This window comes from Puma concolor, chromosome B4 (genome assembly GCF_028749965.1).
Source record: "Puma concolor isolate L17-30 chromosome B4, mPumCon1.1.hap2, whole genome shotgun sequence".
NCBI classification, from domain to species: Eukaryota; Metazoa; Chordata; class Mammalia; order Carnivora; family Felidae; genus Puma; species Puma concolor.
Window position 1 is genome coordinate 128,762,062 of NC_141673.1, and position 288,358 is coordinate 129,050,419.

At 41.8% G+C, this 288,358-nt stretch overlaps 1 protein-coding gene and 1 long non-coding RNA gene across 2 annotated transcripts; one reads left to right on the forward strand and one right to left on the reverse strand.

Annotated features, from left to right (window-relative positions):
- The first annotated feature begins 41,852 nt into the window (after positions 1 to 41,852).
- Positions 41,853 to 232,146, forward strand: ITGA8 (integrin subunit alpha 8). Its single transcript, XM_086714858.1, has 30 exons — positions 41,853 to 42,362; positions 43,081 to 43,214; positions 68,871 to 68,971; positions 72,336 to 72,459; positions 79,095 to 79,156; positions 80,258 to 80,303; positions 90,865 to 90,990; positions 92,105 to 92,149; positions 98,939 to 98,982; positions 100,674 to 100,730; positions 103,439 to 103,491; positions 116,884 to 117,089; positions 120,584 to 120,775; positions 154,339 to 154,384; positions 156,022 to 156,129; positions 162,371 to 162,426; positions 162,842 to 162,996; positions 164,087 to 164,224; positions 164,716 to 164,783; positions 166,167 to 166,314; positions 172,598 to 172,690; positions 177,070 to 177,149; positions 182,892 to 182,972; positions 193,102 to 193,207; positions 195,940 to 196,098; positions 205,758 to 205,886; positions 210,786 to 210,899; positions 218,019 to 218,120; positions 227,491 to 227,613; positions 229,301 to 232,146. The coding sequence occupies exons 1-30, from the start codon at positions 42,157 to 42,159 to the stop codon at positions 229,385 to 229,387; spliced, it is 3,189 nt and encodes a 1,062-aa protein (XP_086570984.1). The 5' UTR covers positions 41,853 to 42,156; the 3' UTR covers positions 229,388 to 232,146.
- Positions 151,434 to 156,340, reverse strand: LOC147579500 (uncharacterized). The gene is made up of 2 exons (XR_015254007.1): positions 155,907 to 156,340; positions 151,434 to 151,900 (listed from the first exon to the last, which is right to left on the reverse strand). It is a non-coding gene; the product is annotated as an uncharacterized LOC147579500 (long non-coding RNA).
- Positions 232,147 to 288,358: the final 56,212 nt, after the last annotated feature.

Consider the following 288,358-nt stretch of genomic DNA (forward strand, 5'->3'; position numbering starts at 1 on the left):
CACAGGTCCTACCACTCAGTAGCTCTGCATCCTTGAATAAGTTGCTTTGTTTCTTTTCTTGTTTTCCTTACCTGGGAAATGGGTTGTCATGGGAATTCTAAATATTTGGCATGAATTTTCTGGCTCAAGGTAAAGTCTCAGTAAGTGGTGGGTATTGTAATCTTTACTACTGATGTTGAGGTTATTCATTTGCCCACTAATGATTCTGTACCCTGACCAACCAAAAATACTCTTTTTCTAACAACAATGGTGCACACATCTGCTGGGACTAGACAGAAAAACTAGAACTACGTTTAAAATATTCAAGGTCCCGGGGCGCCTGGGTGGCTTGGTCAGTTAAGCGTCCGACTTCAGCTCAGGTCATGATCTCACGGTCCGTGAGTTCAAGCCCCGCGTCAGGCTCTGTGCTGACGGCTCAGAGCCTGGAGCCTGTTTCAGATTCTGTGTCTCCCTCTCTCTCTGCCCCTCCCCTGTTCATGCTCTGTCTCTGTCTCAAAAATAAATAAACGTTACCAAAAAAAATTTTTTTTAAATATTCAAGGTCCCAAACAATCCAACTTCTTGTGGGACAGGGTCACAGTTGTCATACATTCCCCAATGTGGGTCTGTGACCTCACTTACAATGTTAATAATCACCGCAATAAGTTTTGGGCTTCTAAGACGTAGCAACCAAATCTCACTTACATCTGTAGTTCTAATAACACCTTAATGAACAAACTCAACCGTGGTGTGTTAAATCCTTATTCAATACAATCCCCATTTGTAATCCATTCTAATAATCACCTACCCACTTGAGTAAGGGAAATCTCATGAGCCGAGTTTTCACCCCAAGGTGAAATCCAAGATGGAATTCTTTTCCAACAGCAGGCAGGAAGGCTCTCCAGAAAGACAGATAGAAGGTAACCTGGTAGAGTTCATGTTACACCCCTACTACACAGGTGAGAAAGCAAAAACTCAGAGACTGAGGCCCGAGGTCACCGAGCAGGGGCTCAAATGCAAGTCTCTTACTATCAGGACCTACCTGTCCCCAGGCCAGAGGCACAGAGAGACTGACAAGCAGGAAGTCTGGTCTCCAGGGGCAGGAGGCCAAGCCAATGAGCACCCTTCCTTCTGTAATAAATTCTCTGCCATCTCGACCCCAAAGAGTCTGATACTGGTTTTCCCACGTCAGCAGTGCTGCACGGCTCCACTGGCCACTCTCCCACCACCAACCTCCTTCCTTTGTGCGAGAAAGCGAGAGGAAGGGGAGGAGCAGAGAGGGTCTCTGGGGCGGTCATCCTTGCGGGAGTTCAATATTCAGAGGGCATTTCCTCCTCAGATCAGGTTTGGGAGTGGGTAGGGAGGCTCCCCTCCCTGAAACCAAATGAAAGGCATCAGGAGAAACATGTTTTGTAACAGGGGGTGCATAGGACGATGAAAGACCTCCTCTGACAGCGGTCCCGGGAGCAGGTTCATAAGCTGTTCTGAACAGGAGGGAAGGGAAGCTGCGACCCGACACTGGAACCACTTTGATTCCTACTGATTCGGGGCACTAGGGGGAGAAGTTGGGCTGGAATTATTTCCAGGTGGCCTCGCTGGGACGACAGCCCAGGGAGCAGAGCATCTCACACATCAGAGAACTGCGGAAGGGGGCCCCTCAGCGCGCTGTCAACAGCTCATCCGTGCCCCCCCCCTTGAGACAACACCACTGGGCACCCCTGAGTGGGAGGATCGATGGCAGGTTAGGGTTACCCAGGAAAGAAATAGCGTCAGCCAAGAGGGGGCTGCAGGACCTTCGGGTTCCGTCCCTTCCCCCCTCTTCCCTGCTTGCCCGGCACATTGGAGGATCACCCCCAGCACCCCCTTCACCCCTCGTCCAAGTAGGCAGAGTCCCAGTAAGGGTGGGGAATGGAGGGAGGGGAGACTGACACTGAGTTTGAAATTCAAGCTTTAGACTAGATTCATCTTAAGTGAGCTGCAAGTTAAAGACTCTTAAAATTATTCTTAATCTCCACCACCACCACCCCCCGCACCACACACACAATCAAACCAACAAAGGAGCCTGTCAGTTTTACCTTCAAAATATGTCCATAATCCAACTACTTCTCACCACCACACCGTTTTCATTCTGGGTGCAAGCCAGCATGCTCTGTTGCTGGATTATTCCAAAAAGCCTCCCTCCCCACTTATATCCCGGCTCCCAGTCTTGCCCCACGACATCTTATTTTTAACACAGCAGGCAGAACAATCCTATTAAAATGCAGTTCAGATCATGTCAGTTTCCTGTTCACAACCCTCCAAGGGTCGCCTTTCTTCTTCAGAATCAAAGCTCAAGTCCTTACACTGGCTAATACTGACAGATATGATCTGTACCCATAACCCCCCCCATTTCCTCTTTGATCTTACTCCTATGACCACCCTACAGAGACCCTCAGATGTTCCCGCCACAACTGGCCTCTTCGCTGTTTTCAAACTACTGTGCACATTCCTGCCTCAGGACCTTTGCACTTGCTTTCCCTTTTCTTGAAACTCTCTTTACCCATATATCCCAAGCCTCACAGAAACAGCAGCCAGCCTCTGAAGGCCATATAATATCAATGTCATCATTGTTTTTGAACGTTGTTATCACCACATAACTAACTCTAAGGCCAACTGATACACTTACCTATATTTCCCCAACAGAATGTAGGCTCAATGAGAATAAGGATGTTTGCTTGTTTTGTTCACGACTGTATCATCAGGGTTTAACACATAGTGGGAAATCAGTAAGCATTTGCCGAATTAATTACTCTAGTGAAGAATTTGTTGAAGGATGAGAAAGGAACATTTGGCAAACTATGGTTTAAGCCAGTGATTCGGGGTGTGGCAGGGTTGGGGGGAGATAAAACCTTTTGACATTTGGGCGCCTGGGTGGCTCAGTCAGTTAAGCGACCGACTCCTGATTTCAGCTCAGGTCATGATGTCACAATTCATGAATTTGAGCCCCATGCCAGGCTCTGAGCCTGTTTGGGATTCTCTCTCTCTCTCCCTCTCTCTCTGCTCCTTCCCCGATCGCTTGCTCGCTCCTGAGCGCCCTCTCTCTCTCAAGATAAATCAACTTAAAAAAAAAAAAACTTTTGAGATGTATACTACCCCAGAATTGTTATCACACATCATAAACCAGTGATCTTTGTGCTTGGTGCATAGCAAATGCTGCATAAAGGCTGTATTATGCTTATTATTATTTGTATGTCTAGGACATGCAATTGAAATTAGGCTAGAAAGGCCAAAGGTGTTTCAAGAAAGGAAAACTATGTCTCAGGACTGGGACCCTGGGATGGGGGGAAATTCCCAATGGCCTTGCTTGTGTGGCTGAGCTGCTGTAGGCTGGCCACCCAGCAGGTCTCCACTCACGTTTCATTAGCTGCTGTTGCAACAGCCAAGGTTAGACACATGGCCAAGTGCAGAGACAGTGAGCAAGGGGACTACATCAGGACGTGAGTGTCGGGGATGTGGGCCATTGGGAGCAGCCAAAGGAATAGCTTCTCACAACCATCTCAGGGAGTGTCTGGACCAAATACAGACTGAACATCCAGCCTTGCAAATTGATCACTCAAGCCAGGTGTGAACTCCTGTGAGATCACTTCACCCAAGCCAACTTCACAAGAGCTTGATTTATAAATGACAATGTCAATTCCCTAATTTTTCTTGGGAAATCTACCTGCACTGAAACTCAGTACCATTCAGGTACAGCCAACAGGTCCTTGTGAGAGATATGAATGGGAGACCAAATTTCTGATCCCTTGGGGAGCAAGCAACCAGTGAAAAAATAAAAAATAAAAAAATAAATAAAAACTCTGCCTTGCCAAAAGGACATTATAGCAAGCTAATAACACCTACGGCTATCATTCTCCAAGCCAAAGAATATTTTCATCTTAATCACTGGAACTGGTCAATTAGAGTCAAAGCAATGAATCCCACGGACAATGCTAGACAGGGAAACCAGATTTCACTCTTTAAAAATTTCTACTTTAGGAGTGCCTGGGTGGCTCAGTCGGTTAAGTGTCGGACTTCAGCTCAGGTCATGATCTCCCCGTTCGTGGGTTCGAGCCCCGCATTGGGCTCTGTGCTGACAGCTCGGAGCCTGGAACCTGCTTCGGATTCTGGGTCTCCCTCTCTCTCTGCCCCTCCCCTGCTCACGCTCTGTCTCTGTCTCAAAAATAAATAAACATTAAAAAAAATTTAAAAATTTAAAAATTTCTACTTTAAAGACTTAATAATATTGGCTTGTGCGATTATTAGTTCAGAATTAAAAACCACCAGATTACCAAGGACACATCTACTAGTTTAAATTTAAATGGGTAGTTTCTGGATACATTTCAAGGATACCAGTTTCAACAGCAAAATACATACATAAGATCTCCCGGTTGATCAGTGACTCTAATAGCTAATCACATACAGTTCTTTATGCTTCTACTTAGCAACAACTGTACAGAGTGATATTTTTGTACTTGCCTCCGACTCCTAAAAGGAATGTATCCTATTTGGGCATAACATTTGAAATCAAATTTTTAGAAACATGTCTGGCCTTACTCTCCAGAATGTTGGGAAAATATAGAAAGACCAAAGATGGAAAAACAGATCGATGATATGGGCCATGACTAGGGAAGGGAAGAAGGAATCTGAAAAAAAAAAAAAAAAAAAAAAAAAAAAATCACAGGAAAGAAAGATAGACAGGAATTGCTTTGAGGGTTGTATGGAACATGGGGAACAAATAAAAAGGAAGCAATGGGGAAGACTCCAAAATTTTCACGTAGAGGATTGGGAAAATGCAGAAGGAAGAAAATCACTTGGAATCAGATGGAAAAAAATTGGATGAGGAGTTACTGGAGGGAAGTGGTGAGTTTCAAATATATCTGTTCAGCAGATATGTTTTGATCTCCCACAATGTGCCAGAGGCTGGTCTAAGCTCCAGCCCCAGTGGGGGTTAAGACAAGAATGCTGTCTTCGGGGAGCTTACACTCTGCTGCAGAGAGGCAGACTGCAGACACGTAGGCACATAAGATAATTACCCATAGTAATTTATAAATGTCATATAGGAAATAAAACTAGGAAATGCAGTAGAGTGTGGATGGGACTGATGGGTGAAAACCCCATCACCTTGGAAGATCAGGAAAACCTGAGAGCTGGATGACAAGGATGAGCTAGTGAAGGAAGCATTTGGGAAGGCATTCTAGGCAGAGGGAACAGCAAGTGCAAAGGCCCTGTGGTGGGAACTAGCTTTGCGTGTTAGACCGTTGGCACTGAGAGGGATAAGTGTAGGGGATCAGTTTAGGGAAGGTGGGCAGAGGGGAGATAACACAGAGTTTCGGGTCACGGTGAAAAGTTGGAACTTCACTCTGACAGAGATGGGGTACTGGAAAACGTGAGGCAAGGACGTGACAGGATTGAATTTAAAAGATCACTCATTCATGGGGTGCCCGGCTGGCTCAGTTGGTTGAGTGGCTCACTCTTGGTTTTGGCTCAGGTCACGATCGCAGGGTCGTGGAATCAAGCCCTGCCTTGGGCTCTGTGCTGACGGTGTGGAGTCTGCTTAGGATTCTCTCTCTTTCTCCCTCTGCCCCTCTCCCCTGTTCACACTCTAAAAAAAAAAAAAATAAATAATAATAATAATAATAATAATAACAACAGACACACAGATAAAATAAAAAAGACCATTCATTCTGTTGTCAAATCAACATGTTGTACACCTTAAACTGATAAAATATGTCAATTACATCCGAAGAAAGCTGGGGAAAATAGCTCACTCTGGCTGCTCTATGGGGATGTATCATAAACGAGCAACAGTGAGGGTGAGGGACCAGGTGGGGAGCTACCGCAAGACTCTGGGTAGCTTCTCATCTGGATTAGGGTGCAAGTAGCCGAGATGAGGACTGTCCTATCAGTGGATACACTCTGATGGGGGAAGACCCATGGATGCATTTAAGGGGGGATGTGAGGAAAAGAGATGAACACGCAAGACTATCACTCGCACACCCCAGAGACATACAACGTCAGAGACCCCGAGAGGGACATAGAGAGAGAGACACACGTGAGGGGGATATTCTCTAGGTACCTAGAAACACAGAGCTAGAATTTAGGTGAGAAGTTAGGCTAGAATTTAGGGTTGCAGGTGCAAATTTGAGACTTAGTAGCCTCAGTATGACGGCTGAAATGTTGATGCACTCTGACAGACTATGCAGAGAGTGGGGACAGCAAGTCATGGCAAAGGGAATGATCTGATTTAGAAACTCACATAGAAAAAACAAAAGAGAGGGAGGGAGGGAGGCAAACCACAAGAGACTCTTAAAAACTGAGAATAAACTGAGGGTTGATGGGGGGTGGGAGGGAGGGGAAAGGGGGGTGATGGGCACGAGCACTGGGTGTTGTATGGAAACCAATTTGACGATAAATTTCATATAAAAAAAAAGAAACTAACAGAGTCCCAGGGCCATTCAAAAACACCAACGCCCAAGAAGAGAGCCAAGTGTATGGAAGCTATGACCGGTAGGCTCTGGGTCTCAGATGATTTTGGCCACTAGCAATGCCCGATACAGAGCCTTGTTTCTTGGTTCATCTGATCTGAGACCCAAGCAGCTGTTTCTAAAATCTGAGAGGAAGTCCAAAAGGCCTCAGTGATCCAGGAGGATCGGGTCTTTGGGAAAGGCCGGTTTATGTTTTAGAAACAGACTTTTGGCAACCGTTGACAAAAGAAACAGTTAAGGCAACAATGAGATCCTGCTGAACACCTACTAGAATGGGCAAAAGCCCACGGACAACACCAAACACTGGCGGGGATGTGGAACATCACAAACTCACCCACTGTGAGCAAGAACGCAAAATGGTACAGTCACCTTGGAAGACAGTTTGGCCGGTTTCTTACACAACTAAACAACATCTCACTACGTGATCTAGGAATCACACTTTTTGGTATTTGCCCAAAAAAGTCAAAAAGCTGTGTCTACCCCAAAACCTGCACAGGGATGTTTATAGCAGCTTTATTCATAATTGCCAAAACTTGGGAGGAACCCACATAACCTCTAGTAGGTGAATGAATAAATTTATTGTGGGACCTCCAGACTATAGAATATTTTTTTAATATGAAATTTATTGTCAAATTGGTTTCCATACAACACCCAGTGCTCATCCCGACAGGTGCCCTCCTCGATGCCCATCACCCACCTTCCCCTCTTCCCCACCCTCCATCAGCCCTCAGTTTGTTCACAGTATCCAAGAGTCTCTTATGGTTTGCCTCCCTCCCTGTAACGTTTTTTTCCTTCCCCTCCCCGATGGTCTTCTGTTAAGTTTCTCAAGATCCACATATGAATGAAAACATATGATATCTGTCTTTCTCTGCCTGACTTATTTCACTTAGCATAATACCCTCCAGTTCCATCCACGTTGCTACAAAAGGCCATATTTCATTCTTTCTCATTGCCAAGTAGTACTCCAGTGTATATATAAACCACAACTTCTTTATCCATTTATCAACTGATGGACAATTAGGCTCTTTCCAGAATTTGGCTATTGTTGAAAGTGCTGCTATAACCATTGGGGTACAAGTACCCCTATGCATCAGCACTCCTGTATCCCTTGGGGAAATTCCTAGCAGTTCTATTGCTGGGTCGTAGGGTAACAGACCATAGAATATTCTAATAGCCCAAAAAAGGGAGTGAATTATCAAGCCATGAAAAGACATGGAGGAAACGTAAACGCCTGTTGCTCAGTGTAAGAAGCCAATCTGAAAAACGTACCTAGTTTGGGATTCCAACTATGGGACATTTTGGAAAAGGCAAAACTGGAAACAATAAAAAGATCAACGGTTGCCAGGCGTGCACAGGCAGGGAACAACAGGCAGAACACAGAGGATTTTCAGGGCAGCGAAACTATTCTGCAGGATATTGCAATGGTAGATATGTTTGTCAAGACCCACAGAATAGACAACACCAAGAGTGAACCCCTAACGGAAACTATGGACTTCGGGTGATTCTGATGTGTCAGTGTAAGTTCATCAATCGTAACAAATGTCCCACTCTGGGGGGGGGGGGGCATGTTGATAGTGGGGGACACAGCGCATGATGGGGAGCAGAGGGCACATGGGAAATCTCTGTGCTTTCTGCTGAATTATTCTGTTAACCTAAAACTGCTCTTTCAGTTTTTTAATTAAAAAGAAAAAAAAAAATGGAATCAGTAGAGTGGTGCGGCCCAAAGTAAAAGAAACCCAGAGACACAGCCAGAGCCATCAGTGAGATAAGCATGGTTGCTGTTTGTTAGCTAAACTCCCTTCTTCCAGCTGTTCAGCCCAACACCCTTCCCAGTGTCTTCATTCCTCTCCTCCAGTTCATGAGCAAACACTGTTGGCTGTGCCTTAAAAATATATCCAGAAGGTAATCGCTTCTTTGTATCTCCATGACCTTCTTCCTAGATTACTGCAAAAACCTCCAAATGGGACCTCTGCATCCCCTACCTTGACTCATCAGGATCTATTTTATTTAAAAAAAAAAAAAAATTATTTTGAGAGGGGCAGGGGGAGACAGAGAGAGACTCCCAAGCAGGTTCTGCACTCTCAGCACGGAGCCCGACATGGGGCTCAATCTCACCATCATGAGATCATGACCTAAGATCAAGGGTTGGACACTCAACCAACAGAGCCACCCAGGCGCTCCTAGGATCTATTTTCAATACAGGAGCCGAGGGATCCTGTTAAGGTCAGAGCCAACAGTCATGCCTCCACTCAAAATCCCCCAAAGACTTCCCATCTCACTCACATGGAAACCAACACCCTTCCACGGCCTGGAAGTCCCCTACGCTGCACAGCCCCTCATCCCCTCCTGTCAGTCCCACCTCACCTCCGGGCCTCTCCTCCCAAACTCCATCCACACTGCTTCCCTGTGCTCCAGATCCACTGGGCATGGCCTGCGGGCCTCCCACTCTCTCTCCTGGGAACGCTCTTCCCGAAGACACCCACATGGCTCATTCTCTCAATTCCTCCAATTCTTCACACGCTATCTTATCCGTGAGGCCCTCCTATCGGCTGTAAATCAATTATCGACACCCCCCTACCAACTGCTGACTAGGCGTTTGCTATCTCCCTTCCCTCGTGTTCCTTTTCTCCACACCACTTTTTACCATTTGGTATGCGAGGTCTTTCCTGGTTTTATGATTTTTATGGTCTGTCTTTCCTTTCTAGAAAGTAAGCCTTGTGACTTGAAGGACCTTCTACCTACTTTTGTTCTATGCGTCTACCTCGTGTCCGGCACACCTCGGGCACTTGAGAAACATTTGCTAAGTGAATTGATAAATGACATCATAGAAGAAATTCCCAACTTTTAAAAAGGGCACGTGACAAAGATATTGCCAAGTCGGAGGCTGACGTGTCTCTGTGTGGGTCCATTTGGGCTGCCATAACTAAGTCCCAGAGTTGAGTGGCTTATAAACAATGAGAATTTATTTGTCGCGGTTGTGGAGGCCGGCAAACCCAAGATCAAGGTGTTGGCAGACTCAGTGTCAATAAGAGCTCGCTTCCTGGCTCACAGACAGCCTTCGTTCTGCTGTGTCCTCACCTGGTGGAAAGGGCAGGGCAGTTCTGTGGGGTCTCTTTGATGAGGGAGCTCATCCCACTCATGAGGGCGCTGCCCTCACGACCGAAACACCTCCCAAAGGCCCCACTTCCCAATATCATTTCCTTGGAGAGTTGGATTCAACATACAAATTTCGGAGGGATAGAAACATTCAGTCTGGGGCGTTCTCGTAGCAGAGTTTTGCCATATAATCTGAGAACCAATGGTGTATTGCAGATTTCTACTGATTATGGAAGATCTGCCCTTTTGATTATTCTGCACTGATGGACCAACCTGATACAGGTCTTATATCTTTCACTTACGTTTGACTTTGAAAGCTCCTTTGCTCACTGCAATCTTTATGAACTAAATTAAGTTCTTAGGATGCATGGAGTGGATTACAAACCCCAAGAAAGCCTGAATTTAGAAGGTCTTTGTCTGGCAGTTGGCTATTTTTGAGGCCTTTGCTTGAACACTGTAACACTGTAACTAAAGGGGGGGGGGGAATGGTGTACATTCTCAAGGACTAGACCACAGAACAATTGTCCTGTTGATTAAAACCTGATAAGCCTTTCCAACTATGTTTATCATTTGTTTACAGACAAAGCAAATTGCAAACAGGCCAAGCATGTTTTTGTTGACAAATGAATTTGCAGCCACTAAAAAATTATAGCAAAAGGAGGAGTAACTTGTCTTTTTTCTCAGTGCTTTAAACTATATGTAACGAGCCAACCGATAAAACCAGCTTGAGGTATTTAACAGCATCACTAACCGAGGAAAAACATTTATCATTACAGTTAAGTAGTGTCCCTGATATTTCCTTTTTTATCTTTACTGTTAATATCATAAAGACAAAAAGGAAAACGTGAATGACTCCACTGAGCCACTTGAAAATGGGACCAAAATTCAACATTTTGTGAGACCCTTACAATTACAGCTGTTTCTTTCCCACAGTTTTCTTGTTGCTGTTCTGTCCTTTCCATCCCTTCAAACTTCCTTATTTAACCAGGAAAGACATGGAACTTAATTAGAAAGAGTGAAGTATGGGGCATCTGGGTGGCTCAGTGGGTTAAGAGTCTGACTCTTGATCTCAGGTCTTTTTTTTTTTTTTATGTTTATTTATTTTTGAGAGACAGAGCATGAGCAGGGGAGGGGCAGAGAGAGACAGACAGACAGAGAATCCAAAACAGGCTCCAGGCTCTGAGCTGTCAGCACAGAGCCCAATGCAGGCCTCAAACCCACGAACTGTGAGATCATGACCTGAGCCCAAGTCAGATGCTGCCTGAGCCACCCAGGTGCCCCTCAGCTCAGGTCTTGGTATCAGCGTTGTGAGTTCAAGCCCCGTGTTGGGCTCTGTGGTGGGCATAAAGACTGCTTACAGAAGGAGGGGGGCTGGGGAAGAGGAGGAGAGAAGGAAGAAGAAAGAGAAGAAAGAAGAGGGAAATATCTCAGCATGCTCATTGTGAGAGAACACCAGCAGATCAGACAGTGCTGTGCAGCAATAAAACAGACATGAGACTGAAAGTTGTCTGTTACTTCTTTTAAGAACTTTGCAAGGTAAAACCCCAATGTGGGTCTCCGCAGTCTGTCTCTATGGGAACTTTAAAACATCAACACATCTCTTGAAATACACAGTGTTCCTCCTACTGAAACCAACAAACCAGGCTGCATTGGAAACATTCTTCCAGGGCTCACTTGTTATCTATTGATCCATATTTACTCTCATATTTCCTACATTAGGGTTGGGATCAATTAACACTTCTGCCCAGCTGTCCTCATAATAGAAACATGATAATGAGGGGCACCTGGGTGGCTCCATTGGTTAAGCATCCGACTCTTGATTTCAGCTCAGATCATGATTTCACCATTCGGGAGATTGAGCCCCACGTCGGGCTCCCAGCTGAGCATGGAGTCTGCTTGAGATTCTCTCTCTCTCTCCCCACCTTGCCCCTCTCACTCTCACTCTCTCCCTCAAAATGAATATATAAACATCAAAAAAAAACCCAACTATGATAATTAACAGTGTGATACAGACCCAGCAGCAGAGAGATGAACGTAGTCAAACAGAGCTTGCAGAAAAGAGTTCATGAGGGCACAAACACGCATACGTATGTGTGTGGTGAAGATGTGGTGTTTCAGACATGGGAGAAGGGTGGATGATTTATGTGTCAACATGTATCCATGTGAGGGGGAAAAAAGTAGTTGTGTTCCTACCTCACACCTAGTAATAAAATATATTCAAATGCACGTGACAGGAGAGTCCTAGTAAGGGATCCAGTTCAAGATGGAGAGACAGGAGCCTTCTTCCATGAACACAACCTATCTGCCATGATATGAATCAACTCTCTCTCAAGGAAATCCAGAAACCAGCTGAGTAACTCCTACCCCTTGGTACAGTAACATGCAATTGGGAAGGAACTCACAAATCCCAGCTTCTCTCTTAGGAGTGAAAGGTTGGACCGAAGAACTAGTGCCCCAATTTTTAAGACTTCCACCAGAGAGAAGGGCCCCCAAAACACCCGACTCTGAGAACCGGTGGTGCTGGGTCCACAAGACCCACGAGGCTATATATAGCCAATGAGCAGGATCACAAGGAGTCACTGTGGCTGTCCTCCCAGGGCATAGGTGGCTCAGCACAGAGGCAGTAGGCCGAAATGCCTATCTCCCAGTCTTGCCACGAAAGAGGCCTACCTGCTCCTCTTAAAAGCTTCATCCTGAGGTTCAGACTTCTAAATTAATACAAAGCTAGGCATTGACTGCAAACTTTTGCAGAGACTGGGGAGGTCAGTGGACACCATCTTTGGGCCCTTGATGGCAATCTTCTCCAGAAACGGAGAGGTCGGTGGACACCATCTGTGGGCCCTGCTTCAGCCAGTTTTAGCAGCTGCCACCCACAGGGCATAGCACTTGATTCCAAAGGACTGTAACAAACAAAAAAACTGGCTATCCCCCCCACCCCAGCGCTCAACGCAGAGGGGGCAGACAGAAACACCTATCTCCCAGTCCTTCCCTGAAAGAGCTCTACTGGTGAACTTTTAAAGTGGCTGCCTATTGCTATCTGTTCCCCTGTTAGAACTGCTTTTGTTGTGTCCCAGAAATTGGGGACCACTGTGTTTTCATTTTCATCTGTCTCCGTGTGTTTGGTTTTTTATGTCTTCTTTGATTGCTTTGTTACCCATTGGCTGTTCAGCACCATGTTGTGGAGACGCCACATGTTCGTATTTTTTCCAGTTTTTTCTTGTGATCTACTTCTAGTTTCATACCTTTGTGGTCAGAAAAGACGCATGGCATGATTTCCATCAATAGACAAATGGATAAGGAAGATGTGCGTATGTACGCACACAATGGAATATGACACAGCCATAAGAAAGGATGAGATTGTGCCATTTGTGACAACGTGGATGGACCCGGAGGATATTATGCTAAGTGAAATAAGACTGAGAAAGACAAGTCCCCGTGATTCCACTCCTATGTGTAATCTAAAAAAACAAATGAATAAACAAAAAACAGAATCACACCTCCGAATACAGAAGACAAACTGACAGTTGCTGGAAGGGAAGACGTGTGGTGGGATGGGCGAAATGAGTGAGGAGGAGTGGGAAATATAGGCTTCCAGTTATGGAATGGACAGTTCATGGGCATAAAAGGCACAGCATAGAAAGTGTAGTCAAGGATATTGTAACAGTGCGACACAGTGACAGACGGTATCTACACTTGTGAGCATAGCATAATGTGTAAAGTTGTCAAATCACTATGTTGTACACCTAAAACTAATGTAACATTGTGTGTCAACTATACATGAATTAAAAAAAAAAAAAAACTTATTTAAAGGAAATGCCGCCTACAGCCCAGCTTCTCATCAGCTTGCATCTAGGTGTTCAGACCCTTCCCTTTTGGATGCTGAAAAGTCTTGTCACACCCTCGACTACTGGGAGCCACTAAGAACAAAGGCAACTTGTTCAGAGGAACAATCACAATGTTCAGAGGAAAACCCAAGAGCTAGGAAGCTAGGGAGCTAGGGCAGGGCTGCATGGTAAGGTTCATCTCCTACAGGAGAACACTCTCTCAAGGCTGGGGGTGGTGACCATTTTATCTAATACACAGAAACCACAATGAGAGTCAAGGAAAAATAAAGAAACAGAGGAGTATGTTGCAAACAAAAGAAAAAGATAAAACTCAAGAAACAGACCTTAATGAAATGGAGATAGGTGACTTGCCTGAGAAAGAGTTCAAAATAATGGTCATAAAGATTCTCAGTAACCTTGGGAGAATAATGCATGAATAGGGTGAGAATGTCCGCAAAGAGATATAAGCAAGTACCAAACAAAATAGCTGAACTGAAAACTCAACAAATGGGGTTCAACAGAATAGATGAAGTGGAACAAAGGGATCTTTTAATTCATACATGGGGCAATGGAATTCACCCAGTGGAAGAGCTAAAAGAAAAAAGAATGAAAAAGATGTAGATTAAGGGACTCACAGAACAACATCAAGCAGACCAGTGTTTGCATTATAGGAATCACAGAATAAGAAGAGGCAAAATGCTGAAAACATCCCTAACCAGGGGAAAGAAACATACATCCATAACCAAGAAGCCTGAGTGTCCCAGTTAAGATGAATACAGAGAGACACATGTAATGAACTTACAGAAATTAAAGACAAGGAGAGAATCTTTAAGGTAGTAAGACAAAAACAACTTGTTACATCTAAGGGAACCCCCATAAGCTGAAGGGTGTAGCACAATTCAAAGTGCTGAAAGAAAAAAATTCCAACCAAGAATACTCTACCAAGAAAAGATGTCCTTCATGATTTAAGGAAAGATAAGGTTTTTCAGACAAATGCAACAAGTTAATCCCACTAGGCTGGCCTTACAAGAGAGGGTAAAGGGACTTCTTCGAGTGGAAACAAAAGGATGTTAATTAGTAACAAGAAAACCCATGAAAGTATAAATCACATTGGTAAAGGTCAATATAAATTTGGAATACTCTAACGTCATCTTTGTGGGTAATTAGCATATCAACCTGGCATGAAGGTTAAAAAATAAAACTATTACCTACATCCTTTGCGACAGGGCACACAACATAAAGTGATTTATAATTTATACCGTGACGTCAAAACATATAACATGGAGGAGGGCAAAAATGTAAAGCTCAATGTGCATTCTAAATTAAGGTGTTATCTGCTTAAAATAAGATGTTTTATAGAAGCTTCATGGTAACCATCAAGCAAAAACCTGTAACAGATACACAAAAGGTAAAGAGAAAGGAATCTAAGCATACCACTACAGAAAAGTCATCCAGTACCAAAGGAAGAGAGCAAGAGAAGGAGGAACAGACGAATTGTATAACAGCCAGAAAATAACTACAAAATAGTAACAGTAGCTATACTTCCACCAGATAAAATAGACTTTCAAAGACTAACCAGAGACAAACAGCGTCATTATATAATGATAAAGGGGTCAATCCAACGAGGATTAACAGCCAATGAGGATGTAACATTTGTAAATATTTATATTATATATATTATATATGTATATAATTGTATATATACATGTCATATGTAATTATATATTTAGATACGTATTTTTGTATATAATTATATACATTTTTATTTACACTGTATTTGCATATTTCTATATTATATACTTGTATTTTTAAATATTTATTCATGCAACATAGGAGCACCTAAATATGTAAGGCAGATATAACAAACCTGAACAGAAAATTAGGCAGTAATAGAGTAATAGTTGTGGACTTCAATACCTTACTTTCAACAATCATCAAGATGGAAAATCAATAAGGAAACACTGGACTGAATCCACACATTAGACCAGACGGACATATACATTTCCAGAACATTTCATCCAAAAGCAACAAAATGCACATTCTTCTCAAGCACAATGGGAAATAATGCAACATAGGTCATGCGTTAGGCCACAAAACAAGTCTTAATACATTTAGGAAGACTGAAATCCTATCAAGTATCTTTTCTGACCACAATGGTATGAAACTAGAAATCAAATATAAGAAGAAAATACTAGAAAACTAACAAATGTGTGGAGGTTGTATAACACGCTTCTGAACAACCAATGGGTCCAAAAAGAAATCAGAAGAGAAATGTTAAAATATGTACAGACAGGTGCACCTGGGCAGCTCAGTTAAGTGCCCAACTTGTGATTTTGGGTCAGGTCACATCTCACAGTTGTGGGATTGAGCCCCACATTTGGCTCTGCCCTATGTGTGGACCCTGCTTGGGATCTTCTCTCTCTCCCTGTTCCTCTGCCCTTCCACATCTCATGTGCGCTCACTCTCAAAAAAAAAAAAAACTGTCTACAAATTAAAGTGGAAATATAACATACTAATGCTTATGGGAAACAACAAAAGCAGTTCTCAAAGGGAAGCTGATTGCAGTAAGTGTCTACGTTAAGAAACAAAAAAGATCTCAAAGAAACAACTGAACTTTACACCTCAAGAAACTAGAAAAAGAAGAGCAAACTAAACCTCACAGTTAGGTAATATGAAGGGAAACAATAAAGATCAGAGCAGAAGTAAATGAAATAGAGACTAAAAAATATAAAAGAAGAGCTGAACCTAAGAGTTGTTTCTTTTGAAAAGGTAAAATTAACAAGCCTTTAGTTAGAGTCATCAAGGTAGAAAAAGAAAACAGGGTTCAAAATCAGAAACCCAAGAGATTATAGGTAAAACCACATAAATACAAAAGATCATAAGAGACTACTATGAACAATTATGCCAACAAATTAGACAATCTAGAAGAAATGGAAAAATGTATAGAAACATAGAAACTTCTTATAAAATCTGAACACACTGATTACTACTAATGAGATGGAATCAGTAAACAAAAATCTCCCAACGAACAAAAATTTAAGACCATATGGCTTCACTGGTGAATTCTATCAAACATTTAAAGAATACCAATGCTTCTCAAACTCTTCCACAAAATAGAAGAGGAGGGAATATTTCCAAAGTCATTTTACAAGACCAGTATTATTCTGACATCAAAACCAGACAAGGACACTATAAGAAAATTACAGGCCAATGTCCCTGATGAATATGGATGCAAAAACTTCAACAAATGTTCAAGTGGGATTTATCCCTGGAATTCAAGGATGGTTCAACATCTGCAGATCAGTGTGATACACCCTTTTAACAACACAAAGGATAAAAATTAGATGACTGTCTCAGAAGATGCAGAAAAAAGCATTTAACAACCTCACTGTCCATTCATGATAAAAACTCTGTGGGTGTACAGGGAACATTCCTCAACATAAAAAAAAGAAAAAAGCCATACATGACAAGCCGACAGCCAACATTCTACTCGATGAAAACCTGAAAGGGTTTCCTCAGAGATCAGGAATAAGACCAGGACGTCTACCCTCACCACTCTTATTCAACAGAACACTGTGACTCCTAGGCAGAGCAACTAGGCGAGAAAAATAAATAAAGGATACTCATATCAGAAAGGGAGAAATAACACCATCTCAAGTTGCGGATGATAGGATATTATCTTAAAAAAAAAAACCCAAAAAACAAAAAAAAACCTGTTAGAACCAGTAAGTGAATTCAGCAAATTTTGCAGGTTACAAAATCAACTTAAAAAAATCTGTTGGGCTTCATATACTAATAATGATTCATCAGAAAGAGAAATTTTTTAAAATTCCATTTACAGTTGCATCAAAAAGATTAAAATATCTAGGAAAAAAATTCAACCAAGGAGGTAATGACCTATCCACTGAAAATGTAAGGCATTGATAAAAGAAGACACAAATAAATGCTCACAGATTGAAAGAATAAGTATTGCCCAAAGCAACCAACAGATTCAATGCATATCAAAATTCCAAAGGTATTTTTCACAGAAATAGAACAAACTTAAAATTCATATGCAACTACAAAAGACTCTGAAAAGCCAAAGTGGTCTTGGCTAAGAAGAACAAAGCAGGAGACATCACACTTTCTGATTTTAAACTATCCTACAAAGCTATTATCATCAAACATATCATACTGGCATAAAAATAGATACATAGATCAGTAGAACAGAACAGAGAGCCCAGAAATAAATCATATATGTATGGTCAATTTATGACAAAGGAACCAAAAACAGTGAGGGGGGAAAAGTTAGTTTCTTTACTAAATAGTGATGGTAAGACTGGACAGTCACATGCATAAGAATGAAACTGGACCTCCATTTTACATCATACACAAAATCAACCCCAAATGGATTAAAGACTTGGACATAAGACCTGAAATCATAAAACTTCTAGAAGGAAACATAAGGAATAAGCTTATTGACATTGGTCTTGGCAATGATTTTTTTTAATTTTACACCAAAAGCAAAGGCAATAATAAATATAAAAATAAACAAGTGGGACTACATCAAACTATAAACCTTCTGTATAGCAAAAGAAATCAACAAAATGAAAAGCCAACCAACTAAATGAGATAAAATATTTGCAAATCATGTAACTAAGGGATTAATATCCAAACATATATAAAGGTTTCATACACTTTAATAGTCAAAAGAAACAACGATTTGATTAAACTATGGGCAGAAGATCTGAAGAGACATTTTTCCAAAGAAGACACACAGATGGCCAACAGGTAAATGAAAATGTGCTCAACATCGTTCACCTGGGAAATGCAAATAAAAGCACAATGAGATATTACCTCACACCTGTTAGAAGGGCCATTATCAAAAAGACAATAACAAGTGTGGTAGGCGTGAGGAGGAAAGTGAACCCACATGCATTACTGGTGACGATGTAAATTGGGGCTGCCACTATGCAAAAAGAGTATGGAGGTTGCTCAAAACGTAAAAAATAGAACAATTTTTCTATTGTTAGATAGATAATTGTTAGAACAATTATCTAACAATTCCACTACTGGTTGTTCACCTGAAGGAAATTAAATCACGACCTCAAAAAGGGTTCACTGCAGCATTATTTGCAATAGCCAAGATATGGAAACAACCTAAGTGTCCATCAACCAATGAATGGATAATGTGGTTTATATACACCATAGAGTATTATTCAGCTATAAAAAAAGAATGAAATCATGCCATTTATGACAACATGGATCGGATCCTGAGAGCGCTATGCTAAATGAATTGTGTCAGAGAAAAAAAAATACTGTATTATCTCACTCTTATGTGGAGTCTTAAAATAAAAACAAATTGAACTCACAGAACAGATTGAGTTTGTCAGAGCAGGGGTTGGGGGGGGCATAATTTGTGAAAGTGGTCAAAAGGCACAAACTTCCAGTTATAAGATAATTAAGTCCTGGAGATGTTATGTACAGCATAGTGACCACAATTAACAATACTATATTGGATATTTGAAAGTTCCTAAGAAAGTAGATCTTAAAAGTGCTCACCACAAGAAAAAAATTGTAACCATTGATATGTCGGATGTTAACTAACCTTATAACCATTTTGCAATATATACATGTATCACATCATGCTGTTCACCCAGAAATAATACAATATTATAGATCAACTATACTTCGATAAAACTGGAGAAAATTCTAAATACAACCAGTAAATATTCTAAGTGACTTTATGTGGGCTTAGGATAGAAAAAGACTTTCTAAGCATGACATAAAGAGGGAAAATGATAGCACGGACACATAAAATTTTATAATTTCTGTCTATAGAAAGCCAGAAGTAAAATTAGAACCGGAATGACAAGCTAGAAAAAAGTACACAGGTGGCTGACCAAGAGTTGACATTACTATACCTCGTCCCAAAGGGAAAACGCCTTTAGGATGGAACAGGACACTCACAAATGACCCAACCGCTCTCCGAGTTTCAGTTTCTCTCTTGAAAATTAACGATAATGATAACACATGTAAAGAACTTAGTGTTGACCTTTCATTCACAGTTTCTAATAAAAGCGGTGTTATTACTGCGTATGTGTGCGTGTGCACGGAGGCACCTGCACAGACCAACTCTATCAGTTTGCCCAGGATTGATCCGTGGTAAAACTGAAAGCCCAATATCCCAGGAAACTCTTCAGTTGGCAAATTGGGATGACTGGTCACCTGACTTCACACATCCATACAAACATAGCAAAAGACCTGAGAGAATGTGCACCAAGGTTTTAACAGGGCTTAACTCTGGGAAGTAATTAAGATTAAATTAAATAAGATTCCTTTTATTTTCTGTTATGCTTAGTTGTGTATTCTAATTTTTCCTATAAACGTGGGTGTATAATAAAAAAATTATAATTTTTTCATTGAATTTAGACCCCAGAAGTTTAAAAAAAAATTTTTTTAATGTTTACTTTTTGAGAGACAGAGTGTGAGCAGGGGAGGGGCAGAGAGAGAGAGAGGGGGTCATAGAATCCGAAACAGGCTCCAGGCTCTGAGCTGTCAGCACAGAGCCCGATGCGGGACTTGAACCCACGAACTGTGAGATCATGACCCGAGCCAAAGTGGGACACTTAACCAACTGAGCCACCCAGGCGCCCCACCCTAGAACTCTTAATAACAGTGGAATGATTTCCAAAATATAGATTGAGTCAGATATACTTCTTGCAATGGGAGAAAAATATTTTGGTCCTGAGACATGATGTGTATCAATTTGCTGGTACTAAAGCAATGTTCCCTGTGCCTGGTTTCTGCCCTTTAATGTCTTGACAATTAGTGTGGGAAACACAATAAAAGTGGTTTAATAAAAGGCAAGGTATGCAGTTAAATTAGCACACAATGTTTTTAGTGCTGTCAGTAAAAACTGAAGAAGCTCCATGGTTCTGTTGCATTTAATACATTGGCCTTTGTGATGTCATCATTTCAATGACTGGGATTTAAATGCTGAAATTTCATCCATTGGTTGCTAGGATTATGTCATTATATAATGAACTTGATGGCACAATGATAGACTTTGTGATCTATACTTGAGAGGTTTTATTTGTATTTAATTTCCTTAAAAATTTGAAGCATTCCTAACTTAGATACATGCTTTGAAGTGTCTTTCTTGAGGGGAGAGGGGCAAAGGAGGAGGGCAGACGTGGGTCCCAGAACCTTGATGAGAAAAAGAAAAGATACTTTCATTATTCTTTTAGTACGCACGGAGCTGTAAATTCACAGAAGACAGATGTGGCAGGGAAGGACCACTGGGTGGCCGCCTCTTCCTGTGACCAGGAAAAGTTTAGCAATCCACACAAAGGTTCATCAGTACCAGTGGGATCGTCTCGCATTTCCTTATTTAGTGCCAGCAAGCTGTTAATGGCTTGACTAAAGTCTTTCCAGTTATTGTATTTCTGAATACTTCCACATGAGATTTAGAATGTCTGAGTTGTTAAGAGAAAAAAAAATTGGAACACTGGAAGCCCACAAGACAGCCTGTGATTCCCTAGCTCTACTTCTTAGAGCTAAATTCAAAACACACACACACACACACACACACACACACACACACACACAGAGCTCTTGGCCAGGACCTCATGAAAACAGAGATGTAACCCCATAACTCGGCCCTATTCAGAAACCCGGGCTCTCTGATGGAAACGGCTCACCTATATTCCCAGAGCCCCCTTAGCCATCATTCCAGATGCCTTCAAAACCCTGTCTTCTGAATCCAGCCTGATTCTCAGCCCTATACACTTATGGCCTCAGTCCCCTCTACAGAGAGCTGTCTGCACCCATCACGGTTGGCCTTAACTACAGACCCTCAATCAAGTATCTGGGATTGCATTACTGCTCTATATATTCCTCCCTGGATTTGCCCAAGACAAAGGGTCTCTTTGCAGCAATTGCAACTAATCAAAAACAAATTGAGCTTTGGGCTTTACCGCTCTCGGAAACAAAACAAAACCAAGAGCCAAACCACACCAGAAAATCCTCCGATAGCACCTCAGCAGTGTTCTAGGGACCTTAGGGTTTGCCCTGGGTAGTGCCACCCCTCGCTTCCTGGTGGGAAAGAGAGCAGGTGGGAGGTGGCATCTAAGTGACTCATCCCACTAAAACTCAAGGGGGCAGTTGCTTTTAATAAAAGCTATTGCAACCACTTTCTTTGGCTTAGGGGGCGTTCCCAGACCCTTTGCCCACCCCCTGGTGGCAACTACCTCAACTACCCCAACTACCTCTTTGACCCAGACTCTTCCCAGGGGCTGATGTTAATGCCACCAGATGCCCAGAATGTCTTCTAACACACATTTGGAGATCCAAGGTGGAAAAGGGAATCTTGAGTTTTGGTGATCAAGATGAACATGAGTAGAATGTATGGGGCAGGAAGACCTTGAAGATAGCTTCTCGTTACCTTGGAGATTCAGAAGTCGGGGTCTTCCAGCAGCTGGTGCGGGCAGAATGTACATTGTGTTTGGAGGTAAGCCCAGACTCACAAATCTCCCCGACTCCCTCCCGCAGGGGCCCAGCATTAGCTATGGAACTCCTTATATGTGTATAGGGATAGCTTCCTTAATACCGACCAGCTGTTAGGTTAACAGTGGTGCCAGGGATGGCAGAGGACCAGCAGGAATGGAACAATGATTGATACAAAAGGGAGTGTTCTGGCTAGTGAGCTATGGTGAGTCATTACAACTGAATTCTGTTAGGAATATGTAGCGCATGTGTCTTTTAGTAAGGGGCTCTACTCTGGAGTTAATATTAGAGTATCAATTGATAGAATCCACATGGCTGATCATCTGTATACAGTGGACAGATGGAACCAGACTTGGAAGGTCTAGAACAGTCAGCTGTTCGGTCCGACAACAGAATCACCTAGGATATTATGACTATAGATCAATGGGCCTCCTCCTCTGCCTACTGAATCATAATATTCAGAGGTGGAACTTTAGCACAAAGCTTGAAAACAATACTTTTTGAAACCTCACAAGAGGCACAGCCAAGGTGATGAACTATTGTTCAAGATCAATGCTCTCCAAAAGTGGGAGACAAAATAGGGACTAAGTTCTGGTATTACGTGGCCAGACTGTAGAAGTATTATGTGGCCAGATAATCTAGGACATATGGGACCAGGTAACCTATGGAGCGGTTATATGCTTAGCTAATCTGTGAACGTGTTTGAAGTTAGAAATCCATCATTTTCAAAGGTTTTAAAATAGATACCCAACCATATAACCTTGTTCTGGTCAGCTTAGTCCAGCCAGATAGAAAACACTTATTCCTAAGCAGTTCACTTAGGAAGTTAAATAAAGTTGAATCAATAGGATTGGAGTCATTGTTTTTCTTTTTTTAATGTTTATTCATTTTTTGAGAGACACAGAGAGAGCATGAGCGGGGAAGGGGCAGAGAGAGAGAGGGAGACACAGAATCTGAAACACGAACTGCGAGATCCTGACCCGAGCCAAAGTCGGACGCCCAACCGACTGAGCCACCCAGGCACCCCTAGAGTCACTGTTTTTCTGACCACACTTGAGTAAACAGACCAATGGTTTGTAAACACTCGCTATCAGAACATGAGCAACCAGTGGCAACAAGGCTCTGTTCTGATAGTAATGACAAGGGAAGGACAGTGGAATGGTGGGCACTCTAAGAAAGCTGAGTCCTTGGAAAAAAAATGTGACCACTACAGGTAACACGTCAATGAACAGAGTCAACTTTCTCTGGATGATTTCCACAGAGAAAGCAAGGAAAAAGATGGTATCTGAGTGAAATCAATCCAGGGTATAAGATTATGAACATCAGCTCTTTTGCCAGCCACATACATCCCTATCCATGAACATGGGAGCTTGGGTAGACGAACAGATCGTAGATAGTCTACATTACCACCACTTACTTCTTTGAGCACAATGTCCAATAATTAGGTCACATTTCATTTTAAAGTTCCTGGTATTAAGTGCTCAGTTTGATCGAGAGGAGAATGAGTTCTGACGGTCCAAATTCTTCTGAATAAATCAGTGAGTCAATCAATGGACATGTCCAGTAGTTGGCAACATAGTGTAATGTCATGGCAGACTTAAGGCCACTAAAAGTCTTGTTGGATAACATTTAAGTATCACGAGAGAATCCCAAGGAGGCTCCACACTGCCTGCACAGAGCCCGATGCAGGGCTCGAACTCATGAACCATGAGATCATGACCAGATGATCTCATCCCAAAACACCCTCACAGACACGCTCAGAAGCCTTGACCAAATACATGAGCATACAGCCTAGATGACTTGCCACGTAAAATTAACCACCACAGTGCCAAGTGGGCACCCTAATGAACTTAGAAGGCCACAGATCCTCAAGTGTCAGATATAGGGGTGTTCTTCTTCCCCCCAGGTTGTAGATGGGTGGCTGAATGAAGCAGGCATCGATGGGCCCCAAACCAAAAAAACACACCAACCTAACCAGGATGGTATTCATTCCCTCTGGAAATCACAGTGTAGGGAATAATGAGAAAACCTGATGGTGCTAGTTGAAGAAAGTCCTTGTTTCCAGCGCATGTTAGCATAGGGTCCCGAATGAGAATAGAGGGACACATGTCATGTTCTCAATGCATTAAAGCAAGGTATAGGCAGTGTTAGGACGAAGGAGGAGGGGAATCTCACACGGTTAAACCCCCTTCTGCTGGATTATTTGCCCTTAAAGGCTTTGAAGGCTGTATCCCAGGCTTTGGCTTACCATTTGTTTTCCCAAAAATCAAACTAAAATACCTCTGGAAAAACTCTTACTCCTATTATGGATCACGTCCACCTTTATGAGTTTCACAGGAGCACACACAATTGGCAGACCGTCTATCTTGTACAAGAACTTGGCAAAACAACACTATTGTGACTCCATTCAGAGTCGTTAAGGTTACCACAGTCTCTCTACTGAAAAGTGATCCTCGCAGAGCCAGTAAAATCAACCACGGTAGCAGAGAAGCCACTGTTACTACCACTGAGTGAGCTACGGTCAGGGGCCTTGTCACACACTGGGGGCTTTGAAGTTAAGGAGTTCCAAGTTTGGCTCTTCCAAGCAAACCAAACCGGCTAGGGATAGCACCCATAGGACTTAAAGGAAACTAGAGCAGGCCTAAGAGAAATGAAGCAGGGGACGACGTAATGGATCCTCATCTGCACCCCCTCCAATAGATCACAAACTCCTAAACGTGGGGGCTTTGTCTTCTTCTCAGCCGAATGCCTGGAATCTGGCACGCAACAACCTGTGCTCAGCGAACACGTTAACTGGCTGAGAGATGGACTGATTAAAGTCCAAAGCAGTTTTCCTCGAAGTATGACACATCATCATAGTGGTCAAGAAAGAATGGGACTGGTTTTTTGTTTTTTTTGTAGGAAAACTGGAATGTTCTCAGAGTGATTAATTTTGAAAGGAACGTATGCATAAAACAGCCACCATCTTGGCATGTCTGCTTGTCTCTCTGTCAAGTGCGACTGGCCTGGTATGTTTGCTTAGCGCCCAGACAATGCTTGGGGACATATCTGATAGGTAAATATGGCAGGCTAGGTGGCCCCCAACTTACTCATTCCAACAGCCCTTTCTCTTCCTAGCAAAGGACAGAAGCTCCTGGAACATCTTAACCAGGTTGCTCAATCCGCCTGGATGTTAACTTCTCGAGGGCAGAGACCATGTATCTCATCCCCAGCACATAGCATATTGCCTGACATCCACGGGAATGTGCTCAGGCGATAGTTATCCGATGCTTATGTTCTTGGTTCTTTCTTGCCAAGTGAGGAGATTGGAGCATAGTGGAATTTCAGGAAGCCCGTGATAACAGAAAGCTGGTGAAGCGAGCAAAGATCATTACAGTGGAATACCAGAAAGAATTAAGAGTAGCAGAGGACATTGGCAGAGACATTAACACTTGAAGAGAGTAACTAGAATATTGAATAGCTGGGGGTAATCAGAAAACAAAAGGGAAGAAAGAGAGACTACCCGTGAGTAGTTATTCTGCCCAAGTATAAAATGTACTATTATGATCTACATAAAAAGATGGAGAGCAAGAGACTGGATCTTTAGAGAATTTCAAAGAACATGGAAGGTAGAGGTGCCAATCCTGAAGAGCTTACACAGTATATTTTTCCATTAATAACAACCTGGACCAAGTGTCATAATAAGAAATATTAATTTCATCATCTGGGATTATCATTAGCTTGGGTAACTTACATGCATATTTCCCTTCAATAATCCCTAAATTATAAATATTATAATATTCTGTGTTATGTATAAATGTTATCTATTTACAACAATTCTCTTTTGTAAACTGCTAAGATATACATAAAACCCCCACAAGTATATTGAAGTTTCTTGTCATCTGCAAACAAGAATTATCATTTAAAAAAAAGGAATTTAGTCCTTGCAAACGAGTAAGTCTCAAGGTCACCATTTTGAACGCTGCTGGAAAATCTCCAGTTCCTCTCCAAACTTACAACTCTGAGCAGACCAAAAGGTGTATGTAACTTATTTTACTGAAGAAGGGTATTTGTTCACAGTGACTAAATATACAGAAATGTACTTAGGTTTTTCATAGAAAAGTTAATGTGTACTTCCTAAAATTGAAATTAAAATTCACAAATAATACATAAAATTTTAACTCTGCTCACATTTCAAAGAGAAATTGAATTTTGTTTGCCTTGAAAAGGAAAATAAGATGATGACAAGGCCTTTGTTACAGTGAAGTTAGTGTCAGGTTAATATTTGACGTTTATTCGATTTTGACTTCTCTTTAGGTGCTGAAAATTCTAATATACAGAACTTAGAGGTGTTTGACAAAATCAGAAAAGACTAGGCTTGTGTCCAGATTCACTGAAACCTCCCAGTTCTTTGAACTGAATTATGCCCTATGATTTCCTATGTCTATGAAATGACCTTAGGCAAAATCTATATCCTGATATCCTCAAAGAATTTTTTTAAGTGTATTTATTTATCTGAGAGAGAAAGAGACAGCATGAGTGGGGGAGGGGTAGAGAGAGGGAGAAAGAGAGAATCCCAAGCAAGCTCTGAGCTGCCCACGCAGAGCCTGACGCAGGTCTCCAACCCAGGAAACTGTGAGATCATGACCTGAGCCCAAACCAAGAACTGGATGCTTAACCGACTGAGCTACCCAGGTGCCCCGAAGATAAGAATTTTTAAAAAGGAGAGGAGCCACGGGGCACCTGGGTGGCTCAGTTGGTTGAGCACACAACTCCTGATGTTGGCTCAGGTCATGAACTCATGGTTCGTGAGATCGAGCCCTGAGTCGAGCTCCATACTGACAGTGTAGAGCCTGTTTGGGATTCTTTTTCTTTCTTTTCTTTTTTCTTTTCTTTTCTCTTTTCTTTTCTTTCTCTCTTCTTTCCTTTCTCCCTTTCTCTCTTTCTCTCTCTTTCTCTCTCTGTCCCTCCCCTGCTTGTGCTCTCTCTCAAAAACAAACTTTTTTTATTTTTAAAGGAGAGGAGTCATAAGCAGAAACCTTCGGACTTGCCTATTCCTACCCATCAAGGACTTTCTCCACACTACTCTGCTATGTCCCTATGGAATAGCCAAGAAGGACCTCAGTCCCACTGCATCCAGGGAGAGGGACAGCAACCTAGTGTGGTCTGAAGCATTTCACCCCAGAAGCACCATTAACATCATGGTTGGGTTTTGTGACATACTGTTCCATTACAAGGTCATTGTGAACAAACTAGGTGGGCTGGTTTTTTGACAATCACATTCGTTCCCATCAAAAACTGTGTTCCAAGTTCCATCCAACTCAAAAAAAACTGGCTTTGAGGGCACAGTCTGTCCAGAGCCTAGGCACTGCTTGTATGTCAAGTTATACTTGCACTAGACATGAATTTCACCCTCATTAGTTTTAATAGAACAGGGCAGAGATTCAGATATATTTTCTTCCTATGGGAATAAATATATGATTTATGCCCATCTATGTCCCACTTGTCAGAGACAGTGGTTAATATTTTTTAAAAAATGGAAGGTAAAATCTTCTAACCACTTCTGTTTTTACCACTGGAGCCAGACCTCTATTTTCTTAATATTTTGTTCTAAGAGGAGAGCGGAAGGCTGCCGTTTTCACTATTATTCCACAGGCATCTTGGGCCAACAAAGCTAATAGGGAAACTGAAAACTACGCGGTTATTTCCTAACAGAGAGCTCAATTCTCTCCAGTCTGTGTCTTCCCTATTTGGTAAAAGTCTGTGCTACATCTCAGCTGATTGCTGATTAGCTTTGGTCTTGAATCCTCAGAGGGTGATAGCTGCATGGAACATGAAATTGGACATGGAGAGAACGTCCTTGGATGTGTGCTCACCCTTAGATAGAATGCAATTTCCGGTACATTTTCAAGTCCTAATCACATCACTATTACCTTCACTCGTAGCTACTGGTTACTGAGAATGAAGCTGGGCTTTTGCATTTACTGGGTAGGAGGTGATTAACTGAAGGCATACACTCATGTCTTGCCTCTCACATTATTATAATCTAGTGGTGTCTCATGGTCCCACTGAAAGGACAAACTTTCATCACAGCAAGCTCTCTGTGTTTGTGGTGGCAGGCCTCCAAAAGAGTGTTGTTTGGCAAAAACAGGAGTGTTTTTAGCAACAAAATCCAACGCAACTGTAGGCTACAATCTGAAACCAGCATACTGTGGGCCAATTAACTAAGCATCTGTTACATCTGACCCCAAACTCTTACCCCACAGTCTTATCTTCACGTGTGAAACCGAGCAATCCCTGGGCTAGGTGGATTTTATCTTTTTTTTTTCACCTAAGTCAGAGATTGAAGTGTGTCTGCAATGTTCTCTGAATGTTCAAAGCTTTCTAGATCAGTTAGTGGCGGGGCGGGGAAAGGGGGGGGGCTCCTAGTTTCTAGCGAAATTTGTTTTGAAAAACCTCCGTATTGAAAATTTATACACCTAATATAAAAATTATTTTGTATCGGATGGCACGCGTTCCGATGAAACTAAAAGAAACTCCAGCTCAAAGTGACTTAAACAATAAAGAGTATTTACGACTCACATCACTGAAAAGCTGAGGAGCCAGGCAGATGTAAGGCGCGGTTTGGCCAGTGCTCTGGCTCCATTTACCTCTGCTTCTCTTGGTGCCTCCTCCATGACGCCGGCCAGCAGCAATCAGGGCAGGTGCGTGCTTCCTCCTTCCTAATCTGGAGGAAAAGACTCGCGATTGGTTGACACCTGAGCACTAACCTCACCCCTACCAATCATGTGGCCAGAAAGATGTTACAGGCTAGCTGGCTAGCGCCAATCAGAGCCTATCCTGACGTCCATCCCACCTGAAATGCCTGAATGTTCTGTAAGGCGGGGGAGAGGGTCAGAAGGTAGAGGGGGTGCGAGGTCCCCCATGGAAATAGGAAAGACAAGGGATGGATGCCATGCCACATAAGCAACTATTGAATGCCAACTGCATCATTTTCCTTAGAAGAGAACTGCTTTTTCTTTTCAGAATTATAATAGACATTACAGATACATACATAGTCTAAGGAGCATGTACTTTTTTAGATTACAGAAAGACAGAACCAGGATAGTATTTACCTACCCCCAAAGAACAATTTTTACCAATGTTTATGACGGTTAGGGAGCCAAGCGTTGTGGAAACTGAGCCCTTGGGTTTAAATTGCGTCCCCATCACTGACTAGCTGCATGACGTTGGGTAAGTCAGTCAGCATCTGTGTGTCAGTAAACGAGGATAACAATAGCGACCACATCATCAGGACTAAGTGGGATCACACAGGCAAATAATGCTTGTAGCAGTAATAAGTGCTTCGTGGTTGTCGCCCACCCGTTAGACAGCAGCTTCTGCCTGGGCAGGGACCCCCCCTGCCTTATCTCCTGCTGTAATCTCAGCGGCCAGTGTAGCCGCGTGTTGATAAATATTTTGGGGTAGAAGGAGGTAATCCCTCTCCTCTGTCTCTCTCCAAACGTAAAGAAGAGGAAAGGGTTAAGAAAATGAGAAGCCGGTACAGCTGGAGCAAGTTTTTGGTTGAAAGCCAGCACTAAACTCCAGGAGGAATGGGGTTTGGAGTCGTAGATTTGCTGTGAGTGCTATTGGAACAGCGCAGCTGACGGAGTCTGGAAGGGAAGAGGTCGAAGTGTTTGTTGAATCCCACGGCATGGGCTTCTTCCTTTTTTGTTTTTTTCCTTTGGAGCCCGAGAAGCCAAGGATGAAGTTGGCTCATCTGGTTCAGTAACATAATCTTAAAATGAAAAATCTGGGAGTCTCTCTGTGGGAAAAGGGAGAACAAGAGGATTCAAAGGAAAAAAGACAATAGAGGATTTAATCCAAAACATCTAAAAGCAAATATTGTTTTCAGGAGTTTTCAGAGATTGCCTACAAAGGGAGAAAGAAATTGATGACTAAGGGAGAGAAGGACGAAGCTGTGGAGACCTCAAATACAGGGACGGCACACGCATCTTTTATGTATACCTGCAGGAGTGCCTGGGGGGCTCAGTCCCTTAAGCAACGGACTCTCTGATCTCCGCTCAGGCCATGATCTGTCGGTTCTGAGTTCGAGCCCCGCCTCGGGCTCTGAACCTGCTTGGGATTGTGTCTCTGCCTTTCCCCTGCTCGTGCACTCTCTCAATCTCTCGATAAGAAACAAACTTGAAAAAAGAAAAAAGCAAAAGGTATACCTGCGGGGATTCCTCATTCATACACATAAACCTGCTTCATTTTGAGCCCTCCCCCCGCCCCCAACCTTCCTTACCTCCTGGGCTTCTGCCAAGACGTGGCAAAATATGAACTGCGAACATGGGTGCATGAGAAGAAACTAAACTCTCCTCCCAAGATAAAGCAAAAAAAAAATCCACTTTGCGGGCGGAGGGGGTGCCTAGGTGGCTCAGTCGTGTGGTCTCTCTCTCGCTCCAAAATTAAATGAGTAAAACACATTTTTAAAAAATTCACTTGGGAATATTCAGAGACACAACGTAAGATAGAAGCTATAGGGAAGATATAAAAAAATACGTAATTTTGCATGTTTGTTTTAAATAGACTTTTAAATTTAGGATAGTTTTCGATTTGCAGAAAATTTGCCAAACAAAATAGTACAGAGAGTCTCTGTAGAATACTCTGTGCCCAGTGTCCCCCATTGTTAAGAGCTTACATTAGGTACCGTCCATTTGTCAGACTTACCAAACAAATTGATACGTTACTAACCGAATCGCATACCTTATTCCGATGTCTTTCATTTTTACCCAGTCCTTTCTCTGTTCCAGGCCACCCAGGGTACCACATCACACTCAGTTGTCATGTCTGAGGCTCCTCTAAGGGGTGACCTTTTTTAGGCTGCTTCTTTTAGCCGACCTTGACACTTTGGAGAAATACTGGCCAGATATTTTGTAGAGTGTCCCTCAATTTGGGTTTGTCTGATGGTTTTCTCTTGATTACACTAATCCCAGTGGAATTATAGTTTGGGGGAAGAAGACCGCAGAGGTAACTATGGTCATGAAATGACTCATCACGTCATGTCAAAGGTACACTATCAACATGAATTTCCACTGATGATGTTAATCTTCTGAACATTTACCCCCTTTCCATACTGGGTAGAAGGTCACTGCATACAGTCCACACTTAATATATATATCTTCCATATATATATATTTATATAAATATATATATATATATATTTTAATTCTTCCATATGGGAATTTGTCTCTTCTCCCCACTTCTTTACTTATTCAATCATTTATTTATATCACTATGGACTTGTAGGAGTCTGCTGGGGCTGCCATTACAAAATACCACAGACTGGATGACTTAAAAAGAAATTTATTTTCTTACAGTTTTGGAGGCAGGAAGTCTAAGATCAAGGGAACGGTAGAGCTGGTTTCTGATGAGACCTCTCTTCTTGGTTTGCAGATGGCCATCTTTCACTGTATCTTTACTTTCCTCTGTGCACATGCAGAGAGAGAAAAAGAGAGCAAGGGAGAGAGATTGAGATCTGGTGTCTCTTCCTCTTCTTATTGGGTTAAAGTCCTATGGCGTTAAAGTCCCGCCCATATGAGCCATAATTTACCATCTTAGAGGCCCATTTCCAAATATGTACCCCCTGGGGAACAGGGCTTCAACATATGAATTTGGTAGGGCTTGGGGGAGGGCACAATTCAGTCCATAACAGGGATTATGATGATTTCTTTTATACTTTGGGTTGTAATCCAGTACTATATTATTTATTTCGTTGTCCAAGTGGCCTTTGGGAGCTCTTTAAGTTGACTCTCGTGTCCCCTTGACACGCCCCCATCTGTTTGTTTGTTGAGTCCTCCCTTATTTTCTACACTACAAGACATTCCAGTTTGGTCTTACATATTGCCTCCCCCAGCCCTAGAACAGCCACTTCTCCAAGGGGCCCTGACTCCTTTTATTAGAGAATGATGTCAGACACACAGGCTGGTCCCTGGGTCTGCTTGTGGCTACTAGGTGTTGTCTCGAGGCCCACACAGTGATAGCACTTGTTTGAACATCCCTTATGTTGATTTTTCAAGGAGTCTGATGATAGTTTCCTACCCCACATCTAGAAAATAGAAATGAAGTAGTAGAAAAAACTAAGTTACTGAGAATCAGAGAGACATTCTGTGATTTATCCTCAAGTTTTACCACTTGCAGACATGTGACCTCCTGCAAGTTACTTAAGCCCATATTCCTCATTTTTAAAATGGAATATTTAAAAATATGTTAAAGATATTATATATATATATATACACACATATATATATAGAGAGAGAGAGAGAAAGGAGAGAGAAAGGGAGATAGAGACAGAGAGACAGAGAGAGAGACAAAGAGAGACAGAGACAGAGAGACTACATATATATATATGTATATACACACACACACACACACACACGGTAAAGCGAAGCATCAAGTTCATGACCAATAAATATTAGTAACCCCTTAGGATGCAAGTCACCTAATATTTCTGCAATTTGGACCTTTGAGCAAGAGATAAATGCTTTGGTAAATATTCTTCTCCGCTGGCAAAATCTAATGCAAGCATCAGTTGACTTATTTATCAAGATTCTCTCCTGTATTTCAAAACAACTATTGGACAGCTCTGTATGTGTGTATAAATATTGTCTCAAATTCAAAATATCTGAGGCTAAATCATTTTCCCTAAACTAAGTCCCACATTAGAATTTTACATTTCTAAAAGGAGCCACATAATTCACCCAAATTATCTAGACTCAGACTCTGGTAATGCCAGAGTAGATATTTCAACTAACCCTCCTGCTAAGTATAATTTTAAAAACTTGACAAAGTATTTTTTTCCCTTAGTCTTAAAGACATTGGAGCATTTATAAGTCACTAAGGAATTGTCGAGCCAATGTCCAGAAGAGTTGGTAGCCAATATCAATGGCCATGTTTCCCAAAAAGAATCTTCTATTTTTCTTTTTTTAAATGTTTTTATTTATTTTTGAAGGGGAGAGAGAGACAGAGCATGAGTGGGGGAGGAACAGAGAGAGAGGGAGACACAGAATCTGAAGCAGGATCCAGGCTCTGAGCTGTCAGTACAGAGCCCAATGCGGGGCTCGAACCCATGAACTGTGAGATCATGACCTGAGCTGAAGTCAGACGCTTAACTGACTGAGCCACCCAGGCGCCCCGAATCTTCTATTTTTCTAAAGGACTATACTATGAGAAGGTCAAACATACCCTAATTGGAGTCTCAAAACGAGACAACAGTGGGGGCACCCGGGTGGCTCAGTCAGTTGAGCTCCTGACTGCAGCTCAGGTCATGATCTCATGGTTCATGAGTTCAAGCCCTGCATCAGGCTCTGTGCTGTCAGCACAGAACCCAACTTGGATCCTCCATTCCCCTCTCTCCCTGCTTCCCCCCACTTACCCTCCCTCTCTCCAAAACTAAAATAAAAATATTATTTGAAAAAAGGAGGTAAGAATGGAAACACTTGAAAACATAATAGCCAAGAGGTTTTTTTTAAGACATTAAACCAGAGATTCAAAGTTAAAACTCAAAAGTATAGAAGCATAAATTTTTAAAAATCACAACTACACACATCACACTAAAAACAGAACTTTTGACTAACGACATCCATTGCCTTGTACCACCTTACTTCTTTTGTATTTTTTTAATATAATTTTTTAATGTTTATTTATTTTTGAGAGAGACAGAGACAGGGCATGAGTGGGGGAGGGGCAGAGAGAGAGGGAGACACAGAATGCGAAGCAGGCTCCAGGCTCTGAGCTGTCAGCACAGAGCCTGACGCGGGGCTCGAACTCACAAACCGTGAGATCGTGACCTGAGCCAAAATCAAGAGTCAGACGCTGAACGGACTGAGCCAGCCAGGTGCCCCTGTACCACCTTAATTCTAATCTTTATTTTTTCACATGTAGACTAATTATGTACCAACTATCCTCTGTTTTTCCCTCCTTTACATAACTTTTAAATTAATATGCCTAAAACATCATTTGTTACCCAAAAACACCTCAAGATTTTTTTGATAACCTCTCTCCAAACTGCTTTTGCCCAAAGGAGTATTAATTAAGAAAGCTCAACCACGACAGAAGGGCACAGTGCTTAAGAGTATGATCATCTCCAGGGGTGCCTGGGTGGCTCAGTCAGTTGAGCCTCCGACTTTGACTCAGGTCATGATCTCATAGTTGACGAGTTTGAGCCCCGTGCCGGGCTCTGTGCTGACAGCTCGGAACCTGGAGCCTGCTTCAGATTCTGTGTCTCCCTCTCTCTCTGCCCCTGCCCTGCCCCTGCCCTGCTCCTGCTCTGTCTCTCTCTGTCTCAAAAATAAATAAACATTAAAAAAAAAATTTATGATCATCTCCAGGTTAGGGTCCGGCCCACAGTGAGTGCCTGAGTACTCCTTGGTGAAGGGTAGGCACATGTGGATAATTGAGAGGAAATGATGTCATTCTATAACCAATTAGAAGTGTAAGTAATAATAGTGACTAACACTTACATTGCTTTTCTTTTTTAAATTGCTTATTTGTTTATTTTTGAGAGAGAGGGAGAGAGAGAGAATCCCAAGCAGGTTCTGTGTTGTCAGCACAGAGCCTGACATGGGGCTCAATCTCACGAACCCGTGAGATCGTGACCTGAGCCAAAATCAAGAGTCGGATGCTTCACCAGCTGAGTCACTCAGGGACCCCTTATTTCTTTTCATATGGGTTCTCCTATAGGTTTATACATTTCGAGTCTTTGAATCCCCATAAATCTTTGTGATATACTGTTAGAATCTTCATTTAGCAGTTGGGGAAACTGAGGCATAGAAGTGGTAAGTAACTTGCCCAAAGTCTTGCAGGTAAGTGGCAAATTTAGGCTCTGGACCCAGATATCTGGCTCTGGAATTCATGCTCTTCATGCCTATGTTATGCACGGCCTCAACACGTATGAACTGGTTTTCAAAGAGAATCATACCATGACTGAGCTCACGGCAGAAATTTAGGGTTCAAGACAGAAATGTTCACTATGTTTAGGGTTAATCTGTCACCTTGCAAGAGTGAGATGAAATGTGTGAGATCACACAGGGACTAAGGGCTGGACACCAATCCCAACATTATTATTAAAAGAATCACAATTTAGAACACATCTCTTTCTGGGACTACCGTTATTTCCCTGATTTTGTATGATAATAAGCAGTGACAAAAGTTTTTCAAGGATTTTACAGGAAGTTACTCTACGACCTACCTCGAACAAGTCCTCCTTGCAAAGCAGTTGAAAACTGGGCTAAGCGTAATCCATTTGGTTTACTTTTCTCCTTCCAGTAACGCTATTTGGCATCTTTCTTTTCCCTTTATGAGGGTATTTGAGCTTTCATCTGCTGGTTTTAATTTAACTTGTCATATTTCTATTTTTTTGTGCATGTGCCCAGAGGCCTTTGGGAAAAGGACATATTTTTTAATAATTCAAAACAATAAAAACCAGAAAGGTCAACTTAAGTCAATTAGTCACGTTTTAAGCAATCTAAGTAGAAGACAAGAAATTCACTTCCAACCTTCAAGTTGTTCTCTTGAAGGCTGCTAACACTGGAAATAGACAAGGGCATTCCTGAACAGAGGGAATTGAAATGATCAAGGCCATGGGCATGGGTAACTCACTGTTGTGGTAAGTTGGAGGCTTTTATGTAATGCACAGATGACAAAATACACTGGAATTCTAGGAGCGCCGAATGCCCTAACTTGATTCTGTATACACCAGTGAATTCTACTAAAACTGACCTTTTCTTTTTTTCAAGCTTCTTTATTTTGAGAGAGAGGGAGAGAGAACCGGGGAGGGGCAGAGGGAGAGGGAGGCACAGAATCCGAAACAGGCTCCAGGCTCCGAGCTGTCAGCACAGAGCCCGACACCGGGCTCGAACCCACAAACTGCGAGATCATGTCCTGAGCGGAAGTCGGACGCTTAACCCGACTGAGCCACCCAGGCGCCCTGACCGTATATATTTCTTCAAGTCGTGGCCTGAAGAGTCCGTTTCATTCTCTGGCTTGTCACATGGCTGTATTCTTTGAGGAAAAATATCTCATAAGAGCTTAACCACCTTATATTTTAGAATATAAAATATTCACCCCCGTTATCCTCTAAGCACACCTTCTTAGTTTTGCTCCTGACGCTTATGTTTAAAAATCCATTAATTATATTGTTACCAGGTTGCTACCTTGTCTGCCACCTACCTCGTCACTAGATCACAGGCTCCATGAAGGGAGAAACTCTATCTCAGCTCACGACTCTATCTCCAGCACTGACACAGCACCAGAGACATAGCCCCAGCTCATACTTGGTGAACGGTTGACCTTCCTTCCATCCTTATCTCTCTTCTTTTTTTCTTTCTTGCCTAATGATTTGCAAAGCTGTAATAAGGGGGGGAAAAAGATGGTGATGACTGTAGGAGAGATCAACGCAGTTTGGGGAAACACTTAAATGAAAAAAAAGTCATCTAAATGGTTGTGAGATGAAACCACTTTTCCTGAGAAAATTCCATAGGATCCCAGACACTAGAGGGCAGTCCTAGGCACCCTTGTGGTGTCTTCCAAAGGGAATACACACAGCAATCTAGCCTGGGGTTTAAAATACACTCATACTAATAAACCAGATGCCCCAGCATTCCCCTCCCCCTGAAACTGGAGGACTTCCTCCATGGCTTCCCACCGACTTTAGGAGAGTGTCGATGCCTCCCCTGAGTCCTTCAGCCTTCCCCAAGGGCTATATATATGAAGGAGGTGTCTGGCTGCTTCGGGCCATAGCTGCTGTCTCTGGCCCACACCATTGCTCCTTTGTCTTACCCTGGGTCCACGGGAAAGCCTCTGCCTTCAAGTCCTGGTGCAATGACCTACATGTTTGTGTCCTCCCCCCGCCCCCCCAATTCATATGGTGCTAGCTCCCAGTGTGATGGTGTTAGGAGGTTACCTTTGGGAGGTAATTGGGCCGTGAGGGTGGAGGCCTCATGAGGAGGATCCAGGTCCTCTGGAAGGAACCCCAGGGACCTCCCTCACCCACGTTTGGCCATGTGGCCATGACAGAAAACAAGAAAAAGGCTGTCCACGACCTGCTAAAGGGCTCTCACCAGAACCCAGCCGTGCTGGCAAACCAATTTCGGACTTTCAGCCTCCAGAACTGTGAGAAATAAATTTCTGTTTGTGATAAGCCACCCAGTCTGCGGTATTTTGTTTTGGTAGCCCAAAGGGACGAAGTCATCAGGCATGTGCACAGGTGGGGAAATTGGCTCATTCCCCATTTTAAGTGACCCACTTTCCCCAAAACTAGCGGGGTACTTGCCCTGAACCACGTTACGGTGTTAACCTTATTGAAATTTAATAATAATCACAAGCCCCCTGGATATATCCCGACAGCCTTACTTGGCACTGGGGACGTGGGTGGCAAACATAAGCTCTGGGAGAACTGGATTCCCAGTTGCCATACTCCAAGTTTACAGCTAAGATGTTGTGAAGTTCCCCCCCAGAAGTTTGCTTTAGTCACTGCGGCCAGTAGTAACCTAAAAGGCCCACCTCACCAACCCATCAGACAAGCGTAGGTTGGATTCAGGAGCCAAGGGTGTCCCTGGGGCTTTGCCTCTTAGGAAGATTTCTTTAGGCCCAAACATCTAGGATTTGAACAAGCACTATTTTCCCTAGTCACCTTTAGAGGAAGACGCGTTTTGTTTATTTTTATTTTTGTTTAAAGCAGAGCCGTATTTAAAAAGGCTCATTCTAAAAAGAGATCAAGTCGGAGTCTGTTTTTGACTAGTGGGAATTTTCCTTCAGCTAAACTATTGGCTGTGCTTGAAAATATGCCAACACGGGGACCGTGTCTGCAGCGCTTTGAACTTAAAAGCGGCTAGTAAAGTGGTGAAGGGAGATCACAAAAGAGAGCTGCAAACAAAATTACCAAAAAGATAATTACTGTAGGGAGAGTCGCCCTCCAGGTACCAGAACAGAAAAGTTTCAGACATAAGCTTATGTTAGCAGCGACACGACGGATTTCAAAGTTTGCCCTCAGTAAGTTTAACTGACCAGTTTCTAGTAACAGTTGTTTCTAATAATGCAGAAAAACTGAGCATCGTGGAGCAAATGAAAAACCCAAGACCGGGGTGCCTGGGTGGCTCAGTCGGTTAAGGAACCGACTTTGGCTCAGGTCATGATCTCGCAGTTTATGAGTTCCAGCCCCACGTCGGGCTCTGTGCTGACAGCTCAGAGCCTGGAGCCTGCTTCTGATTCTGTGTCTCCCTCTCTCCGCCCCTCCCCTGCTTGCTCTCTCTCTCTCTCCCTCTCTCCCTCTCAAAACTAATAAACATTGGGGCGCCTGGTGGCGCAGTCGGTTAAGCGTCCGACTTCAGCCAGGTCACGATCTCGTGGTCCGGGAGTTCGAGCCCCGCGTCGGGCTCTGGGCTGTTGGCTCAGAGCCTGGAGCCTGTTTCCGATTCTGTGTCTCCCTCTCTCTCTGCCCCTCGTCCGTTCATGCTCTGTCTCTCTCTGTCCCAGAGGTAAATGAACGTTGAAGAAAAAAAAAAAAAATTAAAAAAAAAACAACTAATAAACATTAAAAAAAATTAAAAAACAACAACAACAAAAACCCCAAGATCACCTCCATTACCCAATATACAAGATGAGATTGAAAAACTACCATTTGTTTTGGGTGCATTCGTTTTTAAGGCTGATGGAAACTTCAAGAGCACACTATTGTTACGTCGCTTTATTTTGTAAATGGTTTAATTAACATATTGAAAACATGGTTGTATGAATGAAATAGTCCTGTGGGGACTCTCCTACCCCCTGATTTGAAGGCAGGATCGCAACTGATCCTTTAAAGAAATAGATTTAAACATGGTAGGAATAACGCTTGGTTATTAAGTTACAAACGTATTTGGTCTTCTGTTAAAAAATATGTATGCACTAATGGTCAAATGTTTTGGCATCTCTATTTTTAAGTACTCAGTGCATGGCTACAACCCAGAGATCATTTTTTTCCTGTGGTGCTTTTTCCTTATTTATTTTTGGAGAGTTGGGGCCAAATCCTTTCCATCTTTGACCTTTGGGTTCTTTTCTTTTTCAGGAAAACAACAATGTATACCTTTCCCAGGATTAAACATACACACGTACTCACATGCCTGATAAACAGTTCCCAGACTTGCTCTTCTGACAAATAAATCACTGCTGGTAGATCTTTAAAACGTCAAACTTCTCATTCAGCCTGAGACCTGTCACTGTTCATGTGTTTCTTAGACAGCACCCCAGGCCTTACTGATTGGCATGGTTCCACGTGTCAGAGTCGTGAAATGTACAAGACACCTAAGCAGACTAACCCTGTCCCTGCGATTGTTACAGGGTTTTGTTTGTTTTGTTTGTTTTTTGGCTTTTTTCTCCCCCTGTCTTCTTGGGGGATTTACTGCTCTCCCAGGCTTCTGGCCTCCCAGGGAGGTCACAGGCTTCCTGTCTTTGGACACCGGGGTGCCACCAAACCTTGTTCCAGGACCTCCTGGAGAAGTATTCATCTGCTTTATGCCACCTCTCCACCACTACTCACAGGCAGGCCCAAAAGGTTAGCCCAGAAGAGCTTACTAAATCTAGAAAGGTGACTCCTCATTATTATCCTAACTTAAAAAAAAAATTCTTACAGACCTAATAATAGCATGGGGAACTGGTTTTGATATCTGACCTTGCTCTGTAAATATGTATATTGTTGCAATTCCCCAAACCTTAATGGGCAAATATGTATATTGCTCTGTAAATATGTATATTGCTCTGTAAATATGTATATTGTTGCAATTCCCCAAACCTCTCTATAGAGTGCAAACTGACACTATTAAAAATGTAGGCATGTTGTGTAAGTTAAGAACAAGTGTGTATTAGAAAAGACTAACAGTACATATACCCAATTGTATGGCAATGAGTAGAATTTTCCTTCCCTACCTACTCTATCTTGAATAAAAAGATGAAGAATACACTGGAAATACTGCAAAGCAAGGGGATACCTTGGTGATAGGCTGCCATATAGAAATCAAAGCATTTTATAATATATAGCTACTTCTGTCCACGAAGTCAGTATGGGGGCCAAGAGCTCGTCTGATATAACATTAGTTCTTTCTACCAATTTAGGTATTGTTTTCCTGCCAAAGACTTGCCTACAATATGAGGAATTTCCAAATTTCATCATGTCAGTGTCAGCAAATAAGGAGTTGAGGTTATTACCCCCTAGTCTCAGTGTTAGCCACAGCTCTGAATGTGCCCCTGTGTATGTTGCAGATGAATTACTCATTGAGATTTACTACAGGGAACATCACTTTTATTAACATTGTAACCTGACCTGAGTTGCAGACTCCCTGTCCAACACAAAAGGACTCTTGGCCCGAGAAAAACGTTGTCTACCATTTACTCTTAAGTCCTTGTCTGGGAAAGGACCATCCAGTTAGGAAATTATCCAGATGTGATGATATTGCCAGGTAATCGGATAGCCTATTAATTTTTACTATTGTTACAGGGATAAGACAAGAAGGATAATGACATAAAATTCAAATCAGTCCACCAAGTGAGGTCTGATGCGACAGAAATGAGAAATTCCAGCTTTCCAGTGGGCTCAGAGTCTTTCTGTGGATAGCCTCCCAGACCTGCACTGCCAGACTGACTACTGCCTGGGATGTACGCTTCCAGAGCCTCTGGAGGCTCCCACGCCTGTAACTCAGATTCAACAAAGGCAGCCTCTGACTCACCACGTGACCCCCATCCTCTCCTTGCCCATTGCTACAGTTTGTAGTCTTCTCTTCTAAGTGGACACTTTCGGACTCACCTTCGACTCTCCTTCACTTTCATTCTGCCATTAATCTCTGACCTTTTCCCTTCTCATTAGCATGGTGGCCTTCCTTCCCTTTTTCTTTAATCAGGTCCAGGTCCTCGTCCCCTGTTAACATCTGGGCAAGAGCTTCTTGGCTTTCCTTGTCTTCTAACAACGGCCACGCCCCTCCGCCCCCGTCCCGCCCCCTCCCCCACACCTCCCTGCCAGAAAATGTTTTGAATCCCTGTGGGTATGTCATGCCTCTGCTCTAGAACTGGCTCTCTTAGGCTCAGTAAATGTTCTTGTTTCCAAGATCCTCTGTCTCCGGAGATGCATCCTTATTTCCTGACACTCCCCAATCCTCTCTTTTATTCTATCCCTTACACGACAGTTTCCTCCCAGCCTGGTGTTGCTAACACTTTTCCTCAAGGTCTCAGCCCACGCTGCCTAAATCCGAGCCTCCTATTCCAGTTGCAGCCCAAGTCTACATCTGCCACCAAATCACCTTCAAATTCTTTGGAAACTGCTCACCTCTCCTTGCTGTCTAGCCCCAGCCCCACCCAGGTTAACGCTTACTCGCTCTGTTGGCGCATTAGCCCTGCTTCCCCATAAGAGCGTGTGGTGTGGGTCTATACCACGTTTCTCTCTTCTCCCTCTTCACCTCCTCATTCTTCATTCCCTCCCCCAGACCGAGGGCACAGAAAGAGATCAATAATGTCCCTGCCTTGGAACTGAAGTTTGAATTCCTGCAGTTTCCAGTCTATTACCTTTTATCCTCCTCGACCCCAGGGTATATTTTAAATTCGAACATTTCTGACTTTGTTGCTCTTGATCACAATTACACCGGGTCACCGAAGATTTAGCACCAAGTCATTTACATGCCCTAAGACCTAAATAAAGCCTCGAGGTTTTGTTTTCTAGCTAACCTCTGGGGGGGGGGGGGGGGAGGCTTTCACATTATTCCATTTGGGAGAAGCTGGAGCATACTCTCGTCCTATGCGCGTGTGGTTGGCTGGGGGGGGGGGGGGGGGGGCGTAGCTTCCAAAAGCAATGGCCCGAATTGATATGTGCGAGATTCAGGGCTTCCTTGAGATGCGACTGCGGGGGGACAGCCGGGCGACCGAAGCAGGCGCCTGGCGCCGGCCTCCAGCAGGGGCGCGGGCGGCCGGGAGTCACCCGCTCCGGCCCCCGCAGCCCGCGGAGCCGCCGCTAGGAGGCGCCGCGAGCGCGCCGGGCCCGCCGCCCGCTGCCAGAGGAGGGCCGGCATCCCCTGTCGGCCAGCCCCCGAGCCGGCCGGGGAGCAGGCGGGGAGCAGACCGCAGAGGACGCGCGGCGGAGCGCCCGGGGCTGTCACCGCGGACGCGCCGCGCGCACCGACCCGGGACGCGAGCATCGGGGGAGCGCCGCCCGCCGCCGCCCGCCAAGGAGCCGCGCCGGCTTCCTGGGCTCCCGCTCCCCGGGTGAGCATCCGCCGGGGCGGAGGGCGATGTCTGCCCGGGCCCGCCGCGGTCCCCGGGACGGCCGGGCGCAGTGGCTCGCGCCCCTCTGGTGCCTCTCGGCCGCGCTGGGCGTGCTGCGGACCCCCGCCTCGCAGGCGTTCAACTTGGACGTGGACAAGCTCACCATGTACAGCGGCCCCGAGGGCAGCTACTTCGGCTACGCGGTGGACTTCCACATACCTGCCGCTCGCACGTAAGTCGCCCCGCGCGGGGAGTTTTGCGCAAAGGGGGCGAGCCCGGCCACAGGTTGGGTCCCTGCCCCTCTGCCCCGGGGAACCCGCGCCTGTGCCCGCAGCCCGATGGAGGGAGGTTACTGAGATTCCGTCCCGCTGCGCACTTGGGGTCCCCTCGGGCTCCCCGCCACTTGTCCCCCCCCCCCCCTTCCATGCTAGATGTGCCTTGTGAACTTTGAATTAATGATGTGCCACTTTAAATTAATGATGTGCCACTTGTGTAGAACACGCAAGTCCGGGGCGGGGGGGAGGAGGGTGGCTCCCAGGACTCGAGCAAAGACCCGAGCCTCGTACAAAGGGGAAAACGGGACCGAAAAGATCCAAGTCTGTTTATGCGTAGCCTGTAACAATTAAGCGTCTGGGCGCAAGTGCGGTCTGCTGCAAGCGGCTGGGCTCTGCCCTTTGCTATTTTTTCCCCTTCTCTCATCTCACTGCATACACAGCTCCACCTAGAGAAGAATTGGGACTATTTGCACCCTCTTCAAAACCAGGTTTCCGGCGCCCGTAGGTTTCCAACGGGAAATCAAGTTTGACAGTCGGTCTCCATCAGAGATCCGTTTCTACCCCCGATTCCCCGCCCCCGCCCCTAGTCTCGGCGAGCACGCGGCTACGGAGACTGCATCAGACGCGCACGCTCTCATGATTCCCAAGGAGTGATTTTCTCCAACCCTTTCGCAGAGCGAGTGTCTTGGTGGGGGCGCCCAAAGCCAACACCAGCCAGCCAGACATCGTGGAAGGGGGAGCGGTCTATTACTGTCCCTGGCCCGCCGAGGGGTATGCACAGTGCAAGCAGATCCCGTTTGACAACACCAGTAAGTGATCTTTGTCCTTCTCAACGTGGGTCCTCGTTTCAAAGAACCAGAGCCATCGTGGAGTTAACTCCCCCACTTTGTTTCTCCTCATGCGGCCCGTCTGATGAGTTTGTGTTGTGGGCTGTCCAGGTCCCTCCACTCGAGCCTGAGGGAAGGGGAGGAAAATGAACGGTGAACCCCAGACAGGGAACCTTGGTATTTTGACCTTGAGTATTTGGATATGTCCTAGTAACTTCTGTTTCCTTACTGCCCCACGATGAGCAGTTGCAGGGTGAGCGGATGCTTTGAAGACATACAAGCGTTCCACCCTAATCTTGATTATGGAGAGAATTTGGTTGCTTCCCAAGGACAGATCTGGGAAAAGACAGATCCTTAGCGTTTCCAGTGCCCAGACTCTGGAGGCAAGACTCAGCTGCTATAGACCCAGACATCGCTCCATGTTGCTGTTTAATTCTTTACAGAAAGAAAGAATTTTCTTTCAAAATATTGGACATTGGATGCAAACTAGTACAGGCAGAGTGTGGATGGATTACATTCATTTCCAAAATCCCTAGACAGATGTTTCTTATTTAATTAAAGGGCAAATACATTTTAAACAATTCAGGCTGGTTCTGTTTCCTCTGGTGTTTTCTCTTTGGGTCCTGAGAAAATAATTTAAACGTAATGCTTTCAAAAGCATTAACACTGGATGTTTTCATTTGTACCTCTAAAACTCTATGAATTCAAAAGGTATACATTATCACAAACCAAATATCTCTTTTCAGAAAAATGTGGACTCAAATAATGGTCTTGGATGATCAACCACTTAAAATACCTTTTGCTATAAAATACCACACAACTATTTTATGACCTCATTTTTCGTTATTGTTACATTAGAGTGCATTTAGAATGTATGTAGAAAATTCATCTTCACAGCATTTAATGAAATTGGATGGGTGGTATTTACCTGTTTTTAACCGATTTGCATTTTTTTAAAAGAGAAAATAATTTCAATTCTTTCAATGTGGAAATCATTTCAAAGAAAAAATTGTATGCAAGGCTTACCTTGAATTATGACCAAATAAGGAAAATATTTTATAAAAGCATTTTCAAATTATGTCTTTCATATGTATCTATATATAGTCACAATAGATCAGTTACCATAACTCAGTTATTTCATCCCAATTTTTACAAGCTTTAACTTTTAAATTTATTAGAAATTAGAAAAATTAAGCCACTTGATGTTAATTTGTAATTATAAAACAATTAGTTGTTTGATTGGGATTTTAGATGCTTCTGATTACTGACCTCCAGCTTGACAATAAATTTCCTCATTCAGAAGAATTAAGCATCATATTAATGGCATTTTTAATAATCCATATCAAAATCATTTGTATTTTTCAAAGTCTTTAAAACTTAAGCCTTGATAAATAAAGACATAAAGCATTCATATTATTTGAATTTAAGTTAAGGGAAATAAATATTTATACTTTAAGATATGTTAATGCCTTTTTACTGGGAAGCAATCTATAGTCATGGACATGAATTTTGTAACCTTCTAGAACATTCCCATAACATACCAAATCAGGATCTGGTTAGTATATTTTTCCTTTGATAAAAGAAGAACCAATGTCTGCCCGGATAAGTCACATCTGAATACCTTTCTAAGTGCTAATCCCAGTAGATGTCATGGTTCAATAGATGAAAACCAGAGAATACAGACATCAGTATGAATTTTTAAAAACTGAACACTCCCAGCCCAAAATTTCCAGTGTTGAATTACAAAAGGTAGATTTTCCAAAAGTTCCTCCTAAAGCAACTGCTTGGAGATTTGAATTCACTTTCCCATAGAGAACTAATGCTGAAAGACTGTGCTTTGGTTTCCAGAATAGCCCACAGGAATGCACTTAACCCTTATTGGAGCCGAATTGTGTTTGCAATGAAACAGTAGGGGACAAACTAGTACAATTTTAGCAATTAAGTAAATAGAAAAATGGTAAGGATGCCGAGCAAAGATCAGTGTTACTTGGAGAAAGAGCCAGGGGTGAATGGCATCTTCTGTGCAAGTTCTGAGGAAGTCTTCTGGATATCTCAAAGGGCTTTAGAGATTAATGCTTGTGGTTCTCCGCTATGTCGTAGTTTACTTCTAAATGAATGGAGGTTTCTTAGGGTGTTTTTTTTTTTTTTTTTTGACAGACAGATGTCCTTATCCTACAATTACACTTAGCAACCCTAACCGCAATGATTTGGGGACTCATAAAAGGAGTAAGATAAGGGGTAAAAAGCAAGGAGGGAGATAGACGTTTCTGAAATCATTGAGCAAAAAGTGAAGAACAAAAACAGCTTAGGCAACCACACGTTTGTGAGAAATGAATGGTCTGTGATGGAACGAACAAAGCAGTGGTCTGTGAAAGCTTGGGCGAGTTGCCCTGAGAGAAGAGCCTTTGAGTAAAGAAAGTTCCCCGTGTTAGCCATCAGGGGGTACTGTGGGCCCAGGAACCTTGGTTGCTGTTGGGAATGGCCTGGGAACGGTGGGGCAGAAGGAATCTGGGAACCCCAGCCCGGCTTGACCTTGGCTACTGAGTGGGTGCTAGCAAGCACAGGACACCTCATTTCTACCGGTTTCTTATCCAGGTGCCCCAGACGACGGAAGTGCCAGTGGCTGCCATTTGCCGGAAAGCAGGGAAAGAGAGGAGGGGCGCCAGGAGTCAGTGTAGTGATTTCCAGTTCAAGCCTCTGTTCTTTGTGCAGAGTGTGATCTTGGAAGCAAGGATGAAAGGCAGAAACAAAGGGGTTGCTGACTCGGGCCTCTGGCCGTCAATGTTCCCACATGCTTTACATGTTTTGATCACCTACTGTATACCACTTATTTCTAATCCATAACATGTGTTTTATGAATAAGGAAATTGACATCAAACGTGTTAAAAAAAGATACACACAAGGCCACACCTGGTAAACGGTCGGTGCACGGTTGGAAAAGAGGTCTGCCTGCTATAGAGCCTGCCTCTTCACCCTGCCTTCCTTCCAGGAAAGGGAGAAGCCTGGTCCTGATAGGGTGCAAATTCAGGGTCCAATCCTGTGGAGCTGAGATATGGCTTGCCCCCGCCCCGTGCCATTCCCTCGCCCTGCAGTTACCTTCACAAATTGCAATTAAAATGATCTTCTAGAGAGGATCTGGAAGGGAAAAGCGGTTTGGGTCGGGGGTTGCGGAAAGCGGGGGTCAGAGGAGTCTTTGTCTCTACGGGAATGATGGGTTGTACATGCCCCTGGTTTGCCAGAGCTCCCCACAGCGGGCTGTGTCCCCTCACTGTCCCCAGTCACCTGCCTCCTGTCTTACTCTCTGCCCATTGACGGCAATGTAGTTTTCCCAACAGAGGAAGAACATTCCTCTGCTTGACATAGTAGTGGCTCTGAGTGCTGAAGCTGCCGTTCACGGACTAGTGTGATGTCTCAGGTAGAAATACAGATTATATTGCAAATATTCCTCTGAAAGGGTAGTCCTGACTCCCCCTGTGTGTTAGCTCTGGGCCTGCTTTTACTATTACATCTGAATTCAAGGTGTTCTAAGTGAATTTGACCTTTTAATGACATTGCTTCAACGTGTGCAGGCCCCTGGGGTGTCTACAATTTCGTGTTCACAGTGGTAACCAACTAAACTCGGCTTAGTCGTTGAAGGAGACTGGCCTATAATTCAGTCCCTGGATCTGGTTGTGATCTTGAACTTCAGTTTATGTAAGGTCAACTGCCTTTTTTCTTTTTTCAACTTCCATTTAGTTCATGTTGTTATTTTTCTTTTCATTAAATAATCGTTTATTTTATTTTTACCTCATCATATAAAGACTGGATATTACCATATCTTATTGGATTTTAAAAATTCCTCCTCACCATAAATTCAAAAACAGGAAGCCAGGAATAGCCTCACACTTCAAATGCATGAATACTATTAAAATCTGTGGTCCTTTCAAGTACGGAGAAAGGAAACCTTAGGGAAGCATATGGCAGTGGGGGAGGGGCAAAGTGCAAAGAGTAGATAATTTTCCTGCTCTGTATAAAATCAAGGAGCTGCAGAAAAGCACTTCTCTCATCTCCCTTCTGTCTTTCCCTCTTACTTCACTGGAATAAAATTCCCCCATCACCAAATTGATCTCTTTCACTTCTGCCTCAGAAACTCCCTAACCTGTGCCCCATGCCTCAAACCATTTAAAACATCGCATCTGCCAGATTCGTGTTTCGTCCTTTCTAAATCGACTCCCAGGTTCATTAGTTCTCTTTCCGGCGGTTTCTAAGCCCATGTGTGCGGTAAATAAAGCTGCTACGTTTCAGCCTTCCTGCCCCCAAAAGGGGGGAAGAGTGACATAGAGTCAGTGGAGCCTCATCTTTGGAATGATGGGCAAATTGCAACAATAGTAGCACAGGCACGGTGTGCAAATATCTAATTAAGTACACAAGTGAGACATTTTGAGCAGAAAGATAATGGCATGAGCTAATTACCCATCAGAGTCATCCTATCGCTAAGAATAACGGGGAGGCAATGCAGCTGGGAACCACTGGCAATTAGGGACCCACCGAAAGAAGGAACAGGAAGAGGTGGGGGGTGCCACTGAGACTCGGAACCCTCTGAGAAAAAGTACCACAATTTGCCTGGCCTTTATCTAGTATCTTTGTGTTTAAACAACAACAACAAAACAAAACCTTGAAATGGAAGACGGTTTGGTTAGGATTATCTCAAAGCTCTGAAATGGTACGACTTTTCGTGGGAGTTGTGTTTTAGCTTGGGGACCGGAAGGAAGCCTTTGTGTTGGGGGTCTGTTTTATTTTGTGTTAAGGAGCCCGCAGTAAGAAAGCAGCTTCAAGCATCTGGCGCTGTGACTGGTACAGGGGTTGCTTTTTGATAATATTGGGTGTGCCCTCTCTCATGGGAGGGGTTGGGAAACATATTGGTCGCATAAGTCTTGCTTTTCCCAGCTCCCTCAGAAAGAAATCAGGTTTTGTTCAGGAACAAAGAGAAGAAAAACGGAGGTCGGAGCTATCAAGTAAATGACAGAGGAAATAACACCAATGTGACAGAACTCACGGACGGCAGAAATCTGGGCTTTGGGAAGTTCAGCTGCAAGTGGAAAAGGGGAGGAGGCAGCCTCAACGTGACCTCCATTAAGAATTAATCATGCCATAATTAGTATAAGTTTTGCTAACCAGAAACATACATGTACATATACATGCAGTGTGGATCCCACGGAATCATTGAGGGTGGTTTTGCTGGATGGTTTACTTATTCTGGGAGCAGCTCGTGATGGCTACCATGCCTGACACACGGCCCTTGACAGATGCACCCACCTTCCCTAAGCTTGTCCCAATTGGCTCAGACTCTCAGACGACAGAATGCGCCTGAGTCCTGTTACGAGAAGGCAGGAGGCCGTGGTCCCTACAGCACATAGCAACCGAGGAAGCAATTAGAAAAAGGAAGTCCTTGAAACTCCAACTAGAAATGGGAAACAGATCTGCTCCACGGCTTGTTGAGTCGTATGAACATTAGGCGCCTGTTGTTGCCTGATGTGCAAAATTCTTTTCAAGAAGCTAGAAGTCTGCGTGATGGAACAGACTTCCAGGCTTTTTGGCAGGAATAGCCTGTGTAGCAGCTGCAGCGTTCTGGGAGAAAGGTAGGAAATTGTCTTAAAATTATTCTGAAAGCAGACAAAAGCACCTGGACCCTTAAGGTGACTGGATGAGATGTGTGCCTTCAGACTTTAGCTGTTGTGTATAGAGAGCCCGGTAGCTACAAGTGCGAATAAAGAGCGTCGCCGATATTCCGAGAAAAGCTCAGATCAGATGTGCCCTGACTGACGCCAATAGGGATTACACAAATAAGGGATACACAAATGGGGATTTTGGAGGAAGATAGATAGGAGACTTATCATTGATCCCATTAAAAGCACTCACTTAGAAAATAATATTTAATTTTCAAAATTCGGTTTAAGTATATCCTTAGCAAAAACACATTGAAGGCATCAAGCAAGGTGCACCCATATAATGAAATCCAAAAATAGGTTAAACATAATTTGAATTCTGTTATGGGTAGTCAAGGTACGTAAGAAAATCACAATTCACCAATAGGTGATTTACACTAGAAATATTCTACCTAATACACTGGTGTTATTTTGTTGGATGTGAGCCAGGCACTTCCCACACCAGTTTGGAAGAAACAGAGCTGAATCTCAGTTCTGCAGAGTCCAGTTGCTGAACCGTTGGTATTTAGTATATGGCCCCAAAGGTCTGCCAAATTTTCTAGATCCATAAACATTGGTAAAAGTGATCATCTCGCCTTTTAATTGTTTTCCGTAGAAATGAGGCATAGATTACAAAACAAGTCTTTGTAAAAATGCCAGGCATTGGGGTTGGAAAGGAGGTGTTGACTCCCCAGAGGCGCAGAACAAGCGAGTTTGGTGGGTAGGGGGTTGACGCACGGTGGAACTTTCTATGCCTTGATTGTGGCAGTGGGTACGTGGCTAATGTGTTTTTGTCAAAACCCATAGAATGATCCATTACCAAGAGTGGATCTGACTGTTTGGAAACGAAAAAGAAAATCTTTATGGAGAATGCCAGAGAGTTGTATATTCGATGTGGAGATGCAGTTTGGTTTTGTGACCATTGCTATGAGCATGTGGTCTTTAAGTTCCTGGACCATTGGAACTAATAACTGGAAGTATAAGTTATCGTTGAAGAGCTTAGGCCACTGCCTCCAAATAAGGGGGGACCATTGGTCCGATCATCGTGTAGGACCTTCTTTAGTATTCTTTAAGTAAAGGATTATATATTCAGGGGCACTTGGGTGGCTCAGTCAGTTAAACATGTATGTGACGCTGGCTCAGGTCATGATCTCATGGTTTGTGGGTTCGAGCGCCACGTTGGGCTCTGTGCTGACAGCTTGGAGCCTGGAGCCTGCTGTGTCCCCCTTTCTCTCTCTCTCCCCCTGCCCAGCTTGTGCTCTGTCTCTCTCTGTCTCTAAAAAATAAATAAACGTTAAAAGCAATTTAAAGGATTACATGTTCGGAGTATGTTTGGTAAGAGCACTGTCAATGAAAACATGCTGAGTAAGAAGAAATCTTTGCAATGAAGCATGATACTTGTGTAATTTTCTTATCCTTACTGAAAGTCAGGCATGGGACCCCTCACTGGTTTCATTAGGCTAAGGAGACCCCACCTCAAACATTTCCTGTAGTTTTCACAGTCAGCGTTAAGTACCCTGCTGGGCATATACATAAGAATATTAGTTCAGTTTTATTCTTTACCTTAGATATCTGACATAAGGACGCAGATTTGTGTATGATATTGCAGAAGCCTCTGTATCCGTCTGCCCTGGTTTCCAGGATGTGTGGAGATTGGAAAGGCACACACCATTGCTACAGGAATAGGTTTATGCAGGAACCTCGCATAGCCCACCTTCATGCAGAGCACTGGCCCCAGGTGTAGCCGGGTGAACCCGCTCCCACTGGTCAGGTTATGGCTCCATTCACAATACAGCACAGCACAGGGTGTCTCTCAAACGTGTGTTACATACACACCCATGTCCCTACTCACCCTGGACCCACACCCTGGTGTCCCTGACCATCCAGAGCACCTTCTCTCCCCGTAATGACTTTCTGGTACTTTTGACTTCTCCCTTCCTACCATTCCCAGTGGGAAATAGACTTTAGACATTAATTGCGAAGTTGCTGCCAATTGTTTTTTAGGAGAACAGAGGTATAAACACTAAAATATAATGTCTTCAAACATCCTCGATCTGGGTGGTCAAGTAAATTGTGGCATAATCGTACAATTAAGTATTATAATCATAAAACACGAAGCCTACCGAGAATCGGTATTAATATGGGAAAATGGTTTTGTTTTAATGTCAGGTGAAAAGCATAAAATTCAAAATTGTATCTAGACATGTTGAAGACAAGAAAAATGGATATACATTGAGAGGTTGTCCTCGGAAAGTGGGATTAAAACCAAAGTTTTTTCTTCCTTTTTAATTTTTGTAAGTTTATTTATTTATTTTGAGAGAGAGGGAGAGCACGAGTGGGGGGGGGGGGAGGGAGAGAAAGAGAGAATCCCAAGCAGGCTCCATACTCTTAGCACAGAGCCCAACACAGGGCTCCATCTCACGAACCATAAGATCATGACCTGCACTGAAATCAAGAGCTGGATGCTTAACCAACTGAGCCACCCAGGTGCCCCTGTTTTCCTTCTTCTTCTTTTTTTTAATGCATTTTTACCTCATTTTCAAAACTATGAACAGGTATTTATTTGTGATCGGGAAAACTAGTAAAATTAAGCACGCACAAATTTCTAAGTGAAATTGTTGAGTTCACTGAAGTATTTTGAAAATTGAGTTAGATGGTAGAGTAGATTAAAAATGTACTATTTCTATTGGTGTTCACATTTAAAAAAATTTTTTTAACGTTTTTTTATTTTTGAGACAGAAAGAGACAGAGCATGAACGGGGGAGGGTCAGAGAGAGAGAGGGAGACCCAGAATGCAAAGCAGGCTCCAGGCTCTGAGCTGTCAGCACAGAGCCCGACTCGGGGCTCAAACTCACTGACCGCGAGATCGTGACCTGAGCCGAGGTCAGACACCCAACCGACAGAGCCACCCAGGCGCCCCTATGGGTGTTTCCATTTACAAATACTGAAGACTAAGGATGTGTTCAGTAACCCTTACATGTGTAAAAATAAGAAGATGGAGTTGTATCGCCTGTTTTCATTTTCAAGTTGTCCCTGAATCATCAGGATCGTTGACTTGAATGGTCTGACACATAGAAGGGGCTGCACCCTTCTATGGTGGGTGCACCATGTACAGAACCTACCAATTCAAATGCTAATTTCATGTGGAAACACCCTCACAGACATATCCAGAAATAATGTTTAGTCAAATATCTGGACACCCCCTGAGCTGGGCAAGTTGACACGTAAAATCGAAGCCTCTGTGAGACTGTCAGTGCACGTTCTCCTAGGAATAGCACCGAGAATTCATGAACTAAGGAAACCCACGGGATTCATAGGTAGAACATTTATTGGTTGGTCACTATTGATCTTCACGTGTCTTAGGCCGAAGCATACCCAGGAATTACTGTAGTAACGAATGACTCCCAAATCTCTGGCTTCAGACAACCCAGGTGCATCGCTTGCTCCCACCGTGTGTTTATTTTTTAAAGTTTTTTTATTTATTTTGAGAGAGACAGAGACAACATGAGTAGGGGAGGGACAGAGAGTAAGGGGGAGAGAGAATCCCAAGCAGGTTCCGCACCGGAAACGCACAGCCGGGTGCGGGACTCAAACTCAGGAAACTGTGAAGTCGTGACCTGAGCCGAAACCAAGAGCGGGACGCTTAAGAGACTGAGCCACCCAGGTGCCCTTGTATGTTTAATGTAAGGTGGTAAGGAGGTTCTTATGAAGGATGCAGGCTAATGGAGGTTCCTCATTGATGAGCGCTTTCAAGATCACTCCAGCTATAAAGGCAGGTACAGCGTTGCACACTGTTTGTTAAAGCTTCTGCCCGGAATGGACATTTACCACTTCTCCTCACATTTGGTAGGCCAAAGCATGCTCCGGAGGTTGGCCATGCCAACTTACTTCACACTGTTTTTTTTTTTTTATCCGCACCTAACAAAATTATATCTACAACCTGTAGAAGAATACCAGGTAGGATAGGAAATGTAGTAAAAGAGGTTGGCTTTGAAAACTGTGATTAAAGCTGATTTTTCTTCTATCCCTAATGGACATATTTTGTAGGACATATTTTTGGGGGGGGGACTGAAATGGCATAGCTCTTTGGGGCTGCAGTCCCAACCTTCACACTTCCGGTAGAGAGCACATAAATGGCAAGGAAATGAAGGTGTTTCTGTCAGCAGGGATTTGAGTAAAACTTTCTGCCAAAAATCAGTCCTTCACCTGATCTGCCTGGACTCCATTCTCTACCACAAATGTTGTCTGGGAAGACTGAATGCCCTTCATCCTTTCAGTCAGCCTTCTTGGGATACGTGCTGTAAAATCAATGTCTTTCCCCCCCTCAAAGCACATTTCAGTTCACTTTTTAATATCAATTTATTTTTGAGAGAGAGAGAGCACGCGAGAGCGTACCTGCATCCAAGTGGGCGAGGGGCAGGGAGAGAGAGGGAGACACGGCATCTGAAGCAGGCACCAGGCTCTGAGCTAATCAGCTCAGAGCCTGACCTGGGGCTTGAACTCTCCAGCTGTGAGATCTTGACCTGAGCTGAAGTTGGATGCTTAACCAAGTGAGCCACCCAGGTGCCCTGCGGTTCATTTTAACCCACCTTTACTTCTAAAAATATTATCTTAAGACAACAGTGGAAGCGAAAGTGAAGCTTCATGTTAGCAGGCAATAAAACCAAATTTCAGTGACTAGAACAGGGTTAGTAGCTTTCCGTAAGCGGACACCAGTCTAAAGAGTCGAAGTGTGGCCATGAAGAGAGCCCAAGGCCTTCCTTACTCTTGTGGGGTTTATGGTGCACAGCCAGTGACAGAAAAAGAAAGGTAAGGCCAAGGTGACAGAGAGCGGTGTGTCCCCACCCGTGTATCTATTTTTGATTGGGCGGGTATTAGTTTCCTGGTGCCGCTGTAACAAATTACCATACACTTGGTGGCTTCAAACAACACAAACTGATTATCTTATGGTTTTGGAGGCCAAAGTGGAAACTAGACCCACTGGGCTCAAATCAAGGCACTAGCAGGGCTGTGTTCCTGAGAGACGCTCTGTGGGCAGAACCTATTTCCGGTTTCCAGAGACTGCCCACGTTCCTTGGTTCAGAGCCCTCGTCGGTTTTCAAAACCAGCAATGTCAGGCTGAGTCATTGTGCTCTCAAGTCTCTGGTTCTCCTTTCCTGCTTCCCTCTTCCACTCTCAAGTACCCTTTATATGACATCCGTCTGGATAATCCAGGATAATCTCTCTATCTCAAATTCAGCTCCCTAGCAACCTTAATTCCACCTGCAGCCTTAATTCCCTTTGCCAGGCAACCTAAAATATTCACAGGTTTGGGGACGGGGGGCGGGGGGGGGAAGGTTTAAGGTATAGACATTTTGGGCGTCTATTATTTTGCTTACCACAGGTGGTTAGACTTTTATTGAGGAGGTGGAATATCAGAACAAGGACCTAAAGTAATTAAGTGAGGGAGGGAACCAAGTATGGAGGGTCGGGTGGTGTTCCAGCCTACAGTAAAGTCATTGCTGAAGTCTGGAGATGAGAGTATCCTTGGGAGATAGATAAAGGGCACTGAGCTGGACCCAAGTCAGGGGAAAGAGTGACAAAAAATGAAGCCAGAGAGCCCAGTAGAGGAAAGATTACATAATAACTGAAAGGCCAGGGTCAAGGCTTTGGATTTTATTCCAGGAGTGATGGGCAGCCCCTGGTGGTTTTGAGTAGACAAGTAAGATAATTTGAATTATGTTTCCCCAAGGATCAGGTTAACAGACAGTAGGCAAGCAAGAGCGGAAGGAGACTGGGGTTTGGTGACAGCAGCTGGGGTTGAAAAATGGTTGGGTCTGGGATTCATTTGAAAGTGCAGGCGGTAGAATTTCATTATGGATCGGAAGCAAGGTGTGGAAGAAAGAGAGAATTCTGACCTGAGTCATAGGGGAACAGGACAGAGACAGGGAACAGTGGGGGAAGGAGCAAGTCTTGGGGAAAAATAATCAGGAGTCGAATCCAGACAGGTGACATGTGAGCTGCTTATTGGACATCCGGGTGAGGTCACGTGGGAGGGCAAATGAAGAAAGCTGGAGCTCAAGCACAAGGCTTGGAGACTGAGATTGGGAAGCCACGAGTGTGTGGACGGTATTAGGACCGTGCCTTGGGGCGTGAGTGTGGCCGGAGGAGCGGGAAGCAAAGTACAACCAAGAGAGAAGGGAAGGGAACAGAAGGGGGGAGATCAAGGTTGAGACTGAGTCGTGGGGCACCTTGACATTTGGAGAAATATTGGAGGGATTGACAAGGAGAGCCACGGAGGCAGAAGAAGTCATGAAGCCAGTGAAGCAAGTCCTGTGAAGTGGAGTAAAGGGAGAATGGGAAATTATTGCTGTGGAACAAAAGGGGTTGCCGTGGAGGTGGGGAGAGAGAAGAGGAGAGGACCCACCCGGACAGCAGGGGCCCGGGACCTTCACTATAAATGGGCTCAGGGAAATGGAGTTGTTGAGAAGATACTAGTGCGTGTTTGCAGTCTAATAGGAACCATCCTGTTGAGAGGGAAGCAGCAGCGACTGAAAGACGCTGGGAGGGGACCTGTAGGAACAAAATCCGGAAAGGATGTAAAAGGGTGGGTGGGGACTCTTAGACGGAGGGGACAGGGGCAGCTCTTCCTCGGGGACAGGACAGCAGCACAACAAGGGCACCACCGAGAGGAGCTTGGTGGGTCTGGAGACAGGATGAAGACAGTGACCTTTTCTCACGTCTTGCATTTTCTCCGTGAACCGGGAAGCAAGGTTATGGGCTGATGAGAAGGGAGCAGGAGCAGGTTAGCAGAAGGAGGAAGGGTGAAGAGTAGTCCCGGGGCAGAATGAATCGAGCAGTGAAGTCACAGGATTGAATCGCAGGCAGTGCGCAGGGACCGTGCAGATTTATAAATCTGAATTTACTGGTGGCAGGAATAAATTTTTTTTTTTTTTTTTTTTTTGCCTCTGCTCACCTTGGTTCTACTCTTCTGGGATAGGATTTAAGATCTCCCAGGGAACAAGTCCCTCCCGAGTGTTAATCTCCCGCGAGAATACACTGCAGACACAGAAGGTTTGAGTTCTTTCTGAAATGCCTATTTTAGGTAACGTTAGGAATGGTGATTCTTTTTTTTTTTTTTTTCTTTTTTTAACCAGAGAGTGAACCATTTTGTTAGATGAATGGTTGGGATCCTTTTTACTACATCTTCTGGCCACAGAGATGAGATCCCCAGGAAAAGGGAAGCATATGACAGGAGTCAGTGTAAATACATTTTCAAACGCTATTGGGAGGCCAGTGTATGCAGTCTTCATCCTGAAACCCAATCATATCCTGTATTTAAAAGCATTGCTTTGAGGTCATATTGAAGAGATTTATGTCATTTAATCTGCTTCCTGAGATTCCCATGCTGAGAGGTTTTCATTACTTCTTGAAGCAAATAAATTGTTGGGCGCTAAACAGAAGCATGCTGTGTTCCTGCCAATCCGAAGGTGACATATAAGCCATATTGAGACTTGTCAGCTCCCCAGCTGTTTCTTGGCCAAGACATTTGAGACCAGGGAATTATTCCGAGTGTGAGAAAATCTAGAGCCGAGAGAAAGCCTCAGGCATTCAAGGACCTCAAAGAAAATCACTGTGGTTGGGAATGAAGGGATGACTCTGGAAGGTAAGGGTGGCATGAGATCTCCGGCTTCAGGATAGAGAATGAATTTAAAAGTGTCAAGCCTTGGGACGCCCGGGTGGCTCAGTCAGTTAAGCGTCTGACATCGGCTCAGGTCACGATCTCACCACTCGTGGGTTCGAGCGAGCCCCGCGTCGGGCTCTGTGCTGACAGCTCAGAGCCTGGAGCCTGCTTCGGATTCTGTGTCTCCCTCTTTCCCTGCCCCTCCCCCACTCACACTCTGCCTCTCTCTCAAAAATGAATAAACATAAAGGAAAAAAATCATAAAACTGGCAAGCCTGGAGGAAGAGAAACCAGTAGGAAGCTGTTGCAGAAACTGAGCCAAAAGAAACGGCGGTCACAATTAGGGAAGTAGCAACAGGGATAGAAAGAAATGGACTTGAGAGAGGGCTTCGGAAGGAAGAGTGGACAGGAACTGACTAGCAAATGGAATTTGGGAGGATTGCTGATTGCCAAGGATGCACTCCAAGCTCCCGGCTTGGTTCATGGGGCTACCATTTTATTAGGTATAAATGGCAAACAAGTCAGACGTAGTCTCTGACCTTGCGATATTCAAGTCCAGTGGGTAAGAGCCTCAACGCCTGGCAGCGGTAGTCTATGGTCATGTGACGTGACAGCAAAAAGTAAAGGCTTTAAGTGTGCAGAAGAAGGGCTTCTTTCCCTGCCCGGAGGGGGATTTGTGTGTATCAGGAGAGGGCATCATTAACGGCCAGAGCTGAAGAGAGATGTGTGTGTGTGTGTGTGTGTGTGCATGGGTGGGTGTGCCTGTGTGACCTGTGTGTCCCAGGGGGCCGGCGAGCTTTGAGAGAAGACTCTTCCAGCTGGGGCACACCAGTGGAGTGTGTGTGGATGAGGTCATAGGTGATGCCTCTCTACAATTGCTCTGTCCATCCCTGCCTTTCAGACTTTCATTTCCTACCAGGGAAGTTTTCTTTCCTCTCATTCTTAATCTGGTCTACCAGATTAAAGAGATGGCCTACCATGTCCCTTTGGAGAGATGTTCCCCTAGCTGCATCATGAATTAGAATATCCCCCCCCAAAATCACTTGCACCGTACCACCAAAATTCCATATGTATTTCCAGAACAAACCTTACATGTGACCTGGGTTAACTTGCATACGAAAAGCATTTCAAATGATATTATATGATGTAGAAAACTCATTCAGATTATTACAAAAGTCTAAAGAACGCTGGCTAGGCACTATTGGCTGTGAAAAACATGAACTTGGAAATGCGACCTTTATTCTTGGTAAGACGATATAGATGTGGAAATAATTGTAGCAGAAGATGTATATTCCCATCTAGATCAGGAAAACTGTATAATATGCATGAAACAAAGCATTTAAATAGTGATATGAAAAAAATAATTTAAAATAAAACTTCCATGGGGCGGCTGGGCAGCTCAGTCGTTCAAGCATCTGATTTCTGCTCAGGTCATGATCTCATGGTTTGTGGGTTCGAGCCCCATGCCAGGCTCTGTGCTGACAGCTCAGAGCCCGGAGCCTGCTTCGGATTCTGTGTCTCCCTCTCTCTCTGCCCCTCCCCGACTCGTGCTCTCTTTGTCTCTGTGTCTCTGTCTCTCTCTCTCTCAAAAATAAACATTAAAAAGATTTTTTAAATAAAACTCTCATGATTGCCAGTAAAGAAATGGCTTAAACTAGAGGAATGAGCCAGAAGCCTCTCAAATTCTAAAAGGTTGGAGGGGTTTACCAAACTTAACGGCTACTATGTCCAAGGGGTAAGATTCCAGTGACCTTCCTCTAAGTACCTTATGTAATTCTTTTTTTTTTTTTTTTTTACTCACTTTGAAGCCCCTTATGTAATTCTTTATACGAGTTTTGTTACTTTATATTGTTTGACTTTTTAAGAACAAAAATCTGAAAAAATTTCAAGTTGAGAAGAAAGAGTTTTTGAAGCCGCATTTTAAAGCATTTTTTTATGACAGATACATTTGACTTAATAGTTTGGTTTATATCATTTCACTATTTATTTATTATTTATTTATTTATTTTAGTTTCATTTTTTATTTTGTTTTTATTTTTTAATATGAAATTTATTGTCAAATTGGTTTCCGTACAACACCCAGTGCTCATCCCAACAGGTGCCCTCCTCATTGCCCATCACCCCCTTTCCCCTCGCTCCCACCCCCCATCAACCCTCAGTTTATTCTCAGTTTTTAAGACTCTCTTATGGTTTGGCCCCCTCCCTCTCTAACTTCTCTTTTTTCCTTCCCCTCCCCCATGGTCTTCTGTTAAGTTTCTCAGGATCCACTTAAGAGCATCATTTCAGTATTTAGACGTAATGCCTGGGGTCCATTTGTATTCACTTCATTGTTTTATTTATTTGCTTATTTACCTATTTATATTTGATAAATTTGACATGATAAAATTCATAAACTTAAAACATGTTATTTTATGCATTTATATATTGTAATATGGTTGCCACTGAAGCATATATATCGCATTACATCATTATAGAAAAGTAATATTAATCATATTCATTCCACCATGCACTAGATCTCTGTGGCCTGTTTACTACTCAGTACAAGTTTGTGCTGTTAAACACCATCATTCTTTTCCTCCGTCCCCCCGGCCCCTGGTAACCACCGCTTTACTCTCGGTCAAGCAGGTTTTTAAGGAAGTGATTTCAATTAGTTGGCAAACAAGGAAGAACACCATTTTGCAAGAGAAACATCATGTATGAAGTCTAGGAGTGAGACTCGACAGGGAGCAGAGAGGACGTTACCTGGATGGAAGGAAATGCCATACCTGGAGATCAGGTGTGGTTCCAGAACTATGCTGTGGAGGGCAGGGCATTTAGATTCGATCTACTCGATAAAGACAGGAAAACTGTTCAGCGCATGTCTGTGTGCATAGACACCTATTTGTATATTGTATACATATATGGTATATGTCTATAAATAAATGTATAGAATATTCATTTAATCAGGATAATGCATTTCTGTCTGTCAGCGGATGAATGGAGAAAGATGTGGTATATATACGCATTGAAATATTATTCAACCATTAAAAAGGGGAAAGCCTTGCCATTTGTGTCGACGTGGCTAGAACTGGAGGGCGTTATGCCAGGTGAATTAAGACACAGAAAGACGAATGCTGTATAATCTCACTTCCACGTGAACTCTAAAAGAAAACAAGATTGGAAAAAGAGAGCAGGTTTATGGTTACCAGGGGTGGGGGAGATTGGACGAAGGTCGTCAGAAGGTACAAACCTCTAGTTGTAAGATAAACAAGGCCTGGGAACGGAATGTTCTAAGCGATGACCAAGGCTCACGCTGCTGTGTAGCGTATATGAAAGGTGTTAAGAGAGTTGATCCTAAGACTTCTCACCATCAGGGGAAAAAAAAATTTTTTTTTTCTTTTTTGTATCTGTGTAGGAGATGGTGGATGTTTCCTAAATGTGTTATTGTAATCATTTCACAATGTATGTAGATCAAATCACGAGGCTGTACACCTCAAACTTCTCCAGTGCTGCATGGCAATTCTATCTCAATAAAACTGGGTGGAAAAAAGAATGACACATGTCTTGAACATGACATGGAAAAATGAATGTGGTATTTCCTCAAACACTTAAAAAACCACAATAAAATGAGCAAGAGTATGAAAGCTACAGAGCTGTTCTTTAATGGTTTAAAAAAAAAAACAAACATGCTTAAAAACACGTCTATTTGTTTTTTTGTGGCGGCAGGGGGTGGGGGGAGCAGAGAGAGTTGTCAGCCCAGAGCCCGACGCGGGGCTCAAATTTTCAAACCGTGAGATCGTGACCTGAGCCAGAGAGACACCTCACTGACTGAGCCACCCAGGCACCCCTTTAATGTTTTTTTTAATAGTGGCTTTAGAGTATCGGGAATCATACATTGGGAAGTTTACTTTTCCGGGACATAAAAATCAACCCAGGTTTTTTTCTTGGATTTATTTCTTTTCGACAAGGAGTGCTCCTGCCACAGCTATATTATTTTGAATCCTACAAAGGAGTAGTCCCTGTTCTCAGATACGTAGTTTCAATTTGAAGGAAACTGTTACAGCACATGCTGATTATGGGAAAGATTACAGACAAACGTTTAAAGATTTCTTTTTCCCTCTTCCTGATTAGAAATGTCTGGACAGCTCCTGCAACAGCTTTAAGAAAATCCCTAAGGCTGTGCACTCCAAGTGGTGACTGAAGGCATAAGGAAGCTTACTGTCTTCCAGCACGAGGTCGAGGACTTATCTATAAATAGTTTTCAAAAATCCCCTCATCTACCAGAATGTTCCGCGGCACCTCTGTCGGTTTCAGCTCCTGTCTCCCCCTGGGTGATCTATCTTCACTTTTTATAATTCCTCCCATTTGACTAAGCTAAAAGATTAGAAAAACCTGCTTGGAGCCCACATGTGCACCATATTCTACACTCTCTCACTCCTGCTCTGAAATGAATACTCCCGTGAAAAAGGAACCAAAAGCTAGTAGGCTTGCCACCCACTGGGATTTGTACCCAGATTGCCCAGAGACTGAAGCTACTGATTGACGAAAGTCGGCTTCAAAGCCCAGAAATGGAAGACAGGCCAAATCAACTTGATTACTACCACCCATCTAAGTGTTCCAGGTTGGCCTACAAATCTGGTTTTTGGTGTTTTTTTGTTTTTTTTTTTAATGTTTATTCATTTTTTGAGAGAGATGGGGTGGGGCAGAGAGAGAAGGAGACACAGAATCTGATGCAGGCTCCGGGCTCTGAGCTGTCAGCACAGAGCCTGAGACGGACCTGGAACCCATGAGCTGTGAGATCATGACCTGAGCCAAAGTCGGACGCTTAATCGACTGAGCCACCCAGGCTTTATGTTTCTTGTTTCTGTTTTTTTTCCAGATCACATTTTATCTTATTTTTTAAAGATTTTATTTTTCAAAGTAATCTCTACACCCAACATGGGACTCGAACTCACAACCCCAAGAGCAAGAGTTGCATTGCTCTACCCACTGAGCCAACCAGGGGCACCACCCAGATCATATTTTATGCGATCTGAAGAGAAACCAGAGTATCACCCAGATCATATTTTAAATGAAAGGGAGATCATAGTAAACAATATGTGAGACAGACTTCTGAACGAATACATGGGGGCTTTGGTCATTCATTCAGCAAACACTCATGCAGGGAATACTGTGTGTCAGGCACTGTCCTAAAAGTGGGCAATACAGACTTGAAGCAGAGAACGTTCTACTCATGGGATTTACGTATATTCTGAAGGAGACAGGAAGCATGCCAACCAACAAATCAGATCATCTCAGATCATGCTCAGCCCTGTGGAAAACTGTGGCAGTGAGAACAGTAAACGCAATGAAGACACATCAAAAGCTGAGCATGTTCAAGGGACAGAAAGTTGATGTGTCTGTGACTCACGGAGCCTGGGCAGTTGGAGGACCTGGGAAAGGATGGGAACCTGGGAAAGGAGGATGCTGGAAAGGCAGGCAGGGGCCAGATCATGTCAGGAGTTCAGCACCGCAATATGGAATTACAACTCTCCAAGAAAAAAGATGGATTGTTCTATAGCTGGTGTGGTGACGACTGGCCTTACTGAAACTAAATAAGAGGGGTGGTGCCTGGGTGGCTGTGTTGGTTAAGGGCCCAACAACCGCTCAGGTCATGATCCCGTGGTCCGTGGGTTCGAGCCCCGCACTGGGCTCTGTGCTAACAGCTCAGAACCTGGAGCCTGCTTTGGATTCTATGTCTCTCTCCCTCTGTCCCTCCTCTGCTCACACTGTCTCACTCTCAAAATAAATAAATAAATGTTGCAAAAAAAAATAAATAATACTTTGCCATGTCATATTAAAAAAACAAATTCCAGACAGACAACAGCCCCATAAGCACAGTTAAAAAACTAGTAAAAATTGGGAGAAGATATTTGCAACATATACGTAAGCAAAAGAATCAATCCTCAGAATATATGTCAACTTCTTACAAATCGATAAAATAAATCAGACAAGAAAGTGAACAAAGGATGTGAACTGGAAAGTCACAGAGGTAAAAAGTATGGGGGCCATAAATAGAAAAAGATGATCAACTTGCTAATGATCAGGGAAACGCCAGTGAAAACAGAATTGGCAAAAACTTTAAAATCCTACAATGACAGGAGTTGATGGCCCTACTCCTGTGTGCCGCTGCTGTGTTTGTGGGTTGTAGCTACTCTGGGAAAGCTGGTAAAGAGGATGTGGTGACTCTCTATGACCCAGCAATGTATCTCTAGGCTGGTGCCGGAAAGGTACTCTTCCATGATCTCGTGGTTCATGGGATCAAGCTTGGGATTCTCTCTGTCCCTCTTTCTGCCCCTTCTCTGCTCTCTCTCATAAAATAAATAAAATAAAATAAAATAAAATAAAATAAAATAAAATAAAATAAAATATAAAAACAATAAAAATAGAACAGAATAGAATAGAATAAAATAAAATAAAATAAAATACATAAAATAAAAAATAAAAATAAAATAGGCGTCTGGGTGGCTCAGTCGGTTAAGTGTCCACCTTCAGCTTAGGTCATGATCTCGTGGTCTGTGAGTCGGAGCCCCGTGTCGGGCTGAAGCCTGCTTCGGATTCTGTGTCTCCCCCTCTGTCTGCCCCTCCCATGCTTATGCTCTCTCTCTCTCTGTCTGTCAATAATAAATAAACCTTAAAAAGTAAAATAAAATTAAGTTAATAAAATTAAAAACCTAACCTAACCTAAACTAAAAAAATAGAGCTGGGTATGGAGCGGGATACAATACCAAGCAAGAATTTAAAAGAATGAGCTAAATGTATCATCCACCAACCCTATTACCTATTGTCTAGCTATCTATCTACCCACAGATCATGCAGCCAGTACAGAACCATTTTTTTTTCCAGTTTCAAGGAACGCACAAACTACTCAATAACAAACCGTTGTCAGACTACAAGTAAATCTGATGCATTATCTGTTTTTGTGTGGCCAGTCAGTAAGCTAAGAGAAGCTTTTACATTTTGTAGTGGTTTGGGAAGATCTTGTGAAAGAGTAACATTTAATGACACATGAAAGGTCTGTACCTTTCCAGATTTCTGTGTCTGCCCGTCAAGTTTAATGGGGACATAGCCAAGCCCATTCTTTTACACACTGTTTATGGTTGTTGCTGCTACGGGAGCAGAGAGAGTGAAGAACCTGAAGTATTTTATTTTATCACCTTTAAGAAAAACAAATTGCAGACCGCTGTCCTATAGGATTCATGGGCATTCTTTTTTAAACGGCCAGGAGTATACACATCAATTTCACGATGGTGGACGCCTCTGGAGAAGAAACAGAGGGCAATGGAACTAGGGATAGATGTTAAAGAATACTGTAATGTTTGTAAATGTGGAAGAGCCGAGTCGTCAATTCTGCCTGGTGGGAATGGAAGTGTTTGTTATATTAAGTCCTTGTACCTTTGTGTACTTTCTTAAGGCCTCGGGAGAGCTCACAAAAAAATGTATATATATTTTGTAGACATTATTCTGTATCAGTGCATACAAATCCGTCACATGTACTTTAACAGTTGGGTAGTGGTCTGTTTTATAGAGGACAGAAATTTCAGTTTGAATCCCTTATGTATAAATATTTAAGTTCCAGTTTTCTATCACACCCAGGATGGCAATTATCTTCACTTTTGCATCTTAAAGCATCTGTGTAATTATTCCCTTCGAACCAAATCCTGGAAGTTGAATTCTTTGGTTAAAAAAATGTGTATTTAAGGGGCGCCTGGGTGGCTCAGTCGGTTGAGCGTCCAACTTCGGCTCAGGTCATGATCTCATAGTTTGTGATTTCGAGCCCCACGTCGGGCTGTGTGCTGGCAGCTCAGAGCCTGGAGCCTCCTTCGGATTCTGTGTCTCCCTCTGTCTCTGACCCTGACCCACTCGCATTCTGTCTCTGTCTCTCTCAAAAAATAAACATGAAATAAAAGTTTTTTTTTTTTTTTAAATGTACATTTAAAACTTTGGTAGGTGTTGCCAAATGGCCCTTCCAAAATGCTGTGTCGAGTTATTGTCTTGCAAACAGAGTGAATATTAATATTTTTTGCCCAACTGGTAGGTGACAAGTGTTAAGCCATTATTGTTTTAATTTGCGGCTCAGGGCCTCTCTAGGAATTTACAGGCTTTTTAATTTCTTCTTTATTCTGTAATGCCCATTCAAGCCCTTAGAGCTTTTTCCTGTAGAATGTTAATCTTTTATGTTATTGATTTGGGAGCTTTTTACAAGTTGCATCTACTGACTTTTTCTTTGAAAAAACTTTCACCTCGATTTTCATTTATTTACTAATTAAAAATTTTTTTTCAACGTTTTTTATTTATTTTTTGGGACAGAAAGAGACAGAGCATGAACGGGGGAGGAGCAGAGAGAGAGGGAGACACAGAATCGGAAACAGGCTCCAGGCTCTGAGCCATCAGCCCAGAGCCTGACGCGGGGCTCGAACTAACGGACTGCGAGATCATGACCTGGCTGAAGTCAGACGCTTAACCGACTGCGCCACCCAGGCGCCCCTATTTACTAACTTTTAATAGTCTTTTTTAAAATGTTTACCTTTGAGAGAGAGAGAGAAAAAAAAAGTGTGAGCAGGGGAGGGGTAGAGATGGGGGAGACACAGAATCCGAAGCAGGCTCCAGACTCTGAGCTGTCAGCCCAGAGCCCGACTCGGGGCTCGAACTCACAAACCGCAAGATCATGACCTGAGGTGAACTTGGACGCTTCACTGACTGAGCCACCCAGGCGCCCCATTACTCTTTTACTGCTTAGAAAGACTTAAATCACATGCATTCACTATGAATTTTTCTCCCTAGCTTTTGACTTTGTTTTCTCCATAGTTTGTGATATGCCAAGGAGAGAATTGCTTCTTTTTTTTTTTTTTAATTTTTTTTTCAACGTTTTTTTATTTATTTTTGGGACAGAGAGAGACAGAGCATGAACGGGGGAGGGGCAGAGAGAGAGGGAGACACAGAATCGGAAACAGGCTCCAGGCTCTGAGCCATCAGCCCAGAGTCTGACGCGGGGCTGGAACTCACGGACCGCGAGATCGTGACCTGGTTGAAGTCGGACGCTTAACCGACTGCGCCACCCAGGCGCCCCATGGAGAGAATTTTTTCTTAGGTGACTATCAGTCTCCACCATCTCCCATGATCACAGGCCCTTCCAAGAGTTCTCTGGGGTTGACAGTGCGTGTAGGGTAACCAATGCCTTTCTTCTGCTATAGATCTACGTGTCTCTATCCTGTTTACCCCTTGTCATCAGTGTATCAGCGGGAGTTTGGTCAGAAAAACAAAAACCACTTTGAGTAGTACAGCTGGGAAGGGATCGCATACAGAGATGAAGGGGCTCGCCTGGCCACTGGAAACACTGGGGGTGTGGGAGGTCAGGAAGGTCACTGCCTGCAGATGAGGCAATATGGAAGTTCAGGACTTGATCTCCGCTGACTGATGCACCAAGAGGGGATTATTATCAAGGGATACTTTAAAGAGCTGCGGGAAGAACATCACAGCTGTCACAGCTGATGCCCACGTGTGTGCCTGCACCTGCCACCGGAAAGTAATGGCTTCTCCATCTTCTCTTTCCCGAGCCTCTCATTCCACAAGGGTCCTACTCATAAGAGTGTCTAGAAAATGTATGTTCCAGGCTTTCAGCCCTTTGCCCTACAGAGGAGGGCTCAGTGGGGCTGAAATCATGCTGAGTATTTACAGTTATTACCTGGAGGGTGTTTTCAGTAAAGATCAGATTGAATCAAATCGAAAACATTGTCCATGCATGGGAGGTTTCTTGAGCACCAGTGGGCAAGAGATAACACAGTGCCTTGTGTTGGGGTATTTGGCATGAAAGACTCTTGTTCAGAAAAGGAGGGTGAGAAATTGACTTTTATAGTCCATCTGAATAGATTTTATTCATTTGAAATTTTATGACATTCTGACACGAGATTTAAAGTCAGACAACTTGTAGAAATAGTGAAGCAGAAGTTTGAAAGGGTGATTTGCCCTCCTCACAGATCAAGGAGTGGCTGATCCGTCTAGACTAAAGCTTATCTCAGTAAATAGACCCAGGACAGTGGAATTCTCTGTTGTAATCCTTGGGTATGGAATCCTTGGGATTGGGTATGGAATTAGTGGAATTAGTGAAGCCAATTCATTTGTATTCTTGGTCCAGAAGAAATTTGTTGCTGGACAATAACCCACAGTTGACAGTTTTAATCTAGTTATTACACAGTTCAACCTCTGAACAGCAGAAAGGATGTCTGAGGAGTCACAAAGGTAAAGTCACATCATTTTCTCTAGCAGAACGAGGCCAATTTAGAACTGGCTTCTCTCTTTCCCCAGGATCCATTTCCTTCCTCCCAGCAGGCTGTTTTTCTTAACTTCTTTTGGGATCTCCTTTAAAGACTTTTGAAATGTTTGAGGTGCTGGTCTTTTCATGGCTTTTTAGCAGTTTGGACATTCCAAAGCCACTGTGTAGCCTTTTCTCTCTGTAATGAATCAGAGCCACATGGACAGTCTTGAGAGGTGTCACTAATTTCACTGCTGAATACCAAAAATCACTAATAATAACATCACACGTGTGTGTCAGCAAGGTCCTTTCCAGTTCTTGGACTTGGTTGTGTTTCCAGGTTTCGAATTAAGAGATATTTGCAAAGGGTTTGGATTTTCAGTTAGATGGCTACATGATTTCTGAGCGTACAGCTTCTCAGCTTATAAAGAAGGCACTTGCGAGTTTGTGTAGCTCACGTCATCTTTATGACTTTGATTACCTGTGAAAGAGGAAAGGGAGAAGGTATTCTCAGCCTCATTTTCTAGAAGAAACCCAAATTCCAAAGACTGAGTGAATTGCGCCCATCACCCAGTTCATGGTGATAACATTCATTGTCTCTGAGGTCTGTAATCTTCCACAGTGCCTAGATGTAAATATAAATGTTTATTTTTTCAAGTTTATGCTGTAATCTGTAAAATGCTCCGTTCATTGCCAGTTGTATGCATTTTGGGTAAGGATTTATGGAACCTTTTTTAATTTTTTTAAAATTTTTAAAAAAATGTTTATTTATTTTTGAGAGAGACAGGCAAAGCATGAGCAGGGGAAGGGCAGAGAGAGGGAGACACAGAACAAGAAGCAGGCTCCACGCTCTGAGCTGTCAGCACAGAGCCTGACGTGGGGCTCGAACTCACGGACCGCAAGATCGTGACCTGAGCTGAAGCCGGACGCTCAACCGACTGAGCCACCCAGGCGCCCCTAGAACCTCTTTTTTTAAAAACAAAACAAAACAAAACAAAACAAAACTCAGAAACAACAAAAGCATAAGATTTTTAAGAAGGAAATTCATGATTTTCAACTAACATGTAAAAGTCAATTTTAGGTTAAGATTGACTATATATAATTTTTAAAAGTCTGTAATCATATGGAAACTCAACTTCATGTTAATTACATGTGTATTTTGGCCTCACTTAAGAGGCATTAAAAGTTCGTTTTGTAATGCCTTTATTATAGAGTCAACGAAGAAAAATGAAACGCATACCAAAGGAAACACATATAAATAAGATTCCCTGGTGCAAATGTCTTTTGAAACCCATTAGCTATTACCCACGAAGCTCCAGTGACAACCATGTGGTTAGAGCCACGTGGGAAATACGCTGAGTGGGAATCAAGAGTGAAAAGAAAGATATCTGCTTTTTATTAAAACCCGAAGAGTGTTATAATTGGGTTGAGTTTCTACCCAGATGGCCCCCCTTCTTATGACATCTGCAAAGTGTATCTAAAACTACGTTGAGGTGTTATTTTCTGCGGCTGCGTGGACACGTGTTAACTTCATCAAAAACCAAGACCTTGGAGTCCTTCACAATCTTTCTTGCTAACTCATGCCAACTCAAGGGAGGAGCTAACTCATGTGCTTCTCCCCTCAGGGAGATTCCTATGAGTTTCCCTATTGGGAAAGATTTGAAATTCCTTGAGGCAGTTGTAAGTATCTGGTCTTCGATCTTTTGCAAATCAATGACAGTTGCATAGATTTGAGGCTATTAGAGTTCATGTCAACTTGACAATACAGTTATCTCTGAAAATATTAAGTGGTAACAATAAAAAATACTTCCTGTAAGTGAAGTTGTGAAATGTCAGGTTCAAATGTGCATTTTCATTTGGTATTTTTCTAAATGAAAAGGCTTGGTGAGAACTCCCCACCCCGTGTCTGAACATTGTTTTTTTTTTTTTCAAAGAGTTTTAACGGACGTGTTCATGGTTACATATTACATTTGGTTGCCACGGTTTACGGGTTCTTAACAGTTCCATGTCCTCCTTGTCAGACAACAGAAAGATCAGAGTTAATGGAACCAAGGAACCTATAGAATTTAAATCGAACCAGTGGTTTGGGGCAACAGTGAAAGCTCACCGAGGCGAAGTTGTGGTAAGTAGGAGTCGTGGCGATGCTGTGCAATATTATGTTCTCAGTTTTTCAAAACTGCTTTCATGTAAGGACTTCTATTGAGAGGGAGGGAGAGAGAGTGTGCGCGGGGTGGGGGGAGGGGCAGAGAGAGGGAGCCGGAAGCAGGGCTTGATCCCACCAGTGCCCCAGGACATGTCAGATTTTTAAAGACAAACTTATCAGCATTCTAAAAAAATAAATTTAGTAGCCCTTAAAATGAAAGAATTTATTCTAGTGTTTAAAGTTATAGGAGATAAAGCTTGTTTTCCATATCAGTTAGAGATTTTTAAATATTGCAACACTTGGACGCATGAGTGGCTGTCGGTTAAACATCCGACTTCAGCTCAGGTCGCGATCTCTCAGTTCGGGAGTTTGAGCCCCACGTCAGGCTCCTCGGTGACAGTGCAGAGGCTGCTTGATATTCCCTCTCTCTGCCCCTCCACCCCCAAATAAATAAACTTTAAATATTTTAAAATATATAACTGCTAATTACATAGTTCTCTGAGTACATTAATAATTTTTTAAAGTAAAAAAAAACCCTCACTTTCAAGTAGATATCGTTCAGCTTTAAAGCGCTATGGCTTCATGATTCTCTTATTTCAATCATCTACGTGTCTAAGCTATTGAGAAATAAGTGACTATATTAAGCTGATCTGGAAATTTTTTTCTTGGGGGAATTTTTTAAACCATTGGCTTTAATTTCCTTACAACAATAAAGCAATAACTTTGGCTTTTAGGATTTGTTTAAAGCTTCTTGAATTATGTTTTAATAAGAATAAGTATTTAAAGGAAATACCTTGCTTTATTTGGTCTGTGGTTAACCCCCCCATGGAGATTTTGACATAAGCAGGTAATGTATAAGATACAGACAGCCCTCTCCAGTTGCAAATCCAGAATTTACAGGATGGTCTCTATAGAACTATACTTGCATTAATATGGTTTTCATATTCCACAGTTGGTAAAAACTTTTTTAGCCTTTGGTGGCATATGACATGTGAATTGCTTTGGAAAGCTAATTCTATCTAATGACTATGTGGGATTAAAAAAAATCTTCTGGGTACTGTATTGACATTTTTAAGTCTTGAAAACTTATCTGTAACACATTATGCATCTCTGAAAATCGTATGCCATGTTCATAATAAAAATAGTTAATTTGGGGGCATGTTTCCATTTTCAAAATTATGTAAAAGGAAATCCGATAATATTAAATATATTTCAAGTTAATTTTTTCCTTTGAGCACTGAAATTTAGGGTATCACATATGCCCTACGTGATAATTATTAGGACTTCAAAATGCTGAAGTATCTTTTTGACTATCCAGATGTCATGTGTGTATGTATTAAGTTTGGGTCAAAGTCCAAATTTATCTTATCAGTGTATTTCACATCAGTGTGAAACTGAGCAGATATAAATAGGATAACTTTCTAGGCAAGAACTGGGAAGAATTTTCTTGGCATCTAAGTGTGGGGGTGGGGTGGAGGGGTGAGATCCGGCAGGTGAGGCCGGCTTTCAGAATACCTCACTGCATAGGTGAGTGCCCACACTGCCCACACTCCTGCCTTTCACCATTGGAACCTTATGTTAAACATATTAGCACATAGTTTGTTAGTTTATTAAGAGGTCCCTAAGACGAAAGAATGTGGATGAGATCGTTGGTTTTTAGGTTATCAGCCAAGACCTCACAATACCAAAAGAGTCAAGTTGTGGAAATACTTTTCTTACTTGAGAATAGAAATAAAATATTTTCACTAAAAGTAGTTGCGCATTGGGCAGATTACCAAGGACACATTTGGAATCGTGAAAGGACTTTATTTTTTTTTCAATGTCTATTCTTTTTTTTTTTTTTTTTTTTTTTTTTTTGAGAGAGAGAGAGAGACAGAGACAGATCGTGAGCAGGGAAGGGGCAGAGAGAGAGGGAGACAGAATCTGAAGCAGGCTCCAGGCTCTGCACTGGCAGCACAGAGCCCGATGCAGGGCTCAAACCCACGAAGAGATCACGACCTGAGCCAAAGTCAGATGCTCAACTGACTGAGCCACCCAGGCACCCCATGAAAGGACTTCAAAATCAGTGTCTGCCTTCATATTCCTGGCATTTTTAAATTTTAAGAGTGATATCATCAAAATCGGAGGTAGGCCAGTGATTCCATATTCCAGGCATCTGTAATTCTGTGTCCTTCGAAATGAGTGCTTGAATAATCAGGTAAAACACACTTATGGCGGATTCATGCTAGCAAACAAGTCAAAAAGATGCCTATAATTTTCTACACATTTGTTTTATTGCCTCTCTCATTTGTAACAAAATTAATGTTGCTTAATTTACTTAAAGAGGACTTCATATATTCTCTTTTGTATTTGATATCCTTCCAAATATCATGCTTTTGTTAAGAATCCAAGCTTCTGAAGAAGCAACCAGAGTATTTCATGCAAGAATCATATTTCCTTTCTGTTGCTTAAATTAATTTTTGTTTTGTCATGAATAAAAACCATTAACTAAAAAATAAAGTCAGGAACACTGTGATAAGGGAGTAGCATATCCAAATGAAAGTCATTGTTTAAAAAGTCATAAGTGGGGCGCCTGGGTGGCGCAGTCGGTTAAGCGTCCGACTTCAGCCAGGTCACGATCTCGTGGTCCGTGAGTTCGAGCCCCGCGTCGGGCTCTGGGCTGATGGCTCAGAGCCTGGAGCCTGTTTCCAATTCTGTGTCTCCCTCTCTCTCTGCCCCTCCCCCGTTCATGCTCTGTCTCTCTCTGTCCCAAAAATAAATAAACGTTGAAAAAAAAATTAAAAAAAAATAAAATAAAATAAAAAGTCATAAGATATGCCATCAGCGATAAGCCAGGGAAATCCATAAAACAGAGGTTTACAAACTTGTCTACATCTTTGAATTCAAAAATAATTTCTTAAAGCAACAAGCAGACCAAAAAAGGAGCTCTCATTTTAACACATCACACTGATTTACTGACTGAAATGATCGTTTGAGTCTAAGTAGGTCCAACTGTTTTAAAAAAGACAAGAAGAGGTTAGTTGTTTGCTATTAGGAAATAATTACTTTTGCCAGGTTACACATATTTAACTTTAAATCCTGTGGGGGGAGAGCTCATTCCTTTCTATATGTTTAATTTATTCTGATGCTACTGTGGATTAATGTTGGGGGAAAAAGAACAGTTTTGGAAGTTTCATTAACTCTGCCTACTGAGGTACTTACCAGCATGCTGGAGGCCACTTAAATCGCCACTAATTTAACATAGTCTGTGATGAATGTAGACACATTAGTCAACAGGTTCAGTCATATCATAGCATGAGGAACTGATGCCACAAAAATATGTTTTGTCTTCGATGCATCACAGGCCTGCGCTCCCTTATACCACTGGAGAACTCTTAAACCAACACCGGAGAAGGACCCGGTCGGCACCTGCTACGTAGCGATTCAGAATTTCAGCGCCTATGCAGAGTATTCGCCTTGTCGGAACAGTAAGTGACTTTATTCTTTGAAAGGGCACTTTAGCTCCAGAGCCTTTCTATGGTAGGCAGTGCAGGCAGTATCAGAACCTCACTGACAAGGAAAAAGAGATGGGGTGAAGATTATGGGCGGCCTTTCAGGAGGTCTTGCTGCGACATGAGGGCCAAGACCCAGATTTCTGTGGGTCCTTTTCCGTGTTGTAGACATTTCTTTAGTAGGATTGATTGGTTCCTTAGTTGAGGCCTTAAACTCTCAGCGGCTGTTCAGAATTCACACCGCAATCTAAAGAACGGTGACCACCCACTTGACTCGTTCCCGGAGGGAGTGGTGTTTGCGAGTGTGCTAGGAACTGGGGACATTCTCACATCAGCTTTCTGTCCAGCCTGTATTCCTGCCGGCTGTTGCTCTCTTTGGCAGTTGTGTGCTTGGGTTATCTGCATGGTGGGCTTTTCTCCCTTAAATGTTTAATCCCTATTTTTCACAAGGGCTCCGCACGCTTAGAGTGTAAGTCTTATCTGGCCGTTCTCGGGATCTCCCAGCAAAGCATCTTTGAAAGCAAGCCTGGCGAGTTCCAACTTTGGGACACTGCTGTTTTAATCACTTCTTGCTGGAACACCACGGATTTGGGACAGCAGTTCTGACTGCTTGGATCTACTCAGTCCTTTTGTGAACTCTTCCAGTTTTCCGTGTGTCGTTGGAGATCAGTGGGATTTGTCAGGGAACAACCACGGGATTTTCATCCTTATTCTCGATAGTTCGCAAAATCACAATGAGGAGAGAAAGGTCATTAGAAGGACCATTCTAGCAACTGATTTCGGGAAATTGATTTTTCAAAAACCCAATCCCAAATTAGATTTCCAAAACCATAAGTAATATTTCCCCATTTTGCATGAATATTTTTTATAAATTTTTTTTAACATTTATTCATTTTTGAGAGACAGAGAGCATTGAGCAGGGGATGGGCAGAGAGAGGGAGACACAGAATCCAAAGCAGGCTCCAGCCTCTGAGCTGTCAGCACAGAGCCCGACACGCAGCTCGAACTCGTGAACAGCGAGATTATGACCTGAGCCGAAGTCGGACGCTCAACCGACTGAGCCACCCAGGTGCCCCCTGCATGAATATTTTTTAAATCCAAGATTAATTTAGGCAAGATAATGAGCAAATATCAGAAATAAAACAACGCAGATAAAGAATGGATCAGTGAGGGGCGCCTGGGTGGCGCAGTCGGTTGAGCGTCCGACTTCAGCCAGGTCACGATCTCGCGGTCCGGGAGTTCGAGCCCCGCGTCGGGCTCTGGGCTGATGGCTCAGAGCCTGGAGCCTGTTTCCGATTCTGTGTCTCCCTCTCTCTCTGCCCCTCCCCCGTTCATGCTCTGTCTCTCTCTGTCCCAAAAATAAATAAACGTTGAAAAAAAAAATTAAAAAAAAAAAAAAAGAATGGATCAGTGATATTAGAGGGTTAATAAAGACGCCGCCGAGATTTCCTCTAAATAACAAAGTGGAACAGCTAACTCAGATGGGGGTAGGATTTTGGCAAGGGGCAGATGATGGCTTCTGTTTTAAAATATTGACATAAATTACCCACTTCCTCACATTACGACAAGTGTCGGCCGAATGAATAATCTGTGAAATTAAGATTTTATTTTAAAGGCTTGAAAACAGAGGTTCCTTGTTGATAATGAGACTCGATTATGTATCCATTCAACACACTAAGCACTAATTATTCTGTGTTTAGGGAATAAAGCACAGAACAAGAGAAAATAAAACACAGTCTTTAAGAAACTTACATTCTAAGTAGGGGAGAGAGACAACAAACATGTAGGTGTTCAGATCCAGCAATTCCACATCTGGGTGTAGGTCCAGAGGAAGTGAAACCAATATCTCAAAAAGATATCTGCACCCCCACATTCATAGCAACATGATGCACTTTAGGCAAGACATGGAAACAACCGTAGCATCCATTGATGGGTGAATGAATAAAGAAGATGTTGTGTGTGTGTACAATGGAATGTTATTCAGCCATAAAAAGAAGGAAATCCTGCCCTTTTCAACCACGTGGATGGACCTTGAGAGCGTTATGCTAAGTGAAATAAGCCGGACGGAGAAAGACAAATACCAAAGAAGAACGCCACTTACACGCAGAACCTAATGAAAAATAAAACAAAAAACAAAAACTCCAAACTCAGGGATACGGAAAATAGATCAGTGGTTGTCAGAGGCGCAGGGTGAGGAGATGAGTGAAGTTGGTGAAGAGGGTCAAAGGCGCAAATTCCCATTTACAAGACAAATAAGTCCAGGGGAAGTAATGTCCAGCAAGGTGACTATGGTTAACAATACTGTATTGTGAGGGTGCCTGGGTGGCTCAGTTTGTTGAGTTTCTGACTCTTGATTTTGGCTCAGATCCTGATCTCATGCTTCATGGGATCGAGCCCCGCGTTGGGCTCTGTGCTGAGCTTGCTTGAAGCCTGCTTGGGATTCTCTCCCTCACCCTCTGCCCCTCTCCCCCACTCACACGCTGTCTCTCTAAAATAAACAAAGCAAAACAAACAAAAAAACCCCCACAATACCATATTGTGTATTTTTTATTTGAGACACACAGAGAGCACACGTGGGGGAGGGGCAGAGAGAGAGAAGGAGAGAGAGAATCTAAGCAGGCTCCACGGTGTCAGCACAGAGCCTGACATGGGGCTTGATCTCAGAAAGTGTGAGATCATGACCTGAGCCAAAATGAAAAGTCGGACGTTTAGCCAACTGACCCACCCAGGCACCTGCTGTGTTGTATATTTGAAAGTTACTAAGAGAGTAGATCTTAAAAGCTTATCACAAGAAAAGAAACTATAATTGTATGTAGTGCTGGGTCTGGCTGTTAACTAGATTTACTGTAGTGATCATTTTGTAGTATATACATGTATCAAATCATTCTGTTATATTCCTTGGACTAGTAATAACATGTTATATGCCAATTATATATCAACGAAAAGAAAACTTCTAAAAAAGAATACATTCATAATACAAAGGCAGATAGCAAAAAGTGCAACAATGAAAAACATAACAAAGCGAGAGAGTAGGGAGTGACCTGGCCCGGGTGGGGAGAGGAGCTTTGGGAAAGGACGATGGGAAAGGCTCTCTTAGCAAATGGCTATTGGAGCAGGGCAGGGGGACTGTCCCACGCACGGGCAACAGCCCAGAGAGGCATATTTGGAGTTGTGTTCCGCTCAGGGTGTTGTGTTTCTTGGTTCCATGAGAGGCCATTACTATTACGCGAAAGATAAAAGTCAGGTAGAGGGATAAAGAAAATCCCAACTTAAATCAGAAAACTAATGGACGGCTGAGGTTTAACAGAGAATGTGTTTCATCAATCCTGTTCATATCCTACTTCTCCCGATGTGCTAAAGATGCTTCCCCATCTCCGTAAACTAGGAGAGCTGAAACGATGAGTTCATCCTTCACAGTCCTCTTGCCTGGGTGATCTACCGCACTCTTCCAGCTAACGTGGAGGGTGATCGTTTATAAGACCCGTCACTGCCTTTTGTTCTGCCTTTTAGACTGAGTGCCTCTGTAACGAGAGAACTCAGGTTAAAATACAGTACGTGGCACCGAACCATGAGTCTGAACCTTTATCTGAAAATAACAATCGTGGTCGGCTTGTGTCTTGAGTGACCCGGGCACATTATGATGCCAATTGACTCACTCTTTATTTTCCTAAATAAACGAATAGCTTGACACAGGTAAAAATGGAGTCGAATTGCAGAATTGCTAAGTCAATTCCCAAGAATCCTTTTCCACTCTGGTTCACATCAATAGTTCTCACTTTCCTCGTGGCCGCTCTCTTACTACAAAACTTTTTCCTCCAGAAATTCACCCAAGGAGCTGACTTCCTGTCTTTCCCCCAGGAGTTTACAGTTCATTAACACAAAGCCAGCTTGTTCATGAGCATATGGTCAGTATCCCAGAACAGGAACATCAGCAATATTATTTTCAAAAGAGAATTTAAGGAGCCTTCTCCTGCTCATTCCGTACCACAAACATACCCCACTGATATGCTGAGCAATACGGGAACTAATCTGTTCATTCATATTCATGACATGCCTCCTACTCTCATTATCATTCATAATTCAGGTGGGGATGATTTACACACAGCCTTCCCTTCTACTTTGAAAACCAACAAATAGTAGTGAATGATCAGCACGATTCCCTGGATCCTGAGTTCATTCTGGGACATAATTGTAAACTTTCTAAATGCTCTGAAATTCCAGGAGGATAGATTCCTTCAGCTCTCATAAACTATAACCCTAAGAGAAAAAAAGCTACCTGACATTCGGTTACAATCACTGCTTCAAATAAACATTTGAAGTTGGTTGTTTTCTCAGTGAGTTTCATGAAAAGTATTAGTATTTTCTTTTAATTTTTTGTTTCCTGTTTTGGAGCAAAATAATTTCAAAGGATGGTCATATTTCTTCTTTGAATAATTTACAATATTAAAAATGAAAAGAAAGACTTGATTTAAAAAGGATTTCTAAAGAGGTTTGTACATTAGAAAAATACGTTTCTTAAATATACTCGAGATTGCAGATATAGGCTTACATAATCATATATCAGGTATTCGTATATATCTCTCTGGATGCATGTAAGTATTTACACACATGAACTTCCAGAAAACTGGTAACCAGACATTTGAGGTTATACAGATGAACCTTTAGGAAACTTTATAGCATTCAGAACTACAAACCACAAAACATAGTTTAAAATAAGGAGTAAATTTTATAAAAATACAGTGTAAGATGTTGTGCACTTAATTGCAGGGCCTGGGTGGCTGGGTCGGTTAAGCGTCCGACTTCGGCTCAGGTCATGATCTCACGGTTTGTGAATTCAAGCCCCACCCCCCCTCGGGCTCTGGAGCCTGGAGCCTGCTTCGGATTCTGGGTCTGCCTCTCTCTGTGCCCTAACCTACTTGCACTCTGTCTCTCTCTCTCTCTCTCTCTCAAAAATAATAAACATTAAAAAATTGTTTTTAAAAATTGCAGAGAGTAAACCTCATGTTAAATGTTTTTACCACAAACAAACAAACAGAGGGACACAAGAAATTTTTTGTAGGTGGTAGAAATTCTTATTACTTTGATTTTGGTGATGGTTTTGTGAGTGTATGCATATGTCCACACTCATGAAAATGTATCCATTAAGATGTACAGCTTTTTGTATATTAAGTATATCCCAATAAAGCTGAAAAAAAAAACTAAGCTTAAAAAACACACGAGAGATTAACGGACATTTCAATTAAAAAGAGGTATTGCCATTAAAAAATACAGTGTATGTGATAGAACAGTGTATTAAAATATACAGGGAGCATCTAGAGAAGAACGGATGATGACAATGCTAAAATTAGTTAAGTACTAATCAAAGGAAAGCAAAAAAACAAAAGACATTCCAGTCGGTTAAGCGTCTGCCTGCGGCTCAGGTCATGATCTCGCGGTTTGTGAGTTCCAGCCCCGCGTCTGGCTCTATGCTGACAGCTTGGAGCCTGGAGCCTGCTTTGGGTTCTGTGTCTCCCTCTCTCTCCGCCCCTCCCCTGCTCGCACTCAGTCTGTCTCTCTCTCTCTCTCTCTCTAAAATAAATAAATGTTAAAAAAAAAAAAGAAATGCAATTTGCAAGGTACCTAACTAATAATAGAATAATTTAAAATTACTTTCCTCTTGGAGATCATTAAAATTGGAATCCTTGTGGGTGCCCTCAGCAGAAAGCCTCCGCCCAGGTGACCGTGTTGACCCCTCTCTTTCTCAAGGCATTTCTTTAGCAATGACCTATGTGGCTTCATGCAGAACACACAGGCAACTCAGAATCCCGTTACTGCCACTTGCAGAATTCGGAACATAGGTGAGAGGAGAGTTTACTTCTTTAGACAAACACGACTCGTAAAACCCAATGTAGTAACTCCAAGGGATGTTATTCCTAGTGGTCTTACTACAAAATCATGATGATATTTGGGACAAAAAAATAAATTATGTTTCATAAATTATGAACATATATTTCATAAATTGTTCATGATGAATTTAAAAGTAAATATAAAGTGGGGCACCTGGGTGGCTCAGTTGGTTAAGCCTCTGACTTCGGCTCAGGTCATGATCTCGCAGTTCATGGGTTTGAATCCCGTATCCGGCTCTATGCTGACAGCTCAGAGCCTGGAGCCTGCTTTGCATTCTGTGTCTCCCTCTCTTTCTGCCCCTCCTTGCTCATGCTCTCTCTCTCAAAAAATAAACATTAAAATTTTTTGTGATGTTAAAAAAATAAATATAAAGCACATATTGATCATTAAAATTAAAAAAAAATTTAATGTTTATTTATTTTTGAAGGAGAGAGAGAGACAGAACATGAGGGGGGGGGGGTGGCCAGAGAGAGAGGGAGACACAGAATCAAGCAGGCTCCAGGCTCTGAGCTGTCAGCATAGACCCCGACGCAGGACTCAAACTCACAAACTGCAAGATCATGACCTGAGTCAAAGCTGGAAGCTTAATCGACTGAGCCACCCAGGCACCCTGATCATTTTAAGTTGGGAAATCAATAGGGAAAACAACAAAATATCCTAGTTGTTATTAAAATATATATTGGGAATGATGATGTGATAACATTTCTATATTTTGGTCACTCTAGGTAATGCTGATCCCGAAGGCCAGGGTTACTGCCAAGCAGGATTTAGTCTGGATTTTTACAAGGTGAATTAGTTTGGGCTTGTAGCTTCTAGTATTATCTGTTTGATTTTTTCTTTTTTCTTTTTGTTTACTCTCTGCCTCTGGCTCTCATCCCCACCCCCAATATCTACCACCAACAAAAGAACCTTTAGGTATGTATCCAGCCTGTTTTGACAACTTCCTTAAATGTTTTTGCTCATTCTTTATTTTCATTAAAGCAATCATGCAGATGACAAACTTATTAAAATAGCACAGAAATACATATGATGAAAAACAACAGTCTTTCTCCCCACCTCAGTGATAATCCTTTACATGGAAAATCTGAACAACTCAGTGAGAGAAATGTGTTTCTAAAAAAAAAAAAAAAAAGAAAAAAATTGCTTTATCTCTTAGCTGTAATTGACTGATTAGATTTAACACGAGTGTTAAAATTCACAACATTCTTTCACAAAGTTACAGAGATAATAAGGGACCAAGATTTTGTGGGTTTGAAAACAGTGTAGAAAAAAATTCATCAGCATACAAATTTTGCTCTTTCGTGGCCTTTTTTTTTTTTTTTTATTACTGTCTTTTTTTTTTCCCCCACTGAAAGTTGGAAGGAGGATGGAAGGAGGTGGTAAGGAGAAGGGAAAATTTATATTTGCTAGTCTGGGGTGTTTGCTCTCTCTTCTGAGAGGGGGAAGGGGGTGGTTGCAGATGTATGGAAAAAACAGGCATTACTGTGGCCTTGAGATAAATAGAAACCATATTTTCTTTTGTTGCCAAAGCTCACAAGACCATGTCTGCTAAATTACACAGCATTAAACATGTACGTTATTTTGCTTACCTGAATCAGTGCCAAAAATCTGAATTTCTGTATCCTCAAGGGAGAGAATTCAACTTAGCTAATTGAGGCAAACGAAAATTATTTAATATGGTAACACACTAAATAGTGGAAAGCAAAAAAAAAAAAAAAAAAAAAGGCAAATAAAATGAACTGCATGACCCAGATACAAGGGCCTCATTTAAAAATTGCTTTTTTATGTGTAACAAATTGTTAGTGATGCTTGTTACCAATGATTTGTCACCTTGAAAAAGAAAAAAATATGTTTTTCTTTTCCAATTGTTGCTGTTTCTGTTTTGTAGAATGGAGACCTCATAGTGGGAGGACCCGGGAGTTTTTATTGGCAAGGTACGTTCTGTGAGCAGAGAAGAAATGTCTATTTGTGGTTACTAACGAGGAGGTGAAACACCGTTAACACCAAATGTTGACCCTTTGTTACATGAATTGTAGGTCTGGATTCAGAGTTTCTCCAAGGAATAAGGCATCATTTCCAACTGTATATGAATGCTATTTTTAAACACTGTTGCAGCTGAATTCATTTGTTCACCAAGCATTTATGGAGGCTGTGTGAGACTTCATGCTAGATGCTGGGGATACAGAGATGAGTAGACTAGACGCTGTTCCCACCCTCACAAGGTTAACACCTGGGGGGAGATGTAGACATTAATCCAATATTCACACAAATACCTGATACACCCCACACGTGATGCTCGCTGTGAAGGAAAGGTACGTCGTGATGGGGCCATGAGAATATAGGAGTCTTCTCCAGGGGTGGCTGCGTGCACGTGTTTTGTCCTCTGAACAACCTGTGCTGTGCTTAGGGAACCCTGGACCAGGTGTAGGACAGCATCTGCCCAGAGGGGATGATGCCTTCTAATTCTTATAAAGGTGCTGCGCAGGCCAGAAGCTGCCCAAAGGTCACTAACTTGGAAACAAGCACCCCTGAACTGAGATCTGAACTTCGCTAGGAGGTAACTAGCAAAGAGAGAAGGGGCTCTATGGAAAGGTTTTGTGGCCTGAATTGAGCAGTCAGGCGAGATGGAGGGAAGCCAGGGTGAACAAGGGGAAATCCTTGGTGGATTGCAGGAGTGTAAATAGATGGCCTTAGCTATAGTAAGTATTCGTTTCTTGTCTCGAGAATCATGGGAAACCAGTGGAGAGTTTTTTGCATGGGATGCTATGATCAGATCTGTGTTTTGAAAAGCTCACTCTGGTTGCCGTATGGAAGATGAATTGGAGGTTGGCCAAAGTGAGGTGTGAGCAAACTACAAGTTTTTAAGGTAAACTAGCTCTAAGGTTCAGATGAAGACGTTTGCTTCTTAGAGTGGGAACAGTGCAGAATGGAAAGGAGGAGAAATTTGAGAGATGCTTTGGAGGAAAACAGACAGCTTAGTTGTTATGTGTGGGTGAGGAAAGGGAGGAGGCCCAGCATACATTTCTGACTTGCGACTGCATGGTTATAAGTGGGTCCCACTGTCTGAGATGGGGAACCCTGGAAGAGAACAGGTGGGAGTGGGTTGGAGAGGGAAGATGGTGAATTTGCTTTTGGTTATGTTGAATGTGAACATGTTTGAGATATCCAGGGTTTTTCATGTCTGCATATATGGGCTTTCACTCAGAGAAGATATCTAGGCTAACGTACAGACTTCCATCACTTGTATATTGGTGACAATTAAAGCCGTGGATGTGGATGGGATGCCTACAAAGAGATGACGGAGAATATTCCCTGAATTTTGGCTGTGAAGTTTAGGATAAAGATAGAGTAGACGATGAGAGAGATGAAGAGTGGAGTGAAATTTTTCTTTTCAACTGGAAGACACCTGATCATATTAATAAGCCAATGGAAGAATACAATTATTGAGAGTCTGGGAAAGATGGGAGAGTAGGACCCTAAGGTCACCTTGTCCCAAGGATACAACTAAATAACATTCACATCAGTGTAAATAACCCAGAAAACAACCCCAAATCTGGCAGAACAAACTCCAGAACTAAATGTAGAGAAGCGGCCACATTGAAGAGGGTAGGAAGGGCAGAGATGTGGTAGGGAGCTAACCAGACCCTCAGGGCTGTCCTTGGGAGGGAGGGACACTGCACAGAGACGGGAGAGAAAGAGACTATCATGTCAGGGATCCCGCAGGGGGAAGATGAGTCCCCATTATGTTTGGCTTTGAAAACCAGAGGGGCTGCCTTTTACAAGTTCTTCTAACTAGTGAGACTTAAAAACTGGAACTTTACAAATCAGCAAGCTCAGCTCTGAGAGAGCCAAAAGGGCTTGAGGAAACGGAGTCCCTGCCCCTAAAGAGACAGTACAATAAACAGCCCCGTGGAGATACAGCATAGAAGCAGCATCTTGAAAAATACCTGAAGGGAGAGTTGTTTACTAAACTCAGAGTGTGTGCCGAAGGAGCAGAGATCACTGGGGGACTTGTCCAGAAACCAAAGAGCTGGCAGGCACCATTTCCTCCCCTGACCCCCAGCGTAAACATGGCCGTCTGCAGGAAACAGCATGGCCCTGCCGCTGCTCACTACCTAACTTGCTAATACCGCCACCACCCTATGCACTTCAGCAGATCTGTCCCCTCCAGCCAGACCTACCTCAGTCCCAGTTGCTGCAGGTCCCCTCCCACAAAGGGCCAGCAAAGCACTTGCTAACACCTTGCCTCCTGCCCCCTCCATTTTGAGGATCCGCCCCTTTCACACCCTTGGCCAGAGGACATCCAGAGTGGTGCCACAAGCCTGGCAGTGTGCAAGCGGCCCTAATGGGCCAGCAGTACTCCAAAGTGACTCCTGGCCTGGGGAGAGGGAAAGAGAACCACACACACCAGTCAGACGGTGGCCCCAGACAGCTGGTCTGACAGAACGACCTGCCCACCAAGGAAAGCTTTCAGGAAACGATATAAAAAAGTACTGTTCAGTTTAGTGATAGTAAATCTCTGGCAAATGCCTCGTCTGACTCAACTCAAGCCCAAGGCAGCATCAGACTGGCCCACTAACAGCACAGGGACCAAACACGGCCCACAACAGGCAAAGAGAGCCACTGCAGAAGACTGGACTGAAGGAAAAAGTGGCTCAGCTACAGCAGCAGGGCACATGCAACACACATAGGAGACAACTCTGAAGTACCAGGTTCTTGTGAACAGGGGACACTACACTGCGGGGCACTACGTGACCTCTTCTTCATAAGGCCACTACTTTCAAGAACAAGAGATGTGGTTGACTTTCCTAACACACAGAAACAGACACAGAGAGTTAGACAAAATGAGGAGACAGAGAATATGTCCCAAATGAAATAACAGGACAAAAATCACTGCAAGACACCTAAGCAAACAGAGATAAGTAATATGCCCAATAGAGAATTTAAAGAAAGAATCATAAAGATGCTCACGGACTTCAGAAAAGAGTGGAGGATATCAATGATCCTTATCAAAGGGATATGAAACGCAAAAAAGAACCAATCAGAGATGTCCTTAATAAATGAAATTTAAAATACATGAGATGAAATAAATAGTAGACTAGAGGAAGCCCTGGAGAACACAGTTATGGAAAGCAATCAAGCTGAACATGTGAGGGAAAAAAGTAATGCAAAATCAAAGGGCATAGGGATTTCAGTAACACCATCAAGAATAATGACATTTACATCATAGGGATCCCAGAAAGAGAAGAGAGAGAAAAGGGGGCAGAACATTTATTTGAAGAAATAAGAGCTGAAAACTTCCCAAATCTGGGGAAGGAAACAGAAATCCAGATCCAGGAGGTGCAGAGAGTCCCCAACAGAATCAATCCAAGAATGTCCACATCCAGACAAATAGCAATTAAAATGGCAAAAAGTAGTTATAAAGAGAGAATTTCAAAAGCACCAAAAGAAAAGAAAACGGTTACATACAAGGGAAACCCCATAAAGCTATCCACTGACTTTTTAGCAGAAACTTCGTAGTCCAGAAGGGAGTGGCATGATATATTCAAAGTGCTGAAAGAGAAAAATCTGCAGCCAAGAATACTCTATTCAGCAAGGCTCTCATTCAGAATAGAGGGAGAGAAAAAGAATTTCCCAGACAAACAAAAGTTAATAGAATTCATGACCTCTAAACCAGCGCTACAAGAAATGTTAAAGAGTAGAAAGGAACAACCTTAAGTAGGAGTAAGAAAAGTAGGAAGCAAAAAGCAGTAAAATTAAGTATATCTATAAAAATCAGTCAAGGGATTCACAAAATAAAAAGACGGGAAGTATGACAGCATATATATCTAAAGCTTGGGAGGGAAAGGAGTTAAGAATGAGTTCAAACTTACAGATATCAACTTAATGTAGACAGCTTCATGTATAAGAGGTTATAGATAAACCTAATGATAGCCACAAATCAAAAGCTAGTAATAGATATACAAAAAATAAAGAGAAATGAAATCCAAGTATATCACTAAAGAAAGCTGTCAAACCATGAGAGAACAGAGCAGGAGTAGAAAGGAACAGACAAGAACTATAAAAACAACCATAAAACAAATATGAGATGGCAGTAGTATAAATCTATCAATCATCACTTTGAATATAAATGGACTAAATGCTCCAATCAGAAGATGTAGGGTGGCAGAATGGATAAAAAGCAAGATTCATCTATATGCTTCCCACAAGAGACTCATTTCAGACCTAAAGACACATGCATATTGAAAGTGAAGGGATGGAGGGGCGCCTGGGTGGCGCAGTCGGTTGAGCGTCCGACTTCAGCCATGTCACGATCTCGCGGTCTGTGAGTTCGAGCCCCGCGTCAGGCTCTGGGCTGATGGCTCAGAGCCTGGAGCCTGTTTCCGATTCTGTGTCTCCCTCTCTCTGCCCCTCCCCCGTTCATGCTCTGTCTCTCTCTGTCCCAAAAATAAATAAACGTTGAAAAAAAAAAATTTAAAAGAAAGTGAAGGGATGGAAAAGAATTTATCATACAAATGGATGTGAAAAGAAAGCCAGGATAACAGTACTTATAACTGACAAAATAAAAGTTTAAAACAAAGATAGTAACAAAAGACAAAGGAGGACACTATATAATCATAAAGGGAACAATCCCACAAGAAGATGTAACAATGGTAAATATTTATGCATCCAACATAGAAGCACCCAAATATATGAAGCAGCTAATAACAAACATAAAGGAAGTAATTGATAGTAGTACAATAATAGTAGGAGACTTTAACATGCCACTTTGGACAGATCATCCAAACAGAAAATGAACAAAGAAACAGTGGCTTTGAATGATATATTCAGAACAGATAGATTCAAAACATTCCATCCTACAAGAGCATAATACATATTCTTTTCAAGTGTTCATGGAACGTTCTCCAGAATAGATCAATATTAGGCCACAAAACAAATCTCAACAAATCAAAATGATCAAAGTCATAGCATGCATCTATCTGACCATAGATTATCTGACCATAATGCTATCAAACTAGAAATCAACAACAAGAAAAAATCTTGTGAAAGAGCTCAAATACATGGAGGTTAAATACCATGCTACTACACAATGAATGGAGCGGCTCAAGCAAGAAATCAAAGAGGAAATAAAAAAAAAATACATGAAGAAAAATGAAAATGAAAACCATGGTCCACAATCTTTGGGATGCATCAATAGCTATTCTAAGAATTATCTATCTCAAGAAGCAAGAAAAAAAATCTCAAATAAACAACCTAACTTTGTATCCTTATAAAGGAGCCAGAAAAAGAACAACAAACAAAACCAAAAACCAATAAAATGAAGGAAATAATAACAATCAGAGCAGAAATAAATGAAAGAGAAACTAAAAAAACAAACAAACAGTAAAACATATCAATGAAACTAGGAGCTGGTTCTTTGAAAAGATCAACAAAATTGATAAACCTTTAGCCAGACTCCTCAAAAAAAAAAAAAAAAGGAATAAAATAGAGGACTCAAATAAACAAAATCAGAAATGAAGGTGGAGAAATAAACTGAACAACCTAGAAGAAATGGATGAATTCGTAGAAACGAATAACGTACCAAACTGAATCAGGAAGAAATAGAAAATTTGAACAGACTGATAACCAGAAACAAAATTGAATCTGTAATAAAAAAAACCTCCCAACAAACAAAAGTCCAGAACCAGATGGCTTCACAGATGAATTCTAACAAATATTTAAAGAACAGTGAATACATAGTCTCAAACTATTCCACAAAATAGAAGAGGAAGGAAAGCTTCCAAATTCATTCTGTGAGGACAACAATACCCTGAAACCAAAAGCAGATAAAGACACTACAACAAAAAGAGAAAACAGGCCAATATCTCTGAAGAACATAGATGAAAAAGTCCTCAATAAAAATATTAACAAACTAGATCCAACAATACATTTAAAAAATTATTCACCACAATCAAGCGAGATTATCCCCAGTATGCAAGGGTGATTTAGTATTCACAAATCAATCAACATGATACATCACATTAATAAGAGAAAGGATAAAAACCATATGATAATTTCAATAGATGCAAAAAAAGCATTTGATAAAGTACAATGTCTATTCATGTGAAAACCCTATACCAAGTAGTTTTAGAGAGACTATACCTCACCATAATAAAGGCCACACATGAAAAATCCACAGGTAACATCATGCTCAATGGTGAAAAACTGAATTTTTCCCCTAAGCTCAGGAACAAGACAAGGATGGCCACTCTCACCACTTTTATTCAACATAGTGCTGGAAATCCTAGCTGCAGCAATCAGACAAGAAAAAGAAATAAAACCATCCAAATTGGTAAGAAAGAAGTTACGGTCATTCCTTGCAGATGACAAGATACTATATATAGAGAATCCTAAAGACTCCACCAAAACACTACTAGAACTGATAAGTGAATTCAGTAAGGTTGCAGGATACAAAAATCAATTTACAGAAATTCACTGCATTTCTACACAATAATAATGAGGCAGCAGAAAGAGAAATTAAGAAAACAATCCCATTTACAATTGCACCAGAAATAGTAAAATAACAAGGAATAAACTTAACCAAGGAGATGAAAGGCCTGTTCTCTGAACACTGTACAACATTGATGAAATAAATTGAAGACAACACAAACAAATGGAAAGATGTTCCATGCTCATGGACTGGAAGAACAAATATTGTTAAAATGCCCATATTACCCAAAGCAATGTAAAGATTTAATGCAATCTCTATCAAAATGCCAACAGCATTTTTTTTTTCACAGAACTAGAACAAACAATTCTAAAATTGGTATGGAACCACAAAAGACCCTGATTAGCCAAAGCAATCTTGAAAAAGCAAAACAAAAGCGGAGGTATCACAATTCCAGATTTCAAGTTATACCACAAATCTGCAGTACTCAAAACAGTATGGTACTGGCACAAAAATCGACATACAGATCAATAGAACAGAATAGAGAGCCCAGAAATAAACCCATGATTATATGGACAGTTAATCTTTGACAAAGGAGGGAGGAATATCCAAAAGGGAAAAGACAGTTTCTTCAACAAATGGTGCTGAGAAAGCTGGACAGGTTACATGAATGAATGAATGGCCCCTGGAAGAATGAATGCATTTTTCTTCATGTATTTTTTAGTTCCTCCAGAATGAAGCTGGACATTATCTTACACCATACACAAAAATAACTTCAAAATGGATCCAGGACCTAAATGTGAGACCTGAAGCCATAAAAATCCTAGAAGAGAGCACTGACATCATTTCTCTGACATCAGCCATATCAACATTTTTCTAGATATGTTTCCTAGGCAAGAGAAATAAAAACAAAAATAAACCGTTGGGACTACATCAAAATAAAAGGCTTCTGCACAGCAAAAGAAACAATCAACAAAACTAAAAGCCAACATACTGAATGGGAGAAGATATTTGCAAGTTATATGTGTAATAAAGTGTTAGTATCCAAAATGTATATATAAACTTCTACAACTCACTACCAAAAAACAAATAATCTAATTAAAAATGGGCAAAAGACCTGAATAGACATTTCTCCAAAGAAGACATCCAGATAGCCAACAGACACATGAAAAGATGCTCAATGTCACTCATCATCAGGGAAATGCAAATTAAACCACAATAAGATATCACCTCACACCTGTCAAGATAGCTAAAATCAAAAACACAAGAACCAACAAGTGTTGATCCTCAATCCTTTCTTTGGAGAAAAAGGAACCTTCGTGCCCTGTTGATGGGAATGCAAACTGGTGTAGCCACTGTGGAGGCTTCCTCTAAAAATTAAAAATAGAATTACCCTAATGATCCCATAATTTCACTACTGGATATTTACCAAAGAATACAAAAACACTAATCAAAAAGATGTATGCACCCCTGTGTTTATTACAGCGTTATTTACAATAGCTGAATTCTGTAAGCAGCCCAGCTGTGTAACAATAGATGAAGGGATAAAGAAGTGGTATATACACAACGAACTATTACTCACCATAAAAAAGAATGAAATCTTGTCATTTACAACTACATGGACAGATCTGTAGGGTATAATCATATTTCACTTAGGCTAAGTGAAATAAGTCAGAGAAAGACAAATGCCACATGATGACAATCATATATGGAATTTAAGAAACAAAACAAATGAACAAGTTAAAAAAAAGACAAACTAAAACACAGACTCTTAACTATAGAGAGCAAACTGATGGTTACCAGTTGGGAGGTGGGCGGGGGAATGGGTGAAATAGGCGAAGGGGACTAAGAGTACACTTATTTTGACAAGTACTGTGCGACGTATAGAATTGTGGAATCACTGTATCATATACCTGAAACTATATGACACTATATGTTAACTACACAGTAGTGAAAATAAAAAAATATAATAATATAAAACCATACTTTTTAAAATTTTTTTTTTTTATTTCCAATGTTTATTTATTTTTGGGACAGAGAGAGACAGAGCATGAACGGGGGAGGGGCAGAGAGAGAGGGAGACACAGAATCGGAAACAGGCTCCAGGCTCCGAGCCATCAGCCCAGAGCCCGACGCGGGGCTCGAACTCACGGACCGCGAGATCGTGACCTGGCTGAAGTCGGACGCTTAACCGACTGCGCCACCCAGGCGCCCCAAAACCATACTTTTTAAAAAGCCAAGAAGAGATCTAGGATATGGGTTTATGATAAAATGGTATGTGAAATTCCTGTTAAGCTTAATTCATACATGTACAACTATGAATATCAAATAATTAACATTTCAGTCTTAAAAATTATTCTGCAGATTGAAAAACAATATAATTTATGGAGTAGGTGGTTATGAAATAAAAAGTATGTGTTTAAAAGATTTGCTTCTAATTCACTCAGAGAATTCTTTTCTTTCCTTAAGTTAAAAAAAAAAAATATCTGATACAGATGATTTGCTGAAAAGTAGCCATACCAAGGAGATATAGAAGCATTGTCTGTAATAGGTAATGTAAAAATCTTTTTAGGCTTAAGGTTATAATGTTTTTAGAAGCAACTAAAGGAAAAAAGCAAAGGCAGTGTGTATGTAGGAGGAAAGGGGGGATTTAGCCTTAACCCAGAGAAAATTGGCAGATTCTACAGACATTGTTCAGAAGTACATGTGTGAATATCGTTGTCTTAATATCAGAACAGTCATTTCAGGCAGAGTCATTGGGAAATATTTATGGCCAGATTTGATAGTTTTACTCCTTTTGGACTTCAAACAGAAAGACTATGAATTATCAGTGAAGTCCCAAAGAATCATTTGGCTTTAAAATTACTATTAAATGTAAGTTTCTTAAAAGCATATCTCCAGTTTTCTCCCAAAAAGAATGAGATCACACTTTTCCCTTAGATATCCATCATAAATATGAGAATGCATGGAAATTGTGGAAAATAGCTGGCTATCTTTTGGATATTCGACCACCCCAAATACAATCATATTTCAAGACTTTTAATAGTGACTTTATTTGGGAGATATTAGCCGAAGTTCTTACCCTATCATTGTTGCCAGCCTTGGATTCCTTTTTTTTGTTTTTTTGTTTTGCTAAAATTCTGGATCTCGCGGGACCTCACTGCCTCCTGTTGTCATAATTTTATGCTCTCTGTATACATTTTACCATAAAAAAATAAATGGCTCAAAAACTATGCAATTCCTTCCTTTTTTTTTTTTATTTTTACATTTTATTTATTTTTGAGAGAGAGACAGAGCACAAGTGGAAGAGAGGCAGAGAGAGAGGGAGGCACAGAATCTGAAGCAGGCTCCAGGCTCTGAGCTGTCAGCACAGAGCCCGATGTGGGGCTCAGACTCACAAACCGTGAGATCATGACCTGAGCTGAAGTTGGACGCATAACCACCTGAGCCACCCAGGCACCCCTTTCCTTCCTTTAACATAAGTGATAGATTTCCTAATCTATTTATTAAGTATCTAGATTTAATCTGTATTTTGTGAGACTACAAAAAGTCTTAATAGAATGCCAAAGGAGACCTTGTTTGTAATGCCAGATACTGTAATAGCAAAACCACATGACCTTAGAGAATGCATTCGTGCTCTTTGCGCCTCAGTTTCCCCACCCATATGAGGTTATATTTGGCTAGATGATCTCCAAGTTAGATGATGTTTCTTCTATCTGCAGTGTTCCAGATTAAAATTTTAATCCATAAGTTTTGCCTACAGGTATCTTTACTCAGATATTTTTATCATTTGGAGGTAGAGGCAGTATGTACTGTGAAGGCAGCAGGAAGACAGATAATAATATGTAGTGATCTTTGGTTCTTCTGTCAGAATGGAAGGCTCTACCCAGCCATAACCAACTTTACCTGCAGTTCTAGTAGCAGGTGGGAAAATTCATCTTCAAAAACGCAAGCAATTCCATTATTGTTTTCAAGGGAGTATGTGTTTTTCAGATGTTCTGTGTCTGCTCAGAGAGGGCCTGCCTCTTGCATTCATTCAGCTAATGCATCCATTTGTTTGGACACAGGTCAGGTGATCACTGCCAGTATTGCAGATATCATTGCGAATTACTCGTTCAAGGATATCCTAAGGAAATTGGCTCGAGAGAAACAGACAGACGTGGCTCCAGCTTCCTATGATGACAGTTACCTTGGTGAGATTCATTATTTAGCACATTTGTTGTTTCTCAAAAGGCAAACTTATTAAATGTAGGTGCAAACTTTATTCCTCACTTATCCGCTGTTCTTCGGCAGCTTGTGCAAATTTTCTTTTCTTACTAGCTTAGAATGGACTTTCCTTTTATTCAGCCATGGCATATAAGTCTTCTCTTTTGGTTCAGCCTATTTTATAGGCTCTGTAACAGACTTTCGCTTCAAATTCAGCAACCATTTTTTATTTTAAAAATTTCAATAAGTTACTCTAGAAGGATATGACTTTCACACAATAAAACATTGGCCTCAGCCCCAAAGTCAATTTCTTATTTAATGGGGGGAATTTCGATGGTTACTTTCTATGTTTTGATTTAGGCTGTAGTGTCCAGTTATGCAATCAAACACTAACTGTAAAAGTGTCTTGCACATAAAATATTTTGCCAGTTGTAGAGACTATGAATTAGTGGGGCTGCCCAGTGCTATAGGGGCAACATGTTGGCCGTCCTTTCCAGCTTTTAGAGCAACAACAAAAGACCTTCCAGTTGCTAGAATGTTGTCAAAACGTATTATGCGGAAACCATACAATGTCAATGTGCCACGGTTGTTTCCCACCTTTAGTATCCTATAGGCATTTTGATTGCTTGATAAATGAAGCAAAATGCAGTTATGTTTTTCACCTCACCTCACTTTAGAGCTAAGTGACATTTGTGGAAAACCATCATTAAAGAAATTAGGAAATATACCTTCTTGGCGATCAGAAATAGCAAATGTTGAGCACAAAAGATACTTTCCGAGTATCATGTCTGATCCTGATGAATCAGCGACCTTCAGGTACAATGGCCACCATTTACTCTTTAAGGGGGATGATGAAGTATTCCTCACAATCTGATTGTGTTGCCATGTTCAGAAGAAGCGGATCGATTATGCTTCCAGGATTTAGTACGGAAGCGTTCATTTCACTGTTTTTTCCCATTACAGAACCCTAAACTTTTATGTGACGATATTTGTTGAAATTTCTGACCAAAGCAGTACTATGGCAGTTCTTTCATTTTTCTAGATAAAGCTCATTTGTAAAGCCTTCAAACATGTGACTAGTTTTCCTTTTCTTTAACCCAGGATATTCAGTTGCTGCTGGGGAATTCACTGGAGACTCTGAGCAAGGTGAGAGACATTATTGGATTTAAGTCATTTATAAAGCACGGGGAAAGGTAAAAGGACCTGAAAAGCCCTGTTATAAATGTGATTTTCTTTGCTACACAAATGTATAATAATGGAATCCCAGAATGTGTATGATAATATTATGTAGAAAAACAAACCAAAATACACTTCAGCACAGCATTTTAAGTCTTAAATAACTTCGTAATACTGAATGTCAATCGTTATAAAATCGAGTTAAGCAATAAAAAAAAGTCCAATAATCCCATATTATGCATGAGAAAAATACAGGTGATTAAATGGCCCACATATGGGCGCCTGGGTGGTTCAGTCAGTTAAGTGTCCAACTCTTTGATTTTGGCTCAGGTCATGATCTCACAGTTTGTGAGTCTGAGCCCCACATTGGGCTCTGGGCTGACAGTGGGGAGTCTGCTTGGTATTGTCTCCCTCTCTCTCTGCCCCTCCCCCATTTGCTCTCTATAGCTCTCTCAAAATAAATTAAAAAAAAAAAAAACTTAAAAAAATGGCCTACACAAAAGCCATGCTATTAGTGACAGATCACATTTGAAAAGTCAAGATCCCCCATCTTTAATTTCTGGACATTCACATTGGACGTGTCCCTACTGAACTCCCTCCCGGGCTCCAACCCAACACCTCTACATTATTTCCTTTTCCCCTTTGGACATGCTCAAGCTCAAAATAACAGAATGAATTAACTCCTTTTCTCATATATGCCCCTCACCTCTGTCCTCTATACCTTATAATGGCTGCCATCTCTGGTTTCTGTCCCCTGAATCTGTAGCTACTCTAATTTCGACAGGTCAAATGCTACTTTTTTTTTTTTAGTACAATTTCAAATGTCATCTCCTTCTTTCACTTCCTTCTGTAAACTCCTGTAAGATCTCATTTTTCTCCCTCCTAAGGAATTTACCATTCATTCATTCTTCCAGTTTTTCTTGAGCACCTGCTGTGTGCCAGGCTATGTGTTAAATGTTGAACACACAGAGGCGAACAGATGGTCCTCAATCTCAGAGTTTATAGTCCCAGTGGGGCTGACAGGCATTAAACAGCGAGCACAAAATACCTGATAAACAATTGTAGTAAGTGGGAGGATAAAGTTCTAAACATAAAACTAATCTAAGCCCCATGACCTCATCACCTCCCAGGGGCCCTGTCTCCTGAGACTATCACATTAAGGGTTAGGTTTCAACATACGAATTTTGGGGGTACACAAACATTCAGTCCCTGGCAATACCTATCATATACAAGACTGGTAATATTTATTGAATGAATGAATCATCAATCAATCAGTATTTCCATCTTGTTTCATATGAACCTTAACTGCTTTTCACTAGTGTGTTTTAACGAATTCACAAAGAATTAAGAGTAAATGAAATGTGGGCCATCCCTGGAAATCATCAGAGCTTATTGTATTGTATTGTATTGTATTGTATTGTATTGTATTGTAGAGAGAGAACGATCAGGGAGGAAGGGCAGAGGGAGAGAGAGAGAGAGAGAGAGAGAAAGAGAATCCTAAGCAGGCTGCAAGCTCAGCATGGAGCCCGATGTAGGGCTTGATCCCATGACCCTGGGATCTTGACCTGAGCTGAAATCGAGTCAGACGCTCAACCAACTGAGCCACCCAGGCGCCCCAGAGCTCTTTTAACTGTTTCATCTCAAAAAGAATTACAAAGCAGAAATTCACAGAGAATAAAACATTCTTTATGCAGTGAGGTAGGGATTGAACACAGAGGTTTTGTGGGTTTTTTTTTTCTTTAAAAGAATATTTTGCTTTTAAATACAAGATAGTTCTTTTTTTTTTTTAATTTTTTTAAACCTTTATTCAGTTTTGAGAGACAGAGCACGAGTGGACGAAGGGCGGAGAGGGAGACACAGGATCTGAAGCAGGCTCCAGGCTCTGAGCTGTCAGCACAGAGCCCAACATGGCATTCAAACTCATGAGCCATGAGATCATGACCTGAGCCAAAGTTGGATGCTTAACCAACTGAGTCACCCAGGCACCCCTAAATACAAGCTAATTCTTAAAGGCTCTCTCTTTCCATACATTTTTTTCTTCAAGATTTTAAAAGACAATCTGTTGTGGTAGTTAAAAGCATAGACTTTGGAGCTAGACCACTTGGGTTTCAACCCTGACTTTGCCATCTACCAGGTCTGTGACCTAGTTACCTAACATCTCAGTGCCTCCATTTCTTTATTTCTAAAAGAGAGATAGTGGTGATGGTAATGATGATGATGTTGGTGATGATGATGATGGTAATAATGCTGAGGAGGAGGATGATGGTGTTGATGATGATAACAATGAAGATGATAGTACCATCTAGATCATAGGATTCTTAGGATTAAGTGAGCTAATCCTACATTCATAAAACAGTATAATACTGATACGTAACAAATACTATTTAAATATTAGCTATAATGAGAAAGAATTCTTGGGATAGAGTCCATCAGAGATAAAATTAAATTCCTAGTACCTTAGAAAAGTCAAATCTTCTAATCACTCAGTGATTTAGCAAAGGAAATTGTAAAATATGCCAAATGATTTTAAACATGGCATTAAACTCCTGTTGGAAAGTTCCCCAGGAGAAAATTCAGTCCTGACCCAAGAAAATTATTAGGGGTGCATGACAGCACATCACAGGGAAGCATGGTAGGAAATCATAGTGGTTTTCCATTAGAGCAGAGAAATATCTAGAAGATGGATCCAAGTTTTAAATGATATGTAAAGTAAAGGCACTATCAGGGAGTGATCCATTCGTCAGAATGGATCCATTCATCAGACCACACCAAGTCCAAGACTGCCCATGTTCACTACTTACGTAAGCAGACTGGAAAGAGTTGAAGTTCTTTGAAACCTAGTGAGTGACCTGATGTACTATAGATTAGAAGCCCTTAACGTGGGATCCTTGTATTCCGGGTGGTACAGGGACGGATGGACTTCACAGGGTTTGAACCCCTAGAAATTATATGCAAGGTTTTATATGTATATGAATTTTTCCAATGAGAAGATCCATAACTTTCATCTATTTCCCAAGTGTGTTCATGACTCAAAAAAGGTTAAGATCTTTGGTTCTTGTTTTAGAGTCCAACGTGGTGAGCTAAAACCAAAAAAGTGATATGGCCCTAACCAATCCTAGGAAAGTCATTTGGTGTGGTAGAAAAAACGTTGACGTGGCTCTCAGTTCTTGAGTCTTACTGCTCACCAACTATGTACAGTGACTGAACCTTTCTAAGCCTTATTTTCTCCACACGTCCATAGGGGTATGAATGCCTACTTTTTAGAGGTTAAATTATGGAAATATTATAAAGCTTGTGGCACATTGTCTTAGTGGGTGGAAAACATTCGATAAACACTAGCTTCCTTTTTGCTTCTTGCTGGTGGGGTTGATGCCCAGGTCATGTATTTCAAGGCCAGGGATATTAAGAGATCTTTGCAGGTTTTCCTATGAGTTATTGAAATGGATCTGAGAAAAGTCACTTATTTTCTCTCCCAACTGAATTTTTGTAGTTGAGTGATAGTTCCAACTTGTCTTAAAACTCCAAACCATTCTATTTATGTATGTATGTATGTATGTATGTATGTATGTATTTATTTATTTATTTATTTTTAGCGTTTACTTATTATTGAGAGGCAGAGAGAAAGAGAGAGAGAGCATGAGCAGGGGAGGGGCAGAGAGAGAGGGAGACACAGAATCCGAAGCAGGCTCCAGGCTCTGAGCTGTCAGCACAGAGCCTGATGCAGGGCTCGAACTCACAACCCATGAGATCATGACCCGAGCCAAAGTCGGACACTTAACCAACCAAGCCACCCAGGCGCCCCCAACATGACTTTTAATAACTTCTAAGTGCTGTGACTACGTGGGGTGACAGACTCCAACGTTACTGAGTGTGATGGTTGATTTCTTTTAAATGAAATTCTGAAGGTTTGCGGAAGGCTTAGTAGTGGTTGTCATGCATCTCAAACGGGATAGTCCCTTCAGACTCCTCTGGTTGAGGATCCTGGCCCGATCCTGGAATCAGTCAACTCCATTATGTTTGATGGTGGTTTGTTGTTAGATGCCAATTTAATTCACGCCAAATAAATATTGTTGAAAACTGAGCAGCGTGCGACCGTTTCTGATAGCTTTCCTGGAAATCTGTCCAGATAGCTTAGTTATTCTGAACCCAGTTTTATTCTTCAAGGACATGCTTCACCTTCCCTCCCATTGCTATGGTTGAGCAGTCCATGCCCCTGGGTAAAGTTAACCTCTCCACTTTGCACCACACCCCATTGCCTCTCGTGACTCAGAGAAGGGACTCCAACCATTCCCACATCATGATTTTCTTTGGATCATTCCCACCACTGTACAAACATACTTCTCTGACCTTAAGAAGTAAATTTGTTACTCCACTCCCTCCTCCAGCAAGCACCTATTGACTCTGCTTCAAAAGAGCTGTCACTCTTCTCTGCTGTATCTCTGTCCGCTGTATCTACTGCCTTCTCGTCTTCAACTCACCACTCAGCTGAAATGGCTCCTGTCAAGCAAACCAGTGGCCTCTATGCACCTCCTCTTCCTTGATTATCATGAGCATTGAAAGAATTCATTATTCCCTCCTCATTTCTTCCCCTGGCTTCCCAGACACTTGTAGCTCCCTCTTCCCTCTCCCTCCCCCCTTCCCTCTCTGTTGTTGATTCCCCTTTATTTCTCTCATATCATTGAGGTGTCCCAGGGTTAAACACTTGGATTCTTTCTTTCCTCTTTGAGTTCTTGGTAACCTCATCCAGTCTCATTGTCTTTCCAGCTTCTACTGAGTTCCAGGTTCCAGGTATTTCTCCAGATGACGCTGAATTCCAGGTTCAGGGATATGTGTTCTAATATCTGGAACCTCAATTCAGTACTCAACATCTCTGTTTGAGTAGTTCTCTCAAACTTAATGTGCTCATGAGCGAACTTCTGACCTTCTCCCCAGAACACGGTCCACCATCCTCTCAATTGCTTGAGCCACATACCTTGGAAGTCAGCCTTGTACTGTGCTCTTTCTCTCACACCCCATCCATACCCAATTTATGAGTAGACCTGCTAACGAAACTCTCAAAATATGACCAGAATCTGAACATTTCTCACCTCCTGCACAGCTTGTACTCAGATTCAAGTCCCCCAACTTTATTGCAGTAGCCTCCTACCTGGTCTCTCTCTCTCTCTCCCCCCTTGCCCTCCTGTAGTCTGCTCTAAATTCAGCAACCAAAGCGGTCCTTTAGACACAGAAGTCAGATCACGTAACTTCTTTGATCTAGTGATTTTTCAACTCCTTCAGTCTGAAATCCAAGACTTTACAATGACCTGAAAGTCTCCATTCATAAGATTTTGACCTCATTTCCTACCCCTTTCCTCCTCACTCCCTCCCCTCCAGCCACCCTGGTCTCTTTACTATTCTTTGAATACTCCAGACACACTTCTACCTCAGGACCTTTGCAGTTGCCATACCTTCTGACTAGAACATACTTTTCCAATACCTCCATAATATTTACATCTCCACTTTCTTCATTTTTGGCTCCAATGTCTTTCTCTTGCCAAGTCCTCTCCTGCCAGTTGTGCCCTAATAAGGCCTAAGTCCTTTCTCATCCCACCTCCATTTCCCCCTGTACCATTTTACTGTTCGGTTTTTCTCCACTCACCGTACTCACCCCCTTCAAATATGCCATTTCATCAACTCTGTTTTTTAAATGGACTGTCTCTTCCAACCAGAGCATGAGCTCCGTGAGAGCAGGGCATTTTTGTCCAATGTGCTCACTATTTTTTACTCCATTTGCCTATAAATGTTTGTTGACTGAATGAGTGGATTGACGGCTGAAAAGTCCAACATCTATCCCCAAACGAACCTTCTTTGATTGGTCACGCTAACAGCATGAGCACCCAACTCTGCCAGAGCACAGCACATCCGATGTAGTCGAGGCCAGAACTCGTGCCAGACCTTCCACGGCCGGGGAGGGGAAGGGGAATTTAAATAGAAGGGGATTCTCTTCCAGGCCCTTCCTATTTAAATTAAACTCAAAGGTAACCCCGATGAATCAAAGGATAGTTTAGATTTGTAGAAACAAGAGCCGAAAGATCTTTGATAACCAGCCAGTCCCAACTCCCACACTACTGCGGGTGACCAGAAAAAGTGGGGGTAAATGATTCATCCCAGGCATATGGCAGACCCAAGAATAGAACCACTGTCTTCCGAATCTAGAGACGGATCACTATGCCCTGAATCATATGGACTTTCCTCCCCACAGTTGCCTCTTCTGTTTGTGTTACCGACGCTTCCTTTCTGGGGGACCCTAAGCTGCCAGGTCACCCGCTAATTTCTGCTGCCAACAAACACTTGCAAGGGGGCCAGACTCGTATCATTTATGATGGCTTTTCTTTAGGTAACCGAACTTGTTTTGCCATGTGAGGGTGACAGAAGCTGTACTTTTCACACTAGTACAAAAGATGTCACCACAGTGAAAGCCGGGGAAATCGGACTCAGAGGTTTAACTTACGAATCACATTGCAGAGCTGAGAAGTCAGGCTTCTGCTACGCAGGCAGAAACACATTGGAGACCGGTGGTGAAGGCTAGGAAATTTCACAGGACGACTTCTGTTCTGTTTTCCGTGGTCTGTAGCAGAAGCAAAATGCAAACCCGTGACCTCACACTTCTAGTTCCTCAAGTGATGGTTACTCACGTAAAAAGCACTCTCTTTAACTCATTTGTTGGGTGGCTTAAAAATATATGTAATTCCCCTTCTAAATGAATATTTTTATCCCCAGAGCTGGTTGCTGGAGTTCCAAGAGGAGCACAGAATTTTGGATATGTGAGTACTAAGAATGCAACGTACAATATTTTCTTCCACATGCAAAGAAATGTTCCCTTTCATTCGACTTTTTTTATGTTTATTTATTTTTGAGACAGAGAGAGACAGACAGAGCATGAGCAGAGGAAGGTAGAGAGAGAGAGGGAGACACAGAATCCGAAGCAGGCTCCAGGCTCCGAGCTATCAGCACAGAGCCTGACGCGGGGCTCGAACTCACGAGCTGTGAGATTATGACCTGAGCTGAAGTCGGACACCCAACCGACTGAGCCACCCAGGCGCCCCACTTCCATTCAACTTTTAAGTGGCTTACCATGTCTTTTAATCGTGAGCCCCTACAGATCCATGCTTGCTTGCTTGCTTACTAAAAAGGAAGAAAAACAAGTGAGGCTAGATTTTTTTTTTTCCTGATCTATATACAGGATGTACTACATAGTTTGTGGGACCCAGTGCAAAATGATAATGCAGGGCCCTTTGTTCAAATTATTAAGAATTTCAGGAGAGCACCAGCTGGGCATTAAACCAAGGGTGGGGCCCATTGGAACATGGGGACCGGAGCACAGGTCCCCACCCATGAAGCCAGCATGATCCTTGTGCATAATCTAGGACAAACTGCAGAAGACACTGTCGCTGACAGGCTGAGCATTTTCATACGGCTCCTACGACAGAAATAAGAAAATCGATCACTATTGCACTAGTGTGTTAGTTTCCCAAGACTGACACAACAAAAGACCACAAACTGGGTGGCTTGCAACAACACGGATTTATTTTCTCACAGGTCAAGAGACCAGAGTCTGGAATCAAAGCGTCAGGCAGGGTCATGCTTCCTGCAGTGCATCTAGCAGCTCTTTCTTACCTATTCTGGCTTGAGGTGGCCACTACCCGGTTTTGGTGTATGTCAGCACGATTTCAGTCTCCGCCCCTGGCCTCGTACGGCCATCCTCCAGCCGTGTCTGTGTGTCCTCCCCTTTTCTCAAGAGGACATCAGTCACTGCACATAGGGCCCACCCGAAATCTGGGATGTCTTCATCTCAATTTCCCGAACCTGTTTCACCTACAAAGACCCTATTTCCAAATAAGGTCACCTTATGAAACTCTGGGTGTTGTGAATTTTGGAGGGACACTATTCAAACCCATTAGAGCTAGTTACCACAAAAGTAGGAAAAGAAACTCAAGACACCTTGTGAACAGAAAAGGTTATATTTTAAATAATGTTTATTATTTTAAAACTCTAGTAAATGTAATATCTGAATAGAATTAAAAGTACTATTTTTGCTATCTGGATAGCATTTTTAATTTTAACCTTTCTTTTTTTTTTTTTTTGCAAAGAGCCATAATCATCAATTTTTCATAACATAAACACAAATGAATTTGGATAAAAATCATAATTAGGTGAATTAACTGGCCAGCAGGTTAATTGCTGTGAGCATTCAGTTGAATTCAATTTCTGTTTTCCCTTTTCAGATTAGTAAGCATGCATTTTATCTGAGAATGTCAGAGACTTAACCATAAATAAAAGTTCAGTTGGATTTTTTAAAGCTCATTCTTATGGGATTGCATTTTTGTTTTACATAGCATTAACTGTTTACCACTCTTCCCCCAAATTTAAAACTGATTTAAGTTATAATTTAAAATGTGGGTTTTTTCTCCAATTCTGTCAAATGATATAACCTATCTCATTTCTATGATTTCAGGTTTCAATCATTAACTCTACAGATATGACTTTTATTCAGAATTTCACTGGTGAACAGGTGAAGACCTTTTAATATCAAATAATGTCACTCGGTACTCATAGTAAATTGCAATGTTCATACCATTTATTCATTCATAAAACAAATGTTTACTGAGCACCTACTATGTGCTAGGAACTGTTGCGGGCCCTGGGAACATAACCATGCCTCTGACAGACAGGATCCCAGCTCTCCTGTTGTAATGTCGCTAACTGCTAGGATCTGAGAGCAATCCTGTTATGTTCTGGTCCTGTATGGAGCGTGCTTGGTGGTGAGTTCCAGGTATATGCCTTCCCTCTGAGAAGACAAAGGTTTCTCCTAGGTCTCACTGTATCAGTCGGAATCAATGGGCTTGTACTCTGTCTCTCTTCCTCACTGTGACTGGAGCCTCCACCCAAAGCAACATTATGTGGGGGTTCACAAGCTACCTGGTTCTGGTCCTTTCCTTCCAGGGGCCAGATATCACTCCTCACCCACTGTTACTGGCCGAGGTCTTATTAAGAAAAGCTTAATTGCCTGTCATTCTCTGAGGTCTTACTTCATTCACCACCCTGAGGTTTCCTGGGTACTGTGACCTGTGGAAATTTGGCACATTTCTTTAAACAACGATTGTGATATGGTTTAGGGAGCCATCATGAGTTGAATCAGTTTCTCTGGGCAGCCCATAACCAGAAACCTGCACTGCTGAATTTCTAGGAAGCCTCACATTAGAGTCTGGCCAAGTTACATCTTGGCCTCCTGGATCATGGTTGAAGATCCTTAGATGCTCCCCTCTTAGCTAGAGATACAGATTTGCAGTAATGTCATTGTCAAGCAATTTTGATTGATAGAGTTTTTTAATGAGCATGGCACATTTTTTGTATTCTCCCCCCAAATTGGGGCTTTAGTCTATCCATTACTCCGCGGTTTTCAACAAAGTGTTTGGCAATGTCTCTCATGCACTGTTATGGTAAACATGGAGACCGAAGGCTGGGACAATAGTGAACCTGGATGAACTTACAACTTTTTAACTATTCTCAAGTGATGATATTTAATGGTTTGTTGAAAATGTGGCAAGACTTCTCTTTTGCCCAGCTCTGTTTCACATTTTTATCATTAGAAGGTCTTTAAATATTATTAAATTTGGCCTGTCTATAACTTCGTGCCCTCCATACCATCTAGCTGTTCAGTCTTGAACTTCAGAATTCAGTGCATGAGGGATGAAATTCCTCTGAGCGAAGGCCACACAGTGCCACACTAGGAGTAGAATTTCACTGTAGATGGTTGGAATAGAGAAGTGAGGTGGGAGAACCAAGTTACTGCAGTTACCTCGTGCATTTGTTCCCCTGCCAAGAGCCTTTTGCACCTGGCACCTGTATCTTAGTCTTTAGAATACTATTATAAAAGTGCCACAGATTGGGTGGCTAAAAAAACCAAATGTTTATGTCTCACAGTTCTGGAAGACTGGGAAGCCTGGGATCAAGGGGTAGGCAGATTCAGTATCTGGTGAGAGCTGGCTTCCTGATTCATATACATGGCCATAGTCTTATGTCCTCAGATGGTGTAAGGAGGGCTTCAGAGCTCTCTGGGGTCTCTTTTATAAGGGCACTAACCCCATCATGAGGGCCCCACCCTCATAATCTCATCACTTCTCAAAGGCCTCACCTCCTAATACCATCATATTGCGGGTTAGGGTCAATATTTGATTTTTGGGGGGGGAAGGGAGAGACACAAGCATTCAGTCTCTAGCCACCATGTATGTTTGGAGGGGAGAAAAGAGGTAGGAGACGTTAACTATTGAGTGACTCTTGTTAACCCATGTATTTAGTCCCTCTGCAAAGAGTATCTGGCACCTACTCTGAGCTGGACCATGGACAGAAGAGCAAACAACACAGACCAAAGTCTGCCCTCTGTGGAGCACCCTTTCTCGTGGAATGTAGACTAATTAAATTAGTAGATTATGCGAGACTAAGTCAGCTAAAGCACTCAATGCTGAAATATGGAAACGAAAAAAAATCCTGACAAGCTCAAACGATGGGCCAAATCTGAAAAGACAGTAAATGTTGAAAACATAGCTTGAAAAACAACATCTTAGGAGCTAAAATGTGGAGAGACTGTGGCACACTACTTATACTCAGAAGAGACTTAGAAACCTTAGTGGACAATAAACTCAATGTGAATTGATACTGACTGAGACATGATTTCCCTTGAAATTAAACCCACTTTTATATTTCAATGATTTAACCCAAAGCAAAGAGTGTAAATCCTACTTAAGGCTTCTCCTGGCTGTGCATTCATGGGGTATCATCTGTTCTTTGGTATCACATGTGGTAACTCTAAGAAAGAAGCTGGTGCACCAGCTGCAAATATCTCCATATGAAATCTCATATGGAAGTGGAATTAAACTTATTCTATGAGGTTCAAGATTGCAGAAGTAGATAGGAGTAAGGACTAGAAGTCACAGAGCGGCCAGTTTTGCAAAGAAAATTCTAATAATTGTGTCCACAGATTGAATGAGTGGATTGTTGAACATCTGCAGAGGATGTCCAAGCAGATGTCAGAGGTACTGAGAGGGAAATTATGCGTTGGATCAGACTAAATGACTTTAAGACTCTGTCCATGTCCAGGACTCTATGAATGCACTGCAAAAGTCTGCTGCAATGAGATTCATCCTTCAGGGAAAATTGAGAGAGGACTATAAAAATTATTTTTGAACATAAACTATGTCATCTTCTGGTTTCCCTTCACAGATGGCATCTTATTTTGGATATACAGTCACAGTGTCAGATGTTAACAATGATGGGTAAGTTTATAAGAACTTCCTCACTCACCATATGTTATATTCATCCACAGAGATGTTGTATTTTTTTTTTCCTTCATGAAGTAGATCCTTCCATACTTCCTCAACAGAACAGAGACTCTCTTGTTTTAGTTGTTTTTTGGTTCAGGAGAAGAGGACATAACCCTCCTATTTTATGTCTTTCTGGAGACTTTCAATGTCTATTTTCTTTTTTTTTTTTTTCCCAACATCTATTTTCTAAAAGGACTATTTTACTTAGCTTTATCTTTAATTTAATAAATTGAATAGTCTTTGGCCATTCAAAATCCAAAGCCATTGAAGCATTTGCTCATCTGTCTGTCGTTACCCCTTAGCATGTGATACATTCATAAAACATGTGCACATAAATAAACATTTTTTTCTCCTGACATTGCTTTAACCAACAGACTAGTAACACCCATGGAAAAGATGAAATAATATTAGTTTTTCAGATGATAGCAGTAAATCATGCTTGAGTTTGGACCAAACACCGTAACAAATTACAGTTGTGTTTAAGTCATTACTTCAAAAATAAACTGTTATTAAGCATCTCTTTGGTTCACTAAAACCACCTACTCGATAGATAAAACAAATGATTAAATAAGAAAGTCAATACGTTGAGATAGAATGATTATCCATCCAATAAATATCGTTGGAACACCTACAGTGTGCCAGGCATTATTCTTGGTGCCCAGAATATAGTGGCAAATGAGGCAAGATAGATCTCTGCTCTCAGAGAGCTCACATTTTTATAGAAATCAAGTACCTGCAGAAGTCTGACTACATCCCAGGGTCTGGATTAAGCAAGCATTTTAGGTAACATCTTTGAAAGACATTAGCTATGACCTTCGTGTAGACAGAAACGTACTTTATATATTATGTGGTGTCATATGAATGGAGATACATTTAGTCACTTTTGTACCTTTTGGAAAATATCTTTTTTCTTCCATTCAACATATATTTCTTGAGCATTTAGCATCTAGCATCTAGCACAGTAGCACTGTTCTAGGCACTGGGATATGGCAGAGAACAAAATAGAACCCCCCCCCCCCTCATTAGGGCTATACTAGACATGGGGAAGTGGAAATTCCAGACAAAAAACAAATGAGTCAAATAAAATGCATTGAGATGATGATGAGCACTAGATAGGAAGAAAAAAACAAAAACCAGAAGCACTGTTCAATGCTAAAAAGAAATGAGCTATCAAGCATGAAAAGACAGGGAGGAATCTTAAAGGCATATTCCTGAGTGAAAGAACCTGACCTGAAAGGCTACATAACTGTATCTCTCCAACTAGATGACATCCTGGAAAAGGCAAAACTATGGAGACAGGGAAAAGATTAGTGGTTGCCAGCGGTCAGTGGGGAGAAGAGGGGTGTTCAAAGGCCAGAGACGAGAGGATTTTTAGGGCAGTGAGACAACTGTGTAAGACACTACAGTGTGGGATCCAGGTCATTACACATTTGTCCAAATCCACAGAATGTTCAGGGCACTTGGGTGGCTCAGTCGGTTAAACGTCCAGCTTGGGCTCAGGTCAGGATCTCAATGCTCGTGAGTTTGAGCCCCACGTCAGGCTCTGTGCTGAGAGCTCAGAGCCTGGAACCCGCTTTGGATTCTGTCTCTCCCTCTCTCTGTCTGCCCCTCCCCCACTTGCCTCTCTCTCTCTCTCAAAAATAAACATTAAAAAGTTTAAAAATCCACAGAATGTTCAGTCCAAGAGTGAGGCCAGTGTAAACTATAGGGTCTGGGTGATGATGATGGGTCCCTTAGGTTCATGGACAGTAACACACACACCACACGAGTAGGGGACACTGATGGGGGGAAGGCTGTGCGTATGGCAACAGGAATGTACAGGAACTCTGTATTTTCTGCTTCAGTTTGCTCTTGAACTGAAAACTTCTCTAAAAGACAGTCTATTAGGGGAGGTAGGGAATATTGGGAAGGTGGTGATATCAAATGGGGTAGATAGGGAAGACCGTGGTGTTAAGGTTGACGAAAGTTGAGGAAAGATCTGCAGGAGCAAGATCAAGGGGAAAGAGTGCTCAGGTTCCTGGAGGTGGGGGCTGCTAGAAGCCAAGGAACGTGAAAGAGGCTTGGAGAGGTGATGAGGGCACAGGATCAGAAAACTTTGTGAGCCACTGCATCTATAAACTGCCTTACCCAGTGCCTCTCAGACTATGCTACAGACAGGATGACTCTGTTTCCAAGAAGGACACATCTCGCGAGCCACTGGGGGATTCTAAGCAAGGGAATGGCCTCTGACTTTGGTTTCATCAGACACGCTCTGTCTGGTGGCTCTCGGCAGCCGTGAGGCCTTCTGGGGGTCCACTGCCCTAAGCCAGGTGGGGCAGGACAGTGCCTTGGGCCAGAGCAATAGCTGTGGCAGGAAGTAAAAGGGTTGCACTCTGGATGTATTCTGAAAGTATATTTGAATGCCAATCTTACTTTACCCATCAGCCGAGCTGTGAAGAGAAAGTAACAATCAGGACCGCCATTCATAATTTCCAACCTCAGTGGACTGGACTTATCAGAGTGATTTAGGGGGGGAAAAAAAAAAAAGGAGAGGTGGGACTGAAAAAGAACGTGAGTCCACGACATGGTGTGATGTCCCAAATAAGGAAGCCCACGCTTTAGTCAAAACAAAACAAAACAAAACAAAATCCCATGGCGGTCATTGGGATACGCGCAGACACGTTTCTTTCAACAGATGGTAACACAACACACACAAGGGCTTTTCCCGCCCGGGAGCCACGGGGTGTTTTATGGGGCTCCGAGTAACTCCGTGTGTGCCCTTCCTTTACTTCACCCTGCCCTGAACCCTTTCGGCTCTCCCTCGGGTCAACACTGTGCCCTGCAGGATACTGCCTCCTTCCTGGAAACATGTTCGTTCCAGTCCATAGCAAAGCTCTGTGACAACACTTAGAGTCCTTTTTTCTTTTCTTTTTTTTTTTTTTTTTTTTTTGGCCATGTTAATAAAAAAACCGAGAATACTTGTGAGGAAAGGACCTTTTTGGTCCCCTGCTGAGCAAATTTAACATGGTAGTTACAAACACAGGAATATTCCAGGAATAATTTGTTATTTCTCGATGTTCTTAAAAATTACTATGCACATTATTTCTTTTTTTATTAGGCAGTATAGTCTTCAGTCTTTAGACCGCATCGAAAAAGTGAGTCCATTATCTTAATATTGCCATTCTTTTTTAAAAATTTTATTTATTTATTTATTTATTTATTTATTTATTTAGAGAAAGCACACACGCAAGCCAGGGAAGGGTAGAGAAGGGAGGGAGAGAGAGAATCACAAGCAGCCTCCGCACTATCAATGCAGAGCCCGATGTGGGACTCAATCCCACTAAACGTGAGATCGTGACCTGCACCGAAATTAGGAGTCAGAGGCTCAACTTACTGAGCCACTCAGGTGCCCCAACATTGCCATTCTTTTAAAAAAATTTTTTTTTAGTGTTTATTTATTTTTGAGAGAGAGACTCAAGCCGGGAGAGGAAGAGAGGCAGACAGAATCTGAAGCAGGATCCAGGCTCCAAGCTGTCAGCACAGACCACGACATGGGGCTCGAACCCACGAACTGCGACATCATGACCCGAGCTGAAGTCAGACAGTTAACCAACTGAGCCACCCAGGCGCCCCAACTTTAAGATGTTGCCATTCTTAAAGATAAAGTGCCCACAGATTCTCAGTCTGGATGTCATGTGCCATTCTTGGTTACTGTAATGCTATGTAAATTCAAGGCCCTATTATAAATGAGTAAGCTATAGATGCCACTGAGAATCTTTCACCCCAATAAAAGACAGACAATTCACATGAAGTCTGAAATTACAATAACAAAACTACAATTTGCCATCACCTTTGTAGCACCTGTGTTTCTGGAAAAAATCACTTGATACTGTTGACTTTCAAATAGACATCTTATGTGTCTAGCTTTATACTTGATCTGAAGATAGGGGCCTGAAAACCACTACTAAATGGCAACAGCAGCGTCCTCACTGGGTGGGTATTTGTCCCCAGGGAAGGCACAAAACAACCCATCAGGGCAGAGACGTAAACTGCTGTCCCTCAGAAATCTTAGCAGAACCAGAAAAGAAAGGCAGTAAATCATGCATGTGTCAGTGACTTTTCTTAAGCTCCATGTGATGGCTCCATGTCAAGAGACATGTGGCCCGATTTTGAGAAAGCATGCTTTTGTCGTTCTGACTTCTGACAGTATTTCTAGCAGAGATCAGAAGGCTGCATGGGATTTACAGGAAACCCGAATCCCTATCTCAAATAAAGTTTTCCTGGATATGATATATTTGGTGCCCCCAATTTCTTAGCCATTTCAAATGCAAAAATGTCTATTATCCACTGAAACTATTGAAAAACCCAATATTGCTATAAGCAACAAAATTTTATCATGCATGATTGGCAGACAATGTTTTTTCCCTTCTCAAAGTGTCTTCCTGTGTAATATATGTCTAATAACATAGGACAATCCAAACTACAGTCCAGTGAAGCTATCTAAAATTCACACATGAAGGGAGGGTGTCTGGGTGGCTCGGTCAGTTAAGTGTCTGACTTTGGCTCAGGTCATGACTTCACGGTTCATGAGTTCAAGCCCCATGTCAGGCTCTGTGTTGACAGCTCAGAGCCTGGAGCCTGCTTCAGATTCTGTGTCTCCCTCTCTCTCTCAGTCCCTCCCCCTCACTCTCTGTCTCTCTCTCTCTCTCTCTCAAAAATAAGTAAACATTAAAAAAAATTTAAAGCTGGGAAATTAGCATATTTGCCCCTGAAACACTCTATAACCATTTTTATTTTTATTTTTTAAAATAAAAATTGTATGTTTTAGGTATATGGCATGATGGTTAAGGTATACGTAGGCACAGTGAAATAATCACTGTGATCAAGCTAATTAAGACATCCATCTGTAGGCTCCATCTATATTCACCCAACTGTGCAATCCATCCATTACAAAGTTACTTCTGTGTGTGTGTGTGTGTGCGCAAAGTTACTTCTGTGTGTGTGTGTGCGCCCGCGCATGGTGATAACACCAGAGATCCACTCTCTTAGCAAATTCCTACTAACAGTGTTATTAACTGTACTCACCATGCTATACGCTAGATCTCTAGCATGCATCCTACATGACTGCAACTTTGTATCCTTTGACCAACATCTCCCTTTGCCTCCATCCCCGCCTCTGGTAACCACTGGTCTACTTTCTGCTTCCATGAATTTGACTCTTTCAGATTATACGTATAGACACACACATATATAGATCTATTTAACTATCTCTATATACATATATATGTGAAAACATATAGATGCACTCTCTGCACATATACTGATCCAGATTTACATATATGTATAGAATACATATAGATTCCAGTAACCTTAAATAAGGGTTGTGGTCAAAGAGTAACATACATATGTGTTTAAATGTTTTACCCTATTTTTTGTAAGAATCTACATTCCTGTTTATTAAGTGTACATTTTATTAATTTCCATTATTTTTATAAGGTCTTACTTCCACTTTATAAAAGTATAAAATCCTAATTTCAAAGTTATTTTCCCCTATGAACCTTAAGATTGCCTTTAGTGATTCTGAAAACAACTGATTCACGAGAAAAAATTCAGTTATAGTTTTTTGTGGCATGGCATATAAGAAAATTCAGTCCGTATGGTTATATTAAAATGGCCATACTAGTCTGCTGCATTTTACTGAGTCATTAGTAATGATTCATAAATCATTTTACAGTCTATAAGTATATATATATATATATATATATATATATATATATATATATATATTTTGAAATTCACAAAACTCTTTCTAGCTTACCCAGCATTTATCAGTCAGTGATCAAGGAACTATCAGTGAGCATCAATCACCCATCAAAGTTCAATACTAAAGCTGAGATGCAATTCCCATTTTTTACCCAAATTTCTAGTTTCCCAGAAGACTTTTTTTTTTTTTAAGGCCTGCCTCTTTTAAACCTTGGATCTGAGTAGATGTTATGCAGTGACTCAGAATAGGATATTAAGAAGATCACTTGTCTAGTTGAGTGTTCATGGTTCAGAAGTTAGGACTCCCCATGTTCTGTGATATTAAAACAGACTTTCCCTTCTCTGGCCAAGAGATAATTAAGTACTATTGTGTATCAGACTCCCTCGTGAACATTCTCTGACAGGATGTATCATCTTCTGTACCCACCATGCAACAAATGCAAGGTCCCTCCAAAACTCGATAGCAGGGGTAAAAAAAGACAGTGTCATTAAGTAATGATGACCAAATTAGTAATTTGGTGGAAATCTTCCCCATTGTTTTTTTTTTTAATTAAAAAAAAAAATCTCCAGGTATTGTGAGGGCACTCCAAAAGTTTAGACCAAACGGTGTGCATGCTGGTTGGTAGTTGATATTATCAAGCCTGTGACTGTTTTGAAAATATAAACAAGCTGGTGAAATTAACTTTAGTTTAGTTATCTTAAGATAGCCAGAGCTATAAACTCTGCCAATGTAAACTGTTAGGAATTTCTGGACAAACTTAACAAAGGGAGACAGAATATTTCATCTTGAGCCTAAGCAAGCAAATTAGTTTTTTTCTTAGGGCTTTTGAAACTTACAATATTTAAACTATTTCAGAAACTTACAGAATTACAATTTAATCAATTGGGTTGTGTTTTCATCTCTGTGGGGCCTAAAGGAGTTCAATTTAAAGAGGTTTTAGCAGTTCGTTAACTTGAGAACGTTTTAGAGAAAATGTATTTGAAAGGAATCAGCTTTGGGTAACTATGTTTTTGCCGTAGATTTAGTCCAAGTATGTTCTGTCACATGGGTTTTATCATTATGATTGAAATAAGTAGAAAATCTGGAAAACTAAAGCAGAAAGGAGAAAATTGAAATTGATTTCTGTAATGTAAATGATAAGCAATGTTAGTTTTTGCCCACCATAAAACAATTCAGTTGATGTCAGCTCTAGAATAGTGCCTGCTAATCTGCATTCTGCTAAATGACCACATTCAAAACATTAATCCTGGTAACTAATGTGCAATATCTACTATTGGGAAAAAAGAAACATAAAAAAGTTCATATATTAAATCAACACAACACCATCTGACTCTGAAAACTTGAATCTAGATAGACTCTTTGTATTGAATATTCTCATTTGTGGGTCCTCTCTCTGTCTCTCTCTCTCTCTCTCTCCTTCTCTCCCTCTCTCTCTCTCTATGTATTTTTGCTTTGCTTTTCAGGAAAATAATTATAGTGTCTCTGTCCCAAACAACATGTGAAGGATGAGAAATTGAGCCTTGCATTGTATTATATTATCAGAGCGGATTTAAACATAAAGAGACACAAATAAAACCTGTGTATGCTACCCAGAGATGTGAAAGAAAATTGTGCTTAAACATTAGACATTTCGGATAAAATAAAATTTAGTGTATATATCCTTTTATAAAGCACCTTTACATAATAATTTAGGTCTCATACAAACCACCAACATGACCCAAACAGAAAGAGTGGATTTTAGTGAAAACTTCATCATTGATATTATTTCCTCATCATTAATTGTTTTAAGATAAAAAAAAAATACAGGCTGGGTGATATATATATATATCATATATATATGTATATATATCATATATATACATATATATATGATATATATCTCTATCTCTATAGCTTAGATATATATACGTGTATATATACGTGTATATGTATATATATGTGTACATGTATATATACGTATATAGATCTCTAAGAGAATATATATATCTTAGAATGGCACCCAGCCTATTACATAACTATGTATTAGAAGGTCACTGAAAAATATCTTCACTAATAGATATTTTAAAACTTTAAGCTTGAATTGGGGGGCATTTTCAAAACCAGGATTTGACAAAAACCAATTGTGAAATAGTCTACCAGCACACATAGCTTACTGCGATGGTTTTTTTCAGGGTTTTTTTGCCTTACGGTCCATAATAAGAAATACATTTGATGCTGCAGCCCAGCACACTACACAACTGAAACAAAAATGACATGGAACAATATTTATTCTCATGTGTAATGTGTTCACTCTATTTGGTGTTGTTTTCTGTTTTGTTTTTAAAAATTGATTTTGCAGTCCACTAATGTGTTGCCAACCAAGCTTTAAAAACGCCAGCCTAAACGAGAATATATATTGTGGCTCTTAAGCAGTATTGCTGTAATAAAATAATACTGACACTAAGTGCAAAGTATTCTATAAAGCACATTGTACCAATTAAATCCAACACAGTTATTGTCTTTCAACCTTATGAGAAACACAATTATAAATGAAAAACAAATGTCTTTCTCTGTTTTTATGGCATTTAGAACATTTTAGAAGACTTACACTTAACTATCTAGGGAATATATTTCTAACAAAATAAATCAAGGTTGTCATAATACTTCCAAGAATCCAAAGGTCCCATGGGTGTGCTAGTCTGTCGCAATGATGCGGTGAATAATTTCCCATTTCTAGAACTTGGGTCGGCAGGGAGAAAGGCACTGCACCAACCGTGCCAGTCCTGCATCACGTTGGCACCCTTGGGGACCAATTTTATGGCTTGTTCCTTCTTTACAGAATGAGAAAATGGCCCCCACTCCATCTCTACAGTAGAGACCAGTGACTTCAGACATTTTTGAACCACAAGGCAGCAACACAATTAGGTGTTTAGCGAATGGCCCCGCCTACTGGCAATAATGATAACAGAAAGAGAAGCAACCACAGACCTGCGGGGGAAGATCAAGGCAATAACCCCAATCCCTGCTCTCCTCTGGTCTTGGAGCACAGCAGGATGGCAAGCAATGGGAATTGTTTTTTTTAAACTAATGTGCTTGTCCTATTTTTAAGAAGATGTTTTGGGGCACCTGCATGGCTTAGTCGGTTAAGCATCTGACTTCAGCTCAGGTCATGACCTCATGGTTCATGGGTTTGAGCCCCGTGTTGGGCTCTGTGCTGACAGCTCAGAGCCTGGAGCCTGCTTCGGATTCTGTGTCTCCCCTCTCTCTGCCCCTCCCCCACGCATGCTCTATCTCTCAAAAATAAATAAAAACCAGTTAAAAAATTTTTTTTAACGTTTTACCTAAGTATAGTAATCCAACTTAGGTTTTGGAATGTGAGACCCAAATGAGAGCCATTCCTATTTACCCATCCCCCTACTCACCTCCAGAAGGGCACTTGTGATGAGCACAAGGTCATGTGCATACAGAATGTTGAGTCACTATGTTGTACACCTGAAACTAATATAACAATGTATGTTAACTCTACTGGAATTAAAATACATTTTTTAAAAAACAAAAGAAAAAATAATAGCCATTCCTCAGGTCTATCTATAACCGTCCTCGCCCCCCTCCACCCCCCACCCCCCACCCCCCACCCCTTCCTTCTTACAAGTCGGCCAAGTAACACTCAGGGTGTTTCTTGCTTTTCCCTGCGATAGGTCTCCTGCTTGGGAGACAAGTAAGAGCCTATTCTTGAAGTAGCCGGGAGCCCCAGACTATCTCAGAGTTACATTTCACCTTGTTTCTGGCTCCTACAAGCTAGGAGAGGGAGAGGGGGGATGCATTGTGCTTTTTTACCAAGAGCTCTTTCTGTTTACATTGCTATAATGTAAAAATATTGTGTATTCCCTCAACACCTAACCCAGTGCCTTCACGATACCTATCATTTATTAAACTACTATAGTATGACCTGTCTATATACGTGTGTGCGCACATTTGGAAGGAGACGTACAGAGAGAGACAGAGACAGAGACCGAGGGAGATCTTCAGTGATGTATCCAATGATGTAGCCTATTTCTACATTCACATTTTTGAGGAAATGTAACTTGTTCAATACGGCACAGCTTGTTACCAAAAGAACCGGCTTTTAAATCTAGATTAGGAGAACGTTAAAACTCATCCTTTTCCCATATAATCTGATTCAACTTACTTTTTAATTATCTTTTTTTTTTTTTTTTTTTTGGTAGGTCTTATTTTTTTTAGAGCAGTTTGGGTTTATGGGAAAATTGAGTAGGAATTAAAGAGAGTTCACATGTATTCTCTCTCCTCTCCACCCTCAGTTTCCACTGTTATTACCCTCTTGCATCGGTGTGGTACATTTGTTACAATATTGTTACATTATTAACTGAAGTGCACGGTTTACATTAGGGTTCACTCTTTTGGTTCTATGTTCTGTGAATTTTGCCGAATGCATAATGTCACGTATCCACCTACAGTATCGTACAAAATACTTTCACTGCCCTAAAAACACCCCGTGCTCTATCTAGTCCTTCCTCTCCCTCCCCTCACTCCTGCCAGCTGCTACTCGTTTTTACTGCCTCTATAGTTTTGTCTTTTCCAGAATGTTATACACATGGAATCATACAGTATGAAGGCTTTTGAGACTAGCTTCTTTCACTTAGCAAAATGCATTTAAAGTTCCTCCCTGTCATTTTGTGGCTTAATAGTTCATTGCTTTTTATTGATGAGTAATATTCTGTTATATGATGTGCCACAGGTTATTAGTGCAACCAAGGATATCTTGGTTGCTTCCAATTTTTGGCAATTGCAAGTTTTTTTTTTTTTTCTGGACCTAAGTTTTTTCAATTCACGTGCGTGACCACCTAGGAGTGTGATGATTGTATCATACGGTAAACCTGTGCTTCGTTTTGTAAGAAAGTGCCGTACCGCCTTCCAAAGCGGCTGTCCCATTTTTCGTCCTCACCGGCAATGAGTGAGAGTTCCTGTTGCTCCGCACTCTTTTCCAACATTTGGTGCTGTCAGTATTTTGGATGTTAGTCATTCTAATAGATTCGTAGCAGTATCTCATTTTTGTTTTTATTTCCAATTCTCTAATGATATTTGACATTGAGAATCTTTTTATGTGCTCTTTGCCATCTGTAAATCTTCTTTGATGATGTGTCTGTTCACATCTTTTGCCTCATTTTTAATTGCGTTGTTTTCTTATTGCTCTATTATATGTCATAAACATATAATATTGGTTATGTATAACAATGATAACATATGTTATGTAATCTATTGTATATCCCATACATATAATATTGGTTATATATAACAATAATATATGCTATGTAGTATATAATGGTATCATACTGTATATGTTATTGTTATTATTACTGTGATTTCATATTATTAAGTTTTAAGAATTCTTTGTATATTTTACTTTTCCAATTAAAATTTTGGCACCCCTCTAGCACGGAGCCCACCTGGATCGCTCTCTGTACCCTGACTCCACTCAGAGACACTGCTTTTTTGGGCTCAGAGTACTGTCACCTGGAAAGCCTGCCTCTAAAGCCACCTGTCAGAATCCCACTCAGGTCTAAGGCCGTCCCCTCCATGAGCATTGCTTAACTCTCTCAAAGTACCAGCCCTCTCTCCTACCCAGGATCTCTAGGATTTAGTTTGGATTACTTGTGTGCTTTTTTCCACCCTGCCTTGTCTGTAGTTAAATGAGTGGCAATTTGATTTCACTTGTAAGTTAATTAGGACCGGGGTTGACCTAATTGTCGCTATATTCCTTGAGTCACTTATCACAGTGTCTTAAATACAGTTGTTACACAGAATGTCTCTTGAACCTGGGTACTAGTTGACCACTGCAGGGAAGGCGAGAAGTTGGAGAAAGAGGCGGTCAGGGTGAAGTTGCAATGTCTTACAGATGCCTCCTATCTTAAAGGAGGATTTCTTTTTGGTTTTCAGTAACTGATCACCCTCATTCCTGCCTTTTAGATGAATGGTGATATTTTTAGTTTAGTTGGCAAGTTTCTGCATGTTGCCTAATCTATGTCAGCATAAAAACCAAAGGCAGATTTTTCTTTGGATTATTGCCTCTGCCAAGATTGGGGCATCTTCAGAGGTCATTAGTATAGATCACATTTTGAATTTTGGTTGACGTGACTTTTCCTAAGATTTCTAAAATAAAATAATGTATGTATGTGTTCTTAAAAACTGAAATAGTTTAGGTAGCTCTGTTGTACTCTTCTTCATGCCCATCGGCTCTGTGAAGGGAACACTTTTAACCACTTTTGTATTTTGTTCTCTTGGGGGGCTATATCTTTATCTCTAGATAATGTGCATAGGTATTTGTTTCTTGAATTTTTTTCAACCTTAAAAATTATCTATTAATTTCCTGCTAGTGTATCTCCATTTACAAAGATAACTATCAAGTCCTATTTGGGATGAAAATTTGTTTTCTATCTTTTTAGGTAGTACTATAACCCTCTCTGGTCTCTGCTTTATTTATTTTTGAGACAGAGAGAGACAGAGCATGAACGGGGGAGGGTCAGAGAGAGGGAGACACAGAATCTGAAACAGGCTCCAGGCTCTGAGCTGTCAGCACAGAGTCCTACATGGGGCTTGAACTCATGAACCGTGAGATCATGACCTGAGCTGAAGTCGGACACTTAACCAAGCCACCCAGGCGTCCCCCCGCCTTTTTTAAAAAAATTTTTTAATGTTTATTTATTTTTGAGATACAGACAAAGACAGAGCATGAGTGGAAGAGGGGCACAGAGTGAGGGAAACACAAAATCCAAAGCAGGCTCCAGGCTCTGAGCTGTCAGCACAGAGCCCGACACAGGGCTCAAACTCACGGACTGCAAGATCATGACCCGAGCTGAAGTCGGATGCTTAACCGACTGAGCCACCCAGGCGCCCCTCTGCTTTATTTAAATGGAAGTAACAAGAGGAAAGAAGAAGGCAACATTTATGTTAAACCTTATTACTGCAAGAAAACTTCATAATTTATGTGAATCATTCTGTTGTTGTAGACAAACACTAATCCACTTTGAGAGAAACCCTTTTTAGGTCCTTTTGATATGTTTTGCTTGTCTAGCTACATTTTCTGGAAATGCACTAAAAATCTTTTGAAAAGGGTGAAGTATCTGGTTTTCTTAAAGTGGTCATTTGTAACACAGTCTAAAAGCTCAGTGTAACAAGTCTTCTTTTCCTATAACATTCTATCCCATAGACATAACAAAGCAATGAAAGAAACACGGTGATTGTAAAATGTACCTGGGGAAAGGAAAAATACCAACGGAAATGTACTAAGCTAGTTGGTTAAAAATGTATCCACTGGCGGGGGGGCGGGGGGCGGGGGGGCAGCACCTGGGTGGCTTAGTCGGTTGGGAGACCTCCCGACTTCAGCTCAGGTCATGATCTCATGGACTGCGGGTTGAAGCCCTGCGTCGGGCTCTGTGCTGACAGCTCAGAGCCTGGAGCCCGCTTTGGATTCTGTGTCTCCCTCTCCTGTCTTCTCCTCCCCCCACTCTACCCCATGTTCTATCAAAAATAAACATTAAAAAAATATGTCCCCCCTGGAATCTCACGTCTGTCGGTGCTCTGACCTCTCTCTTTGTTCCCCGCAGAATGGATGATGTATTGATTGGGGCCCCTCTCTTCATGGAACGTGAATTTGAGACCAGCCCTAGGGAAGTAGGGCAAGTTTATCTGTATTTGCAAGTGAGTGCTCTTGTCTTCAGAGACCCACAGATCCTCGCGGGCACCGAGGTTTTCGGGAGATTCGGTAGTGCTGTGGCACACTTAGGAGACCTGAACCAAGATGGATACAATGGTAATTTTTACCAATACGTGGAATTGTTTATGTGTTGTAATTCATGTTACTGTTACATGAAGGAAACAATGATGTCTTAGAAGTATTTACAGCAGTGTAAATACAGGGTACAGTTCTTATTATTGATTTTTTAAATTTTTAAATATTTATTTTTGAGAGAGAGACAGAGCATGAGCGGGCAAGGGGGAGAGAGAGGGGGAGACACAGAATCTGAAGCAGGCTCCAGGCTCCGAGCTATCAGCACAGAGCCTGACGCGGGTCTCGAGCCCGTAAACCGTGAGATCATGACGTGAGCCAAAGTCAGCCGCTTAACAGACTGAGCCACTCAGTGCCCCTATTATTGATTTTTTATGAACTATTAAAGAAATCTCAAGACAATTTAAAGTTAAGTTGTCATAGATCAGCTATAAATAAAGACAGCTGTTATTTTTTAAATTAATATTTGGAGTTAATGACTCAAAACTAAAGAATCTTCCGTATGTACAGTCAAGACAAAGAAATGCATGCTGATATATGAACAAGAATGATGCCTTGTGATTAACCCATTTGAGTTACATATAGGCTTTGCTGAATTTTAATTGGTCGGTAAATTTCAGCTTAAAGCAACTTCAGTGTTTGCAGTAGTGTTAAATTCTTGGTTTAGGATTATGATTCTTTAAAGTAGGAATTTATGAATCCCTTGCAAGTACCCTTTCCTCAGAAAAACATGCAAGCTCACACAAAGCTTGCTCGAATTTGCTCGAACAAAATAGCCTAGGGAGTGTTTGCATCAGAGCAGTATTCATTAGTACCTTTGCCAAGGGGTATTGTAAGGTTAAGTTTTCTTTGAGAAAAAAAAAAAAAAAAAAGACATCCCAGAACTGTATGGTTAGTAATTTTTAAAGTGCCATAAGACAAAAATGCATATTACAAGTTCATGTTTCCAGGAAAATAATAAAAAGAGAGATAAGTTTATCTTTAACTGATGAGCTGCTTTCAAAACCTGCCCTATCCCTGGGCACCATGCAAAATATATTTATTTTGCTACATTATCTGTTGAGTCATCCTTATCACCATATTTTCCTCTATGTATCTTTTTTTTTCCTCAAACCCTTCATGATATTTTTAAAAGGTAAGAGAAGCATTTTTTTAAATTTTTTTTTTTCAACGTTTATTTATTTTTGGGACAGAGAGAGACAGAGCATGAACGGGGGAGGGGCAGAGAGAGAGGGAGACACAGAATCGGAAACAGGTTCCAGGCTCTGAGCCATCAGCCCAGAGCCTGACGCGGGGCTGGAACTCACGGACCGCGAGATCGTGACCTGGCTGAAGTCGGACGCTTAACCGACTGCGCCACCCAGGCGCCCCAAGAGAAGCATTTTTAATGGCAGAAAGCGTGTTCTGCCTTTGATGTCACTGATGTATAAACTGGGTAAAATAGGGGCACCTGGGTGGCTTGGTCGGTTAAGTGACTGACTGCACAGGTCATGATCTCACGGTTCGTGAGTTCGAGCCCCGTCTTGGGCTCTGTGGCAACAGCGAGACTTGGGATTCTCTCTCTCCCTCTCTCTGCTCCTTCCCAGCTCATGCTGTGTGTGTGTGTGTGTGTGTGTGTGTGTGTGTGTGTGTGTGTGTGTGTCTCAAAATAAATAAACTTTTTTAAGTGGGCAAAATAATGCCAGACTGGGATGAAACATGGGACCGATGTGGACGGACCTAGAGGAAGTGAAAGAAGGGTCCCTTTGCACCTGCCACGTGATGCAATCTTCATTTTCCACAACAATCTGAGATTTGGGATAGTTTATTCTTACCTGTTAAGTGAAGCTGGAATGATAATCCTTGTTACGTAGTCAAAATCCATTCACGATTTACTTAGTCTTGTCAAACTTAGGAGCAAAGAGAAATAAATGACAAAATGGGGATACATAATTGTCACCCGCTGTGGCGAGCTATTATGTTATTGTGTTATTGGTGCTCTTTTTTTATGTAAAACTAAATATTCGAGTGTTTTATGTTTTTTAAATTTATGTATTTATTTTGTGAGAAAGAGAGAGAGAATCCCAAGCAGGCTCCCGCTGTCAGCACAAAGCCTGAGGCGGGGCTCGATCCCATGAACCATGAGATCATGACCTGAGCAGAAATCAAGAGTTGGACGCTTAACCGACTGAGCCACCCAGGCGCCCCTTGTGTGTATTGTTTAGAACAATTCTGATGGACACGATGTGTGGAAGTTAACTTTCATTCAGTGCCATATTTAAGTGGGAGTCGAGTGGTAGGGTCCTTTCCAGGTTTCTCTGTATCCTCTACTGTAAAATGGGTCCTGCCTACCTCATGGGTTGATGTGATCATTACATTAGATAATCTCTGTGAAAGAGATTGTTTTTTTTCCTTTTAACAAGAAACTCCTAAGTACCCTGCAAAGGTGTCTCGCCTGTTCTACTCAGCCTAGTGATGGGACCCAGCCCTCCCTGTGGCTTGTTGCTAAGTTCCCATGTAGATCATCCTCTGCCTTGCTCCTCCAATGGGCCAAGTGCTTTCCAACCTTGGACCTTTGCACACCAGTTCTTTCTGCCTGGAGCGCTCTCCCCTCCGATTTCACATGGTTGGTTTCATCTTGTCCTTAGATTTCCATTTCAGCGTGAGCCTTAATGACACCTTGCCTGATCCCCTAATCTAAAAATAATAACCTGACAGAGTGCCTGGACGGCTCAGTTGGTTAAGCAACCTACTCTTGATTTCAGCTCAGGCCATGATCTCACAGTTCGTGAGATCAAGCCCTGCATTGGACTCTGAGCTGACAGCATGGAGTCTGCTTGGGATTCTCTCTCTCCCTCTTTCTCTCCCCCTCTCACGCTCCCTCATGCTCTCTCTCTCTCAAAATAAATATTTTTTTTAAATTTTTTTTTCAACGTTTTTTATTTATTTTTGGGACAGAGAGAGACAGAGCATGAACGGGGGAGGGGCAGAGAGAGAGGGAGACACAGAATCGGAAACAGGCTCCAGGCTCCGAGCCATCAGCCCAGAGCCTGACGCGGGGCTCGAACTCACAGACCACGAGATCGTGACCTGGCTGAAGTCGGACGTTTAACCGACTGCGCCACCCAGGCGCCCCTCAAAATAAATATTTTTAAAAAGATATGTAAAAATAACAACCATTCTCCATCACATTAATATTTTTGGTTCTTCTGCATAGAATTTGTCACTTTCCATATTTCCTTGATCGCTTCTTTATTCAAATTGTCTACTACCTGCACTAGAGTATGAATGTTCGGAAAGCAGCATCTGATTTGCTGTCACAACTGCTGCGTCCAACACATAGCAGTCACTCGATAAATATTTGCAGGATGGATAAAAGGCAAACAAATAACTTATGGTTGCTGCAGTATTATGAACTTTTCATGGAAAGCTTAATAAGCCCTTTGGATTTTATGATACGGCTCTTCGATTGCACTTCATTCTACGTCTCAAACATTCTTCCTGACTTAAAAAATATGTTTATGTGTGTCCGTTTGTAGACATTGCCATCGGGGCACCCTTTGCAGGCAAGGACCAAAGAGGCAAAGTGCTCATTTACAATGGGAACAAGGATGGCTTACACACCAAGGCGTCCCAGATTCTGCAAGGATTGTGGGCCTCCCAGACCATCCCTTCTGGATTCGGCTTTACTCTCAGAGGAGATTCAGACATAGACAAGAATGATTACCCAGGTAAGGGTTTCTTTCTTTTCCCATGAGAGCCCACTTCCCAGAAGGAAGCCCGTTCTCGGGACAGCGCATCATGTGAAAGTGGTTCCCCTCCTGAAGGGGAAGGCCAAGCTTACCCACAGATGGCCCCGGGCTTTTGTCCATGATTCCCAAGTGACAAAACAGGGAAGGCAGACAAAACAAACAGTCCCCTTCCCGCCAAGAAACCATGTGAGAAAGGCAAGGTGGCTTTTGAAAACCCGCACTGGACGCAAAACTTGTCAACTTTGCGACAAAAGTTTTTGTTTGAAACCCCTCAGTAAGCTGTTGTCCATTGATGAAGACTTGCCTCAGGGCCAGCTAGAGCAATTTATTTTAACCCTGTAATTCCCTTTTGAGCTCATAGTTCCTGTTAATTAACTCATGAGCCTCGACATTTCTGTCATCAAGCTCATGCTTTTGGAGCATAAGTATTTTCTAGCCGTCTTTTGGGGTTTTTCAAAATAGATTGCGTATTTCAAAGTGAAGCAAAAGGAGCTTGTTGATAAGAAAGATGGTAAACTGTTCTTGGTGACTACACTCCGACTGAGGGCTCGTGGAAATTATACCGCCCAGCGAGATAATTCACGGTTTGTGCGTGCCGGAGGAAGGCACAGTTTGTCTTAACGGATTGTTTTGGGAATCCCAGGGTTTTCAGCAGAGAGCATTAGACTTCTTGGTTTTATGATGCAATTTTCATTTTTATGTTAGTTATTTTAAAATGGTTTCAACAAATACTTAGAAATTACTACTAGTTAACCAACAGCTTCAACTATTTATCAAAACCTGTCTCATTCCACCACGTTCACGCCAATTGGGTGCTTTCCATATGTCGAGGGTTTTTTTTTTTTTTCTGGTTTGGGGCAACATTCCAATACACTGACTGCCTAAACATACATAACTAATTCCATCCTTCCGTTTTCTCTTCCCCTCTGGCATCAGGCAAAAAGGATACTGTATCATCTTCTCATAAATTTGCCAGAAATCTTTCCTGGCACCACCAAAGACGTTCTAATGGGCTCAAAGCAGATTTAGTTTTATATCGTATACGAATACATCCTACCTCAGCAATTTCAAGAGCGTCTAGTTAAGTTTATTTTCTTAGGTTATACTATACTAGTCTAATCAATGAGGTTAGTGGGGTTTTTTGGGGGGGGAGGAGGGTGTCATTCATAATCCATTCTATTTTAAATAATCCAAAAATTAGTCCCTTATGTGATTTCTTCCCAAAATATGTCAGGATGATTCATGAAATTCAACTCATAGGCTGTAATCTTAGATGAAGAGTTATTTTTGGAAAGCTGTTGCTATTCATTATGCTTATCATATTCTTACCTCAGTACCAGGGAACTTGACACACAGGTGGCTGTACCTTCCGCCAGGTAAAGGAAATAAGGGATGTATTGCACGCCTAGGAAGTTCATCAGCTTTCTTTCAAGTCTCCTAAATAAAAGCCAGGAAGGAGAGGATCATGAGACAATTTTTATCTCAATGAATATTTCTTCTGGGGGTGGGTGGAAGGTTGAGGGAGCAGGGAAAGAGGAGGCAGACAGGGAAGAGAGAAGCTAAAGTAGGTAGATGTTGGCAACTAGTTACCTCTTAATTATGTCTTCTTTTATCCCTTCTTAACAATCGGAAAAAGGTCATTTGAAGCCATTCGTTAACCGTACCTATTGAGGCTGATTCAATTAATACTAATTAATGAGGTTAATGCAGTCTGTGTATCTGTCTGTAAAGTAAATGTCCTTCACTAAGGCAGCACCATTCATGCCCCTAATTGGATTCTTATCCCTTGAGATCATCTCGAGGCGTTCGGTGTGCGACTGTACGTCTTCTTAGTAGACTTGGGTTCTGGTCCCGGTTCTGCCTCTCGAATGGAAATGTGAATGTCTTGTGATTCATGATCCTAGAGCATTTTCCTTGATCCCCATCTCTTTACAAAAGAATGACATTCAAAGAATTCTCCTTAGAGTGACGCCAAGTCCCCAGAGACCTGTGCAGAGGCAAAACCCTAATGGGGGGGTAATAACTACATTCTCTTCACCACTACGATGGATTTGAAATCCACAGGCATAATTCAGGAATCAGTTGAGCAGATGTTCATTTAGATTCAAGACTTTCTCCTTTCCTGTCTCTGAGGCCACTCTTTCAAGGAAGGGAGTGGCAAAGGGCGTGCCTGTTGTCCAGGGACTAGGAAAGGGACATCCGGCCCAAGTGCATCACCTGTTTTTACTAGCTTCTGCCTGAAGGATAATTCAGTCTCTCCTGGCCTTTCACGCAGTGCTTAAGTTTCTGTGGTTAATCCCATGGCCTCTGTAGTGGCCACTGCTCGAAAGTTCTATGGGTCATGAGTCCTCATTCTATTCTGGCCTCTTCTGGTCCGTTCTTAGCATGCGCTTCCATACTATGGTTAGGACCCAGACATTTACAGGTTAGGTTTTCAAGTTTCTGAGATTGTTTATCCACCTGGATTATTCCTTTAGCTATTGCTAAGTTATCACCAAGACACCTTATTACTCCAGCCTAATGGAGTTTCAATCTTCTTAGGTTTTGCCTGGGAAATAGCAGTGTTCCCCCACCCTGAAGCTATTGGGTGGCATGCGTTCCAAATCCTATAGCTCATTTTATAAACTGTGTGTCCTGGTCCCCCGTGGTCTATCTTGTGATTTTTTCCAAACCAGTTCTACCTGGAACTTACAAAGAAGTATAGTTTTCTTTCTCTTTGGGGTCCTGCTCTCCCAAATCAAAATTAATCTTCTTTCAGATTATGGTGCCTTCCAGGAGTCTCAAAATCCATTTAACAAGTTGACTTTCTTCTAAGATATATCTGGTGGTCTTCAATAAGCAGTGATTCTCAATCTTAGCTGCACATCAGAATCACTTGGGGGAACTTTATTTTTTTTTTTAATGTTTTTATTTATTTTTGAGACACAGAGAGACAGAACATGAGCAGGGGAGTGGCAGAGAGAGAGGGAGACACAGAATCCGAAGCAGGCTCCAGGCTCTGAGCTGTCAGCACAGAGCCCGATGTGGGGCTTGAACTCACAGAGTATGAAATCATGACCTGAGCCGGAGTCGGACGCTTAACCGACTGAGCCACCCAGGCGCCCCATCACTTGGGGGAACTTTAAAAACTCTGTCTGCTCAGGTCACTCTCCAAGCCTAGAGTCAAACTCTCCAAAGTCAGAACCTCTGGGAGGGGGTAGAGCTCAGACCAGAGTAACATGGGTAAGTCACTTGGGTGATTCCCATGTTCAACCCACCTGAGAACTAATGACATAGAACAAAGTTCCCCCTTTAATGAATATCGAATCAACGGACATCTTGTTAGAATACAGATTCTGATTCAGGTCAAAGAAGTGGGAAAGACTCCTCCTTTCTTCCGGCTTCCCAAGTTATATCACTGCCTCACGGCTTCATACTACATCCTGAGTAGCAAGCTGTTTTGACCTACGGAATCTGAGATGAGGTTCTTACCCAGGACCTTACTGTGAGAAACAATGCTCTCAAGTCTTTGTGCTCAGTTCCCATGCCTACGGTAGTTGGATATGCAGTGTTCTCTTTTGGCAAGGACCCGTTCACTAAACTCTGCCATTCCATTTATTCTTTTCAAGTTGCCAAACTAACCCGAGGGTCTTTTCTCCAGGTCGCCTCTGTGTGGTTACGGCCATTGGGATGCATGGTCCTGATACATGCTCTGGCCTCATCTGGAAAAACTAAGGAAGGTCCATTGAAAATACTCAGGGTTTTTTTGTGGTTGTTTTTTGGGTTTTTTTTTTTTTTTTGCATGCACTGCTCTGCGTCTCCTGGGAGTTACCTGTGCATTTAAAATGATGCCTCATTGGCTTCCATTTAAAATATAGGATCCATTTGTTAGGGATTGGCCCACCTTAACCTGGCTTAAGCCGTAGAGGGAGCCATTTATATTAAGGCTATAGGAATATCTCAAGGAAACCTAAAGACAGCAACTCTCCTAGGCCTCTGGATGGGACTGACTGACTGACTGAGATCCTGGATGGCCAAGACTTCCTTTATGCCTCTCTCTTACTCTTGCCTCTGCTTTTCTTTGCACATCTGCTTCTCTCTCTTCCCCTCTCTCTCTCACTCCCCTTCTCTCCCTCTCCCTGTCTGGACCACATTTCTCTGAGCACATAGTGAAGTGTCAGCTCAGGCTTTGCATGTTGCAATTTTACTCACTCAAAGAGACTGTCTGCAATTCATCTCAGTCCCACATTATAGGGAAGGGCATCGTATAGACTCCACGGCAAAGGGTGACATCTTCCAAAGAAAGCAGGCGTTGACTTGTGGACTGGGCAAGTATGCCAGGGAATACACGCCTTGATGCCCCTGTGAAACAAAACAAAACAAAATGGCCCTAGGAAATACGAAGGGAAGGAGATAATTGAAAACAAAAATCTTTCGTTATAAAAATTAAGTAATAAAAGTGGTTGTTAATTGCTCATCGCTCTTTGATTGTTTGTTCCTTTTGTTTCAAGGTCCAGAAGAAAAATACGTAAAGAAATTCCTTCATTCAGTCAAAACATATGTATTAGTGTTTGCTATGTATTAGACATCGTGCTGGGGGGACAGTGGCAAGGCGTCCACTGTCACTACCTTCCCAGAGCTGACATTCTAGGTGAGAAAGACAGTTAAATAATTACAAAAAAGTGTGAGCATCGAAACACTGAAGGCTTTAAACACTAAACCGGTTTTGGAACATAATAACATCTGAAAAAATTCAAGCATGGCTGCTGAACATTATGCTTATGAATTTTAAGTCTATTATGATAAAAGTATTGTTGGCCTTTGGAACTTCTGTAATGATTTGGTCTTCATTAAATGAATCAGCTGAGGAAGAACTATGAGCTCTGCGGTTCCTCAGATAGGCACCTCCACTCCCCCTGACAAACTTCCAGGAGCCAGGCTAACTCCATGATCAGGGCTACAAATTATGTCCAGGTTGTGTCCAGCCAAGGGGCAGGTGAGGGCAGATTCATATACCAGGGAGTTCCCTCCCTGCAGGATGGGGCAGGGCCACCTTTTTAATTTTTTTTTTTCAACGTTTATTTATTTTTGGGACAGAGAGAAACAGAGCATGAACGGGGGAGGGGCAGAGAGAGAGGGAGACACAGAATCAGAAACAGGCTCCAGGCTCCGAGCCATCAGCCCAGAGCCTGACGCGGGGCTCGAACTCACGGACCGCGAGATCGTGACCTGGCTGAAGTCGGACGCTTAACCGACTGTGCCACCCAGGCGCCCCAGGGCCACCTTTTTAAATGCACACACAGGCATGGTGGGATCTCAGTGGCCCTCCATTCTAAATAGATCAGAAACAAAAATCCCAAAACTCTTCCCTCTTTCTACTTGGTCACCTGCAGAGTTCAGGTAAAGACAAGTGCCCAAGCAAACGGTAGATTTGACATTCTGCATTGAAATCAGTCAAACCCATAGGAGTTGCTGTTAAATGGAACACACTTGAAAACCTGGGCTTACCCAAACTGATGGCTTCTGAAGGGGTAATTTATCCCATTCCTTAGGTGAATGCTTTTTACCTCATTTTAGGCACCAAGTGTTAGCAGCCGTGTCTGCGAGCAGAGCCGTGTTGGCTTCCCCTCGTCTTCACTGCCTGCCATCTACCCACTTCCAGGCACACTGCTATGAAACCTACCTGTGATAATGGCAGGCACACATGTTGCCCGTTCCTTAGATAGCGTGCTCTCTCTCTCTAAAGATAGATACGCTTGGGGCGCCTGGGTGGCGCAGTCGGTTAAGCGTCCGACTTCAGCCAGGTCACGATCTCGCGGTCCGGGAGTTCGAGCCCCGCATCAGGCTCTGGGCTGATGGCTCAGAGCCTGGAGCCTGTTTCCGATTCTGTGTCTCCCTCTCTCTCTGCCCCTCCCCTGTTCATGCTCTGTCTCTCTCTGTCCCAAAAATAAATAAATGTTGAAAAAAAAAAAATTTAAAAAAAATAAAAATAAAAAAAAAATAAAGATAGATACGCTTTACATGTTTGTGATACAAGCCAGCTGCCTTTTGCAGGAAGAAAGAGTAAGGTTGATGGTGATGTTCGATGTGCGTTTCTTTGCGAATTACAGCTGTTTCACCTTCCAGACTGACGAAAAATCAGGTCACATAGGACTCGAAATAATCAAAAGCACAGACGTGCAAAAGGTGGCTTGATTTACTACTATGCTATCCACTGCATAGCAGAGAAATACAGTTCATATCCTCTGGAATACTATTTTTGAATATTTCTTATGCACACGCGTACATACACTCACACTTATATGTGCATATGTGTATATATGCATGCGTATTTTGTGTGTGTGTGTATGTGTACCCCAAGAGAGTTTATAGGGTGAGGTTAGATGATACTCCATATTTTTCTTTTTGGGAAACATCAAACCCGTATAAAAATAACCTATTAAAGTTAGCAACGTGTCTGGGAACAGGAGAAGGGAAATCAGACTGGCCAGGTTAAGATTCCCATCCATCATTGATGGGCTGTGTGGCAATGAACAAATTACTTGAGTTCTCTGAGTTTCTATTTCCTTACCTGAAATTATAAGGCTAATAATATTTCCTTCACTTGGTTGTGTGTGTTTGCACTTTCTAAGTCTGGAAAAGGTGTTTACAAAATGTTGTGAAATGGCTTAGAACAAAAAAGGAAATCCATCTGATTGACATGAATATAACCAAAGCTAATTTACTTCACAGACCTATTGGGCCACATAAAATGCTAAAAAGCTGCATTCTAGGATTCTGGAGATGGGCAAAATGGGTTTCAAACTTGACCCCACTGTTTCCTAGCTGTATAAAAGCATAAGACAATTTCCTAACCTCTCTGAACTTCGATTTTCTTCTCTGTGAAATTGGATATAATAAGTTGGTTTAAAGATAAAATGGCATTATTTATATAATGTGAAATGAGATGATGTGTTTAAGTTAAAATGAGATTACACAGAACATAGTTTAATAAATGGCAGCTCTCCAATCAAGTTTTCTTTCTTTCTTTCTTTCTTTTTTTTTTTTTTTTTTTAATTTTTTTTTTCAACGTTTTTATTTATTTATGGGACAGACAGAGACAGAGCATGAACGGGGGAGGAGCAGAGACAGAGGGAGACACAGAATCGGAAACAGGCTCCAGGCTCCGAGCCATCAGCCCAGAGCCCGACGCGGGGCTCGAACTCACGGACCGCGAGATCGTGACCTGGCTGAAGTCGGACGCTTAACCGACTGCGCCACCCAGGCGCCCCTTTTTTTTTTTTTTTTTTTTAGAGAGAGAGAGAGAGAATGAGCAGAGGGGGGCAGAGGGAGAGAGAGAGAGAGAGAGAGAGAGAGAGAGAGAGAGAGAGAATCTTAACAGGTTCCATGCCCAGTGTGGAGCCTAATGTGGAGTTGATCTCACAATCCTGGGATCATGACCTGAGCCAAAATCAAGAGTCAGTCGCTTAATCTCTGCTTTGTCCTTTTTTTCTCTCTTTGTTCAGGGTCTCACTGATGTCCTCCACTCTTTTTTTTTTTTTTTTAATGTTTATTTATTTTGAGAGAGAAAGAGATTGTGAGAGAGAGTAGAGGAGGGGCAGAGAGAGAGAGAGGAGAGAGAGAGAGAATCCCAAGCAGGCTCCTTAGGGTCAGCACAGAGCCCACCCCTGGGCTCTATCCCACACACCATGAGATCATGACCTGAGCTGAAACCAGGGGTCAGACACTTAACTGATTGGTTGCCCCCCAATTAAGTTTTGAAACAAGACTATATTTTGGAGGCATTATTTTCTTATACACACTATTGCTATTATTTTCTTTTGCTTATTTAATTCCCATAGTCCCCATATATTTTCTTCCCCCACCCAGACAAATAGGAATATGAAAGGAGGAACACTGACATTGAGACTCTGTTGGGTTGGCAATCTCTTGTAAAAGTCCTGTTGCTAGGCCCTCACTAGAATCTTCTGCTAATGTCATGCGGTTACTGCCCTGCTATGATGTAGCCCCACCACTCACCCCATCCTACCTCCCACCCCTACATGGAAGATGGTGCACAAGGGACTTCTCCCATTTCTCACTACTGTGATTTATTGGATGCCAAGAATGGAAAATGTTCTTCCTTCTTAACCTCTTAACCAGTTAAAGGCATTTAATTTCATATAAATTGGGCCTGAACTAGGTGACGACAATGGAAACTAAAAGGAAGGAATTAAAGAAATCATGTAAATGAAAAATAGTCAAGGCTTGATAATGACTGGCCGTGAAAGAAGGTAGAGGATGTGGGGTTAGTAAGGAAGAGATGTTAAAGATGACTCTGGAATTTTTATCCAGTGTACCCAAGAAAAGAATGGCATAATGGACAGACATGGGGAGATTTAGTTATAGAAATAAAGAGATTCTACTATAGAAATAGTATTTGGAATAATTTTCCTAATATCTAGATTAACCATTCAGTATTTTTTTAGGTTTATTACAGTAAATAGTATCATCAGTATACATATATAAATAGGAGTCATTAGTATATTGATTCCTGGCACCAAAATTCGTTTTCCTATTCCAAATATGGATGGATTCAGGTTTCTGTTCTGGTGCTGATTAGAAAATGAGGGTTGGGCAGAGGAGTATCTTGTATACATTAATTGAGTGAAAACATTTCAGAGAAGAAACAGCTGTGATAGTCAGAAATCCCTAAAATTCAATGATCTAGCCTAATCCTGTTAAACATGATTGTATAACAAGACCATCTGCTAAATGCATAGCCCAGACTTTGGAGAGCGGAGGAGGGGAAGTACAGATTCTGTTGAGGTGCAGAAATCTTACAGGCAATGAAAACTAGGGGAAAACATGGGCTGAATGCCAAGACTATCATTGTCTTGTTCAAGCCCATAATGCATGACGATTATACCATGAAGCCATCTCAGACAATTATACCAAATGGGAAAAAAAAATGACCCATTATTTGTTTTAATGAGTGCTGTGTGCATGAGTGTGTGTGTGTGTGCAAGCAAACAACCAAGCAAAAGAGAACCTACACATAAGAAATAAAAGGGTGGTTTTAACCAAAGGGAATAATGCATAGTCATACCTTGAACTCCTTGAAATTGATTTGAAGTTTAGTTGAAGTAAGTTCAAATCTATAGTCAAAGTTTATTTCTACTTCTCAAACCCCACTATTCAGGTTTTCCTGAAAAGGAAAACATTATGTTCCTTACTGAGCAAGATTTTCATAATTTCAGTATAAATAAATTGTAAATTAGAATATTAACATTTCTTATAAAAAAATCTTATGAGTTAGATTAAATGGAATTAATTAAGTCAACTGACAGAGTTCCTGGGCTTGAATTCAGCCATCCGTAAAGTGGAAGTAAAAGTGAATGGAGAGATAAAACATTTGAGTTCCAGAACCAGTTCTCCCAAGATAATGTTATTTTAGTAACTCAGCTTCTCTGGGCCTGACTTTCCTCCCCTGAACGTGATATGGATGAATAGAAAGCTTCTCCAAGCTTTCTGATTCTATAATCAGATTTTATAATCCAAGATCTAGACTTACTGCCTTCCAGATACAGACACTACAAAAAAAAGAGAGAGAGAGAAAGCAAGAACTGTAGGCCAATATCTCTGATGAACATAGATGCAAAACTCCTCAACAACTGAACCCAACAATACATTTAAAAAATCATACACCAAAATCAAGTGGGATTTATTTATGCAAGCGTGGTTCAATAATCCCAAATCAATCAAAGTGATACATCACATCAATAAGAAAAGGGATAAAAACCACGTGATCATTCCAATAAATGCAGAAAAAGTACATTTGATGAAGTACAACATCAATTCATGAAGAAAACCCCAAACCAAGTAATTTTAGACAGAACATACCTCATTATAATAAAGACTGTATGTGGAAAACCTGCAGCTAACATCATACTCAATGGTGAAAAACACAGCTTTCCCCCTAAGCTCAGGAATAAGACAAGGACGGCCAATCTCAGCCCTTTTATTCAACATAGTACTGGAAATCCTAGCCATAGAAATCAGACAAGAAAAAGAAATAAAAGGCATCCAAATTGGTAAGAGAGAAGTGAAACTATTTGCAGATGACCTGAAATTATATATAGAAAACCCTAAAGACTCCACCAAAAAACTACTAGAACTGATGAATGAATTCAGTAGCGTCTCAGGATACAAAATCAATGTGCAGAAACATGTTCATTTCTAAATGCTAATAATGAGGCAGCAGAAGGAGAAATTAAGAAAAATTATTTTTACAATTGCACAAATAATAAAATATCTAGGAATAAAGTTGACCAAGGAGGTGAACCGAGGAGGTGAAAGGCCTGTACTCTGAAAACTAAAACATTGATGAAAGAAATTGAAGACAACACAAACAAATGCTTTTTCTGCATCTACTGAGAGAATCATATGGTTTTTAGCCTTTCTTTTATTAATGTGGCACATCACATTGACTGATCTGCAAATATTAAACCAGTCCCACAGCCCAGGTATAAACCCCACTTGATCATGGTGAATAATTCTTCCGATGTACTGTTGAATTCAATTTGTTAGTGTCTTGTTGAGTATTTTTTCATCTAGTTTCATCAGGGATATCGGCCTGTAATTCTTTTCAGTGAGGTCTTTGGTTTTGGAATCAAGGTAATGCTGACTTCATAGAATCAGTTTTGAAGCTTGACTTCTGTTCCTGTTTTTTGGAACAGTTTGAGAATAGGTATTAACTCTCCTTTAAATGTCTGGTAGAATTGCCCTGGGAAGCCATCTGGCCCAGAACTCTTGTTTGTTGGGAGATTTTTCATTACTGATTCAGTTTCTTTGCTGGTTATGGGTCTATTCAAATTTTCTATTTCTTCCTATTTCAGTTTTGGTAGTTTGTATATTTCTAGGAATTTGTCCATTTCTTCCAGGTTGCCCAATTTGTTGGAATATAATTTTTTCATAGTATTCTCTTATAATTGTTTGTATTTCTGTGGTGTTGGTTGTGATCTCTCCTCTTTCATTCATGATTTTATCTATTTGGGTCCTTTCCCATTCTTTTTGATAAGTCTAGTTAAGGGTTTATCAATTTTGTTAATTTTTTTCAAAGAATCAGCTCTTAGTTTCATTAATCTGTTCTACTGTGTTTTGTCTGTTTTTTCTATATTGTTTATTTCTGCTCTTATCTTTCCTATTTCCCTTATTCTGTTGGCTTTAAGCTTTATTTGCTGTTCCTTTTATAGTTCCTATAGGTGTAAGGTTAGATTGTGTATTTGGTACCTTTCTTGCTTCTTGAGATAGGCCTGAATTGCAATATACTTTCCTCTTAGGACTGCCTTTGTTGCATCCCAAAGGGTTTGGACTGTCATGTTTTCATTTTCATTGGCTTCCATGTATTTTTTTTTATTTCTTCATTCATTTCCTGTTTAACCCATTCATTCTTTTGTAGGATGCTCTTTAACCTCCATGTATTTGAGGGCTTTCCAAATTTTTTCTTGTGGTTGATTTTGAGTTTCATAGAGTTGTGATCTGAAAATATGCATAGTATGATCTTGATCTTTCTGTACCAGTTGAGGGCTGATTTGTGACAAAGTATGTGATCTATACTGGAGAATGTCCCATGTGCACTCGAGAAGAATATGTATTCTGCTGTTTTAGGGTGAAGGTTCTGAATATATCTGTTAAGTCCATCCAGTCCAATGTGTCATTCAAAGCCATTGTTTCCATATTGATTCTCTGCTTAGACAATCTGTCCATTGCTGTCAGTAGGGTATTAAAGTCCCCTGTTATTATTACATTATTACCAGTGAGTGTCTTCATATTTGTAATTGATTTATATATTTGGGTGTTTCAGGTTGGGGGCATAAATATTTACACTTGTTAGATACTCTTGATGGATAGAACCAAAGGTGTAATCATCAAGACAGCATGGGACTAGCACAAAAACAGACACATAAATCAATGGGACAGAATAGAGAACCCGGAAATGGACCACAAATGTATGGCCAACTAATATTCAACAAAGCAGAAAAGAATATCCAATGGAAAAAAACAATCTCTTCAGCAAATGGTGCTGGGAAAACTGGAAAACAACATGCATCAAGATGAAACTGGACTACTTTCTTACACCATACACAAGAATAAATTCAAAATGGATGAAAGACCTAAATGTAAGACAGGAAACCATCAAAATCCTAGAGGAGAAAATAGGCAGCAACCTCTTTGACCTTGGTTGCAGCAACTTTGTACTCGACATGTGTCTGGAAGCAAGGGAAACAAAAGCAAAAATGAACTATTGGGACTTCATTGAGATAGAAAGTTTCTGCACAGCAAAGGAAACAATCAACAAAACTAAAAGTCAACTGACGGAATGGGAGAAGGTATTTGCAAATGACGTATCAGATAAAGGGTTAGTGTCCAAAATCTATAAAGAACTTACCAAACTCAACACCCAAAAAACAATCCAGTAAAGAAATGGGCAGAAGACATGAACAGACACTTTTCCAAAAAAGACATCCAATCATCACTCATTACCAGGGAAATACAAATCAAAACCACACTGAGATACCACCTCACACCTGTCAGAATGGCTATAATTAACAACTGAGGAAACAAAAGATGTTGGCAAGAATGTGGAGAAAGGGAAACACTTTTGCACTGTTGGTGGGAATGCAAACTGGTGTAGCCACTCTGGAAAACAGTATGGAGGTTCCTCAAAAAATTAAAAATGGAATTACTCTATCACCCAGCAATTGTACTACTAGGTATTTATCCAAAGGATACAAAAAGGCTGATTCAAAGGGGCACATGCACCCCAATGTTTATAGCAGCACTATCAACAACACCCAAAAGATGGAAAGAGCCCAAACGTCCATCAACTGATGAATGGATAAAGAAGATATGGTGTATATATACAATGGAATATTACTCAGTGATCAAAAAGAATGAATTCTTGACATTTGCAACAACACAGATGGAACCAGAATGTATTATGCTAAGTGCATTATATTAGAGAAAGACAAGTATATGATTTCACGCATATGTGGAATTTAAGAAATAAAACAGATGAACATAGGGGAAGGGAAAGAAAAATAAAATAAGATAAAAACAGAGAGGGAGACAAAACATAAGAGACTTTTAACAAACTGAAGGTTGCTGGAGGGGTGTTGAGTGGGGGGATGGGCTAAATAGGTGATGGGCATTAAGGAGGTCACTTGTTTTGGTGAGCACTGGTGTTACATGTAAGTGATGAACCACTAAATTCTGCTCCTGAAACCAATACTGCATATGTTAACTAACTTAAATTAAGAAATAATAATAATAATTTTTTAAAAAAAGAAAAAGAAATTGAAGACAACACAAATAAATGGAAAGATATTCCATGCTCATGGTTTGGGAAAACAAATATTGTTAAAATGTCCATACTACCCAAAGCAATCTGCAGATTTGATGCAATCCCTATCAAAGTACCAACAGCATTTTTCACAGAACTAAAACAAATAATCTTAAAATTTGTGTGGAACCACAAAAGACCCCAAATAGTGAAAATCTTGGAAAATCTTGGAAATCTTGGAAAAGAAGAACAAGACAGGAAGTGTCACGATCCCAGATATCAAGTTATACAAAGCTGTAGCAATCAAAACAGTATGGGACTGGCACAAAAATAGACACAAAGATCAATGGAACAAAGTAGAGAGCCCAGAAATAAACCTGTTATTTATATGGTCAGTTAATCTTCAACAAAGGAGGCAAGAATATCCAAAGGGGAAAAGACAGTCTCTTCAACAAATGGTGTTGAGAAAACTGGACAGCTACATGCAAAAGAATGAAATTGGATGACTTTCCTACACCATACACAAAAATAAACTTAAAAGAGATTTAAGGACCAGGGGTGCGTGGGTGGCTCAGTCAGTGAAGCATCTGACTCCATCTTGGCTCAGGTCATGATCTCATGGTTTGTGAATTCGAGCCCTGAGTCAGGCTTTACGCTGGCAGTGCAGAGCCTGCTTGGTATTCTGTCTCTCCCTCTCTCGGACCCCCTCAAATGAATAAATAAACTTAAAAACAACTTCACAAAAGGGATTAAGGACCTAAATGTGAGAACTCAAGCCACAAAAATCCTAGGAGAGCACAGGCAGTCATTTCTCTGACATTGGTCATAGCAACATTTTTCTAGATATGTCTCCCAAGGCAAGGGAAACAAAAGCAAAAGTACACTATTGGGACTACATCAAAAGAGAAGTTTTCTGCACAGCAAAGGAAACAATCAACAAAACTAAGAGACAACCTACTGAATGGGAGAAGATATTTGCAAATGATATATCCAATAAAGGGCTAGTGTCTAAATACATATAAAGAACTATACATAACTCAACATCCAAAAAACACAAATAATCCAATTAAAAATGGGCAGAAGACATGAACAAAGATCTCTCCAAAGAAGACATAGATATGGGCAACAGACACATGACAATATGCTCAGCATCACTGATCATCAGGGAAATGCAAATCAAAACCATAATAAGATATTACCTCACACCCGTCAGAATGGCTAAAATCAAAACACAAGAAACAACAAGTGTGGGTGGGGATGTGGAGAAAGAGGAATCCTCATGCATTATTAGTGGGAATGCAAACTGGTACAGCCACTGTGGAGGCTTCCTCTATAGATTAAAAATGGAATTACCGTATGATCCCATAATTTCACTGCTGTTACCCAGATAATATAAAAACACTAATTCAGGGTGCCTGGGTGGCGCAGTTGGTTAAGCGTCCGACTTCAGCCAGGTCACGATCTCGCGGTCCATGAGTTCGAGCCCCGCGTCAGGCTCTGGGCTGATGGCTCAGAGCCTGGAGCCTGTTTCCGATTCTGTGTCTCCCTCTCTCTCTGCCCCTCCTCCGTTCATGCTCTGTCTCTCTCTGTCCCAAAAATAAATAAACGTTGAAAAAAAAAATTAAAAAAAAAATAAATAAAAACACTAATTCAAAAAAGATAAATGCACCCTTATATTTCTGCAGCATTAATAGCTAAATTGTAGAAGCAGCCCAGTGTCCATCGATAGATGAATGGATAAAGAAGTGGATAAAGAAAGAATATTACTCAGCCATAAAAAAGAATGAAATCTTGTCATTTGCAACAACATGTTTGGATCTAGCGAGTATAATGCTAAGTGAAATAAGTCAGAGAAAGACAAATACCGTATGATTTCACTCATACGTGGAATTTAAGAAACAAAACAACCAAGAAAAAGAAAAAGAGACGGACCAAAAAAAAAAAAAAAAGTCTTAACTATAGAGAACAAACTGATGGTTACCAGACAAGAGGTGGGCAGGGGGGTGATTGAAATATGTGAAGAGGCTTAACGGTACACTCATCCATGATGAGCACCGAGTAATGTATAGATAATGTATATTGTACACCTGAAACTAATGTGACATTGTGTGTTAAATATACTGGAATTAAAATAAAACATAGTTTTTTTTAAGAAAAACGATGTTTAATCTACCCATTTAATTTTTTTAAATCTGTATGATTTCATGGATGTTTATTTTGGGGCTATACACTATTACTACATTTGTTTATATTTGTTGCCTGTTGTGTTCGATATTTGGCCATTGGGAATGCTTTCCAGTTCATTCCTGTATTCATTTTATTTTTTTAATTTTCATTTATTTTTGAGAGAGAGACAGAGGGCAAGTGGGAGAGGGGCACAGAGAGAGGGAGACACAGAAACTGAAGCAGGCTCCAGGCTCTGAGCTGTCAGCACAGAGCCTGACATGGGGCTTGAACCCACGAACTGTGAGATCATGACCTGAACCGAAGTGCAGCGCTTAACTGACTAGCCACCCAGGTGCCCCAAATCATGTGTTCTTTTAATATTTCCCATCCTCTTATAAGCATTTCCTCACTGTATAACATCACAGTATGCTCCGAGCTCATCTTGTATTTTCGGTGCTTCAGCCCTGGAATCAACCTTTCTTCAAAACCTACAGTTTCTTTATTGAAGAACAATATTTAGAAATCAAGACCTGGACACTAGGTTTTATCATGGTAACGAGCATGTCAAGACTTGTAATGCATGGAATTCTGTAGATTACCATGTTGTCATATATTATAGCTCCATTGCAAACCATCAATATTGCTTGAAATCAACAAATCATGTTTTCATTATTCAACCTATGCTTTGTAAGTCAACATTTTTCATTTTAATTGCCAACAACAGGTATTTGGGCAACATTAATATTATTCGGCTAATGTTGAGAACAGCCACCATTTTTCTTCATTTTTAAGGATAAAGGTATTATAATATTTACTAGTTATATGATATTCAAGAAATTGTACTTTTGAAATACAATTCATTAATTTATTCAACAAATACTTATTAAGTGCCATTCGTGTGCCTGGCACTCTTCTAGGTTTTGAGGATATAGCACTGAATTAAACAATGACCCTGTCCTCATGGGCCAGAGTTCAAATTCTAGCTGCTACCATGGCTGACTGTGTAAGCATGACAAGTTAAAGGGATGTTGTGAAAGTTAAGCTAGATACGTATGTATAATATGTATAAAGCGGTTGACACTGTGAACAAAACCTAGTAGGAATTGCTAAATATTAGTTATAAGTGACGTATTGATACTATTTTGACTTAATCCAAGCCTTTAAGAAACAATCCAATCTTGGAGATAAAGCATCCAACAATTAACTATAGTACAAACGGCATATAAGAAGAGTTTTAAGAGGTAAAAAAAAAAAAATTAATATTGAATGAGTTAAAAATAGAAGCTTCTTGTAGCTAAGTAAAGTGTTCAAAGTAAGCTTCCTGGGGGAAGTAATGGTTAAGCAAGGTCTTAAGATATAGGTATGATTTTAAGTGGTTATAAGGAGACAGCTTTCCAAAAGAGGAACACGGCCTGAGCAACACTCAGAGGTAAGAAAAGGTGATTTTGGAAGTGATTTGGTTCAAACTCATGGGAGCATAAATGGAGGGATGAAAGGTAGATTTGGGGCAGGTAATGAAGGGCCTTGAATAGCATAAATAATTGGTACTTTATTAGGAAAATAATGGGGAAAAGAGATTGTATTTTATATTTCAAAATGACACTTCAAATACTTCAGTCTTCAGCAATGATCGGAATGAGCAGTAATGAAAAAGAAACTTAGGGCAAAAGCCATGAAAATATCCCAGGTAAAGCCGTGCACTGAACCAGGAGAGTCCAGCACTAATACCACTGCAGCCTGGAGGTGTGTTGGGGTCAACAGGCTCAGGGTCACCGTCAACCTTTTGCATTCCCACAAGCAGTGAGTGAGAACTCCTCCATTTTCACACCCTCACCAATGATCTGGATTTGGGTCTTGCTAATAGCTGTGTAAAGACAACTTGTTGCTTTAATTTGCATTTCCCTGGTAACTTACAAGGTGGAGCATGTTTTCATAGGCTCACTGTTACCTGAGGTGTCTGTGAAGGACTTCGGCTCATTTTTATTGGGGTCATTGTCTTACTCTGAAGTCTTAAGAGTTCTTTGTGTATTTTGGATAGCATCCTTTATCAGATGTATCTTTTACAGATATTTTCTCCAGTTGGTGGCTTATGTTCTCATTGTCTTGACGTTGTTTTTCACAGAGCAGAAGTTTTTAATTTTAATGAATTGTATCTATCAATTCTTCCTTTCATGGATCGTGTCTTTGGTATCGTATCTAAAAAGTCATCACCATACCCGAGGCCATCCATGGGGTTTCTTCTATGTTATTTTATACAAGTTTTACAGTTCTGTGTTTTACATGTATTTCAGTTTTTTGTTCTGAGTTCATTTTTGTTCAGAGTATCAGGTCTGTATCTAGTTTTGTTTTGTTTTGTTTTGGTTTGGTTTGGTTTTTGCATTTGGATGTTTAGTTTTTCCAGCACCATCTGTTGAAGAGACTGTCTTTGCTCCATTGTATTTTCTTTGCACCTAGGTCAAAGATCCATTGACCACATTTATGTGGATGTATTTCTGGGTTCTCAGTTCTGTTCCATTGATTTGTTTATTCTTTCACCAATACCATACTGTCTTGATTACACTAGCTTTATAGTAAGTCTTCAAGTAAGGTAGTGTCAGTTCTCCAACTTTGCTCTCCTTCCATATTATATTGGCTATTTTGCATCTTTTGCCTCCCTGTATGCACTTTAGTTTGTTGGGAGCCATAAAATAACTTGCTAAGATCTGGATTGGGATTGCACCGAATCTATAGAGCAATAACATCTTAACAATACCATAAAACCTTACATTGTGAGTGATTTGTTGTGCAGGTGTTCTGCAAGATGAGCAAACATTCCTAATAAATTTTAATTGATAAACGAGCGATGTCTTGTAATACGAGTAGTACATGACACTGAATGTCACATGATCATAACTGAGCCAATGGTCCTTGAAATTCGCTTTGATATTTGAGTGCTTTGGATTATGAGCATGTTTCCGAACAAATTATGCTCACAAAGCAAGGTTTTACTGTATTGAGTTTTCCTATCCATGAGCATGGAATATTGCTCCATTTATTTAGTTCTTTGATGTCTTTAATCAGAGTTACTTAGTTCTCCTCATACAGATCTGTACATATTTTGTTAGATTTGTTCCTAAGTATTTCACTGGGGGGCGGAGGGGATGGTAATGTAAATGGTATTGTGTTTTTAATTTCAAATTTTACTTATTCATATGTAACTGGTATATAGGAAAATGATTGACTTCTGTATATTTGCCTTATATCCTGCAACCTTGCTATAATCACTTATTAGTTTCAGGAGTTTATTTGCTGATTCTTCTGGATTTTGTACTTAGATGATCATGCCATCTGTGAACAAAGATAGTGTTATTCTTTTCCCAATCTATATACCTTTTATTTCCTTGTTCTGTCTCATTGCATTAGCTAGGCCTTCTGTTGTGATCTTGAAAAGCAGTGGTGAGAGGGGATATCTTGTCTTATTTCTGATCTTAATGGGAAAACTTCACGTTTCTTACCACAAAGTATAATGTTGGTTGTTCGGTTTTTGTAGACATTCTTCATAAAGTTGAGGAAGTTCTGTATTCCTAGTTTAGTGAGAGTTTGGGTCTTGAATAACTGTAGGATATTGTCAAATTATTTTTCTGCATCTACTGGTATGATCATGTGATTTTTTCTTCTTTAGCTTTTAGATGTGATGGATTACATTAATTGATTTTCAGATGTTGAACTAACCTTGCTTACCTAAATCACCTTTGGTTGTGGTGTATAATTCTTTGTATACATTCTTGGATTCAATTTGTAAATATTTAGAAGACTTTTGTATCTATGCTTATGAGAGGTACTGGCCTGTAGTTTTCTTTCTTTGTATTGCCTTTGTTTTTTTTTAATTTTTTTTAATGTTTATTTATTTTTGAGACAGAGAGAGACAGAGCATGAACGAGGGAGGGTCAGAGAGAGAGGGAGACACAGAATCCAAAGCAGGCTCCAGTATCTGAGCTGTCAGCACAGAGCCCGACACGGGGCTCGAACTCATGGACTGTGAGATCATGACCTGAGCCAAAGTCGGCCGCCCAACCGACTGAGCCACCCAGGTGCCCCGCCTTTGTCTGGTTTTGATATTAGGGTAATGGTGGCCTAGTAGAATGAGTTAGGACATATTCCCTCCACGTGCATCTTCTGGAAAAGAATGTAGATTCTTTGTAATTTTATAATTTCTTCCTTAAATCTTTGGTAGAATTCACAGATGAACTCATATTAATTGTTAGTTCAGTTTATTTCATTGATACAGGCCTATTCCAATGCTCTCTTTCTTCTTGTGTTCGTTTTGGCATATTGTTTCTTTCAAGAAATCGTTCCACTTCACCTACCATTATCAAATAGGCGTTGAATACTTTAACTATAATAGTGGATTAATCTATTTCTCCTTTAATTTCTATTAGTTTTTGCCTCATGTATTTTGATGCTGTGTTGTTAGGCACATACGTGTTAAAGATCATTATGTCTTCTTGGAGAATTGACTCCCTTATCATTATGTAATGCCTCTCTTTATTTCTGATAACTCTCCTTACTCTGCAGCTTGCTCTGTCTGAAATTAATATAGCTACCCCTGCTTTCCTTTGATTAATGTTACCACGGATATATTTCTCCATCCATTTACTTTTATTCTATATGCATCTTTATATTTAAAGTGTGTGTCTTATAGACAACATATAGTTGGGTCTTATTTTTATTTTATTTTATTTTTTTCATTTTTTTTTTACGTTTATTTATTTTTGAGACAGAGAGAGGCAGAGCATGAGCGGGGGAGGGGCAGAGAGAGAGGGAGACACAGAATCGCCAGCAGGCTCCAGGCTCCGAGCCATCAGCCCAGAGCCCAACGCGGGGCCCGAACCCACGGACTGTGAGATCGTGACCTGAGCTGAAGTCGGACGCTCAACCGACTGAGCCACCCAGGCGCCCCGTTTGGGCCTTATTTTTAAATCCACTATGACAGTCTCTATATTTCAATTGGCATATTAGACCATTGAAGTTTGAAGTAATTATTAATATAATTATATTAAGTTCTACTGTATTCGTTCCTACTTTCCATCGTTGCCCTTATTCTTTATTCTTATTTTTGTCTTTCACTCTGTTTATGCCTTTTGTGATTTTAATTGAGCGTTTTATGATTCCATTTTTTTTCTTCTTACTAAGGATATATACTTCCTTTTGACTTTTAAGTGGTTGCCCCAGAGTTTGCGGTATACTTTTACAACTAATCCAAATGCACTTTGAGATAACACTGTAGCACTTTACAGGTAGTATAGGTACTTTATAGTAACAAAATAATCCTAATTCTTCCTTCCCATTCCTTGTATCATGGCTGCCATATATTTATATGACATACACGCATAACGTGTAAATAAAATGTATATACGTGCTAAGTTATATATATGCACACACACACACACACACACACAGTCAAATACAGTGTTGCTATTACCATTTTGCTATTACATGTTAGATCCATTTAGGATAATGAAAGTAAGAGTTTTTATTTTACTTTCACTTATTCCTTCTCCAGCTCTTCATTTCTTTATGTGGATCCAAGTTTCTGACTTATATCATTTCCTTCTTTCTAAAGAACTTCTTTTTAGTATTTATTGAAGACAGGATTATTATCAATAAATTCCCTCAATTCCTGTTGCCCTGAGAAGGACTTTTTTTCTTCTTCACTTTTGAACTGAATTTTGAGGGATAATTTTGCAGGGTAAAGAATTCTAGGTTGGTGGGGGGGGGGTTCTCTTAAGATTTCAAGTATTTCACTTCATTCTCTTCTGGTTTGCATGGTTTCTGGAGAAAAGTTGGATGCAATGCTATCTTTGCTCCTCTATAAGTAAGGTATTTCCCCCTCTGGCTTCTTTCAGATTTTTTTTTTATTTTCTTATTTTTATTTATTTTTTTTGTTGTTATTTTCTGTAGTTTGAAAGTGATATGCACAGGTGACCTATTTTGCCATTTATCCTTCTCAGTGTCCTCTGAGCTTCCTGGAACTTTGATTTCCAGAAAATTTTCATCATTATCATTTGAACATTTCTTTTATTCCTTTCTTTCTTCTCTTTCTGGGATTTCCATTATGCATATGTTACACCTTTTATAGTTGTCTCACAGTCCTTGGATATTCTGTTCTGTTCTTTTCCACTCTTTTTTCTCTTTGCTTTTCAGTCTGAGAACCTTCTAGCTCAGATGGCTCCCCTGCTGTTTACAGGTTACTAATAAGTCCATCAGAGATATTCTTCATTTCTGTTACAGTGTTACCGATCTCTGTCATTTCGTTTTGGTTCTTAGAGTTTCCATCCTTCAGCTTACCTTGAGCAGCTGTTCTGTATGCTGTCTGTTTCATCCATCAGAGCCCTTCGCATATTAAACCTAGTTATTTTAAATTCCAAGTCTAATCATTCCAACATCCCTGCCATATCTGAATCTGGTTCTAAGGCTTGCTCTTTCTGTCTCCTCACTGTATTTTTTGCCTTTTAGCTGTGTCTTGTAACATTTTGATTACTGGGCATGATATGCTGAATAAAAGGAACTGCTATAAACAGGCCTTAGCAACGAGATGGTAGGTGTTGGGGGAGGGCAAGTGTTTTATAATCTCGTGATTAGGTCTCAGTCTTTTAGTGAGCCTCTGGACTGTGAACTTTATACATGCTTCTTAGCCCCCCCGCCTTTATGTTGAGCAGAATGTCAAGAGTGGGTTGGAGTTAGTATTTCTCTTCCCCCAGCTCAGTTAGGCTCTGATAATACCCCAGCAGGTTCGGCTCTGGTTTAGTTTCTCCTGAGGGCAGACCTTGCTAAGAATGAAGCATATATCTGGGTGCTTGGGTGGCTCAGTCATGATCCAACTTAGGCTCTGGTCATGTTCTCCTGGTTCATGAGTTCGAACCCCGTGTCGGGCTCTGTGCTGACAGCTCAGAGCCTGGAGCCTGCTTTGGATTCTGTGTCTCCCTCTCTCTCTGCCCCTCCCTGCTTATGTTCTCTCTCTCTCTCTCTCTCTCTCTCTCTCAAAAACAAATAAACATTAAAAAATTTTTTTAAAGAATGGAGCATGTATCTCCCCTCCCCCTGCCAGAAGCGTAAAGGGATTTTTCCTCTAATATTTATTGTGAGAACCTGGTAGAGACGCAGGAGATAAAACTCACTAAGGTGTACCTCCCCCCACCCCCTAGTGACTGGGTCCCCCTCCCCAGAGTTTTTAGTCTTCCGAGTCCTCCACACTGGTCCTCCAGCAATTCATTAGCTGCTGGTCAGGTTTCTGCATCCCGGCCCTGGCTCCCAAGGCAGCTGCTGTTCCAGTAGGCGGTTCGCTGTATCCGCCTGTCAGTTTCTCCACTTCTGCACAGCTCTTTGCCCTGTGACGTCACTTCTCTTGTGGATATCAGAAGAGCTGTTGGTTTTTCCAATTTGTTCAGCTTTTTTTTTTAAATTTTTTTAATGTGTATTTATTTTTGAGAGACAGACAGAGCGTGAGCCAGGGAGGGGCAGAGAGAGGGGGAGACACAGAATCCGAAGCAGGCTCCAGGCTCTGAGCCGTCAGCACAGAACCTGACGCGGGGCTTGAACTCAGAACCGTGAAATCATGACCTGGGCTGAAGTCCGACGCCTAACCGACCGAGCCACCCAGGCGCCCCCAGTTTATTCAGCTTTTGACTTGTTGTTAGGATGGAGTAGTGACTTCCAAGCTTCATCTGTGCCTTACCAGAAAGGGGAGAAGCTGGCTTCTTTATGAAACCCAGGGCAACAGTAAATATGACAGGATATCATTTATACTTGATCTTACTTGTAGAGATATAGCTAATAAAAACTTGATGCCTTGCCACGGTTCCTGTTATGGGCGGGGGGGAGGGGGGGCAGGATGTGGAGGAGCAGGAGGAAGCTCTCCCAGACTTAGAACCTCTGCATTATTTCTGACCTCCCACTGCATGTTCTTTCTGCAAGTCATTTTTGATTTATTAATATGTGATTTAAAAGCCATATTTCAGAGTCATTCACTTGAAGCATCCCTTCTGTCTTTATGCACCCTGGACATTTTCCCGGGAGTTCACTTCCCACTTACGAACTCGGTTCAAAAGTCACTTCCTTAAGAAGTCTTCCCTGACTGTTGACTTTCTCTAAGAACACTTATCTCCGATTGGAAGTACACATGTATGCGATTATTTGATAAATATCTATTTCACCCACTACGCTGGACCCTGTATTAGGTGAGGGCGAGCACTGGTTTGGATTTGCTCACTGTGGAGTCTCTTGTGCCCAAGGCAGTGGCTGACACGAAAAGGCACCTAGTAAATATGTGTTCAATGAATGAATGAGTGAATCACTCAATCAATCATTTTTCTCATAGCCACACACCTTGGCACACACACTATTGCCCTGACTATTACCTTCCAGCTCCACTTAGATCCAGTAAACGATTTTATTCCTGTGCGGAAGGAGAATAGAAATGTACACAGAGATGATGAGCCCCTTTAAAATAAACCTTGACATCCTCTCCTGGGATCACGGCAAGCCTGATTCAAGTGGTGCCCTCATTCTTCACAAGCAGAACCCTTGACCCTAGTTCTGTATTTGCTGGACATTTGACTACCACCTGCTGTTCAAACTGCTAAGCCAGGAGAACCAGTAGCCAGCATGATAGAAACCTCAGCAAACTGGAGTCAGGGTCATTATCACCTCTGTAGCCTGGGACATACCACCTACACGTCTCCTAACCTTGGCTTCTCCGCCCCTCAAGACTGTCGTGAAGACAGTTTGCAAACTGTGAAGGCCTCTACGTGGTCGATTGTTGTTATTTCTTAACACACTCACCAAACAGAGGTGGGAGGGATGGGGATCTAGCTCTAAGGCAGAGATCCAGGCTCTTTGAGCCAGACCTACGCCTTTGCCTTAAGGTGATGACTTAGGTAACTTGTGCCTAAAGCCTCCTAACAAGAAAGGGATGAGAAATTTTCAAAATAACTAACACGAGCAAAATCCTTCTCAGTACCTTCTCTTTGCCAACATTGCTCATGTGATGCTCCTCTTTCTATGTGGCCATCATTTTATATTTCCTTCCTGACATTTTCCCATGGTGACATTACTAATAGCTGGTTTCCTAAAAACTATCAACCCTGACGGAAATTCACGAGAGCATGAAGGTACAACAGAAAGCTCAGGGTCTGGCCACCCCTCAAGCTAAATGGTGAAGTAGGTGAAGCTCACTGGGGGGATGTTCAGCCCTTCTCATCCCCCTCTTCCTTTTCTTTCTGCCCCCAATCACTCCTCCACACCAGCTACAGAAACATACACTCTTTCCTTTCCTCAAATGTGTGGTGGGGAAGGAGCTAACACTCTCATTCTTATCAGGATGTAAGTGACCTGGGGAAGTGGGTCACACCCAGGAACTCTGACTAGAGGGCACTGGCCTGCCTTTTTAACAAGTCCCCTCAGAGAGATGGCTGACAGACTACAGGTACCTCACGGGCAAGCAATGTGTCTTCTTGCCCTCCGCTGAATCTTTGGTAGCGAGGACAGGACTGGGCTCATGGCAGGTGTTCAATAGCAAGTCTGAATGAGGGAACCACTGCATAAATGTTCTCTTCTTCCCCTCCTACTTCCCTTGCAACTCTATAAATGTGTATCTTTGTGTATCAGTTTGCTATGGCTGCCATTACAATGTACTACCTGCTAGGGGACTCAAACTATAGCAATTTATTTCCTGGTGGTTCTGGAGACTACAAGTCCAAGATCAAGGTGTAGGTAGGGTTCATTTCTTCTGAGGCCTCTCTCCTTGGCTTTTAGATGGCCGTCTTCTCTCTGTGTCCTCACATGGTCTGCCCTCTCGGTGTGCCTGTGCCCAAATTTTCTTATAGCACACCAGACAGATTAGAATAGGGCCCACCCTCGTGACCTCGTATCAATTTAATTACTTCTTTAAAGACCCAAAAAAAGGTCACACTCTGAGGTACTGGGGGTTAGGACTACAACATGTAAACTCTAACAATTAGCGAACTTATAAAGCCTCACAAGGTTTGGATCCTAGACTTTTATCTATCAGGCTGCATGTGGGGCAAGTGCCTTGTGAGATACCACGCTCTTCTGGAGACTATGAAATCACTCCCAATAGGCAGCCACTTATAAATGGGACTGGTCCTAAAGAAACAGACTTTTCTCCAAGACTTTTAGCAACTGACTGGACGGCACACATATTATTAACGTGGCCACACCAGGGATAAAGTGAAATGCCTTTGATTTGGTGACAGAACGCAACAAGTAAAACATCAAGCAACAGCGGAGGGAAAAAGGTGATCCTTGCCGCCCCAAGAAGCCAGTAATGTTTGGAAAACTGTTTTCATAAGACAGACTCATCATTTGATATTTCACTCTTATTTTTTTTGTGGGACTCTTTTTTGAAAAAAGGAAAATAAACTCTCCGTAAATTAGAATGTTGCAACCTAATACTGCATTCCAGCTCATAAATGTTTTTGTCCAGAGTTCATTTGGAAGCATTTCAGACAGATTGTTAGGATTATTACTTTCTGGGATAAAACCAAGCAATTTTTTTTTCAGGCATTTCTTCCTCAACTCATAACCTCCCCTCTCAGTAATATTTTGCATGTTGCAATAAAAAAGCAAGGAAGAAAGGCAGTCTCTGTCTATTTTTAGATTAACACGTTTGCCAAACTCGAGGAGACTTATCTTGATGCCTGCTTCCCGCAGACATGAGCTGTTTCTCTAGTGCTAAATGCTGAAGCCAATTTCATAACCTATTTACAAGTCAACATTGCCATATTTACTCGCCACCTTTGACCCCGTCATTTTATACATCATCTGTAATCCCACCGTTTCTCTGAATGGCGTCCTTGTAGGAAAATGAGGAGAGCCTGGGCGGGGCCGGGTATCGAACTCTATTGGACAACCTCCATTCGTCTTGGGGACACTTGCATGCTGTGGGGAGGGCTTAGCAGAGATGGAGCCTGGACAATGAGGACAGTGAGGAGAAGGGCCTGGAGGGGATGTCGGGAACTGTGAGCATCACTTAATGCTACGACGATAGCCAGAAGTCTTTGAACGAAGAGCTCAGGCAGCTGAGTGTCGGAGGTAAGCAAGTCGCAGGCCTGAGTCTGGGTAAGTCAGGAAGAAAGGCAGAAACTTGCCGTCCCAGAGTGAGGGCAAGGGGAGATAGAAACTCTGTAGAAGCAAGGCTGAATGACAGGCAAGGGAGAGGCCTGGACAGTGAAACAGAGCATGGGAGGCACAGTCGTGGGACCCCAACCAACTCTACAGAGCTCGTGGCTTTCTCTAACCACGAGAACGTTGAAGATTTTGCCAGACACCGTCAGAGAACAGTGACTTGCCCAGAGCCATTAGGAAACCAGTGGCAAGATGAACTGGAGTCTAGAATTCCCAATTTTTTACCTTCCGCTCAGTGATTCTCCACTTGAATTAAAACACTGCTTTATAAGGGAGATTCAAGGATGTGAGAGAGATTCAACAAGACAATTTACAAATCGAAACCAAAATCCTGTATACGCATGTTTAGAGTGATCTTCCCCACACGGGAAACAACTCAAGTGTCCCCTAGACGGGGATGGCCAAACTCCGGGCCACCCACACAGTGGAATACTGCTCAGCAATAAAAAGGAATGGACTCATGACACAGCATGGTGGGTGACTCTCGTAGGCACCAAGCTGAGTCAAAGAAGCCACACCCAGAAGGCTACACACTGTGCGTTTCCATTTCTCTGACATTCTGGAAAACAGATTAGTGGATGCTGGGGCTTCAGGTGGGGTGGGTGTGATGACAGGCAGCATGGGCGACATTGTAGGATAATGGAACAGTTCTATGCCTTGATTATGGTGGTAGTTATATGGCTGGATGCATTTATCAAAGCTCTTGGAACACGATTGCTTAGAAAGGAGGCAATTACTCTAGGAAAAATATACCTTAATTTGAAAAAAAATTAAAGAGAGAAAAAATGGCCTGTAGATGTGCTGCTGGGACGCAATATGGTAGAACAGGAAATGGATCAGCTCTGCAGCCAGACTGCCTGCGTTTAAAACTTGACCTTGTCATGTACTGTATTCAGCTTCTCTGTATCTCATTTTCCTCATTTCGAAATGGCAATAATTAAAGGATGCATCTCTTGGAGTTATTGCAGCAAAAGAATTTGTATCTTTAAAGTGTTTATAGGGATGCCTGAATGCTCAGTCAGTTAAGCACCCGACCTCGGCTCAGGTCATGATTTTGCGGTTCATGTGTTCAAGCCCCACATCGGGCTGTGTGCTGACAGCTCAGAGCCTGAAGCCTGCTTCGGATTCTGTGTCTCCCTCTCTCTCTCTGCCCCTCCCCTGCTCACAGTCTGTCTGTCTCTCTCTCTCTCTCAGAAATGAACATTAAAAAAATTTTTTTGAATAATAAATAGTTTATAAAGTTAGCATATGTCTGACACATCTCTGCACAACTGTCCAATATATCCTCAGGATATATATATATATATATATATATATATATATATATATATATATTCCTGGAAGTGCAAATGCTGGGTCAAAAGTTTGCATTGTCACAGCCCTCTGCAAACTACCTCCCAAGAAAATCGTGCCCGTTTACCCTCCCTCCCACAGACAGCATGACTTCAGTCCTTTGCTCTCCACCCATTACTGCCTGATACTAACCTTTCATATCTTCCAATCAAAAGGTCAGAGTGATACCTCATTGTCCCTTTCCTTTGGATGCCTTTGCTGACGAATGAGGCTGAACATCTTTTTATAGATTTGTTGGTTATAGCTGTTTATCTTTATGTGCATTGCCTCTTTACTGTCTTTTTACTAGAATATTTATAGCTTTATTATTAATTTCTATGGGTGTAGTATGAATTGGGGTTAATAATTACTATGTATTTTTCACTCCATGCCAGACATTCTTGTAAGCATTGAAAAATACTCACATTTGATCAAGCATATACATTGTAAACATCTTCTCCTGTTTCTTTTGACCCTGCTTCCATTTTTTTTGCAAAAGAATTTACACTTTCAAATTCCTTTGTGATTCCCACATTGTTTTGGTCACATTTGAGGAAGCCTTCTCTCTTGAGTAATTGTAATCTTTTTATACAACTATTGGTTGTATGTTCCCATATTTCTCAATTGTCTGGAAGTTATCATTTTTTAAGTTTGTTTATTAATTTTGGGGGGCGGGGACGAGAGAGAAAGAGTAGGGGAGGGGCAGAGAGAGGGAGAGAGAGAGAATCCCAAGCAGGCTCTGCACTGTGGGCACAGAGCTGGACACGGGGCTTGAACCCAAAAAGTGTGAGATCATGACCTGAGCTGATACCAAGAGTCCGACACTTAACTGACTGAGCCACCCAGGCTCCCCCCCTCCTTTTTTTTTTAAGTGAATTTATTTATTTTGAGACAGATGGAGAGAAAGTTTGCTTGGAAGCTCTTTATGGCAATTCTCATTGTGCAGAATTATTCTAAAATAGTAAATGCTTCTTAATTCCAAAACATAAAAAGAGTGGTTTGATGGCATTTTTGTAAGCATTGGTACATTCTTCAACAAGATGAGTGTGGGAAGGAAAAGTGAGAAGGTGGCTGGTAAGAGGCTCACATCTTGTGAAATGGTGGCACTTGGATGGCCAAGAGGACTTCTACTAAAGGATTCTGGGTGATCCTTTAACACAGCAGGGTCACTCCTCTTCCTGCTGTCTGCCCTCCCACCGACTCCCCTCTGTTCCCCCTAGGAAGTTTCCACTCCCTCCTGCCCACCTACATCCATACTCAAAACCAAGCTGATGTTTTCACGTAGAACGTCTTCCACCTCTAAAATTTCCTTCCAAGTACCACTTTAGAAGTTTGGCTCTTTTCTTCGTCCTCATTTAATAATCATAATTGCGGAGAAATAAAATACAAACCGGAGGTGTAATACATCTCCTACGACCTCACATTTTTAGGGTTATTTTTTCTTGCCAACTGATCCTGCATTCATGCTAATGTCCCCCTTCTTGTATCCTTAAAAGTACTCAGCTGATTCATCAAAAGCCAAAAGGAAAATAAACTATGTTTCTCAGGCAATGTGAGGTGATAACAAAGGACTCCAGCATTTTGGATTAAGGGGAAAGAACCAATTTTAGTTGCCAGCTGTTTCTTCAAGAAAAAAAAAATGGCTGTGTCTCTATATAAAGAAAGGCAAAATTTTTAATTTGTTTTCAGAATCTGCCTCTAAGAAGTTTCTAGAAGAAAGGAGAATATACATCAGATATTAGTATAAGACCTGTTATCTCAAAGGGAGGAAGTTATGAATCCAAGTGTCAGTACTCAAATTACTTTTTCTTCCAATTATCCTTTAAATTCCTAAGCATGATGGGATTACACAAGGTTAAAAAAAATTATGTGTTCACATATATATGCATATATATATATATATATATATATATATATATATATATATATATATAAAATATACACCCACATGTATATCTGTATGGACATATATGTGTGTATATACATACATACGTGTGTACATATATACACAAACATCAATATATGTATGTATATATAAGGATAATAAGGGCATGTGTGTGTATATATACATATACACATATGTGGAAACTGCATAGTACTTTTTAAAACAAATCCCATATTTTGAAAGGACAAATTGGTTCGGAAAAAAATTGGAAGATCAGGTCTTCCCCCTACAGAGATCCTAGAATTTTAAGGTCCAGAGCCTAAATGTTTCCAGCCTTTTCCAGCAGGCACAATACCAAGATGGTGTCTCCAAAGGCAAACATACTTTCCTGGTAGATAACTGCTTTCTTGGTCTCTGAATAACTGTGGCCACATTCTCCTGAAGAAAATTGTGGCCTATTTTGCCAATTACTTTATTTTTCCAGAGTAGTAAAATTCCCACCCTGAGGCACAGGAATGAATCAAAGTTCCTAAAGGAAAAGGCCTCTTGTTCATTACTGTCAGGACGGTGTTTCTCACCTTCTTGTCTACAATGATGATCTAGTCATGATGCAGCTTCTGTACCACTTTCTGGAATTTTCTAGAATCTGGCTGGGGCTTCTGTGTGTGTGCGTGTGCATGCGCACCTATACAAAACGCTAGCAGAACTTAACCGTTGTTTTCCATTAGCTAGTCTGTTGCACTTCTTCATCTCTCTTATCTTTACTATATTATCTCATTATTACTTATTCTCCTAGTTCAAGCATTTATAAAGCCCCCGTTCCCAATCTGGCCCTGTACCTGGTGCTGTGCATCCCAACATCATTTCTATCTTCATTTATTTCAACCTGTACCATCCCATGAAGTACTTGTCATGTGCAAGCCTGAAGAAAGATTCTTGCCTTGGAAGAGCTTCTAGTCTTATTTTCTTTGCCATTTCTGGGCAGTCCGTTCTTAAAACCCATCTTTTATAAAATGTCTAATCTTGGCATATTAATATTTAACCTTATTTGGAGCCAAACACAAAGCACACAATTCCTCTTGAGTCATTTTTCATAGGACTCTCATCTGGTGTCATTTCAACAAATAGGGATCACCCTGAGGACCGTGTGGCCCACACTTTTCTGAATACTGGAGTCTGTATTTTCAAATCAGTAACTCTTTTTCCTCTGACATAGCAGAAATGCACGGATATGCTAGAAAAGAAGAAGGGAACAGAAAAAAATATATGTGAAAATACTTGAAAAAGTTGAAATTCTGATAAAATTTTTAAAATTGGTAGACTCAAACTTTGGTTTCTGGCTTTCAAAGACTTGGATCCTTGGAAAAGGCTATTTTATTCCATGAGCCACAGTTGTCAAATGGTCTTTTTTCCTTTAAAAATTTTTTTTTCTAATGTCTATTTATTTTTGAGAGAGCGAGGGAGGAGCAGAGAGAGGGGGACACCGAATCTGAAGCAGGCTCCAGGCTGTGAGCTGTCAGCACAGAGCCCGACACAGGGCTCGAACTCATGAACTGAAAGATCATGACCTGAGCCGAAGTCGGACACCTACCCGACTGAGCCACCCAGGCGCCCCCAAATTGTCTTTTTTCTTTTAATCTGTGTCTTTTAATCTCACAAATACAGAATCCTTTAAAACGACCTTCATTCACCTTTCTGAACATTAGCATGCACACTTTTTTAGATGCGGAGGTTTTGGAGTCTCGAGCCTATTATCTGAATCGGATTCTGTGGCTATAAAACACGAGGCATTTTGACTGTGGTTTTAACCTTGAAGATGTCGGAGTCCATTTCTTTCTTTCTTTTTTTTTTTTTTTTAAAACCAACATTTTTCACAAGAATTATTGTTGTCTTAGGTTGGGTTCTTCCAGCACTGACCTTTAAGACAAGGATTGGAAAGCAAGCAGTTTATGTGAGAAGTGGTTCCAAGAAACGTTGCTAAGGCAGGAGGGAAGAGGGCCCTGGGAAGGGAGAACACCATAAAGATGCTTAGCAGGTTGATTTGGTGGACAGCAGGAGCTGGGGACATGTGGGAGACGGGGCAGAAGATGCCTCAGAGTTATCCCACTGGAGGGGTGAGGAAGTGGGCGTCCCCAGTTATCATCGGCATCCATCCGTCATTAGCTGAGGGCTCAGGCCAGGGCACTTCCGTCCTCCAAGGGGAATCATCCCTGTTCACAGCCCCATGTTGCTCCTACATCCAGGAAAGGTGAGTGTCTACAAATCATTTTCCTGCAAAGTCCGTTAAACCCATTTAATTCCATGATCGGTTTTCCATATGGACCGGCCAGATACGTTCCCCTCCTTGTGTGTGTGTGTGTGTGTGTGTGTGTGTGTGTGTGTGTGTGTGTGTGTGTGTGTTTTCATTTCTGTTCTGCTAGGATTAACCACTTATAGTCTCAACTATTGCAAGTTTCCTTCTGTGGCGATTATTTCTACCAGGTCCAGTTTGCTCACATCTGCATCAAAATTTTGCTCCTCAGATTCAGCCACTGTCATTTTTATTTTTGTTTGGTTGCCATCTACTAAGGATAACCATGATACATTAGACTTAGAAGCGCACACTGCTTTACCTGTGTATTAGCCAATCACTGGGATCAGTGTGAACATTACCCCTCAGACCACCTAAGCTTGTTCTATTACTCAGCACGGCCGTAGACCAGCCCCAGTGAATTCATAGTTTCACCTTTTTTTTAAAAATTTTTTTTAACATTTATTTATTTTTGAGACAGAGAGAGACAGAGCATGAACAGGGGAGGGGCAGAGAGAGAGGGAGACACAGAACCGGAAGCAGGCTCCAGGCTCCGAGCCATCAGCCCAGAGCCCGACGCGGGGCTCGAACTCACGAACTGCGAGATCATGACCTGAGCCGAAGTCGGACGCTTAACCGACTGAGCCACCCAGGTGCCCCCATAGTTTCGCCTTCTTAAGCCTCAATTTACTCACCTGCAAAACCGTGCTGATAATTATAGAGACTTCCTAACTTTTCGCAAGGAATCATTAAGGTCAACCCTTCAGAAGAATTCCTGGCCTAGAGGAAGTGTTCAGCACGTGCTATTTATTATTACCAACGTTATTGTCATTTAAGATCGTGATAATGACACATCGGTTACTTCACAAACTACTAATCGCTTTGCCAAGAGGATACTCACCATCCACTCTGTTCCTAAAGAGCGAATGGTTGTGTCAACCTGACAGTCAACACGTATCGCTTCATGGGTTATAGTACCTGCCTCACAGGTGCTGGAAGGAATGGGAAAACAATGTGTGTCACAAGCCTGGTACATACAGGCACTAAGCACCAGCTTTTTCCCCTTTTGCTTTCCTTCACACGTAGGTCTTAAGTCCAGAGGATGGGAGAAAGGGTGTTATGATGGATTTCTAAAGCACTTCGAGGAAGTTGGCCTTCCTAAGTCCAGAAGGGTACTGGTCTGTGTGTCCTCCTGGGTTACAGTGATGTTCCAGCATCCTTTCCAGAATGTCTTCAGGACGGTGCAGTTTGCCGCTCTCATTTGATGAGCTTCACTCTCTACCATCAGCATTTTGGGGTGCTAAATATGCTCTTTATGGTTATGACCTGAGATTGTTTCTGTCAAGTGTGTGCATGTGTTTTGAGTTTTTGTCTTTTTTTAGATTTGATTGTGGGTGCCTTCGGAACAGGAAAAGTAGCTGTTTACAGGTACGTGCTTTGCAGTATGCAAGTGTTCTTTCCATTGTTTCTTTTTGCCTTAGAGAGTACATCCCAACTATTTATTTTGGAGAACATGTAGATGCTCTTTTTAAAGTCTGGAGGAATTTTTGCTCTCAATTGCTTTCCTTCATCTGTCTTTTTTTGTTTATTTTTGAGAGAAAGAGAGAGAGAGCATGGGAGGAGCAGAGAGAAGGAGACACAGAATCTGAAGCAGGTTCCAGGCTCTGAACTGTCAGCACAGAGCCTGACGCGGGGCTCGAACTCACGAACCCTTAAATCATGACCTGAGCCCAAGTCAGACGCTCAACTGACTGAGCCACCGGGCGCCCCTCATCTCTCTGTCTTTTTATTCTCATACCTTATGACCAGACTTCCAGCCCCTACTCACGTAATGTTAAATTAAGATATGAATCCTAGGAGAACTTCTAAAACGATACGCTATGTTTGAATTTTTCTCTTTGCTTTGAAAACGAATTGAAAGGTGCTTATAGAGGAGGGCTACCTGTGAGGAAAGATTACTATTTACCTGCCTCGCAGGCTGACGCCTGGCCGCCAGGCTTCTCCCTCCCTCCCTGTTTTTCCTCATAGGTATTTGCCCCAGTGGTTGTCTAACTCCAGGCATGTCTTACTCGGTCTTACTATCTTGCTTTTTCAAGGCCTGGAGCTAACACAATATTAAAAACAAAATTATGTAACAAAGTAGAGGTAAGGAGTGTAGGGTAAACTCCCGGTGGGGCCCATTGTGATAATCATGAACACACACTGTCCCAAGGCACGGCCCTCCCTCCTGTCAAAGGAAAACTTAACCAGTGCGACATCATTTCTTGTTGTCATCTGGGGACTTGGCTCTTAGCTCTCGAATCTCGGAGCCCAGGTTCGAAACTTGCCCTGTCCCCTCCCCTAATGAGTTACTTGCGTCTCTGGTTAGCCTCACCTGGGTGGGTGGAACTCCATTTGCTCTACATTCCTCCCTCTCCTCAAATTTGGCCAAGCATTGGAACCACCTGGAGAGTTTGTTTAACATTCCCGTGACTGGCCCTGACCCCCTGAGGAGTTGATGCGCTTCATCTGTGGTGGGGCCTGGACATATTACCTGTTTGGAAACTCCTGGAATGCTTATATTGTGCAGTCAGGATCGACAGCCACTGCTCTGCGTGAAGTCCAGAATGATCTTGTCAACCCACCCTTATGAGTTTAGCTAAATCTGCACAGCTTGCATAGAACATTATCAATCAAAATAAAACACCATCAGCCCGTAAGATGAGAGAATTTGCAAAACTCAAGTACTTACAGGCACGAGTGAATGCAGAATGACTCATTGGCTCCGATAGGAATAGAGCAGATTCCAGAGAGGCAGTGCATGGCGATAGCACCAAATACCCTGAGCCCCCTACATAAACAAAGCGAGTCTGTGAACACAGTTTTGCTTGATGGGGCCCATAGCATCCTTCATTTGGAGTCATGAGCGACGACATGTGTTTTAAGGTAATTAGTTAAGTCTGGAGCCCACCTGTTCATGCAGTGAGGCAAATTCTTGGCCTGAAGGCTGGGAACGTTGGCAGTGGTCCCTAGAAGTGCAGTGTTGCTCATGTGGCTCATGGAAACCTCTTGTTTTCTCCCTGCAGAGCAAGGCCAGTCGTGACTGTGGATGCCCAGCTTTTGCTGCACCCGATGATTATCAATCTGGAAAATAAAACATGCCAGATTCCGGAGTCTGTGTCACCTGTGGCCTGGTGAGTTAGTCCGCCGCTTCTCAAACTCTGCTGTGGATTCAAATCACCCGGGCATCTCGGGAAATGCAACTCCTGGGGTGCGGCCTGAGACTTTGCATTTCTGAAAAGCTCCAGTCAGATGTTGATGCCGTGGGTCTGCGCACCCAATCTGAGTGGCAAAGAGTTAGTCTTTCTGAATGGACGAAGAAAATGTGATGTGTATACATACATACACATTTCTACTGTATACACATATGTGATATATTGCTACATGTACAAAATTACAATATATTACAATATACGGATATATATATATATATATATACACAATAGATTATTACACAACTGTAAAAAAGGATGAGATCTTGCCATTGGAGACGATATGAATGGGCCTAGAGGGTAATTAAGTCAGGCTGAGAAAGACAAATAGCACATGATTCCACTCGTAAATGGAATCTTTACAAGAAATGAACAAGGAAACAAAAAGCAGAATCAGAACTATAAATCCAGAGAACGACCCGATGGTCGCCAGAGGGGAAGGGGGTGGGGGTGTTGGACAAAAGGGGTGAAAGGGAGATGGCAATACAAGCCCCCGGTTACGGAACGAGTAAGTCACAGGAATGCAAGCATAGCGTAAGGAACGCAGTCAATGATATTGACCGTGAGAGCCGTGTAATGGGACACATGGTAGCTCTACCCTGGTGAGCGTAACGTATAAACTTGTCAAATCACGAAATCCTGTACCTGAAACTAATGTAACATTGTGTGGCACTGATGCTCAAGAAATGTTTTTTTAAGATAACGATATTCAGAGAGATTGGAGATGTAAGTAAGTATGATGAGGAGAATGGAGGCAATATTTCTCAGCATGGGAGAAGAAAGGTACAAACACAGAAAGGAGGGAATTTAGAATATTTCTTGTGGTGCTAAGCTGGAATGGGAGGCCTGAATGCGAACTCATGTTTTTCAACATATAGGGATAGAAATAAATACAGATAGAGAAAAAAAGAGAAGGATCTATGACATAATGCTGATCTTTTGTTGTTAACCTATCACCTGAAGGCGACTTCCCCAGTCTACAGGCTCCAGGTGAAAGGAGAAACATAAAAACATTTGGGAAAATTCCCAGTGTAACAAATCCTGGTGATCTCTTTTGGATTCTTTGCATGCTGAAATAAATATTAACCGCACTGCAAATAGGAGAAAATACCTTGACTCTCACATTTGTGTATGCTTATGGAGACCCCTTTCCAGACATATATGTCTCTCTCTTTTAGTCAGGCTTTAGTGAAACTACTCAGTTTCCTGGGCTGAAAACACATGTCAGTTTCGTGATTTAGCGCGCGCAATTTGACAGGAGGTAAACGTTATAAAAATAGTGATTTTCCTGCTCTAAACTCTGTGGTTGTGGCTGTGATCGCATTATCAGGAATAGCAGTAAAATTACGGTTCCTTTGGTGGGCCATAGGAGAACACAACTTACGTGGCTTCTGGAAGTGTTCCTTCTCAATCTTGCCGGGCATCTGAAGGAAGTACAAATGGAATTCAGTTGTAACACGGCTTAGGAACATGTCACTTTGTTTCTCAGTATGTAGGTCCTCAAGGGTCAGAGGTCTGTCTTCATTGGGTAATGCCAACAGGGCATAGCCTCTGAAAAATCAACAAATACTTGGGAGTGTTTGAGATTTGCCCTCATTTTCCAGAAGGTGTGGTCGAACTCAGACAGTATGTTCAGTTCCTGAGAATTGTTAGAGGCACAACAAACCAGTGTTGACTCAGAGAACTTCTTTCCAGCCAGTTTCAGCATGTTGTTGATGGCCTTTTGACAGGAGTTCATACCAGAGTCAAAACCATCGTGGGTGGAGGGTGGGGAGTGAGGGGGACCTTTAACAAGTCTTTGAAGAATGTCCTTTGCTGGGCAAAGGACTCTGCGAGGCATGCCCTCTCCTTTGCCAGTTTTTGGACAGAGCGGGGAAGTGCCCTGAGCACATTTTCAAAGGGTTTAAAACCATAAAATATTATAATGAAAACCTGATCTGAGAAAATATGTGAAAGAGTCAGCATCTATCCTTACCCTGGCGTGATTAACTGAAATGTTCTGTGGGAGCTACTTGGGCAAGAGTGTTAAGTCTTCAGTTCCCCAAAGAGTCTGGTGTTCCCCGGTTCATGGCTCAATGGACCCTAGGCTGGATTCTCTGAAGTATCTGCGTGTGGCACACTTTGATATAAAGTGTTGTTTTGAACTACATCATTTTTTTTAAAGGATTTTTAGGTGTTTTGTTTTGTTTTGTTTTGTTTTTAAATAAGAGACGTGTGGGTGGCTCAGTCAGTCCAACTCTTGGTTTCCTGGCTCAGGTCATGATCTCAGCGTTCGTAGGTTTGAGCCCCTGCATCAGGTTCCACGTGGTGCCTGCTTGGGATTCTTTCTTTTCCCCTCTTCCTTTACCCTGTTCATGCTGGCGTGTGCCCTCTCACTCTCTCTCTCTCTCTCTCTCTCTCTCTCTCAAAATCAAGAAATAAACTTAAAAATAAACAAATAAATAAAATGTAAGTATTTTTAACAGAGATGGGGTCTGTTTGGTTTTATGGAAAGGGTATTACTTTATTATATTTATTATATATATATGCTTATATATATTATTTATTATGTAAAAGAACATATTTCTTTTCATGAGCCATTTTCCTTATTGCACTACATCATATTAAGGTAAAATGCAATTTGTTATGTGGGAAAACGCATAGTATATGTCTTTATAATTATTTATTTCATCATATTGCATGCATTCTCTGAAAAACATTTCATTTTCACATGCAAAAATTTGGAATTAATGGTGCCTCAGAGTACTAGAAGATGCAAGTTAACAGCTGGCTCAGTCTAGAATGTGTTTCTCTGACACTTTGTAAGTTTATTTTAGGAATTTTGGTCAGTATTTCCAAAATAATTGACAGGCATTTGTTGATGTGCTTTCTTGTCGTTTTGTCTGTATGTGATCGAACTTTGTATTCTACATCTGAAAACTATTTGAGTGAACCCGGACTGGGAAATAGTTCTTCATGTCTGCCAATGTAAATTTCTTTGTCTTTCAAACAGCTGTGTCCTTTTATAAACGATCTGCTACTGGTATTTCTAAATTAGAAAAAAAAATGGCACAACAAATATTAATAGTGTTACTAATCAATTAGAAAAATAAAAAGCATTTAGTAAGATATTTCATTTGATAAATGTAAAAGATCATCCCTATCCACTTTTCAAATCTGAGAAAACCTTTTCCAGTATGCCTACCTTTATGCAAAATCTGATATTTGCTGTCACTGAAATCGAATTAAATTGCGTAGGCTGAAAACTGAACTGCTTTGTACTTTTAAATCCTGTTTCACATCCGCCTCATTCTTTTTCCATCAAGCATGGCTACGCTCACCATTATACCACAGCATCATTATTCTAACTGTACATCGGGTTGGGGCTGGTGTCAGAGGATTTATAACGTATTGTCCTGCTTTCTTATATATTAGAAGCACTACAGACGTCAGTTTCCTTTAGAACTTATGTGATGAGGGATCTGGGTTGATTTGTTGTCTTTGCTCCAATCAGACCTATTCAGACTAATGTACCATATTGAATGTGACCATAAATTCAAGTTTGCAGTTTTAACTCTAATTAATTATAGGTCACAGCTTTCCCTGAAAATGCCAGAGTACTTTATAATTAGGTGTAGACCGTGAGTGGACCAAATGTTTTGGCAGATAAAACACATAGCGAATATATGTGTATGTTTACGTACAATATATAGTTTGCTAAATTCAGAGTGAATGCTTCAACAAAAACACTAAATCGAAATGATATATGGATTTCTATGTTTATTGCAGCACTATTTACAATAGCCAAGCTACCCAAGTGTCCATAGATGAATGGATAAGGAAGATGGGGTACAGATACACGGTGGAAATTACTCAGCCGTAAAAGAATGAGATTCTGCCATTTGCAACAACATGGATGGACCTAGAGTGAAATAAGTCAGACAGAGAAACACAAATAACATATGATTTCAGTCATACGGGGAACCTAAAAAACAAAGCAAATGCATAAACAAACAAACAAAAAAACCCAGAAACAGATTCATACGGAGGACAAACAAGTGGTCGGCAGAGAGGAGGGAGGGATGGAGAGATAGGCAAAATAGATGAAGAGGAAGAGTAAGAGGTACAGACTTCTAGTTAACAAAATAAGTAAGTCACAGCGATGAAAAGGACAGCAGAGGGAACAGAGTCAATCATTTTGTTGCAAGTTTGGTGGCAGATGGTAACTACACTTATCACAGTGACCACTGAGTAATGTATAGAGCTGTTGAATCACTGGGTTGTTCACCTGAAACAAACAGAACACTGTATGTGATATTACTGTTACTGTATTACTGAAATATTACTATATTTCAGTAATAAAAATTTTCTAAATGTTTTATTTATCATAACTGGATGACATTTTCTGACACCTGATAAAACTAGGTCTTTTTAAAATTTTTTAAAGTAAGCTCCACACCCAGTGTTGGGCTTGAACTCAGGACCTGAGATCAAGCGTCTCATGCTCTAGGGACTAAGCCAGCCGGGTGCCCGATAATAAAAATTTTCTTTAAAAGAATGAATATTTTTGTCCACTACTATAAAATTTTGAGGTTTTCCTTTTAGATCAGAACCAGGGGGCTTGGAACGTTTTGATTTGGTAACTTTTCTGTGAAAGGCATCTACAAACTAGCACATTTAGGTTGAGGTGCTACTAAACTAACAATAACTCGATCAGTTGTAGCAGTTATTTTAAACCTGTATAAAGATAGTTACAGGGGCGCCTGGGTGGCTCAGTCGGTTAAGGGGCCGACCTCGGCTCAGGTCATGATCTCACGGTCCGTGAGTTCGAGCCCCGCGTTGGGCTCTGTGCTGACAGCTCAGAGCCTGGAGCCTGTTTCAGATTCTGTGTCTCCCTCTCTCTCTGACCCTCCCCCGTTCATGCTCTGTCTCTCTCTCTCAAAAATGAATAAAACGTTTAAAAAAATTAAAAAAAGAAAGTTACAGTCATCCAGTTAATGATTTGAAGGTAACAGAAAGGGGGAGTTAAGAATAACACTGACAGGTAACTGATACAATTCATAACTCAGCTGCTAACATCATTTGTCGATCAAATACCTCCTCGCAAAGAGACAATCATGTTCACATTCATAGTTTCATTTATTACTTTTTCAAAAACTCCATTGCTTTTGAAATCTTCATGTCAAACAAAATCCTATCTATAAAATTACTTTAACGTAGCTAAGTTGACAATCTCATTATAAATAGGAATTTATCTTGTAAAAGTTAATGAACTTTGTCTATGATTTTAACACACAGCCAAGTACTTCCCAAAAAAAAATTGGACACAGAAAATATTTCAGTTCTGAAAGCCATACCTGCTGCAGAATTTAAAGATATGGTTAACTACTCATCTTTCTTAAATAATTCTAATTAAAGTCGAAGTGGGCTGGAATTTGTGATTTGTGATTTCTCTGGGGAAGGGGTACAAACACTTGTAATAGCAGAGACATCTCAGGAAACTATTGGTAATGGCATGTGGCAAATTATTTACCCTGAAGGGAGACATTGACTGAGGTCACGGTAGATAGATGAGTCCCAGATGTGACACATTTTCATTATATTTGACACAGGAAGCTGACACATAATTAAAGTATGATTGGGGATTATTTACAGCTTTTGGATGCTGTAGAAATATTCAAATTATACTACAGTATTTTATTAATGAAAACATCAAGAGTGTCCTTAAATCATTGTTAAGTAGTCTCTTCTATTTTTACTTTCTTAGAAATGTGAAAAAGCCCCATTTCGAATGCTGGCTGTTAGGGCTTACCATTGTTCAGGAGGGATGTGAGCACATTGTGCAAAGCCAGTTGTCTTAATTGTATTATGGTCAACTGGTGATATATATATATATATATATATATATATATATATATATATATATGTGTGTGTGTGTGTGTGTATGTATGTATGTATGTATATGTATGCATATATATGTATATATATGTATGTATATATGTGTATATGTATGTATGTATTTTTTTACAAATATATGTATATTTAGTTAGTTGTGTGTGTGTATACTGAGAAGTATAAAGGAAAAATGATGTATTCATTTGACCTGGGGTGGGGTGAAGTAAGATTTCTGTTTCAGATTCAAAATGTTATTAACCAATACATTATTGACTATTATTTTCCGTAGCTTTTCTTTAAAAGTATGTGCTTCAGTAGCGGGCCAGAGCATTTCAAATACAATAGGTGAGCATGTTTTCATTTTTACACTCCTATGCTACACTGAGAAAAGTTAACAATGAACGTTCCTCTGCAGACCCTATAAAACTTTGAGTGAGCCCGTTTCTAATATTAAGATTTCTACTGTATATATGGAAACCTCTCTGTAAATATTCCTTGAATAATTGGTGTTAATATTATCTATAAAAACAGATATCATCATGGGGGAGGGGGAAGTGACTGTGTCAAACCATTACAAAACAAGTTTCATAGCTTGGGGAGTATTTTATAAAACTTTTGCAGCTCGTGTATTTGTTTTTGATCCCAACTATGAAAACAATGTTTTCTGAATAAGCAAGTGGAAATAGAAATTCATTCGAGCACTGCATTCACTGAATACTTTGCCTTTCCTGATTATATTTGCTCTATTTCTGTCCCTTAGGCCTGACCGCCGAGGTATACTTGGATACTCTGAAACAAAAAGGAGCCGTCAAACGCACGCTTTTCCTTGACAACAATCAGTCACATTTCATTTTCCCTCTCACCATCAAGCGGCAGAAATCCCTCCAATGCCAGGACTTTGTCGTTTACCTCCGAGTGAGTGTTCCAGAATCACCCTTCTGGCCTCCTAACGTTCAGACTCCAATTCCAACCTTTTTTCTCTACTGGACCATCCTTCGGGTCCACAGAGATCCACATCTATTTTCATTTTATAGGAGGAAACTTTCTTCTGAGGGCCACACGCTCCATTTTTGAGCTTTTCTTCAGCTGACCGAAATAGCATGTGGCTATTAATTCCCAAAGCTTCTTTCTGTCCTGCACACTAACCTGATAATAGTACTCACTCAGGTGGTTTTTATTTCTCACTGCCTCCCTCCCAAAAAACCATAAACATTAAACGCAATTTATTTGAATTTTTCTCCTGCGTGAGGATGCTTGGCCAGATGTTATCGATGTGCATTTCAGAGCCAAGTTGGGAAAACGTTCAGGCATTCAGTGCCTTTATTGAAAGTAATTTATAATTCTGTTTTTAAAGAAATGTATATTTACAGTAACTCCAAGACCTACCGTGGAATAAAAGAGCTGAAATATATATAACACGATTATCCCAGCTTTTTTACCAGTCGTGAGGTTATCCTCTTTCTTATTTTGTCTCCGCCCTTCGGGCCTTTCGGGGTATGACCCTCTCCCCCTGGAGGGCTTCTGTTTGTTTTTTCCGAGGGTGCTGAAGGTGTTTTGCAGTTCATGCAAGCTGAAAGAGATAATAAGAGAGGAAAAGAATCAAGATGTTTTCTTCTCCTGAGCCCAAGAGGACTCCTAAATGCGGCCAACCTCATGAAAATAAAAATTCACGAAACTTTCCATGACATTTATTGCGTATATGAGTATGTTTTTTTCCTTTGCAATTTAACCAATTTGTGTGACTCACTGAGATCTGCAGAACCTGAAAACTGCCTCCAGAAGCATCTATTTCAACGAAGCCACAACTCTAAACGGTTTCGTTCCCGAGCATGTGTTAATTAATCCTATATACCACCTCAGTCAGCGTGTACCTAAGCCCGCTGCCGTGATAATTACCTCCTCGTTCACGTCCACTGACTGAGGTCACAGTTGCCTGCTTCTCGCAGACTAACATCATGTAGCTATTTCACAGAGCCTTCCTTGCGTTTGTGATTATTTTCCCTAGGATGAAACCGAATTCCGAGATAAATTATCTCCAATCAACATTAGTTTGAATTACAGTTTGGATGAATCCACCTTGAAAGAAGGCCTGGACGTGAAACCAATATTGAATTACTACAAGGAAAACACTGTCACCGAGCAGGTAGGTCCCCGACAGTCTTTGATGGTTGATTCCCGGTCAGGCCCTGGGCAGCGCTCCTGTGACCTTAACACCAAATCCAGCCTCTTTTGTTTTCGTTCCTGCACACAAACTTGTAACGTTTGGGAGATTTTCCTAACATGTTTCCTGAAACGCTGCATCACTGTGTTTTCGGAAGCCCTTCCCCTTGTGCAACCAAGACTTAATTTGTTCAAAATGTGGCTGTAATGGAATCAATACAGCCTCTGATCCTCAAAGTGCTGCCCGAGTACCTTCTTTATGGACATTTCCGAATGAATGGGGATCGGGCTATTATGTAAACGAAGTTATACCGTTAGATCACTGCCTTGCTTCGGGTTTTTAGCTGGGCAGAATTCACACAGAGAGAAACGAAAGCCTTGGTTTAATTTGTGGAATCGTTCATAGTTGTCAAGAAAAAAGGATGTGATTCAGGTTTTCCAAGATTATTCCTGATGCCTGTTTGCACAACACAGGCTCACATCCTGGTGGACTGTGGAGAAGACAACATGTGCATTCCTGACCTGAAGCTGTCAGCTAGACCGTAAGTTTAAATAAATAAACTTGTGCGTTTTATCTAATGGAATACAGGTGTTTATTTAAAGCTTCTCTGGAGAAAGTATACACTTCCAACGACTACAAAAAAAAAAAAAAAAATACCCTGTGTGAAATTCTTGAGCTTGGCAACACTTTGGGTCAGCCTGTGGTTTGGGTCAGTCCTTTGTCACCGGTGTGAAATGAACACACCCTAAGATTTCGCTTGGGCTGTTTTCATCTTTCAGCAAAAGCGGAAAAAAAAATGTTTTTGTTCAAAGTAAACTCATCTGGGGGGTGATTCAAGTTGTACGTACTTGCCTGAGTCATGCGTGCAAGAGACTCAGGCTGGTTCTGTTTCCGCCTTAGCCCGAACCAGCTTGTGCGGGGGCCGTGGCTCAAAAGCATCCTTAAAGTTGTCAAACCGTAATCGCTTTTACTTTGCTGAAACAACTATTTTAATGGCACTCTGGGGAGTCAGGCAGAAGGTGTCCCCAAGTCAAATTAAGAATCAAAAGTCTTTCCGGTTGCCTGTAATGGAGAGTCATCAGTCTAGCACTGGTAACTACACTGCATCTTGTGAGGGCAAGAAACAAGAGTCAGATGTACAACATCCTACGTCGGGAAAAGCAGATTCAGGCTTCTCATCCCCAACACACACCCACCCAAGGCCCATCTCGCCGCCAGTGTTTGGGAATCCGCTTGGCAATCTTTTTAGGGGATGTTCTTCCCAAACTTCACGATTGAGCCAGTGTCCGAAACAACAGCTGTGATTGATTAAGGGTTAAAAGTGGCAAAATCGGCTCAGTTTGAGGTTTGGAGAGAAGGAAAATTCCTCAAAATACCTCGGAATCCTCCACCGGCTGAGATTTTATTGTATCTGCCTCTTTCCTTCCCTCTTATGGTTCTCTTGGCATCCACACCTCCCCCTGATCGTTTCTAAAACGTCTCTGCCTTTTCACCCACTGCTCATCGTCTTCCTGTCGGGTGTGTTGAGTGATACGCCAGGGCTGCCTTATTCTGGCTTGGGAACCAATCATCCGATTTCCTGGATTTCTTTCTGGCAGATTAAGTATGTCAGTAGCCTGAAATTGACCACAGTGGGAGGATTTAGGCCGCTGGAATCAGCAAATGCTACACATTGGTACTCTTTTTTTTTTTTTTTTTGGTAATGTTCAGCGTTACCAGCACACCACTGGATGTCCTCCTGCTCTGCCCATACAGATGCAGTTCTCTTACTTCTTCTCACCACCCCCTCATGATGATCCATCCATCTTCTTGTCCAAGTCTCATATTTCCCCATCTTCCTTCTTTCCTTCCAAGTCCTTAGATAAAATACCTGTGAATCCAGAGAAGTATGGTAACTAATATTCCTTTTAAACTACGTTTTTAGAGATAAGTATCAGGTCATCATTGGAGATGAAAATCATCTTATGCTCGTAATCAATGCAAGAAATGAAGGAGAAGGTGCCTACGAAGCTGAACTCTTCGTGATGATACCAGAAGAGGCAGATTATGTTGGGATTGAACGCAGCAACAAGGTAATGCCTTGCCCAGTATTTCAAGTCGGAAAGAACTCAGGTATATATTTGAAGTCAAAGCGACATTAAGTAGAGCCATCTTAGCTGAGACTTTCTTCCCAAATGAAGGAGAACAAAATGGCACCCGGCTTTGCTAATCATAATAGCAGTGAGCCAGGAAGGGGAGGTGGTCTTAAGCAATATTAATATCTTTCTTGGCCACAGTGCAAAGATCAGTTGGCCAAAGATGGAGAGCTGAAGCAAGGAAGAGAATACAGCTGGCTGAGAGAAGAATCTCACTAATGCGATCTATCAGCTAGACTCCCCTGTTAACTCCCACCCTCGCTGGCTGTTTTCAGGCCTTTGTTTTTAGTTCCCTTCGTTTCAAGCAGGTCCCGGGAGCTCTGGTTTTCATTATTGCTTATAGAGGAAGGTCTGACCAATCCCAGCTGAGCACTGATAACAGCAGAGACAGGCACTGGAAAGGAAACGCGTTCATTTTTCTTCCTTCGTGGCCCACCTTTTGGGGACCAGGACCGAGAAAAGCCAGGTCTTTGTCATTATTTGCTGGTCGGGCAAGGCCACCATTTATTAAACTGACAATGCTTTTTATGATCTTTCCTCTCCTTTATCAGAACATGAATCTTCCCACTCAGGGTATCCTCAGGTTCTGCTGTGTTTTTAATCACTTGGTCTAAAAACACATTAAAAATACATTGCAGGACAGTGGGGAAAGTCCCTCATTTTCAGAAATGTACAGACTCACAATCAAGGACAGAGACCCACTTTAACATTCCCTCATGGCCACCTCTGTGCTTCACATAGAACGAGGCACAACGGGAACTCCTTTGAGACATGCTGATGGATTTGTTCATTGAACTACTATTTGTTAAATGTCTGTTAATTTCCAAATACCACATACTTTGAGGCGTATGAACATTCTAATGACTAATTTTTTTTTAATTTTAAGTTTATTTATTTATTTTGAGGGTGTCGGGGAGAGACAGCAATGGGGGAGGGGCAGAGAGCAAGACAGAGAGAATCCCAAACAGGCTCAGCACGGTCAGCATAGAGCCCAACATGGGGCTCAAACTCATGAACCACAAGATCATGACCTGAGCTGAAATCAAAAGTCAGTTGCATACCCAACTAAGCCGCCCAGGTGCCCCATAAAGACTAAATAATTTAATGAAAAACGATTTCTCTCAAGAGATGTTAGCAGGGGTACCTGGCTAGCTCAGTCAGAAGAGCATGTGACTCTTGATCTCAGGGTCATGGGTTCGAGCCCCACGTTGGGTATAGAGATTACTTTAAAAAATTTTTTTAATGTTTTTTATTTATTCTTAAGAGAGAGAGAGACAGAGCATGAGTGGATGAGGGGCAGAGCAAGAGAGGGACACAGAATCCGAAGCAGGCTCCAGGCTCTGAGCTGTCAGCACAGAGCCCCATGAGGGGCTCAAACCCACAAGCTGTTGAGATCATGACCTGAGCCGGAGTCGGACGCCCAACCAACTGAGCCACCCAGGCACCCCTAGAAATTATTAAAAAAAAAAAAAAAAGTAGACAATAACTTAAAAAAAATTAATGTCAGCAAACTGTTGCAATGTTGATACTTCATAGGCATTTATAGATGCAGAAATTATTAAATTCTCTACTCACCCCTCTAGGCTTGCGGTTTATGTGTTGGTTAAATTATCTTCTTAGTGAAAAATAGATAAATAAATCCAGGTGAGTGATCATCACATATCTTTGACAGTCATAGAATCATTACGAGTTTCTGTTGGAGAAATTTATGGAAAAATATCACCTGTACACACTTACATGCAAATACTATGTAAAGAAACAAAGAAATGAGGCTCGAGTATGTTATTTTTAAAAATGTTCCGTGGCTTCACTCATGTTTTCATTTCAGTTCCTTCGTGTCATTCCACCCCCGACTTCGTTAAACAAAGCGTCTTTTCTAAAATGTTCTTTTAGCAAAACATCCAGTTTACCGTGGACTTGGTTGCATGGAAAATACGGGAGAACGCTTATCGTTTCCATCTCTGGCTGTAAACATTACAACGGACATCGTCCACAGTCTCAAATAAGCCCCTTAACTTTTTTTCTTCCATCAGCTTCCCTTGGGCAGAGACTTAGCTCAGTCTTTGAATCTCGCATGACTGAAGCCACATTCTAATTTGTTCTTTCTCTCTAAGCAGTTTGAGGTTTGCGTACCTTTTTTTTGAACTCAGCTCAAGGGTTTTTTTTAGACAATCTTCTCTCAGGGGAAAACGTATTAGGATTATCTGATTGTAAGTTTTGTTATTCTTTTGTTGAACACATTCATCATTTCAAAAATATAAATGCTGACCATCTCCTTCTCTGGAAACCTTCACCGAGCCAGACTTCATACTTCCCTTTGCTGACTTTTTCTAAAATGTTCTAGGAATAAGGGCTTGTGTGCTTTATGTGATGATTATGATTGGCATTATTATTATGGCAAAAATATATGTAATATATTTTAGCATTTTAACCATTTCTAAGTGTGTCATTCAATGGGATTAAGTGCATTCACATGATTGTGCAACCTTTACGTAAAACCATCCAGCAAAGAACTTTTTCATCTTCCCAGATGGAAACCCTGTACTCACTCAATGCTAACACCTGTTCCCCCAGCCCCTGGTAACCACAGGTCGGCTTTCTGTCTCTATGCATTTGGTATCCGGGGGACCTCACGGACCACCTCCCCTGCCTCCTGGCCACCTCACATCCAGCGTGTCCAGAACTAGATTTGTCAACCTCCCAGACTCACGCTTCTCCCGCCTCCATGGCCTGGGTCAGAGAAAGGCACCAGGAGCCACCTCGTTTCTCCAGCCCACCTCTGTCCCCAGTTCATCTCTTCTCTCCACCTGCTGCCCCTGACACCGCCCCTGACACCTGCCTTCATCAGAGCTGGCCTGATCTTCTGTCGAGATCACAAATGTCTCCTAACTAATCTCCCCATCTCCCTGCCTCCCCTCCCCTCTCTGCAAGGGGTCGTCCTCTCCCTAAAATGTAAATCTGACCACAGCACCCTCTTGCTGCAACCCCTCATTAAGTCCCCATTGCTTTGAGGATAAAGCCCAAAGCCCCTCAGTAACTACCGAGGCCCTTACTTCTGTCACCCCTGTTCACCTCTTTAGCCTCTCGTCCCTGGGCTTGGATCCTTTCTCTTCCCCCGCACCCTACATGCCAGCAGGACTGAATTTCTTTCCAGTTCCTGGAGTACACGTGTGCTCTGTTGCCACAAGAGTTGTGGCTGCTGCTCATTCTCTCGGACGCACCAACTCCACTCCCTCCTCCCCTTTATCCGGCTCACTTCTTTCTCTTTATCCTTCAAGTCTCAGCTCGGTCATGATCGAGCCTGCAAACGTGTATTGAAGAATCGGGCTGGGCACTGCTCTGAGATCTTATATGGGTTTAATTTACTTAATCTTCGTAGCGGACTTGTAGCAAAACAGCAAGGCTATCGGTATCCCCCACTTACAGAGGAGGAGAGATTTACTAACATGCCTAACACAGCTGTTGCCTAGCATACACTTCACTGGTGGGTCCAATCCCGTGCTCTTAACCACCGGTCTGCACTGCCCCCCAGCAGCCTGATGTCACCTCCTTCAATCTGCTACTTACATCTAAGTGCATAACCTTCTCTATCACTATGAATCTCTCCTATCGTAAAACTGAAACTGCACTGATTATGTTTCCATTGCTTTTCACAATGCTTGTGATTACTTATTACGGTTGTTACAGTAATTGGAAATGCGGTGAGGACGAGGAGTTTTTATCAGTTCCTGGTAAATAGCAGGTACACAGTACATATTTTTAGTGAATGAATAATATGTTAAGAGCTATAAATGGATTACAGCAAGAGTGTCCCTGGAACAGCTAAGGAAAATAATCTAGAAATATCTAGAAAAACAATCATTGTTCCTCTCACTCAGAGAAAGGAAGTAAAGGTTAAAAAAAGAAAAAGGGTGGGAGGGACTGGGGAAAGAAAAGATCTTTGATTGATGTGAAAAAGCTATTTCTAGAAAGCTGGGAAAAATGTACATATAACTTTTAACCTTTAGATAAGATAAAAAATATTTACTATAGAAACTTTGAATTATATATTCAAAGGGCTCGTGGACATTTTAAAAAACGTTTTTGCTGGGTTCTTTTTTTCTGTTTTCAGGATTGACTTAATAATTTGAACACAAACATCTCTGTACAAGTAGGGTTAGTTACAGATCCTTAAGAATTTAAAGGGGCATCTGGGTGGTTTGGTCGGTTAAGCGTCCGACTTCGGCTCAGGTCATGATCTCACGGTCCTTGAGTTCAAGCCCCGTGTCGGGCTCTGTGCTGACAGCTCAGAGACTGGAGCCTGTTTCAGATTCTGTGTCTCCCTCTCTCTCTGCTCCTCCCTTGTTCATGCTCTGTCTCTGTCTCAAAAATAAATAAACATTAAAAAAAAATTTTTAAAAAAGAATTTAAATACATGCTAATGCTATCTTTCAGAGGAGAGAGCATTACCAGCCCTTTGAAAATATGTTTCTTAGCTGCCTAGATACTAATGTGTCATGCAAGTTATTTAGAGAGAGCATATATTAAGGTGCCTCCAGATATCAGTCAGTTGCTCCTTTCTGATCATTCTGAACAGACTTTTCAGTGGGTGTTCCTACCTGGTTGACTGCAGGAGGGAGGATGTGTGTGTGTGTGTGTGATTTTTAATTTATTTTTGAGAGAGAGTGTGAGCAGGGGACAGAAAGAGAGGGAGACACAGAATCCGTAGCAGGCTCCAGGCTCTGAGCTGTCAGCACAGAGCCGGACGTGGGGCTCCAACTCATAGACTGCAAGATCATGACCTGAGCTTGAAGTCAGACGCTTAACTAACTGAGCCCCCCAGGCGCCCCCAGGAGGGAGGATTTTATAGTTAGTTGTGTTTCCATTCATTTCAGCCCCGTCTTAGCAAAGCGTGTGATCCGCTTCTGCAGTCTTCTGACACCATTTACTACTCTGTGCCCAACATGGCTCCAGGCACTGGGAATAAAAGAGATACAAAAACCCCTGTCCCCCTGAGGTTAATTTTCTCGAAGCAAAATTAACAAAATTTTTCACCTTGATGTCTGGTTGTTTGTCTAGCTTCTCATTGTTTTGGTGTTGGATCTTGGTTTTTCTCAATGAAGTGGGAAGAATGGGATAGAGGGTGATTTCTGAAACTTTTACATGAGAATTCACATTACTTCCTTAAATGAAATTTCAGCAGAGCTGACAGATGGACAGACGGTCCTCATACTCAGAACGCTCTTCCTTCCACGGACCTCTCCTGGGGCGGAAATTCCCAAAAGGTTGCTCCTTGTGAAGGTCCTCCTGTTGTCAGCTTATCTCTGGGTATGAGGATGACGGGTCATGTTAGTGGCACTTCGTAAGTTAGAGGGAAATAAGGGGTGAACGTTTGTAGCTATCACCGGAGGTGGAGCAGGGCCACAGGGACATCAGGTTTTGAAAAATGGAAAGGGACTAAGGGTGGACAGCAAGGTGCGGATTTCGAGGCAGCTAGGAGTAGCATCAAGACACGAGAGAGACCCGACGCAGAGGGAAGAAGTTCAAAGACAAAGCTCCCTCACTTCTCCCTTTCGTTTGCTGTAACCTTGACAACTTGTCCCGCACAGAGCTCTAAACGCCTCTTCAAACTTGAGTTTTTACACTTTCTGATGAGAACAGGCTATAAGGGGAAGAAGGGAGACGGGAAGCACTGGGGAAACACGAAATCGTTCTCTTCCCGTCTTGAGTATTTAGAGGAACGAACGAAGATCGTTGTGTCACCTCAAAATTAGGACCATGGTGTGTAGGAATCTGTGTTCGGAGCAGTTCTCTTGCACATGCTCACCGAGGCATACGATACCCTCTGCTAATAGCCGCCATTTCATCTTGGCAAGAATAAATTTGTTCCGTGGTGGTTACCCATCTGTGATCCTCCTGGCCCAAATTTAACATTAGCAATAGTGCAAATAATTTCTAAAACATTCCTTGTTGCACGTGGTAAGCATTTTGCCCCTCCGTGAAACATCGCGCTTACCGCTCCAACCTCCTTCTAAAATTAAACTCTGATCCTTTTGTCTCCCAAGCGTCTCTTCCGAGTTAATGGTCACCCGTGAACTCCTGGGCACCGTGGCCCACACAGGTGTTCGAAATCAAGGGAAGCTTGCCGCCCACACCGCGTTGCCTTTGTGACAGGATGTAACTTATTTGCCACCCCACCCCCCCACCCCGAGCTCCATGCTGGTGTTCTTTCCCACTGCAGGGGCTACGTCCACTGAGCTGTGAGTACAAGATGGAAAATACAAGCCGGATGGTGGTGTGTGACCTTGGCAACCCTATGGTGGCTGGAACAAATGTAAGAGAAACCCAGAAGCCCTTCCTAAGTTCTAATTGCATTTTAAAGACAGCTCGTGGAAAGCGCCCCCACTGGCACTCAGCTGTTTAGCACCTGGTAACGAAAACAGATTAGGCAGGAAACGACGGATACTTTTATATGCTTTCTCTTTTGATTTTGCTCTTAACATGTCTTTTAGACGGTACACATCTATGAAGACTTTTTTTTTTCTTTTTTACTACAGATCTTTTCTTGGGATATTTGTTTCTTTGAATCTCACGGCAGTTCAATTGTTTCTCGGTATTCCGTAAATGACTTAAGAAATAACATAAGTAAAGATTTTAGCAAAGGTGATTAAACTTGGATTTTTGACATACGTCCCATATGGGTATCATTCACAGGATTTTCGTATTAAAAATGTTACCATGATCTAGGTTTCGAGTCAGCTTTGCCAGGTCTATATTTTCCATGCATTTGAACTTGAGAATAATACCGACATGTGTTTGTAGCAAGAAAAAGAGAGAGTTAATAATGATCTGTAATGTGAATTTGGAAGAATAAAGACACGTTTTTGTTCTTCTTTCCTTGTTTCCAGATTTAGGAACTTCTCATTCCGGTTTTCTTGTGGACAATAAGTTTATTTTATTGCAATTGCCATTTAAGTACACATAGTAACTTGTTGTAATAAATATCCCAGTGGACATACTTATTATGAAGTCATAAATCAGAAAAAATTTCTGAAATCTGCAAATACTGCATATTTAAATGTTTCATAAACTAAACATATGTATTCCTCTGTTTTAAATTAGATATTTATGATTATCAGTGAAGTGGCCTATTTGAAAAAAATTTCATAAAAATTCATAATTGCATAGGTTTGTATTAGAATAGCTTCCCAAAGTATATTCCAAAGAGTGTTGATCCCTTGAGATAAGGCTTTAAAAGGGAGTTCTGTGGTCACTGCTGGGTATCATATTCTCCTCTGGAACATTTAGGTGCACATTCGCATTTTAAAGGTGCTGAGAAGTCCTGCAGTAAATAAACCTTTTAGCCCAAGGTCTCTCACATTTATTTGAGCATTTGAAAGTATCAAGTAATTCCTATTCCCAGTTTTTACTTTAGGGTATTCTGCTACAATATTTTTGCTTTTTTACACTCTAAAATTAAATAATATTTTTGCTTTTTTACACACTTTTTACACTCTATAAAGTGTGCCAAGCTATAGTCTGGTAAATTCACTTGTTAGGCCAAAAGAAGTAACTATTTAAATGAAAGATAAAATTTTATAACAGTTTTTTATTAGCTAACATATACTGATTGCTCTCTGTGTTATAAATGCATCACTAAGTACTTTTTTTATGTTATCTCGTTAAGTTTTCACAACCAACAATCCCATTAGTTGAGTATTTCTCCTATGTTATAGATGAAGAGATTGAGACTGAGAGATATCAAATAAATTTCCCCAAATCACATAGATAATGAACGACGAAACCAAGATTCGAACCAGGACCTCACACAAGGTCCATGTTCTGTCTGGTCTGCAAAATTGGGAAAAGTATTTGGATAAAAACTAATGAATAACAGACAAGATGAGATTTTTAAACGAAGCCATGAAAGACAGAATGGGATTTCTCAGCTGAGAAATTGGGACATTTTCCATTAGAATCCTTTTGTCCAGAAACTAATATATCCTTTTGCTGGTTATCAAGAAAAATCCAATCACCTAAGTTGGCATGAAGAAGAGGTCTACCTAACACTAAAGAGGAACAGATTGACATGGGAACTGTGGCATTTGCATAAAATTTTATAAAAATGACCAGGCACTCATTCCTTTTTCAGTATTACAAGTGTTCAGTCTAAACCAGAGATCATCCAAGATCATTAATAACAAATAATAATCTTGGAGCAAAACTGGCCACTGGTGTCATTCAAAGTGGAGGGTAAAAATGCAGTGTGGTCTTGACCATGGGTGTGTTTATGTGAAATGATGTTTGCCCATTTTACCAGCAAGTAATTTTTGGAAGTCAAGGAGGTAAATTGTTTGTATTCATTAATCTGTGAGGTCTCTAGTGGAAGAAACCTAATAGCTTTCTTATCTCACCCTTTAATGCCCTTAAACACATCAAATTTTATTGCATTCTGTTTTCTTTGAAAACACTTTGATTTATTTACTTCTTCATTTTGTACTTAAAAAAAAAAATACTCTCAGTGGATCGTAGTAAAATTCCAAATATAAAAGCAGCCCTAAATATTAAAAAGCATCATAAATCACCAGAAACAGTTAAGTCCCACCCAATATTTAAAAAAAAAAAAAGTTTTCGAGTGGCATTTTATTTTAATTTAACAAAACATTCAAGGTAGTATTCAGAAGTATTACTCCTGATTTGTAAGTAGTAATGTCATTTTCATATAATAGCTATAGTCATATAAAATAGGTGCCAATAGGATTTATAAAAACTTGGAAAATCTGTCAAGCAGGAAGACGAGTAAGTGGTGGTTCAGCAAAGTTCCTTTAGAATCAACACCCAGATATTTGGTGTTTGGTTCTAGCTGAGAACACATGTGTCTCTTACAATATGAAATTGTCATATCTTTATTGTATCTTTGTCCCAGGCTGAATTGTTCTGTAATGAGGACTGACATTAGCCAGGCTTCATCCCAATACAGTAAAATCCCCACCACTGGAACTGTTTTAGTGCATCCCTTCTGTATGCCTGGTTCCAAGCTAGAGTCTGACAATATCAAGATGAAAATATACAACGCCCATTCAATAAGAAACTCAACATTAACACTATCGGAGGTTGCAAAGAAGGAGATGGGGGAATAAAGAGAAAATTTCTGCCTGACTGGGCCTGTGGGATCGGATAGTATGTTGCAGGAGGATCTCTCATCCTGAGCTTTGAAGCATGGAGTAGAACGTCTTCAAGTAGAAGAAAGCAGAAAAGTTTTAAGGTTTTCAAAGAAGGGGGGAGTGTATGTGCAAAGTCCCAGGGGTCTGACCAAAAATGGCACATTTGATATCATAAAAGAATTCATCATGGCTGGGGCATAAGGATGCATAGGCTTAATAGATACACATGGGTTTAAATCCCAGCTTTGCTGCTCATCAGTTGTGATACCTTGGACGAGTCACATTGAAATGGGAGAATCACCACATTTAGGAAAGTTTGGAGCAGTGCACTGACATATATAAAGCCAATGGGGCAGTGCCTGGTTTGTAACGCATTCAGTAAGGGCTAGGGAAATGATGACGACTTATGATTAGAATGATGATTTATTATTCATATTACTACTGGTTCATGTTAACACGAGTTTTTAATCAATGATCTGAGTCTCGGGGTGTAGTGGCCTTGAGAGCAGGTTCCAGAGTCAGCTTGCAAGAATTTCAATTCCAACTCTACAGCTCATTTGCTGTGCACCTGGAGGAAGGCACTTGATCTCCCTAATCCTCAGAGTACTGCTCAGAGTGTAAAATGTCAACAATCAGAGTACCCATCTCATGGGGTGGTTGTCATGATTATGTGAGACGAGGCATGTAAGGCTTTAGCACAGTACATAGGAGAGTAAGTGATAGAATTATTGGCTCTTATTTTTACTTCCTTATTGATATTATCATTGGACTAATTTTCCCCAAAGTTTTAAAAACCTGTCCTCAGATTTAAAAAATAAGAGCAGGTTTAAAACTTTGGGAAATCAAGAAAGGTAGAAAAACAATCCCTATGCTCATAACCTTAATATTATTACCATAGCATAGTATTCTGGTATATTTTTTTTTTACAATACACCCTCACTCCTGTACAGTCATTTTTCCACCGACAAACTTTTAAAACAATACCTAAAACACACTGCATGTACAACTTTGTAACCTTTTTCTTTATCAGTCATCGTTCCATTAGAAGCATTTTCCACGTATTTGCATAGGCGTCCCACCCAATGACCCAATTCGCAGTCAGTTTCAATGACGCTGTAAATGTGCATCAAACACAAGCATTACAGTTTTCCAAATCAATTGCCTCTTGTATATTTAGGTTGTTTTTAATTTAGCACATGGGAAGGTGGCAGGAGAAGAATTCGTACAGGACTAAATGAAGAGAATGAACCACAATGTAGAGGGACTTGAATGTCTGGCCTCTGCAGTCTTAGTTCCAGGACTTCCTCTAGGCAACCCCCGGGGTGGAAGCAGGGAAAAGGGCAGCAATATGAGATAGGGATTTGCAGGGATTTTTTTATTTTTTTGAGAGAGAGAGGGCACAAGTGAGCGAGGGGCAGAGAAAGAGAATCCCACCAGGGGAAGAGAGAGAGAGAGAGAGAAGTGCAGGGATGATTTAAAAAGATTTTTATGCTGTGTATATGGTCCCTCTCTGTAATAACCTTAGTGTCTTGTGATTTTTTTCTTTTAGTACTCTCTGGGCCTCCGATTTGCAGTTCCACGTCTTGAGAAAACAAACATGAGCATTAACTTCGATCTCCAAATCAGAAGGTTAGATCTTTAAATGCCTAAAATCATGGTCAGCATCCACTATTAGAGAGATCCATAGTGAGATGAATGGCCACGAATCAAACTCCTTAACCTGAAATTAGAACCCAGACTTTTCACAGATCATTTTTTGTGTCTGTTTTTTTCAGTGTTGTAAGTTTTTGTTTGTTTTTGGTTTTTGCATGTTTGCTTTTGAAAAGAGATCCATTCTGTAAGCCAAGTTATTTTAGTAAAATTTTGTCCTGGGTACCCTCGCACCCTGGTTTACCTCCATTTTTCCTGATTCTGATTTACATCCTTTCTCCCACCCTCACCAACACCCCAACAATATCTCTGCCAGGCTCTGAGCTGGGGATCATTAAATCCCTGAGAATAAAATCTCTGCAAGAAAGCATAGATTATGCGTTTGCAAACTTGAAATCTAACTTGTCAGGAATGAAAGGGTCTCTGACGGTTTCACTGTGAGCCCCATGGCAGGAAGCAGGTGAGATTCAGAGGACAGAGCCTTTTCTGGTAACTGTAAGACAAAGCATATAGGTAGCTGCCCCTTTTTTCTAAGACTGACACTTTTCAGAGACTCAAGTGTGACTTATCTTTTCACTGTCTATTCTGTTTGTTCCTTCATGGCCAAAAACAATATTTAATGAGTGGACAGACTTGGAGGTAGCAGTGTGCATAAAAGCCCAAGTGTGGACTTAAACCCATTAGCCAGTGATGGGATAAATGTAATGACTCCAGGCCACTATTTTTTTTTTTTAATTTTTTTTTTCAACGTTTTTTATTTATTTTTGGGACAGAGAGAGACAGAGCATGAACGGGGGTGGGGCAGAGAGAGAGGGAGACACAGAATCGGAAACAGGCTCCAGGCTCCGAGCCATCAGCCCAGAGCCCGATGCGGGGCTCGAACTCACGGACCGCGAGACCATGACCTGGCTGAGGTCGGATGCGACTGCGCCACCCAGGCGCCCCTCCAGGCCACTATTAAAAGAAAAGGAAAGTGAATGGAATACAATATATCATAGTCTTCTTCGTGAAATGATCCAATTAGAGAAATGTAAATGTGCACAGTAAGACACCCTGTGAAATACAATAATTTTCTGTGGTCTGCAATTTTAAAAGTTTGAACAACATTAAAAAAAAAAAAGTGTAAACAGCATTGATGTCGACAGCACATACTCAGCTGGGTGAACCCTTGTTCTATAACACAACTCTGAAGTCAGTATCTACAATTTGGTCCTCAAATACTAGTGTGCAATATGGATAAATCCCTACACTTATCTTCTATCCTGTAAGAAGTGATTAGAGAGCGATGATTTTGTGCAATGGATTACTTTTTAATAGCTACTTGGATTAAACATTTCTATTTTTTTTTTTTTTAATATATAAACTTGGGGCACCTGGGTGGCTCAGTCGGTTCAGCGTCCGACTTTGGCTTAGGTCATGGTCTCATCGTTTGTGGGTTCCAATCCCATGTTGGGCTTAGAGCCTGGAGCCTGTTTTGGATTCTGTGTCCCCCTCTCCCTCTCTGCCCCATCCCCGCTCATGCTTTGTCTCTCAAAAATAAATAAAACGTTAAAAAAAATTAAAAATAGTAATAAAATAAAATATATAAACTGTATAAGAACATAGCAGATTTTTAAAATCTGCAACCTGCGGGACGCCTGGGTGGCTCAGTCGGTTAAGTGTCCAACTTCGGCTCAGGTCATGATCTCATGGTTCGTGAGTTGGAGCCCCGTGTTGGGCTCTGTGCTAACAGCATAGAGCCTGGAGCCTGCTTCAGATTCTGTGTCTCCCTCTCTCTCTGCTCCTTGTCTGCTCACGCTCTGTCTCTGTCTCTCAAAAATAAACATTAAAAAGAAATCTGCAACCTGTATCACAAACCACATCCCCTAAATTTTGTGATAGATTTCTAAGAAGGAAGGTTTTTCTCACCTACCTTATGTCCTTTCCTGACCTTAATTAAGTCTTTTTAGAAATTAAAACTTAATATTTTCTGCTGATTCTTAAGAGATTTAAAAAAATTTTACCCATATTAGTGATGAGACGCTGACACAATGATTTCTGTAATACCATTTTACCAAAAGCATATTAAATCACTTCTTTATGTCTACATAAATGTATATTTTCCAAAAGGTTTAGGTAGTCCTAAATATTTTTATTTGAGGAATCTTTTGCTTATATTTTTAACTTTTTCAGAAAAAAAAAGTAAAGGCACCCTATACTAAGAACCATCACTCCAGACAGCAGCCTAAAGTTTCTATTTCTTACCATCACTGTCTGTGATGTCAGTCCCACAAATGGTATGAAGATACATCCTCACAAAATAGAAATCATTTATTTAGAAATAAAATCTGTTACAAAGATGCAAAGCAAATTCCTTCACACATCCTTCTTACTTTTGATTGCAGCTACAGATAACAGAATAAATGAAACTAGTAGTTCACTCTGGGGACAAAGGACAACAACTGATATTCCAAATGCCTTCCCCAGACCCATCCTGGAGATCATCCTCCAACCAGTGAATTTAGCAACAAAGTGCTAAATTTGATGGAAGATAGAAACGGTCACACTTCTAACATCTTGCTTCGTCTAAAAGAGTGGACCATGATGATATTCCATCCTTACGTGCTATAGAAACTCATGACTATTTTAACATTATTCTGAAAAAAACATAAAAATGTGGAAATGAAGGAAGAACCAGAGAGGCTACAGGAACATACATAAAGCATCAAATTCCAAAAACAGACATTTCCAAGATAAAAATGTTTGAGAATACTTAACACTCAAATAGTGAAGTATTCACGAGTGAGCATTTATCTCCATGCCTCGTTGGCAGACTCCAAAGGCATAAATAAATATTTATGGATGGTGTGCGTTCAATTTAGATGTGTTAAAACCAAAAGTAAATTAAACCAAATATTCTGAAGTCTAAGTTCTTAAGCTTTTGACCATATTGATCGCCATTACCCACTTTTAATGCCCCTTTCCACAAACAGAACCCAAAGAGAAACGGGCTTTATGTATTAATCAACTTAAAATATTTCATGTTACCAAATGTTTTCATTAAATGGTCTCTTCATGCCGCAGCTCTGTGTGACATGTAAACATTCTCCTCCCTGTGTAGAGCGGGTCTCAGATAGCAGTTCCCACATACAAACGGGTCTTTTGTGATATCAGTGAAACTGCTTCCTCAGCAGTGGTGAAATGAACATCGTATTGTATTTGCTAACATTCCAAAGACCACAGAGAGTACAGAGGGAATGTTAGAAAAGAGGGAACAGTGGAGAAAAGGAAAATAGCATCAGAGTGATAAATGAAAAACGTGTTTATCCTTGGTGCATGACATGGGGCGTAGTTGTGGAGAGGAAATCCATCATTCCCATGCAGAATTAGCACCGACAGTATAAATAGCTCAGCATCCCGGACGGTGATGGATTGCTTGTTTGAATGTAGCAGTGGTGTTAGTGAAGGAGGTTTCCTTCCAGGAAAAGAGGTCAGGGAAGCATCTAAGTTGTATATCAAGCCTGGTGCCTTTCTTACCGGGAGATTTTGTTGACACCACTGGCTGATGGCAGTACCTAGTGTCGTGACAAGGCTGTGTGACAGAAGATGATTTTGATTAGCCAACCAGGTTTTGTCTCCACGTCTGCCATTGCTATCATTACATGGTAAAATAGCCTCCGTAAGCTTCATGTTAGACTCCTGTCCAAAGATGATTTCAGGGCTTGACATCTGCTGGCTTTTTTTGTGAGTAAAGACAATTGTGTTATTTAAACCACGTGGAAACAAAACACAATGAAGTTACAGGATCGCTTAAATGAAACGACTTTCTTTTCATCATTTTTACATTCACTGCTGCAAAGCAGTGTGAACTAGAAAACAGAAGCAAGTCTGGGTAACGTGTGCAACAATGAGACCTACATTTCCAAACTGAAGAGTTTCCCATAATGCATTCAGAGCCATGCAATGTACAACAAGTAGACTTAATGACTTCTTGCTGGTAATTAAGAATTCTGCCTTAAAAAAAAAACCCAAAAACCTTTTTAGTTAACTGATTTTCCCCAGATGTGATAATAATAAAGTGGCCTGGAAACTGGGGTTCAAACTTTGGTGAACAAGTCCCCCTAGGCTCATCACTAGCTTAGTAGTGATGCCCTATTGCAGGAAATGAGCTTGACATTGGCCTGTTTATATCTTTTATGTGTGTTTGTGGTTTAAGTGGCCTTATCAGTATATACAATCAGACAAGACTTTTCAAAAGCATTGTGGGGACGATTCTGTCTCCTCCTCCTCCTTTGAAAGCTGACTTTTACATCTCCTTTCCAGCTCCCACATTTGGGAAGCTTCAAAAGCTAGTCAGAACATACCCCATTACCACTCCTGCAGTGTTAAAGCATTATCCATTGAATCTGTGTGAAAGTCTATGATGAAAAGCGGACGCTTTCTCTTCTTAATGAGACCTGGATATAAACATGACCTGTCAGTGGTGGCATGGCCACATCTGTTTGCTGAAAGCTGCATAATCCTGGGGATAGGAGGGTGACTTCAGTGAAAGCGCAAGACAGTAATAAAGGCAAATGACATCTGCATTCAAAGCTCAGCTACTGGTCAAGCCTCTCATGAGACTGTGTTTCGTTTTCTTTACTGCCCGCTTAACATGGGCATCTTTTTTTAATTTTGAAAATATTTTTATTATTTATTTTGGAGAGAGAGAGAGACAGAGTGCAAATGGGGAAGGAGCAGAGACAGAAGGAAACACAGAATCTGAAGCAGGCTCCAGGCTCTGAGCTGTCAGCACAGGGCCTGACGCGGGGCTCGAACTTGAGAACTGCGAGATCATGACCTGAGCCGGGGGCGTAACCAACTGAGCCACCCAGGTGCCCCAACACATGTATTTTTCAAAAGCTAAATTTCATACGTGATTATATTTGCTTGAGAAAAAAAAAAAAAGCAGACTTAAAAATAATTTTGCCAGTGTTCTAAGAAACATCATTAAACATTCACCTTCTATCTTGAGATTCTTGATGCCCTGGAAAGCATCGATGGCCTCTCCTGATTGCGTCAGTCTGAGCTGCCAGACTTCCTGGGGTCTTGCTTCTTCTTGCCATCGTCATTGGCTATGCTTCCAGTTCAGTCCCTGCCCCCCACCCTAGTCAGCCAGTGAGCATGCAGTGAATGTGCACTTATTTTAATATTACTTCAGAAATAAACCATAAGGAAGATAAATTTGCTGCCCAAACAATGTATGGTATGATGCATTCCAGAGCCAAATGCAAACGCTTTTTCCATTATGTGCTGCTCTTGGATTATTCTTGCCAGTTCTCTTCTTTATTAGCATGGAGAATCAGGAGTTCACTGTGCCGTCCTTTCCCATTTGATGGGCAATAAACATGATGCACAGAGAAGTTAAGGAATGTGTCCAAGGCAGAAGGTGGAAAATGAATTCAGCTCACTGCCTTTTTGGTTTAGCCATTGAAACAAAAAAGCATTAGCTTTCCTAGATGTCTGTTGTGTTTTCAGATAAGATGCCGCCTCATGGAAAGTTACATTATTTTTACCCATAGAAAATCTTAGCATTTCCACTTTCAGATGGTTGTGATTTCATGGAATGGATACGCCATTGTTTTCTGAATGACTGTATTAGTAATGTTTGTTATTCTTTTTATATATGGAAGGTTTTTTATGATCATATGTTGTAACATGGCTGAGAAAATATATTGAAATCATATTGTCGCTGTGTTTTAGTTCCAACAAGGACAACCCAGACAGCAATTTTGTGAGCCTGCAAATCAACATCACTGCTGTAGCTCAAGTAGAAATAAGAGGGTAAGTAATAATCAAGATATTGTAGTAGTTATACTATAATAATGGCTTCCTGTATGTGAGAGTTATGAAAAACACTAGGAAAAACTATATGGAATTTTCCTAATGCATTAGCAATCACAATTCACTCTGGTTATAAATTTCATGCTTTTCTACCCTTCGTTAGCCTTCCATTAAAAACTAGAGTAAACCCTGTATGGTAATTGACTCGAAGGATATCAAAACAAGAGATCACTTTACTCCCCAAACTGACAGTTCAGTCATCAGACTCTAAAAACTAGTGATAAGACGCCAGATAAAATAGACAGACAGGTGATACCCTGAGAGTCTCACTTCTCCAAAAATTATTCTGGAAATATAATGAAAACCTAGCCTCACCATACCACATCTTGAGTTTAACAAATGGCCAGCTCGTAGATGTGAGGGTTGATGGGATCTCCGTCTTATATCTTTTTCCTTTTGTCCTATTCCTTGAAAAATGTACCAATAAGCAATCAGTTGAGAGATGAGAGGAAAGTGGTCAAATAAAAGGCTTAGAAGAACTACCATCTTGGGAAATCCATGCCTGGGGGATGAAAAGACATTAGAAATGGAGGGCATAGAGTTCTTATCTTAGACAAATGTGGACCTCATTGATTTCATTGTAATTCTTATTCCTTCAGGACAATCTAGGACTTGGTATTCTGGGCCGAACTGTCTTTGGGGCTCCGGCAATCCCAGTTCCCTTATCCTTTTCATAGTCCTGAGTGGTTCCCACTTCTCCATGTTGGCAGCTAGGGCCACTGCATTCAGAGCCCTTGTCTCCAGGATACTGCAGCCTCTGGCTGCCCTCTGTGAGGGTGGGGGAGGTGGGGAGGTGGAGCCCTGCCTGTCCTCCTGGGACCAGTGAGGTGCCACTTAGTGGATTAGAAAAGAATAATACCTAACATGGATTGATCCTTCCATGTGCTACCCCAACCCATTGGCACCGCTTAATGTGGACCAGTATCCTTGCTGTACAGGTGAGGGAATTTTGGGGTTGAAGGCTACCCAGCTAGGAAGTGGGGAGGTACCATGGAAGTACAGGCAGCCTGCCTCCAGGTGCATATTTATAAATGATCATGCCGTGCAGCCTGTGAGAGAGTTCTTTGAACCTTAGCTACGCAAAATCTTGTTTGTTTATGCTTCTGTGATTTTTTTCATTCAAATGAGTGTTTTTGACATTCACCCACTCTAGGGAAGGTGCCTATAGTTCATTCATTTTAATTGCAGTAGGGTTTAACATTGTAAAGCAACACGATACTTGCTCATCCATTCCACTCTTGATGAACACTGGGGCTTTTCTTTTTCCTTTGTTACAGACTTTCTTGTGCATACCTCATGGTACACGTGTGGAAGAAGGTGGGAAGGGTACCTGCTTAGAGGTAGAATTTCAGGATCAGACAATGTACACTAACTTTACTAAATAGTACCAAACTTGGGGCGCCTGGGGGGCTCAGTCAGTCGAGCGTCCAAGTTCGGCTCAGGTCATGATCTCGCGGTCTGTGAGTTTGAGCCCCGCGTCGGGCTCTGTGCTGACAGCTCAGAGCCTGGAGCCTGCTTCGGATTCTGTGTCCCCCTCTCTCTCTGCCCCTCCCCCCCCCCATGATCTGTCTCTCTCTCTGTCAAAAATAAATAAACATTTAAAAAAATTTTTTAAAATAGTACCAAACTTTTTCAAAATAATTATACCAAGTTATCATTCAAAGAACTCTCCACTTTGTTAACTAAACTCACAGAATGGTCGAGTTTTTCATTTTGATGGATAAGAAATACTATCTAACTGAAGGTTCAATTTGCTGTTCCCGGTTCCTAAATGAGACCAAGTAGCTTTTTCATGCATTTGCTGACTCCATTCTTCCCAAATTGGGTAATTTCTGTTCATTTTTAAAGACACATTTCTACTAAGAGACTTTTTTTCATATTCATAGGAACTCTTTTCTATTTTTTTTAATTTTTATTTTTAATATTCATTTATTTTTGAGAGACAGAGAACGTGAGCGGTGGAGTTGCAGAGAGCGAGAAGGGGCCAGCAGATCCGAAGCGGGCTCTGTGCCGACAGGCTCCAAGCCCGAAGCAGGCTCTGAGCTGATGCAGGGCTCAGACTCACAAGCTGTGATATTACGACCTGACCTGAAATCAGATGCTTAACCAACTGAGCCACCAGGCGTCCCTCTTTCCTATTCTAGAGTTGAGACACTAATCCTTTATCAGCTACGGAGGTTGCAAATATCTTTTCAGTTTATGGGGTTCATCTTTTTTTTAAGTCAGGTTTATTGAGGTATAAATTATATAAAGTAAAACTCACCCTTTTTTTTTAGATGTTCAGTTTGAAGCGTTAAGATACCACAAGGACGTTCAATGTAAAACAGTTCTGTCACCCCACATAGCTTCTCATGCACCTTTGTAGTTGACCCAGCCCTCACTCCCAGGCTCTGGAAACCTTGATCTATCTTCTGTCACTGTCTTTCCAGAAAAATAATATAAATCTACTCCTACAGAATGTAGCCTTTTGAATCTGGCTTCTTTCACTTAGCATAATGCATTTGAAAAAAACACCCATGTTCGTACATGTATCAGTGGTCTGTTTCTTTTTATTGCTGAGAAGTATTCCACTATACAGAAGTCCCATGAAATGTTCATCCATACACAGGTTGGTGAACATTTGGGTTGTTTCCAAGTTTGGGGCTATAAATAATAAGCCTGCTAGAGGCATTCACATACAGGTCTTTGTTGGGGTATTTGTTTTCACAAATGGAGTGGAGTTGTATGGCAAAGGTATGGTTAACTTTACAAGAAACTGCCAACCTGTGTTTCAAAGTGGCTGTGCCATTTTCATTTGACGTTCCCCCCCCACCGCCCCCGGCAGATGGGAGTTCCAGCTGTGCCGTGGGCTTGTAGGCATGTGCTTGAGGTTTGGTTTTTTTTTTTGTTCATTTTTATCCATTGTAATAAGTATGTGAGAAGAATCTCGTGGAGTTTTAATTAGCATTTTCTAATGATTGGTGATATTGAGCATCTGTTCACAACTCATTTGCCATTAGGGTTCTCTTTGAAGTGCCTTTTACAATTCTGCCCGGGGTGCCTGGGTGGTTCAGTCAGTTGAGCATCTGGCTCTTGATTTTGGCTCAGGTCATGATCTCACAGGCTCTCTGGCAACACGGAGCCTGCTTGGGATTCTCTCTCTCTCTCCCCCGCTCTCTGTCCCTTCCCCCAGTCACCTTCTCTCTCTCTCAAAATAAATATAAATTTATAAATAAATAAACATTAAGAAAACCAACCTTATAATTTAAAAAATAATAATTTTTAAAAATAAATAAAATTTTGCCCATTTATTATTGTCTATCTTATTATCAAGCTGTAAAAGTTCCTTATATATTCTGGATGCAAAATCAGCTATCAGATATGTGTCCTGCAAATATTTTCTTACTGAAATATTTCTTTCAGTTTATGGTTTGGCTTGTTATTTTCTTAACAGTGATGTTCAAAAAGCAAAAATTTTTAGTTGTATGAAATTCGACTTTAAATATTTTATAGTTTGCCCTCTTTTTGTCCTTTGTAAAAAAAAAAAAAATCTTTGCTTTCTGCAGAGTCGCAGGATTTTCTATTGTTTTCTTCTACAAGTTTTGCAATTTTACATTTTGGTCTATGATTAAATTATTTTTTAATCTGATCTGAGGTAAGGTCCAAGGCTCACTTTGGTATAAGAATATCCAGTTGTTGCTATGCTATTGGTTGTCAGACCATCCTTCCCCCATTGAATTGCTTGACACCTTTGTCTATCTGTGAAGCTGTTTCCAGACCTCCCATTCTGTCCCATTGATCTACATGTATAATAAGTCTTGAAATGCAAGCAATATATCCTGAGATGTTGCTAAAGTCACTTACAAATTCTAGTAGCTTTATTGTTTGTTGATTTCCTAGAATTTTCTATAACATTCCTATGTCATCTGTGAATACAAAGTTTTATTTTTTATCCTGACTAATCTCATCTGTATGTGCAAAAGTTTAGCCAACTCCAAAGTTCGAGGGAATAGTACCCACAAGAGATTACTCTTACTTCTTTAAAAAAAATTTTTTTTAATGTTTATTTTTGAGAGAGAGAGAGAGAGACTAAGCGCAAGTGGGGGAGGGGCAGAGAGGGAGACAGAATCTGAAGCAGGCTCCAGGCTCTGAGCTGTTGGCACAGAGCCCGACGCGGGGCTCGAACCCACGAACTCTGAGATCACGACCTGAGCCGAATTCGGCGCTCAACCGACTGAGCCACACAGGTGCCCCAAGAGATTACCCTTATGTCTGACACCAATTGCAGATTTGAGTGGTTCCCCAAATCCCCCTCAGGTTTGATAATCCACATAGAAGAACTCACAGAACTCACTGAAAGCTATTATACTCATGGGCTCAGTTCATTACGGGGAAAAGATAAAAATTAAAATTAGCCAAGGGAAGACGTGTATAAGTTGGAGCCTGGGGACAGTACCACCAGACACAAGGCTTCTGTTGTTATCCTCCATGGAGTCAGCACATGTTAATTTCCTCGTATATAACAGTATATATGGAGTATCCCCAACCCAGGATCCAACTGTGATCCCCAATCACAGTTTTTATTGCCTACGTAGGCATGACCGATTCATTGACCACTTAATTGATCTCAGTCTCCAGGTTGTCTGATATGATGTGATCAAGCTCCCACCCTGAATCACACTGTTGGTCTTTCTGATGTGGGCAACTCTCACTCTAAATCATAGTTAGAATATCCAGTGGGACCCAAGACCCCCAAGAAAACAAAGATACTTCTTCCTCTCAGGCATAACAATTCTAGAGCTTAGATTTTACCTCTCAGAAGCTGAGGCCAAAGGCCAGACCAGTTTGGGGGAAAGGTTAAGTTGTTTACTATGTAGTTATGCCTTTTATTTCTTTTTCTTCTCCTACTGCACAGTCTAGGAGTATCAAGGCAGGATCAAATAGACATGGTGCAAAAAGACATCTCTGCCTTGTTTTTAGATCCTACCTTGATCTTAAGGGGAAACATTCAGTTTGTCTTTCAAGGAAGTTGTCTGTTTCAGCTAAGTTGTTACATGCATGGCTCATGATAATCTCTCATTTGCCCTTTAATGTATATAGGACCTCATCGTTCCCCATATTGGCAATTTGTATCTTTTACTCCCCCGCTTCCCCCCCTGCCGCCAGTCACTCTAACGAGAGTTTAAAGACCTTTCCAAAGAGCCAGATTTTTGGTTTCATATTTTTTCTTTCTTTTTTTTTACCCTCTCTTTTAATTTGTTTGTTTGTTTTCTATTCCATTGGCCCTTGCTTTTGTTATTATTTCCTTCCTTCTGCTCACTTTGGGTTCGATTTTCTCTTTTTTTCTGGTTCTTCTATGTAGAAATTAAATCATTGACTGGAGACCTCTCTTCTTTTCTTACAAAAGCATTTAGTGCTGTAAATTTTCCTCTAAGAATTGCTGGAGCACATACCAAAATGTGAATATGTTGGGTTTTCAGTCACAGCGTTTGTAATTTCCTTTGTGATTTCTTCCTCAATTCATGAGTTGACTCACAGGAAGTGAGTTTGATTTATAGATAATTGGAGCTAATCCAGATGTTTCATTTTTGTGCATTTCTTATTTAACTCCCCTGTCTGAGAAAAACACTAAAGAAAATCAGAGAAGAAATAAGCATTTTTGTACTATCTTGACATATTTTTAACATTTATACCTTACAATACATGAAATGTTGTCTACTTCATTAAGCTTAGTTTTTCTTTGTTTTGCTAACCAAAAATAAATTGAAACTTTTTAAATTCCAAAACAAATTTTAAATTGGGATCTATTTTTATTCCATAAGACATAACTCAGTCCAAGGCGGCACAGTGTGTAAAATAACTGTATTTATTCTTATATATCCAATTTGTAAGACAAATATTTACAAGTGCATTTCTGCCATGATTTATGATGACACCAATGTTTCTAAGTTTAAAAAGAAGGACATTTTCTATTCATTTTACCAATGTTCAAAGCAGGGCATTAAAATTGGATTTCTCATCTGGGTGCAGGTTTTTTAATCGCTAGATAAATGTCCAGCATTTGACCAAAGTTTATTCTCTAACATAGTGTTAAAGTTCTTTTTAACCATTTTGCAAAATAAAACTCTTTATTCCAAATACTCAGCAAAAATATTAGTTCCAATGTTTAATTCTTCAAGGAACCAACAGCTGCTGTGTTGAAAATCTTCCACACTCAGTCTCCAGAAAAATCTTTTTTTTTTTGCCAGTTGGTTTATTCCAATATATTTTATCATCCACTATCTCTAGCAGTTCTTATTTAATTTTTATAATTTTAAAAATAAACTCAAATGGATTGATTTCTTTTAATGGGGAAAAATACTGAGAACTGTTCTAGTGATTTTATTTATTTTTTTATAATTTGTTTTAATGTTTATTTATTTTTGAGAGAGAGAGAGAGACAGAGCATGAGCAGGGGAGGAGCAGAGAGAGAGGGAGACACAGAATCCCAAACAGGCTCCAGTCTCTGAGCTGTCAGCACAGAGCCTGACGCAGGGCTCGAACCCACAAACCGTGAGATCATGACCTGAGCCGAAGCCAGACTCTCAACCAACTGAGCCACCCAGGCGCCCCATGTTCTACTGATTTTAAAGCCAGATGGTGTCAACACTGTCTTTCAGCAGATTTACATGTCATTTGTTGGGACAAAGGATTAATTTAGCTTTGAAGTCTGTAAGAAGTAAATCTGGCCACAAGAGGCAGCACCACATGTACTGAGCTCACAACGAGTAATAAAATCATGTCCTTTGTAATATAATCAGGATTGAGTGGGTTTGATTAAGGGACACTGCCATCATGAACAACCATGGTCTGTATGGACACTGGCCATCGCGGTCAGAGCCACTGTTGCTCCACACAATAAATAGTAGTCTGCTATTTAGGACTAATAGTGTTTGAAAATAGGATTACGAAAATAGGGTCCCTACCATACTACCGCAGAATCAGATTTGAACATCCAATAGCATATAGACTTTAACTTATCAAAAACCTAATTCCTTGCTTCCCTAATCCCTTCCTAATGTCTAGTATTACCATTGGTGCCCCACTCTTCATATTACTGGTGCATCTCCATGGAACAATGGTCTGTCCTCCATCTTAGAATGTGAGCACTATTCAGTAAGGGCTGTTTGGGCTGTTTATCCTAGGCTAATAGTTGATTACACTCTTTCTTCCTTCTTAAAAAAAAATAATAATTTTGGAAACCAGGAATAACCTTTCACTTATTTATTTGGAATCTTTAGAGAGTCATTGTTTTTGCCACGGCTTCCCCAGATTTGAAAAAGTCTTAGGGGCACCTGGGTGGCTCAGTCAGTTAAGTGTCTGACTTCAGCTCAGCTCATGGTATAATGTCTCGTAGGTTCAAGCCCCACATCGGGCTCTGTGCTGACTGCTCAGAGCATGGAGCCTGCTTTGGATTCCGTGTCTCTGTCTGTCTCTGCCCATGCTGTGTCTTTGTCTTTCTCTGTCTCTCAAAAATAAATAAACATTAAAAAAAAATTTTTTTAAAGAAAAGAAAAAGCCTTAGAGGGTAGATAACTGAATTTTGTGAGCCATACCTTTTGAATGATTTTGCCATGCCCTATAATAGACTATTTGTTTCCTTACAGATTTCTATTTGATTTTGTTACAGAAATGGGGCAGGAAGTTTAAGTTGTCCTTGCTAAAATCACTGCTGCTTAGTGGCCCCTGTTGGTGCATTAACACAGTTGACCTCTTAACAACACAAGAGTTAGAACCACCAACCCCCTGCCCATGTAACTTTCGATTCCCCCAAAACTGAACTACTGTTGACAGTAAGCCTTACCGATAACTTAAGCAGTTGATTAACACGTATTTTGTATATGCGTTATATACTGTATGTTAATAATAAAGTAGACTAGAGGGGAAAAAAGTCACCAAGAAAATCATAAGGAAGAGAAAAAAAACATTTACAGTACTGTATCTTATATATGGAAAAAATCTGCATATAAATGGACCCTCACAGTCCAAATCTGTGGTTTTCAAGGGTCAACCATATATTGGAAGTGAAACGGATAGTACTGAGTAAACCTGAGCTCTGGTCTTCCCCTGCAACTGACCTCTACTTTGCTGAACACCAGTTTTCCTTTCATGTATAAAATGAGGGGTTTTGAACACATCGCCTCCATAGCACCTGTCAAGTTCTAAGTATTTATGATTCTGTGATACTGGAGCATTTATGACCAGTCTTACAGGATTGATGACCATAAGAACACACTTTTTCAGAAAAAAATTTTCATACTTGTTCTATACGTGTCCTATACTTGTTCTCTATGCCAAAAACAAAACCAAAACAAAACAAACAAAAGTTTTCCCTAGAGCCTCACGATGGATGTGGAGCATGGAGTCAGCTCTCTGTGGCCTTTGCTAAGAGCAAAGAAAAGTTTTGGGTGGTTAGGTTGTGAAAACTCCACGGGAAAGCAAGCCCAAACTCTCTGGGCTTCACTCAAATGAAAGTAACCTTCTGTGTTCTGTACTCTTCTCCTCGCCAAGTTCCCAGAGTTTGGTCTGAACATGGATTAATCAAATCAAGTCAGAAGGGGGAGTATCACATACCAACAAAGCAATACAAGGGTAGGCAACATTGAGGTACCAGCCCCGCAAGGCTGTGCCCTGCACTTTTTGTTGAACAGTTGCCCATTAAGGATGAAAGCAAAGCGTTTTATAATTTAGTAGAATTTCTGTGGGTTGTCAGTTGAAAAAATATACTTACTTCTTCCACTCACCCCCAGAAGACAATGCAGCCAAATTAACTTTGACCAAGAGCATTTGAGTTGTTTTCCAATCATTTGTGGTATACAACCCGAAGAGTTTATCATAATTTTCCAGATGAGGAAATAGGGACACACAGAAAATTAAGTTACTTGCCCTTGGGTCAGTATTTAGCCCAGTAAATTTTGCTTTGTGCTTTAGAAAGAGATTACTCAGAGGGGTAAATAAAGATAGCTGTTTGAAGTTGCTAGAGGCTGTGTTAAGTACTAATGCCTTTGAAAGGGCATTTAAGACATCTGATTGCCAAAAGAGGGATTTTCTGTTCGAGTTGCTTTTAACAGTTCTGTTCTGTTCAAGGTCTAGGAATTCTTTTAAACATACCTTACCTAAAAATTGCTAAAAAAAAAAAAAAAAATTGTTCTTTTGGGAATTCACCTTTTTAAGCTTATATAAAAATAACAATTTGGTTTGTAACCAGCTTTTACTGTAGAATAATGCCAGGTACTGTACTGTATTCACCCAGTGCTCTCTTTCTAAGTGTAAATGGCAGGCAAGAAATATCCATGTATCAAGTTAATATCCTACTTACATGATTAAATCATGTGATTCTCTGTCTCTTACCCTTAACTTATCTAGAAGACAACTCTAGAACTCCATCAGGCTTTATTTTGGCTCTAGGCCTAGCCTTGGGGAAAGCCCAAGAAATCTCAGAAGGAGGATTATACAAGTGGCTGCTTTTCTCCTCTGAAGTATTTAATTAAAAACTACATTTCTTCACAACTCATTATTTAACACACCACACGGTATTCTAGATTTTTATCCACAAAAAAAAGTCCCAGTTCTTGGTATGGCTTGAAGCAGGGATTTATATCCTGTACACACACACACACACACACACTCATACACTTGCACAGGACCTATAGGTAGCTCTATACATTTATATGTGTATATGTTTAATTATCCATCTCAACTCAGGAATGCTCTCCACTCTGCCCCCTAGTGCCCAAGAGATGAGATCCTATAAAATAGTCCACCTCTGAGCTAGAGACTAGGAATTAAGAGCCTTCGGAAGATGTTTTAGATCCTTTACTGTTCCTTTAGCTGTTTTGCTAGACATCACTTTCCATACTTTTTTTCCTTATAGACAAATAAGTCTATAGTTCAAACAGTCTATAAGTCTATATAGACTATAAGGCTGTAGTTCAATAGTTCAAATAAATTGAGGGCCACTTTGTCCAGTTGCTGTTCGTATACTGTCCACTAGTGAAGCCTTCTTCACCTGTGTCATCAGCAGCAATTAACAAAACGCTCCATGTTTCAGAGTGTCGCACCCTCCGCAGATCGTTCTGCCCGTTCCTAACTGGGAACCAGAAGAGGAGCTCCACAAAGAGGAGGGAGTTGGACCAGTGGTGGAACATATTTATGAGGTAGCTTTCGTCTGTCTTAAAGCTGTGTTGGGAGTGTTCTCTTACACTCTTTACCAATAAACTCTTAGTAACATTTTGAAAGACACCGATCCAAGATCTGAGCTTTATATGCTGCTATCATATTGGAGCGGGGGACTGTATGAGTCGCTTGCTTTTTAGTGGTAAGAGCCGTTATGTAGTGAGACTATTTTATCTTGTTACTGTTCTCTTTTTATTATAGATTTTTTTTTAATGTTTTTATTTTTGAGAGAGAGAGAGAGAGAGAGAGAATGAGCAGGGGAGGGCACAGAGAAAGGGAGACACAATCTGAGGTAGACTCCAGGCGCTGAGCCTGATGTGGGGCTTGAACCCAAGCACCACCAGATCATGACCTGAGCCAAAGCCAGATGCTTAACCGACAGAGCCACCCAGGCGCCCCTACTGTTCTCTTTTAAATGTTCCTTAATTCCTCTTAACGTTTGGACAGCCTAAGCATCAAAATGATTAGCTTCCTAAACTGTATTTTGCCTCTTCCTACATTTTCAAATGTAGAAACATTTAAAACCTACCCATCTCTTAAACTGAAAGTCACCAACCAGAAGGTACCAGACAGAGAAGATTTTATGGATTATTCACTATTGTACAATATATATATATATATGTATGTATATATACACACACATATATACACACATATATACATACATGTATATATATATTAAAACCCATATATATAACTTATAACCATATATATATATATATATGTATACATATATATATATATATATATAAAACTTATTCTGAGATTTGAAGTAGTCCTCAATTAGAAAAATATTTTCCAGAAGGAAACCAGCAGCTCATGAAAAAGCCCTGATGATCTTTTTCTACTTCAAGTGTTAAAGTGTTAAATTGTGAATAGGGAGTAACTTTGTTGACACATCATCTGAAACATATAAATTTCTTAAGGGAATCTGGGTGGCTCAGTCAGTTAAGCGACCTGACTTCAGCTCAGGTCATGATCTTTCAGTCTGAGTTCGAGCCCCGCGTCGGGCTCTGTGCTGACACCTCAGAGCCTGGAGCCTGCTTCCGATTCTGTGTCTCCCTCTCTCTCTGCCCCTTGCCTGCTCACGATCTGTCTGTCTCTGTCTCTCAAAAATAAATAAACATTACAAAAATTACTGAAACATTTAAATTTCTTAGAGTTAGAAACTAATATGTAGTAAAGGGCTAGTTCAGTAGTTGTTCTTTTTTTTTTTTTTTAATAAAATAAATACCATTAGTGGAGAGTAGTTATTCCTGTTCATTATCAAAGGATCAGGAATAGAATTTTGGTAAAAATGATGCTCCAAGCCGTCTTCTGTTTGAGGTCCCTTTTTATTTAATGCTGTCTGTTTCCTGTATAACTCATTCCACTGACCTAATAATCCTGACTGTGACTTTCATCTCAAGCTACAAGGGACATGAATAGCATTCTCTAAGGTTAACAATGAAGCCATTTCAAAACTGATGAGCTGTTTACATATGTGGGAAAGAAGCATCAACTCCTGCACAGCGTCAACACGAAAACCTCTGTCATCTGCCCAACCTGAGGTTCAGAATCAGCCCTGTCCAAAGCTGGATCAAAGCTTTGCCCTAAACTCTCTTGATAGCAAAAGGATAACATAGTCCCCAAGGCCACTCGGATTAAGAACCTCGCTGGAAAAGAAAAAAAAAATGTTGTCAAATAATTGATGAAACTTATGTGCACCAGTTTCTGCTTAAGAAGGGTGAAACTTTAAAGTCTGCCACCATATTCAAGCTCAGTGATTCTCAGGGAAGCCCTGCTTCTAATCTTAGAAGAAACGGATCATAAGATTTTAGGGTAATAATCCATGGTGACAAAGCAATCGTCACATGTTTCTTCCATGCTATTCTCATGTCTCAAAATATACTGTTATCAGTGGATGTCATGTTGCTCTGATAATGTGAACTAAGTGAGCCGCCTAATAAGCAAAACCAATTATAAATTGTTTCATTGATCAGTATAATGATCAGAACTGTGAAAAAAAAAGGGGGGGGGCAAAAGTTTCCTGCTAACTTTGAAGTGAATTTTCAAAACCACAAGAAATTTAAATACATTTAGTGAACTTCTCAAGCTGTTTTTTGTGTCCTGTGAGTATAGGATTCATGTGTTTAAAATGCTCATCTCTTTTTGAGATGTGGCCTTTCTTTGAGATTCACTGATTAAAACAGAAGAAGCCCAGCTTTGAAATGCACACTTGCAGTGAACTGTGGTGAGGCTGGACGGTCTTTAGCATTTGATGGATAACCATTTTTCCAGAGGGTGAAAGACAGTGCACCACAGATGGTTACAATTGACAAGTCAGTAGTCAGGAAAACGGCAGATTTCAATGTAAAGAAAGAGTAACTAGGTTTTGAAAGCGCATAATTAAAATTGCATTTCTAGCACTGTGATTAAATTAATATAAACTTAAGGTAAACATCATCATCGGACCTGGTCTTTGCATGGTCTTTGCTAAGGAAATCTGCCCTGAGAGCTTCATAAAATGGAAGATTCTTGTCTGAGCACCAGCACCTGTTTTCGGAGCATCTCTGGCTGATAAAGATTCTGTTTTCGTATAGCCACTATCGTAGCCCAGATGCATTAAAGCCAAAAATACGTGCTTCTTTAGACTGGGCATGAAGTATGTGGCGTTTGGTTTCATCTTTCTGTTTTGTGCTGTACCATCATTTGATGTGTTCCTTGTTTGTAGCTGCACAATATTGGACCGAGTACCATCAGTGACACTCTCCTGGAGGTGGGCTGGCCATTCTCTGCCCGGGATGAATTTCTCCTCTACATTTTTCATATTCAAACTCTCGGACCTCTGCAGTGTCAAACAAATCCTGACATCAACCCACTAGATATAAAGGTAGGAGCCTGGTCCAACTAAGCTGTTCTGCTTGTTTATTAGGGTAAGGAAAAAAAAAATTAAAACTGTAGCTTTTATTTTCTAAGGCAAAATAATTACAAGAGTAAGTTCTTTCAGTGATAATCTGTCCAGCCTTTTCTTTTCGTTTTATGGCTAAAATGCCAGACCTAACTTAAACTGTCACTCCTCGAAAACTTACATTTCTCTTGGTTCTGTTGCTCATGGCGACCTGTCATTTATTTAGTCTATTTGAATGTGTACCTTTTGCATATGGTTTGACTTGCAGCACAACCAAACCAAAATCATAAGTAGACATGTCGTGTTTTGGAGAATTCGTACCAAATGCTATTTTTGGAGTCCTTTTGGTACATTGCCAAAAGATATAAGGATCTTTGCCAAAATGGGCTTCTCCAGATGTTGCCAATAGCAAGTAGTAAAATGCGATAATTTGCCAAAGGCCATCTCAGTGCCCTGAGAACCCCCAGACTGGAAATTTCTGGACCCCATTCTTCAGTGCAGCTTATAGAGAAGCCTAGAGCAGTGTTTTTCCAATTCTTAAGCATAGCCAATCACCTGGAGGTCTGTTTAGAGGCAGGGCCTGAGGGGGGCCTGAAACTCTGCCCCTCGGCAACCCCCACCTGACATCCATGCTGGGAGCTCAAATGTCCAAGGAGCTCATCTCATTCAGATTAAGATCCAAATCTGGCTTTAAGTTTCTTCTGGGAAGAAAAGAACATAATTAGCATCAACGCTGGAGAATATCACATTTGAATGGAGGGGGAAAAAAACGTTTGTAACCCGATGTTATCCTCAAAAGAGAACTTCGTGTTAAGAATGAACATTGTCTAGTAGCTCAGGGAGACAGTGTCTCTGTTAGAAATGGCGCTTCATGAAATACTAACTCAACCATTTGGAACGCGGGTCTGCCTCTCCTCGAACAGGTGGCGCTGAGACGTGGCCAGTTATGAAAGGCTTTCTTCTTCAACCCAACGTGCCTTCTGTTCCAAGAGAGGAAGACTAAAAGGGGTTCAGTATTAAAGGATTTATAGGGCAAAAAGTCTCCTTCTTCAAGGGGAAATAATAAATAAGGCCACTTGTAGTCCACAAAATTATTTAAAATACTGCCTCCCTGAATTTTTTTTTTTCCATTTCCTCTCTCTTGGCTCTTCATTGAGATGATTTTAATGTCTTCAAGGACAGTGGCTTACTATAAAGTAACATCTTCAAATGTTAATAATGTGTAACATCTAAGCAATTAAAGCTTTCACATTTCATGTGCTGTAGTTACTGGGTTCTCTACTTCAGTCGTGGATTCCTGGAGCACGTGATCATGGGGAAGGTTTCTAAACTCGCAAGTGTAATGTTTGGTTTATATATGACACTATTTATATATGTTTGTATATTTTATGTAACCTGTGTGATATGACCCATGTTGGTTATGAATTCTTTTTTCTTGCGATTTAACAATTATTCGCAGTGACTGGAACAATACCAATAGATAGTTTGCCTTCAGTGTTGACAGATTCGTGCACCTGCATTCCCTGCCACACAGATTTTCTTTAAAGTATAGCCTTTGATTAAAACTTTAAGGCTAGGGGGTGCCTGCGTGGCTCAGTCAGTTAAGTGTCTGACTCTTGATGTTGGCTCAGGTCATGATGTCACGCTTCGTGAGATCGAGCCCCGATTGGGGCTCGGGATCTTGGGATTCTCTCTCTCTCTCCCTCTGTCTCTCTCTCTGCTCCTTGCCCACTCAAGCATGCTCTCTCTCTCTCAAAATAAATAAATAAACATCTTTTAAAAACCTAAGGCTAGTAATTTTTTAAATGCAACTTAATTATGCTTTTATAAAACTCTCAATTTGTGGAAATTGAATATAAGAATATTTGATTACAGGGTGAAGGAATAGCTCCCCAAAATAACAAATGATAACAATTCATGAATTCTTAAAATTCAGAATAATGAAAAACTTGAAGTGTTTTTAATTTCAGGTACTCCAAGTACCTTTACTTATATGTAGCATGTATAACCCGGACAGTCTAAAAGGGATTTTGTCAGTGAATAGATTTTAAAAATTAATTATCAGTAAATTTTATATAAGCAGCTTACAAAAGCTGAGAGTACCTGAAAGTTATTTTCTGCTTAAGATATTAAATAATTTCTTGGTGAAGTTGCTATAAACTTACTTGGCAATTTATTTCTTCCTAGATAATACAGAGCTAAACATTCTTTTCCCTGTCTTAAATATGAATTGAAATTAGCAAAGAACAAATTATTCATTAGATCTAGAATAGGTGTGGGAAACTTTTTTTTTTTTTTAATTTTTTTTTTTTCAACGTTTATTTATTTTTGGGACAGAGAGAGACAGAGCATGAACGGGGGAGGGGCAGAGAGAGAGGGAGACACAGAATTGGAAACAGGCTCCAGGCTCCGAGCCATCAGCCCAGAGCCTGACGCGGGGCTCGAACTCACGGACCGCGAGATCGTGACCTGGCTGAAGTCGGACGCTTAACCGACTGCACCACCCAGGCGCCCCAAGAAACTTTTTTAACTTAGGTATCAATTTCAGATCCTTACATCAAAGTTAATTGCTATATTTTTAATATAGATATTTTAAAATAAATCTACTTTTTTAAACTTAGTTCTTTAGGAAGCAGAAAAAGAGTGGGTGTAGCAAAAGGAACAGGCAGTCAAAATACATTCATCTAGGCAAAAATTAAATCCTAGTAATCGATAATCAATCTCATTTGCCCACCAAGGTAAAATTCCTTATGATTCGGTTCTATAATTTCTTTTTTTTTTAAGTTTATTTATTTATTTTGAAAGAGACAGAGAGAGAGAGAGAGAGAGCTTGAGCAGGGGAAGGGCAAAGACAGAGGGAGAGAGAGAATGCCAGGCAGGCTCCATGCTCAGTGCTGTGCCCAACTTGGGGCTCAATCTCAGGAACCGTGAGATCATGGCCTGAGCTAGAATCAAGAATAGGATGCTTGGGGCACCTGGGTAGCTCAGTTGGTTGAGCATCCGACTTTGGCTCAGATTGTGATCTCACGGCTCGAGAGTTCAAGCCCCGCATGGGGCTCTGGGCTGACAGCTCAGAGCCTGGAGCCTGCTTCGGATTCTGTGTCTCCCTCCCTCTCTGCCCCTCCCCCACTCGTGTTCTGTCCCTATCTCTCAAAAATAAACATTAAAAAAAAAAAAAGACTAGGATGCTTAACTGACTGAGCCACCCAGGTGCTCCTACAATTTCTTTATAAATATAGCAATAATTAGTGAGTGCCTCCTAAAACATCCGCATCTACAAGCAGTTCATTTTCTCTAAGTTCTTCCTGAGGATACTGCAGTCCCCACTGGATAAGCCACCACAATATCCCAGGCCAGCCACGGGCCTGTCAGAGGGAAAGCTCCCACAGCAACTTTCTCAAGTATCCTCTGGACGATTTTCAAGTTCCCCACCATGTTTGCCTCTCCAACCATTCAACTGATTTCCCCGCAGCAAAATCCCTTTCTCTCGGGGTCACAAACACCTTTTTGTCCACTTCCCCCTTCTGTATGTATTCTCATTTTTCCAACTTAACTACTGAAAGTAGCTCCCTTCTTCATTGCCTCTTTGCAGCTCCCACAAATGTCTCAGGAAATGTGCTGATGATAAAGAAACCGTCCAGATTTCCTTAGAAGCATTTTCTAGGCCATCCGCTCCAAGTACCTACCACCACCAACTCTAAAACCTTTGCAATTCCCCAGATATCCCCTGCAGACGCTCTACAACATTTCAAAATAATTTCTCCTTTCTGCCTAATTAAATCTAATAGCATTTAATATAACTAATGTATTTAACACAATATGGCTTCTTTCTGCTTTTTTAAAAAAAATTACTCCTATAGCAACCTCCTGGCTTTGTTTTTTATTGAAAATACATAGTTTTACTCATCAAAGCCATATTGTAGATAAAGTAAGGGTTTTTTTGTGGGCTGGCCTGAAAACTGAACCACCATTTAAAAGATTGCTTCTAAAGAGAAATGCATTCAGAGTGCCAAACACCTAGTCTAAAATCGTCTGAAATATAACCCATCTGTAAATTGAACATGCATTCCAAATGTGAGTCTCCTCACATAAACCTCAAAGTCTGATAAGGTCTGAACAGAATTCAGTCTTCCAAACAGTGACCGGTACAGTTTCATTATCCCACCAAGTGGCCCAAATGTCCCCAAAGTTTGAAGAGCAGTCTGCCTTTGAAAGTCACCACCATGATCATGGGAGACAAGGGGCAGAAGTTCTCACCCGCACTCATTGTCCAAATACAGAGCATCAGTGACTAAATTTGGGGGGTGTGGGGTGCAGGCAAGGACACACTCAAATGCCTCTAGAAGTTTGCGAGTTGTTTTTTAAATACTTGCCTCATATCAGGCTCTGTGGGGATTCGCTTAGCCTGCTTTGTTGATGCTGTTCAAACACCCAAGTGTGAAGGTAAATGGGAGCGTGTGCAGGTGATGGGGTTCAGGAAAAGTGAGTGAGCCACACAACCCAGCACAGGGGGACCAGAGGGTGGGGCAGCACCTGGACATTCACTCCTGCTTTCACTTCTGCCACCCAGAAGTGAACCCAACCAAATGGTTGCTGTGTTTTGTTTTCTGTTCTTCCCATGATGGTTTCACTTCATCAAGTTCATCTCTCTGTCTTCTAAGAACTTAGGGGCATAAGAAGATGGCCATGAAGGTTCTGCCTCCAGGCTTCAGAGACAGGATTTTTTTTTTTTTAATTTTGTTTTAATGTTTATTTATTTATTTTTGAGAGAGAGAGCACGAGCAGGGGAGGAGCAGAGAGAGAGGGAGACAGAATCCAAAACAGGCTCCAGGCTCCGAGCAGTCAGCACAGAGCCCGATGCGGGGCTCGAGCTCATGGACCGTGAGATCATGACCCGAGCTGAAGTCGGACGCTTAACCGACTGAGCCGCCCAGGCGCCCCCAGAGACAGGATTTTAACGCGGCAATCTCTTCACGTTGTACCATCTAAAACACTGTGAAACATTCAACTGTCTGCAGCATTCCCAACCAATCCATTACATCTAATTCATTCCAGATCCTTCTTGAAATAAATTTTTACAGTTGGATACAGCATTTCTCAACCATTCGAAAGGCAGTCACAGAATGATTTCAAACTATCCGTTATCTTATTTTAGTGAACTTTATCCTGGGGTTTGGGGAGTCCTCCAGACAAGCTATGATCTCTCAATAAGATGTAGCTGAAAAAGCGAACGTTATTTAGGAACCAAAGTTGAATAAAGAGTAAAGGATGTTTTTTGAAGTTGGCAAGATTTCGTCACCAACAGCCAAGTATGAGAACTGGACAAAAGGGCTGCGCAATGTCAGACTGTACCCCGGGGAGGTGGGGGACAAGCGAGGTGCCGGAATTCAACCTTCACGGAGATCAGGGCACCACGTTCTGGGCCCCAGCGCAAGAAAGAAGCCGGAGGCACAAACGATCGGACAGAGGCTGGGCTCGGGTGACGGCAACAAGAGAGAAAGCCGCTGTTGCCCAAAGAACGGACCTTGGAGCCTGGAAGGCAGAAGGTTACAAGTGTCTGGAACCAGATCATTCTCACAGGAAGCCCGAATTACAACCGGATAGTACAAACGTGGACACAGAAACACAGAGGCCGTTTGCCAAGGATTAGAGCTCTACAACTAGTTGTTGGTTTTTTCTATTTCTTTTTTTTTTTTAATCGGTGAGCACACAGACTGTGGCTTGGCTTGGCAAATTTGCAGTTGTGTCTTACACTTATGAGAATTTTTTCCTTCATTACTGCCTCCCTTTACTTCTGCTTATCAATTCAGAATGCAGGAACACTGGTTACAGCTCCCAACCCACTTGTGTTCTCTCCTCTCTCTCTCATGTTCCCCTTGATAGAATTATTTCATTCACTTTTTAAAATTTTTTTAATGTTTATTTTTTGAGAGAGAGAGAGAGAGAGATTGAGCAGGGCAGGGGCAGAGGAGAAAGGGAGACAGAGGATCAGAAGTGGGCTCTGAGCTGTCAGCACAGAGCCCGATGTGAGGTTCAAACTCACAAATATGAGATCATGACCTGAGCCAAAGTCGGACACTTAACCAGCTGAGCCACCCAGGTGCCCCACCTTTTATTTTTAACAGTGCCTATAGGTCCGATTTCCAGCCACCAAAGGGAATACACTCTCCAGGGTCAATTTCTCTTTGCCTTATCTTCTCTCTCTCTTTTTCAAATGCTTACTTACTTTTGAGAGAGCACAAGTGGGGGAGGGACAGAGAGAGAGGGACAGAGGATCCAAAACGGGCTCTGCGCTAACAGGCTGACAGCGGTGAGCCTGACGCGGGGCTGGAACTCAGGAACGGCAAGATCAAGACGTGAGCCGAGGTCAGATGCTCAACCGACCAAGCCACCCAGGTGCCCCTGCCTTATCTTCTCTTTAAGATGGTCTTCAGGTCCTCCTGTAAATTTTAAAATGCAAAAACATGTCCCACAACTAAGAAAAGCTTCAAAATCGCCAATGGAGTGAATGGATTCTTTTAGTCATTCTTCGCATGAACTTTTCAGAATGTTTTAAAAAAAAAGTGGATTTTTTTTCCTCTCCTGACAAATCCTTAACATTTATGTCTTAAGGAAAATTACATGGTAGACTGACCTCCATGGTCTGTCCCTACTTCGACTTAATTGTAGACGAAGAGTTATATGAAAGAAAGTCCACCATCTTTTGTGAACTAGGACTACCTGAGGTGCAAAGACAAATCACAAACAAGAAGACGAGAGCACGCGTTGTGTTTGTTTGGGTTCAAAGAGCCCTTAATCTTATCTCACCCAACTGTGTTCTTCAAAAGCTGCATTTCCAGCAGTCTTGCGCAATCCAACCATCCAGTATCCCTTTAATTCATAAATTTAAACGTAGCCCACAGTGAAGAGCTTGGTGAAGAGTCATGAAAATAGAAAACTCCTGTTGGAGTCAAAATCTGAGTAGCAGCTGGGGGGAAAGAACCGTATTTACTAACAATCGTTTCCTTATTACAGAAAGGAGCAATTTTCACATTTGTTCTGAAGAAGATACTTGAGTGTTTGCCACCAGCTGCTCGGAGCACTTAGCAAATTGTATTCTGCACCGAACGTCTGCCTGACAGGGGTGCTAAGAGGCCCTCACCGCTAAGGATTTCAGATTAAGGAAACACATGACCTGTGGCTTCACAATCGATTGTGAAACAGGCTCCAAAAGTTCATCTAGAAAATAGGCTGTACCTGTTGTTTACATTTCTTGGATAACATCTCCCTTGTTTTTTTTGTTTTTTTTGGTTTTGGTTCGTTTTGTGTTTTGGGTTTTTGTTTTGTATCTTGAAACAATTTCTGGAATGCCACTTCAGAACACTGGTTTGGAAGTCACTGGAAGACATTCTCAGTGTGGTGTTTAGGAGGGACATTCCTCTATCTGTAAAACAATATCGCTAAAAGAAAGAAGCATGTTTTACCAGCCCCTGCTGTGGGTCTCGTTCATTCTCTGGCTCAGAGTAAGTCCTGTGTTTTGCTGAGAGACCACTCCTAAGTGTTTGTAAGTGATGACGCACCAGGGGCCACCACAAACATGTTATTTATCTGTGCACAAGCTGCATCTGATGCAACCACACAGGAAGCTGAAGAGTTTTCTTCTCTATGGGCTATTATTTTACTGCTACTGCGACCGCTACAGGAATAATACACAGTGCGATATTAATTGTAGTCACTGAGCTCTACATTCCACCCCTAGGACTTGTTTATTTTATAACTGCGAGTTTGTACTTTTTGACCACTTTCACCCATTTCACCCCCCTCCCCAGTCCCCCAACTGTGCAATCACCAACCTGTTCTCTGTATCTATGAGTTAGAGGTTTAGTTTGGGTTTGGGGGGATTTGGGGTGGTCTTTTTTTTTTTTTTTTTTTTTAGATTCCACATGATATTTATCTTTCTTTGTCTTAGTTCACTTAACATAATGCCCGTGAGGTCATCCATGTTTTCGCAAATGGCAGGATTTTCTTCTTTTTTTTAATGTTTGGATAATATTTGTGTGTGTGTGTGTGTGTGTGCCCCACATCTTTATTCAGTCATCTCCAATGGACACTTAGGTTGCTTCCATATCTTGGCTACTATAAGTAGTGCTTCAGTGACCATGGAGGTGCATAGATCTTTTCAAGCTCGTGTTTTCCCTTTCTTCGGATGAATACCCAGAGGGGAACTGCTAGATGATGTGTCCATACTTTCTTATGTGACAAACTTAATGACTCCTTTTAGTCCTAATTCTTTACTTGGCTGCAGGATTGGACATCCTCAGTCACTCTTTATTTTTGCAACTTCCTTTTCCTTGGGCTTCCCTAGATCCATACTTTCTTGGATTGTCTCTTACATCCAATTTCCCCCATCTTACTTTTCCTCCCTGGATCTTCTTCCTCTCCCTGTTTCCTGATATTTCCTTCGATGTTATATGTAACCCTATCCTTATTATTTTACATCTTCTCATTGGGCAACTCATCAGCAGTTACTGTACAGCTTGATGGGTACTGATGGGGGAGTGGAGCCATCATGTGGGATATCAAACAGGGGCTTGGGAATCAGCCTGGTGCACATCAGGAGTGGATGGAGGTTCTGTGCATCCTGTGCAAAGCAGGACGTGAAGGGCTCTTGGTTAAGAAATGAGGCTGGAGAAGTAGGCTATGCATGGCATACTAAGGAGTCTGGACTCTGTTTATCCACTAGATTTTTCTAGGTTCTTACGACACACTGAGCACTCTCATTTCATTTTTTGTGGTGCATCCTACATCTGCAATACAAGAATATCTTTTTTCATCCCATAGAAATAAGCATACTATTATTTTTCCTGGGACTAGAAAGGAAAACATGTGTTTGGGGAACCTAGGGAGACAGAAAATTAAGGTTCTATATTCAGTTGGTTTAAAATGAAGAGTTTTAATAGGATATTGTGTGAGATTTATTGGAACTTTAAAAATATTTATTCAGCTATCAGATGTACCCAGCATGGAGCCTCAGATAAAAATCATAAGTTCTAGAACACTCACAAAACAAACTCAGGGCTAAAAACAAGCTCCCTCACAGCACAGTGTTCATCTGGCATGCTTTGGAAAAGTCGTTTTTATTAGAACACGATTCACTCCTGAGGGAGAATGTTTTGCAACTGTAGGAGTGTGGGGCTCAGACATGCCAAAGTTGGGTCCCTGACCACATCACGCTGTTTCCCTATGGCCATCGCCTCACTTTCCTGCCACCTCAGGATCCGTCTCACCACACAGAAGGTTCCTGAGTTTCACCAGTCCCAATATACAATGAGAGTAAAGTAACAAGTAAATGACTCCTACTGGAAAAGTCACCCCCTAATGGGGAAATCACTTCTGCTAAAATCGGACCCTTACGAGATAAATTTTCCAGGAATGCATTCCCCATCCTTCAGGAGTTCCTATCGTTGGAGAATGGGAAGCCTTGGTCCTTGTCAGCACAGTTCATTTTGCTGTTGAACATGCTGCTGGTAAATCAGGACAGGTCTGACTTCTCATGTGACTCATGGCCAGTTGAGGGGGAAAAATGCCTCAAGTTCAAGGCTGATGGAAAGGAGGCAAGCATTTATGAGACTGACATGCCATCTCTTGCTTTCTCTTTGCAGCCCGCCACCCCCCCAGAGGACACCCCCGAGCTGAGCGCCTTTCTGCGGAACTCGACCATCCCTCATCTTGTCAGGAAGAGAGACGTGCGTGTGCCAGAGCCCCATAGACAGAGCCCCGCAAAAATCCTCGTGAGTTGTCTCAGTGCGCGCGCATGGGAGAGGAAAGGGTGGATAGGACAGAACTCCCAAACACAGATGGTTTTAACTTCAACTATAGTTTCTCCTTGTCAGTCAGTGCTCAGGTAGGCCCACCATGTCTTGGCCCTACACGAAGTGAGCCATGAAAGCGACGTTTCCATGGGGACAAAGGAGTATTTGCATTATAGTGTTTTCACTCTTCTGCACCTGCCATGCAGACCATGTTAGAGAAATAATGATGAGAACGTAAACCGTGGCGGGGAATGCATTTGCAGAACACAAAGCTCTCTCTGTGAGCCTGTCCCCAGACACTGAGCACAAGAGTGCGAAAGAAGCTGTGGGCAGCGGGTCCTGGGAGGTCAGACGTGCCCCTACATCTCACGCTCCTCTGCTCGTCCAGAAGAGATGAGAAGGGAGCCTTCTGATTTCCTGGGCCAAAATCCTACAGAGTCTTAGTACTGGGGGATGTCAGAGATCCGTCCTGAGCTTAGTCAGCCCTTTGCAAAACTGAAAGAGTGCTCAAGAGTCAGTTTCTGTTCAGTTCTCTCACTCCTTCCAAGGTCAATGTTAATACCACCAACCTCTACACTTAAAAGAGGCTAAAATGTGGGACACCTGGGTGGCTCAGTCAGTTCAGCGTCTGACTCTTGATTTTGGCTCAGGTCATGATCTCACAGTTTTAAGTTCGAGCCCTGTGTCAGGCTCTGTGCTGACAGCACGGAGCCTACTTGGGGTTCTCTCTCTCCCCTTTCTCTTTGCCCCTCCCCTGCCCTTGTGCTCTCTCTCTCTCTCACTCTCTTTCTCTCTCAAAATAAATAAAAACATTTTTTAAAAAGGCTAAAAAATTTTTTAATGTTTGTCTTGAACATGTTCTAACATTCATAAAAAGTTTCAAATGCAGAGATGGACAGAAAAATACAACAAGCAACTCTGACTTATTCAGTTAAACTGAAATCAAGGGAAGAATGTTTATTATAATAGAAGTACCTGAAGTAACCTGGCCAAAAGTCATTGGCAGATTTTTTTCAAGTCTTTAAAATTTTTAAGTCATACACACACACACACACACACATATATATAGTATATATATATATATATATATATATATATATATATATACATATATTCATTTATTTTTGAGCAACAGAGAGAGAAAACACAAGTGGGGGAGGTGCAGGGAGAGAAGGGAACAGAGGATCCGAAGCGGGCTCTGCACTGATAGCAGAGAACCCGACGTGGGGCTCAAACTCAGGAACCACGAGGTCATGACCTGAGCTAAGGTCAGATGCTCAACCGACTGAGCCACCCAGGTGCCCCCGAGTCCTTATAAATTTTTATGGCATGGTCATGTTTTTCAAAACCCGAGAGTAGGGAAATTGATACGCTCTTCAGCTTAGGATAAAATAATACAATTTTGCATATTATTATTTTAGGGAAGCTTCCAGGAGGGACAAAAGAACAGAAAGCAATGATTTAAGTCCTGGGGATGTGACATACAGAATGGTGGCTATCGCTAATAATATTGCATTGCATACTGGACACTTGCTAAGAGAGGAGATCTTACAAGTTATCATTAAAAAAACTGTAACTATCTGTGAGGATGGATATTAACTAGACTTATTGTGGCAATCATTTCACAATATATACAAATACCAAATCATTTTGTTGTACGCCTGAAACTAATACGTTATGTGTATTATGCCTCAATAAAATTAATCAATTATACCTCAACAAAAAAAATTTATAATTTAATTTTTAAAAAAGAAAAACAATGATTGGCATCTACAGAGTTCTCTAATTTGCAGTACCAATGCGAACGCCCTCTGGAGAACCAGTGCCCAGACCTATATGGGAACCAACAATTTAGAAAAATCAACTTCCATTATAGTGTACGTCTCATGAGTTCACAGAGGCAGTAGGGATCAGTAACTAAAATTCTCTTGAAAATTATATGCACTTCTGTTGTAAGGTTAGGTTTTCTCCCCCCCCTCCTGTTCTTTCTCATTAAGGATTTTTAAGGCAAGATGATTTTTAATTTCTGAATATCATAGAAACTTATTACTTGCAGATGACAGCAAGGCAGTTTTTGATTTCCATGTCTGACCTTATGAACTCATGCTTTATTCTCTTTCTCTCTTATTGGTTTGAAAATTGCAAATCCTCTGCCTCCCCATGTCCTCAAGTCAAAACAGTCCTGGATAGAAAGTGATTATACAAAGTTTATTCTAAAATCAAAAGTTAAATAAGACCTCCTATGGTTTTTGTTTAGTTAAAAACAACTTACTGAATCCCATTTCTGATTAGGAATTTGAAAGTGCAAAATGCCAACATCCTGTGTTGGGATCATAATTTCCACTTTGCATAGGAAAAATTTGTATCCGTTAGCACTGAAATATAATTTCTCCTCCACCTAAGAATGTCCTTGCCTTTCTCATCCTGGGCCCCTGCTGCTCTTGTAGTGACCACCCCATCTCCTCATCTCCAGCCTTTCTTCTTGTCCTTTCCCTACTCAGCTTACAGAAACCTTATCTTTCAAACCTTCTTCTGCATAGGATACTATTAACCGCTTCCTGCAACAGTTGCATCCCTTGGCCTCCCCCAAAAACCTTCTCCCCTGGTTCTCTTCTAGCCTGTTGGCCTGCGTCTTCTTAGAATTGTTCTTGGGCTTCTTATCCGCCCCTGTACCTCTGCATTCCATCCTTGGGCCCCACCCCTCCCCCACCAACTTCACTCTTTCAGAGAAATGTTTTGCAAGATCATAACTCCAGCCATACCCACGTGCCTTCTGCCATCTTAGCCATCCCTGCTGCACTCTGGACCCGAGGGGTGCAGCGTACGTGTTCGTCTGGATGTCTAATAGCCACGCCAGTCCCAACATGTCCAAAACACTGTCTCCATGATCCCCAGAATGTGCTTCTCTAGAATTCCCCACCTCAGTAATGCTGGTGCCCATCCACTCAGTTCCCCAAGCCAAAAGGGCTCCCCCCCAATCCTCCCTCTTCTTCATCAAGATCTCCAATTTGTCACCAACTATCCCGTTCTGCTTCCTGAGCTGCCCTTAACTTTGTCTTCCTCTCTCCATCCCCACAGCGTTGGTTCAGAGCCTCCTTGCCTTCCACTTGGACTCTTGCAACAAGCCCTTATCACCCTCCTTGCTTCCTGCTCTCCTCCCGCCATTCTTGCCTCACGTACCACCTGCCCCTAAAACACACACCCAATCATAACTCTTGCTTAAATGGGATCTTCTGAATACAATTCCTTGGCTCAAATAGGAAAATTCTTTACCACCTAGACTTTCTCTCATTCCTATCTCATTTCCACCTGTCCACCCTGCCCCAAATACCCTTCTCTCCTCTTTTCTGAACGCGCACTGGTCTTGTCCTCATCTGCCTAGCTCACTCTTTCTCACCCTTCAAGGTTCATTCTGAGCACCACCATCTCCAGAATCCTCCAACAGAGCTAGCTCACCAGGATCAACAGCTCCAGGGATTTATAAGAATCACCTCCTTCCCACTCCCCTCCTCTGCCTCCAGAGGGTGGGATTGGAGATACACAGCTTGTCAGTAATGGAGCGCAGGTAAACATGCAGGTCCTCACAGGTGACAGGGACTGCAGGACTCCTGCTCCTGCTGGAGGCACAAAACCCCAAACACCTCAGCACCCAGCCCAAATAGAACAAAAATCCCAGCCACCTCAATTTGGAAATAGCATGTAGAAATTTGGCCTTCCCAGAATTTACCAGATACACATTACTGACTGCTTTGCTTTTAGAGAATTCTGAGATTCTTGACAAAGATTTTCATGGCAACATGTACCTCTGTGGCTTATCCATTACTTAAAGTGAAATGCCTCCGTTAAATCCTGCACATAATGTCCAATAAACTGATGTTTATTGAGCATCTATAGGCCAGTGCCCAGTGCCTGAGACATGAGAAATAGAGTATAGCCTATGCATTAAATTAAAATCAGCAAGGGAGTACAATTCAAGAAGTATCATCCTACACATGGGTACACAGAAAATGGAGGTGAGTTGTCCATTTATTTCCATACTGGATCCAATCAGAAAATATGATTTGACAGGTAGAATGTCATCAGTTTAATGAATACTTCCCAGAAAGATGCATCTCCTATAGGAAAAGTTACCCATTATAAATTGGCAAACCTAGAAACTAGTTTAAAAATAGCTTAATGGATGGAATCTGCAAGATTCTGCTTTATAAGCAGGAAGTAATTTAGGGAGAAGAATGTTATAGAGATATGCTTGTCCATGTGTTGCTAACACTGAGTCTTTGAGATAATCTAGACACAGGGAGCTTTGTCTGAAGCCATTTCAGGGCTTGCTTAGTTTAGGGTCAGGTGTTGTAAATGTCTATAAGAAATGTCTTCCCAAGTTCTGAGAAAATGAAAACAGTCCAATCACTGCTGCAGGAAGATTGTTTTAAGTTCTTAGGGGCAAAAAAAAAAAGCTTAAATTTTATTACCAGTAAAATTGATGCATTATTACTACCAAGCTGTTTCACTGCAGTTGTTTGTTATTTAAATGAGTAATTTATGGATTAGGCGGTGACTTCTGAGAAAATGCAATGTAGATAAACTGACTTCAATGCTGATCTTCTACCACAATTTAAAGACATTGCTGTTGGGGCGCCTGGGTGGCGCAGTCGGTTAAGCGTCCGACTTCAGCCAGGTCACGATCTCGCGGTCCATGAGTTCGAGCCCCGCGTCGGGCTCTGGGCTGATGGCTCAGAGCCTGGAGCCTGTTTCCGATTCTGTGTCTCCCTCTCTCTCTGCCCCTCCCCCGTTCATGCTCTGTCTCTCTATCCCAAAAATAAATAAACGTTGAAAAAAAAATAAATAAAAATAAAGACATCGCTGTTGTGTTTTTTGCAGAATTGTACAAATATCGAGTGCTTACAAATCTCCTGCGTGGTGGGGCGACTAGAAGGAGGAGAAAGTGCCGTCCTAAAAGTCAGATCACGGTTATGGGCCAAGACCTTCCTCCAGGTAACAACACTGACTCATATGCACACACCCTGCAGGGAACCTCTTCTCAAAAGCTCAGCAGGAAGCTTTTCTAGAAAGGATTTTTAAATGTTGTCATTTTAAAATTTAAAACAAATTGAATTTTTTTCATTTGAAAATTTTGATTTAATTTTTAACTTAAAATTTTTATGAATATTTTTAAGTGTTTCAATTTTAAAACATTTTTAAGAGAAGTGTCTATGAAGGAGTTGAGCCGGTATCAGCCGGTCGTCTTTCCCATCAGCTGAAGACATTATTTTTTCCAGCTTTATTGAGATATTGTTGACATACAATGTATGTAAATTTCAGGTGTACAAGGTGATGATTTGATACACGTATACATTTGGGAATGACTACGACACTGAAGTTAGTTAATACCTCCAACCCCTCACGTAATTACCTTGGCATGTTTGTGGAGGGCAGGTGGTTAACTTTTAAGATCTACTCTCTTAACAGCTCTCAAGAACACAAGACCGTATTGTTAATTATACATCAGATCCTCAGAACTTATTCATCTTATCGCTGGTAGTTTGTACCGTTTGACCAACTTGTCCCCAATTACCCCACCCAGCCCCTGGCGACCACCAATCTGATCTACTCTATTTCTGAGTTCTGCTTTTTTAGGTTTCACATGGAAGTGATTTCACACAGTATTTGCCTTTCTTTGTCTACCTTATTTCACTTAGCATAATGTCCTCCAAGTCCAGCCACGTTGTCACAAAAGACAGGACTTCCTTTTTATGGCTCAGTAATATTCCTTCACCAGATTTGAGGTGAAGACCATTTAAATACCCTGTGTCCCTAAGACCTTTAGACAGTAACTCAGATTCAAATAAATCTCTTTAGCTCACCTCTTTATACCCAGTGCCCAGCACACAGTAGTTCTTCAGTAAATATTAGCCAGTGGGATGATGGTGAGTGTAAGAGCACAGTGCAAGCCACAGGCCCAGGAGGGTCAAAATAGAACCCAATTAAGAAGGGAGAAGGGAGGGGCGCCTGGGTGGCGCAGTCGGTTAAGCGTCCGACTTCAGCCAGGTCACGATCTCGCGGTCTGTGAGTTCGAGCCCCGCGTCAGGCTCTGGGCTGATGGCTCAGAGCCTGGAGCCTGTTTCTGATTCTGTGTCTCCCTCTCTCTCTGCCCCTCCCCCGTTCATGCTCTGTCTCTCTCTGTCCCAAAAGTGAATAAACGTTGAAAAAAAAAAAAAATTAAAAAAAAAAAAAAAAAAAAGAAGGGAGAAGGGAGATTGCCCTAGAAAGTTGCAGTTGTTTAGTGTTCCTACAGTCTGGGTTCCAGCCAGGAGGCATCTCGGTGAAGAGACACATATGTGTGATTCATAGATTCTTCTTCGCTGCTTCGGCCTCTCTGTACTGTGGCATCCCACACTGCTGCAGATAATTCTGCTGGTTGTGTGCATTGTCAAGGTTTTAAATCTCTTTTATACTAAGCAGATTAATTTCTCCGTTTGGAAAGAGCCGTTTATTTAAATGAGACTACTTTGTGACCTTGTTGTTTAGAAAGGATTTAGAAAGGGGGAAATGAGCTAAAATAAAAACCCCACCAAGTCTATACGTTCTTGCTCATATTTTAACTACTAAAAAATTCATTTGGTTCATTGTGCATAGAAAATCAAATGGTAGTGGGGCGCCTGGGTGGCGCAGTCGGTTAAGCGTCCGACTTCAGCCAGGTCACGATCTCACGGTCCGTGAGTTCGAGCCCCGCGTCGGGCTCTGGGCTGATGGCTCAGAGCCTGGAGCCTGCTTCCGATTCTGTGTCTCCCTCTCTCTCTGCCCCTCCCCCGTTCATGCTCTGTCTCTCTCTGTCCCAAAAAGAAATAAAAAAACGTTGAAAAAAAAAAAAAAGAAAATCAAATGGTAGAATCCTGTTGAGTGTAGCTATTAAAATATAGAATTTCATACCTCGGGATTTTCACGTTTTCTGTGATTGAAAATACCTCCATAGTCTCATAAATCTTATTTAATTTAAATAAAAAGAAGATAAATAGAAAGTTAAAGGTATTTTTTAAAAGGTCGTGAAGTTTTTGTTTTTTAACTTAAGGCAGGATTTCTTTTTTTTTTTAATGTTTATTTATTTTTGAGAGAGAGAGAGACAGACCACTGGTTGGGGAGGGATAGAGAGAGAGGGAGACAGAATCCAAAGCAGGCTCCAGGCTCCGAGCTGTCAGCACAGAGTCCGACACGGGCCTCAAACTCCCAAACGGTGAGATCATGACCTGAGCTGAAGTTGGACGCTCAACCGACTGAGCCACCGAGGCGCCCCCCTAAGGCAGGATTTCTTAATCTCAGCATTAATATCTTGGATAATTCATTGTTGTGGGGGGCCCTGGCCTGTGCATTATAGGATGCTTAGAAGCATCCCTGGCCCCTGCCCACTAGATGCCAGTAGCAACCCACACCCCACTTGTGACCACCAACAATGTCTCCAGACATTGGCAATAGCCCCTGGGGGCAAAATCACCCCAGTTTTGAATGCCTAAACCAAGGAGAAGTGCAGTACCCAATTTATTTGATTTTGTTTAAGCTAAACCATTATTTATCCATTCACTCAACAAATATCATGGAGTACCAACTATGCACCAGGCACTGCTTTCTAGTAGCATGTATTTTCCATCAATTTGCTCATGGTCCCTGTACTTTGGGGCTGTTACTTCTGATCTCAGCATTGAGGAGTTGAGAGGAGGAGTCTTGCTGAATTCCCAAGCCCATGTGCTCTCAATGATGACCATCCATCCCTTCTATTACTTTGGGTATCATCACATCCTACTGAAATAAGGGAGAATAACTTCGGTGGAGCAGGACTAAAATCATTACAACACCACAGTCAAGGGAAACATGATTGTTTTCGATGTCATGTGTCAGTTCTGTGATGTTAATCTATTCCAGCAGGAGGACTTCAGAGGGAAAGTTGCATCTTGGGGCTGGGCTCCCAGGTAGGTCAGTAGGTTAAGTGTCCAACTTCGGCTCAGATGACAATCTCACAGTTCATGGGTTTGAGCCCCGCATCAGGCTCTGTGCTGACAGCTCAGAACCTGGAACCTGCTTAGGATTCTGTGTCTCCCTCTCTCTCTCTGACCCTCCCCTGCTCACTCACACACACACACACACACACACACACACACACACTCTCTCTCTCTCTCTCTCTCTTTCAAAAATAAACATTAAAAAAAAAAAAAGAAAATTCCATCTTCATTTTCCTGTTAAGGATGACCCAGTAAGTCTGGAAGAAGTCAGTACCAATTGAGGAAGTTTGCAAACTATAAATATTTACCACAAGCAGAGTCAAACCAGAACAATCTGCAGGGACGTTCTAAAGTCCTATCGGAACAAAGTACCACTTTGATACCAGATACCAGAGAGAGTGGCCCAAGTCACCAGCATTTACCCTCAGCCATAGCCCAAATTTCGGTACCCACCCCCCACCCCAGTTTCTGCTTATTCCTGTCTTGGAATGTGACTGCCAAAGAGGAGTGTTTTATTGCAATCTCTCTCTCCCTCCCTCCCTCCCTTCCTCCCTCCCTCCCCACCCTCCCAAAGAATATACTGTATACTGGAGGTCATGCAATCCAGAAGGAGGTAAACATTTTCTGCCTTCCTAATCCAAACTAGAAAGTTTACAATTCTTGCATGACATGATTTGCTGCATTGTGTTTGTTTCTGTCCACTTGGTGAACGTGCAAACTGGTCAGAAAAAGATTTTATTTAGGTTAATCCTGAATGACACCCTGTCCTGTGACTGTGGCTTAAAACAATCCTTCACAGTGTAAGATTTTACCAGTAAAATCTTTGTCGTCTCACAAGGCTTTGTTTCTGGTAAATGTTGAGAACTTACACATGGGCTGTGTGGTCAAAAACAATTCTTGAGAAGGAATTAAGCGGTGGGAAGGTGGGAAGGAAAGATGTTACTAGCCACACTCTGTATTTAACCAGTTCAAAAGCCTCACTGTCCGTTTGTTACCAACTAGAGGACTTTTATTAGTACCAAGACCATAAGCAAATCATTGTGCGCAAGTGAATAACAGAGGCAGCTAGTGAGCTGAAAACCAGGGTATAAATGACGCAGCCATAACAGGAATAGGGCATTTTCTGAGGATTAACTGCTAGCTGGGGCAGCTTGAAGGTCTGAGATATTGTTGAGGGATATTAACTCCAGCTGCTTTTTCAAGCCTATTGCAGCTACATGAATAGATTGCTATATGGAAGAAGAGATTTTTTGTTTTGGTTTGTTTTTTGAGAGCGATAGCAGGGGAGAGGGGGACGGAGAGGCGGGGGGCAGGAGAGAGAGAGAGAGAGAGAGAGATTGTGCAGAGCCCGATGTGGGGCTCCATCCCACGACTGTGAGATAGTGACCTGAGCCGAAATCAAGAGTCAGACGCTTAAGCAAGAGCCACCCAGATGCCCCATGATTTATTTTAATAATAAGAATAATGGGGGCGCCTGGGTGGCTCAGTTGGTTGAGCCACCGACTTTGGCTCAGGTCATGATCTCACCGTTTGGGAGCTCGAGCCCCGTGTCGGGCTCTGTGCTGACAGCTCAGAGCCTGGAGCCTGCTTCTGATTCTGTGTCTCCCTCTCTCGCTGCCCCTCCCCCACTCGTGCTCTCTGTCTCAGAAATAAACATTAAAAAATTTTTTAATAACAAGAATAATGTAGTTATGTAAAGACCATGGCTGAAAGCATTCACCTTTAAACATGGAATGAATCTGCTCCCAACTATTGTTCACGAATTAAATACTTACCTGCACCATGCCTTTGACTTGCATCCACAAGAGGAGCGAATCTTTGGTGCGCCTAGCTGATCGAAGCCTAATAGCTGACGTTTCTCATTCCTTAGTGCTCCAGAGCATCTTAGAAAAATGGGCAAAAATACATTTTCCTACTGAAAAGAGTGGCAGAAACCTTGTTTTGGAGAATAAAGAGTAGATCAGGGGCGCCTGGGTGGCTCAGTCAGTTGAGCGTCCAACTCTTGATTTCAGCTCAGGTCATGATCCCAGAGTTGTGGAATCCAGCCCCACACTGGGCTCCACGCTGAGTGTGGAGCCTGCTTAAGGTTCTCTCTCTGTCTCTCCCTATGCCCCTCTTCCCTGCTCACAATCTCTCTCACAAAAAGAAAGATAAAAAAATTAAAAAATCACCAAGTGCACACAAAATTTTATTAGCCAGGTTTTCCACATTAAAGAAATTTTTTTTAACTTTTATTTATTTTTAAGACAGACAGAGACAGAGCACAAGCAGGGGAGGGACAGAGAGAGAGGGAGTCACAGAATCTGAAGAAGCCTCCAGGCTCTGAGCTGTCAGCACAGAGCAGGAAGCAGGGTTCCAACTCACAGGCTGTGAAATCATGACCTGAGCCGAAGTCAGACACTCAACCAACTGAGCCACCCAGATGCCCCAAGGTTTTCCACGTTTTAAAAAACACCTCTCACATAAACAAACAAAAAATCCAGCTTTCGGGTAAAATGGAAAAGCCAGGAGACAGCAGCCACCAAAAAAAGAATTTTTTCCAAATGAATAAAGTTGCTTATCCTGGAATGTTAGGGTAGAAACAAAGAAAAAGTCAAAGATAGAGTGACTTCAAGTATTTAAAAGTTTTGCATGGTCTAGCCTATGCTTATCATCTAGAGGAAATGGGGTTTATTAAAGGGAGGGAAAAAATTCAGCCACAGGGGAAAAAAAAAAAGAACTTTGTAAAAAAAAATGTAAACAAAATTATTACAATCCAACCTGATGGACTGGCCGCAAGCAACCCAACACTGGATTATAGGTGGGGAAGTGCTCGTGAATGTTTAATAAACTGCTCTGGGGGAGCGGGAGAAAAGCTCCAATATGTAGCATTTGCTGATTCCCATGGTGTAAATATCCCCACCATGGCCGATTTCAAGCTGCCAACACAATGTCACCAAATACGGAATTGGGAGGTGAGGCTCCTGTACACCATCACGTAGTATTTCCACTCCCAGGTCCAATAGACCTAAATAATATCCAGAGCACAGATACCAGTAAAATATAATAAAATAATTAAGAAATAGTGAGCTTTGAGTGTGTATTACCTTTCTAAAAATATAATTTTCTGAAGGTTATGTATATTTAAACTTTAATAATGGTTCTGTTTAACTAGTGATACTCAAAACTGCTGAAATTTTAACACTCTGCTCTCAAGAGCCTTGAGAGCCAATTACAGCCCAAGACTGGATAGCTGTAATCACTGTCTCAAGTTAAATGGAGGAGAACCACAGAGGCTTACATTCTCAAAATGGCTCTCCTTGACTTGCTCTTAAATATTTTCCTTTGGCTTTAATCAACAGTTAATGTGAGAACCAATTAAACAAACAGACAAAAACTTATGCTGAAAAGTTCTCTCAAAAACGCTATGGCTCTAAGTCTGTGGTTCTTAACCAAGGGGATTTTGCTTCCCAGGGACATTGGCAATAATTACAGATATTTTTGGTTATCACACCTGGGGTTGAGGTGCTACTGGCATCTAGCGGGTAAAGACCACAGCTGCTGCTATACATCCTGCAGTGTTCAGGACAGTCCCGCGTTCAACCCAAATCCTAACAGTACGGAGACTGAGAGAGCCTTCCCGGGTCTTCTGATAAGATGAAATGTGATCAATTCCTTTATAATTTAGTACCAGTCTCTCTCCTAAAACAGTTCCCTCTATCATATAATAAGAGTTTTGTAACTCACTATACCTGCCTTTTGTTCTTCACTCGCAGCAACTGTAGTAATCCTTGTGCTGGATTACTAAACTCCTTTTAGGGACTCTGATGTTCTGCTTTTATTCTAACATCATTGTACCAAGTCTTTTGTTAATAAGCCAAATTCTTTTTAGAACTAAGAAGAGGATGGATTGTTGGGGGGACGGTTAGATGGACAGTTGCATGGATATCTACAAAGATATCAGGATGGATGGATGGATGGATGGATCATTGGATGGGGAAAAATTTATTTAAAGAGAGAAAAAGAAGAAAGAAAGAAGGTGGAATTTTGCTTTGGAAATGGGAGACACTGAAAACAGTGGCTGCCATTGTAACTTCTAAAAGATTTACATGGAATATATTTAAATATATATTTTTAATTTCAGAGAAAAAATGATCCCTATTCTCTTGCATCCCTGGTGTCCTTCAAAGTTAAGAAGATGCCTTATCAAGATCAGCCAGCAAAACTCCCAGAGGGGAGCATAGGAGTAAGTATCTGAAAAATATAGACGCACAATTTCACTGAACTAATCATTTTTTAAATCACTATTCAACTTGTGCTACATTTAAGTGCTCATTACATTAACTTGAGAAACTTGAGAGTGCAGGACTGATACCACTTTTCTTTAAGTTTATTGATTTATTTTGAGAGAGAGAGAGAAAGCAGGGGAGGGGCAGAGAGAGAGGGAGACAGAATCTCAAGCGTGCTCAACGCCGTCAGGGAAGAGCCTGAGGCGGGGCTTGAACTTCCTGAACCATGAGATCATGACCTGAGCCGAGATCAAGAGTTGGATCCTTTATCACCTAAGCCACCCAGGTGCCCCAGACTAGTATCACTTTTTAATCAAGCCATTTTGTTTGAAAGGAGTCCAGATAGCAATGATCATTATAATGAAATTGCCCCGATTGTTTAATTCTGTTTATTTATTTACTTATTTTCTGATTGTTTAACTTTAAGGACAGCATGGTGAGTGAGGTGGGGAGGAAGGAGTCTCTTCCTTAGGGACAGCTGGATGACCTTAGACAGTCATCTTTCCTTTCTAGGCAAAGAACTATAATTTTCACCTGAAAAGAAAAGTACACTATGAGCTTCATTTGAATGAAATGTTATTTTCAAATTGAGGCTATTAAACCTTACTGACAGCCAACTCATACCTGCTGAGTTAGAATCTTCATTTTCTCAAAATCATCAGGGCATCGTGTACCCAGAACAATTTGAGAAGCACTGTTGTGGATGGTATATAAGTTGATACTATCATAATGTGTCTTATCAGCCTAGGTCTTAAATGTAATTACAAAATTTAATCTTTCTATAGCCTGATCTACTTTTAGTCATTTAAACTAGATGAATCCATTGATTAGTGATTTGCAACTCTTGAGTATGCAAAGAAGCATCACTCATGTGACTTTAAAGATAGAAACATGCTAAGCCCTCACCCCAAACATCAGGATTCAGTAGGTCTGGCACTGTGCTTTAAAAGCGCCTGGGTGGCTCAGACAGTTAAGCATCCAACTTGTAATTTCGGCTCAGGTCGTAATCTCGCAGTGGTTAAGACTGAGCCCCACGGTGGGCTCTGTGTTGATGGTGTAGAGCCTGCTGGGATTCTCTCTCTCTCTCTCTCTCTCTGCCCCTGCCCTGTGCTCACTCTTTCTCTCAAAAAAAAAACAAAACAAAAAACCCCCAAAACATTGAAAGCACTGAGAATCTCTAGCATCTAGTCTGGCAGCACGGAGCAAGACCCACATTTCCAATGTGTTTCAAAACACATTCTCTGGGGGGCGCCTGGGTGGCTCAGTCGGTTAAGCGTCCAACTTCAGCTCAGGTCATCTCACGGTCCGTGAATTCAAGCCCCGTGTCGGGCTCTGTGCTGACAGCTCAGAGCCTGGAGCCTGTTTCAGATTCTGTGTCTCCCTCTCTCTGCCCCTCCCCTGTTCATGCTCTGTCTCTCCCTGTCTCAAAAATAAATAAAACGTTTAAAAAAAAAATTGAAAAACAGTTTAAAAAAAAACACACATTCTCCGGGCTTCATCCTGGCTCCGCCCACTCTAAGAAACTTTCAGGAAATCACTCTGCTTCGCTGGGGCTGTTAACCATATTCACCTGAAAGCATTGTCGAGAAGGTTAATAAAATGATGTCTGAGGAGCCCAAGCATTACACCTAGAACAAGGTATTCAAGTCAGTAATAGCAACCCTCCCAAAATGCCTTACCCTCTCCCTCTAGGTTGAGGAAGCCCAAACTGGAAATGTCAAAGTATTTGAGTAAACTTTGGTGGCATTTGAAAGTAAGCACTGCCACATCTTTCTTTATGTGGCTCATCTCTCTTTCCTTAGCAAGATGTCTACCATAGTTTGGATTTATGTTCAACCTAGAAAACAGAGGCTTTGGGTTTTTAATATAGGATGTTCTTCCGAAGAGGTTCAAAGGCTTGTTGCTCTAAGGGAGATAAATCTGGGTCCCTTTGTTTTCTCCGAGCATGTGTTTCATAAAAGAAACATATGTTACAGTCAGTCCCATCAACAGTATTGTGTCTTTCTGCACTGGCCACAGGTGACAGCCTGCTGTTCTCAACCCATCTCAAAAGATCCACAAAATCATCAGATACATGTGCTTCCCCCATCCCCACCACTCCTGTCATTGCATTTTTCAAAAGCCTTGTTATCTGGGGTGAATGATTTACCACATCATGGATATGAAGGTTATTGGGAAAACATTTCGGAATGAAGGTTCTCTGAGGTCTCGCAGATCTGCCCCACCTCACGCTCAAGGGAAATGATTTTCCTGTGGCTTGCTTTGAGAGGACTGGGCTTTGGGCTGGCTGATGTTTTCTTCTAGCAAGTTCTTCTCAAAGGTCCTTCTTATATGGAAAAGAAAGCAGAAGAGAATTGCTTTAAGGCGCTAAATCAGTTGGAATGGGTAGTTGGGAATCATAACTATGAACCCCAATCCCTACTCTGCCATTGGGTAAACCTTCTTGGATACTTTTTTTGTGACGAGACTAGAGACTGGTGGCTTGTTTTCCTAGGCCCTTGTGCGGGTTGATTAGTTTGTTTGTACTTCCTTGGCAACAAGGTCATGATTCAGCCATTTTTTCGAGCCCGGTGTGAGCTTCTTCGAAGAAGAGAGCAATCCCCATTTGCTACCTGCAGGATGTCTGTTTGTGACAAATGAACTCATGAAGCATGACTCTTGCCGTGTTCAGAGGTGAGGGAAAGGTTGCATGAGGCAAGGAATAGACTGAACACAGAGTCATTACAGTGCAGCAGAGAAAAAAACAGGATTCAGTTATTTGAACACTTTGCTTAATAATCATCTTTGGCATTTGTATGTGGTGCCACTAAAGCCAAATTCTATAATTTACATCCAGAAAGGGAATATTATTGTCTAGAAACTCCAACTGTAGTTATTAGAAACTAGTTAATGAAAATCTTTCCTTAAACCTCATACAGGGGTGCCTGGGTGGCTCAGGTCACTATCTTGCGGTTTGAGTTCAAGCCCCGCATCGGCCTCTGTGCTGACAGCTCAGAGCCTGGAGCTTGCTTTGGATTCTTTGTCTCCCTCTCGCCCTCTCCCCCGTCCATGCTCTGTCTCTCTCTCTCTCAAAAATAAACATTAAAAAATATTTTTAAAGAAAAAACCTCACACAGAAACTGTAAATCCATTTCATTGCTAGCACAGCTTTAGAACCTTAAAATAGAGTTATTATATTCAACAATTATTTGTGGAGTTCAAACTGCTTATCTCATAGGGGCCATTGAAATGTTAAAATGTGTGTTCAGCTGGTCCACTTTATGTTATTATTTAATTCTAAATGGCACCATAGGTAGGGTATCTTGGTACATTTAAACCATTCTTGCGACCCCTATGAAGTATGTTTACACAAGATTTTGTGAGACATAAATACAGATGTCAGCATTAATTACAGTTGCAAATACAAGGGAGCTTTTTCCTTCTACCTTGGTATTTTGTCAAATATACAAAAACATATCATAAACGTCAATGATAAAATGTAGGCATATTAAAAAGTTATATATGGTCCTTCAACCGTAATAAAGAACGAGATTTATGACATGATGAACGTAAGATTAAATGTTCCCTACTTAGCATCACTTTAAGAAAGTTTAAATTCCATTTATAATTTATGGATCTCACTTCCTAAGATTGCAGATAATTATAATAAGTGAATTGTTAAAATTTTATACTATTTCTTTAAATAGCTACAGGTTCTTGATAAAGATGAATTGAAACAGTTTGTTGTTTGGTTGGCACACACTTAAGTTTTTCACCCTAAATTTTAAGTACTTCAGTTAGTCAACATTACCCTTCTTTCTTTTATTTTTTAATGTTTTTTTTTAATTGATATTTGAGAGAGAGAGAGAGAGAGACAGAGCATGAGTGGGGGAGGGGCAGAGAGATGGAGAATCTGAAATAGGCTCCAGGCTCCAGGCTACGAGCTGTCAGCACAGATCCCGACACAGGGCTCAAGTTCACAAGCAGTGAGATCATGACCTGAGCCAAAGTCAGACGCTTAACCGCTTACCCGACTGAGCCACCCAGGTGCCCCTGCCCTTCTTTCTGAAAGCAGCTGAAATATATAATCACTTGCATTTTTAAAGGAAACCTTTAGTCCTCAATACACCCTTTCTGCCATCGGACCACCTTCTAGATGAAGGATTCTTACAAGGAGGGGCTTAGGTAATCGGGCAAATCACACCTTTGTGTGAGGCTATACAGAATGTTCTAGAACTGTGTAGTCCAGTATGGTAGCCATCAGCCACAGGTGGATAGTGAGTACCTGAGATGTAGCCACTGTGACTGAAGAAGTAAACTAGAAGTTTGACTTCATGTTAACTCATTTAAATGTAAACCTAAAAACTATAGCAGTCTAAGATTTTTTGTCCATTAAATGCAGCTATATTTTTTTGGTGAGGCTACACTTTGCTTTTACCACTGAAAATCTGGTTTGTTGTTATATGCTGCAAATATCAAATACACACTGGATTTTGGAGACTTTGTTAAAAAGAAAAAGAATTTAAAATGTCTTGTGGAGGGGCACCTGGGTGGCTCAGTCGGTTAAGCATCTGACTTGAGCTGAGGTCATGATCTCACGGTTTGTGGGTTCGATCGAGCCCCACGTCAAGCTCTGTGCTGACAGCTCAGAGCCAGGAGCCTACTTCACATTCTGTGTCTCCCTCTCTCTTTGCTTGGGCTCTGTCTCTCAAAAATGAATAACGTTAAAAAAAATAAAAAATAAAAATAAATAAAATGTCTTGTGGATATTTTTATATCAACTACATGTTGACATAATAGTTTGGATATTTAGGGTTAAATAAATTCTTAAAATTAATGTCTCATCTTTCTTTTTCCTCTTTCAAAAAATTCCTAAGTTACACATGTGGCTTGCATTATATTTCTGTTGGACAGCACTGATCTATTGCAGGGTTATACAAGGTTCCAGTTTGGAGCTGGTGATAATAGCTACAGAGCTCCAGAGAACATTGGGGTGTTAAATAAGTCTTATTTGAAATGAGTGAAAAATTATTACAGTAAATTAGTGTTTAGTCATGACAAACTCTGACAATTAAGACCTATTTTTCTTACTATTTATTTTCCAATGGATAATGTAAGCTTCTTGTGGGCTTATCAAAATGAGCTGCAAGATGAACATAAACAATGAGTAACAAAGCTTCAGTATTTTCCAACATTTTATTTTGTGCCAAGCTTTCCCAAACCATTCTGAAATTTCCATAGCACTGATACAGATTTAAATAAGCTTTGGTCATATAAAAGTAGTCAATTAAGTCTTTCCCTAGTAAGTTTGCCTGTGCAGTTCAAGTTTCTAATTTATACAAAGCATTGAGTTTCACGAAAGGCTGGGCTTTACCTATTTCCACCCACGGATGAAATGCCCCCATTGCCATTTATAGACATGAATATGTCACATGACTCCCTGATCAATGTGTTTTCAGAAAGACTTCTCTTTCCAAGACATGTGTGACTCTTCCAATGACGTGTTACACTTGACTCTTCATCCACCTCTTTCCAGCAACAACCGATGCGCTCTCCTGCCCTGGAAATCTGGAGAAATCCTCTGGGGCAGTGTTGTTGATTTTCCATATTCCCACTGGCCTTGGTGTAGTGACTTCTTGACTAGGCAGCGAAAAGCCTAGATAAGTTTTGGAAAACACCAGGGGCCAAGGAAGGTCTTTGCAGCTGCTCCCATTTTAGATTGAGAAGATTGGTCAGCCTCAGTGCCACATGGATGTCCTAAAGGCAGCTGGCAAGCAAAGCAGAATGCAGGCACAGGAGGAAAGTTTTTGAGTTTGTGTTCTTTTAGAACTCTTTGTCCTTTCCTCCTGGTTAATTACATATGATGATTTACAGGAAATGTACATGACATGTGTAATCTTAACGTTTAAAATACCCAGAGAAGGGGAATGGAGTGGTATTATTTTTTTAATTTTTTTTTAACGTTTATTTATTTTTGAGACAGAGAGAGACACAGCATGAACGGGGGAGGGTCAGAGAGAGAGGAAGACACAGAATCTGAAACAGGCTCCAGGCTCTGAGCTGTCTGCACAGAGCCCGACGCGGGGCTCAAACTCACGGACCGTGAGATCATGACCTGAGCCGAAGTCAGACGCTTAACCAACTGGGCCACCCAGGCGCCCCATGGAGTGTTATTTTTTAAGTGAGCATAATGTTACTGGGAGAAGACTGATGACAGTTTGGGTGATGAGAATTTCAGAATTTTGGAACTGAAAAGGACAGTAGCAATCATCTGGTCTCAGACATTTTTAAGACACTACTGTCAGCATCTTTGGAAGTGAATGCAAACAAAAAGCCAATAGATTTTGTAATTGTACCTATAAGCTGTTCTCTGCTTCAAGAGACTCTAATAAGCATATCCTGTTCAATTTAATATTTTATTCATATTTTTCCATCATTGCTGCAAAAAAAAGTCTTCATATGTAGCATTATTCTTTGTAAGCGACCTCCCTACCTGTTTCTACAGAATGAGAAGTTTATTTTTTTTAATTTTTTTTAATGTTTATTTATTTTTGGCAGAGAGAGAGACACAGAGCATGAGCAGGGAGCGGCAGAGAGAGAGAGGGAAACACAGAATCCAAAGCAGGCTCCAGGCTCTGAGCTGTCAGCACAGAGCCCGATTCAGGGCTTGAACTCACAGACCGCGAGATCATGACCTGAGCTGAAGTCAGAAGCTCAACTGACTGAGCCATCCAGGTGCCCCAAGAATGAGAAGCTTTTTAAATAATAACATCAAAGCCTACAGTAGCCAAGAAACCCAGCAAAGTTGTTAGCTCTTCTCCCAATCCATTGCTTTTTATTAAACTAACAATATGAACAGAATAGTCTATGGACTTTCTTTCAACCCTTTTAGCTGTATTACTGTAAAGTACCTACTAGTAAATTCTGGCAATCTCTAACACATGCACCAAATATAGCCTGAAACTATGTTGTTTCCTCAGTGAAATTAGAGCTCGGGGGGAAGAAACATTTATAAGAAACCCCAGAATTGGCCGTGGCTCCAGATTTTCTCTTTCCTGGGCCACCCTAACTGGCCAGTGAATACATACATGATCAATACCATCCCTGGTAGTTTCAAAATTCTGAAATTCTCATTACCAAAACTGTTTGAGTCTGCTTCCAGTAATGTTATTTCATTTTGAAAGATCACCTCATGTCCTTCCTCCAAACACTTTAAGAGGAGGATTGAGCACTGACTTCATAGGTATTAGATGTAATTTACTAAGGGAAAAGAATATAAAGGGAAGTGATTCAGAAGTCATCAGTCCCTATCTTGCTCATGTTGCCATATACATGCAAAGGATTGTTTTAGAGTAAGTCACTTAGGCTGCAGAATCCAGGTGGCATTGTGACTGCTTTCAGTCCTTCAGTGCATCATTTCTTCACATGCCGTGTGTCCTGTCCTTAGACTGCAACAAGCAGGGCGAGGGTAATCCCATCATGGTCATGGAATTGTTGCACTTCCTGCTGATGTGTTGGATGAAATAGGGACTGTGCTGGCAATGGGCATTAACGGGCAAAGGAGGAAGGTATAAATGGTGAGGAGGTTATGGCCAGCCTTTTCCTCACTGAGAGCAGGGAGCAAGTCCCTGGCACTAGTGAGCATGTGGAATGACTAGCAGTCTCACTACTGTTGATGCCTTTGTTTGGTCTGGATATCAATGGTACTTGGGACCGGAGAATTGAGAGAATTAAGTCATCAGTACGTCCGCTGCATAGGGGAAATGGACCAAGATGAAGGAGCAGTGAAAAGCCTAATAAGCTGAGAAAACCAGAGGCAGGATGCTCCAATCTAGTTAAGAAGGCAGAGGAAAGAGGTGATCATGGTCAGGGCCCAATACTTGGGTACAGGCTATGAAAACACGCATACATTTCCAGCCAAGACACATTCCAGAGCCACCAACCTTTGCTATGAGTCCATCATCTCTTGATTAGTGGGTTAGAGAATTGTGACCTAGAGGTCCCAAACATGTATCAGAACTGGACCTATGATCCTTCCAACCAACACAGTTAAAACGAGGAGCACTCTGCCTGGTTTAACTGAGGCAGTACTTACTTCTCTCTAAAACCAGATAGACCTGCCTGGATGAATAACATTTCAGATCCAAGAACATTTTCATTTCTATTTTCTTTGGCAGAGGTGTTAGCAGCGTGACTGGGTCTCTTGGTTTTGTCTGGGGGTCTACAGCTTCTTTGCCGTCGGGGTCTCCAAAGACACATTTCAACGTTTATTTATTTTTGGGACAGAGAGAGACAGAGCATGAACGGGGGAGGGGCAGAGAGAGAGAGGGAGACACAGAATCGGAAACAGGCTCCAGGCTCCGAGCCATCAGCCCAGAGCCCGACGCGGGGCTCGAACTCACGGACCGCGAGATCGTGACCTGGCTGAAGTCGGACGCTCAACCGACTGCGCCACCCAGGCGCCCCTCCAAAGACACATTTCCCCAGCACATGGGCAACAGGGGAGAGGCTTCTGCTCATGGGGGAGTGGAGGGGTGGTTCATGGACACTGAGCATGCAGTCCTGCTGGGAAGGTCTCCTTTTCCTCCAAATTTCCTTGCAACAGTGGGGAATGAAATGAGTTCTAATAGCAACCGAAAACTGGATCTAGGATTGAAGGCAACCCCAATGCATCCAGACAATTAGCATTCACTTTGCTTACTTCCATAAACTCCAAGATGGCTAGTGAGGCTGTGGGCCATCATAAACACAGAAGCTAGAGATAAAGAGGTGGTGGCATTAATTAGTTGTGTGACTCACTTAGCTCCTCTGGGACTCAATCTTCTCATCAATAAAATGGCGGGGGGTGGGTAGTGGTGGTTATATTAGGTGATTTCTAATCTTTTTTGCACATTCAACAGTCCAGTGGATCCAATTCAACTCACTTCTCAGTGAGGTTAGCCCAGTTCTGTAGAGAAATGTGTGTGGACAGACTTGGCCTTTCATAGGGTCAATGGCAGTCATTACTGCCACAAAAGGTCCAGCCCAATTTAAGGTCATTCCTTTTCACCTTGTTGGTTCTCAGTCTTGATCCACTTCAATTCCATTCCAGGGTTTCTGGGCTGTTCTAAGCCAAACACCCACCAAGTGTCTGTAATTAGATCTTCCATTCAACCTAGGAGACCTCAGAATGTGCTGTTTTTTAAGAGTTTATGTTTGAGTTCTGTAGACATTCAGATCTCCCCTAGGATGATTTCAACTATTATATGGATCTTTTCAGAACTACTCCCAGTATTGTATGGTAATTACTACTTTATTTCACCCAACAGTTTTCAAATTTGAGGTCATTTGCTTTATTTTCCATTTCAGATTAAGACATCAGTTATCTGGGCAACCCCAAATGTTTCCTTCTCAATCCCATTATGGGTAATAATACTAGCAATACTTCTTGGATTATTGGTTCTGGCCATCTTAACCTTAGCTTTATGGAAGGTAAGTTTATTTATTTTGTTTTTCTTTTTGAGTAGAGAGGTCACTGAGGGGATTTACAAGGATACACCTAGTGATTTGAAAAGACAATGCCAGAGGCACGATTTGGGGATTTTTAACAGACATAAAGGGAAAATTGTGTCTTGTTTGTCTTGGCAAACTTACTATGCCTGTGTAGCTGACATTTAAGAAGACCCAGAGTGTTTAATGCTGCTTTTATCTGGAGATTTCTTGTAAATAAATACAGAGAAAGTTAGACTTTCTTAGCTAAGACCTGTGATCTTCTTTCCAATATACTTGTGGTGAAAATGTTACTGTGAAGCCTTCTTTTTCTTGTTTAATTAATCAAGATCTCAAGCTTTTTGCTGACATGGTCCCATCAGCAATTGTTTGAGATGTTTCTTTTTAAGCACCACAAATGCAATTAATATAGTAGTTAACTGATACTTGGACTCTTGGGCCAAATAGATCATGCATGTTATATGCTTGGAATTTTTTTTTTTTTTTTTGATCTTGCCAATAAGTCCATCTCCATTAGGAAAGCTTAATGAATTCTTTCATGTGTTTCTGGCCTGAAAACCAACACGACTGCCAAGTTTCACAGACCTTTCCATTCCAAAAAAGAAACAGTGGCACAATTACATGACTGTAAGAGTAATTAATCTAGTCACATCTTAGTTAACCACTATTGTTGGGGTTCCCCAAAATCATAGTGTATTTTTATTTTAAAACAATATGTGGCATGCTTAAAAAATGGAGAAAACCTTGCCATGTGAGTTAAATAACAGCTTTCCTGATCATTATCAATTGTTTGGTGCCATCCTGAGCCTACACGGTCTACTGAATTTTTTACCTTTTGAAATAGACCTTTGTGTTATTCTGTTATTTATACCATCTTTGTTTCCATAAATGATAGCGTGACAATTGACAATATGGTCCTAGTCTTGCAGAAAAAAAAAAAAAAAAAGACAACTCAATAGTTATCAACAAAACCCAATGCATTTGGCTTCTGGTGTAAGAAGCAATAAATAAGAATTGAGGTCAAGATTTCTAGGGAAAGTTAGATTCTCCTAGACCAAATACTAATTTGAAATTCAGGAGGATTAAGATTCTAGAATCACTTCTTCCCCAAGTTGTTGGTTGATCTTTAGAAAGTTGCTTAGATGTTCTGGGATTTAAAGGAATGACCTTTCTAGACAAAGAATGACAATCTACTTTTCCTGTATATGCTCTGTGTTCCACAAGTACAGAGGGATATGCAAGTTTCTCCTCTCTTTTTCCTAAATTCCACCCTGAGATAGCCTATGACACACTTCAGGAGAGAGTCCCCCTTCCCTGGCCAGCAGCAGTTAGGACTTCTGCTAGCTCCAAAAAACATGCAGAAAAGCAGAGAGGAAATCTTTGGGCCTTGTTGCTATAATCTCAGGAAAAATATACGAGGTCCCTAAGTGGATTATATAACACAGGGAAATTCTCCCACTAGCACGAACACTCAGCCTTATGCAATAAATTCATCACCGCAGGTAAAGGATCCTCGGCTTTCCCCTCCTAATTCAGAGAATTGGTCAGATAATATCCACAGAACTTCAGTTTCTTATAGAAAATACAATAAAGTGAAAATTCTTAGAACGAGGAGTTTCACCCATTCCCAGAACACCTTGATTGTATAGCCCGTTTCTCTTTTTCACAGTGCGGATTCTTTGACAGAGCAAGACCACCCCAGGATGACATGAATGACAGGGAACAACTCACAGATGAGAAAACCATTGAGACATGAAAAGCAAAAGCAAAGTTCAAGACACTCGAACACTGGTCCTGTTCAAAGCAAAGAAGGAACATAAAGGTTAAACAAAGGTTTCCCTGTACCCGCCAGCGACCTAGGAAATGGAAGGGCCCCAGAAAGATCACCTCATCTGTGCTGCACTTTGGAGAAGACACCACGGAGCCCAGAGACCCTTCTGGGAGAGGTAACGTCTTCAACACTGTGGAAACCATTAGCCATCACGGAAGACATCTTTTGCTTTAGTCATTCTGCCTTTGGCAGACACTCTGAAATGGGCATGGGAACTCAAGTTGCTTTCCAGGTAAATCCAACTCAAGTCGCAGAGATGAACTATCGGAATTACGGTCAACTTCAGAAGGTGAACTAGGACCGAACCTTCCAACACTACTGTATCCAGCGGAATATTTGACACCTCCCTTGGAAAAGAAGCATTTCTAATGAAGTTATGGCTCAGGGAGACAAGCATATGTTGTTGGTACTGTGAAAGTACTTTTGAAACGACAAAGATAATCTTGTAACTGAGGATAACAATTTATTTATTTATTTTCCATGTCTCTGGGCAGATATCCTGGTCATCTAGAAGATTTGGACATTAAGATTTGGTTAGCTGGTTCTCGAAATCACTCACTAAATTTCCTTCTAAGGTAACCATCTGGTGCAGATAAATTCACAGAACATCTTTAGACAGCGCTAAGAAAAAGCAGACAGTTTCCCTTAATACTTAGCTGCCTGCCACCTGAAATCACTTGGATTCACACTTTCCGAGGACTCACATCTGCTTGATTTAGCTTGGCAAAAAGTTGTATTTATATTTCCTTTCATACCAAAAAAAAATGCTTTCTATTGACTTAATTAGCAATACACAGATTTCAAGGTCCTCTCACACCTGTGTGGTGTTTAAAAGTAAGGGTAAAATTTCTGAGTCCATTGATACAAAAACAGTTTTACAATATGGGTAAACATTATTTTTAATATCTATAAGGAACAACAGCAATACTTAGTTTGGGATTAAATAACCTATTTCTCTACTATTCCTCAAATCTATATACACAGAGAAGACACATCAAGCATACATGGGAAAGAAATACAAAGTTATGCAGATGTGAGATGAACCCAGAAAAGGGATTCCTAAGAATTTTATTTAGAATTTCCTATTCTAACCTTACTACTCATTTTTACCACTAATCTTTATAATACACAACTTCAGAAAATAACCTTTATTTAAGCTATTCTCCCATCACCTAAAATTTAACCACCACAGAAAGTTGATGTTTAAAACTCTTGTAAATAATCCATAGTCGTGTGTAATGTCATCGTTTCTGAAGTAAACTTGACCAGCCAAAGTTATATAATCTGCACAGTTTTGTAGCCTTTTTATGATCATGAAAAATTACCATGAAGAAATGCTGAACAAATTTTATATTTATGTGCAATATTTTATAGACCTACGTATCTAAAGCATGTATGTTTACACTGGCATTAGTTATTTTTTTAATTAATATCCTATTACATATAATCGAGCAAGTGGACCAAAATCCTTAGGTTTACAAAGCAGTTGGAAAAGTTGTATTCCCAGCGTCAGCAATCACACTTTATTTGAAAGATGAGCCAAACTCACAGACACTAAATTTTCTGTTGTGCCTTAGCCTGGAGGCCAGCCATTTGGCTATAGTTGCAGATCTTCCTTGGAAACCAAATGCAAGGCTCATGGAAGGATACTCTGACGCAGTTCATATTTTTCCCAGTTGTGAATTAAATCCTGTCACGGTAGCAGTTTCAAGTCTGTAAGGACAGAAGTCTGGCTCCCAGGGCATATGGCCGACTGTGGGTGAGAACCACAGGTGCCTCAGAGAGTTTGAGGGTCCCACACCAGCCTCTGCAGGTCTTCTGTGTTAGTCCTCCAGGTAGAATTGGTTTGGCAAGGAGGTGGCTGTCTATATGGGATTGGAGGAGTGCCAAACAGGTTTCTCCGCCCCCACATAACACCCTAACTCTTGTCATCATGCCTGACTTTGGGCCAATAGAGATTAGCTCCTAAGGATTTGGGGTTCTAGAAGGACCCTGAGAAAACCCACCCATTGCCTTTTAAGTTAACATTCGTGAAGAAACTCAGAACCCCTAGGGCTACATAAATGTAGGACCCCATGAGCTGGGTCACACAGACACCCGGAGGAAAGGACAGATGCCAGGAACAAGACTAGGACCTGGAACGGAGCGAGATCTGAGGTTTCCTCACAGTCTCAGCCAAGAGTGGTCCTCTCTGCAAAGACGGACATTTGACAGAGGACCATCACACACACAGTGGCCCCCTCTGCCACCTCAGATGTGGAAGCAAATGGAGGAAAGGGGGCACCTGAGGTCAGGTGAACCCACCAGTCATCGGTTCCCGAGCAGCACCGCCGCTTAAGGAACACTCTGTCAATGCACTGAGAGTATCTGCTTCTCGCCATAACACTGCCGATCACTTTCATAATTCATGTTGTACCATGCTTCTGTTAGAGTCTATGTATATCTTAGATATCCCTTTTGAAATTCTTACAGCTGGCTTAGAAGACGTGGAAAAAATGGGCAAATCAAGTTTTATACACTTGGAGATTTTTATACAGTAAATAAACATGGACTAGTCACCACTGAAACCCCCACTTTTTCAACTCCTTTTTTTTCTTCTTTTATTTAAATACATGTGTAGATATCTGTGAAGATTTTCACATGCCTATTAACCTTGTCACTAATAAAATGAAAAATTAAAGACACGATGACGTACTTGTGGTCTGTTTTGCACACAACGTACAGCTTTCCCACAATAGCAGAGATCAAACGTTTCTGTCTTTATGCTTTGATTTTTCATTATTATAAAGACATTTAATGTTGGAAGAAATCTGGAAGAGTGAGAATACAACATTTCTTTGGGATGATGAGAATGTTCTAAACTTAGATTGTGGTGATGTTTGCATAACTCCATGAATACCCCAAAAAATACTGAATTGTACACTTTAAACGGGTAAGTTTTATAATATGTGAATTAAATCCCAATAAAGGTATTTAAAAAAAATTTTTTAAGTTACTTCTAATAACTCTACCCTTATACAACTGATTACTTTTCTCTACATTGCCTTTCAAATTTTGTCCATATAAAAATCTTAGCACCTTTTTAAAGTTTATTTATTTATTTTTGAGAGGGAGAGAAAGTGCACACAAGCTGGAGAGGGGCAGAGAGAGATGGAGAAGGAGAATCCCGAGCAGGCTCCAGACTATCAGCATGGAGCCCAATGTGGGGCTTGAACTCGTGAACCATGAGATCATGACCTGAACCAAAATCAAGAGGCAGACACTTAACCGACTGAGCCACACAGGCTCCCCAAAATCTTAGCTCCTTTATGAAGCACTCTTCTGTGTCTTCAGCCAAGCTATGTCTCCAGCTGCCTAATGGCATTTTACGAATCACTACCCTTTTCCTTTTGTTTGCATGACTATCTTCCAACTGCAATGACCCTTAATGCGAGCAGGAAACATAATCTTTTCACCTTTGTGTCTCCAGGACCTAGGACCAACCTCTGCTATATAGTCAGTGCTCACAAACATTTCTAGAATAAATAAATAAATATACCTATGTGTATAATAATAATCACAGGGAACATGTACTTTTGTAATCTACTTCCATTACAAAGCCCCAGGGTGCACACATAGTGTGCATACAATGTTATTTTAATAGTTACCCCAAGTTCTTTTCAATTAGTAGGCCATCTTTTGTTTAAACATCCCCCCTCTCATCAGAAATAGTTCTTCACAGATTCATTTATTAAGAATAACATTAAATTGAGGGGCACCTGGGTGGCTCCGTCGGTTAAGCGTCCAACTTCAGATCAGGTCATAATCTCACGGTTTGTGGGTTTGAACCCCACATCCGGCTCTGTGCTGACAGCTCAGCCTGCTTTGGATTCTTGGTCTCCCTCCCTCCATCCCTCCCCCACTCATGATCTGTCTCTGTCTCTCTCAAAAATAAATAAACATAAGGGCACCTGGGTGGCTCAGTTGGTTGAGCGTCCAACTTTGGCTCAGGTCATGATCTTGCAGTTTGTGGGTTCAAGCCCCACGTCGGGCTCTGGGCTGACAGCTCGGAGCCTGGAGCCTATTTTGGATTCTGTGTCTCCCTCTCTCTGCCCCTCCCCTGCTCATGCTCTGTCTCTCCCTCTCTCTCAAAAATAAATAAACATAAAAAAAGTTTAAAAAATAAAAATAAATAATAAACATTAAAAAAATTTTAAGAATACCATTAAGAATAATTTTAATAATTAACTTTAATAATTTTAAGAATAATAAGAATAATTTTAAGAATAACGTTCATCCATGAGGCTTCTCTTGGTTACTTCAATGAATGAACTTCACATGTCTTTACTTGGTCAAAGTATAGAAGCTTTTTGTGGTTCTTGAAAAGATTGCTTCTTAAGAGCACTAGATCAATTTGCATTAACCTAAATATACTGTTTCCTTCATAATTCTGTCAGTATTCTAAAATATTTTGGTAATTGTTTCCAAGAAATACTTTAATTGTATTTCACTAGAATTCAGTTATTTGATATAGACATTTAATTTTGAGTTCTAATATTTATCAACCATTCAATATAGACCAATGTGCTGGCCATACCCTGTAAGACATTTAAAGACCTGCCATTTGGCCAGTATCCATGAATCCCAACAAGAAGAACCCCACATTCCCATGCCTTCCTTATAGCCTAAAGCAAGCTATCAGATGAATCTCTCACTTCATATTATATATCACTCACACTTCAAAGCCTACATATATATATCTAAAGGCTTATGGTGGTTTTCAAGGATGCCTGTGTATCCCAGATGAAAAAAATGCAAAACCAAATCTGAGATTTGGTAATATCGGAGCTGACCATCAAAGCACTATCCCAGTACCAACTTGCCTGAGTGGGGCAAGACTTCCTGTGACACACACAGAAGGGTCTATTCTAGGCCAACCACACTGGTTAAAGCCTAAACATGTTCATAGTGAGGGAAAAAACCATCTTACCATGTCTTTTACAGAAGTAAAAGGCTTTGTAGTTGGATGTGTGCAGTGAGAACTCGCTCTTCTCAACAAATTCTGTTGATATCTTTGTCCCTTCCAGCCATTTTATATGTAGACACTTAAATGCATCAATACCTTCTCTTTTCTTAGGTTTATTTATTTATTTTGAGAGAGAAAGAGAGAGTGAACAGGGGAGAGGCAGAGAGAGAGAGAAAGAGAATCCCAAGTAAGCTCTGCACCTTGGTGCAGAGCCTGACGTGGGGCTCGAATTCACAAACCAGGAGATCATGACCTGAGCAGAAATCAAGAGTCAGATGCTTACCCAACTGAGCCACCAGGAACCCCTGCATCAGTATTTTCTAATCAGAATGTAAGGTTCTGTGACAAAGTGAAATTCCCTTCCAAGTTGCACACTTGCTCTGTGAAGTTTGTGCAGATCTTTACAGGTTATGCCTATAGAACACAGCACCCTGGCACCCCCAAGGAGATAAAAAATGTGAAAACCTAGGGGCGCGTGGGTGGCTCAGTGGGTTAAGCGTCCAACTTCAGCCTAGGTCATGATCTCGCTGTTCTGAGTTTGAGCCCCACATCAGGCTCTGTGCTGATAGCTCAAAGCCCAGAGCCTGCTTCAGATTGTGTCTTCCCCCCACCCTCAGTCCCTCCCCCATTCGTGCTCTGTCTCTGTCTCTCAAAAATTAATAAACATTAAAAAAAATTTTTTTAAACGTGAAAACCTTTGCTTGATATCCATGAATGCTAAGATACTACCTCCCTAGGGTGTGATGTTCTTCTCCCCAAATGTAGCAGATTTTCTCCTTCAGAACTCTGATGACATTAAAAGGTTGATTTCTTTACCATGAAAAGTTTAAAGCATTGCAACTTTAGACTCAGTTGGGAGCTGAGCAAAACCATAATCCCCCCAGTGGTGCTGAAGTCAATGGCACGTTCAGAATGGCCAGCACACACATAAAGCACAACTCTGCTTGCCATGTTACACTCTCCCTGACCCCACCCCCAAAATGCCATCTGCCTGACACACTGCCTTTTGGGATTGTTCATGAGCAAGTTCTCTGTTATTTATGATTGTTAGCCAAAACCCATATGGAAAGGTAGCTTGATACGAGCGCCTCTTGACAATTAAAAGTCTTGAATTTAACTTCTTTCAGCACCATGATAGGACGCAGTGTGAATGTTCTTAGTATCTGTCTGCTGTCGTATATCTTGATTGGGCACTGTGTTGTAGAAAGAACCAAGTTATCAGCAAATTGCCCTGCTACCCAACCTGTCTTTGGATGATCTTTTAGGCAGTAACAGGGGGCCCCCTGGTTTAAAAATTTCAGATTTAACTTTCATTCACTTAATTGATTGTAGGGTCAGAGCATATGCAAGCATTTTTACTTTTCTGAGAATGTTTAATGTTTTAAAAACTCCCTGTTTCTTTTCTGTGTTAGCTTCCTGAAAGGGCTGCCATAACAAAGTACCACAAACTGGGTGGCTTAAAACAGCAGGAAGTTATTGTCACATATTTTTTGAAGCCAAAAATCTGAAATGAAGGTGTTTAGGGTCCATCCCAATGATCTCATTTTAGAGACCCTATCTCCAAATCCAGGCACATTCTGAGATATGGGGGGGGAGGGGGGGCTTCAACACGATGTTTTGGGAAAACACAATTCAAGTCATAATACCCTCTTGCAAAAATATCAAGACAGATAGATGACAAGGTGATAAAGCACATATGAATTAATGATAGGCTGACGAGTTTAAAGAGGGTATCTTTGTATGTCTTTTGATTTCTACTCACACAGGTAATATACTAGTGTTGCCAAGTACCTAATAGATGCATAAATATTCATTGCCCCTCCCCCCTGCCACCTACTGCTTCACACACATATTAGAAGATTAAGATAGTTGCATTTGTCATATGATTGACTCTTCTGCTCAGCAGTTTTCTGCTGCCACCCCCGACTTTCTCATTCCCCACTTTCCTTCTCTTTAGAAAAAAACCAGGGGCGCCTGGGTGGCGCAGTCGGTTAAGCGTCCGACTTCAGCCAGGTCACGATCTCGCGGTCCATGAGTTCGAGCCCCGCGTCAGGCTCTGGGCTGATGGCTCAGAGCCTGGAGCCTGTTTCTGATTCTGTGTCTCCCTCTCTCTCTGCCCCTCCCCCGTTCATGCTCTGTCTCTCTCTGTCCCAAAAATAAATAAACGTTAAAAAAAAAAAAAAAGAAAAAAGAAAAAAACCATCTTATTCTCAAGACTCAATGGATAGATGTGAGCTTTGTGATACGCGAGACTAGATTCCCTCCTGGTTAGAAACCAATGGTGCTGGTACTGTGTAAGGGAATCCCAAGAAAAGCTTCTATTTGGGGACGTAGGGCTTGAACCCCAGCCCCACTGGTCAACACAGTTCTTAAACGTGCAATAACCAGAGCTGAGAGAAACAGCTACCGTGACGGACGGCTGAAAAGAGACAAGAGACAAGAAAACAAAGATAACCAGCATTCACTGGGCACGTGTTGTATGTGGCAGGGGAGTTTACCCAAAAAGAAAAAGAGAAAGAAAGAAGATGAGACCCTCGGTGCCTAATAACAGACATAAGGCACAGTTTGGCCAACAGGTCAGAGTCAGAGCCCACTGAGTGGGCCCTGTCTCCGGCTTCTGCTGCACCTGTCTGCTCTTCCCACCACTTTCTTCCAGATCCTCAACAGAAGTCTCCATCAGTGTACACGTGGGGTGGGCGGGGTGGCTCCCGCTCCAGGGGGAGAGCCCTGCACACTTCCCTTTGGCCACTGGCCTCTTACCCCACACTCAGCCTCAGACTTCTGTGCAAGCCGGCAAGCTCCAGGCATCAGCTGCCCTGGTGGGATATCATTGCTGAGAAAAGCTGCAAAGATAGGACAAGCCTCAAGCACACAATGTGAAGAGGGTGGCTAATATAGAGAAAAGAACATCTAGGGGATATTATCTGACAGGAAATCCCTGATGGACTATAGAAGGAGTAGGAGGCAGAAGTAGGAAGGAGTTGGGATGGAATAGTAAAGGTAATAACAGCAACAAAATGGAAATTCATTAAGCTTACACTCTGGGTCAAGCCCTCTGCTAAGTGCCTCCTGTGCATTTTTCATCCCAGCCACCACAGGAGGCAGATACTAGGATTATCCCTGTTTTCCAGAAGACTGAGGTCTAGAAAGAGTAAATAGCTTGATGGTCTACAACATAGCTGGTGGAAGAACTGAGATTCAAATCTGGGTCTGCCTACCTCCAGAGGCCAAGACCAAAAAAAAAAAGAGCACCTACTATATTCTATGTGGAGACTAGAGAAGGAACCATTTAAGGGGCGCCTGGGTGGCTCAGGTGGTTAAGTGTCCAACTCTAGGTTTTGGCTCAGGTCACAATCTCAAGGTTCATGAGTTTGAGCCCCACATTGGGCTCCATGCTGAAGTGTGGAGCCTGCTTGGTATTCTCTCTCTCTCTCTCTCTCTCTCTCTCTCTCTCTCTGTCCCTCCCAATCTCTCTCTCTCTAAGTAAATAAACAAAAGAGACAGAATCATTTAAGAAAATGGAGTTAAATGGTTTTTCATGACCTCGATGATCTCTTTTAAATTCTCCCAGAACTTATTTTAAATTCTAAATTTTAGTTTAATTTTAAATTCTCCCTCAATGTATTATTACTAAAAATAATAACAGCTTCTCAGTATGAAAGCACAGAGCTGGGTCCTTCAAGTTACAGAGTCTGGATTAGAACAAGAGAATTCCTGTCCTCTCTTACTTTCCAAACTCTCTTTAGATTCATGCATATGGTGAAATATTCTCAGTACCTGTGAAAAAGTTAGGTATACATTACTTTATTTGAAGAATATATGGATTGAGAAACTCATTCTTTAGGTCATTCATGAAGATTGACACTGACTCCCAAAGCCACAGGGATATCAGAGTTGGAAAATGGTGTACTTTAAATAGTTTTCCTCATACTAAAAAGCTACTGGTTAGAAGCCCTCAAGCTGGAATAAACTTAGTGTGTCAGATCAAAATATCTAGACTTTTCCAGTTTCATTTTAGCAAACCGTGATCTCATATAATGTCCTGCCAAGGCCTAAAACAATTGCTGTCTAGTGACCTAGTTATTTAGAGGACTAATCTGATGTTTTGTTCCTATCTTTTGGAAACCAGAGGTAATAAAGGATTAACCCCTGACAAATAGAATTCCAGTTTAATCCTACACCTAGGAGGTCTGCTAACTGCATCAGCATCGATGTCCGTTCATATGTAATTCAGGATCTGTGATGCTGAAATATTAAACTTTATTTTTAAATCAAGATGCTATATGTACACTTAGAAGAATGAATCTCTCCTGACTTGCTCTCCTGTTGGACAGACAGTGAGGAAGACCATGGGTCAAGGAAAAGTAGTGATGTGTGCCTTTGCCTGATGCCTCATGGGGCAGGCATTTCATTTAGCATTTCATTTGGGCTGGGTAGGAAGACAGGGAAATACAGAAGACATTGTACTTTCTCTTCAGGGGTTTGGACCACACTGTGTTCAAGAACTAGTTTTTATCCGTAGGTGTTGGAAGGGATGTAAATGAGATGTGTGTGTTGGGGGGGGGGGGGAGGGAGAGAGAGGGAGAATATGTGTGTAAAGAGAATGTGCAATGCACACTGGTGGGAAAACCTTGAAGGGAGCTTCACTGGAAAAGCAGACTGTACTGTAAAGCCTCCAAGGAAAGAAAGGAAGCTGGTGGCTCAGGAGGACATTGGGCTTACCTCATCCTGCTGATCGCTTAGATTCCACCCACAACTGCCTAAATAACCCAGAAAACCGCTGGAAGACTAGCTGAATAGACTCTCCAGAGCCAAGCGTAGACAAGAGGCCCACGGAAGAGGGTAGGAAGGGCAGAGAAGCAGTGCACGATACACGGACTGGTGGGAGGGAGCTGGGGCGGTGGAGGGGCAGCCCGCCCGGCAAGGCAGAGCCCCCAAGTCTGGCTTGCAAAAGCGGAGGGGCCAGACAGAGTGTGTTCTGACAGCCAGCAGGACTTAACATCCAGAATGTTATAAGTCAACAGCTCTGCTCGGAAAGCGGGAGGGCGAGAGGACACTGGGAGGGAGAGGTGTTGAGCCCCGGAAGACAGAGTTCAGCTCGGCGGGGAACAAATGCACTGGCCAGCGCCACTGCCCTCTCCCACCTCCCAGCCAAAATTCCAAAGGGAACCAGTTCACGGCACCAAACTTGCTTGCACTGCGCAAACGCCCAACGTTGTACTCCTGTGGATCCATCCTTCCGATGGGCCTGCCTCCCTCCTGGTGCTGCAGGGCCTCTGCCGCAGGGGACCACCAATACCAAAGCTGGCTAAGCTTGCCCCTCCCACCCCTTTGCACCTTGCGGATCCACCCCATCTGATACGCCCTTGGCCAGATCCCTTCAAAGCAGCTCCACATGCCTGGCAGTGTGCAAGCAGCCCAGACAGGGGCCACACCACTCCACAGTGAGTCCTGCCCCTAGGAGAGGAGAAGATAAGGTACACATCAGTCTGACTGATGGCCCCAGTGGTGGGCTGAGAGCAGACATTGGGTCTGACTGCGACCCGCCCAGCTACCGCAGGGACTACCCAAAATGACGAAACAGAAGAATTCTCCTCAAAAGCAACTCCAGGAAGTAGCGACAGCTAACGAACTGATCAAAACCGATTTAAGCAAAATAATGGAACAAGAATTTAGAATAATAGTCATAAAATTACTCGCTGGGCTTGAAAAAAGCACAGAGGACAGCAGAGAATCTACTGCTACAGAGATCAAGGGACTAAAAAATAGTCATGAGGGACTAAAAAATGCTATAAATGAGGTGCAAAATAAAATGGAGGCTGCTTCAGCCTCTCACAGACTGAAGGGGCAGAGGGGAGAATAGGTGAATTAGAAGATAAAATTATGGAAAAAGAGGAAGCTGAGAAAAAGGAAGATAAAAAAATCCAGGATCAGGAGGGGGATAATTAGAGAACTAAGTGATTCAATCAAACAGAACAATATCCATATCACCGGAATTCCAAAAGAAGAAGAGAGAGAAAGGGGCTGAAGGTGTACTTGAACAAATCATAGCTGAGAACTTCCCTGATCTGGTGAAGGAAACAGGGATTGAAATCCAAGAGGCACAGAGAACTCCTTCAGACATAACTTGAATCAATCTTCTGTATGACATATCACAGTGAAACTGGCAAAATATAAGGATAAAGAGAGAATTCTGAAAGCAGCTAGGGATAAACAGGCCCTAACTTCCAAAGGTAGACACATAAGGGTAGTAGCAGACCTATCTACTGAAACTTGGCAGACCAGAAAGGAATGGCAGAAAATCTTCAATGTGATCAACAGAAAAAATATGCAGCCAAGAATCCTTTATCCAGCAAGCCTGTCATTCAGAATAGAAGGAGATAAAGGTCTTCCCAAACAAACAAAAACTGAAGGAATTCATCACCACTAAATCAGCGCTACAAGAGATCCTAAGGGGGACTCTGTGAGTGAAATGTTGCAAGGACCACAAAGTACCAGAGACATCACTACAACCATGAAACCTACAGACATCACAATGACTCTAAACACATATCTTTCAATAATAACACTGAATGTAAATGGACTAAATGCTCCAATCAAAAGACATAGGGTATCAGAATGGATAAAAAAACAAGACCCATCTATTTGCTGTCTACAAGAGATGCATTTTAGACCTGAGGACACCTTCAGATTGAAAGTGAGGGGATGGGCAACTGTCTATCATGCTACTGGAAGTCAAAATAAAGCTGGAGTAGCCATACTTATATCAGACAAACTAGACTTTAAATTAAAGGCTGTAACAAGAGATGAAGAAGGGCATCATATAATAATTACAGGGTCTACCCATAAGGAAGAGCTAACAATTATAAATGTCTATGCACCGAATATGGGAGCCCCCAAATATATAAACAATTAATCACAAACATAAGCAACCTTATTGATAAGAATGTGGTCATTGCAGGGGACTTTAATATCCCACTTACAACAATGGATAGATCATGTAGACACAGGATCAATAAAGAAACAAGGGCCCTGAATGATACATTGGATCAGATGGACTTGACAGATATATTTAGAACTCTGCATCCCAAAGCAACAGAATGTACTTTCTTCTCAAGTGCACATGTAACATTCTCCAAGATAGATCACATACTGGGTCACACAACAGCCCTTCATAAGTATTAAAGAATTGAGTTCATACCAGGCACACTTTCAGACCACAATGCTATGACACTTGAAATGAACCACAGGAAAAAGCCTGGAAAACCTCCAAAAGCATGGAGGTTAAAGAACACCCTACTAAAGAATGAATGGGTCAACCAGGCAATTAGGGAAGAGATTAAGAAATATATGGAAATGAAAATGAAAATACAACAATCCAAATGCTTTGGGATGCAGCGAAGGCAGTCCTGAGATGAAAATACATTGCAATCCAGGCCTATCTCAAGAAACAAGAAACATCCCAAATATAAAATCTAACAGCACACCTAAAGGAAATAGAAGCAGAACAGCAAAGACACCCAAAACCCAGCAGAAGAAGAGAAAAAATAAAGATCAGAGCAGAAATAAACAATATAGAGTCCCCCCCAAAAAACAGTAGAACAGATCAATGAAACAAAGAGTTGCTTTTTTGAAAAAATTAACAAAATCAAGAAACCTCTGGCCAAGTTTCTCAAAAAGAAAAGAGAGAGGACCCAAATAGATAAAATCATCAATGAAAATGGAGTTATTATAACCAATCCCTCAGAAACACAAGCAATTATCAGGGAATACTATGAAAAATTATATGCCAACAAACTGGACAACCTGGAAGAAACGGACAAATTACTAAGCACCCACACACTTCCAAAACTCAAACAGGAAGAAATAGAAAATTTGAACAGGCCCATAACCAGCGAAGAAATTGAATCAGTTATCAAAAATCTCCCAAGAAATAAGAGTCCAGGACCAGATGGCTTCCCTGGGGAATTCTACCAGAGGTTTAAAGCAGATATAATACCTATCCTTCTCAAGCTGTTCCAAAAAATAGAAAGGGAAGGAAAACTTCCAAACTCGTTCTATGAAGCCAGCATTACTTTGATTCCCAAACCAGACAGAGACCCAGCAAAAAAAGAGAACTACAGGCCAATATCTCTGATGAATATGGATGCAAAGATTCTCAACAAGATACGAGCAAATTGAATTCAAAAGCATATAAAAAGAATTATTCACCATGCTCAAGTGGGATTCATTCCTGGGCTGCAGGGCTGGTTCAATATTCGCAAATCAATCACTGTGATACATCACATTAATAAAAGAAAAGATAAGAACCATATGATCCTGTCAATTGATGCAGAAAAAGCATTTGACAAAATTCAGCATTCTTTCATAATAAAAACCCTCGAGAAAGTTGGGATAGAAGGAACATGCTTAAACATCATAAAAGCCATTTATGAAAAGCCCACAGCTAATATCATCCTCAATGGGGAAAAACTGACAGCTTTCCCCCTGAGATCAGGAACACGACAGGGATGTCCTCTCTCACCACTGTTAACATAGTGTTGGGAGTTCTAGCATCAGCAATCAGGCAACAAAAGGAAATCAAAGACATCCAAATTGGCAAAGATGAAGTCAAGCTTTCACTTTTTGCAGATGATATGATATTATACATGGAAAACCCGAAAGACTCCACCAAAAGTCTGCTAGAACTGATACATGAATTCAGCAAAGTTGCAGGATACAAAATTAATGTACAGAAATCAGTTGCATTCTTATAGACTAATAATGAGGCAACAGAAAGACAAATAAAGAAACTGATCCCATTCACAATGGCACCAAGAATCATAAAATACCTATGAATAAACCTAACCAAAGATATAAAAGATCTGTATGCTGAAAACTATAGAAAGCTTATGAAGAAAATTGAAGACGATACAAAGAAATAGAAAAACATCCCATGCTCATAGACTGGAAGAATAAATATGGTTAAAATGTCAATACTACCCAAGGCAACCTACACACTCAATGCAATCCCAATCAAAATTGCACCAGCATTTTTCTCGAAGCTAGAACAAGCAATCCTAAACTCTGTATGGAAACACAAAAGACCCTGAATAGCCAAAGTAAAATTGAAGAAGACGACCAGAGCGGGAGGCATCACAATCCCAGACTTTAGACTCTACCACAAAGCTGTAATCATCAAGACAGCATGGCATTGGCACAAAAACAGACACATAGACCAATGGAATAGAATAGAGACTCCAGAATTCGACCGACAAAAGCATGGCCAACTAATCTTTGACAAAGCAGGAAAGAATAGCAAATGGAAAAAAAGTGTCTTTAACAAATGGTGCTGGGAGAACTGGACAGCAACATGCAGAAGAATGAAACTAGACCACTTTCCTACACCATTCACAAAAATAAACTCAAAATGGAAGAAGGACCTGAATGTGAGACAGGAAACCATCAAAACCCTAGAGGAAAAAGCAGGAGAAAACCTCTCTGACCTCAGCCACAGCAATTTCTTACTTGACACATCTCCAAAGGCAAGGGAATTAAAAGCAAAAATGAACTATTGGGACCTCATGAAGATAAAAAGCTTCTGCACCACAAAGGAAACAACAAAACTAAAAGGCAACCAACAGAATGGGAAAAGATATTTGCAAATGACATATCGGACAAAGGGCTAGTATTCAAAACCTATAAAGAACTCACCAAACTCCACACCCGAAAAACAAATAATCCAGTGAAGAAATGGGCAGAAAACATGAATAGACACTTCTCTAAAGAGGACATCCGGATGGCCAACAGGTGCATGAAAAGATGCTCAACATCGCTCATCAGGGAAATACAAATCAAAACCACACTTCAGATATGACCTCACGCCAGTCAGAGTAGCTAAAATGAACAAATCAGGAGACTCTAGATGCTGGTGAGGATGTGGAGAAATAGGAATCCTCTTGCACTGTTGGTGGGAATGCAAACTGGTGCAGCCACTCTGAAAAACAGTGTGGAGGTTCCTCAAAAAATTAAAAATAGATCTACCTTATGACCCAGGAATAGCACTGCTAGGAATTTATCCAAGGGATACAGGAGTGCTGATGCATAGGAGCACTTGTACCCCAATGTTGATAGCAGCACTTTCAACAATAGCCAAATTATGGAAAGAGCCTAAATGTCCATCCACTGATGAATGGATAAAGAAGTTGTGGTTTATATATACAATGGAATACTACTTGGCAATGAGAAAGAATGAAATATGGCCTTTTGTAGCAATGTGGATGGAATTGGAGAGTGTTATGCTAAGTGAAATAAGTCATACGGAGAAAGACAGATACCATGTCTTCATTCTTATGTGGATCCTGAGAAACTTAACAGAAGACCATGGGGGAGGGGGAGGGGATAAAAAACTAGAGAGGGAGGGAGGCAAACCATAAGAGACTCTTAAAAACTAAGAATAAACTGAGGGTTGATGGGGGGTGGGAGGGAGGGGAAAGTGGGTGATGGGCATTGAGGAGGGCACCTGTTGGGATGAGCACTGGGTGTTGTATGGAAACCAATTTGACAATAAATTTCATGTTTAAAAAAAGAATTTCAGAAAGAAAAAAATAAAAATAAAGCCTCCTAAGGAACATTCCACTAGCCTCAATGCTCAGACATGCAGAAGCGCCATGCTGTGGACAGGGAAGGGCACCATGTGGCGGTCTGGTGAGTGAGAAGCGGCCTTTCCTTCAGGGCAGACTGAGATCTGCAGCATGGAGATTAGAAAAGGGAAGCTTGGTAGAATGAGCAAACTGAGGACGGGAGTAAGGAAGGAAATACTCCATGGGTGCTCTTCCCGAGGATAATGGGAAAGTCTTTCCCGCCTACACAGCAGTGCCTTTCAGGGATTTCATTTCAGTGGAATTCGATCCGCGCTTCAACAGCAGACTGCAGGAATGGCCTGGATTCTTCACTCTTCCCTGTGTCTATGCCCTCTGCCATGTTGGCTTTGTTATTCCCCCATCAAAAGGCCCCCCATCCTTCTCTACCATGAGTCTGAGTTCGGCCACGTGACACGCTTTGGCCAGTGGGATGTTAGCAGATGGGAAGCTTGCAGAGGCATGAAAAGATGCATGCATAATAAAGCTTGCTGTCCATTAATTCTGCCATCACCAGAAGGACATGCCAGGGGCAAGCTCTTTGCACCAGGAGGAAGGTGAGAGACACATGGAACAGAAACACCCCCACCCAAGCCCAGTGTAGATCACCTGACCCCTGCCAACCAGAGAAATAACATACATAATAACATAAGCGGTTTGTCTGAGAGAAAGACAAGCTTGCAGAAGCCCTCATGCAGAGGCCAGTCTTCACCACCACGCTGTGCGGTTCCTGTGAAGGACAAAGGTGCTAGGCAAATAAAGGGAGGTATGACACGCCCTGGAATCTTCCTCCACTCTAGCTTGTGTGAGGCGAGGGCGTCCCATTGAGGCGCCCATGTCCAGGAGTTCCCAGCAGTAAGCAGGGCCCATGGTGGCCTGGGAGCGGGGAGGGTCTTCCTCTTCAACCTCCGTTCCACCACCCTGTCCCCTGCCCAGTCACACGACAGATCCTGAGATAGGATAATTCTCCCCAACTAGAGGAGGGTTCCCACGCCGAAAAGGGAGAAATCACTCTTGGGCTACATGTCATGATTTAAGTATAATGATGTATTACACATGTGAAAATATATTCATATTATATGTATGTGTATATGTATATATATGTGCATGGAACATTTTGAAAATGTGTATGGGCAAGTGTCACAGGTATATATGGATGGAACTATAACAGGGTAAACAGTATGTTAGCAACTCTTCAATTCTTTGAAGTGCTGTCATCTTCAGACTTCATTATAGTCTGCTTTTACAATGATAGTATTACTATAAAGCTGAAACTTCTCATGAACTATTAAAAATTCCTGCTTTGAACTTCAGACCTTCCTCCAGTCAAGTAAACACATATACCTGTAAGTTACATACCACAAGCAGACATATTGCATTCTGCATGTTATTTTTACCTGTACAAGCTAAGAACATGTCAATTGATTAAAATAATATTCTCTTGATCACACACAGATATGCTATTAGATGCCTCACTGTAAGCTTAGAATATGGGCATTCAGCTTTTTGGATGGTGTGCACAAATAGCTTTCCATATAAAATTAGGTCCGTTTTGTGCTTGGTAATTTGTAAGCCCTAAGTTCTAAGAAGAAAAGTCTAATTCAACATCTTCATCAGTGGTGGCCGCCGTACCTGTCTGGAGTCATGCCCTGGACACTGCCCGTCACAGTCTTGTTCCCTTACCATACTCCAAGCCCCGACACTCAGCAAGGCATTGAGTACCAGAGAAAGGACCTCTTCGTGTCCTCCCTTATTCTGTATTTAACCAGACCCTGAGTCTTTTGTGCCATCGTGGCTCCCTCTCCTTCCTCATACCCAATGAGTCATGTCCCACCAAGGCTTCTTTCCTTTTTTTTTTTCTTAATGTTTATTTTTGAGAGACACAGAGACAGAATGTGAGTGGGGGAAGGGCAGAGAGAGAGAGGGAAACACAGAACCCGAAGCAGGCTCTAGGCTCTGAGCTGTCAGCACACAGCCTGACACGGAGCTCTAACTCAGGAACTGTGAGATCATGACCTGAGCTGAAGTCGGATGCTTAACTGACTGAGCCACCCAGGCACCCCAAGACTTCTGTGTCTTGAAGTCACCCTGCTATCACCACCTTCACAGTCAGAGAAGATGGCAGAGTAGAAAGATCTTGAGCTCACCTCATCCCATGGACACAACATAACAACTATATTCATATAACTGACTCTGAAAACAACCTGAAGACTATTAATACCACCAGAATAAGCCATTATATAGAGTATTGCTCTAGCTGCTTAACCAAGGTCTCTCTTTCTCTCTCTTCAACACACAAACACACCTCTTCATCCTTAATACTATTGTCTGTGAAAGAGTCATTACTGGTAAATTGTCCCTTTCAATCTAGAACCAAGATTTTCCTTGGATATAAGCTACCATATTTTTTTAATCTAGTCCTTTCGACCCCACTCTAAGTATCCTTTTTCCTTTTTCCCTCATGATACCATCACCCTTATATGTATATCCAAGGGGCAGGAGAAAAAACACACTCCACCAAGTATTTATCACTGAAGTTGCAATTTCGCGTCTCCTGCTTTTGAGTTCACATGAGCCAAAAAAAAAAAAAAAAACTCACTGAGTTGTGTTTTGCTCAAGACAAAAATTATGAGGAGGGAGAAGGAGTGAAGGGTTACATCTGGAGAGAGTTAAGTTCTGTGGCTGGAAGAGCAGCTGGGACGATGTAATGCGGCAGCTTCCTCCCGCAGCCATGATGCTTTAGCTTGAAAATGCGTGGGTTGTTGAGTGGTATGGGTTTTATTTGGAAAGAAGGAATAGAGTGTGCTTTCAGAGAGGAAATTTAACAGTTTATTCATGTTCTTCAACCACTTTTTGCCCTAAATTTATTGACCAGGAAGACACTGTTAACAAAAATTGGGAGGTCTTGAGGAAACTCTAAATCTCCCACAACTGTTAATTCTTGGGCACGATTAGAGCTTTTGACAAGATTTTGTGGAGTGCCTTTTTTAAATGTTCAAAAACATAACGTCTTTTTTTGGTCCCTCTTTGATGCTTGTACTGCTCTTGCTTTACTTACTTCAGCACTAAGCAGCCTGATAATTCAAGCCAGGCATGGAGAGATGGCGACCAGTGGCCTTGAGGGTTGTTTGCAATGGTGTTCCTCAAATATCCCGGCCTTTGTTGGAATCACCTGAGAACCTATCATCCCTTCTCTTCCTCTCTTATCTGTCTACCTGCACTGTTGGATTAATGATCAAGAGTAATTCGGCCACATAAAATTGCTATGAAATGGAAAAGTTTCCACCTGAGCATAAAACAATGTTTTATCTACGCTAACACATGACCTACTATGCAAATTGCTGGCCCAATTTCCTTAGGGGAAAAAGTTTGCCAAAATATTCTAACCTCCTTCAGATTTAATGGAGAGACATGCTTAGAAACACTCTTTTATCTACAAATACTTTAGGTTTCAAGAGATGGTTCTCAAGTGGATTTGTTAATAAGTTCGAAGGTGGCAATTCCTGAGGTGTCTCCTCCAAAGCAGAGAGTGGATCTAGGAGTCTTGAAAGAGGGGCATGAACTTCTCCCACTTACTGAGAAATTCTCTCTCAGGAAGAATCTCGCATTCCATGACTTTCCTTCACAGCATTTCTCTCAGAGAAAGGTCAGTGCAGGCTGACCTCTTCATCTTTCCCCTGCCCCTAGGATCACCTGGTCCCAGGCACTCTCTGTGAGGCCAAAGCCAAAGGTTGTGCCCTGTTCATCTCTAGTTCTCAGCCATTTGTGCTCAGCTGACCAACCCGCCATTTTGCAACCAGTCTCTTCTCCTGGATTTTGAATCACTGCACACACCTATCTCCCTTCTCACTGACCACTCCTCCTTTGTCTTTTTTGAGTTTCTCCAAGTCATTTGTCCTTCTCCATTCATCGCTCAACTTCTAAATCTTGGAGTTTTGTAGCGCTCCATTTTGATATACTTACACCCTCTCTAGATGACCTCTAACAGTCCATGGATTTAGATGCCATCTCTATGAAAAGGACACTGTGGCTTTAGCCTCAGGTATGCCATCCAGGCTCACCCACCATCCAACTCCTATTCAACTTGTCTGCTTGGACATCTAATGGGAATCTCAAATTTAATATATTCAAAGTCTACTATGAAATTACCTCATTTGTTTTATGTTTATTCCTTTTTGTCTGTCTCCTGCCACCTACTTCAATAGCAAGGACCAGGTCTATTGCTTCCACTACCATATCCCCACACATAGATCAAAGTTTAGCACATGCTAAGGGTTCAACAAATATTTAACTGAATGAAAAAATATTTTTGAGAAAAAAAGAGTAGCTTCAAAAAGACAAATATTATTCCACTTACATGAGGTATCTAGAATAGTCAAATTCATACAGACACAAAGTAGAATAGTGGTGGCCAGGGGCTGTATGGGTTGGGGAAATGGGGAGTTAGTGTTTAATGGGTGCAGAGTTTCAGTTGGATATGAAAATGAAAATTTTCTGGAGATGAATGGTGGTAATTGTTGCCCAACAATGTGAATGCACCGAACTGAACACTTACAAATGGTTAAAATGGTAAGTAATATGTTACACAGATCATATCTCAATAAACAAAAAGAAACAGCTCCATGAATATTGAAAATCAGCTGAGGGAAATAAATCTCTTCACTGAGGACATCCACAAATGTCACAGGAAAACTCCTTAATGCCTAAAATGCTCATACTTTTGGCCACCTACTTACCCAAACAGGACTTGATCCATGGACATACCCATGGCTTGTCCCAAAACTTTCTGCAGGACTTCCACCATGTTTACTCTTTAAGTTCAACACACTGCCAGCCTTCTCTTAGGAAATGTTAGGTTAAGAACCATCTATTTTACTGCTGAGTCCTACAGCCAGCACTCACCATGTTTTCCTCTTCTTTAATGAATTTATTTATTTATTTATTTATTTATTTATTTATTTATTTGAGAGTGAGTGTGAGCAGGGGAGAGGGGTAGGGAGTGGGGGGAGGGGGGGAGCAGGGGAGAGAATCTTAAGCAGGCTCCACGCTCAGTGTTGGGTTCGATTCCTCAACCCTGGGATCACGTCCTGAGCCAAAATCAAGAGTTGGTCCCTCAGCTGACTAAGCCACCCAGGCACCCCACCATGCTTTCCATTTTGTCAATCAAAGTTTAGCACAACTGGGGTGCCTGGATGGCTCAGTCGGTTAAGTGTCCGACTTCGGCTCAGGTCATGATCTCGCGGTTTGTGAGTTCTAGCCCCACGTCGGGCTCTGTGCTGACAGCTCAGAGCCTGGAGCCTGCTTCGGATTCTGTGTCTCTTTCTCTCTCTGCCCCTCCAATGCTCACCCTCTGTCTCTCTCAGTCTCTCAAAAATAAATAAACATTAAAAAAATGTTTTAAATACTTTAAAAAAAAAGTTTAGCACAACTTTCCTTTTCTTGCTACTTTTGAAGATTACATGGGCATGCACTTTTCACATAAGATTTTCTTTCTCTTTCAGAATCATACCTACCCCCAAAGAATTCATCCATGATGTGTGTCTAACTTTTGTCCTTTTCTGACAGAAGTTGTGTTTTGTCACATTTTCCTGTTGTGTTTTCTCTAATACCCTCCCATCATAACTGTGGCCCTTCCTTGCCAGTGTTCTCAACAGTGTCACAGCTTTTGCACTTATTGGCCGTGTCAAGGTTAATAATGTCCCAAAACACATGATGATGAAACACAGCATAGAGAACACAACTAGACTAATGATCGAAATGAGGCCCGTGCCATCTGCTGATGCAGGGGAGGAATTGGTGTATTCTAGAAGGACAAACTTGTGGCCTGGGAGCCACAACGCAGCCTGGGGACATGACTTTTATCGTTTGTTTGGATTTATTTGGCCCATAAAGTACTTTTTTAAAAAATCTGTTTCCTATATGTAAAGCTCTGGAGCTGCCCAGATAAATATCCAGATTTATGACCTTGTTTGAAAAATTAGAAGATCAACAATTGGGTCTCCATTCTGCAGCAGGAAGCAGCTGGCCCTTAGCAACAGGGCCTTTCCAACCAACATGAGCTCTCTTGTTAACCACAGTCCCCACCCAGCCCACTGGCCCATGGCATCCATGACCCACCTGGTCCCAACAAGCACTTGAATTAGAAGTCCCCCCACCCCGCCGTATGAACGGAAGGAAGCCTCAATCCAGGATGAAGCCTCCTAAGCAAGGCCTCCACACAGAGAAAATTTTGTGCTTTGATGTGGAATAACCCAGTGACAAATATGCCTCAACTAATAAAACCGCCAATGTGTATAAAATCAAGTTGGTGAGTTTTTAAGAAATAAATTAAATATGGATAAGCCACAAGAAAACCAAACAAATTTTTTTAGTGAGGTCAAATCATTAAAAAAAATTTACTGTGCTTTAAAAAACAACCTCCTGGTAATATTTAAACTCCTAATAGCTGATGTTTTCAAATGAGGAAGAGAAGAATTTCATAATGCTAAGAAATATAATGTAGAGCACACAAAGACAGAAGTGACATGTGCTACCTCAAAATTCCACCATAGGGTACTGTCTTCCTGATCGAATCCTGACACTAAGAGTCAGATTCAAAGTGACCGCATGTCTATTAGGAGCTATAAGTGGTGGTGTTGGGAATGGGCTTGCTTTCCCACAGATCTTCTTAAAGATGAAAAAGTGACTGGTTGTGCATAGACACAGACTCTATGATGAAAATAGGTGGAAGGAGTTTATTGGCTCATGTCACAGAGAAATTCAAGGGCTCTGAGCTCCTCACGTTGCCTTTAGTTTGGGGCTCTCTATGGTAGTAAGACGGCTCCCCACATCTCCAGGGTTTAGGCCCATAAGCCTCTCTTCCAAAGGTCCCAGAAAAAGGCTTTTACTCTTAATTCACTCGGGTATAGCCACCTCTTAAGGAGTAACTATGGCCAGGCAAACGCAATGTTCCAGGTGGCCAGGTCTGAAATCACACACTCACCTCTGATACAAAGGAGGAAAACTTCTGCAGGTCAGAAGTCTGAAGTGAGCCTCACTGGGCTGATGTCAGTGTTAGGAGGATGATGTTCCCTCGGGAAACTCCGCAGGAGAATCTGTTCCCTTGTCTTTTCCAGCTTCCAGAGAACGCTGGTCTTCCTTGGCTTGTGGCCCCTTCCTTCATCTTCAAAGCCAACAGCCCAGCATCTGCCAGTCTCTCTCTTTGATTCTGACCTCTGTGTCCACCTCTCTGGTCACTTGAAAGGACTCCTGTGACTACACTGGTCCCAACAGATAATCGAGAATAATCTTACTTCAAGATTATTGCACCTGATCTGCATCCTTACTTTCCCCTTGACATGAAACATGGCATATTCTTAGGTTCCATGGATTCAAACATGGGTGTACTTGGGGTGGGGTGGGGTGGGGGCTATTAATTAACTACCACAAAGTCCAAACAGAATCATCTTCTGTAATCTCAAAGTGCTCTAACTCTACACTGTCGGCTCAGGATTTCTTTATTCTTCACTCCTCTTCTGCTAAGTCCTTGCTTGTGAATTCATTCCCTTCTTCATTTACTAGATAACCAGGGAGGCCATTAGACCGAGGTGGCTCTAATGCTGTGGTGGCCAATAGAAGCACACCAAAATGTAAGCATGTAAATGATTCAAGTCTACAGAATTCAAATCTGAGAACAACCAGTGACAAACAGACAACTAAGAATTCAGCTATAGGGGCACCTGGGTGGCTCAGTCAGTTAAACATCTGACTCTTCATTTCACCTCAGGTCACCATCTCATGGTTCGTGGGATGAACCCCATACCCAGCTCTGTGCTGACAGCGTGAAGCCTGCTTGGGATTCTCTCTCTCCTTCTTTCTCTGTCCCTCCCCTGATCTCTCTCTCTCTCTCTCTCTCTCTCTCTCTCTCTCTCTCTCAAAATAAGTAGCCATAAAAAAAAAAAAAAAAAAAAAAAAGAATTAAGCTATAGCCAACCAAGTAATTTCCTTTCTTTATATGTAAGTCTTCCCTGGCTCCTGTCAGCCAAGTACTCCTAAACACTTCTGGTTTACCACTACCCAATTAGAATCAATTTTTGCTCAAATAAACTCTTAGAATTTTTAATACACCTTGGTTGGTTTATCTTCTAGCACTACCACAGGCAAAACACCGCACATGCATGGAATATACAACAGTAAAAAAAATGTTCCCTTCCCCGATGACATTCACAGTCTCGTGGATGAACAAACCATAAATAACCTGACCAATAAGCAATATTTAAATACCTATTTATTATCAATCTATTTCTTTTTTTTTTAAACGTTTATTTATTTTTGAGACAGAGAGAGACAGAGCATGAACGGGGGAGGGTCAGAGAGAGAGGAAGACACAGAATCCGAAGCAGGCTCCAGGCTCTGAGCTGTCAGCACAGAGCCCGATGAGGGGCTCGAACTCACAGACCGCGAGATCATGACCTGAGCCGAAGTCGGACCCTTAACCGACTGAGCCACCCAGGCACCCCATATTATCAACCTATTTCTATGGAGGCTTTAGTTTTTTCCAAACTGGTTTGAAAATAATGGTGGTCTTCGAGATTGTCCTGCTCTCTGTTTTTTCTAACTGGAATCTGTGTCCACATTCCCCCTTGGTGGTCATCAGGACACGGAAGATAGGATGCGGCCTTGGCTGAAACTCAGTGGACAGGAAGTGGTACTTCCTGCCTAGAGTCTCAGTCGAGACAGATGCCCCTGGCGCAGAAACAGGGTGGCCTTGACTCTCTGCATAGCATCTTTACCTGACAATACCTTCGGACTCGTGCTCCCCACACCTGCCAGAGTGGCAGCTCAAGGGTATTTACATTTTTATCACTTCACATCAGACATCACGTTGGTTATATTAAGTAGTAAAGGCAAAATGACTCAGGACAAATTGGGAGAAAGGGGGCAGTTCCCATGGGTCAAATGAAAGAGAGACAAGGAGGAGACAATCACAGTTACATAGGATGGCTTCCCACTCTTTAAATATTATCTGCCTATCACTAACATTCCAACACATGGGAGCTTTAAGCTTTTAATTCAATCTTTCTGCTGTTTCATCTTGATCAAGTCTATGCCATAGTGTTCTTGTCTATAGGAAGTGGGTAAAAATGTGGCAATCCTTCACGCAGCTGCAATGAGGTTATTTTTAAAGGAGTTTTAAGGCCTGGGGCAAGTCTCAGTACACAGGTCAAAGGGTTTTGTATACAATCACTAAAAATTCTTTCAATGCTTCTGTAGCTCAACCCGCATTTTAGCCTGTTATCACACCAGAATCATAGGTCCCTTGAAAACATGACCTTGAAACAATCCTTTTAATTATGTGTTGACAGCAACACTCTCTACTCCCTCCTTTTCCAGTTCACTTTCCTCCCCCAACAGAAATGACACAAATACTCACCCTGGAAGATCGCTTTGTGCTACAACACATGACCACGAACCTTAAATCTCAACTGAGCTCCCCGTGTTGCTGAAACAAGTACTTAGCTTGTGCCCCCAGTAAGCAACATAATATGAGTGGTCATCAACTGTAACTTTGTTCGCTGTATTTCCTTGGAAGCCGCAGTCTGGGGGCCAGATTGCTAACAAGCCAGCCCACGTGTCAGCCTTGGCTGCCTTCCTCTTGTCTAAAACTCTGCCTGGCCATGTCATATTTTGATTCATTTACTTTCCACTGCTATTTTTTTAAATTTTTTAATGTTTATTTATTTTTGAGAGAGAGAGAGACAGAGTACGAGCAGGGGAGGGGCAAAGAGAGAGCAAGACACAGGATCCAAAACAGGCTCCAGGCTCTGAGCTGTCAGCACAGAGCCCGATGCGGGGCTCGAACCCACAAACTGTGAGATCATGACCTGAGCCGAAGTCGGACGCTTAACTGACTGAGCCGCTCAGGTGCCCCATCATTCTTTTTAATACTACCTGAAATAGACACTGCATTTACACCCAGAATGTAAGAAGGAATCCCTAAACCAGTATGAAAAAAAATAAAGAATCCAACAGAAAAAAAGGGGCCGAGGCTCTCAAAAGGCAATGAACATAAGAGAAAATTAAAATGACCAGTAAGCATACAAAATGTAATAAAGGAAAGGTAATAAAGGAAATCCAACCTTTAAAAAAATAAGAGGTCATTTTTTTCACCCAGGAGATTTGCAAACGTTAAAAGATTATATCGTGTATTGTCACGGAGACAGTTATTCTCATAAGCTGGGTTAGAATACAAATTTGTAAAACTTTTGTGGCAGTATGCAATAAAACGTTAAATACCCATCACCTGACGACTCAGCAATGCCCATCGCTGAATACCTACTCTAGTAGACTCTGGAGTAGAGAAGGTAGGCATGTGCATACCATGACATCACTGTTATTGGCAGGAGTAAAATTTGGAGAAGTACCTAAATGTCGATTCACATTGCTAGTTGTTTTTTTTTTTTAATTTTTTTTATGTTTATTTATTTTTGAGAAAGAGACAGAGTGCGAGTGGGGGAGGGACAGAGAGAGAGGGAGACACAGAATCCGAAGCAGGCTCCGGGCTCTGAGCTGTCAGCACAGAGCCTGACGCAGGGCCCAAACTCACAAACCACGAGATCATGACCTGAGCCAAAGTCGGACGCTTAACCCACTGAGCCACCCAGGCACCCCTCACCCTGCTAGTTTTACAAAACGGTGGTAGTGTCTATGAATCACTACCCAAGAGGTCAGAAGCAGGAGAGGCGGTCCAGCATGGTGGTGAAACTTGTGGTCTCAAGTCAGCCCTGTGGGTCTCCGGATCCGGCTGCACCACTTATCACTGTGTGAACAGCAAGCCCTGACCCTCTCTGTGCCCCAAGGGTTTTATCTCAAAGTGAGGCTTACAACAGCACCTACTGCGTTGTGAGCATTAAGTCAGGCATTACTTGTAAAGGTCTTAGAACAGCATCTGACACAGGCAAAGTGCTCAATAACTGTTAGCTGTTGTCATAAGGAACACGGAAAGATCTCCTAGACACATGGTTTAAAAAAAAAGTACAGTCGCACGCACTCATGCACCACACAAGATGATTGCAATTATATATGTATAAATAATACATACATAAATAAAATATGCGTACATAGAGACGAACATAACAATCACTTAAATGTGATTTTTATAACTGTCTTTCATTCTTTTTGGAAGGATAAATGCTATATCCTTTTAAGGAGACTTTTAAAAAATTAATTATTTTCGAAGTTTACATAGAAAACAGCCTGGAAAAAAAGACCTCTGAATGTTCACACTGATTGCTTTTGGATGAAGACATGATGAATTCATTTTGCTCTCTTGGTCTCTTCCAAATTTCCTTTGGGCTTATGTATTTACCTTAATTCCAACATTTAAACAACTACGGTTTTAAATAAACACATTGCTAACATATATTAATAGAAATGATGATGCTTGAGAATAAAGACCTTTTCTTAGCACTGATGGTTTTCGTGCAGCAAGATGAACTTAAGGTTCCTTCTCTTCCTTTTTTTTTTTCCAAAAAACACAGGAGGATCTGAAAATGAGTAGCAGAAATGACTCCTGGCAAAGAGGTCATGTGAAAAAAGATGAAAGGATGTGGAATGGTCTGATTTGGAAGGAAAAAGGACCCAAATTCACAGCCTCTCTTGAGTTCAGCCTCCAGACACATGTTCTGTTTGTTTGAGTGAGGTGAGCAGGGAATGGGGGCAGAGGGAGGGAGGGAGGGAGGGAGAGGGAGGGAGGGAGGGAGAGAGAGAGAGAGAGAGAGAGAGAGAGAGAGAGAGAGAGAATATCTCAAATAGGCTCCATGCTGTCAGCACAGAGCCAAATGTGGGGCTCAATCCCATGACCCTGGGATCATGACCTGAGCTGAAATCGAGAGTCGGATGCTCAACCGCCAGAGCCACCCAGGCGCCCCGCCATGCATGTTTCGTGTGACCACATTAGTTAACACAGTAGTGAATACGGAAGCCTTGACGTGACATGCATGCTCCATTTGCTCAGGGTCCCCTTGTTTCTAATTGTCTTAAACCCTTTTGCAGCTTGTCTTCATGATACACGCCTGGTTCCTAAAAGCACGTGAGCATGCAGTGCCCAAGGAGATCCTCAGTACATAGCTGCGAGGAGACTCAGAGCACCTCAAGAGATTGCGACGAAACACGAAGAAACAGTATTCAGTTTTCAATCAAAGAGAGCTTTCACAGACCCATTTCGAACACACTTTAATGGTAGTATATTTAACTGTGTGTCTCACATGATTCTGTATAAACTTTCATCGAGATCAGGTGTTAATACACCAGTGAGTATTACCTTAATTCCAACATTTATGTCCCGTTAATAGAGCAGTTCTCTGACTTAGGCACGCAAACGCATCCCCTGTAGTATTTGTCCAAAACACAGATTTCTGAAGCCATCCCACCCCACTCCACCACTGAGATGCAGATTCATTAGGTGCTACTAAGTCAAGGAAGCTTTAGATCTCATTTCAAGGAACAATATTGAGACAGATACCTTTAGAGATGCCTGTGCAGCCCGCACCACCAGCTGGGCCCGCTCACGGCTCATCGTTGGGGTGTAGAGGCCCTGCTCTGGCCGAGGCAGACTGGCCAGGGGAAGACATCTGGGCCAAGCTGGGCCTGTCAGATTCTCTATCCTGACCACTTGAATTTGGAATTCAGCGAGGCTAATCATCTCTACTAGTTATGAAACTGGAAGGATGCGGGACATGTCAAGTTAAGGGTAGCTGTCTTCTGCCTCGTGTATGAAAAGCAAACAAAATTAACCGTGTAAGCAAAGGAAGCAACAGTGCTGAGAAAAACAGAGCTGAAAGACTATGCAGTCCTATATTAAGGTACAGTAAGTGCTATAACAAACATCCCCAAGTCCCAGTGTCTTAACCTAATAACATTTCATTTCTCACTCATGTAACAGTCCACCAGGGCACCTTATGGTCGGTACCAGTGCATCTATCTTGTGGCTCTGCCCTCCCCAAGGTCCCTGCAGGCTTCCATTCAGCCAGTGGATGGGATGAGCATACAGGAAGTTTTTATGGGCCATGCCTGGGAGCAGCACATCTACTCTTTTGGCCGGAAGTCAGTATGTGGTCTTGCTCAATGACAAGGGATGAATGGAAATGTGGTTCAGGCACATTTGGTGAACACAAGCTCGAAAGACAGAAAAGTTAAAGGAACAGTTGTGGAACTATTATCAAAAAACAAATAGGGGCGTCTGGGTGGCTCAGTCGGTTAAGCGTCTGACTCTTACCTTAGCTCAGGTCATGATCTCACAGTTTGTGGGTTTGAGCCCTGCACTGGGCTCTGTGCTGACAGCATGAGGCCTGCTTGGGATTCTCTCTCTCCCTCTCTCTGCCCCTTCCCCACTCTCTCAAAATAAATAAACATTTTTTTTTTTAATGAACAAGAAACAGAAAATAAGTAATGGCGAGGATACAGAGAAATTGGAACCTTTGTGCACTGTTGCTGGGAATGTAAAATGGTACAGCCACTGTGGAAAAGAGTATGGAGGTTCCTTGAAAAGTAAACACAGAGTTCCCCATGATCTGGGATTTCATGTACCCAGAGGAATTGAAAACAGGAATCAAGAACAGGTACTTGCACACCCCTGTTCACAGCAGCATTATTCACAACAGAAACAATCTGAATGGCATTAACAGATGAATGGATAAACAAAATACAGTTTTTACAACTCCAGCATTGTCCATTTCCTCCCCTGCGGCCCCTCCCCCACGGTACCCAGCTTTCTCCCCATACCGGGCTACTTTCAGGCTTCCATGACTTTGCAATGCTATTCCCCCTGCCCGGAGTACCTTTCTCATCCCCTCCTTCACTTGGCCGCCTTCCACTTCTGTAGGGTCGGGTCAGACATCGCCCGCCACTTCTTGAAAGCCTTTTGTGACCTCCCCCATCCCCATCCCTAATCTGGGTTAGTTGCCCCTCTGATGTTTCCTCCCAGCCTCACAGATGGTCACTGTCGGTTCATTTCTCCACCCACCCAGCTGCCAGCTCTTAGGTCAGGGACTCTGCCTTTGCCTCTGGGCCACCAGGGCCCATCTCTGTGTCTGGCATGTGTAGACACTCGACAAATGTCTGTGGTCACCATGAAGGGGTACTCATTAGTTCCAGGGAAACGTTATAAAGACAAGCTGCCAACAAAACAAAACAAAACAAAACAAAACAAAACAAAACAAACACCGGACATACACTGATGTGCTCATTACATATTCAATCGAATCCTGATTTGGGAAGATTGGTTTTTTTGTTTTTTTTTTAAATTTTTTTTTTCAACGTTTATTTATTTTTGGGACAGAGAGAGACAGAGCATGAATGGGGGAGGGGCAGAGAGAGAGGGAGACACAGAATTGGAAACAGGCTCCAGGCTCTGAGCCATCAGCCCAGAGCCCGACGCGGGGCTCGAACTCACGGACCGCGAGATCGTGACCTGGCTGAAGTCGGACGCTTAACCGACTGCGCCACCCAGGCGCCCCAAGATTGGTTTTTTTGGACTGCTCACCATCAAGCAAGGTATCATCATAAGCTAGGGGAGCCAAACTGGAAGTAACACATTTCCCATCCCTGAGGTGGTCCCTGAACCGACTGCACTCAGGAATGCAGACACCGAAAGTCATAAAACACAACTGGAAGCTAATGAAACGCTCATTTTTCCTCGTCCTGGCCATGAATTCTACACGGGAGTCATTCCGTTTACATCTCTAGAAAAGAAAATCTGGGTTTCATTTTGTAAACTCAGAGCAGAAATGAGGTGCCTGAAGACATCTCAACACTCCAGCAGCGTTTTAGAGCATTCCACATATTGCACGGATGACACAGCCACTCAGAAATGTGTCGTTTTCTAACAAAGGAGAAACCACGCTCTGTCCATAATCTGACAAGTCACTTCTGAAAGCTGAGTGCAGGTCTGATTGGCTCCAAAGTCCCATAAGAACATATTCATGCAATTTCTATTTAAAGGTTGAATCTAATCACTACAAAAACACACAAGAACAAAAGATCGCTCCATCCCTCAGGGATAGCCTACTTCAAGGAAAACCAATGGTCTCCAGGAAAGTGCAGACCACAGAGGCTTCACCCCAGTCTTGCTTCGGGGGAATGTGACCTATGTTACCATGTCCTTTCCTCGCATCAAGGTTCCCCAGCCGGGCTTCTCCTCAGGTTTAATCCAAACCTTGCTTGCTGCCTTTCCTGATCCGTTTATGGCACTTGGTATTTTGTGGGACTGGCTTGAGTTAAGAGGGCTAGACAGCTTCAGTGGCTGGGAGCATGAACGTATGAACGAAGGCATGGCAAATTTAAGAGCTCTCCCTTCAAGAAAGGATAGGCAAGGGGGCCGTGTAAGGTACAAGGGTAAAATCTGTCTCCTCTTGGCCCTAAAACTAATGAAAAGAATTTCATGGTATGAATAAACAACATCCCATTCCTTCTGTTAATGAGCAGTTCACACAGTATTCTTGTCCCCAGTGTTCATGTTTGCAATCCTTTATTTCTCATGTGCCTATTTTAAGAGTAATAGATGAGCTAAGTAACCCAATTTTAGGAATGTGGAAATCTGTCTCTTGTGGGGGTCACATTGGTAAGGAGTATATATTATTTATAATCTTTATTTTTGAGAGAGAGAGGGACGGAGTATGAGCGGGGGAGGAACAGAGAGAGAGGGAGACACAGAATCCGAATCAGGCTCCAGGCTCTGAGCTGTCAACACAGAGCCCACCGTGGGGCTCGAACACATGAACCGTGAGATCATGACCTGAGCCCAAGTCGGACACTTAACTGAGTCCCCCAGGCGCCCCAACATTGGTAAGGAGTATAAATGACAATGGCAGCAGAGTTCAAAATCGTGTCATGTCATGCCCCCCCCACCTTGCTTGCACCACTATCCTTGCTTGCCCTCCACTGTCACCAATCTCCAGAAGACATACCTAATTTCTAGAACCTCCTACTATTACAGAAACAGTCCACAGTGCCCAGACACTCCTGGAGGCCTGAGCCAGCATGGAGACCCAGAGGCTCTGCAAGCACCCTCAAATCTAAGACCGCCCCCCAATCTTGAGGATTTCTAAAAAAAGCATACCTATCCAAGGTACTCGGATCTGCTTGCATGGCCAGCATCCCAAGCATCTCCCGGGACTGCAGGGAGTTATGGTTCCTTTCCTCCTCCCAGGGTCACAAGGTCGGAGCCACAGGCAAATTTCTGAAAATAAGACTGTTGAGGGCTGATTTGCCCATATCAAAACACACTATCGTGCCACATTAACTAAAAATAGTACAGGACTCACACAGGAAGGACAGATCAACGGAAAAGAATGAAGAGTCCAGAAACTAGATGCGAACACACACACATGCTCACAAATTTATTATATGATACAAATATTTCAAATTGGTAATTCACAGGGAAAAGACTATTACCGAATACTGCTGAAATAATGGACAACCAGTTCGGGGGGGAAATGAAAATCGATCCTTATCTTCCATATCCAAATAAATTCTGAATAAAGTTCAAATGTTAAAAAAAAAAAATCCCATAAAATTAAGTATGGGAAAAGATGGATACATTTTAAACTTCCCTATGGTTAAAAAAAAAAAAGTCATACAACACATGTTTACAGGTAAATAACAAGTTAGGAGAAATATTTGCAATGCATCTTTTTAAAGGTGAATATTGAAAAGCATCTTACAAATCGGCAAGGGAAAGAGGGATTCTCCATAAAAGAATGGGCAAAAAAGAGGCGATTCACAAAGGTAGAAATACAGATACCATGAAATACTGGGAGAGATCAAAGAAAGTCCCATTAAGCAACAATGATGTATCATATTTGACCTATCAGATTGGCAAACAGTGAAAAGAGTGATCCTACCCAGGGTTGGCTAGGCAATAGCCAAGGGAAATAAGGCTCTTTTATCCACTGTTTGTGGGAGTGGAAATTGATATCCTTTCGAGAGCATGGTCTGGCACTGGGTATCTAACTTCAAAACACGCGTATCATTTGACCGGCAATTCCCCTTCTGGGAATCTGTCCTGGAGAAACAGCCAGGTAGGGGAAGAGGACAGCACACACACTGTGAGGTCTCTACTGGGGGGATGGGAATGCAGCAAAGGGACGCACAGCAAGCCCCCAGGGACTAGGGAGGGCAGAGGAAAGGAAATTCGGCAGATTTCCTAGAGGAGGGCGTGCTGGAGGTGAGTCTAAGAAGACAGGAGGAGAGGGCATCCGAAGGGATGGGGAAACAGAGGTAAGAGAGAGAGAGCACCATGCAACTGGGGACACCTGCAGGGCCTTGGAGCTGGGGGCAGGAAAAGAGAAGAATCAGTTAACAAGGACACCAATGAGGGCTACTCATGACGCCCACTTTACGGATGAGGAAACTGAGGTTTGGTTACACAGCTCAGGTTAACAGTGCTGCTCACCTGACTTGTAATGATAGAGCAGGAATTTGAGCTGAGGTTCGTCTGACTGTGGAGCCCAGGCAGTGGTGGGGGATTTGGGCTGTCCCCCGATGGCCGCAGGCCACCGTGGAAGGTGCGTGGAAGGGGTGGATTCACCTTCCCCAAGCTGTCTCTGGTGGTAGTGTGGAGAGCGGATCGGAGGCCTCCCTGGAGGAAAGAGGGCAACCAGGTAGGCATCGGCGGCAATAAAAGGAAAGGAAAAGAAAGACAAAGTCAGCACAAAGTGGTGGGAGATTTGAGAGCGAAAACCCACAGGGCCTGGGGACCTGTTGAGTGAAAGGGGTAGGAGGCAGAGGAGTCCAGACTGACTCCCACCGCCTACCTGATATTCCAGGATGAGGGAGCGCTAATATACAAATGACTGCTCTTGCTTCTTTCTTGTACACGCTTATGTCCACATCTTTGCACTCATGCATCCCCCCCCCCACACCCCATGAAACATCATCCCCAATTGCCTTCAAGGTGAAATCCCACCCTTCAGAGCCTACCTCCAATGCTACCTCCTCTCTCAGGAAGTCGCAGAAAACTCTCCCTCCACTCCTCTTAGATAGAGTGTGAGTCTTGGGCATTTTGTGGCTATCTCCTGTTGGCCTTTATCTGCCCAATGGTTAATCAGTTGTGCAGATACCTTGTTTTCTTCTCTTGTCGGTCTCCTGATGCCAAGAGCCACATGGGCCCATCATACCCCTTTCCCCACATTTCGCAGTACGAAGCAGAGGCTCTTGTGCATGGTAGACACTTAAATAGTTGAAATAAAGAAAACAAATAGCTCTCCCCCTCTTTCCTCTCTTAGATTTTGCCTTCTCAGCTCTCAGCAAAGAAATTGCTTAAATGTTTCTTGCTCCAGAAACCAAAAGAGTTGGAAGGAAGTCTTGGAATGCCTGCAGGAGATTTTCTTAATCCTTAACTGGCTGATAACACCACAGGAAACTAGCTCAAAGAAAACAGTGATGAAACAGTTAGGTCCTATTACCACTTCCCTGCTATACTGAACAAGACATTTTGAGAGTAATTTCCAGTGGAATGTCTTCCAAATGTATATAAATAGTCACGGTCAGCCTGGTGAAAGTGTGTGTTTCCAAGATGAACTGATAAATGAAGCAAGATAAAAGAGGTCAAGTGGACAAGATGGATTGCATAGGACATTTATAGATGAAGTTTGTGCATTTTGCTGGAAAGCAAGTGCATAAGAGCTCAGATACTCTATGGGTCTGCCTCATTTTAGACAGCACAGTGCAAAACTTTAATCTCAAAAACAAGAATAAATACATAAATAAGGGGAAGACTGTTTACAGAACCAAATTTTCCAAACTCTACAGTAGACCAGGCATAAACAAATATTCATGCAAGAAATCGGGCTGATTCTTGGTAAAAAAACGAGTCAACTCAAAACCCTCCACCATGTTATGCTTTGGCAACTGTAGTGACACAGGGGGTCCCTCCTGGAGTTGTCTTTCCTTTCAACCACTCCATACACCAAACCAAAATGTCCCAAAGTGTGTTGCCTGGAACACTAACCCCAGAAAATTTTCCATCAAGCGGGTTCCATGGTCAAGGACAAAGGAAATGTTTAATGTCATAACATCTCTTGGAGAACCACCGTGCATCTAGGCATCATGGGGGCTTTGAAAAGTCTTTTATAAATAAACTTTAACTCTTCTTAAGCATTTATTTCCTAAGTTATTTGGTCATGGAACCTTCTAAAAGAAGCAAAAGTAAGACAATAGCACTAGGCTGAAACAGTGTTCTCCAAAACCCAATCGGGAACCTCAAGACATTACCATGTCTGGTTTTCCTTCCTTCTTCTGAACCTCACCTCTTCCCTTCAAAAATCAATGGCCATATTGATGCCCAGACAGGTGACTAGAAAGCATGAAGAGACCATTTATTTCACTTAAAGTTGCTAATGGATAATGACTTTTTTATTACCTCTCCCTGGGAGCATTTACATTTTTACAGAGGCCTTCTGAAATATAATGGCTAAATTCAAGCAGTAATGCAAGTGCCAAGAATCTCATGCCTCTCTGTGACATCAGGAAAGTCACCTCTTCCTTCCATTCACAGGACCCCCACCAGGAAAAAGAAGGGAATTTCCTCTCTCCCTCTCCCTCTCCCTCTCCCTGCCATCAAAGCAACTAGCAATGCGTGCTAACATTCACCCCCATCTTCACCAGACTCACTCCTTGTCATGCTTTAGGGATCAAACTAACTATTCTTCCTCCCTGACCCCTGGACTAGAATAATCAACGGGGCTATCCACTTTCGTAAAACCCAGGACATCCCCCTCTCCTGCCCCAATAGCATCTATCACTCTGTATGCCACTTCTCTGTCTCAACCACCAGCTCTCTCCATCTCATCTTCTTCTGTATGCCCAGAGCCTGGTCCAGGATAGGGCACATCATAGGAAATTATAAACTAACGAAGAGATAAATGTATTTGTTGGTTGGGTAGCTGGTTTTTAATCCCATGGGACTGACAATCCCATTTCCAAGAAGAAATTTAAAAGAAGACGAATATATGAAAATGACTACATAGGTAAGAGTCCAACGATCCCATTTAGCCATACATACTATTTGAGCATTGTCATACAAGGCATTATAGAAGAAACGACATGAAAATAAAAGATTTAGAAGATCCAATTCCTGCCTTCAAGGAACTTGCAACATGGCTGATGAAGGAGAGACATTCTAAGAACTAAGAGAGTCCTAAACACCTTCTCCATCTGCTAGTAAGAACACAAACAGGGTGCCTGGGTGGCTCAGTTGATTGAGCATCCACCTCTTGATTTCTGCTCAGGTCATGATCTCATGCTCTGTGGGATCAAGCCCCGCGTTGGGCTCTGCACTGACAGCGCAGAACCTGCTTGGGATTCTCTCTCTCCCTCTTTCTGCTCCTCCCCCACTCACACATGCTTGCTCTCTTACTCTCTCTCTCAAAATAAATAAACTTAAAAAAAAATAAAGAATACAAACATTTATTAGATTGAAAATTCCACCCTGGCTCCAAGTGCCAACAGCTTAAAATAGGGTGGCTGCTGGGTGCAAGGAGGGTTGCCCACAGGATACCTCAAAGACTTTGTGTGTGTCTGCTCCTCAGTACTGTGTAGGCAGTAGCACGGCAGACAAAAATGCAAGGCACCAGGCTTACAGGGGGCTGAGGAAGTCGGGGTGGGGCCGGGCAGCTTTGCTGGTGTGTGTGATAGCGGCCGAATGGGGAACATCTGTGTCTTGTCAGAGTTTCCTAGAGATCGTCTCTAACTGCAGGGTGAGCAAATTAAGATTGATAAATTGTAGGGTTCTTTCTGGCTTTAAAGATCCCAGATGCTCTGCTAAATTAATGGATGCTCTATCTCCACTCAATCTGACACCAAAACAGAACTTTGAAAACATACCAGACCCCCACTCCCCCAAACGACTGAGCACACCCAGAGCCCTGCTGCTTCTTTCAGCTTGGATTCCAGGACGGGGACCCATATATTTAGTTAGCAACTGTGTGTGTGTGTGTGCGCGCATGTCTGTGTACATATGCACACACGTGCATTTTCAGACTTGAACTTACCTTCACCATAGACCATGTGTACACAGTTTTGACCAACAAGTGTGCATCTTCTAACATGAATTGCTCGGCTAAGCTCCTGAAACACCAGACTGTCCATTACAGAATAATTCCAAGGAAGATGAGATCATTTGTGTCATTTGGAAACTATTGTCTTACTCAAACATAACATGTTGCTAATCATAACACCTAAGATTGTTCTGTTCTTTTTCTCCAGCGCTGAGTTCTGAGTTCGCTAGCCCAGTCCTCCACACAGCCAACAGCATGTTTTATTTATATCAGTAGAAAATGATCACATGTAGCTTGAGGAAAAGTATTTGAGGCACTTAGCTAAAGCTATTCCATTTCTGTGAGATTCTAGAGATCAGATACAAGTGGAGAATGGCCTTTTGGTGACCACCCAAGTAAGCATGTAACCCCAAATGAAGGAGCCTAACAATGGTACTTCCTTTAGAAAGGAACTGACTAGAAGGAAATATCCCTCACAAAGGAAAAGCATCCTAGGAAGATACCAAAGCCAAAAACAGAAGAAAAGTCCTACAAATTCAGACCACTGGGCTCATCTACTTCCACATTCTCTTGCCAATTAGGGCATTAAAGGGAATTAAACAGAATTCATCCTCTATGACATCATCCTCAGAAGTTTAAAATGTCCCTAAACATCCCTAGATTCCCTGTCAAGTGTTGGTAAGAATAACAAAAAAATGATCTGGCGTGGGGCACCTGGGTGGCTCAGTCCGTTAAGCGGTTAAGCGTCTGACTTTGGCTCAGGTCATGATCTCACAGTTTGTGGGTTCAAGCCCCGCACCGGGCTCTGTGTGGACAGCTCAGAGCCTGGAGCCTGCTTCGGATTCTGTGTCTCCCTCTCTCTCTGCCCCTCCCCCACTTGCACTCTATCAAAAATGAATAAACATTAAAAAAAGTGATCTGGGGTGCTCAAGCTCTTGTTAGCAAAGCATGCCTAGACATGGGCTCCACGTCAAAGGCCTCCGGTGTAAGGACCACATTGGCTTTCTCAGCTTCTTGTTATGTGGCTTTCAAAGTTCTCCCATTTCCAGAGCCCAGTGATCATATCAGCAAGGCAGCCTCACTTACGCACTCATTCATCCATATTCAGCAAGTACTTATGGAGCATTTACTATTCCACGTGCTGGGATACACTGATGAATAATAAAACTGTGGTCCTCAGACTCTGGTGCTGGAACCAGGAGCATCAACATCAGCTGGAAACTTATTAGAAATGCAAATTCTGTCTACGGCCATACAACCGTGAACGCTCCCGATCTCCTCTGATCTCGGAAGCTAAGCGGGGTCGGGCCTGGTTAGTACTTGGATGGGAGAAATGCAAATTCTTTTTTTATTTTTTTTATTTTTTTTATTTTTTTTAATGTTTGTATTTATTTTTGAGACAGAGCGAGACAGAGCATTGAGCGGGGGAGGGGCAGAGAGACAAGGACACACAGAATCCGAAGCAGGCTCCACGCTCTGAGCTGTCAGCACTGGGCCCAATTCGGGGCTTGAACTCACAAACTGTGAGATCATGACCTGAGCCGAAGTCAGATGCTCATCCGACTGAGCCACCCAGGTGCCCCAGAAATACAAATTCTTTTTTTTTTTTTTTAATTTTTTTTTCAACGTTTTTTATTTATTTTGGGGACAGAGAGAGACAGAGCATGAATGGGGGAGGGGCAGAGAGAGAGGGAGACACAGAATCGGAAACAGGCTCCAGGCTCTGAGCCATCAGCCCAGAGCCTGACGCGGGGCTCGAACTCACGGACCGCGAGATCGTGACCTGGCTGAAGTCGGACGCTTAACCGACTGCGCCACCCAGGCGCCCCGGGAAATACAAATTCTTGAGGCGCCTGGGTGGCTCAATCAGTTAAGCATCTTGACTCTTGTGTTCTGCTCAGGTCACGATCTCACGGTTTGTGAAATCGAGCCCTAAGTCGGGCCGTGTGCTAAGAGCGGAGCCTGTTTGGGATTCCATCTCTTCCTCCCTCTCTGCCCCTCCCCCACTCGCGCGCGCGCGCGCGCGCGCGCGCGCGCGTGTGTGTGTGTGTGTGTGTGTGTGTGTGTGCGCGCGCGCGCACACACACTCTCTCTCTTGAAAATAAATAAACATTTAAAAAAGAAAAAAGAAAAAAAGAAATGCACATTCTTGGGCTCCACCTCAGACCTACTGAACCACAAACTCTGGGCACTGAAAGGAGGAAGGCTAGCAATCTGATTTTTTAGCAAACCTCCCAGGAGATGCTGAGGCATATTGAAGTTGGGATACTCTGCCGGGGCAGACGAAGACCTCCCTCTCACAGAGCACACCCCCTCCTGCAGAAGATGGGCAGTAAATAAATAGCAAAAGTGTGAAATAATGTGAAGCAACCATTTTCATTTTTAACTGCTTGTTTTTTTTTTTTTTTAAGTAAATCAAGGAAACCGGGAGAGAGTAATGGGGTGCTGCTATTCAGATAGGAGGGTCAGGGCAGGAAAGCCTCCCTTCCGAGCAGAGGGAGCAGGACATACTCACAGCCAGCTCAGTGTCATAGCTGCGTTCTGTCTCCCTTCAGAGCTTCCGGTATGTATCAGACCACAACGGAGAGAAGCTTGTCTTATCAGCCATTCCAGAATGCCTCTGGGAATCTGAATTCTGAGCAAAAGTAAAAACCTAGTACCTGCTCCAAACCTCCAACTAAGTTTCGAAGTCAGAAGAAATCAAAATAGCCAAGAGCCTCAATGATTTCACTTACCATTTGGAAGAGACATAAGAGAGACCTTCCTGACAGCAAAGATTATGGAAATATAGAATAGGCTGCCAAAGAAGACACAGGGAGGCTTTCTTGAAGGAAAGATTATTCCCCAGCACGTATGGTTCATGTGCAATCCTGGAGGGAAACAAGCCCAAAACAGATGACCCTTTGGGGGTCACATGTATTCCCAAGATCATAAACATCTGCTTTATTGCTTTTTCCAATGCTTTTAATAAAAATCCTCAAACATATGGAAGAACAGAGGGATGATCACACACAGACCCACCACCTAGAATCTATAATGTTAAATTTTGGCCATATTTGTTTTATCTAGGTAGATGGATAGATAATAATTAGATATTGCAAATCATCAGAAAATAAATAATGTCATGTCACTTTACCCTTAAATATATAATCATACAGCTCCTAAAAATCTATTTTTTCCTACAGAATCACAGTGTTATTATCACTCCTAACAAAATTATTAATAATTTTCTGATATCTAATAATTTCTAGTCCATATTCAAGTTTCAAAGGTTTCCTTTAGTTATTTATTTAGGTGATAATTGTAACACCCTTGTCGTGGCTGGATAGAGATTTATGTTCCATCTGGTTCTAAATTCAGACATAGATGCAGGCAATGAAATTATACCAAAATCTAAGATGATGATGATCACAAACCCAATGGCTATAATAAACTATTTGTGGACAAATGTTAGAAAAGAAGTAGGGACCCCAAAATAAGAGATTGAGCCTGCTATCAATTAAATGTTTGTGTCTCCCCAAAACTCTTATTTTGAAATCCTCACCCACCGTGTGATGGCACAAGGGAGCGAAACCTTGGGAAATAATTAGATCATGAAGGTGGAGCCCTCATCATATGTACCTCTATAAGGAGAAAAATGAGAGAGGTTGCTTCCTCTCTCTCTTTCTCTCTCTCTCTCTCTCTCTCTCTCCATCGTGTGAGAATACAGCAAGAAATCAGCAGACTATAAACCAGGAAGTGGGCCTTTGACAGACAGACACCAGACCTACCAGCACCTTCACCTTGGATCCCCAGCCTCCAAAACCATGAGAAATGAAAGTGTGCTGTTTAAGCCACCCATTCTGTGGTAATTTCTTATAGCAACCCAAACTGACAAAGACAAAAGCCTGAGTACATTCATTCATTTATTCAGCAAATAAGCTGCTCGTCAGACATGCAGAGATCTATCCCTGTATTCTGGGGGTCCGTTCAGCCAATAGAAGACAAGTCAGAAGTAAGGAGAAATGGCCACCATGGGATGGGAATCCTTTCATTGGCTCAGGACCTATGTATCACCTACATCTTTCATCTTACTGGCAGTCCTGAAGAATTCTTCTTTTTACTTATAAAATGGGATTTTAAATTTGCAGTGGACTCACTCATCATTTAGAGGGTGCTGTGTCTCAGGGAGATAACCTGGACTTCTGGGATCAGAGTCCCAAGCAGATGGATGGATGCTGGATGACTCTAGTCAGTGGGCCAGTAAGAAAAGACACTGGGTGACCACTCAAGATCATCTTGGATGGAGACATAAATAGAAGAGCCAGGGGAATGCCAGGTCAAGGGGTGTCTGTGCCATGGTGAACGAATCTTTGGCTAGCATTTGATTTGTTGAGGGGGCGCGGGGGGTAGGGGTGGAAGGAGGGACATCTCTCCTGCATTCCGTTTTTATAGGGTTTGTTTACAAACTGGCAAAATGCAAGGCACAAGGCTTGACTCTCAGTGACAAAAGTAATCTGTAATACCATAATCATTAAACAGAATGCTAGGAAATTAAGAGAATATGAGGTCTGTTGATTCAAAAACATTTATGGAACATCTATTAGAGGAACCAGACAATTTAAGAGACTCAGACAATCAGATGCCAGTGCTGCCCTTCAGAAGGTTATAGAGCATTAGTAAGGAAAGTATCAGTGACTTTCTGAGGACACAAAGCTATTGTGGAGGCACACTTATGTGTAAAGCATAGGCTTCTTTCTTTACCACCCAAGGCTGCCTCCACTAGCCCATACTGGCCTTGATGAGATCTAATATTACAGGAGTCCTTTGTTAGCATCATTACATGTAAGTTTCAGGAGGGCAGAAACTTCCATTTGTTCCCCTATTATATCCCCCCTACAGTGCTGAACACACGCGCTGTGTATGGCACATAATCAGTGCACAGTGTATTTTTTAACTAAATGAACATGCGCACCTGAGGTCATGCAGTGCCTTACAACATCCCCTCCCATTTTGTACTAAACACTTTTAGTATTTCATTTGCTCTACCGCCCACACTTCACAAACCCAAAGAGGTAACGAGGGTAATGATGATGATTTCAACAGCTCAGGATATTTTGCTTTCCTCAGATCTGATCTTACTTTTCAGAAGCGCTTTATTCTAATTTTAGTCTTCAGTAATGAAAACTACTACTCCAGAAGAAGCTATTTCATCCTACTCTTTGGGGAGAAAAATCAACACTATTGCAACACTGATGCAAGTTATTGGCGTAACTTTGACACGAATCCATTGATCTTCTTCCCGTTTTATGAAAGCAAGAAGAACGACATCATAGCTTCTTGACTTAACAAGAAACCGAAGCTCTGTCTAGCTAACTTAGGTTGTTCATGCATCACTTGGACAGTAGCCTAATTGGCAGTGACCGTAAAGCAGTGCTCTCGACAGCAAATACATTTTGGAGACAATTTCCATGGCTGCCGAGAGCCTTTGGCAACTCCTCTAACTGTCAACAGAAAGTAGGCTTAATTTTTAACTCCGATTGAATTTCTCAACACTGAATGGCTTTTCGGTCTTCTCTCAGTTAGAAACTTGCCAGTCGTTTGAGATAAATAGTAATTATCAAGACTTTGGCATTCTTCACAGTCTGTGAGGTAATTCTTCTAAGTTTGATAACCATGCAGACGGCTGCCATTAACATTCTTAGCGCTTCACAGCAATTGGAGGCATCCTCCAAACCTCACCATTTGCTTTCTTAACTCTGCTTGCAATTATTCGAACACTCTATGAAGAGCTTATGGCATCTTTCTGTGGAGGTGGGCCGTCTACTAACAATGGCCAAAATCTTCCACCGGGTGTTTCTCAGGCTCAGTTAGAAACTCCAGCTGACCTTCTGCTCCTCGCTAGGCAGCAGTAGAGCTGCCTCCCACGGTGCCATTTTATTAACTCGCTCCAGGAAACAACGTGGTGACAGGTAGACATTGTTCTCTGGTGTCTGCCGATCAGCCTCAGTGTGAAGGGAATGATCCCTCGGACAGACTAGAGAGAATAGAATACAAGGAAGGTCTGACAATGCATGGTCTTATCTGATTTCGTTTTTCAGAGAAGGAGGCAGTGGATAAAGTAGAGTATCACTTCACCTCAGCTCGTCAGAATCACGCTAAGTACACGCCACGCTCGCTTCAAAATCGCGACAACACAGAGAAGATTTAACAAGGCCCCGCTCAAAGCGACATGAGAATTCCTGAAGCTCACGTTTGAATGGGATGCTGTGTGAATTTTACCTCAACAAAAATATATGTAAACAAACAATAAGAAAGTTCCTCCTTGACACTGGAAAATCAGCTAGGAATTATACACATTAGGAGGTCCTACGGCGATACATCTTAGGAAGCACCACCCGTCGAGTGGTCGGTGAATGCAGCCAAGGGCAACCTTCACTCTCCCTAGCTACTGTCCTAGAATAGAAAACAAGGAAAGGAAGAAAGCCCCCAAAGTCAGCAGGATGGGAGAAAGGGAATTGTTTCAGAAAGGAAACCTCTCAGAAAATAATTTAATAATGGTAAACAGAAGAAAAATTCAAAAAACCTCCCAGGATGCAGAGAAAAGTTGAAAAGAAGGAGAGGGAGACAAAAGACACAGCAGTGTTTTTACCTAAGGATTACAGTAGTTTCTGAGAAAGAAACCAGAATATTTGAGATAGAAGCAATGACTTAAACAAATGTCCCTGAGCTAAGACAAGGAATCAAGTGTGTAGATCAAAAGAAACATCCAAACCAAGTCAGTTAATACAAATCCACAATTAGATATCCTTCTGGAAAAAAAAAAAAGGCGGACTATAAGAATGCCTCAGTCAATGTGTTGACTGAGGAGCAAGAGGAACAATAACTTCTGTAAGTAGGTTAACCGTGCATCTGTGGAGACAGTACAGGAGAACCTCACAGAGGTCAACTGATGGCAGGATAGCTGGGCTTCCTGGAAAAAATAACTATTATCAGGAGTTTTTCCCTCTACCCCCACCCACCACAACTCAACTTCACTCCACAACTGCTTCATCCATCCACATTTCTTTATGAACTGACTTCCCTGCTTATTTGCTTATGCAGGCCTCATAATGCCTGCTTCCAAATGAAACATCAGCACTTGAGGCTGCATGACCTTCGAGCTTAAATTCCTGTAGGTGAAAAACTCAGTCTCAGGGTGCCTGGGTGGCTCAGTCGGTTAAGCATCTGACTCTTGGTTTTGGCTCAGGTCATGATCGATCTCATAGTTTGTGGGTGTGAGCCCCGCGTCAGGGTCCGTGCTGCCAGTGCAGAGTCTGCTTGGGATTCTCTCTCCCTCCATCTCTCTCTGCCCCTCCCCTGCTCACGCTCTCTCTCTCTCTCTCTCTCTCTCTCTCAAAAGAAATAAACCTCTCTCTCTCTCTCTCTCTCAAAAGAAAGAAACTTTAAAAATTAAAAAACAAAAACAAAAAACAAAACCCAGTCCTGCTCCCCACTGACAAGTTTCTGGATAAGATGACTGATGGTCCAGCTCTGGAGAGCTGTCCACCCATGGCCCAATTAGCTTTAGACAAAAAGGCAGGGTCATACTTCGATTACAGCTGCCCCATCTGGGCTAAGGATGGAGCGAGTTCGCTAGGAAGGGGTTATGGAATTGGAGGAAATTATTGAAACGTCCAGCCCAGTGGATTAAGAAAAAAATTCTACAAGCACCCGGGCAGGAAAGACACGTATTGACTCTGGAATAAAAACTAGTGTGGTCTTCAATGGCTCTGCAACATTAGCTGCCAGAAGACAAAGAAGCACAGTCCACCAGGCTCTGAGTGGAGGAAAGGCCGCGACCCGAGAAGTGTGTATTCAACCGATACAAACATACTCTGCAACTGAAAGATGTCCTCAGACCTGCATGAGACTTTATTTAAAATGCCATCCACAAGACACAGTCCAGCTAACCAAACAGAGAGGCAGGCACTACCAACATCGTGCCACGTGGAAATCTTGAATGGAGCCACAGAACAGCACAGCCATGAAAGCTCTGCCAGTGGGAATGGATGTGCTTCGCGCTGGATGATCAGTGAGACTGACACCCGCCTCACCACAGCCATGCCGGCAGCTACTGTGCTTTTGTGGCAGAGGCCAAGGGCAGCCAAGCCCTCCCAACTCCAAGGTGGGAGTGGATGGGAGAGGACTGTTTATGCTATCACCGGAATCTGGCCAACACGTCAGACTCCTACGCACGTGAAAGGAAGTGAATTGGGGCCCTGAGTTGGATTAAACTGTACTTTCTGCTATTACCTGTACTGGGAGCTTGGAACCCAACTCTGAGATTGAGGCATACTACTTTATACACAACCTAGAAACAAATGCTCCCTGGTTACAGAAGAGATTAATCACAATTACTAGTTACAAGTATTTTATTTTTTTTTAATTTTTTTTTTTTAATGTTTATTTTTGAGACAGAGAGAGACAGAGCATGAACGGGGGAGGGGCAGAGAGAGAGGGAGACACAGAACCAGAAGTAGGCTCCAGGCTCTGAGCCATCAGCCCAGAGCCCGACGTGGGGCTCAAACTCACGGACCGCGAGATCGTGACCTGAGCTGAAGTCGGACGCTTAACCGACTGAGCCACCCAGGCGCCCCTAGTTACAAGTATTTTAAGTCATAGACTGAATACTCAGTGTTTCACTGTAAGATTTCTGTGTACTTATGGTAACAGTCCATATCCAGTGAACTGATAATGAGCACATCAAGTGGAGATATGTGTTGCCAAAGCTACTTTGTCACTGTCATTTACAAGGAAAGGAAGTGTCTGGGTTGGCTACATGAACAAGATATGTCATTTTGGTAAAATTCTGGTTAATAACAGATTAATAAATTAGTAATAAGGGGCACCTGGGTGGCTCAATCAGTTGAGCCTCCTGCTTCGGTTCAGGTCATGATCTTGAAGTTTGTGAGTTCGAGCCCCACGTGGGACTCGCTGCTGTCAGCACAGAGCCTGCTTCAGATCTTCTGTCCCCCTCTCTTTTGCCCCTCCCCACTTGTTCCCTCTTTCTCTCTCTCTCTCAAATTTAATAAGTACAAACATTTTAAAAAATAAAATGACAAATTAGTAATAAAGAAAACATTAACAAATGAAAGCCTGAAACAATAATGGCGACTTTATTTAGTACTCAACTGTATACAAGATGAGCATGAAATACCTTCCTTGCGTTACATTCTTGTGATCTTTACATAAGCCAACTGAGATATATGTTATTACTCCCACTTCATAGATCATTAAATTGCAGCTCACAGAGATTAACGAACTTATCCGCAGTTGTGTGACCAGAACCAAGCTGAGGGCTACACTCAAATCTGCACGATTCCAAAGCCTATGCTGTCAATCACAGCTAGTTTATCCTCTTCCGAAAAGGTTAAGAATTTGGGAGTTTGGTTGCACACGTTATGACTTCTATTACTCCTTCTTGTTATTTCTCTTTTTCCCCCCAATTTTTTACATGTATAATTAGCATCAAAAATATAAACTTTCTTTTTTTAAGGATTGTGACCTAGCCCACAACTTAGATTGGCTGTGTCATTGGCTCAGTAGAAAGAGCACTAGATTCAGGAGACCCAAATGTTCTAAAGGGGAAAATCAGCTCCATCACCCCTGGCTGTCTGATAATGAAGGCACAAGCCCCACATGCCCAAGTCTCTTCATGTGCAAAATGAGAGGGTTAGAACAATGATTTCCAGAGTCCCCTCCAATTCCATGGAAGACTGTACTGCCATTATGAATGCTGCATTGGGTAACCGGCGGCCATGAGTATTTGCCATGCAAACTTCCCACTACAGGAAGTGTAATTGACCAAGAGGTCAAGCCACATGCTCCAAAATCCACCATTACCTTTGCATCAAGGTCACACTTCCCACAAGCTGCTCCCAGCCCATGGCTGAGCACAACAGGGCACCCCTGGGAGGCACAGGGCACCTCTCAAACACAAAACCTGGATTTGGTTCAAGGGCTCCCCAGCGGCCTTGCTGAAGCTTCCTTGAACCGCGCGGCAATCCTGGATGCTTCCACCCAACCCCCTTCCCTCTCTTCTTCACTCAGGATCAGACCCGTGTCGTAGTCTCGTGGCTCTCCTTCCTTTCCTGGGCCTCCCTGCATGTCTTCTCACACAGGCATCTCCCCTACAGAAACCTTTGTATATTAATCTCATCTTGGCACCTGCTTCTCAGAGGACCCAGGCTAACCCGGCATATTGGCAGATCCACAAACCACACCGGTGGTAAGAAAGACGGACCCGAAGGCTGCCCAGACAACACGGCTCCTAGAAGACTACATCCCTGGTTGGTGCTGTCTGTCCTGTTGTTGTCGTTTTCTTCCTTTTTAAAATAAATGTCGATTACGGTCTAAAAAGAATAGTATTCTATTGCTTGTAGACCAAACAAAACAAAACTTTGTTCAATAAGTCTTTCCTGGCTTGATTTTAAATTTGCTCATTTCTTCCTCCCTATCAGCCATATGTATCTCTTCAGCAACTTCTGACTCTCTATTTCAGATCAGATAATAAAGTCCATCCTTCATTTCTGTCATCTACAACATTACAGAAATCTTCCTCTGAGATTTAAAGTATAATTAATCATTTCCGTCCCAGGGTGACCCCCTTCAGATGGCTAAGGGACCCATTCTTGCTAAAGTTCTCTATTCCTAATACAGCAGCCTCCACCTTTCATGGTTATTTGTCAGTCTTTGTCCACCTTAGTGACTCCTTTGAAAATGTCAGTAATTCAGCACTCCCTGACTGTGATGTCCACTTCTTCCAGGTTGAGGGTAGTGAAATCCAAAGGTCTTCCTGCTGGGCTGTTTAGAATCTCATTTGCAAGCTAAATGAGGCAGCCTCCCAATTTTAAATTCAGAATTCCAAATCAACATTCCATAAAAGACACTTATGCTTTTGCTTTGGGTAATTAGGAGGACAAATAAGCCACTCGCCAGGGAAGTAGAGTCCTTTCTTTGATGAGCTCTGAGTCATCAAGGGACTCCATGGGAGACATTTCCTCCTCTGGGTGAAGGGCAGTGGGGCCTGGGGAGGGTCACCACCTAGGACGCAGCCAGTGCCCTCTTCTGTCCCCCAGCAATGGCTTCTGTGCCTGTGGGCCTTGCACAGCGAGTGTTTCATCTTCTTGGTGACATAAGATTTGGCTCAGAGTCACGGATTCTTGTGGCAGCTGTTGTGCCTGTGCCAAAACCCTCCCAGAGTGATGCTCAAAGAGATCAGGGTGGAGAAAGCCCCCTCCCTGCGCACAGACGAGACGATGCATTGTGATGAAAAGTGCTCTGATCTTAACCCTTTCTCTCCCTCAGCCAAGAGTACAACACTGTCTCCAAACTCGCTCTACCCCAGAAATCCTCAGGACGCAGCAGACGAGATGGACTAGAGACCTGGTCGACACAGGACGGCACTGCCAAGATTCCCAGCGGAGACCTGGTCCAGCCTTGCAGACGTGGGAGTGGGTGTCATCCCACCCAGGAAACCATCTGACTCCTGGGTGCCAGGGCGGTGAATCAGCATCCCTTGTTTGACAAAAACGACTAAACGGAAGGCTTTACTCAGTGAACAAATAACCAGACTTTTCTTCTACCTCTTGTTCCTGTTTCTATTTTACCGTCCTCAGGGAATGTAGAAAAAGCAAACATTATCTATAGCGATTTCCTCTTCTTAGAGACCACATGCATGAGGCTTTCTGTCCCCAAAGAATTGGTAACCTTTCTCTAATACCCTCTCTTAGGTTATTTATTGTGACATTTCCAAAACAAACAACTAGACAACTGAAACACAGTCTTGGACAAAGAGGCTTAGGGACACGTTATTGGTTTTAGGCAGCAGGCAGGACTCCTGCCCGGGGAACAGAGGACCCCATCGCTTCAGCCTGTTGAACTCTGTTGGGTTTCTCCAGTCACCCGTGAGTGCTTCAACAATACACGCTACTCCCCCTCTCCTCCCTGCTAAGGGGAGAGCACTTTGCAACAGACAAACTCCAATTTCTGTACGTGAATCTCTTGCTAATACCCACATTCCTCACACACCACCTAGACAAGATTTGGGATTTTCTTAGTGCACTTAGGCTGAAACTGTAAGACTTGTTGTTAATCAAGTTTAATCCCAGGTTACAAATAGCCTCCCTAAGAAATAAAGAACCCTATCCCCACCTGTATGGGTGCAATTCTCTTCCTTCCAAAAGTATTCTTTCTATATCTAAACGTGATGGCAAATTTCCTAAAATGGAAGAAATGAAGTGGTGGGTGTCAGGGGGAGGGGACATCGTACTGGCAGTAGCTAAAAGCATAACAAAACAGACCAAGGCTTTTGGAACTATGAAAATGTCATGAATTTAGCAAAAGAATGAGAAAGAAGACACTCTTAACCACGTTTGGAGATTTGAGATTCATTCTCTATTATGGATGATCCCTCCAAAAGAATACTCTTTAAATACATTTACCTCGCTCGTGTAGAACTCCACAGAACACTTCAAAAATAATTTGAAGTCTTACAGCTGAACTACAAGTCATCCCCATCACTGAGAATCTAAATTCTTTAACCAGAGATACACAGTGATGCCGGATGGTCCAGGGGAATACGTTAGTGTGAAGCTACTGTGTCAATAGCTCAATCGCTTTTTAAAAATCTTAACTGAAGGTAATTGCAAAGTGAGTAAGAAAACGCATCCTGCAATTTTCTTAAGAAATTGGGTTGGTGACACATTAACAGTAAACTCATTTGAGGATGGTGTTACAGCTGAGCACGGGCATTTTGGTTAATGACTTGAAAGTTGACAAGTGGCTGTCTCAGTTGGTAGAGCATGCAACTCTGGTTCTCTGGGTCATGCATTCGAGCCCCACATTGGGTGTACAGATTACTTTAAAAAAAAAAAAAAGAGTGAAAAAAAATAAAGAGGATTTGAAGGAAACCCCAGAGAGAAGCAAAATGGAATTAGAGGTGTGAAGTTTTAACCCAGGAAAAAGTCTATTTCCAGCAGAAAATTACCCAAAATGCAGACTTCTAGAAGTATGAGTGGGGCTGGAACAGAGTGAAGAAACCGGAGAAGGGTGTGGGGAACACGTGCCTGAATTCACAGTGTGTAATAGAGAAACCAAAGACCTGCACTCTGTGGGGACTAATGATACTGCTCTTCCTAAGAAAAGACGATTTCCTACTCCCTACAAATTGGTTAATTGTCATCTCCAGTTCGGTAAAGCCGAATAACCAAATTCCAACGACCTGAGGGAAATAGTAGTTTAGGCTGTATTTAGTACAACAGGAATTGGGGACCAAGGCTCTCACTTGCTGTAGGGATGGTAATGCCTATAATACCACAATACTGTTGGTACAGTTTTGAGTTCACAGTGTTAGTACATCTACACGTTGTACTAACGTTAGTTACATCTACATCTACAGGTTACTTGAGTCCCTGTGTAATGACCATGACCTAAGAAAAATATTTAAAAACTTGGTGTGTGCATGTTCTGTCTGAAATGGCAGTGGGGGAAAGGGGGTGGGAACGGCACTGTAAGTCAGGAGGAAATGCTGGCATATGAGAGAAGGCAGGAGTTAAGAGGAGGGGGACATTTCACTGACATTTAGAGGGAACAGAAGAACCGTGCTCCCAAGAATGACTGCGTTATGAGAAAAGAGCTTAAGAGCTGAAGAGCTTAAACCACTTTATCCTGTCCCTTCAGTGCCAAAACAGACAGCCCCCCAAAGATGCTAGGAATATCCTAAAGCAACTGTGAAGGTAGGAACCAGAGCTACCTTCACAGGACTGACTTGATTCTTCTTCAGGGTTGGAAAATGCAGAACTGGGCAAGCTAACAGTGTTTATTGAGAATTGTGATGGACTTAGGACTGTTGGGGATACTTTAAACACATTGAAGAAGTATGTAACAGAATTATCATTAAAACCATTTTTTTCTAATTTGAAAAACCATGATTTGAAAACAATTGGTGGGTAATAGAAGTCAGTCCAAAATTATATTGAGTTATCGGGTTAGTCATGAAGCCCAAGAGAAATTCATAGGAGTGAGAGTCAGAGCATCCATGGAGGCTTCCCAGAAAATATGGTTCTGAAGGCTAAGTCAGATGTGAATAGGCAGCAAAGCAGAAAAAGAACATTCTATAAAATAAGGTAAAATAAAATAAGATGAAATGAAATGAAGTGAAATGAAATGAAATGAAATGAAATGAAAGAAAAGAAAAGAAATGACAAGACAGCAAACACAGCTTGAGGAGGCAGCAAGGACATGGGTCCCATCTGCTCCAAGGAGCTGTGATGAGAAACTCTGCTTGACACATTCTCGGAGGGCGAGTGTGGGGTCAGATGAGGAAGAGTGTCAGAGAAAGGCAGGGTGTGCGCGCTCACTCCATAATAAGAAAAAAAGGAGCCACTTTGTTTCCAAGCAGGGCTGGCTAAGAAGACTCATGCTGAAATGCAAGCATTTGTAATAAGTAAAAAGTGGTGGTTATAGCAACAGAGACGGGGAAGAGAAGAGAAGCATCCCCAACAAAAGATGTGAGAGGCATTTCAAAGGCACAGTCCTGAGGACTTGGTGGCTAACCTCCTGACCCAGACCTCTCAGGGGGCAGCCCCAGACTGGCTGCCACCAGGAGGCACTATCTGAGCAGCACACCATGTGTAACTCATTCCCCCCAAATTCCTCCCCTCCTTGCTGGGAGTGGGTATAGAGAAGAATCTGTACTCTGTTGACTCAAAGGCAGCGTCTGAATATTGGGAATGAAGACCACAGTATGTGTTGCAAAGAAAAAAAACATATTGAGAAGAAGATGGAATGTGAGGCAATGTAGCTGTTAGGTGAGCCACAAGCCCCCGAATATCCCCGTCAGCAACACTACTAGACCCTAACGAGAAAGTGGTGAGACAAATGGGTGATCAAAAAATACAAAAACACTAATTCAAGGGGACACATGCACCCCAATGTTTATAGCAGCACTATCAACAATAGCCAAACTATGGAAGCGTCCCAAGTGTCCATCAATTGATGAATGGATGAAGAAGATGTGGGGTGTGTGTGTGTGTGTGTGTGTGTGTGTGTGTGTATACACACACACACAAAATGGAATATTAGCCATAAAAAGAATGAAATCTTGCCACTGGCTATGATATGGATGGAGCTAGACAGTACGATGCTAAGTGAAATCAGTCAGAGAAAGACAAATACCATATGATTTCACTCATATGTGGAATTTAAGAAACAAAACAAACGAACAAAGGAAAAAAGAGAGAGATAAACCAAGAAACAGACTCTCAACTACAGAGAACAAACCGATGGTGACCAGAGGGGAGGAGGGTGGGGGGGATGAGGAAACAGGTGATGGGGATTAAGGAGGGCGCTTGTCATGATGAGCCGGGTGCTGTGTGGAAGTGTTGAATCACTATATTGTACACCTGAAACTAAGATACACGGTATGTTAACTACACTGGAATTACAATTCAAACTTCATTTAAAGAAAGAAAAAAAAAAGACAAATGGGTGATAGGGTCCCTTCCTCAAGGAAAAAAAAATACTACACATGGAGGACGGATGGCTCATACCATGCTGTTCCTACCTTTCCCCGTTCCAGCCCCAGCACCCAAATTCACCAGAGCCTCAGGCCCTGGGATTTACAGTGGCAGCCCCCTCAACAGTCTGTCTATCCCACTCCCGAGCCTTTCCATATGGGAGCACCTTCGTGAGGTCTAACTTTTTATCTCCTGCTTCAGCCCCACTCACTTATTCGGGGCAAAGATGGAGTAGCTTAATGCTCTATCTCCTCTGCTGTAACCGATTCCTGCAAGGCAAGAGGCAAGGCTGGCTAGGACATCTCACTGATTTTAAGATTACCCATTGTCTCTGCTTCATGGCTTCCTGATTGCCTGTTCCAGAACATTAAGCAGAAAGTCATAAATGTTATTTTAACTGCAGTCAGATGGCTAATAGAGACAGCGAAGAAGCAATTATTGGAAGGCAAAGGCAGTGCAGATTCCCCCTAACTCTCAGTCCCTGCTCAAGGTTAGACAGGTTTGGCAATGACTCTGAGGTCTCTTGGGGTATAATTCTTCACTGAATCAGAGTTCACTAGACTGCTCTGAACATACTTCCCTATGCTCATTTTTATTACTTATTTTAATAGTCAATTGTGTCACTAAAATCTCATCTAAAATGAATAGACTAAACATATAACAATTTGTTAGGGCAAACCAAATGAAACAAAAACAATATAAATGACACTGATGTAGGAAATAGTAGAGAAATAATCTTTGCAAATTTGTACTTAAGAGAGATTTTGCAGTAAAATGTCAGTGCAAGCATCATTCAATTATCCCTGTAAACTGTTGTTTTCAAGTAATATCCGCGGACATTTTAACCTAAGGCTGCCTCACCTCACTAGATATTCTGTCTGGGGGTCTCTTTCCCTCATGCTCAGTTGCTATGTGTTTAAAGATAACACAATTACCAGACTGAACTACACAAACATAATCATGAAGACCAATGCTGAAAAGCAATTTTACAGTGGATTGTTTGCTCCTTGCTAAACTTCTCTGCTCCTTCTGCCTAGAATGTCCTTCCCCTTACTCCCCACCAAGTCCTGTAAACCCCTGCTTATCTTCCAGAAATCACATCAGGCTTGACTTCCTTGGAAATACTTTTCTTGCTTCCAGTCAACTCTCCTTGTACCAAAAAGAACACACAGGGCCTCCCTCCTGTGATTCATCAGAGAACTTTCTGTTCACTCGAACGACAGCACTTGGTCCTGGGTCTTTCCCGCTCTGCCCTGGTCTCCCTCATTCAGAAAATAGATAAAGTCCTACTTTCTGCAAGGAACATTGCACCTAAATGCTCCACCTCTTAAACGTGCCCTTTTAACTTCCCTTTCGTCTCTTTGATTGTTCTAATAACCATTCTATTAGTGTCTTACATCACGGTATCTGTCTTTACAGCAAACCTCCATTACAACACAGACTGGTGAATGTGGATCCGTTTATATGCCAGAACTTGGGAATGAAGAAGGGCAAGAAGAGGTAGAAGGAAAAGGGCAATCAGCTCAGAGACAGTTCCCTACCATTTCAGCAACAAATGTTATACCTAAAAATGCTCAAATGGATCAATGATCTCCTGCATCTTATCTCCAATCATTAGTGCCGTGTAAGTTCTCTGTCCCTTGGTGCAGCTGCTATTGTTTGAGAAAAAGCCTCCCGTTATTTGTAAAGACATCTGTGATCCCCCTGAAAGAGCTTCCATTTTAAGATGAAACATGAAGCAAACATTTTAGAGCAAGAAAAAGAGAAACGAGTTTCAGGCATGCAGAGAGAAGAGACATATATGTAGAGGACAAAGTTAAACTTCCTTGGCAACTCATCCATTCAATAAATGCTTGCTGAGATGTCTATACGCTGGGAATCATTATGCGTGTTGGAGGTAAGACAGTAAACATGACAAAATCCCTGCCTTTATGAAACTTGAGGGAAAAGACCATTTTGAAATCATTAATAACATGATGTTGATGATTTCTATAAAGGAAACAAAGCACTATGAAGAGAAAGAGTCTGAACAGAGCGGGGAAAGCTATCTTTGACAAGATGGTGAAGGAGTCTTTTCTGAAAAGGTGACATTTGAGCAGAGATCTGAAGAATGAGAAGGTGAAGGAAACAGTCGAGTAAGATGTGGGTAAAAACCATTCCCAGAATAATAAAATGTGAAGGCTATGCAGGAGAAACACACTTAGTGTGTTCAACAAAGAACAAGAAGGCCAGAGCAGTGTGAACAAAGGGAAGAGTGATACCACAGAGGCACTTCTGACTTCGAGTACGACAGAGTGAGCAAGCCCACAAATCCTTGCCCAAAAAGCAACTATTGGAATGGATAAAACTGTCAAAAACAACTAATTCAAGCATTCTGAAATATAACTAATGGCATTCAACAAATTGAGAAGCATTTATTTGTGAAAATTATTAAATGTTGGAGAAGAACAGTGGAGTCCTCAGCTGAGGCTGCTCCCGTCTCCCCTCACTCCCCACCCCCCCAAACTCTACAGGTGCAAGCAGGGCGGGATAGGCCATGGAGACCCGCGGCTTTGCTGTTGCCTTCAAAAAGGCTTTCCTGACCTGAAACATTGCCAGGTAAAGTGGTCATCTCAGGGGTAAGTGAAAGGAAGAGCCAGCCACTGGAGTAGATGGAGGTTGATGTCCTGCTGGGGAAAAGCAAGATTGGCACACTAGCTGGAAATTTAAGAGGGAGTTCTAAAAGGAGACAAAGCTCCAGGGCTTGGTAAATTTGTCATATATCCTAGGTTGACTAGAGACTGGTTTCATGTACGGCAGAGACCAAAGCAATCCCATGCCACACATATTTTCCTGGCCAACCGATCCTGTGCACAAGCACACAGGAGACCTAAAGAGCTTAAAGGACGGGGTGGCAAGAAGCCCAGGCAGACTTGAACGCGGCCTGAATTTTGAATTTGCTCCTCATTCCCCACATCAGTATACAGGGAAAGCCTTACAGGCTTGAAGTGTTGGAGCACAGCACTGACATGTCTTTAGCTGAACAATAAGCTATGCAAACACAAGAAGAACTGCTCAGAAATCAGACTTCGAAATAAATCAAGAAAAAAGATAGTGTCTGCACATTGCAAGAGAGACAAAATTCATAGATTCAGCCAGGGAAAGTCACTAAAGAAAAAATAAAAATGATCCTCAGAAGGAAGAAAAAGTCAGAATCCTAGCTGCTACAATAAAGTATTCAACAAGAAAATATGATACATACAAAGAAACAAGAAAGCCTGACCCATACTCAGTCAAAAGAAACTGTCTTGGAATGCTCCTCGATATTATATTTAGCAGGGAAATCATTCAAATGAGTTGTTATAAATATGTTCAAAGAACTAAAGGGGCGCCTGGGTGGCGCAGTCGGTTAAGCGTCCGACTTCAGCCAGGTCACGATCTCGCGGTCCGTGAGTTCGAGCCCCGCGTCAGGCTCTGGGCTGATGGCTCGGAGCCTGGAGCCTGTTTCCGATTCTGTGTCTCCCTCTCTCTCTGCCCCTCCCCCGTTCATGCTCTGTCTCTCTCTGTCCCAAAAATAAATAAACGTTGAAAAAAAAAAAAATTAAAAAAAAAAAAAAAAGAACTAAAGAAAGTAATGTTTAAAGAATTAAGGAAAAACAGGACAATGACTCAGTGCACTGGCCATCTCAATAAAGATACAGAAATTCTAAGAAAGAATCAAATGGAAATTGCAAACGTGAAAAAGCAGAATTACTGAAATGAAAAAAAAAAATCACTAAAGGATCTCGGCAGTACATTTTGGATGGCAGAAAACATCAATGAACAACTTACAAATTGAGTGATAGAAGTTATCTCATCAGAAGGGCAGAGAGAAAAAAGAGTGAAGAAACATACACAGAGGCCCAGACACTTGTGGAACATCAAGTGTATCAGCACACATGTAATGGGAGTTCCAGAAGGAGAAAAGAGAAAGAAAGGTATAGAGAGAGGAAAAAAAAAAATATATATATATATATTTATATATTTATATTTGAAGAAAAATATATATTAATATATATACATATATATATTTGAAGAAAAAATGGCTGAAAACTTCACAAATGTGAAGAAAAACATTACAGATCCAAGAAGCTCAAAAAATCCAAGTAGTCTAAGCACAAAGAGATCCACCCCTACACCTTTCATAATCAAATTGTTCCAAGATAGGGGCCCCTGGGTGGCTCAGTCAGTTAAGCATCTGACTCTCGGTTTCAGCTCAGGTCATGATCTCATGGTTCATGAGTTCGAACCCTGCATCGGGCACGGCACTGAGGGTGGAGCCTGCTTGGGATTGTCTCTCTCCCTCTCTATCTGCCCCTCCCTTGTTCGCTTGCTCTCTCTTTCTCAAAATAAATAAATAAATAAACCTAAAAAAAAATGTTTTAAGTGTTCAAAGACCAAAAAAGAGAGCAAGGGAAAAACAACTTATATACAGGGAAACAATAGCTATGAATGGCTGATTTTTCAATATACATATATATAAAGAATAACAAGAGACTTCTGGATCCAGGTAAAGGCCTTTTATTTACAGAGCAGCTTACATCGATTTCCCAGTTCCCCATAGGACAATGCAATGAACACCAGATATTACCTGCACTTGCAATAAGATTTCTACCTCAGGACAGGAATCCCCCAAATTATGAAACTCAGAGCAAACCATGCCACACCTGCACCTTTGAGAAAGAGAGAGAGGGAGGGAGGGAGAAAAGGAGAAAGGGAGAACGCCTCTATTTTGGAATACAAACAAATCTCTGAGGGGATAAGAAGTTTGTATTACCCTTTGGAATATAAACAATAATTGTCCCCAGGGGAGATGTTTCCAAATCTTTCTGGAGGCTTCGACCTTGAACTTCCAAAGTTTGTTGCCATCAATTATCTGTTAAGTTAAATTCCAGTGCTACTTATTCAGAAAGCATCAACCATGCAGAAACATGAAATATCTATGAAGCACTGTCTTTTGATAGCCAGAAAACAATGAAATATACCTAACTGTTGAAATAAAAGAACTGTCAACCAAAAATTCTGAATCTAGCAAATCTTCTATTCAAAAATAGAGGTGAACCAAGAAACTCTCAGATGAACAAAAGACTGAGAGAATTTGTTGTTAGCAGTTATGCCTTGCAAGAAATATTAAAGGAAATACTTCAGGCCAAAAAAAAAAAAAAAGGCACCAGATGATAAGCTGAATCCACAAGAAGAAATGAAGTATGCTGCAAAAGATGATACATGAGTAACTCTAAGACTCTGTACTGGAGATCAAAGATGGAGGCAGAGTAGGAGGACCCTAGACTCATCTCGTCCCATGAACACAACTACATAAGTATCAAATCATCCTAAATACCCCAGAAATTGCTCTGAAGACTGACAGAACAAACTCCACAACTAACAGGAGAGGAGAGGCCACATCAAAGAAGGTAGGAAGTATGAAAACATGGTTTAAGGGAGAAAAGGATGGCAGGTACTACAGAGAGGAGGGATCCGTGGTCATAGAAAAGGGGGAAAGAGAGAGAGGAGAGCACCCAGGGGAATGCACAAGGAGAACATTTCTCCATAACCATGGGCTTGAAAAATGAGAGGGGCTGAATTTCATGAGTTCTTGCAACCAGGGCTTAAAGGCTGGAGTTTTAAAGGTCAGTGGGCTTGGCTGGGATTGAGCCTGGAGGGCACTACTGTGCTCCTACAGAAAAGGCAGGCAGACAACCCAGGAGCAGACAGCATGCAAGTAGTGACCTGAAGAATGTCTGGGGCACACAGTGGGGAGATTTACCAATCCCCTCTGAGAGCATCCTAGGGAGACAATGTTCACAGAGATGCCTCTCTGAAAACAGGGGAGCTGGCTGGCGACATTTTTCCTCCCCAACCCCTCAGCATGAACATAGAGCCACCTCGGGAAGCACTGCAGCGCTGACGCTGGCTAACTAACTTGTTTACACCAAGCCCCACACCCCTGCACTCTGACAGGACTGCCCTTCTCAGTCAAGCTTGCCTCAGTCCCAATGTGGTGAGCCCCTTCCCCCAGAAGACCAGTGCAGGCCCCTGCCCACACCACGTTTTCAAAACCTGGAGTTTAAAGTCAGCAGGCTTGGCTGGGATAGAGTCGGGAGGGCACTGCACTACTCCTGGACAGAAGGTAGGCAAACACAACCCAGGGCAGACAGCATGAAAACAGTGATCTGAAAAACACCTGGGGCACATAGGGGTTGATTATTTGCTATTCTAGGAATGCTTCCCTGAGGCTGCCTCAGAGGCAGCCTTCCTCTCTGGGAACAAAGGAGCTGGCTGGCACCATTTCCCTACCCTGCCCATCAGCATAAACACAGAGCCACCTAAGGGAAGCAGCACAGCTCCAATACTGACTGCCTAACTTGCTTAAACCAAGCCCCGCCCCTCCCCCTGCACTCTGGCAGGGCTGCCCTGTAGTCAAGCACGCATCAGTCCAGGGTGGTGGGCTCCTCCCCCAGAAGACCAGCACAAACCCCTGTCCACACAACATCTGACCACAGAATTCTACAGGGCCTCAGTTCTCGTGGAGTTGATTTCAGGTCTTATTTCACAAGCAGACCAGAGCACACCTAGTTGAAACTCACCACACGCAGGCCAGGAACCAAATACTGCCCACAGCAGGTGAGAAGAGCCTCTGCAGATGACTGGCGGCAAGGACAGAGCAGCCAAAATATAAC

Coding starts and splice junctions, on each gene's coding strand:
- ITGA8 (XM_086714858.1), top strand. CDS start 42,157: ATGTCTGCCCGGGCCCGCCGCGGTCCCCGGGACGGCCGGGCGCAGTGG. Junction 162,427..162,841: donor GAGCATTTCAAATACAATAG/GTGAGCATGTTT, acceptor TCTGTCCCTTAG/GCCTGACCGCCGAGGTATAC. Junction 205,887..210,785: donor AGAGCCCCGCAAAAATCCTC/GTGAGTTGTCTC, acceptor TGTTTTTTGCAG/AATTGTACAAATATCGAGTG.